Below are 288,358 nucleotides of genomic sequence, written 5' to 3' on the forward strand. Positions count from 1 at the left end.
ATATCTTACCAAGATTCTTATTTCTTTTTCAAATGATACCTTTACTTAAAAAAGATGAAAATCTGAAGGAATGGCAGAAGGGCATAAACAAGTTTGTGTGGGCAGGGAAGAAACTACGAGTTAATCAAAAGATAATGCAAGACACCCGAGAAAGAGGTGGTCTTAAAATGCCCAATTTAAGACTGTATTAGGAAGCTGCTACCCTCTCAGCAATTACAGATTGGATAAATTTAACGGAGGAAGAGATACTGAATATTGAAGGATACGGTCTGGTCTATGGCTGGCATGCTTACCTATTGTATGACAAGAAAGTAGATAAGACTTTTAAAAGTCATATATTAAGAAATGCTCTACTGCGTGTCTGGAAAAAGTATAAATATAAACTAAAGGATAAGTTACCAATATGGACAGTACCCAGACACGCGATAGAGAATATAAATTTGGAGCAAAAGCAAGATAAGTTTACATATAAGGAACTCCTTTACAAGGAAGGAGTTAGATTACAATTAAAATCTATGGAGCAATTAAGAGAAGAAGGAATTATTAAGACTTGGTTTCAATATGGTCAGCTGCAGGCCAGATGGAGAGAGGATCAAAAAATTGGTATTATGCAGCAGGATGAGAATTTGATAAAGCAAATAAGAGATAAAGGTCAAATGCATATTAAAAGGTTGTATAATGTATTAGTGGAAATAGATTCGGAAACAGAGCTAGTCAAGGATTGTATGATAAAATGGGCACAAAACATAGGTGAACCAATAATGTTGGATACATGGGAAAAGATATGGGTTAGAAATGTAAGATTCACACAAGCTCAAAACTTAAGAGAGAACTTTTACAAAATGTTTTATAGATGGCATTTAGACCCAAAAAAACTAGCTTGCATGTATCCAAATTTACAACCCAAGTGTTGGCGATGTGAGTGTGAAGATGCTACATATTTTCATATATGGTGGACATGTAAAAAAATTAAGGACTTTTGGATTAAAATATGGTGGATTATTCAAAATATTTTAAGGAAAAAAATTAAATTTACACCACAGTTTTTTTTGTTGGGAATAGTCACGGATTGTACTGTAATAGAGACTTAAGTTGGTTTTGAATTTAATAACAGCTGCCAGGTTACTGGTGGCACAGTACTGGAAGAAGGAAGATCCACCTACCATTGAGGAATGGACATTAAAAGTTGTGCATCTGGCTGAGATGGCAAAAATTTCATCATATCTTAAAGATCATTCAAATGAAAGATACATATCAGAATGGAGAAGATGGATTGACTATATGCAAAAAAAGTACCCGAACAAGAAGATTCATATAGTTTATGAATGAAATATTTTTAAGTAGTTTATGTTTATAGTTTTTGAGCTATAAGGAGTTAAAGACCTAGGGAGAATATGAATGCAATAATTTGTTAGCATATTTTAGCTTTATGTTTGTGAATGCTATACCCTGTGCCTGTTCTGGGAAGTCTAGGGAGGGGGGTTGGGGGAAGGGGGGAGGGGGAAAGGGTGGGGGGGGGAATGTTTGTATTTCTTATAAAACTTTTCAATAAAAAAAAACGGGGAAGAATTTCTTTAAGGATTTCAATAAATTAATAGCAGATTACATCTGGCAAGGGAAGAAAGCAAGAATTAAAATAAAGCACCTACAGGATACAAGAGAAAGAGGAGGACTGGCACTACCGGACTGGGAAACATATTATAAAGCATCAGCACTAATCTGGATTAAGGAATGGATGGAACTCAAAAATAAAAGATTACTGAATTTGGAAGGATTTGATTTACAATGAGGATGGCATGCATTTCTATGGGAGGGCACCGACAAACGACATGAATACTTCCAGAGGCGTATTGTCAGACAGGCACTATATCAGACATGGCAGGGCATTAAAAAATTACACTACAATAAAATTCCGGAATGGTTATCAACCATGGAAGCTCAGATGCCATGGATATCACCAAAATGAAAACCTACAAAGATTTGCTAAATAATCAAGGGGAACTAAGAACGAGACAAGAATTGAAGGAGATGGGTACAGACATTGACTGGTGGCCATACCTACAAATAAAATCAAAGTATAAAAAAGATTTGGCTTAATTTGGATTCCAAAAAGGCCAATACGAATTAGATAAAATTTTACAAGGATCACAGGACAAATTGATTTTAAAAGTTTATAATTATTTACGAGGATATAAATTAGAAGAAGAGGTGGTTAAAGAAAACATGATAATTTGGGCAAAGAATTTTGGCTACAATATTGAATTAGACAATTGGGAAAAATTATGGACAATAAATTATAAATTAACAATGTCTGTACCCTATAAAGAAAATCTGTACAAAATGTTTTATAGGTGGCACCTCCCACTGGCCAGACTGGCAAGAATGTTCCCCAATACTCCTCCAACATGCTGGAAATGTAAACTTCACAAAGGTACCTGCCCAAAGACAAAACAATACTGGCAAACGATCAGAACACAAATAGAAGAAATTACACAACAAAGAATAGAAATGAGGCCAGAAACCTTTCTACTAGGCATAATAAATGGACAATATGAAAAGGAAATAAAATATTTAATCATTTATATAACAACAGCAGCACGAATAATTTTTTCACAAAATTGGAAGAGTAGTGACATACCAATAGAAGATAGAGTAATTAGTAAAATCATGGAATGTGCAGAAATGGACAGACTCACAAAGGAATTACGAAACAGAGGAACATGACTACTATCTAGTATGGGAAAAGTGGTACACATGGTTGGAAGATAGAAAAAGGAAAAAAGATTAGGAAGTAAGTGGAGTGACCTAATATAAAAAAAGGAACATACACTACTAATGCAGGTTAACAGTGAATTACAAAGATAGATATAAGAGAAAGACCAACAAGGAGGAGTCAAAAGCACAAATAAGAACAGACAGTACAGTTGCGACAAATTGGATAAGATGTATATTTGAATTCTTGTTTACATGTTTACATGTTTTGTATGTTTTGTTGTTATTTGTTTTGTTTTGTCTGTATTTTTAAATAAATAAATAAAAATTAAAAAAAGAAACAAGAATCAACAATGAGATTACTCAGATCTATATATTTTCAAGAAACTGCAGTTTCCAAATATGTAGACTAACTAACATATATGTTTGATACTATAATAGCTACTCCTGCATATTTAATAGTTATATTTACTTTTTTAAAAATTCTATTCCCCAAGTCTTTTTTTTAAAGAATGACTCTCTATTTATGCTCTTTAAACTGTCCTCTCAGATTGATGTTAATCTAACAAAATAGTCAGTAAGCCTTTTTTCTCTTAGTTTTTCCCTAAATAATTTTATTTGTGGTGATTCCATGTCCTTATCTTATGGAATTTACAGGAAGATATTTCAAGTCTATTGGATTACATGGTCTAATTATGTACTAAGCAGCTCTAAAAGAGAATTTAAATTTCATAAATCTCAGTGTTTATCTACTAGGTGGTAGAAATTTATTTTATTATGAAAGATAGGTGAATAAAATCAATATTATGTGCCATCAAGCCAGCATCAACTCTTAGTGATGACATAAATACTATACTTTTCTCCAAAAATACATATTTTCTCCAGGAGCTTCAATATTAGTTTAGTACAGGTAGTCCTTGATTTATGACAACTGAGCCCAAAAATTCTGTTGCTATGTGAGGCAGTTGGTGAGTGAGTTTTGTCCCATTTTATGACCTTCCTTGCCACCGTTAAGTGAATCACTGCACTTAAGCAGTTATTAAGTTAGAATCTGATTTCCCCCTTGACTTTGCTTGTCAGAAGGTTGTAAAAGGATTAACATTACTGCAGAAAACTGCATAAATACAAGCCAGTCAGCAAGCATCCAAATTTGGAACACATGACTGGGGAATGGTGCAATGGTCGTGTGAAAAATGGTCATAAGACACTTTTTTTAGTGTTGCTGCAACTTCAACTGGTCACTGAATGAATGACTGTAAGTCAAGGACTACCTGTATCTATCAATAAAAATTAACCTGACCACTGAAGAGTCCATAAAATTATTCTTAATTTTGACATAAATGCAAATTATTTAACTGTTATGTTTGTTTTAGAAGAAACGAAGGGACTTGATTTACATACGTACATACATTCATTCCCTAAGTCTCAGTGCAGGGATTCATTTCTAACTCTGTGATCATGATATTCAAAGGACAATGACCTCATGTCAGCTAATAAACAAAGTCAAGACCCAATGAGTTGAATGAGAATCACCTCCAGCTAAGTATGCCTAGAATTACAGCCATGTCACTAAAACGTGGGGATGTGGAGGAAGGACCAATACATTTTTTAAAAAAATGTTTGAAATTTCTCTGCACAGAAGTATTTTAGAAGATTTAGTGGTGGCAATAGAATGATAAAAATTAATTGTTCACAAAAGATGGACACTATAAGTACACAGTAATGCAACAAGACTCATGTGGACAATGGGACTTGCTTTTGAGTAAATAAAATAGATCCATAATTAATTTACTAGGATAGTCTCCTTGTAATCTAAATTTAAGCTAATCATGATTCCTTTAGGCCGGGGGTATCAAACTTGTGTAGTCACTTTGTCGTCACGTGACGTATCATGACTTTTTCTCCTTTCGCTAAAACAGGGGTGGGCGTTACGCATCTGTCCCACAGGCCACGTGTTTGACACCTCTGCTTTAGGCCCATTGATTTCAGTTATTCTTGTCATTTTGTACATAAGCCAAGATCAAACCTTTTACTGTAGTACTATAACAATTGATTATCTAGTTACAGGAAAAATTATTTTGCACACAATAAAATGAGTCTAAATTAATCTGTATAGTTTATTGATTTTCTTTAAAGACCCAATTAGAACAATTAAAATTGCATCTTAAAATTCCATGAATAGATTTTATCTGTTTTTGGGTTTACTAATTCTCCAGTCTTGTTCCTTCCCTATTCATGAGAATAGTTTGTCATATATTCTTTCTTCTCTCTTAAGTCTGAATGTCAATTCTGATTACTTCGAAAGGTACTCATTTCAGTTCTATTTTCTTTTTCACACCTTTTCTTTTTGACAAAGATTATTGTTTGCCTAAAGCCAGTTCTCAAGAGTTTGCAATACTGCAATTTCCTAAAATGATGAAAATGAATCGGTGGAACCCTGATACTTACAGATCAATGCTACTGTGATTTTCAAACTGAGCCCAAGTAGCTTCCACATCCAAATAGTCTTGAGCCCTCCTGAGGGCAGTTCCAGCTTCTTTAATCAGGTGTGTCCTTAGCAGCCCTATTGGGCCTGAGTGGGATCAGAATTGTGAGAATTCAGGGAATAAATGGTAGGGTCAGTTGCTGACTCAGAATCATGGCTAGCAACACAGGGACTGCTTTCTAGACTATTTCCTTCTCCTTATGAAGGCTTTTGAAACCTTGAAACCTTTTAAAACCAAGATAGTGATTTGGGGCCACCTAGAGTGGAATACTAACATAATATGTTAGAATTCATTAATATGCAAAACAATAATGTCTTGAACATTCATCTAAAGCAACCTTAGAACACCCCACTTCACTTACTGGATGCCCTCAAGACCTTGTCAGCGCAGCTGCCAGATCTCCCATCAGCGATCTTGAAAGGAAATCTTGAAGCTGGGTCCCAAAAACCAGAGGCGAGAGAATCAGACTGGCCCAACACTTTGTTTCTCGGCTCATCGTGGAAACAATTTGGCTGCGGGTCTCCGGTTGGGTTCTAAAAACCTGGAAAGAACCTGGAAAGCAAAGATCTCCGTTCAAAGGAACACAAAAGTCCAGGTATGTATGTGGCTTCTTCTATTCTCGTTTACCAGAACCAGCGAGCCAGAACTTAACTGAAAGTTATTCCGGTGACCGCGCAGCATCGGGTGAGTTTAGACGACTGAAAACGGAGCTCCGAAATCGAAGCGAGAGACTCGGAGGGGAAGCGCGGCCAGGATTTATATGCCTAGGGTTGCCGTAGCTCCAGGTGCAGGAGCGCGGGGGCGCGGCCCTTGGTTCTCCCGCTACCATGGCAATGGCTTTTATCCCTCAGCAGGGACAGGATGAACACCGCGGATGGCGGCTCCGCAGAGCGTCACCTCGCGCCGTCTGGCTGGGTCGGACCAGAAGGACGCGCGGGTGCCCCCTTCCCTGGCCAGCAGCCATAGCGGGCAGATCTCCTTCACTAGTTCCCCATCGCCAGCCAGAGAAGGGAATTCCACCATTCCCCCCATGTTCATGACGGCGGTCGCGCAGATTCAAGCGCGATCGCAGGCGCTCTTGCGAGCCGCTATAGCCAGCGAGCGAGCTAAGCTCTGGCCTAAGGTAACAGGCGCCCCATCTGGGCTTGCGGAGCGGCCCGCGTGGCGGGCGAATTCTGAATGGATTTCCACCCCGGGCGTAATTGCACCGCCTTAGGCGGTAATGAGGCTGGTTGTTGATGCCCGCAGACCTGCCTTCGTTGCAAATTCCAAAACTGCAAACTAGCTTGGCCTTTGGAGAGTTGCGGTTCAAAACAAGTTTGAAAAACTGCTTCCGCGGAGGGTAACTTCAAACGAGCAAACGAGCGAGGCACTGGCTTTTACTTCAAACTGTTTTTTTCCTCTATCCAGAGCAGAAGTGTCTCTGCTTTTAAGGGTTTTGTGACTCTTGAGTGAAGTTTCGTTTTCCTTAGATGTCACTATCCTGGTGGAGAACCTGTGCACCATACAGACAGACATAAAGTCTTGAGGAAGAGTAGAAATGGAAATCCTGATTCCAAGCAATTAGCCACTCTGTTTTGGTGTGGGGTTTGTTTTCTGTTCCCTAGATAAATAACCAGGACTTTCTTAAAATGCTAGTATGCAAATACATGGAATTCTGAATTACTTTTACGTTTCAGAATTCTTCCTTTTATGTCTTTGGCATTGACATTTCTTTTTAGTTTCTGCCTCTTTGGTTTTTTTTAAAATAAACTATTGCTTGTATAGTGAATATTTGACTATATTCTGCTTACATGCTAAACTAAAGTCCCGTCCCTTCTGGGTTATTTATATAATATGCTATACAAAGCATATTATGACTTCACGTATTATGGCTTGATACACACAGCATTCCAAGGAGTGGTGGACTTGGTTCTATAGTTAGCAAATCATAATGTTTATGAGATCACAGAAAACATGTATTTGCAGAAAGTGGGGGAGGGGCAGGGACTGATTTGTCTACTGTTGTTTTTCTTGAGTTGAAGTAAAAAAAAATTACTTCTTGCCATATTGTGAAGGACTAGATTTGGGAATGGAAGAGAGAATGGGTGAACTATTAGGTGATTTTCGGAATCAATTACTTAGTCCCAAAGAAAAGGGAAAGAGTGAGAAAAAGTCAAAATAGCCTTGTTTGATTTAGGATGGGATAGAGAGAAACTTGGACAGGCTTTTAATATTGTTGCTGGCACTCTAAGGTAGGCATGGCAGCAATTCCAGATATGCTTTTTATTTATTTATTATTACAATGTTTTTAAACAATTTTTCAATGTTCGCATTATTTTTGTTGTAAGCCGCCCAGAGTCCCTCGGGAGTTGGGCGGCATAGAAATGCGATAAATTAAATTAAATTAAATTAAATATTGCAGGATAGAATAACAAAATCTTGACCATCTGTTCCAGTTCATATTTATGCCTTACCTTACACTGAACAGAATCAGGTTGAGCTTAGTTTGAATTTCTTTCTCACACTTTTCTCTTTCTCAGGATTGACTAATCTTTTCTGAATCCCTGCTTTTATATATATATATTAGTCTGCTGAGCCACCATTCCTTACCCATTCCCAAGGCCAGGTCTACATTCCTTCACAAATACAGAGATTCTTAAATTTGGTCTCAGTTCTCATACTTTTTTTTTAAAAAAATTGTTTTCAGGCAATAGAGTATTATAGAAGACTGCTAAGCTGCTTGAGTCAAAGGAATTTTCCTATACAATATGTTCCTGGTCCTACCTGTAAATTGTTGGTAATTGAAATCTGAAAAATTTCTATATAGAATATTAACTTGAAATCCTTGCTGATTTGGTTATGAAGTGTCAATGGAAGCCGTCTAACTTTAGACACTAAATTTAGATACTGTACTTAGACTCAAGACAAACTCACCGTTCCTTTCTTTTAACTCCTTGTACAGGTAGTCCTCGAACTTAAAACAGTTCATTTAGTTACAACAGGATTGAAAAAAGTGACTTATGACCATTTTTCAGAGTTATGACCGTTGCAGCATCCCCATGGTCATGTGATCAAAATTCAGATGCTTGGGAACTGACTCATATTTATGACTGTTGCAGTGTCTTGGGGTCACATGATCACCTTCTGTGATCTTCTGACAAGCAAACTCAATGGGGAAGCCAGATTCACTTAACAACCATGTTACTAACTTAACAACTTAAATGATTCATTTAACTGTGGCAAGAAAAGTCATAAAATAGGGCAAAACTCACTTAATAAATGTTTCGCTTAACAGAAATGTTGGGTTCAATTGTGATCGTAACTTGAGGACTACCTGTATTCCGCTTCCTTGTGCAAATGTTCTCTCTCTCTCTCTCTCTCTCTCTCTCTCTCTCTCTTTTTCTTAGATTAGACATGCAGTGTAGGAAGTTGCATTCTAACACACGGGTGTCAAACTGGATTTCTTAGAGGGCTGGATCAGCATTGTAGTTCTCCTCTGCGGGCCGGCGGAGGGGACAGGGGACAACAATAGATGCCTCCTACAACACCCTGCTGGCCAAAATGGGGCATGGGGGGCTGCAAGCACCCCCCTCCCTGCACCTTGTTTTCGCCCTCCATGGCCTCCTGCAGCACTCTGCCGGCCAAAAACGAGCCACATGGCCTGTTTTTGGCCTGTTTTCAGCCTGTTTTCCATCCCATTTTCAGCCAGCAGTGTGCTGCAGGAGGCCATGGAGGGTGAAAACGAGGCGCAGGGTTGCCACACGCGGCCTGTTTTAGCCACCACAGGAACTGTGGGCCAGTCCTTTGATATTTCCAGGTCAGCCCTGTGGGTCGGATTTAAGTACCCCGTGGGCCAGATCCAGACTGCGGACCTTGAGTTTGACACCCCTGTTCTAACACATTGGTTCCATTATGTGCACCTGCCTCCAACAGACTTTTATTTATCTTCTGATATTGTATAGTCTGTAACAAGGACTACATTTCAGAGTGGAAGAAGTGGTGGTCTTTAAGGTGCAACAAAATTCTGTCAGTTTTATTCCAACAGACAGATTTAATTTTCCATAATTTCGAATGGGGTTTAATCCACAAAATGTACACTGTGATATACCTGTTAATTCTTAAACCATGGATATTTTAAATGCTTTTTAAATCCCTGCAGAAAATGCTATTCTTTTTTACTTTAAATTTTTATTGAAAGGGGTTCTACCTCAGCTCCATTCCTATAAAGGATGAATTGTACTCTTGGTCTCATCCCTGGTTTATTATGTAATCCATTTATAATCTGGCCTATTACCTAGACATTTATAAATCAGTGTAGTTGTCTGGAGAGTTTCCTTGCACAACTGCTGAACATGGTATCGGGGAGTTCATATATTTCTGACCCATCTGTTCAAGAGGTCTGTCTTTCTAGAAGAAGATCAGAAGGTAACATGGAAAATTATTAATCCTAACCAAATGCAATGGAATTATAAGCAAGTTTTGGAACTTTCTAAATTGTTTGTTACAAAGGATGCTAAAGAAAATCAGATAATCAGATAAAGAAAGAACATGTTAGCATAGATTGTGCACTAACAATACTGTTACGAGAATAAGAAGGTTAAGGAAATAAAATTGGATTTCCCTCATAAACTGCAAAATTGCAGCACCCAAGGTTACTGTATTGAATACAGGCTGTTCAGTACCCTGTTCCTTGAGAATACTGTATTTGGTTCATTATTTGTTTTTTTAAAAAATGCAATTAGAATCCATATTATTCAATATTAGAATATTGATTCTAGTGTTCACTGTATTTTTAGAACATGTGTGGAAATTTCATCATTAATAATGGGAGGTAATCACAGTTTTAATGTTTGAAATTTAGAACCTGTTAAAATAAAGTTGGAAAGAGTTATTAAGTAATTTGATACCCTAATTCTTTCGTTCCAGGTGTTTGAAACATATTATCATATAGGTGTAGCTTTCCAAAGTATGCATAACCATCAAGAAGCTTTGGAAGAGTTTTCTTTTGCATTAGAAACTGCACATATTCCCAAGGTATGGAATTAAAATTTATGCCTGTGTGCACAGTGCATTAAAATACAATTTTGTCAAATGGAGAAATAGTCATGTTGCATTCATGATCTGTAATGGTAAATTGAATGCCTATATTTTGGAATCTGTTGAATCAAAGGACCATGCAATTAGAAATGCTGCTCTTCATAAATTTGAATTTATTATTTTACATTGATCTTCAAATGGTTGACATAAAGGGTTAGTGCAATAATTGCTACATGGGTTGAGTATATCTATCAAAATGAATTTTTCCTAAATTGATGCCTTCTAGATATGGGCTAAAACAAGAATTTTAACAATATTTCTAGAGGGCTTCCTTTGAGAAAATGTTGACGTAAGTAGATAGTTAGCGAATGATAACTTCTTAGAGATCTTTTAAATTAGTGACTGCATGTGACGCCTAAATATATGCTCCCCCAAAAATAAGCCCTAGTGAAGGGGTGGGCGTGGCCAGCACAGGAGGCAGCCCTTCCCTTCCCTGGTCACCTCATGGAGGTTCAGCTCCTTAATTGCTGCCCGCTGATCAGCTGAGCCAGTGAGGTCTGTGCAACTCGGCCCAGATCTCCAGAGCACCTCCACAGCTGCTGGCCTCCTCCCCCTTTTCCTACCGATCGTTCTTTACTTGGGATCGCAGCACAGACACACATCCCAAAATGCTCCAGCCGAAGCCTTTAGCCTTGCAATCCTGGGAGGGGCATTTGTGCTGCAATCCCGAAGAACAGTGTGTGTGTGTGTGACAGAGAGAGAAAGAAAAAGAGAGAGAGAGAGATCCGATCCAACCTCGGAGAGTTATCCAGGGCTGGTACCAATGTTCTCTTTGTCCCCCCCTCTTCTCTCACACACACAGGTCCCTCACCCCCACCCCCTGACAACCCTTCCAAGGCAGCCATATTCCTTCAGTAACCTTCTTTTCAGCTCCGTTCTCCACCATCACATGCAGGGCAAGAAAAGTAGTCTGTGGGACTATGGTAAAAAAACCTTCCAACATCGCGAGATTTTTTTTTTATATGAGAATTTGAAAGGTCTGAACTACTGGTATTATTTTTTACCATAGACTACTTTACTTGTCCTGAACGTGCAGCGGAGAACAGAGCTGGAAAGCAGGTTAGTGAAGGGATATGGGGGCTGAGGGTTTGGACGGCCCTGGAGAGGGGGGGTGGCATGGGTGGCCTGGCTGAAGGGCCTCCGTGTAAGCCGGTGTGGGGCCTTGGGGCAGTGAACCAGATGGTGATCAGGCTCTTACCCGATCCGATCTCAGCCACCTCCACGCAGCTCTCGCTCACCATCTCCAGCTCCTCCAGCGTGTTCAGCTTCTTGGGGTCACGGATGGTGCGGATGAAATCTGCGCAGGGCAAAGAGAGGTGCGCGTACTGAGCAAGGCCAAACTCCTGTGGGCCCCCCTGCCTCTTCCGCCACCCCCGGCACCGACCGTAGTCCTCGAGCGTTTGCTCCTGTTCCTGTGCCATGGCAGAGGCCCGCCCGCAGGGCAGCCACTGGTGGCAGACAGGCCTCCATGCGCAGTGGGCAGAAGTTGGCGCACATGCTTCTGGTGGAGATGGGTGGTGGCTGCCCGGTAGGGTCTGGGGCCGGAAGTTGCAGAGGACTACAATGTTCAGCAGGCCTGGTGCATCTCACAGCTGGGCGTGGGTCTCTCGGGGATGGCTGAGGTGCTGTGGGTGTTGCTTCTGCTGGAGGCCCCAGCCGGCTCCCTACAGACCAATCTCAGCCATGGGCAGGGAGCACTAGCCGTGGCTGGGCCAGCTAAGCTGTGTCTGTCGGGGCTGCCCTCAGCACGCCTGCCCGGTATCTTCCTGCTAGCCGTCTGGGAAGAGTAAGCGGGGCTTGTGGGAGGAAGGGAGGGTAGGCAAGGGTCCCACAAAGCTCCACTCCTGAGGAAGAATCCAGCCCAGTCGCTGTCCTGTCCGGTGACTCCCGAGGCGGAGGGGCTTCCCGGGCTCACCAGCAGGCGCTCCTCAAGAACTTGGTGCTCATTGGCTTCGCCCACATCGACGGGAAGCCTAGGAGGCATGCAAGCGGGGGGGGACAGGCGTTCTCATGGTTTGGCGCCTTTGGGGCACTCGCGTTCCATCCCCTCCGTGGGAGAGGTGAGGCTTGATCGCGGCACGGAGGGAGTCTCTCTCTGCCGGACTCCCGGCTGTGAGTGCGCAGGCCGCCCAGGGCCTCCTGCACCCCTGAAATAATAAGACACCTCCCCCCAAAAATAAGGCCAAGCTCTTATTTCAGGGTTCAAAAAATATAAGACAGGGTCTTATTTTCGGGAAAACACGATAGCATGTTAATGAAAAATACTCTTGGAAAATTGGAAAAAGCCAATTATTCATCCTCTAAAGTCATGATGGTGAACCTATGGCACGTATGCCTGAGGTGGCACGCAGCACCCTCTCTGTGGGTACGCAAACCGTCACCCCAGCTCAACCGTCACGGCCAGCTAGTCTTCGGGTCTTTGCCATGCATGCGTAGGGGTTGCGGGGTGCACGGGGCGCGCGCATGCAAGGGGATGGGGCGCATGTGGGGGGAAGCGGGGAGTGCACGTGCATGCGGGGGCACACATGGGACATGTGCAGGGGCAGGCTGCATGTGGGGGTCAAACGCATGCGCGGGGTGGGCTGCATGTGCGTGGGCCATGCACACATTGCATTTTGGGGGTTCAGGTGCTCATTCAAACGCATGCACGCTTTGGGCACTTGGTCCGGAAAAGGTTAGCCATCACTGCTCTATAGGCATGGGGCTGAAATCTACCCTGTTGCTACTCTAAAAGGGGTAAAACCAGTGCTTGAACGTACAGCATTATTAAACGCAACTTCAGCAAAAGGCAAAAGTTCGGTCCAGTTATCCTGTTGAAAATTAATGAAACATTTTAAATATTGTTCTAGCACCAAGTTCAAAATTTCAGAATTACCATTAGTACAAGGATGAAAGGATGTGCTCAACCTCTGGCCAGTACCAAGTAAGCCCAAAAACGCCCTCCAAAAGTTGGAGGTGAATTGAGCCCCTCTGTCGGAGATGATCCTTTGTGAAGGATCATGAAGTCGATAAATGTGTATTAGGAATAATTTGGCTAAACTTTTAGCAGTTGGGATCTTTTGGCAGGGTATAAAATGTGCCTGTTTTGAAAATAGGTCTGTCACAACCCAAATAACAGTATTTCCCTCACTGGCAATTCCACAATGAAATCCATAGCGATCTCTCTCCAAGGCGCTGAAGGTTCAGCTACCTTCTGCAATAGACCGGGGGATTTTCCCTGGCGTCTTTTTGCTGCTGTACAAATGGGGCAGCTAGCTACATAGCTTTCTATGTCCTTTTTTAGTGATGGCCACCAAAATTGTCTTTTAATCAGGTGTAAAGTTTTCACAAACCCAAAATGTCCAGCTAATTTGGAGTCATGGCACCGTACCATTAAGCATAGTCTTTGGCTTGCAGGGACATACAACTTCCCCCCCACCCAAGCCAAGTCTTCTTTCATCAGATAGCTGGATTTGTTGTTCAAAAACCATTCATCAGTGGCCAATGCTTGTTTAAAAGTTTGGATGGTGTCATTGTCCGTCAATGTTTCTTGTTTTGCCTGGGATCTGGTGACTACTTTAGCGGCTAGTTGATTGTTTTGTACTATAGGTTTGATTACATCTGACTTTGCACTATTGTATTGCGGTTTTCTGGATAGCGCATCCGCCAGAAAGTCCCCCCCCCCGGGAGGTATTTTAGAGTAAAATCAAACTGTTTAAAGTACTGAGCCCATCGTACTTGTTTTGGGGAGAGTTTGCTTGGGGTCTTTAGGGCTTCTAGATTTTTATGATCAGTCCAGACTTTAAAAGGGGTCTTACTGCCTTCTAGGAAGTGCTGTGAGGTTAACAATGCCCAACGAACTGCATAAGCCTCTTTCTCCCAAATAGCCCACCTTTGCTCAGTCTCATTCAACTTTTTGGATGTGTAAGCACAGGGTTGTAGTTGGTCTTGCTCATTCTTCTGAAGTAGAACCGCTCCTATTGTCACATCGCTGGCATCTGCTTGTATGACAAATGATTTCTCCGTGTCTGGGTGTTTTAGAATTGGTTCTGCTGAGAACAGCCGTTTAAGTTTTTCAAAAGCCGCCTGGCATTCCATTGTCCAGTTCAATGGCTGCTTCGGTTTAGGGTTGTCCTCCCCCTTTGTTTTTAAGAGCTTGGTGATGGGGAGGGCAATCTGAGCGAACGCAGGGATAAACTGGCGGTAAAAGTTGGCAAACCCAAGGAAGCTCTGTAACTGTTTACGTGTGCGTGGAGGGTCCCAATCAAGTACAGCCTGCACTTTTAGAGGATCCATCTCAACCCCTGGTGCGAAATGCGGTATCCCAAATAGTCAATCTTCTCTTGGTGGAATTCACATTTGGAAAGTTTGGCATAAAGTTTGGCAGCGTGGAGTTTGTTTAAAACTGCCCTGACTAGTTTTACATGTTCTGCTTTGGTCTCGGTATAAATTAAAATGTCGTCCAAATAGGCCAGAACCCCCTTATATAAATGCTGATGCAGCACTTCATTTATTAACTGCATAAACACTGCAGGAGCTCTTTGCAACCCAAAGGGGAGCATCTTGAATTGGTAGCAGCCGAGGGGGGTGTTAAATGCTGTTTTCCACTCATCCCCTTCCTTAATTCTGACACGGTAGTAAGCCTCCCTTAAGTCCAGCTTTGAAAAAAAATTTCCCTTTAGCGAGGTGTGCTAACATATCTTTCATAATGGGGAGAGGATACATGTTCTGCACACTGACCGCATTAAGGATATGAAAATCAACACATAGGCATTTTGAGCTATCCTTTTTCTCTCTAAACAGCACAGGAGCTGCAATTTTTGGTCAGGCTGGCTCGATGAAACCCCTTGCTAGGTTTTTCTCAATGAATGTTCTCAGCTCTTCCAACTCCCTCGGTGACATGCTGTACATCTTGGGTTTAGGGAGTTTCGCGCCGGGTAAGATTTCTATTGTACAGTCAGTGGCGCGGTGGGGGGGGGGAGCTCATCTGAGGTTTTTTCGCTAAAAACCTCAGCTAAAACCTTATATTCTATGGGTATGCCCTCAGTTGGTGTGGCGTGACCAGGCATGGCTGTTTCTCGATTCTCTGCCCCCTCAATTCCCTTATGTGGATACTCAGCAAAAGCCACCTTCTTCTGAAATTTTATGATGCCTTGTTTCCAATTGATTTGTGGGTTCCATTTTTTTAGCCACGCAAGGCCCAGAACCAATAGCCATTCCATGCCAGGTGCCACTATAAATGTAAGCCTTTCCTCGTGGCTTCCGATGCCAATATGTAGAGGCTCGGTGGCCAGAGAAGCTGGCTCCCCTTCTGCTATTGACCCATCTAGTTGGCAGAAAGCAATGGGGGTTTTCAGCTGTTTTACGTTAATCCCTAACTTCCCTACTAATGTTGGGCTGATCAAACAACGGGTATACCCTGAATCCACTAGGGTGGGGATACTTATCTCCCTGTCCTGGTTTGGGATAAATAGTCTTAAGGGGAGGGTAAGCAGTTTAATTGATTTGCTTATCAATGGTTCATCATCTGGATCGCTTCCAAATGAGTGTGATTCCTCCTGTTCAGATGCCAGGGTTTCCTCCCCAAAAAGGAGAGGGGATGGGACTTCTATGGTTTCCCTGCAGTCTCCTTCCCACGCCGACCCGGTTTTGCAGGATCTGGTGGGTGGTTCCGGGTGGGTGTTTGCGAACGACACTCTGCAGCTCGGTGCCCCTCTTTTCCACACTTGAAACAGGCTGAAGATCTCGGAGAGAATGCGGTTTGTGGTTTGAGGGGCTCTTGCTTCCATGCTCTCCCCACTCGATACTGGTTTCGGGCCATATCGATCTCAGCTTCTTCGGTGGTGACATACCATTCATGTAAGTCATTCGGTGCCCCTCGGGCCACGCAGGCATTGTATAGATCATCACTCAGCCCGTCCTTGAAACAGCTCACCAAAATATCTTCCGGCCAGTGCACACGACACGCGGGGTCCCAGAACTCTTTAGTATACTCTGCTACTGGCCGTCGCACCTGCTTCACCACCTTAATGCAGTCGCATGCTTTGTGATCTGCCAGTGGGTCCTTGAACCGACGTTGCAGGGCCATCATGAAACGGTCAAAATCCCGCAGTTCTGGTGCATTGGCATTATGTAGTGTCACCATCCATCTGGCTGCGGCACCCTCGAGGGCTAGGGTCACAACTCGCACTCGGGAGCCTTGGGTTTCGAAATCACGCCCATACTCTTGCATGTAGATTAGCACATGTGCCACAAAGAATCCTAATTGTTGCGGATTCCCATCAAACTTCACCCCAAGGGGGGGAGTTTCTCTTTCCAGTTGAGGAGCCCGGGGTTGGTTGGGAATGGGTGCCGGTGTGCGTGCTGCCTGGGGGGGAGGGTTTGCTGGGTCTTCTCCCACTGCTGCTGCACCATCTGCTCGATAAGCAGTTTGCGAAGGGGGTGTGTGCCTCCCCTGGCATCATCCACAACTGCTGCCCTTTCAGTGCTCTTTGGTTGTTGTCCTGACTCCCTTCGGATGTTGAGATTTTCCAAAGTTTCCATCACCAATTGGGTTATATGCCTCTTCAGATAGTCCTCCCTCAGGGGTGCTTTGGTCAGTCGCCCCTGGGCAGTAAGGGCTTCTAGTTCCAGTTTCCACCCCGGTTTTCGGTTGCCACGGTTGAGGGTGACTCCTCTGGTTCTCTCATCCCAGCCATCTTTCTTCCCGATGCCAATCGACCAGTGGGGCTTTTCTAGATTCTCCAGGGTTACCTCATCCTCTCTGATGGGTTGCATGAGACAGGCATCTGACTGGGTGGCAATTGCAGTCTCTCCCCAGCAATCAGTTTCTCCCAGCTCTCTGCTTTGTTCAGACATGGTTTGCAAGGTCCTCTCAGTAGAGCGAAGATTTCTTCTCTGGGTTGACCGTTTTGCAGATTGTGCTTTCTGTAAAGATTGCCTCTCCTTCCAACTTAAGAAAGTACGAACTCTTGAAACGTAGTTGTTCAAAAGGATTCTTTTATTAAGCAGAAGTGAAAGCCATCCACTAAAGCACAATCTGAATACCCTTAGGCAAAGCAGTAGGATTAAAGTGGTAGAGACCCCTCCCTTTAAGTCAGAATGCAGATTTTAGCCAATACACAAGTGTGAAGATGTTTTCTTTACTATTTCCTTTGAGAACGAAGAAACATGCATTCCCACCACTACCCTTTAAAGTGAGACAACCCACATGGCTGTCATATAAATTCCTGCAGGTAAAGGGAATCTCAGGCTTCCTTGGCGCCAGGATATAGGTTGTAAAATATCTGATGACACAGGCCATGCTAGTAAATTGAATCCAAGTCCCCCCTTCCTCCACTTGAATGGCAGTATCACTTTTAGGGATCTGACAAACAAATTGAAAAGCTGGATGTATAGAGGTTTTCTACAGGACAGCAGGGTGCGGGCAAGGACAGAGACAGCACAGCCTTTTGAAATATGTTCACACTGAAATACCGTATTTTTCGGTGTATAAGACGCACCTTTTTACCCCAAAAAAGGGGGTGAAAATCTGGGTGCGTCTTATACGCCGAATGTAGCCCCGTCCACTCGCCGGCCCCCACCTTCGGCCATTTTCTGCCAGTTCCAGGTGGCAGGGATCTGGGTCGGGGCACAGCCTGAGGAACAGCCCCCCCTCTTCGGGACAGTGGGGGGGGGAAATCTGCCCAGCAGCCTTGGGGAACAAGGCGGGTACCACGATTTGCGGCTGGTCACCCCTCTGGCCGCGCTGACTTCACTCCCCAGCAATGTGAGGAGCCGCCGCCGCCGCTGCCTAACCCTCTCTGCGCCCAGGAGCCAAGCCGAGCTGAATGGGAGCCCCTAAAGGGAAATGTTCCTCCTTTCCAGCCATCGCTGCCCGGATTCCAAAATGCAAACCTTCAGGTGGCGGCCAGTTCCCCTGCAATGTGCAGCGGGGAACTGGGAAGTGCTTTGGATTCAGGGAGGAGATTGTAGCGCTGATGCCTAAAAGTGTTTTTCTGCACATTGCAGAGCCGCGCGTCCCCGTCCTCCTTTTCAGCAGACGCAACTTCTCTTTCCTCCTGGCCAGATCCGCCGCCTGAAACACGGTACACTTTTTTTTGTCTCTGCACAAACCCATGTTTGGAATCGGGAAGGGGATCGCGGGTTTGGGGGGCATTTTAATTGAGTTTTAATTGTTCTGTATCTTCTGCCAGAAGGCAACAGTCCAAAAAGATTATAAGCAGGATGGGAAGAGTCTCTGAGAATGTTATGCAACTTTCTCAAACAGCGAGATTTTAAGATGTCGTCCAGGGCTGGTAGCTGGAGTCCGATGATATTCTGGGCAGTTTTAATGATTCTCTGTAGAGCTTTTTTGTCCGCTACAGAGCTGCTCACATACCATATAAGAATGCCATATGTCAGGACACTCTCAATGGTGCTGCAATAGTAGGACAGAAGTAGATGCTGAGATAGATTTATCTTCCTGAGCATTCTCAGGAAGTACAGCCTCTTCTGTGCCTTCTTCACAAGCATGTTAGCATTCATAGTCCATGAGAGGTCCTCCGAGATATAAATGCCCAGAAATTTAAAACTACCCACCCTCTCCACCTCCTCACCATTTATGTACAACGGTAAATGTACATCTCTCTTCCTCCTGAAGTCAATTATCAGTTCTTCAGTTTTTGTGGTGTTAAGTGTGAGATTATTTTCATTACATCACAGTGTCAGCCCTTGTACTTCCTTCCTGTAAGCAGACTCATTGTTCTTCTTAATGAGCCCCACCACTGTTGTGTCATCCACAAATTTAATAATTGTGTTGGTGTTATACAATGGGGTGCAGTCATATGTGTACAAGGAGTAAAGGAAAGGGCTTAGCACACAACCCTGGGGGGCTCCTGTGCTTAGTATCAGAGTAGAGGAATGGTGAGATCCCATCCTTACTGACTGTGGCCTATCTGTCAGAAAATCCCTTATCCACAAACAAATCCTCTTGAGTTATACCCAAATTGGGCATTTTAAAAAACCTGTTGGGTAAAATGGTGTTAAAGGCAGACCTATAATCCACAAATAACAGCTTCGCATATGTCCCCTGTTGTTCCAAATGATTCAATACAGGACAACAAGAGACATAGCATTGTCAGTTGATCTATTACCCCTATATGCAAATTGGCATGGGTCCAAAGTAGATGGAAGACTAGCCTTAATATAGTTCAACACCAGCCTCTCAAAACATTTCATGACAACAGATGTTAAAGCTACTGGTCTATAATCATTAAGGGATACCACTACTGTCTGCTTAGGGACTGGCACTATAATAGATATCTTCAGGCAGGTAGGGATAGAGCATTGCGACAGGGCTAGATTGAAAATATCCGTGAACACTCCAGCTAGCTGTATTTGAAAGGAAAAATGGAGTGAATGATAGCAAGTGATGCAAAAGCAGTTAAAAAATCAGAGCAAATATATGAATTTGTGTACCCAAGTAGAATGATTTCTAAAAGTAGGAAAATTCACGGAGAAATTTGAAGGTGTATAAAAGTTGATAGAAAAAAGTAGTACGTTGTAAGGAATGGGTATGTTGGAGTTGCACTGTATGTAAAGGACCACTACATTGCTACAGAAATGCACAAAACCAAAGATGAAAACCACCTAGAATGCATATGGGTCAATATAAAAGAAAAAAAGAATGACATTGCCATAGATGTATACTACAGGCCACCCAACCAAGCAGAAAAAATAGATGTACTTTTTGCCAACCAACTAACAAATATATGTAGGAAACACACTACAATAGTAATGGGGGACTTCAATTACCCTGACATCAATTGGAAGACTAATTCCTCACCAAGTGAGAAACCGAATAGGTTCCTGACCAGTAGTAGATTCCACTTACCTTCACTATTGGTTCGGAACTGTGAGCATGCTCACGCACTTGCTTCGCTCACACGTGGCACTTCTGTGCATGTGCAGAGCGTCCAGGAGGGTGGGTGGAGCCTCCCGCTGCCGCCACTACCGGTTCGCCTGAACTGGGGCAAACTGGTAGAAACCCACCACTGTTCCTGACCAACCTAGTTGACAACTTTGTTGTCCCAAAGGTAGAGGAGGGAACTAGAGGGACAACCATACTGGACTTAATTCTTACAAGCAGAAAAGAAGTGATAGAGGGGGTTGAAATCGCAGGAACCTTGGATGAGAGTGACCATGTCATACTAGAATTCAACATAATGCAAACATAAGCAATAGAGCATAATGATACCAGAATCCAAGATTTTAAAAGAACTGATTTTAATAAACTCAGAGAGAACTTGGGAAAAATTCCTTGGATGAAAATCCTAAAGGGGAAAACAACTCAAGAATCTTTGGAAACTCTGAAAAATATGATCGTAAAAGCCCAGTCCAGCACAATACCACTGAAAAAGAAAAATAAATCCAAGAAGAAACCAGCATGGCTGCACAAAGATCTCTCTGACAAATTGAAAGACAAAAAGGACAAGTACAAAAAGTGGAAAGAAGGACACATAACTAAGGCAGAATATCAGCGGATAGCCAGAATCTGCAAAGACGAAGTCAGGAAAGCAAAGACTCAGAATGAACAAAAACTTGCAACAAAAATCAAGGAAACAGTTGGTCCACTAAAGAGAGAAGATGGCAAGGAAGTAACAGGCAGCAGAGAGAAAGCAGAGCTGCTTAATTCATTCTTTGCATCAGTCTTCACACAAAAAAAACCCCAATAGTCCAACTTAGCAAAAACATAACTCTAAAAGAGAGACTAGAAATAAAAGTTAAGCAAAAAAATGGAAAGAGAACACCTGTCTGATCTTGATGAATACAAATCACCGGAACCAGATGGATTACATCCCACAGTTCTAAAGAAGCTGGCAGATGTCATCTCAGAACCACTGTACCACATCTTTCAAAAATCCTGGTGCACTGGGGAACTACCAGAGGACTGGAAAAGAGCTGATGTGGTTCCCATCTTCAAAAAAGGGAAAAAAACAGACCGAGGAAACTATAGACCAATCAGGCTAACATCAATACCTGAGAAGATATTGGAAAAGATAATTTAAAAAACCAGATCTGCCAACATCTAGAAATGAGTAAAGTAATAATTAGAAGTCAGCACAGGTTTGTTAAAAACAGATCATGCCAAACCAATCTTATTTCATTCTTCAACACAAGTGGCTAAATTACTAGACCAGAGCCTGGTGGCGCAGCAGACTAAAGCACTGTTATTAACATCAGCTGCCTGCAATTACTGCGAGTTCAAATCTCACCAGGCTCAAGGTTGACTCAGCCTTCCATCCTTTCTAAGGTAGGTAAAATGAGGACCCGGATTGTGGCGGCAATAAGCTGACTTTGTATAAATGTACAAAAGTATGAAGGCTATTGCTTAACGCACTGTAAGCCGCCCTGAGTCTCAGGAGAAGGACGGCATATAAATAAATAAATAAATAAATAATAAAAAATACATACATACATACATACATACATACATACATACATACTGTGGACATAATATACTTAGACTTCAGCAAGGCATTCAGCAAAGTAGACCACAAGCTTGGTAAGCTAGAAAAAAGTGGGATAGATAGCATCACCATCAGATGGATTCGTAACTGGCTGATAAATCATACTCAACGAGTAGTCCTTAATGGTACTATGTCTACATGGAGGGAAGTAAGCAGTTGGGTACCACAAGGTTCCTCTTAGGCCCAATACTCTTCAATATCTTCATAAACGACTTAGATGAGGGAATAGAAGGGGAACTTACCAAATTTGCAGATGATACTAAGTTGGCAGGAATAGCCAACACCCTAGATCAGCGGTTCTCAACCTGGGGGTCGCGACCCCTTTGGGGGTCGAACGGCCATTTCACAGGGGTTGCCAAAGCCCTCTCTCACCCACCCCCCCACACCTTCACTCACCTCACTCTCTGCCTCTGTTGGATCGCCGGCCATTCGCTTACCCCACCCACTCCCAATCTATTGGTGCCTCCTGAGTCCCAGCTGATGGCTAGAGGGAAAAAAAACTGTTTAAATTCTTGCCACAGGGCTTCAAAGGGCCGCCCTACAGCTGATCAGTTTTAAAAGAAAACAAATGAGTAGACCGGTGCCTGCAAAAATAGAAAAAACAGCCCCTTTCAGCTTCAGGATAGGTTAATTAGCACAAGTTGATTAGATCAGCCTCGACTCTCAGCTGATTTGCTATTAGCTGTTTTGCGGAGGGCTCTGTAGCTGCAAAAAAATCTCGAGCAGATGTTTTTTCCCCCTAGCTATGCTGAAAAAACAAAACTGAAAGTAAAGCAGGGTCTTTGCTGCAACGTGACAAAATGAGGCAGAGAGAGATTTCTTTTTCTTTTTCCTCACCAAAAAAAGGTAGGTGCAAAACAGCAAACAATGGAAAATTTAGGGCAAAAAAGGAGGTTCAAGATTTTAAAACACAAAAGAAAAAAAGCTCTATTTAACTAGGGACTTGTAATAATTGAGATACTATTAATTGTATATTGTGTTGAAAGCAGAAATGGTTAAGTTGTGGTTTGGAGGAATATATGGGGGAAATTATTTGGTTTATTATTGGTAAATATAATTAATTGATTTGTAAGAAATTGGATTGCATGGAAATAATTGGAATATTCATGTTCATATTGATTAATATACAACAAAGATAGTTATATAACTAATTGATTTATATTAAAATGTTGAATTTGTATTAAACAACTGTATTAATAATTACATAATTAACCAATGTGAGGATGGATATAAAAATAGATGACAATGCGAAGGGGTATAATATAGAATAGAAGGGAAAAATTGAATTTGATTAAGATTAGAGATGAGGATGAAGGGTAATATTGGTTTTTTTAAAAAAATAGATGAGGAATAAATATGGCAAAAAGGAAATAAAGAAATTGTAAATTTAATTGAAATGACTAAACATTGTTTAAATTTGTGAACCGGCCAAATACTCTGTTCAAAGAAAATACATTGTATGTTTGTATGTGTGTTTCTAATTATTGCTATTTATTCATATTTGTTCTCTTTTATTCTTTAAAGTTAAACAATTCATTCTTTATCTTAATATCTTCATATTTGTTTGGGGTTGGTTTTCTTCCCTTTCATCTTTTTTATTGTACAGCAATCTTTCTCCTCAAACCTACCACCTCTCTCTTTTCTTTCCTTCTTACTTTCTCTTCCCCCCCTCTTCTCCTCCCTACTTCCTCTTCCTTTCTCCTTCTCCTCCTCTCTTCCTCCCTCTCTTACCCTCAGTCCTACTCTTAATTTCCCTTCCCTTCCTTCATCCCTCTCTATTGCTGTATCCTTTTATGCATATGGACTACTCAGAGGGCTGAAAAAGTTATTTTTGTCTGGTCCTCGCACTTTTGACTGGTCCTCGCACTTTTGACCAGTCCTCGAACTTACGACTGTCCTCACATTTTACGTTTTTGCCCTATCTTGTCACCATGGTGAAGAGAAGCAGTTGTGAAATGAGTGACATGGTTGTTAAGAATGCTACAATGGGCATAAATGATAACCAGTCATAAGTGCGAAGATCGGTCAAAAGTGCAAGGACCTGTCAAAAATAACTTTTTTCAGCCTTCTGGGTAGCCTTCTCCTCCTCTCTTCCTCCCTCTCTTACCCTCAGTCCTACTCTTAATTTCCCTTCCCTTCCTTCATCCCTCTCTATTGCTGTATCCTTTTGTGCACATGGACTAGTCAGAGGGCTGAAAAAGTTATTTTTGACTGGTCCTTGCACTTTTGACCAGTTCTCGAATTTACAACTGTCCTCACATTTTACATTTTTTGCCCTATCTTATCACCATGATGAAAAGAAGCAGTTGTGAAATGAGTAACATGGTTGTTAAGAATGCTGCACGGGCATAAATGTGAGGATGGTCATAAGTGTGAGGACCAGTCAAAAGTGCGAGGACCTGTCAGAAATGACTTTTTTCAGCCCTCTGAGTAGTCCCTATACACATAGCCATTGCCACCCGGTCACATGACCAGCTAGCCATGCCCACCCAGTCACATGATCTCCAAGCCACGCCCACAAAATAAGCCACACCCACAGAACCGGTAGTAAAAAAATTTAGAATCCACCCCTGGTTGGGGGTCACCACAACATGAGGAACTGTATTAAAGGGTCGCGGCATTAGGAAGGTTGAGAACCTCTGCCCTAGATGATAGCCTCAAGATCCAGATGGATCTTGACAGACTTGAACACTGGGCTCGATCTAACAAAATGAAATTCAATGTAGAAAAAAGTAAGGTCTTACACTTAGGCAAGAAAAACCAAAAGACTGGGTGAAACCAGGCTTAATAGCAGAAACTCTCAGAGGGATTTGGGAGTGTTTGTGGACAACCAATTAAATATGAGCCAACAGTGTGTGGCAGCAGCCAAAAAAGCCAATGCAATCCTAAATTGCATTAACAGAGATACAATCAAGATCTAGTGAGGTACTAATACCACTTTATAAAGCCTTAGTAAGACCACACCTAGAATACTGCATCCAGTTTTGATCACAGTATAAAAAAGATGTTGAGACTCTAGAAAGAGTGCAGAGAAGAGCAACCAAGATGATTAGGGGACTGGAGGCTAAAACATATGATGAATGTTTGCAGGAACTGGGCATGGCTAGTCTAGTGAAGAGAAGAGAAGAGAAGGAACGGGAGCATGATAGCAGTGTTCCAATATTTGAGGGACTGCCACAGAGAGGAGGGGGTCAACCTATTTTCCAAAGCACCTTTCAGAAGTCGTGGGAGCTTCATCACTGGAAGCTTTCAAGAAGAGACGACTGCCATCTGTCAGAAATGGTGTAGGCAGGGTCTCCTGCTTGGGTGTGGGGTTGGACTTGACCTGCAAGGTCCCTTCCAACTTTGTTAATCTGTTAAGTATGTAATAAAAGAAGTAAAAATGGCTGTGTATGGAAGTGTGATTCTGTCCACTTTGCTACATGAGTTAGATATGATGGGAGAAACCTGAAACTTGAGTCACTTAGACTCAAAAAAATAAAATAAATAGTAGAAATGAATAAAGTAAAAATGACTTACTTAAGAAGTATTGTTATTTTAAAAAGAAGAATAGGTGGGGTTAAGAATAGATGAGTGGAGAGAATAGTGTCAAATTCTAAAACAAGTGTATATAGAAGAGTGGAAGGGGTAATCCTAGAAAATTATGATAAGATAGAATTGATGAGATCTTCAAAAGAAAAGTGGGAAGGACAGAAGTCAGTATTTAAAACAACATATGGAGATAACAAGTAATGCTTGTTTGCAAAACTATAAAAGTATTGAGGGATATAGTGAATGGAATTCATGAAAAGTGGATTTACATATATTTCCTCCCCCTCTTATATCACGACTTTATGTTCTGTACTATTTATGCATTTTTCATAATAATGTTTTCCCCAATAGGAAATAACATGATGTTTTGCATGTGTGTGTATTCTTGTGATCTGTTTATATTACAGAGGAAACAGAAATTATTGTAAGTGTTGTATTGTCTTTTATAGCTCCAATATAATGTAATTAAACCCTTTCTCCATTCTCTTTTGAAAGAATGAAAAAGAATACAGTATATGAGAATATATATAATTTATTGGTTCGATTTATATGCCGCCCTTCTCTGGAGACTCAGGGCGGCTTACAATGTGTTAAGCAATAGCCTTCATACTTTTGCATATACCTGCTTAGTAGGGCTTTCAGCCCCCCCTAAGCATGTTCTTTTATATACAAAGTCAGTTTATTGCCCCCACAATCTGGGTCCTCATTTTACCTACCTTGGAAGGATGGAAGGCTGAGTCAACCTTGAGCCTGGTGAGATTTGAACTAACAGTAATTGCAGGCAGCTGGCAGCTAAATGCTACTTAACAGCACTTTAGTCCACTGCGCCACCAAGGCTCTTGGTGTTATTGTACTGTTGCTTGTTTAATCTCTTGGGTTCAAAGTTGATATAATTATGTAAACATTACTCTTGAGTGATGATATGAATCATCCCCATAGGATTCTGAACACTTTAGGGAATAATCTGATAGAACCTTGCTGGTGCAAATAAGGAGCCTGAGTGGCGCAGCAGACTAATGCTACTGTTAAAGGTAGTATTTAGCTTCCAGCTGCCTGCAATTATTGCGAGTTCAATTCTCACCAGGGTCAAGGTTGACTCAGCCTTCCATCCTTTCTAAAGTAGGTAAAATGAGGACCTGGTTTGTGGGGGCAATAAGCTGATTTTGTATAAAAATATACAAAAGTATGAAGGCTATTGCTTAACGCCTTGTAAGCCGCCCTGAGTCTCCGGAGAAGGGCGGCATATAAATCAAAATAAAAATAAAAAATTTTAAAAAAATAAATCTGTAATGTGAAATAAACAAAAGAACAGTGGGACTAATGCAAACAACTCAAAAATTCCATTAGCTTCACAGTGACAATGTATATAATGGTATAACAGTGCACTGGGTACTGAAAACTTCATTACCTATTTCAGTTCACATGATGTTTTCTTTTTGCCAGAACGTCTGTCAAGTTGGTTGTGCTTCTGGGTCTTTCTATCAGATACCTGTTCTAGCAAGGAGAGCTTATTCATATGTAAAATGTGGTATGTTTTAAAAAAGAGTTGTATTTCAACTCAACTCTTGTTTTTGTAGCAAGATAAACTATAACATTAATATAGATATAGTTGAATTGGCACTGTAGAAGAATAAGAATAGGAAATAAATAACAACCTTGTTATGATTTTAAATCTTACAAAGTTCTGATTTGAAATTCAGTGAAAATCAACACAAAGAATGTGGACTGACATCCACGCTCACAATTTCTGAGCATTTAACTGAAGGTCTGAATATATCCTATATTTGAACAATATGTATATATTTGGCTCTGTTCAAACCATTGGATGGATATTAGATGTGGTGGGCAATAAACTTACATTTCCTTTCTATGTAGTAAGAATGTTTACATTTTGCAGGAGTGGCACAAGAACATAAAGGCTAGGCATGTGGAAAATCCCAAGATGAAAAATCTTTGCTTGTGTGCTACTGCCTGCCAGAATGGGACATAAGTTCTAACAAAATGAAATTCAGTGTAGAGAAAAATAAGATTTTACACTTAGGCAAGGAAAGCCAAATGTTCAGGTACAGATTAGGTGAAACCTGGCTCAGTAGCAGTAACTGTGAGAGGAATTTTGGAATCCTAGTGGACAATCACTTAAATATGAGCCAGTAGTGTGTGGCAGCAACCAAAAAAGCCAGTGCAATCCTAGACTGCATTAATGGAGGGATAAAATCAAGATCACATGAAGTATTAGGACCACTTTATAAAGCCTTAGTAAGACCATACTTAGAATACTGTAACAAGTTTTGGTCACCATATTATACAAAAAGATGTTGAGACTCTTGAAAGAGTGCAGAAAAGAGCAACATAGAGGATTAGAGGGCTGGAGGCTAAAACTTATGAAGAATGGTTGCAAGAATTGAGTATGTCCAGTCTAGTGAAAAGAAGGACTAGGGGTGACATGATAGCAGTGTTTCAAATTTTTGAAGGCTGCCACCAAGAAAATGGGGTCAACCTATTTTCCAAAACATCAGAAGGCAAGAAAAGAAACAATGGATGGAAGAAACAATCAAGGAGAGAAGAAACCTAGAACTAAGGAGAAATTTCTTAACAGTGAGAATAATTAACCAGTGGAATGGCTTGCCTACAGAAGTTGTAGGTGCTCCATCACTGGAGGCTTTTAAGAAGAGAATGGACAGTCACTTGTCTGGAATGATACAGGGTCTCCTGCTTGAGCAAAGGGTTGGACTAGAACGGGTGTCAAACTTGCAGTCCGTGGACTGGGTGCGTCACATGCTGGTCATGCCCATCCCCATTTTAGCAAAGGGGGAAAAAGTTGCGATACATCACATGATGACAACGTGTCATCGCGGGTTTGACATCCCTGCACTAGAAGGTCTCCAAAATCCCTTCGAACTCTATTATTCTGTTAGAAATTATTTAATTAACTGGAGGAAGAAAGTCTATGTTTCATTCAGTATAACTATAGGACAAAAACCCATTTCTGTATAACTATACCTATTGTGTATAGGTGGAATATATCCAGTGTGCACACATGTTGAGGACTCAAAATGAAATAAAACCTGAATGGGTTATATGATGCTTTTGGATTGATTTGCAATCAGATTACTGTATATAGGATTTGTACTTAAAGTGCAATGTAACTATTTTTGATTTTGATCTAGCCTGTTTCTCTCTCTATATATATTTATTTTGAAATCTTTTTTGGTCCTTTTGGTTTATTTTGTTTTTATCCTTTCTATGTATCTTTTATATTCCACTGCTGAACATAGGCAGTTTTGGAAGAAATTGTTCACAGTTTACTCAAAATAATACAGTAGCTGAATGCTGCATTGATGAGTTCTCGTCAAACCTCTGACCTGTGCTTTCCATTTCTCTCTCCTATATTGTAGAGACAGAGACTTAACCAAGGTTCAGTTTTAGTCTGTATGATTCTTGACGTTGCGTATGAACCAGGCCTAGTAGTTGTTATTTATATATTGGAGGCCCAAAAATTTAGGTCCTTTTGCTGATTTGACAAAAAGTGTGTGAGGTAAAAATTGTAAGCCTCCTTTTTCTACCACTAAAGCCACTATGTGTCTCTCTACTGTTTCTATTTCCAGGCAAGATTAAAGAAGCTATACGTGATTCCACAAGAGCTGTTAATTTAGATTCTTCAAATCCTGTGAGTAATAATGAAGAAATTTTCTATCTAGCTATATGTTTCCTACAGTGATTGAAGATCTTCTCAAATGGGTTGTTCCTCTCACTTGCTGTGAATAGATAGATTTATATAAAATTATAAAGAAATATTTAGTAAAGAAACAAAGAATTATAGAATTTTATTTCTGTGGCAATTTTTAGATGTTCTCTTCTCATAGAAACAAGAAAGGTAAAGGTATCTTTTGGATAAACCAAAGAATGAAAACTTCTTATAGAAACCCTCTCTAAAGAAACAAAAGAAATAGTAAACCGAACTTGGAGCTATGCATTAAAAAAAAATTAGTGAAGCATTAGGATTGACAACAATTTGTTTCATTTGCTTAAATGAAAGGCATCTCAGGAAACATTGGTTCTCAAATTAGATGAGGTGCCATAGAATTAATTGCTCTACCTGCATTCAAGCAGTTGATATTATCAGATTAAAAGTGTAATTTATAATATATGGAAAGTGTCCCTCAAGTCATTAGATTCCGATATCCAGTAATGTCTGCAGCAGGAGGGTAGGTCAATAGAAGTAAGATGGCATTATGCCATAACATCTGAGAAGCTATTTCACCCCAGTGGGATTAGCCTATTCCACTTGCTCCAATGGAAGGGGTTTACTGAAACCCCCATCTGCTAATGAATTTTAGCTGACAGGCTTGAGAAGAAGAGCCTTTTCTACTATGGCCCTTGCCCTGTGGAACATGCTATCCTGATTTTGCTGGTTGGCTTGGGGCTCCAATAGGAGTGCTCCTTACTGGAGATATGGGATAAGACCTCACTCCCATGCAATCCATACCCTTGGTTTTAGCTCTTATGTGATTTTTCAATTTTAACTGTTTCCATATTAATCTTTTTTATTGTTTGTAAACTGCTCTGTGAGATGGGTGGCATATAAATTTAATTAATGCATGCACCAGAGCCAACAAGATAGGAGTTCACATTAATTTATTAACTATTATTAACTATTAATTATAAAAGAAAATGGCATGATGGATGTCCTACTCCTTGCATACAATGAAAGAAAGACCATGTATATAATGCATGCACTAGAGCCAATAAGATAGGGATTCAAATTAATTAATTAATTAATTAATTAATTAATTAATGCATGCACCAGAGCCAATAAGATAGGGGTTTACATTAATTAATTATTGGCTCTGGTGCATGCATTATATACATGGTCTTTCTTTCATTGTATGCAAGGAGTAGGACATCCATCATGCCATTTTCTTTTATAATTTTGTAGGAAAGAAAAAGTTTATTTGTTCAGTTATTAAAAATTGATATCTCCCATACATACAGACTTCTGTCATTCTTTGTCTATTCAGCAGTTAGAATTAGGAGCACCGTCCCTCTTAAAGCTGACTATAAGATGTCAGTTAGGTTTTTTTTTTCCATTCAGATCTTAGAATAAAAGATAGCTTGATTGAGACATTGTGGTAAATTATACTTCGTTTTATTCAAAATGTGTCAAAGAGGTCACTGTGACTTCATGATAATGGCAATAATTTTATTTATTACTATATTTTGAAAAGCACTAATTCTTGCTAGTTCAAAATGCAACAGACAAGAACCCACTGCAATTTGTATATTATCTTTATTGAATATTGTATTGAAAGTGCTCCATCAGCTTCAAATTGATTTCCTGATGTAGTTTAAGGTGCTGAATGAAATAGTCTGGGACAGGAATGTCCAACCTGGGTAACTGTAAAATTTGTGGACTTCAGCTTCTGGGAGTTGAAGTCCACAAGCCTTAAAGTTGCCAAGATTGGACACCCCTGGCCTAGAGTCAAAGTATATAAAATATCCTGTCCCCTTAAATCCTACCCACTAATTTTGATTAGTTTCATAACTGTTTGGGGGTGAAGCTGGGAAGAAACAAAGAGTGATGTTGGCTCTCACTCTAATTAGCTGATATCCCACAGACTTAATTTTTCTGACTTTATTCTGGCACCTGATACCATCAAATTGAACATGTAAGTTATGATCAGTGAATGTTGTCCCTCAAGGGAGCACAAGAACACTATTTGCAAATATCTTCCTTGGATAGGTCTGCAATCCCCTATCATCATGTACTTAAAATAAGGTTGCTATGCACTTTTAAATGCTTTTAAAAACTTGGTTTATTAAATCCATTTTTTTGCTGTTTTGCTATGTGCTTTCATGACACACACATAATACTGCTCAAGAAATAAAGCAATATTTTCTAAGTTTTTATCCTGTAGAGGGTGGGTTATTTACAATGGGTGAAGTATAGTGGCCTGAGAGCTATTAATTGGGACAAATTAAATTCCAGGGCTGGCTGGGGATTTAACTCAGATTTTTCTTGTCCTAATTCAACTAGTACTCCTGTTAAAATACTGAGGTCATTGGGTATTTTTAGTTTGAGCTGAAATTATGTTTTCTATTTTCTAGGATGTATACTGTATCAGAGCTCTTGTATGGAGCTCAGCAAAAGAAAAAAGGAGAGCCCTGGTTGATTTGAATGCTAGTTTCAAACTGAATTCATCTCATATTTGTACTTTGATATTAAGGGGAGCTATTTTAAGCTCTTTGGGTAGCCTGCCTTCAGAGAAAAATAAAGATCATGAAAAGGTAATCCTGTTCTCCTAGAACCTATTGTTTAATATGTTTATCTCATAATGGTTTGAGTATTTTTTTTAAAACTGCAAATTAGTGACAGAATAATAGAAATATGGCATATATTGTTTTTGTTAGTATGAGGTATGGTTTACTCTCATATTTATGGACACAACTACTGACAATGCTACAAACAATTATTTACATTCCACTTGCTCTTAATTCCAGTAAGGAAAATAATTTTTCGTTTTAAAAATTTTTGTATTAAAGTTTGTAATATAAAATACAAATATAATAAAGATTAGAAAGGGAAAAGGAGTGTAATGAAAAAAGAAAAAGAAAGAAAAAGAAAGCAGTGACTTCCAACTCTTTACGATGCAGTAGAATACAAAATACAGTCAACTTTTTGCTTTACATTTCTAGTACTGTAGATACAAGCCGTTTCTACAACAGCAAAGTTGATCTAGTCATCAAAACCTAAGATCAAAATTTCATATTTTTTTTGTTTTAAGCATGAAGTCCAAAACTAGTTTCGAAGTGAAAACAAAACCTGGTAAACTCTTCTCTAATTAAAACAATCAGCTTTGCCATCTGCACCAACTTCATCACTTTTCCGTCCATTTCACTGTGGGAATTGACATGTCTTTCTTTCCATTTTTATGCATACAGGATTCTTCTACAGTCAACATATATAATAACAAAGTTCCAAATATTTTTTCAGGCTCTTTGTCCAGCAGTCCTTAAAAAGAAAACATCTGGTTTCAGCTTTATAGTTGCTTTTAAAAAAGAGATTTCTAAGTTTACCTAGGAAAACAGACGTGATGATATCTTATAAAATAAAGTATATTAATGAAATAAAGCTTGGACCACTCATGGAATATTAAAGCATTTTGAACCTGTAACCAAGAATAACACCAATAATGCCTATTAGGGCAGTGATGCAGTAATGGTAGCAGAAATCACCAAAATGTCTGAATTTTCTCAATAGTCAATCAGCTTTTCAGTAATGTTTTTGTAATCTGAGACAGCAGTGAGATTCATACACTGAACATTTCTAAAAATTAGTGTTGTATTATAAAAATTTAGGTAAGTTTCCCCTTTCTAGTTGTATCTGACTCTTGGGGGTGGTGTTCATCTCTGATTCCTAGCTGGGCAGTCAGCGTTGTCTAAAGATGCTTCTGTGATCATGTGACTGGCATGACTATGCTGAGGCGCATGGAATACTATTACGGTTCCACCAATGTGGTACCTATTTATCTACTTTTGCTTGCTTTTGAACTGCTAGGTGGCAGAAGCTGGGGCAGGAATGGAAACTTACCCTGTCACACAGTGCTTGGGATTGAACTACTGACTTTTCGGTCGATGAACCCAGCATTTTAACCACTATAACACCTATGGGATCACCGCTTTCAGGACTTTTAGCAGAGATCGTAATGCAATGTCTGAAATTGATAGCACTTCCACAAATACAACCCAAAATATGGATCAGATATAAAGATGACACCTTCACCATAATAAAAAAAGACAAATTAGAGAACATCCATAAAATCATCAACAACTTCCTCAAAGAAATCCAGTTTACCAGAGAGGAACAAACAACTCACTACCCTTCCTAGACATCCTGATCAGCAGAGACCACAAGGGCAAACTAGAAGAAACACAAGTGTACTGAAAAAACACCCACACCAATCAAGTGTTTCACTACTAAAGCAACAACCCAACCTGCTACTGCAGCAACCCTGGACAGCAGAAAAAGGAAACAGAGCATCTAGACAACATCTTCCAACAAAATGGATATGCATGCATTAAAAAGTGCCTGACCACTCAACCCAATACAGCACAACCAAGACAAGCTGTAAAAAAAAATAACACTGGCATACATCAAAAACATTTCAGAAACCGCAAATAAACTATTACATCCACATGGAATCAGTGGTGCAGTTGGTGCAGTCATCATCATTATAACTGACTGACCTTGCTGCTGGTCTTCTCTTTCCTTCCACCTTTCTCTACATTAAAACCTTTTCCAGACAACTAAGCCTTTGCATAATGTAGTTCTTTGTATTGGCTATTGTTTCTCAGTATTGAAGTCGAACTACCTGGAGGACACCAGATTGGGAAAACCTGACCAAGATTCTTTACCCTGTTACCAAAATGTGATTCTCTACTGTGGCCTAGTGGTTAAGCCTTTGGGCTCAGCAACTGAAAGGTTGGCAATTCAAGATCCAAGTATCATGTGATGAGGTGAGCTTCCGTTCTTGCCCTAGCTAGCTCCTATCAACCTGTCAGTTCAAAAGCATGCAAATCCAAGTAGATAAATATGGTCCAATTTGGTGAGAAGGTAAAAGCATTGGTATATATTCAGACAAACTGGTTCCCTCAGCTAGGAAACAGAGATGAGCTCTGCTCTTAGAGTTGACATGATTGGACAGGGGAAATCTTTACGAATGAAGGTGTGTCCAAGAATAACGTTACAGGATCCAACCTGGGTCGGCCACCAGGACCAGAGGTTTTGTCTTCCAAGCTTTCTGATTCATGCTCGTGTCCATCCTTAGGGAACTTCTCTTTTAACTTTTTACCTTTAAAGAGAAATCTTTACCTTTAATAAAGAGACAACATTTTACACTTCTAAAATCTAGTACAGATTTTTAAATCCTGCCCCGTGGCTGCACCTAGCCAACTTTAACTGATCTTGCACAGCTAAACAGGATCAGACTTTGATAGCTATTTAACAGGAAATCACCAGAAGTTATTAAGAGTGTAGGGTAGATTAGGAAATCAAAACCACATCCTGGAAGAAACTAGTAACAGACAAGTTCTGAACTGCGGCCAAGACAACTATGTGAATGAAGACCTCAGAAATCAAGCTCAACTTCAATGAGAATTTCTCAAATCTTACATTTCAAATGTCTAATTATATTTTTCAAATAGCACTGTAATTATCCAGGTATGAAATATGTATTTGTTTTCCATTAGGCCTTGGTTCTCTCTTGGGACAGTAAGGATTTCTGTGATGTGGAAGACTTTTATCATCCTAAAATGCTCTCTTTCTATGATAAGTGAGTATAACTATAAGCTTCAGGGAAATCATTGTTATATACATAGTGAATAGGGAGACCTCCCATCCGAAGAGTTTCACACATGAAAGAGTTAAAGAAAAATCTTAATCTGACCTGCCAATCAAACCTAAACTTGTCAATCCAGATAGTTGATGGAGAAATTCAGTGCCCAGGGAGATCAAATGCTGGTGTCAACAAAGAACAGGAATATTGTTTTCTTAAGTGGCTTCCAAAAAGAAGACAATTCCTGTTTTGTCTTTGGTGTTTTTCCTTTAAGAGAAGAACAGTTGACTCACTCGGCATGTAAGAAGAGCCCTGACTTGGCAGTGGGATTGAGAATAAGGAAAAATGCAATAATAAACTAATTTAAATCAGATATACATTAGAATGTATCCATGGAGCTTGGTTTGTGTGTGTATGTGTGTGTGCATTTCAGCCATGAGTGGAAGCAGTTCATTTCCCCCATCTCTTGTTTTCTCAGTCCCCCTTTAATTAATATACATACAAAAGAAAGATAATAATTAATCTTAGCACAAGGAAATTATGATAAGATGAAATGAATGAGAAGAGATTGCCACTTTGCTTGCTTCTGAGTAATTCAACATGATAGAGGATTTCTGCAGAAAAAGTTGTTAAGAGGCAATATTTACTGAATAGTTGCCCTGGAAGTATGGAATGTGTAGTAGAGATTGTGAAGGATGGGCTTCAAGACACCCCCCTCTCTTGAGGGAAGTGGAGTGCCCAACTCACCATGTCTCGTATGTGAGTGTGTTTGCAAGCTCCCTTTACATGTGCAGAATAATAGCATCTACATGTATCACTTATTTGCAGATGCAAACTGTTTTCTTTATCAGAACTTTATCTGTTTCAGATTGTATGACCCTTTAAAGTTTATATATATAAAGTGTAAAAAGATAATAAAGCTATAGTAATTGTTTTACAGATTCTTGTGGTCTCTAAATGCTTTTCACACCATAACAGAAATCAACCTCTTTGATGGAGCTACATATGCAGCCAATTGTAAGAATGAGTGAATGTATATAATGCTACTTTACTTCCTTTTGTTAGTGTCTTTTACTTTAGTTGTGTTATTCAGCATATCCTTGATTATATAACCCTGATTAATAGTTTTAATCTCCAAAAAAATTAATACACATATTATTTTTCCTTGGCATAGACGAGTTTCGTAGATTTTACTTTGTTTGCTTCACTATCTTGTGAATGTTGGATTTTGCACTTACTTGATTTGATATAGAAAAGTGTATAAAGTACAGGGGTGTGAGTTTAACAGTAGAAGCTGTTCATATAAGATTTATTTCTTTTTTTTTTTTTTTACAAGGAATTGGCTAATTTTTTGTTCTTTAATTGCTTAACTCTTTAATGCATTTTGTTTGTTGTATTCCTGAATTGGCAGCAAACATAACTAGAGATGTGGGACAATCAAAGAAATCATTTAGATGTGGATCTCTTGCAACATATTCCGACAATACATCCTTAGAAAGAAGAAAAGTATACACAGAAGCAGTCAGGCAATCAAGTATAGGACTTAATGGTAAATACTGCAAAGGTTTTTGAACAGAATAAGAGTAAGAGGGCATAATCTTTTTTCTAGATACCATTTTCCTGTACTATATAATAATGTAGACTTTGATTGTAGACTTCCAGGCTGTCTTTGTCAAAGGGCCATTTGATAATGATGATTTATAGCAAGCATCACTGCTACAGGGACACTTAATTTCTCACAATCTTGCCCTATTTTACTATTTTACTGTGAATTTTCTATTGCTTACTGAACTGTGATATATTTGTAACTTGCCAATTACAGAAACTATTAGAATAATAGAAGAATCAAATCAAATCAAAAGAACACCGCTTAGGGGGGCCCTGAAAGCCCTACTACGCAGATATAAACAAAAGTATGAAGGGTATTGCTTAACGCATTGTAAGCCACCCTGAGTCTCCGGAAAAGGGCAGCATATAAATTGAACCAATAAATCAACTTTAATTAAGATCAAAGATAACTCAAATATACATTATATATAGGCTTTCTCTGATTTCACAGAAATTAAAGTCAATAGTCTGAAGCCCCTGGGCATATCAAAATTACCATTTCTTTTATGTCATGTTTAGATACAAATAGTTCAGCAGTGGCCTAAATGTCAGCTATTTTATGGAAGAGCAAAGCTCTTTAGGGCCACAGATGTTCTCAAAGTTCTAATGTATCCAGGAAGATGGAATGTGCAATAGTATTCCAATTGATTCTGTGTCCTTTCTGCTTATATTAGGTCACATATTTATTCAAATTGCATGAAGCAGCTTTATGGCTTTAAATAATTATTCAGCTATCCCAATGTAATCATGCTTATTCAATGCAGCAGAAAGATTATACAAGATAGATTATTCATTCTTTTTTCCCCTACCTATTGCTCTGTCTTTTTAAAATATGCTTGAACTCTGGCCTGGTATTCTAGTGAAGAAAGACTCAAGTTCATTTTCATCAATAACACGGGGATCTGGTAATTATTACCATTATTATTAATAATACTGTTTTTGTTAGTGACTAATTTTGTTAGTTATGATAATCCTTCAAATTTAGCATATGAAAACCTTAACATATTCAACATATTTGAAAGATTTAACAGAAGCTTAGAAAGGAAACCTGAGAACATGCTGAATTTCCACATAATGCATATAGGCTTTCCTCCATTTATAACTGTAATCGAGCCTGGCAACTACGGTCAAAGTCATGAGGGCAATGGTGAAATCTGAACTGACTCACTGGCTGCACATGCATGCTGCATGCCAAATGCGCGCTGCATGCGCACATGCGCAGTGCCCACCACGGACTAAATGCGAGGCACGAATAGGTTGTTAAAAATGCTTTTAAAAGGTTAAAAAAAGGTTCTGACTTTCACAGCTGTGGCACTTTTTTTTTTTTTTTTTAATTTGATTTATATGCCGCCCTTCTCCGGAGACTCAGGGCGGCTTACAGTGCATTAAGCACTTGATCATCAGAGCCTTTTTTTTACTTTTAAAAGCATTTTTAACTACCTGTTCCAGAGAACCGGTAATAAAAAAAATGCTAACAATGTAAAAAAACAAAAAGTTCCGACGATCGCACATCGCTCAGTTGATCTTTGGAACTTTTTTTTTTTACATTTTTTACTACCAGTTCAGCGAACCTGTAGCCTTTTTACTACCGGTTCAGGTGAACCGGGAGCATTTCACCCCTTCATGAGGGCCATAAAGCGGATCATGACATGACTAACCTGATTTTATGATCTTTATTTGTGGCATTTGTTAAATTTCTGCCACAGTTTTTGAGCGACTGGCACAGTCATAAAGCAAATACTATGGTCATTAAATAAACCCATTGTTCACTATGGCAGCTTTTGCTGGAAACTGGAAGTTTCTGGCAAAAATGTCATAAAAGTTGGTGATGTGATTGCAGGAAACTGCAAATGGCCATAAATGTGAGACAATTGCCTAGTGCCCAAAGTGTGGTCACATGACCACATAATATCCAGCCAAGCTATTGGAATTGTGGACTCTGGTTGTAAGTAGTTTTTGGTAGGTCTATCATAACTTCAAATGCTTGCTAAGTGATCAATGTAAATCAAGACCTACTTGTAGTTTAATCAATCCCAATACACAGCATAAAGGCTACAGTTTTGCATACATTTGACTGGATTATTGCATGGTTTGAAGTTCTGTTGAATTCATCACATTTTGAAGACTATAATGAATGCATCGCTTAAATAATTCATTTATGGTTTACGGTAAGCATTATCTCAGATGTATGTAAGAGTAGGGCGGGGGAAATTAATCTAAAATGGGAAACCTAGAGTTTTTGTTCTTATTCATTTGACTCAGCCTTCCATCCTTCCGAGGTTGGTAAAGTGAGGACCCAGATTGTTGGGGGCAATATGCTGACTCTGTAAACCGCTTAGAGAGGGCTGTAAAGCACTGTGAAGCAGTACATAAGTCTAAATGCTATTACTATTAAATATATATATATATTAAATATATATGAAATGAATTTAATATATATATTAAATATATATGAAATGAATTAAATATACTATGAAATGAATCCTTTCTAAGAAATATGCAAATGATCATATATATATTTAGTTGATTTAGATCTGTTTTATCTAGTTAAACATTATAAAGGTAAAGGTTTCTTCTGCCCAGTTGTGTCTGACTCTAGGTGGCAATGCCCATCTCTGTTTCATTAATATGTTATGAACCAATTCTCATACATACATACATACATACATATCTACATGTACATACATACATACATATACATACATACATATACACACACATATATATTCATTCATATTCATAACACATTTACACACATACACAGACACACACATACACATATTTTACAGGTCCTCAATTTACAACCACAATTGAGCCAAAAATTTCTCTTGCTAAGTAAGATATTTGTTAAATGAGTTTTGCCCCATTTTATTACTTTTCTTGACAGTTGTTAAGTGAATCAGTGCAATTATTAAGTTAGTAACATGGTTGTTAAGTGAATCTGACTTCCCCATTGACTTTGCTTGTCAGGAGGTGATCACATGATCCCAGGATGCTGCAACCATCATAAATATGAGTCAGTTGCCAAGTGTCTGGATTTTGATCATGTAACCATGGGGATGCTGCAATGGTCATAAGTATGAAAAATGGTCATAAGTCACTTTTCCAGTGCCTTTGTAACTTTGAATGGCCACTAAATGAACTGTTGTAAATTGAGGACTACATATATATTTAATTATATATTAATTTGGAGAATTAGCATACTAATTGTGGAATTTCCTCCCCAGAAATGAGGGATTAATTCCCTATATTATTTTAGAAGGGAAGAAAGACTATACTATTTTATATATTTTACTGTTCCTCAGTTTGAGTGCCACTTCCAAATTTCCCTAAATAAAAATTCTTCCCTTTTATTTTATAAGATGTTTTTAATATATTTTTAAATTGTATTTCCCTGAGCACATGCTAAATGGAAGGGTGTAATATATAAAGTTATTTCATAAATAAGTATATAGTTGTTATTTTATTTGTCATTGCATTGCTAATATATCCTAACATTTACTCTTTTTTTATATCTAAATCTGTCCTTAGGGAAGAAAGACTTGAGTTCATCATTAACATGGGGATTTGGTAATTATTTTTTCTTAATAACTTTTTGTAAAAAAAATCATGTTATGATTGTTTCTTTGGCTCTTTCTTCTTCTTCTCTTCCTGTTGTCATGATCATCAACTTTAAAGTAATTTGCAGAATTTGTCTTATAATATTAACCAATTAGACTTTGCAGAGGGAAACACAAGAATGTGCTCCACATTTATTATACATAGATTATACATCATATATTGCAGGCAAGCCAGATCCACACAAGGTGGGAATCTATATATCAAAAGACAAATTGCTTTTCCTCGTCAGAAATTTGAAGAAATCTCATATTAGCCACTTATGTGCAGTTAATCCAGCATATAAGAACACTTATTTTGAAATAAATATAGAAATCAACTGATTTTGTTTGGTTCAAAGGATGCTTAGATATAAAAATGTGCTGACTAGACCAAATGTCCCTTCTCTGTAGAAGATGAAGAATCAAAGAGTTATGAAGCAAATGGAACCAGGAAATATTCAAAGAAACCATCAAAGCCAGTAGACTGGGTTTTGTGAAGAACGAATCACGTTTCATGGTAAGACGGTCACTTGGGGTAAAGAAAAGTATAGTATTGTTATGTCCTTATAAGGACATCTGCCGGGGATTGGCTAATCCACCGGTGGGAAATTCAAACAGCTGTCATTGGACGGCTGAGTCTGCCGAAGCATATAAAAGAGCTCCGGCAGCATAGCCGTCAGCCTTCATTCAGAGCTGAAATAAAAGTACTGAATGGACCAACGCTGGTCGCGTCTTCCTTTCCCTGCGCCGATCTAACACTGGCGACGAAGGTACCAAGGACCAAAGCGACGAACCTCGTGGCACTCTGCCAACACCACAAAAGAGCTAGTCACTGAGCTGAAGTCACTGACTAGAAGTCACCTGAAGCATGGCGGCACCAGAAACCGCGTTGCTGACATTAGCCCCTTTCCGACCAGGAAAGGAGACATGGACATCCTATATGATCCGTTTTTGCCAGTTCCTGAGGGGCAACAACATCCGAGATGTGGACGACGACCGCAGAAGAGCCCTATTCCTGGCCCACTGCGGTACCGAAGTCCTGGAGATGGTCGTTGACCTCGTGGCACCGAGGGACATCGAAGAGATGTCATGGATGGATCTGCAGCAAGTGCTCCAAGACCACTACGCACCAACGGGAACCCCGGTTGCCAGCCGATTCACCTTCCACCAGAGGGACCAACGTGAAGGCGAATCAATCAAAGAATTCGTGGCCACCCTGCGCCAAATCGCTGCAAACTGCAAATTTGACAATGTGGACAATGCCATCAGTGACCGCATTGTGTTTGGCATGAGGGACAGGGCCCTCCAGAAAAAATTCTTGAGCAGAAAGAAGTTGGTGCTCAAAGATGTCGTGGAAGAGGCCACAGCTGCCTCATCCGAAAAACCGGCAGCCGCGATGCTAAGAGCCAAAGGGATCCACAAGATCCAGAGGGCACCCCAATCTTCCACAGAGAAGTCAGCTGCCGGATCGGATTCGGAGGAAGAAATGGCCGTGCATAAGGTCTCCAGACCCCCAAGGCGGGAAACCGCTCAAAATGGCGATCAGGGGGAACGTTGTGCCAGCTGCAGAGGAGACCATGCCAGGGCCAAGTGCAGGTGGAGAGATGCGACTTGCAGATGCTGCAACAAGAGGGGTCACATCGCCGAAGCCTGCAGAGCCGAGGATCCAGCCCCAGAACCGTCCAGCCACCGGCTGCGCGAAAATCATGACGACTACGCGAGATCATCTAGACGGTCCTACTACCAGCCCAGACGGGGAGAAAGTGACGGCGGCCGGAGGAAAGCAGTCCATCAGACGACCATAGACCACTCAGACGACGACAGCATCACCAAGTGCCACGTGACAGTGCACGTGGAAGGAACCCCATGTTCCATGGAAGTAGACTCGGGATCGATCTACTCCATCATGGACTGGCAGCAGCTGAAGCGTCTCAAGCCTGGAGTCTGCAAGAGAGATCTGAAGCCCTTACGGTCAAGGCTGGTCGACTTCGGAGGAAACCCGATCGGAGTCCTGGGAATAACGTCACTTCGGATTTCCTATCACAACTTCCAGGACAACCTCCCCATCATCATCGTCCAGAACAGCCGCCCGAACCTACTAGGCATGGAATGGTTCAAGCCACTAAGGCTCGAGATCAAAGGAGTTCACCAAATCCGACAGGACGAACTCGACACCCTCCTCGAAGAGTTCAGGGAAGTCTTTGATGGTAAGCTGGGGAAATTTGTGGGGAAGCCCATTTCCTTCAATTTAGATAAGGCAATTACACCAATTAGGCTTAAGCCCCGCAGAGTTCCGTTTGCCTTGAGGCCCAAAGTCGATGCTCAGCTAGATAAGATGATTGCCCAAGGCGTATTGGAGCCAATTGATCATGCAGCATGGGAGACCCCCATTGTGACCCCCATGAAGCATGATGGATCTGTGCACATGTGCCGACTATAAATGTTCAATCAACAAGGCTTTGCAACAGGGCGCATACCCAGTTCCAGTGGTGCAACATCTGCTGCATTCACTAGGGAGTGGGTCAATATTTGCCAAACTGGACCTGGCCCAGGCTTACCAGCAACTGCTAGTAGATGAAAAAACAGCAGAGGCACAAACAATTGTCACCCACCGGGGCGCATTTAAATGTAACCGTCTCCAATTTGGAGGCAGCGCAGCCCCAGGAATTTTTCAATCTATGATGGAATGCCTTCTTCAAGGCATTCCAGGGATGGTACCGTACTTCGATGATGTCTTAATCTCCGGCCACTCTAAAACCCAGCTACTTGAGCAACTGAAGCTAGTTCTACAGCGCTTTAAGGAGAAGGGTTTGAGAGTCAGGAGAGATAAGTGCATCATTGGGGTCCAGGAGGTCGAGTTCCTGGGCTATCTCATTGATGGAACTGGCATCCACCCCACCAAATCTAAAGTTAAGGCTATCCACGAAGCTCCAGCCCCCAAAAACAAAGCGGAGCTTCAGGCTTTCTTGGGACTACTGAATTTTTACAGTGTCTTTTTAAAACAGAAAGCCACAGCTACTGAACCACTCCATCGCCTATTGGGGAAAGCGGTTCCGTGGAAATGGGGGACAGAGGAGGAAACAGCCTTCAAAAACATCAAAGGACTGCTCTCTTCAGACAGCGTCCTAATGCAATATCACGAGACGCTGCCCCTCCTGCTGATCTGCGACGCGTCACCTTACGGGATTGGAGCAGTCCTCAGTCACCAACTCCCAAATGGAACAGAGGCACTCATCGCGTACTTCTCAAAAACGATGTCCAGCACCGAAAGGAACTATAGTCAGCTGGACAAGGAAGCCTTGGCCATCGTTGCGGGCATCAAGCGCTTCCATGAGTACCTGTATGGTTGGAACTTTACAGTTATCACAGACCATAAGCCACTGTTGGGACTATTCGCGGGCGACAAACCCACACGAAGCTACATGTCGCCCAGGATGACACGCTGGGCAATCTTCCTTGCCGGGTACTCATATACTCTAACCCACAGACCCGGCAAGACCATCGGAAACGCCGATGCCTTGAGCAGATGCCCATCCCAGGAGTCGGTGGAAGACCCAGCCCCCACACTTGGACTATTCCACATTGACAATGACCTCGCTTGCCCAGTCACCTCCGCAGACGTGGCATCACAGACCCAGAAAGACCGAACGCCCAAACAGGTACTGTCTTGGGTTCTGCGCGGGTGGCCCATGGGGAAGACGGATGGAGAACTGAGGGAGCCGAGGGAATCATCTATAGCGACCCAAGCCTCCCTTCGATTTGACGGTGGCCGGAAAAAAGCTGGGCTGCCGGGGGAGAGGGGTGCAGGAAGCGGAGGGCGATGGACCCGGCACCCGGAGGCTCAGATTTGAGGCTCGGGGTGTATGGTCCAGCGGTCAGCTGCGCCTGAAAAACCCCCACATGGACCGAGACCTGGGAAGATCGTGGCAGAATTTGCTTCGAGAAAACGGGCAGGACTATTGGGGGTGATTTGGCCCGGAACATCGAAGGGAGTTGGGGAGTGATAGAGGGGGATTGCCAATTACCATCTGGTTTCCCCCTTGGATTCGCCCCCCCCCTATGAAAATGGCCTTCCCCCGTTGCTACCTGGACTCTCTATTAGGTCGGCCCATTTTTCCATCACTACTGACTCTGGGACTTTATTATCACCCTCCTGGATTTTTATGTTTGTTCTCTATCTCCTTCTGCTGCTGGCTAGTTTATTCCTGCTGCCCGATTTCCATCTTTAGGCCTTGGCTCGGGGGAGGAGAGATTGCAGGCTGGAGGGAGAAGCTGAGAGTCCAGGTCAAGGACTGCTGCTCCATCTGCAGGGAGAGAGTGACTATTGTTGGCCTTTTACATCCAGCCGCGGTGAGAGAATGGCTGTGGCCATCCGCCTGCACTGCAACCATCTGATCTGGTCGCCCCATCACTGTGAGAGAGTGAAGGGGCCCCAGCTTCATCCTGGCCAGCCTCTTTTGCCATCTCTTTAAATATCGCTGACATCCAAGGTTCCCCTTTTCCATCTCATCATACTTGTATGGCTTATACCTTGGCAGATTTACTCGCGCTGCGAGATGACCCCCTCTCGCGGCGATGGCCTTCCACTCTATCGAAGGCCTACCTTAAGGACGGGCTTTGGAGCCCCGAGAGGTGGCATGTTTTAAAGCGGGGATTGAGGGTTTTTTTTAATTAGGGTTTTTAATAATCTTTTAAGGGGAACTGGGAGGGCGACCAAAGGGGATGGGGGGGGGTAATCCACCTAGGTCAGGGCCCAGCCCGGCACAGGGTAACGGTTTGGAGGGCGCAGGATGAGGGATTGGGGATGTCATCAGCACGGTGGATGGGAGGGGCAGATATGGCGAGAGCAGAGGACCTTATCTTGTGCCGGGGGTGCGCACTCGCTACTTGAGAGCGATTGCGCACCCCGGTCCTCAAGGCTCCCCTCGGATACTAGGCGGCTCAGATACTCAGGACCTGGGCCTCCGGCTGATGCTGTGCAACGCCAGGTCCGTGGTAAATAAGGCCCCCCTCATTTACGATCTTATTCAAGAGGGGGGAGCAGACCTGGCGGGTATTACGGAGACCTGGTTGGGCCCGGAGGGAGGGGTCCCTTTGGTTGAGATGTGCCCACCAGGCTTCAGAGCATTCCATCAGCCGAGGGCTCAGGGGAGGGGCGGGGGGGTGGCGGTTATTATTAACGAAGGTCTGGGTCCGAGGGAGACCACTGTGCCACAGATTGCCGGGTGTGAGTCCCTCTTTGTGAGATGGAGTCATGGGGTTGAGATGGGCTTGCTGCTTATGTACCTGGCTCCCTGCTGCGTGGCAACGGCCCTGCCCGAGCTACTCGACGTGATAGCCATGGTGGCAGTTGATACACCCAGGCTTATGGTCATGGGTGATTTCAATCTGCCGTCCGTTGGTGAAACGTCGGAGATGGCTTGGGAGTTCATGGCTTCCATGACGGCCATGGACTTGACCCAGTTAGTTCATGGCCCCACTCACAGGGGGGGACACACGCTGGACCTGATTTTTGTCTCTGGCCAGTGGTTGAGTGATCTTATTATAGGGGATATAGACATGAAACCCTTGTCATGGTCAGATCACTCACTCCTTCGTCTGGACCTTCGAACCGCTACACCCCGCCGCAGGGAGGCGGACCCAATTAGATGGATCTGCCCCAGGCGCCTGATGGATCCTGATAGGTTCCAGACGGAGCTTGGGCCAATTCCTGAAGATCTGGCACACGACTCGACCGAGGACCTGGTAGCTGCCTGGGATCGGGCGGCTGGTGGGGCCTTGGATCGAGTCGTGCCTTTGCGGCCTCTGACCTGGTGTCGATCCCTCGCGGCTCCTTGGTTCACCGAGGAGCTGAGGGAGATGAAACGCGGGAAAAGATGCCTAGAGAGCGGTTGGAGGGCCAGTCTCGCTGAATCTGACCGAACACTGGTAAGGTCGCATATTAAGACCTACCTAGTGGCGATAAAGACGGCAAAGTTTAACTACTTTTCCGCCTCTATTGCGTCATCAGGGAATCGTCCGGCTGCCCTGTTCAGGGTAACCCGCTCCCTGCTCCATCCAGGAGCGCGGGAGGATCCCTTGGAAGGCAGGGCGGAGGATTTCGGACAATACCTGTATGACAAAATCGCTCAGATCCGGGGGGATTTGGACTCTGGGTAGATCAGGGCAGGGTGACGAGGAATAGTCTTGAGAATGTTACCTGGGAGGAGTTTGATGCTGTGACTCCCGATGATGTGGACAGGATTTTGGGGAGACTTAGTGCGGCCACATGTTTACTGGACCCATGTCCCTCCTGGTTGGTACTGGCCTCCCGGGAGGTTACACGAGGCTGGCTCCAGGGTGTTATCAACGCTTCGTTGAGTGAGGGTCACTTCCCCGCCGCCTTGAAAGAAGCGGTGGTGAGGCCTCTCCTCAAGAAGCCGTCCCTGGATCCGACAATATTGGCCAACTATCGTCCTGTCTCTAACCTTCGCTTCCTGGCGAAGGTGGTTGAGAGTGTGGTCGCGCGACAGTTTCCACAATTCTTGGCTGAAACATCCTATTTAGATCCGTTCCAGTCGGGTTTCAGGCCTGGACACAGCATGGAAACGGCATTGGTCGCGTTGGTTGATGATCTCTGGAGGGCTCGAGACAGGGGTTGTTCCTCTGTTCTGGTCCTGTTAGACCTCTCAGCGGCTTTTGATACCATCGACCATGGTATCATGCTGCACCGGTTGGAAGAGTTGGGGATGGGGGGCACCGTATTATGATGGTTCTCCTTCTTTCTCTCCGACCAGTCGCAGTTCGTGTTGGCAGGGGGGCAGAGGTCGACCTCAAGGCCTCTTATATGTGGAGTGCCTCAGGGGTCGGTCCTCTCGCCCCTCCTGTTCAACATTTATGTGAAGCCGCTGGGCGAGATCATCCGTGGCTTTGGGGTGAGATACCACCAATACGCTGATGACACCCAGCTGTACATCTCCACCCCAGGCCACCCCAACGATGCCCTTGAAGTGATGTCCCAGTGCCTGGAGGCTGTGCGGATCTGGATGGGGAGGAACAGGCTCAGGCTCAACCCTTCCAAGACTGAGTGGCTGTGGCTCCCGGCATCCCGATATAGTCAGTTGACTCCATCACTGACTATTGGGGGTGAGTCGTTGGCCCCCACAGAGAGGGCTCGCAATCTGGGAGTCCTCCTGGATAGGCAGCTGTCCTTGGAGGAACATCTGACGGCTGTAACCAGGGGGACCTTTTGTCAGGTTCGCCTGATCCGACAGTTGCGGCCCTTTCTTGATCAGGATTCCCTGTGCACAGTCACCCATGCCCTTGTCACCTCTCGCCTTGACTACTGCAACACTCTCTACATGGGGCTCCCCTTGAGGAGCACCCGGAGGCTCCAACTGGTCCAGAACGCAGCAGCGCGGGTAGTGAAGGGAGCAGCATGGCGCTCCCATGTAACACCGCTCCTGCGCGAGCTGCACTGGCTCCCGGTGGTCTTCCGGGTGCGCTTCAAGGTGTTGGTTATTACCTTTAAAGCGCTCCATGGCATAGGGCCTAGCTATCTTCGAGACCGCCTGCTGCCACCGACGACCTCCCATCGACCCGTGCGCTCCCACAGAGAGGGCCTCCTCGGGGTGCCATCAGCCAAACAGTGCAGGCTGGTGACCCCCAGGGGGAGGGCCTTCTCTGTGGGGGCACCTACCCTCTGGAATCAATTGCCTCCAGAGATAAGGAGAATCCAAGACCTCAGTGCCTTCCGCCGTGCCCTTAAAACCTTCCTTTTCCAGCAAGCCGGGCTGGCCTAATTTTTTAAGTGTTTTTAAGTGTTTTGTTTATTGTTTTTAATTAATGGGGCCAAATTTATATATATATATTTTAACTGTATTTTAATATTTGTACTTGATGTTTTTACTTGGCTGTTCACCGCCCTGAGTCCTCAGGGAGAAGGGCGGTATACAAATTCAAAATAAAATAAAATTAAAATAAAATAAATAAAGATGGCAGAAGAATTCGTCCCATTTGCCAGAAAGCAGCAAGAACTAGCCACTATGAAAGGCTGCCTCCTGTGGGGCGACAGAGTCGTGATTCCCAGATCACTCCAACATAAGACGCTAGAGACTCTGTATAGGGGGCACCCAGGCATCGTTCGCATGAAGGGGCTGGCACGAAGCTACATGTGGTGGCCAACCCTGGACAAGGATATAGAGACCTGGGTTGCCAGATGTGACCCGTGCCAGGAAGTATGCCCAGCGCCACCCCGTGCCCAGTCTACAGAGTGGGAGGCTCCCAGCAGTCCATGGTCGAGAATCCACATAGACTTTGCGGGTCCGATGAGCGGAAGATACCTCCTCATCGTCGTGGATGCATTCTCGAAGTGGCTGGAGGTCGTGCCCACGGCATCCACAACAACAGAAGCCACCACCAAGGCGCTCCGGAGACTATTCGACAAGCACGGGCTACCGGATGTCCTCGTTTCCGATAATGGGCTGCAGCTCACATCCAAGCCCATGGAAACATTCCTGGCAGGGCTGGGTATCCGCCATGCCCTGATTGCCCCCTACAGACCGGCCGGGAATGGGCAAGCTGAAAGGATGGTGAGGCTCACCAAAGAAGCTCTCACCAAGATGGGCACTGGCGACTGGCAAGAGAGGATCGACCAATTCCTCCTCACTCAACATATCACGCCACACTCAACGACGCACAAGAGCCCGGCCGAACTGCTGATGGGCAGAAGACTGAGGTCACATCTGGACCGGCTACACCCCCTGTACAACCCGGAGGTGCCATCAGATGCCAGCCGCTCCTCCCCCGCCCTTGCCCTGTCTTCGCGCTCAATTTCCACGGGTTTCCGAAATGGCTGAAAGGAAGAATTGAGAGCACAACTGGCCCGAAGTCTTATAGAGTGGAGCTGGAAGATGGACAGGTCTGTAAACATCACATCGACCAGCTCCGGAAAAGGTGGAGGGAGGCGGAAGGAAACCAGCCTGACGAAGTAGGCCTACAACACCCCGACGAGGTAGGCCTACCACACCCCGAGGAGGCAGGCCTACAACACCCCTACGAGGTAGGCCTGCCGCACCCCAGCGAGGAGGGACGGCAACACTCCGGCGAGGTAGACCCACACCACCTCAGCAAGTCAAGCCATCGCCGATCCAAGGGAGTAGACTGGTACCCACAGTCTGAGGGGAGTCAGCACCATGCTGACGGAGGGGCCATTCGCTACCCCAGCGAGGGAGACCTCCATCCCCACGACGAAGTAGACCACGGACAATGCACAGAGGGAGACCCGCAACTCCCCGGCGAGGGCGACCTGCCACACCCCAGTGAGGGAGACCACCACCAATGCAAGGTAGTAGACCGGGGACAACCCAGGGATGGAGGCCCTGCAGAGCCAGCCAACGACTTCCCCGTGAGGGAGACCACCATCACCACGCCGGCAGGGTCGACCAACACCACCCCGGCGAGGTCGACCTGCACCAGCCCAACACAGTAGACGGGCGACCCCCCCGGCGGGGTCGGCCACCCACCACAACAAGCCGACACGCAACAACAACAACAACAACAATAACAGCAGCAGCAGCAACTGAGACAACAGACCCACCAACAGAAGCCGCAAGGGGCAAAGGAGAATAAAATGGACTTACCGGACATCAGTTGTCACCCCCGGGTCAACAGCGATGCCCAGCCGCGAGGTTCCAGGGATCCCGGTCAGGGGAAGGACCAGTGCCACCAGCGGGTAAATCCAGACGATGCGGCCGGAGGTGCTGGGACAGGGCCCGCACACTTGACGGCCGGACCCCAGACCCTTCCGGGTCGAGAGCCGGAGGGGACAGGAGCTCCGCCTGCCTCAGCCAGTGGCGAAACCCAAATGGAACTGCGCAGGTCAGCCAGGACCATCAAGCGGCCCGCCTACCTGCGTGACTACGTGACATTCATTAGTGTTGATAGATAGACTTTGAACTAGGAGGAGAGGGGTGTTATGTCCTTATAAGGACATCCGCCGGGGATTGGCTAATCCACCAGCGGGAAATTCAAACAGCTGTCATTGGACGGCTGAGTCTGCCGAAGCGTATAAAAGAGCTCCGGCAGCACAGCCGTCCGCCTTCATTCAGAGCTGAAATAAAGGTACTGAATGGACCAACACTGGTCGCGTCTTCCTTTCCCTGCGCCGATCTAACAAGTATAAAACAAGATCTATTTTGGCAACCAAATGTGTAGAATTTAAGTCCAGTGAAGGGATGTAAAAGCAATCTTCTGAATTGATACTGGTTATCATTCCTTCAAAATAGGCATTATTAATGTATAAATCACTAGCTCGCTCCCCTAGTGCAATGTCTGGATTCCTGAGATCTGTGTTTTCATAATGCATGACAATACTTAACAAGGGTTTCAAATTCCTTTGTGTATAATATATGTTGGGAGGGGGGAAATGGAATTGGAATAGCTGTTTTTCACAGAGCTGTGAAGATGATTATTTATGAAGCCAAAAATAGTATTGAAAGGTTCTGCAATTTGTTTTTCAAAATAAAATTCGATCAATTACTAGCAAGATTATTGACTGACATGGTGGCCTAGTGATGAAAATGCTTGCTTCCCACTCATAAGGTTGAGAGTTCAATCCTAAACAGCCACAGATGTTTCTTTCTCAGGATGCAAAGAGAAAATATCTGCTGCATCAGGAAGGGCATCTGGCTCAGCTCTATTCAGTCACCCTGACTTTATCCCGAATTAAGGGATTACAGGGTAGTAAAAAAACTAGCATGATTATTAGTTATTAATTTGATTTCTAATCTGGTTCATAGTTGCAGCTAAAGATGTCCAAAATATTTTTAACAAGAACTCTTCTGAATTTCAAACCCTGTTTTCATGCATGAATTCTGTTGGTTTGAGCATTTTGGAAATATTCTGAGTGCCAAGCAGTCCTGAAATGCTCAAAGCAGCCTATTTTCCAACTGAAATGTGACATTTGTAGAAGTTCTGAAAAGGGGTGACAAAAGTGCAGTTTAAAAAAGTATGCTTAAAGTATGCAGATACAAATTCGATATAACAGTGAGAATTCCTAATAGTTTAAGACATGAACAGAATGTTGTGTATATCACCTGTACATTTTTAACTGAAATTTGTAAATAGCTCGTTTCCTTTTTAATTCATTTCACCTTTTAATAATTAAAATTATGAGCAGCTTTATATTATGATGTCTTATTGGGAAGATGGATGGCAAATCAATCAATCAATCCTAGACATCCTTCTATGCTTGTTTCTCATACCTTTTTTAATTAAGAATAGTGATGTACTTATAAATATGGCTTGAATCTTGCAGATACAATGACTTGTTTTAATTTTATCTAGGTAATAGACCTTTTTTCTAGTATTTTAGTGAAGTTTAAAAAGAATAGATGAAATCCTAAAAAAGCAAATCTAATAAAACTCCTTTGACAGTTTCAGAATATATTAGGATTATAATTTTGTTCCTAAAAATATGTTTTCTTTTTGCCAGATGTTAAGAAGAATTCTTAGGATTTGTGCAGTGCTGTTTCACAATGTGATGACAACATAATAAAGGTATAAATTCATAGAGGATAAACACAGCTGTTTGTGGGCACAAAGGAAACTTGTTTATAAGAAAAGGAACAATCAGCATCATCAAGTATTTGATCAATTATATTAGAACAGAAAAAGAATGCAATCTGTGTTGACAGCAAACCTTTTTATAATAGTATATTTACATCATGTGCATCTTATTGCTTGTCACAATGCAACGAGACACAAGAAGAAGTTATATAATCATGAACTGAAATAAATCACTGCATGGAAGAATAGATCTGAGACATTTCTAATTATTTCAAGACTTCTTTTTTGAAATGATAATGAAAATTAGTGGTTTAATTCTTGTTTCTTGAATTGATACTATTTCTTTCATATACTGTACATTTTATAGAATGCATATCGGTACCAATGCTATAGACATCTAACACAAAGCTCAGGAGAAAATTACATTTACAGTACATATCTGCTTAGCAGAAAAGCTATGTAATGAAGCAGATATTGTCTACCATTGTTATATGTATCTTTTTTTTAAAAAAGAACATATTTAATAAACAATAATGAATGGAACATATATGTAACCTTTCAGGACAGGCATTTCTGAAGACAACTCTTTTTGTTTCAAGATACGGATATCAAACTCTATTAATGTGAAATGATTCATGAGATAGCTTTAAGTTTATTAGCCGCCCTGAGTCTCCAGAGAAAGGCAGCATATAAATTGAACTAATAATAATAACTAATAATTATGGTAACTATAGATTTCTCTACTTTTATGTAACTGCTAATAATGAGATACATTGAGTTTTATGGTAATCTTGAGAAATGATTAGTAGGAAAATGTCAAGAATCACTGTCAGCCCTGCCATAGCTGGCTCTCTAGGAAAGAAAGATGCTTGATTCCATCAGATTACAAGGTTCTTTTACTACAGACAACTGGAGGCAGTGAAATTGTAAGGTCCTGCCTCGCCAATCTTCTCAAGAAAGCAGAACTCTTGAAACAAAAACCATCTCAAAAGCAACTTTTATTGGAAGATTATGATAGCAAGAGATGTAGGCAGAAATCAGTGGTGGGATTCAACTGTTTCTGGGCGGTTCAGGCAAACCGGTAGTAAAAATTCTGGCTGGCCCTGCCCACCTTGCCCAGTCACTTCTTATCTACTCTGCTTGCCCGCCATAGCTTCTGCTGCTCTCCGTCTGGCTTCCTCACTTGCCTCGACCACAAGGTCTCTGAGGGCCAGCCAGTTTGCCTGCCTTCGGCTGTATCCGAGTGGCCCAGCTGAGCTGCCCTGATCTGCCTGGGTGAGTGAGTGACTTTCTCATTTCCCCATTGAGCGCAGCGCCCAGGATCCTCTTTAATGGGGAGGAGAAACAGAGCAGCCAGCATGAGGGAAGGAAGCCCCCTTTTCTCTTTGCCTGCCTTTCCCTCCTGCCAGCAGCTCCCTTTCTCATTTCCCTAGAGTGCAGCACCCAGGATCCTCTTTGATAGCACCTAAGGTTTCCCCCTTTGCAGCCCTGGGCTGTGAGGAAGGAGAGGAAAACATTGGGAAACCCTTGGGGGCTGGGGCTGAGAAAAACAAGCATTGCAAAAAAAAAAGAAAAGTTTTTGTTAGTTTGCACTTTGCAGCTTACCATCACAGAAGTTTGTTTGAGTGCATGTGTGTGCGCACGTGTGTATTGGGTTGAATAAGCCGGATGGCAATGGCTTCATCCAAAGGAGTTTTTGTTTTGGGTGGGTATCCTAGCCTTAGAAGGAGAGAGGGAAGGAGAAAGGGAAGGCAGGGAAAGAGAGAGAGAGAGAGAGAGAGAGAGAGAAAGCAAAGAAAGAAAGAGAAGTAATAGAAAAGAAAGAAAGAGAAAGAGACAAAAATAAAGAAAAAGAAAGAGAAAGATAGGGAGGGGGGAGGGGAAAGTGAATGACATACTTGCATGGAGGGATGGATAGATGGATGGATAAATAGATACATGAAGGGAGGGAGGGAGGGAGGGAGGGAGACAGAGAGAAAAAAAGGAGAGGAAGGAAGGACCACAAACCCTGGCATTAGATGTGGCTTTAGAAAAAGCTTTGAAACAACACAGCAATCTAGGGCTGGAAGGGATCTCGGAGGTTATCTAGTCTAACCCCCTGCTCCAGCAGGAGTTCCTTACAGAATCAAAGAATAGCAGGGTTAGAAGGGGACCTTGGAGGCCATCTAGTCCAACCCTCTGCTCCAGCAGGAAACCTTTTATCGTCTGGATTATTTTGGTGCCTCTAACAGAGAGGAAAATTGCCAGAAAGGAGAAGGAGTTTACTAGGACAAGGCTGCCATGCAGAGGACGGTCCTTGACTTATGACCACAATTGAGCCCAAAATTTTGGTTGCTAAGTAAGAGCATTGTTAAGTGAGTTTCACCACATTTTACTCAATCCATGACATCTCCTGGCTCTAACAGTCATGTGCAGGCTTTGGAAGAACATCTGAAGGCGTGTGTAATGTTCTAATGTACAGAAATTATAGTTAAATGTGTGGCAGAAAGTGGACTTTGGGGATGTTTTTCCAAATTCAGTAAGTGAGGTTGAATGTTTGTGTGTGTGTACATACACATACAGTATATATAATAGATAATATATCTCTTTGTGTGCCTAGACACACTCTATACTATGTAATATGTATGTACACATATGGCATATATACATAGAATTAAATAGTGTATTTTGGATGTTCAGTAGCAGTAAATAAATAAGACAGGGGAATTGTATGTCATTGAGGCCTTTGAGGTGAGGAGAGGCCAGGCAAGGCGCCTCTTGACACGAGTGACATCAAGCTGGCCATGGCCGTCACATGCCCACCCAGCCATGGCCACCCACCCACATGACCATGAAGCCACACCCACCAAGCCACGCCCACAGAACCGGTAGTAAAATTTGAATCCCACCACTGGCAGAAACAAAGTTTTCCCATTCAAAATGTTAGATTAAACCATTGCAGACAGATCCCCTCCCAAAGTCCAATTCATCATTGAGCCAATCCCGAGGTGTGAAGGTGTTTTGGGAAACTCAGGCTGAGGTGATAAATGCCGGTCTCCAAGGCAACACTGCTGCTCTTCTCCAGAGATGAGATAAGGCAGCTGGCTCAAGGCACATTTCTTTCCCGCCTCCCAAGGTCCCGAAAGTTACAGCAAGGAAAAGAAACAAATCCCATACAGAGACCCCCACCCAAGCTTCCTCCCCCCCACCAGAATGACAAAAATGTCCCTATAGGAATCTATGGGACCTGACAGAAAGTGAGGCCAGATCCGAAGAAAACCCACACAAATTGCTACACTGTTCCAAACCCTTAGCCCTCCCCCTTTTGACCAGTTCATCTGTGCCCAATAGGATGGTAGCTGAACGTTTTGAGAAGCATTTAACAATCCATTCCCAGGTCCTGAGCACTCCAAAGTCCTTAAAATTGAACCAGATGATACTGGTTCACAACTCTGCTTCCTATCCATGCTGGTCTCCCCCACCCTTTCCCACTTTACAACAGACCCCCTTTCCTCCCCATCCTCCTCTCTCTCAGGATTGTGGCATGCTGCAGCACAAGTGATGGGGAGGGCAACCTGATATGCTGCCCTCCTTCACAGGGACATTAGCCCTGGAAAGAGATAGAGATTAGTTAGTGTTCCATGGTTTATTGGTTATGGAATCTCTGGAGTAGTTTAGGTGCATGCACATGCCGCGCATCCACCCAATCGGTTTCAGAAGGGGGGAAATGTTTCCAGGCAAAGAGGTATTGGATTTTTTCCCTGTGCTTGCAAGGAGTCAAAACTGTCTTTAACTTCAAAATGCTGTTCCCCTTCGATCAGGGTGGGGGTTCCTGGCTCCGGCCGTAATGAACGAGTTAGTTCCAGCTTCAACAGCCTGCGATGAAATACTGGATGGATTTGTCTGAGATTTTTGGGAAGTCTTAGCTGTACTGTGACAGGGTTGATGATTTTACAAATGGGAAATGGGCCAATATATTTGGGCCCCAGTATTTTGGACTTCTGTCTAGATTGAAGTCATCTAGTGCTTTATGGATCACGGGCCAGGTGTGTTGTAGTTGGGTGATCAAGTCAGCCAATGAGAGTCTCTGGCGTGCTTTGGGGCAGTTCTGGCATGGCAATGAATTCTTCCCTTGTAGCAACCTTGCATAGGTTGGAGGGAAACTGTATGAAACCCAAAATGCCCTGCTGTTTTTGAAACATGGCTTTTCTCCAGGACTAAAGCTCATTAGCTCTTAGGAATGTAGTTTCCCTCCAACCTATGCAAAGCCCTCACATATTCATTTTTATGATTTTTAAACTAGTTGTCATCTTTTAGGGCTATTTTCAGTGTTTCAATTACTTTGTTAGGTGTGGTTTTTGGCTGCTTTGCTCGAGCTCTTATGATAACTGGAGCTGCTATTTGTTTTGAAGGGATAACTGGCTGGATGAGCTGCAGCTTAACACTATTGTATTGTGGCACTCAAGATAAAGCATCCGCTAAAAAATTACGACCCCCCCGTGATATAGCATAAGGCAGACATATCAAACATGCAGCCCATGGGCTGGATCCAGCCCGCGATAGGCTCCGAGTTGTCCTGTGGGGCTGTCCTGGTGAGGGACCGACCTGTGCTGCCCTGGCCCACCCTGGTCACACCGACTCAGTTAGCTGTGATGACCAGGCCATGCCCCCCACCGCGGGCAAACAAAATCCTGATGTGACCCGCAATGGGATTGAGTTTGACACCCCGGCATAAAATGAAGTTGAACCAGTTAAAGAACTGTGCCCAGTGGACCTGTTTGGGGGACAATTTCGTAGGGGTGTCCCAATTTTTATGGTCCATCCAAACTTCAAAGGGGATTTTGCTTCCTTCTAGGAAAAATTTATGTACCCAGGTCAGGAGTGTCCATTGTCCCATGTAAACTTCTTTTTCTCATACTGCCCATCACCACTCTGTTTCTGAGAGTTTCCTTGAAGTGTACACATGGGGTTGTAAAGCCCCCTGTTCATTTTCCTGTGGTAATACAGCCCCCCTGCTGTATCGCTGGCATCTGCTTGAATGACAAGAGGCATTTGGGTCTGGGTGCTTCAGCACCACTTTGGCAGTGAACAGCTGTCATAATTTCTCAAAAGCAGCCTGGCACACGCCATAGACCATTTTAAAGGTTGGCTGGGTTTAGGCTTACTCTCCCCTTTCATTTTTAACAAGTTTGTAATGGGGAGGGCTATTTTGGGAAAAGAAGGCATGAACTGGCAATAGAAGTTTGCAAACCCCAAGAAACGTTTAAGCTGCTTCCAGGTCTGGGATGGGAATAGGCAGCGTGGGATCAGCCAGGACCCCTTTTGGGGACTCCCCACAGTCTCGCCGCCTGAAGTTTAGAATCCGCTTCCTCCAATTCACATAAGGGTTCTACTTTAAAAGCCAAGCCATGCCTAGGATTAGTGGTCTCTCTATTGCCAGGGTCATGATAAAACATTAAGTCTCAGTGTGCCACATTCTCCACTGGTTCAGTGACAAATGTTGTAGGGGCTCCTCCTGCCATAGTTCCATCTAGTTGGCAGAAAGCTACAGGTATCTTACATTCTCTTACATCAGGTCTGCTTGATATGCCAGTTGCGCCCCTTTCTGGATCGGGACTCCTTGTGCACGGTCACTCATGCCCTCGTCACATCACGCCTGGACTACTGCAACGCTCTCTACATGGGGCTCCCCTTGAGGAGCACCCAGAGGCTCCAGAGCTGGTGCAGAATGCGGCCGTGCGGGTGATTATGGGAGCGACGTGGCGCTCCCATGTAACACCTCTCCTGCGCAAGCTGCATTGGCTCCCGGTGGTCTTCCGGGTGCGCTTTAAGGTGTTAGTTCTCATCTTTAAACCGCTCCATGGCTTAGGGCCAGGATATTTGCGAGACCGCCTGCTGCTACCGATAACCTCCCACCGGCCAATACGCTGTCACAGAGAGGGCCTCCTCAGGGTGCCATCGGTCAGGCAATGTCGGCTGGTGGCCCCCAGGGGGAGAGCCTTCTCTGTGGGGGCACCTGCCCTGTGGAATGAGCTACCTCCTGGAATACGACTGATCCCGGACCTCCGGACCTTCTGTAAAGCCCTGAAGACCTTTTTATTCCACCAAGCCAGCCTAGCCTAAATGGTTCTTAATTGGGATTTTAAATTTTATGGACTTGGGAGTTTTAAATTGGGAAGCTAATGATTTAATTCTTTTTAATTATCTTAACTTTTGTATTTGTATGTTTTTTAATTTTGGCTGTTCACCGCCCTGAGTCCCCTTTGGGAGAAGGGCGGTATACAAATTAAATAAATAAATAAATTCTCTAAGGCACAGTCCCACTTTTTCCCCACTCTAGGGCTGACCAGGCATCTGGTACAGCCGGAGTCCAAAAGAGCAGTCAAATCCTGTTTATTCTGCACGAAGGGCACCTCAAGTTCTATGGGGATGGTTATGGGGGAGCATCCTGAGTTACCAAGGGGTCTTCATTATTGTCAGTGTAGCTCAGAGTCAGGTTCCATGGGGCCTTGGTCAGAGCTCTGTTGACCAGGAATCTAATGTTTCTATTGAAAGTCTTGAGGGAGCATATGTGCCAATGTCCCCATTGCCCCTGCAGGCCTTCAAGGTCATGGAAAGTTCATCAGGAAACACCCAAAGTCCCTGAGATGACACACAATGTCTTTGGAGGATCTCCCAAGGGCAGTGGATGGCTATTTCTGTACTTATCTAAAATGTGCCAGCTTGTCTGGATGAAGTGTGCCAGTGCTTCTGGGTGGAGAAGTGGACAATGTAGCAAATATATAAATATAAGTTTCAAATGTGTTCAGGGTTCTCCCTTGCTAAGGTAGGCCCATCTTTATTCAGCTGAATAAACGTTTAAAGCTTATTGAGGTAAATGCCTGGACTCTGTCTTTCTTTATACCAAATCACAACTGAAAACAAAACAAAACAACTCCAGGCTCATCACCAGGGGAACTCAATGACCTCTGCTCTCTTTAATGCCATTTCGTGAGCCCTCGGGGAGCCCAGCTTTTTAGTTGGCACTGGGGTGTTCTTTGGGATCGAGTGGGGTGCGCGGCAATCTACAGCCTGATGGCCCGCCTTCCCACCCTTGAAACAGCCAGCAGTGGAGTGTCTTCGTGGTCTTCTCAACACCCCCGCCCCCGTTTCAGGCCACCTCTCCTCTCTGCCAGGAAAGGCGGGGAGAGTGGGCCAGGTCGATTACAGGGGTGGGGGCTTGAATTGCAGGTGTGAAGTTTCTGAAAGATGCCCTAATTAATTCATGAGTCATGAGCCAAACTTCAAAAGAAATACAGTCATTTATTAGGAGCACCATTTTGGCATTATTCGGATGCAGTTAGAACTAATCCCATGTAGATTTACGTTCCCCTATGACCCTGTCTCTCCCCTCTTCCCTGGCCATGTCATAAATCACATTCTCCAATTAACCACTTTGGCTGGCTGTGAAAATCAACACCCTCCTTCTGATTGCGGTAAGGAAGCATGTATGGAATGTAACTCCAGTTAGGGAAATCAATCAGCTCTATCAGTTCTCCCTCCCTCCCGCTCATGGCAACTTGAAAGCTTTGCAAGTTGGCATTCGGCTCCCCTCACTTCCCAAGGACGACCTGCACAAAGCAAAACAATTTGACTACAGATGTAGAGTTTAGGGACATGACCCCCCAACTGGCTTGTTTGGATTTTCTGCATGAAATTTGGCTATAAGGCGATCAGCCTGGATGTTTCGACTCTTTACCCAAGATGCCTCTGATAAGCGGTAGCCCTTCCACTTGATTAAATATTGGAGTTGTCTCCTGTGCCACCTTGAATTGAGGATTTGCTGCACCTCATAATGGGTCTGGCCCCCTATGACCACGGGGTCTGGGGGCTCATGGGGTAGTGGCCTCAGGGTCAATCTGACCATGGGTTTTAAGAGGCTACTATGGAATACCGGGTGTATCTTCCCTAGCAGTCGGGGCAACTTCAATTGCACCGTAACCGGGTTGATTATCTTTACTATGGGGAATGGTCCCATAAACTTTGGCCCCAATTTCTTGCTAGGGAGTTTTAACCTCAAATATTTTGTGGAGAGGTAAACTTTCTCCCCCAATTGAAATGGCCTTTGGGGAGCTCGGTGTTTGTCTGCCTGTTTCTTATAAGTTTGTGCTGCTTTAGTTAGCGCTTTCTTGACATTCTCCCAGATTGCTTTCAGTGTTGCCATCCAATTGGTCAAGCTGACTGAGGAGGGGAGCTCCCTTGGGTACTCAGGCATTGGGACAAAGTCCATGCCGCTCACTACCTTGAACGGGGTTAGCCCCATGCTACTGTGAACAGCATTATTATACGCAACCTCAGTGAAAGACAGGAGGTCCGCCCAATTGGACTGCTGATCGTTCACGTAGCATCTCAGGTACTGCTCTACCATGGCATTCAGTCTCTCTGCCCCCCCATTGGTGCTTGGATGAAAGGCTGAGCTAAGGCCCTGGGATGACCCAATGGACCATAGGAACTCCCTCCAGAACTTTGCTGTGAACTGGACTCCTCTGTCAGAGATAATTCTTCTTGTACTCCATGGAGGCAGTAGATGTGTTACAGGAACAGTTTGGCCAACTGGTGGGCTGAGGGTAATCTGCTGCAGGGTATGAAGTGTGCCTGTTTGGAAAATAAATCTATTACAGTCCAGATCACTGTGTTTTCCCCACTTTTTGGCAACTCCACTATAAAGTTCATTGCAATCTCCTCCTATGGTCTTGTAGGCTCTGCTACTGATTGTAGCAGTCTGGGAGGTTTTCCTGGTTGCTTCTTCATCATGGCGCAGATGGTGCAACTTTTCACATAACTGTCCACGTCTTTCTTTGTGCTGGGCCACCAGAACTGCCTTCGTGCTAAGTGTAAAGTCTTTAGGAATCTGAAGTGCCTGCCGGTTTAGCATCGTGGCTCCTCTGGACGATCAGGGTGCGTAAGGATTCCGGGATATAGAGCTTTTTCCCCTTCCATGTGAGGTTATCCCTTTTTGTCAGGATGTGTTGATTGTCTCAGAACCAGGGGTCTGCCAGCAATTCAGTTTTGAGTTTTGCCGTTAGCTCACTTGTTGGTTGGTTGTGCCGGTCGTGGCGTTGTCGTCTGGTGGTTACTTGGCCCACTATTTGGGTAAGGGGAACGATGGCGTCCACTACCTGCTCCCGCTCACATTTGTACTGGGGCATGCGGGAGAGGGCATTGGCTAGAAAGTTCCTCCCCCCTGGAACGTGCTTTAGCACGAAGTTTAAGTAGTTGAAGTATTGAGCCCAACGGACTTGTTTGGGCGATAGTTTTCGCGGGGTCCTCAGGGCCTTCAGGTTTTTGTGGTCAGTCCAGACTTCGAACGGTTTCTGGCCCCCTTCCAGCAGGTATAGCCAGGTTAGCAGTGCCCATCTCACTGCGAATGCCTCCTTTTCCCATGCTGCCCATCGTCTCCCGCTTGCGGGAGGTGTAGGCACAGGATTGTAGATTTCCTTGACTATTTCTTTGAAATAGCACTGCTCCAACTGCCACGTCGCTGGCATCTGCTTGGATGACGAAGGGTTGTTCGGGTTCAGGATGCTTCAACACCGGTTCCTTCGCAAACATTTCTTTTAGTGTTTCAAATGCCTCTTGGCAGGTTAGGTCCCACTGCAGAGGTTGTCGCGGGTGGGGTTTTGTTCCTGGGCTCCCTGTCTTTAGGAGGTCCGTCATGGGTTTAGCAATCTTCGCAAAGGAGGGGATGAATTGCCTGTAGAAGTTCATGAACCCTAGGAAGCTTTGTAGCTGTCTACGGGTGCGAGGGGGTTGCCAGCCTAGGACTGCTTGCATTTTGGTTGGATCCATCTCTATTCCCTCATTTGACACTTGATAACCCAGGTAATCTAGCCGTGCATGGTGTAACTCGCATTTTGACAGTTTGACATACAGGTTGGCTGCCAGAAGTTTTTCCAGTACCTGGCGGACAAGGGGTATGTGGTCGTCCATGGTCTCAGTGTAAATGAGGATATCATTTAGGTAGACGAGAACCCCCTTGTAGAGGTGCTCATGCAGCACCTCATTTATTAATTGCATGAACACCGCTGGGGCTCCCTGCAGTCCGAAAGGCATCACCTTGAATTGGAAGCTCCCTAGGGGCAGTTGAACGCTGTTTTCCACTTGTCTCCCTCCCTGATGCGTACTCGGTAGTATGCTTCTCTGAGGTCTAGTTTGATGAAGACTTTTCCTTTGGCCAGGTGAGATAGCATGTCCTTCATGAGGGGGAGGGGATATAGGTTGTGTACACACACTGCATTAATGTCTCGAAAGTCGGCACACAATCTCATAGTCCCATCTTTTTTTTCTTTGAAGAGGACTGGTGCTGTGACCCGTGGTTTGGCTGGCTCGATGAACCCCCTTTCTAGTTTTTGTCTATGTAGTTGCGCATTTCTTGCATTTCCCAAAGTGTCATGGCATACAGTTTGGACTTGGGTAGTTTTGCCCCAGGGATGATTTCGATGGCACAATCTGCCTCGCGGTGGGGAGGCAGGACGTTGCACTCGGCCTCGCTGAATACTTCTGCAAGGTCCTGATATTCCCTCGGGATCTGTTTGGTCTCTGGGGTTTTGTCAGATGTGGCTGCCAGTTCTGGTGTGCTCTTTTGGAGGGTTCCCTGCATGGGCAGTATTTCTGCTCGCTGGTGTGGGAGGGGTAGGGGCCCCCTTGCTATTCTCAGTCTGCGGGTACCCTCTTGCCACCAGATGGTTGGTCCACACTTGTCTAGCCAGGAGAGTCCCAGTATGACTGGATCTGTCATTTTGGGGGCTATTACGAATCGAATTACTTCCCAGTGATCCGTTAGCTCTAGCCTCACTGGTTCGGTCAGGTGAGTGGCATAGGCTCCCCCCATTAGGGACCCATCAACCTGTTTGAACCGGATTGGGTGGGTCAGTCTTTTTGCTCTAATCCCCAGTTTCAGGACTGTGGTTAGGTTGATCAAGCATCTAGTGCAGCCTGAGTCTATCAGGGCTTGAAAGGCCCCCTGGGTCCCCGTTTTTGGGGCTGTGAGGCATATTGGGAAAACGAAAGGGTGGACTGGTCCCCTCACCATTGGGTCATTTTCGCCCTCGTCCTCGCTATTAGAGGATTCTGGCAACTGGTCATAGTTGCCTGGTGTTCCCCCCCCCTTCAGCTGGGTGGGAAGGGACCTCTTCAGCCTGGAGGGACCTCCAGGATGTGTTGGTGGCTCGTTTGGGGCCTTGTTCCAGCTGTGCCCTGGGTGGTGGCTCTGGCCTAGGCCTCGGGGCTGGGGTCGTGCATGCAGATGCCATGTGGCCCCTCCCCCGACATCTGTAGCACTTCAGCAGGCTTTGAGGAAGGGCTGGTTTTGGGGTCTGCCGTGGTGCTGTGGTTCCCCATTGGCTGGGCGGTTTCAGGTCGGGTTGCCCCCACTCTTTCGTGTTTGGTCGCTCTCTCATGTTGTTGGCATGCAATCCACTGTCAACTTTTATTGCTACTCGGAACCACTCAGAGAGCTGGTTTGGGATGTCTAAGTAAGCGGTTACCTGGCCAATTTGATTGTTCAGGCTTGTTCTGAAAAAGTGCACTAGCAACTGCTCTGGCAAAGGGGATAGCCTCCCAATGACTCTCCTAAATTCGTGGATGTGCTCTTTAATGGGACGGCCCCTCTGCTTTAGATAGTTGAGCTCATCCTCTGCATACAGGTCTTCTTCTGCCTCCTCGAATCTGGCCTCTAGCAGTCATAGGAAGTCATCTACATCTTGCAGTTGGGGGGCTCTCCTCTTGTGGAGGGCTGCTAGCCATTCCCTTGCTTCCCCCTCTAGCCCCTCTGCGATGGTATTCACCATGGCTCTGGGGGTTGAGTAGAGGTGTCCATAACATTCTAGGTGGATCTCAGCTGATTCAAGGAATAGGGCTAGCTGGTCTGAGTCCCCATCAAAGTTCCTCTGAACTTAGATCTAGAAAAAGTACCTCGGGGTACATTGTATACCTAAATAGTAGCCCCGTGTATTGGTACTCTGGGAAGCAGAAGTTAATTGCAACTTCCACAGCGGAAGCTGAGTATGTAAGTTTGTCCAAAGCTTCCAAAAACCTAGTTTGGTTTGACGATCTTTTGGTAAGCTTATGGAGGCAGCCCATGCAACCTATAAAAGTCTATGAGGATAACATGGCTGCCATTAACATATCGGAAGCCGATGCTGTAGGCCAGAGATCGCGCCATATTGATATACAAAACAAACATGTGAGGCAATTGGTGAAAACAGGTTTCATTAAGACTGTGTATTGTGAAACCAAGGAACAGGTAGCGGACGTGTTTACCAAACCGCTGCCCCGTGACCAACACCTCTATCTTCTGGGGAAAATGTCGATGGCTATGTGAATGTACTTACCATTGATGTATATATGTACCCAATGTAGAATGTATGTTTGTTAACCAGTCAAATAGCCGCAGAGAAGGGGATTGTCACGAGTGTTTCCAGGATTGCTGTGGCTATCTGCCTACTCACAAACAGTATGGTTTTAATCAAGCCATCTGCTGTTGGCAATTACCTGCAAGCCTTCCCCGCCCTAGTTAATTGCAGGTTAACTCCCTATATAAGCAAGGACCTTTTGCTTGCTACCCGGGCCTAGTCTGATCTAGGCCTAAATGCACAGCTCCTGCAGGAAGCTTGTTACAACGCCGCAGATGGGAGAAGAATGCAGATAAGGACTCCAGACGCCGCTACAGAGAGACTCCCACGGATGCTTGCCTTTTGCTGTTTTGTAGCACGCAAGCTATCATCGGGACTGCTGTTGCTGGACCTTCTTCCTCCCACAAGCTTCAAGCAATGTTTGCTTTTTGAACTGTTTTTACTTCAGGTGACTTTCAGCTGTGAAGCTCGTGCTGCTCCCACTATGATGGCCTTGATGATGTATCGACGCCGAAGCTGCTTACCTTCATGCTAGCTTTATTCTTTTGTGAACTGTTTTCGGTATTGTGGAGAGGGATCTAGGGAGATAGCCTTGTTTCACATACCCAGATAAGACTTTGTTTTTAATGTGTTTTCTTAAAGACATAGTGCTTTTTAAATGTTTTAAAGTAAATTATATTTTTACACAAGACGCCTCTGTCAGAATCATTTCAGTCTCAGTGTGTTTACTCATGAGCTGGTTCACGGTCCGGGGTACCCCTCAACCCCATTTCGTCACAAGTTGGTAGCAGAGGAGAAAAGATCTAGTCTGATCTAGGCCTAAATGCACAGCTCCTGCAGGAAGCTTGTTGCAACGCCGCAGATGGGAGAAGAATGCAGATAAGGACTCCAGACGCCGCTACGGAGAGACTCCCACGGATGCTTGCCTTTTGCTGTTTTGTAGCACGCAAGCTATCATCGGGACTGCTGTTGCTGGATCTTCTTCCTCCCACAAGCTTCAAGCAATGTTTGCTTTTTGAACTGTTTTTACTTCAGGTGACTTTCAGCTGTGAAGCTCGTGCTGCTCCCACCATGATGGCCAGTTCATTCAGCACTGCTCCTCTCTCCTCCTGTTGGCCTCTGTATGCTTGTATTTGATGTAGCTGGCCCTCTTCCTCAGCTCTCGTTTGGAGGGAGAGAAGGATTTGTCTGCCCTGGGCAGCCTGCCTGCCGCATGGAAAAGACACTGGTTGCAGCCTCCTTCTGATGGGTGGAGAAGGGGGGCTGTGCTCCTGTTTGCTTCTCCTCACTTCAAAGGGATCCACTGCTCCTCCCCTCTCCTTTGGCCCGCATGACGGCCCCTCATCGGGAAGGGTGGCCTGGTCTTTTGAACTCCCCAGAGGCTTTGGGAGCCTGGCTTGTTTCCAGTCCAACCTCCATTCCACTCTTCCCAGCTCGCTCAGGGTCTTCCCCTTTTCCCAGGTATTGGGGTGGGGCAACTCGACCTCAGCTGCTTTAGGGATTAACTCCCACCAATACTCATCTTTTCTTGCTTCCGCCCCTGGAGCAGGCATCTCAGCTTTGATGTCTCAGGGAGGCTGCACTCTGGCTGCAATTAGGCTCTCTTCAGATAGCCCGTCTTCGGCCATGGTTGCCTGATTTTCCCTCCCAGCACCCCAGACACCCCACTTTGCTGTGGCGCTGTCTAGTGCCAGCTTTACCACTTCACTTTGGCCCTTTGGTTGCTATGTCAGCCCCATATTGCTGCATGTAAGTCCAGATGTGGGTGATGAAAAATGCCAGGTCCCCCAGGTCTCAGTTGAATTTCACCCCCAGGGTTGAGGTTCAGCCGTTCCGCCATGTGGGTTGACTGGGCCCCACTGGCAGGGGGGCTGTGGCCGCTGGAGCACCTGATTGGTGCTTCAAACCAGGAACTTTGGTTTGGGTTCCTGGAGGGGGCCCCTGTCACAGCAGCAGCCGCCATTGCTCTATCCCGCTTGATCTCTCTGCACTGGAGCAGCCTGCAGGCCCATGCGGGCCAGGGCTTCTTGTGCTTGCAGATTGTCCATGGCTCCCCTCAATACTTCCATGGCTTGCTTGATCAGTGTGCCATCATGGTCTGAGTTGCTGGGGCCTGGTTCTACTTTGAGCTCCATGCCCAATTCTCTTTTGTGGGTTCCTCTGCCTCCCCGAGTGATGGTTACTCTTGAGAATCCTTAATCCCATTCTTTTTTTCAGATGATGCCCATTGATCACCTGGATCTTGGTTGTTCATCTCTAACTTCTACCTCTCCTGCCCACTCCAGGGGGGATCTGCCTGGCCATGGTTCTGGCAGCTACCTCTCCCTGGATGTCAGCCTCCTCATGGTGAGACATTGGTTGTGCGGTTCCCATGGTAGCTTGGTGACTCAGAGGTGACTGGTTTTGCAGATCTGGCCTAATGTCAGCCCTGCCCAGCTGGCTCTCTAGGAAAGAAAGACCCTTGACTCTCATCAAAATATTACAAGGCTCTTTTACTAGAGACAACTGGATGCAGTGAAAGCAAGCCCAGATCTGATGTAAACCCACACACATTGCTACATTGTTTCAAACCCTTAGCCCTCCCCCCTTTGACAAGTTTGTGAGTGCCCAATAGGATGGTAGCTGGATGTTTTGAGAACAGGACACTTTGAGAAGCAGTTAACGCTCCATTCCCAGGTCCTGGACACCCTTAAGTCCTTGAAGTGAACAAGATAGGACTGATTCACACCTCTGTTTCCTGTCCATGCTTGTTTCCCTCCATCTCTCCTCTTTTACAACAGGCTCCCTTTACTCCCCACCCCTCTCCCTCTCAGGATTGTAGTAGGATGCAGCACAAGCAATGGTGAGGGCAACCTGACAATCACCTTTATTTTCTATTTATCTATTTGTGGCACCATCGAATAGCAATTACACACAAACATACACATAGAGTCCTTGACCTACAACCACAATTGAGCCCAAAATTTATCCTGCTAAACAGGGCAGTTGTTAAATGAGGTGTGCCACATTTTATGACCTTTTTTGCCATACATGTTCAGTGAATCACTGCAGTCATTAAGCGAATCTGGTTTCTCCCATTGACTTTGCTGTTTGGAAGCCAGTGAAGGTTACAAATGGTGATCACCTGACCCTGAGACAGTGCAACTGTCATAAATATATGCCAATTGCCAAGCACCTGAATTCTGATCATATGACTGTGGAGATCCTGCAATGGTCATAAGCGTGAAAAACGATCATACTTTTTCAATACTATTGTAACATCAATTATTAAACAAATGGTTTTAAATTGAGGACTACCTGTATGTGTATGTATGTAAGTACTGTGTGTGTATGTATGTGTGTATGAATGAAAGAAAATACAGTACACTCAAGTTGTGAATGAGTTTTAACAATTGTTGGGAATGATGTTAAGTAGCCCTAAGAGAAATCCCTGAAAAACTTACAGAACACATATTATAGGGAACAGCAGCAATCTCAGTTTTATGGGTAAGTCACCACTGCTCTATGATACAGTTTCCCATCTCAGAAAGTTGGTCCACAATGACAGCATTGGGAAAAATACTACAGGTTCTCAGGAAATGCAGGGCGGTCCACAAATCTGTAAGACATTCTAACATAATGACTCAGTTTCTCTCCCAAAATGAAATTGGAAGTAAAATAACATTCATTGACGTTAATGGAACATATTTTTAGCAGTTCTAGTTTTTAATCAATGTTTTTATATTTTTTATTATAATCATATACAAAAACTAATTCATATACTGCATGACAAAATAAAAATAAAAAGATTCCAATATACTGAAAACATTATTTTATATAACCCATCTACCTATAGACCATAATATTGTATTATACTTGGAATATTTAGGATATTTTCCCCTCTTTTGGATGAACATATAAGACGTTCAACAAAGTTCTTAGGCACAAACAGTAATATGTGCAGTTTAAATGCATAAGCAAGACACAGGGCAGGGATAAGAACCTTAAATTACCAACATTAAATTTAGGCGATGTAAGCAACAGAAGCAGACACAGAGGCTGCTGTTGTCTGAGGAACAACCACTTGTTACACATGTTGCAATTTTAGAGTAAGAATACTTTCCAAAAGAAATCTAACAACACTTCATGTTCCTCTTTTAAAACATTTCCTCTTTTAGGAACAGCCTAACATTATGTTGAATTTGTTTTGAATCTTGTAAATTATTAAATTAATACTGGTATGTGGATACACAAATTTGCCAGGCTTGCACATTGTACTGACTAAACTACAGAATTAAAATCCATGATTGGCTGAAGAAGTCATAAAGGAGGGGTTTACCCAACACAGTAAGCTAAAATGAAAGAACAAATGCCCTAATAGGTCATTCCTTTCCCTTGAAAGAGTTCAAGTTCTTGAGATCATTTTTCAAGTATTTTTCTGCATTTGGAACATGCTGCTATGCTATGAAGCTGGCCTACTTAAAATAGAAACCTCTGCTGGATCTTTATTTTCTCTATTGGCTTAAACACTCCTTTTTTTCCAGCTGGCTTGGCCCCTTTAATGATGACCAATAGTTTTCAGTGTTCCTGATACCGGGGAATACATACATACCGGGGAATACATACAAAACTGATAACTGTATGGTTTTTAATGGCCAACCATCACTTTGATGGGCTATGAAGGCGCAGGAGCTGATCTAAAACAATAGGCAATTGATTTAGAGCTGCAAGCAGATTTATCAGTGTTCTCTAGAAACATCTTCTTGAACTACTCTGCACACCTACTCCAAACAGCCAGATTCCTTAGCCACATGCTGATTCCTAAATTTAGAAGGATTTATCCTTGTCTGGATTCAATGCCTTCCCAACAGCTACTGAAAAGAGACACCCAAAGATCCCTTTTAAAACATGTATTATTGCCACTACAGACGCTCACCAGAAGTTTCTTTCATAACATATCTTGAATCAGAACAGTCAAGCAAGTCAGAACAGACTTGCTTTATCTTAAATTGTTATTATCAGATAAATCTGATTTTACTTCCTCAACCACACCCTCTATTAATTTGTGTTAATTAATTCAATTATTAACTAAAAGAAATCATATTGGTTTCTTTCAATTAAAAATTAAACCAGTATATATGGTTTAATACACTGTATGAATAATTTACTAGATATTTCAACTCCTTAATATGTTATAATTTCCTTGGTCAGGGTGTGACATTGTCCAGATGACAGGTTGTATCAGTCGGATCTGACGCTGGCTGAGTCATAATTTTTGACCACACCCCTTGCTCCTCCCTTTCAGGCTCAGTTTCGACTCAGTTGGCCTGAGAGAAACATCTCCTGCAGATTTGGCTCTACAACCCAGGTCTGTTCGATATCATAGTATTTGTAAGCTTTTTTGTCCACTTATTTTTCTCTATCTTTAAATTTGTTTTTTTTTACTTTAAATTTTTCTAAGGTACCGGTCTACCAGGCTATTTATTTCTTGTAGCCTGCCGGTCTTTGCATTACTGGAGCGACCTGGTCTCCCAGGCTTGCTTCACTCCTGGCAGCGGCTATTTTGGAAGCCCCATTTTAAAGGGAAATTTTTCTTTTTCTTCCCTTTTTGTTTTGGTGGGGTTTTTTCAACACTATTCCACCAACGATTACAAGAGGGCTCAGATCACTATACCACCAACAATTTAAAGTGATTTCCTGGTGTTAACCCAGGATCACTAAATACAGCTCCCAGCACCGCCGATCAGCTGTAGGGCGGCTCTTTGAAGCGCCGCGGCATTTTTAAACACAGTTTTGCCGCTTTGCCACCAATGAGGCTGCAGCAGAGGCTTGGAAGCAATTTTCCTTCCCCTCTTATCACCAACAAGATTTAAGGAGAGTGGCAAGTTTCTTCCTTGCCCTCTCCCTGTGGCATTTCCAGCCAGCGGTTTTTGGGATTGTGGCTGTAGAGGCGCTGAAGAGGTCCGTTTCTAGGATTTCCTAGACAGTCACCTCTGGAGCAGAGTTGATCCTGCTCACGTGTGACCTGGCAGCCATTGCGCTTAATGCCAGAGTCGTCGCCATCTTGTTATCAATCCACGTGGCGAAAGTGAAACTAAATCTTCTCCAGTCGACATCTTGGTCACAGTAAGTATACCAAAGATGGCGGATCGTTCTTCCCAAGGGGAGGGTAATACTATGTCCACAGGAAAGAAATCAACTTCCAAAGCAAGCACCTTTCCAAAGCAGAGGAAAAGGATTTAGCAAGGAGGCATAAAACCTTAGAGAAACAAATTAGTGAGGTTTCTGCAACTGTGCCCAGTAAGGAGGCTTCTCTTCCCCCATCTACCCCTCCTCTTCCCATTTCGGCCATTAGCCAGGCTTGGTCATCAGAGGGAGAGGGAACTGTTCTTCAACAAGAACAAAGCACCTTACAAAACCTTTTTGCAAGCCAATTAATAACTCCTGCAACTCCTGAATTTGGTGGGCATGTGGCAGCAGTTGCCTCTACAAGGGAATCCCCCATGACTGTGCAAACTCCTGAAGATCCTTTTAAAAATATGCCAGAAGGATTGAGGATTCTGATTGATCAAGCCATTGCTTCTCGAGTGGCAGCTACCATTCATGGTCACCACTCTGGCTCTGTTATTTCAGAGCGATCTGCTCAAATTAGAGATTCCCCTGCAGTCAGCCTTACTGGCTCTCATTCTCCTGCAGCCTCCAGAGCTAGTGAAGCCTTTGTGTTTGAGGAAAAGTGTCATTCTAATCTATCTGATGATGAAGGGGTAATTCAAGATCAACCTGCCTTTACAGGTTTATTTCCCCCTAATAAATTCAAGTCTTTATTGCATAAGGCTCACTTAATGGCCGTCTTAAAGGAAGATGAATATCCTAAAGAGATGCAGGAAGCCCAGCAGGGTGGATTACAGGGACTTTTTTCTGACACCCCCCCCCCGAGCAGTGTTATGTTCCAACTCCACAGCTGTTCATAGACGTGGTAAAGAAACAATGGGCTGGGCCTGCAACCATGGCCTCTGCACATGGTTCAGATAAGAAATATTATGCAGTTGCTCCAAAGTTTGCTCAACTCTTACAAGTTCCCCCAGTGGATAGCCCTGTAGCAGCCCTTTCCTCTTCATCTTCATATGTGGCAGGGGATAACTCTGAAGGTCTACGGCCCGAGGACAAAAAATTGGAATTTATTTTTAAAAAGAACCATCAGGCTGCAGCATGGGCAATTCAATCAGCTTCATCAGCCTCATTTTTTAACAGAACTACCATCCTTTGGCTTCAACAGCTACAGGCAAGGGTGCCCCCCAGTGAGGTTCGCCTCCATCAGGATATTAATAAAATCATTGCTGCCACTCAATTTTCAGCTGATGCAACCTTGAATTCGGCCAAATTTGCATCCAGAGCCTTAGCCTCTACAATTTCTGCTCGCAGAATGCTCTGGCTTTGCCAATGGCCTACTGATCTTAAGGCCAATTGGTGCTTAGCTGCAGCTCCATATTCTGCAGATAAATTATTTGGGAAGTCGCTTGACCCTCTTCTTTTTTTTTTTTATTGCAAAAGTTTTACAATTACATTTTCACCCCATTTTCCCCCCCCATCCCAGCCCCCACACCCCACCCTAACCCCCCCTAACCCTCCCCCCTGACTTCCACAAGTCCACAACCCCATCAAAATCCCCTTTTTATAAAACTTGAACCCCTCAGACCCCCTTAAAAATTTTTTTATCTTCACAGTTTTCATACATTTCTATTTTTATATAATACTTTCAATGAAAAACTATTTGGTACTTTCTAACTTGATATTTGTTCTGCACATAATCTATCCATTTTTTCCATTCCCATTCATAAGTCTCTTGTGAGCGATCTTTTAAATATGCTGAAATCTTCGCCATCTCGGCAAAACTGGCCATCTTCAAAGTCCATTCTTCGATAGTGGGTAAAGCTTCATTTTTCCAATATTTACCTATCAATAATCTCGTTGCAGTTATCATGTACAATATCAACTTAATTTCATCCTGTGTAAAACCCTTTACTATACCCAATAAAAACAATTGTGGAGAAAATGGAATTTTTTTCTTCAAAATATTCTGCATAACCCACCATATTTTTATCCAAAAAGCCTTAACTTTCTTACAATTCCACCAAACATGATAATATGTAGCATCTAAACAATCACATCTCCAGCATTTTGGCTGAACATTAGGATACATACAGGATAATTTCTTGGGATCTAAATGCCATCTGTAAAACATCTTATAAAAATTTTCCCTCAAATTCTGCGATTGCGTAAATTTAACATTCTGAACCCATATTTTCTCCCATGTTTCCAACATTACTGGTTCTGCAAAATTCTGTGCCCATTTAATCATGCAATCTTTAACCAATTCAGTTTCTGAGTCCCTTTCTAACAAAACATTATATAGCCTTTTGATATGCATTGGACCTTTCTCTTTTATATGTCTAACCAACTCTTCCTCATGCAACATAATACCAGTTTTTTGGTCCTCTTTCCATCTCAGTTGAAGTTGATTGTATTGTAACCAAGTTAAATTAATCCCTTCGCCCAACAGTGTCTCTAATGTCTTCAGTTGCCATCTGCCCACATCTGTAAAAAGAACCTCTTTATATAAAAACCCCCCGAGTGACATTATATTTGTATTCCAAATAATATGACCAAGATCCAGCCACAACGGTATTTTATAATCCCATTTGATTCGGTGCTTCTTCCATACTCTCATCAGAGAATCTCTAAGTATATGACTTTTAAATACTTTATCCACTTTGTTTTCATAAAACAAGTAAGCGTGCCAACCAAATTCGAGATCAAAACTTTCTATATTCAATATTCCAGTCTTTTTCCTTCCAAACCAATCGCTTGCTTGAGTCAAAGCTGCTGCTTCATAATATAACTGTAGGTTTGGAAGTTTGAGACCTCCCCTTTCCGGAACATCTTGCATAATTTTCAATTTAATTCTCGGTTTTTTCTCGTTCCAGACAAACTTATTCACTCCAGTTTGCCACTCTTTCAGTTGTTTATCACTTTTAAGCACCGGAATCATTTGGAACAAAAAAAGAAATCTTGGCAAAATGTTCATCTTCACTGCTGCTATTCTTTCAAGTAAAGAAAGCTGCAGTTTTTTCCATGTCTCCATATCTTTTTGTACCTCTCGCCACAACACCTCATAATTATTTTGAATCAGTTTCATGTTAGATTCTGCAACCTGAACTCCTAGGTATTTAACCTTTGAAACAATCTCAAAACCTGCCCCCTTTTCAAGTTCATGTTTTCAATCTTGTGTCATATTTTTGACTATCAGTTTAGTTTTTTTCTGGTTCAGTCTAAATCCTGATACTATACCATAATCTTTTATAATGTCTTTCATCAGGATTATTGATTCCACCGGCTGCGTTAGGGTAACAACCAGATCATCTGCAAATGCCCTTATTCTGTAATCTTCTTGCCTTATCACTATACCTTTCAAGCTGGTCGAATCCCTTATTGTGTTCAACAAGACTTCTAATGTTAAAATAAATAACAAAGGGGATAACGGACAACCTTGTCTTGTACCTTTTTCAATTTTAAAGTCTGTTGTCAAACTTCCATTAATGATAATCTGTGCCTTTTGCTCTTGGTAAATTGCTGAAACCGCCAGTATAAATTGATCCCCAAAATCCATTTTTTCCAAAGTCTTTAATAGAAAATTCCAATCCACTCTATCAAAGGCTTTCTCCGCATCCAAAAAAGCCAGCACTGCAGGGATCTGTTTATTCTTCTCAAGATATTCCAATAAATCTATCACTTGCCTTTCATTGTCCTTCATGTATCTACCCTCTATAAATCCCGCTTGGTCATCATGAATCACCTCTTTAATTACTGGCATCAACCTGTTGGCTAATACTTTTGCATAAATTTTGTAGTCATTATTCAGAAGAGATATTGGCCTATAATTTTCCGGTTTTTTAGGACCTGCTTGCTCTTTTGGTATCAAAGAGATATAAGCTGTTTTCCATGATGGGGGTATTTTACCCCCTCGTTGTATATTACAAAATAAGTCTCTAAGTTGTTCCACCATTTCTGCTTGTAAAGTTTTATAATACACTGCAGTCAAGCCATCTGTTCCCGGAACTTTGGCAGTTTTCAGTTGTTTTATTGCTGCAATTATCTCCTCAGCTGTTATAGGATGATTCAGTCTTTCCTTTTGTTGATTAGTAACTTTTGTAATTCTTTTATTTTCTAAATATTTTTCTATAAGTCCATTCTGTATGTCTTCTTTAGCATATAATTTAGTATAGTAATCTACAAAAACTTCTTTAATTAATTTTTGTTGATAAATTTCTGTCCCTCCAATATCAATACAATCAATGGTCCGCATACTCTGCTTCTTCCTTAAAGTATAAGCCAGCCATCTGCCCGGTTTATTGGCATTACAAAATGTATTATGCTTTGCATATTGTAAATTTGTTGCAACTTGGTCCGCCATAAGCATTTGAAATTGGTCTTTCAAAAGTTTTATAGCACTATGTGTTCTTTCAACTGTTGGATTTTTAATAAGTAGCTGTTCTTTTTTCTTTATTTCTACTTCAATTTCAGCTCTTTTCTTTTGTCTATTCAGTTTATATTTAGAGTTCATATGAATGAGTACCCCTCTCATATATGCTTTACTCGCGTCCCACACAATTTCAATAGGGGTACCCTTGTTCAAATTAATATCAAAAAATTCTTTCATCTGCTTCTTGAGTTCAATTATATTTTTTTCATATCTAAACAGATTTTCATTTAGTCTCCATGATCTTCTCTCAATTTTTGCAGTCTCGATTTCTATCCATACTGGACTGTGATCAGATAAAGTTCTTGGAAAGATTTTAGTTCTTTTTGTTTTAACAAGTAAATCATTTGATACTAAAATAAAATCAATCCTTGAAAAAGATCTGTGTCTATCAGAAAAAAAAGTATAATCCAAGTCTTTTAAGTTATGTATTCTCCAAACATCCTTTAGTTCCAAATCTTCTTTCATTTCAAAAAAAGTTTGTGGTAGTCTAATCTTTGACTTCACCAGACTTTTTTTGTCTAATTTGGAGTCAATTACTCCATTCCAATCTCCCATAATCAAAATTGATCTATAGTCCCATTGCAATATTTTAGTATGCATTTTTAGTATAAAATTTTATAAAAATGATCCTGCTGTTGGTTAGGAGCATAAATCCCAATCACAAGAATTTGGCCATATGCAGTACACAGTTCAATTGCTACAAACCTACCACCTTCATCTGCCTCTATAATTTTAGCTGACAATCTTTTATTTATATAAATAACCACTCCATTCTTTTTTTCCAAATTTGAGGCTATAAAATGTATTCCTAACTTTGAGTTTATCAAATATTTTTGATCTTGCGTTCTAATATGAGTTTCTTATAAACAAATTATATCATTATTAAATTGTTGTAAATATGTAAATATTTTCTTCCTTTTCTGTGGTGAGTTCAGTCCATTCACGTTCCAAGACAAAAACTTAACCATCATGCATACCTTTTTGAAGCAACGAGCAAGATTGCCGGATGTCTTCCGAGGCCACCGACTTTGCTCTCCCCATGGCTTCCCTTTGTTCTGTAGTACTCTTAGTTCCTTTTTTATATTGTTGTGCCATAGCTCTTTCTTGCAATTGTTTTTCTTTAAGTTGTTTTGAAACTGCACGAGTTATTCGCTGGTCTTTAGCTTCAGCCATACGCTCTAGGTCCAATGCCACATCTCTTGTAGTCAGAATTGGAGAGGATTCTAACAGGGGTTCCTCCAGAAAACCTCCTACAGCACCCTGCGCTTCTGTTGGGTCTAATTCAATCTGCTTAAGCTGCACTTCCAACTCTTGCTGGGGTTGCTTCTCCTTCTCACTCTCCTTTATCTCCAATACAGTAGATGAACGTGGCGATGGTGATCTCTCCTTGAAAACATTATAATAGAAATATACCGCTTTTTCAACAGTATTCAGTTGGTGTCTTTCCCCCTGATATTTCAAAATTATGCCTGTTGGAGCATCCCATCTGAATGGGATTTCTAATTTGTTTAATTCCTTTACTAAAAAACCAAAATCTTTTCTATCTTTCAGCATCTTTGGTGGAAGTTCTTTATAAATTCCAACCTCAGTTCCCTCAACTTGCACAGAGGAAAGGAAAGATTTTTGCAGAATATCATTTCTCATTCTTCTATCTGTGAAGTATATCACCACATCTCTTGGTAATTGTCTTTGTCTGGCCACCCATGAGTTCACTCTGTAAATTTTATCTATTTTGTAAAAGATCTCATCAGAATTAATTTTTAACAACACAGCCAAGGCATCAGCACAAATCTGTCTCAAATCTTGCCGGTCACTCTCCTTAATCCCTCTAATTCTTATGGCAAATTCCATAGACCGGAATTTCATCATCGTGATTTCATCTTCAACTCTCTGTATTTTATTATCCACATCAGAAATTTTAAAATCAGTATCCTTTATTTTAACATTCACTTCTGATTTAAATTCTTCCAATTTGGAATCCACTTTGATAATAATTTCTGACAGGCCAGAAACTGCGTTTGATAATTTATCAGTCACCTTGTCATAATTCTCTTTCACCAAATTTTTCATTTCAGTAATTTCCTGCTTAATTTCCTGTTGAGATTTTTGAAATTTATCATCCAAAGCCTGCGTGATAAATTTTTTTAAGCTTTCAAAATCAAACTGCTCTTCAGGCTTGTGTGTGGGAGATCCCCCCCCCCCGTTGCCTTGCTTTCCTGCTTTTTAGAAGCCATTTTATCACGTGAGTTAGATTTTCTAAAAAGAGAAATCCTTTTTCTTTTTCTTCCAGCACCACAAAGTCCTCTAAAAAAATCCCCCAGCTTTAATCAAATTAGAAGTAAACTTGTATGAAATCAGCTTATTTTAGAAAGGGATTTTTTCCCACCCCTCTTTTCCTGTGCTCGTAACAAACAGCGCTACAATGTAGCTTATTAGAATAGCTTTAGAAAGTCACTTTCCCTTTCAGCTTGTTAACTTGTTAGCGCTGGAGCGGCGCCATCTTTTCAAGCCGCTTCCACTCACTTAAATTTTTAATCAGATCAAGAAGTCACGAAGAAAGGAAAATACTTGCAATTCCTTGGTTTCAGGGTTTCCCCGTTAATTAGTAGGGTTAGATTCAATCAATTTGTTTGCTGCTGCCGGCTTGCTCTGCATTAGCAGAGTCGTCCCAGAGTCTTCGCAAGTTGAAAGGGAGCCGCGCCTGTTTCCTCCCCAGTAATAAACTTCTGGGGGCTCACAGGGGCTCAACCTGCGCCTTGCCAACTCTCTCCTTCAAATCCTGCAGATTCTGGAGTTTTCAAGCCGCTCCTCACGATCGAAGCGGCTCTACAAACGGCGGGGCTGACGGACCTTAAAAAAGGCACGTCTTCACCGGAGCCAGGAAAACCGGAAGTCCGCTTGACCCTCTTCTTGTAGAGACCCGGGACAAGTGAAAGATTTTGCCTTCAACGTACAAACCGTCTGACAGAAGGTCCTCTCCATATTACAGGAGAGCTTCCTTTCGTTCCTACTCCCAGGGAAGTCTCTCCAGGCAGGAATATCTTCAGGGATCTTATAGGTCTTCGGACTGTCAATACTTTCGGGATAGGAACAGGCAATTCCAGTCCAAGCGGACCTTTCGCAGCTCTGGCTACCGCCAGTCCCGCAGTCGTAAGTGACTCACTGCCAAATCCTCCAATAGGGGGTTGCCTATCCCTCTTTGCAGACAGGTGGGAAAGGTCAACACCAGACCTCTGGGTCCTTTCAGTAGTGAAATTCAGCCTCCCCCTGGAATTCCTCTCCAAACCTCCGACCCGCTTCCTTCAATGTCCACCTTCCAAAAGCGAATCCAGACGTCAATTGATGAACCAGGCTGTTCAGCACCTCCTGCAGATACACGCCATAGAGGAGGTCTCCCACGAACAGTGGAAACAGGATGGATTACTCCATCCTGTTCGTAATTCCGAAGCGGTCGGAGGGGTGGAGAGCCATTCTGGATTTTAAAAATCTCAACTCCCACATAGTGTATCGCAGATTCAAAATGTGTTCACTAACCTATTCTTCAAGGGATTCGTCCCAACAATTTTTTAGTTTCCATAGGCCTCATGGAGGCTTACCTTCACATCCCCATCCTACCAAATCATCGACATCTCTGACTCAGCTATGCAGGTAAGCATTTCCAATACTGGGCTCTTCCCTTCGGCCTGGCATCTGCACTAAGGGTATTCACAAAGGTCCTAGCGGTCGTGGCAGCTCACCTGAGACAAAAACCGGTAAGGCTCCAGGCTTACCTGGACGATATTCTGATTCAGGCTCACTCTTGAGACCAAGCCTTACACGACTTGAACCTCACGATCCGAACCTTGAACGATCATGGGTTCCTGGTCAACTACAAAAAGAGTCAGTTAGTACCGGTCACCAGGATCACCCATCCTGGCGCCATCATCGACACAGGTCAAGAGACCGTCTACCTGTCCTTGGAACAGAGGTCAGACATCAGGGACCTGGTGACTCATATTCGCAAAAACCTGTCAGTTCCATTGGCCACTTTATCCAAGCTCCTAGGCAAGATGGTTTTCTGCATTCAGATCGTTCCTTGGGCGCACCTTCACGCCCGCCACTTGCAGTGGTTCCTGCTTCCCTTTCAACGGAAACGCCAGGCTCACACCATGTCGACCGTCAGAGTTCCACTCTCAGTCAGGCGATCGCTATATTGGTGGACATAGTCTTCTATAGACAAGGGGTGCCTCTTCATGAATCACGACCGGCTTATACTCACTACAGATGCCAGCCTACATGGATGGGGAGCTCATCTCGCATTGCACGTAGCTCAAGGCCGTTGGTCTGCCTCCGACCTCACCAACCCTATCAACTGGCTAGAGCTGAAGGCCATTCATCTAGCACTCACACAATTTCAACGGTTTGTGCAAAACGGTCATGTTCTGGTGTTGACGGACAACATGGTGGCGAAGGCACATGTCAACCGTCGGGGGTACCCACTCAAAGCGTCTCATGGAGGAATCATTTTGCCTAGGCAAATGGGCAGAGCAACATCTCCTCTCCATCAGAGCGGACCACATAGCGGGGATAGAGAACACACAAGCAGATTTCCTCAGCAGGACCGAGGTGGACAATGGCGAATGGCAGATCCATCCTGACATATTCCAGCAGATGTGCAACAGGTTCGGCATTCCAGCCATAGATCTCTTCGCAACGAACCTGAACACCCAGCTTTCTCGCTTCTTCTCAAGGTTCCCGACACCAGGGGCGGAAGGGGTCAACGCTCTTCGTCTCACCTGGCCACCCGTTCTTCACTACGCCTTCCCACCGTTGCCTCTGATTCCGGCTCTGATTCGGAAGGTCATCACCGACAGGGCAGAAATTATCCTTGTGGCTCCACACTGGCCATGCCGTCCGTGGTTCGCAGACCTAGTCAGTCTCTCCATATCTCACCCTTGGAAGATTCCACCAGACCAGATTGTGCTGCGTCAGGGAACCCTGCTTCATCCGGACCCTCAGTGGCTCCAACTGACTGCATGGCACTTGAAGGGGCCCATCTAAGGCGGGACAATTATTCGGATAGGGTGATCCACATTGTTCAATCCTGTAGACGTAGATCCACAGTCAGACTCTACAATATCACCTGGCTAGCCTTTTATAGGTGGTGTCGATCCCGACGGATAGACCCTGTTTCAGCCTCACCTTCCCAGATCCTAGAGTTCCTCCAGGATGGATTTGACCATGGCCTGGCCCATAGCACCCTTCGGAGACATGTGGTGGCTCTGTCTACAGCCTTATCCAGTCCATCTGGACAGCCACTCACTCAGCACCCTGTGATAAAAAAGTTCCTGCAAGGAGCCAGGCTCTTACAGCCCTCCTCAATTCATAGGTATCCTACTTGGGACTTGCCCAAGGTCCTTAACGCATTAACTGAGGCTCCCTTCCAACCCCTCCGCACAGTCCACCTTTGTTTCCTCGCCCTTAAAGTAGCCTTCCTCATAGCCATAACGTCAGCCAGGCGCATATCAGAGCTGGCAGCCCTCTCGGTTAGGGAGGATCTCTGTATTTTCTGGCCGGACACAGTTATTTTGAGATTGGACCTCTCATTTAAACCTAAAGTTAATTCCCTCTTTCACAGGGCTCAGGAGGTTATTCTACCCAATTTCTGTCCACGGCCCTCTCATACCTTGGAGCGAAGGTGGCATACCTTAGATGTACGGAGGGCCCTAAAAATTTACATCAAAAGAACTGCCCCTTTCAGAAAATCTGAGGCCTTATTCATTTTCTTCTTACCAAGTTCCCTGGGGTACAAGGTCTCTTCTGCAACAATTGGTCGCTGGATCAGAGCTTGCATCGCTTCGGCATATCAGGCCCAGGCGATCCCTGTTCCCAGTCGCATTACTGCCCACTCCACTCAGAGTGCTGCCACTTCAGCAGCTTGGGCGACCCAGGCCTACCTTGAGGAAGTCTGGAGGGCGGCCATCTGGTCTACTCCCTCGCCGTTCATATGTCACTACAAGATAGATGTTTTTGCTTCTGCTGAAGCGTCATTTGGCAGGAGGGTTTTGCAGCAGGTGCACCATGCAGGGGTCTCTCCAGGCCCTTTGACATCCCGCCCTTGAGACTGCCAAAACTTTGGTATGTCCCTCATCTGGACAATGTCACACCCTGATCAAGGAAATTGGGAAATTAGTCTTACCTCAAATGCCAGATTTCTTGATGGGGGTGACATTGTCCAGCCCCTCCCTCTGTCTCAGTTCCTGTACAATTAATTGTTCTTGTTCAAGTAGTTTATTTCCAGTTGTCCTGTTGGACCGGTTTCTATACCTGATGATGATGGTTCCTGTTGGAGATTCTTCTTGTGGCCTTTCTTCGTCGAAACTGAGCCTGAAAGGGAGGAGCAAGGGGCATGGTCAAAAATTATGACTCAGCCAGTGTCAGATCCGACTGATACAACCTGTCATCTGAACAATGTCACCCCCATCAAGAAATCTGGCATTTAAGGTAAGACCAATGCCCATTTTGCCCAATTTAGGGAAAGTCATTCTAAATACATTACATGGATCAATCATACAATCTTGAATAGAGATAATCATATAATTATGTTCCTTTCTAAAGCAAAATATAGTTTTCAGCTGTATGTTCACGTTGTTATATTCACATACTGCATTAAGCAATAATATAATTTATTTATTTAGGTCTGACAGCTAACACATTTTAAAAGCACTGCTTAGGGAGAATTGGTGGCGTAAAATGAGGACCCGGATTGTGGGGGCAATAAGCTGACTTTGTATAAAAAAGAACACCGCTTTGGGGGGGGGGGAAGCCCTACTAAGCAGGTATATATAAAAGTATGAAGGCTATTGCTTAACGCATTAGTCTTGTAAGCCGCCCTGAGTTTCCGGAGAAGGGCGGCATATAAATCGAACCAATTAATTAATTAATTAATTAGTTAATTAACGTAGTCCCTTGTCTCAGGCATTGCTACTATTGCTTTACACATTTCCTGCCTACCTTTTTGGCTTTGAAGCTCCTGCTGGATTAATACAGTGTGAAGGTTCTCAGCACAATACTGAGTGTCATTTATACTCACCAGTTTTTCACAGTCTCAAATTCCTCCTATGGTAACTTCCTACTAGGAAAAAGGAGTGTTTCCAAACATTCTATATGACTGCAAAATACCACTCCTCCTTACTATTCATGTAGGGATTGTAGGAGAGATGTGGTAGTCTATGGTGGCAAAAAAATCAGGAAAAGTCTGCTGGCCCTTTTTTTGACTAACATATTTTTTAAGAGGCTGCAGATTTGCTTTTTAATAAAATGTATTAGTTGGAAAAGGTGCTACCAGATTTCTTTTAATTAATGTAGTAAGTTATGCTGATGGAGGTTTGTAATTTGCAGTTGTAGTCTATATGACGTATTTTCTAAGTATAAGACTTCCAATAATTACTGCATCGAATAGATTTTTAAAAAATCATGCTATGATTTTCTTTTTAAAAAGCTTAGTCTCCATTGAGGGTGGAGACAGCAGCCAGGAATGGGTGTTTTAGCTTGTTCAGCTTGAAGGACTGAGACTGTTGCAAAATTAAGCTCCTCTTGTTGCTAGGGATCTCCAGCTTTTTTCTCAGTCCTTCAGCCTGGACAGATGTCTCAGGCTCTGTGTCTCTTCACTACCTTCCTTTTACCCTTCCTGGTTGCTATCCTTGCCTTTTTGGACTTTAACCAATTTGAATTTCTACAAACTGTGAGTTACTGAGGACTTTGTTCTTCAGTGGACTTGGTTCCTGTTCCCTGCAGGCTTGCCTGCTGGGGAGAAGTCATTTTCCCCCATCCCAACTAGCTAGATAGAATTCCTCCGTTGAACTTGCAGGCGTTTCGGAGAGGCTTGTTTTGTTTGGCTTCCGGGGGGGGGGTGCGCTTCAGCGCTGAGTGGAGCTTCATGCTCCCAGCGTTCAGCCTTGTGGTGAGAAGCCTGGGGCTTCATTGATGGCTGGTCGGGCGGCATTGATTGCTACATCCAACTGAACACCGCCCGCCTTGTGGAGCTGCAGGTGGAGCTTTGCGCTCGCGTTTCACCCGCCTGCAATATCTACAGGGTATCGGCCGATTTGACTGCCTTTCAAGAGGAGTTTTTTCTGCCGCATCAGGAGCTTCGCGCTCCACGTTTAGCGGCTGGCAGTCTTTAAATTCAGGAGCTTCACACTCCATTGCTGGTGACTAGCGGCCACCTTTCATCAGGAGCTTCGCGCTCCATTGTCCGTTCCAGATGGCCGTTTGGAGGCTCAGGAGCTTCACGCTCCATAGATTGCTGGGGGAAGTGCCATTTTGCTCTGTGGGGCTTAGAGCTCCGCTGCTGGACTGTTGGATGCCATTTTGGATGCCCGGGAGCTTCGTGCTCCATTGACTGGCAGTTTGGCACCATTTTATGCCTTTCAGGGCTTGGCAGGTTGCACTTGGGTTTGGTGCTCATTTTTCTTCTAAATTTGGCAGCTGTCCTCGGACTTGGGCCAGAGGAGCTTTGTTTCTACTCCTTCATGGTGATTGGGAGGATATTCCCTCTCATTGTCTCTGGAACCTACTGCTCTGAGATTGCCGTTCAAATTGAGGCAGCCATTTGCAATTGCTGTCTGACTGGTGGCCATTTTAGTGTACCTCCTTGTGATTACCTTCATCAGGCCCTGTCCCTAACTCCGTATTGCCCCTCCTACTTACCATCAGGATGCCTAAGGCACTCTCCAAATCCAAGCATGGCCGAAAGGCTGGATCTACTGGCCAGGCTGATAGGGTGCCCTTGAGTGCAGAATCAGGACCTTTACAATCTACTTCTGTCACGGGCACTCCCTCCAAGGGAAGGTCCTCTCAGTCTCATCATGCTTCTCACAGTATCAGCTCTACTGCTACTAGGGACGAGAGGCACAGAGACCAGGCCTTGCAGAAAATCTGCAATAAGGCCAGCAAACATAGGCCCCCTTCCTTACAGGAGCTTCCCCAAGTTCCTTCCCATGGTGGCATCTGACCAGATCTCTCTGCGGGACTGCCCCATTTCGGTCTCCACTTCTGCATTGTGGGGATCTTCTGGGCCCTCAGCCTCTACTCCTCCTCCTCTCCCTCTTGAGGGGGCATGGTGTCCGACCCAGGGCACACCCCTGGACTTCCTGAACCCCCTCTAAGACATAATAGAGAAGCTTTGCTCCCTGATCACCTACAACAGATTTTTTCCAGGGCTCTACAGATGTCGTTAGAAGCTGGCTATCTTCAGCTGAGTGAAGATCTTTATGTGAGGTCGGGGGCTTCTGCCTCTCCTGAGCGAGACATCCAGGATGATCAGCTTTCCTGTCCAGAGTTGGTGTTGTCGCCTTTTTCACACACATCTCGCCCTGCTAACCTTGACGAGTTCGATCAGCCGGGACCCGATCTGTCTGAGGACAAGGGCCTCAAGCCGGAACAGCCGGCCTTTACCGGTCTTTCCCCTCCGGCAGTTTTTAAATCATTACTCTTTAAAGCACTCAAACAGCGCAATTGGGCCCACCCGCTACTGGAGAGGTTTCCCAAATGCCCCAAAAGTCGTTTAACCCCCTTTTTTCTGAGCCAACTAAACCTGTCGATTCTATTCCAGCTCCTCCACTTTTCCTGGACGTTATCCAGCGCCAGTGGACGTCACCTGGATCTGCTCTGGCTCTTTCTTCCCTGGACAAATGCTTCTTTAATGTAGCTCCCGAGATGGCCTCTCTGCTCCAAATTCCCGCGATTGATGCCCCTATTGCAGCATTACTACCTCACACTGCCATCCCAGGCGAATATGACGAAGGTCTTCGCCCTGAGGAACGCCGCTCCGATCAGACTCTCCAACGGGCTCATTTAGGAGCTGCTTGGGCATTAAATCTGCCACCACAGCCTCCTTCTTTAACAGGGCGACATTGCTATGGTTGAATCAACTCCAAAGTAAATTGCCTCCTGTGGACTCCAGGCTGCAGCAAGACCTAAATAAAATCATCGCAGTAGTCCAGTTTTCGGGAGACGCCACCCTCAACTCTGCCCGCTTCGCTTCAAAGTCTATGGTTTCAATGGTGGCGGCACGCCGACTTGTTTGGCTTCAACATTGGCAGGCAGATGCCCGTCACAAGTGGTGTCTGGCGTCTTCCCTCTTTACGGGGGCAATTTAGTTGGCTCTTCTTAGGACCCGTTCCTCATAGAGTCGAAAGACAAACACAAAATATTACCTTTTCGCAAAGTAAATCTGACATTCGATTCTCTCCCTTTTTCACAGGCCTCCTGTGAGGGAATCCAACTGGGGTGCTGGAACTTCCTGTTCTCAGGGGTCCTTCGTACCTAGACAGCGGGGGACCCAAGACAGGCCATACAGAGATAGAACGCTCCCTGGCAAGTGGCCCTTTCGAGGGGGAGGAAGCCATCTTTTCTGCCACCAACGATAGCTGTATGTCTGACGGTCCCATCGGCAGCAGGCTAGCTTTATTTGCTGACCGATGGGACATTCTTACATTGGATTCTTGGGTCAGGGATACGGTAAGATCTGGTCTATCACTTGAATTTCTCTCCACCCCTCCGAGTTTCTTTATTCGCTGTCCCGTTTCTAGAGATGGGCACAAAAAGGCCCTCATGGATTTGGCCGTGAAACACCTACTGGACATTCATGCCATCCAGCAGGTGCCAGAGGATCAGGGGGGCCAAGGGTTTTATTCCCTGCTCTTTCTGGTCCCCAAATCCTCGGGTGAGTGGAGACCTATTCTGAACCTTAAAAAACTGAACCGCTATGTGGTTTATAAGCGGTTCAAAATGCAGTCTCCTCAATCTATTTTGCCTGGCATCAGGAACGGCGACTTCCTCACTTCAATTGACCTCACTGAGGCTTATTTACATATCCCCACTTTTTCCCCACATCACAAATATCCCGACTTTTTCCCCACATCACAAATATCTGCGGTTTTATTATGCCGGTACGCATTATGCTTTATCATTTTTTTTTTTAATTTGATTTATATGCCGCCCTTCTCCGAAGACTCAGGGCGGCTTACAATGTGCTCAGCAATAGCCTTTATCCTTTTGTATATTTATACAAAGTCAGCTTATTGCCCCCACAAACTGGGTCCTCATTTCACCTACCTTAGAAAGGATGGAAGGCTGAGTCAACCTTGAGCCTTGGCGAGATTCGAACCCTGCAGTAATTGCAGGCAGCTGGTCTTAATAAGCTTAATAACAGGGTGCCTTAAACCCCTGTAGTACCAAGGCTCTTTTTGGATTGTCCTCTGCCCCCTGTGCCTTTACTAAGGTACTAGCCGCCTTGGCGGCTCATCTTCAGGCCATCCCTGTCCGGGTCCAATGTTACTTGGATGACATTTTTGTTAGGAAATGATTTTACCTAACTTGTTGGGATGGCAATATATAAACCATAAATATTTATTTATTTATTTATTTATTTATTTATTTATTTATTTTATTTCTATACCGCCTTTCTCCCGTAGGACTTAAGGCGGTGTACAGTCAAGAAAAATATAGATACACAAACATCATAAAATTGCTAATTAAAATTATTACTTAGTTTGGTCAATTAAATAAAACCCAGAATTAGATAACATTTTAAAAAATCATTCACATGTTCATATGTTTAGCCCCACCTGTTGGAACATCAGGGTCTTGAGGGCACGGCGGAAAGCACGGAGATCAGGGATATTTCGTATCTCAGGGGGCAGTTCATTCCAAAGGGTTGGAGCCCTCACAGAGAAGGCCCTCCCCCTGGGAGTCGCCAGTCGGCATAATTTGACTGACGGTACCCTGAGTAGTCCCTCCCTGTGAGAACGAACTGGTCGGTGGGAGGCTATTGGTGGCAAAAGACGGTCTCGTAGGTACCCAGGTCCTAAGCCATGGAGCGCTTTAAAGGTGATAACTAACACCTTGAATCGCACCCGGAAGACCACCGGGAGCCAGTGCAGCTCGCGTAGGAGAGGTGTTACATAGGCGTAACGAGCTGTGCCCATAATCACCCGCGCGGCTACATTCTGGACCAGTTGGAGCCTCCGGGTGCTTTTCAAGGGGAGCCCCATGTAGAGAGCATTACAGTAGTCCATACGGGAGGTAACTAGGGCATGAGTGACCGTGCGCAAGGCATCCCGATCCAGAAAGGGACGCAACTGGCGGATCAGGCGAACCTGATAAAATGCACCCCTGGCCACGGCCGTCAAATGATCTTCTAAAGATAGCCATGAATCCAGGAGGACACCCAAGTTGCGGGCCCTCTCTGTGGGCCGCATATATAGCTATATATATAGCTATATATATAAAATATAGTTTTAAGACTGCTGTATTGCTGTATTGGATCATACTGTGTCATGATTGGTTAGCTCTGTAGCCAATGTCCTTAAGAGGGAGCTAGAAACCTGGTTTGTTTCTCTTTACTGCCTTTTTGCTGATCATTACTGCTCTTTGCTGTGTTTGCTACTGTTTGCAACTGTTAATGTGTATGACTACAACGACTGGTAAAAAGACTTTGTTATTGGATTATCCCTGGACTATTGTTTTACTATCTACTACTTTATACGTGTATGACTTTGACTGTTTATTGGACTGTGCCTTACTATTTCCTGAAAGTAAACACAACTCAGTGTATCTGTGTTGGTGTGTTTATTATAACTATTCTCAATCGCTTTCATGTGCACACCCTTGCTACTCTAGGGTTGCTCTGCGAATTCCTTAACATTGGTTATGGGCCCAGGACACTGAGAGTTAGTGTGAATACACAGTACCATATTCAGACAGCTGTTTTTGTGGTTTATTGTTCAAGTGAAGATGGCACAAGAACAGTCAAGCAGCATATCCCTGATAAGCTGGTTGGATGGAACAAACTACGTTTCCTGGTCTATGAAGTGCTGCCTACTTTTGCGTAAGGAAGGACTATGGGCTGTAGTTCATGATCCACCGGATGTAACTGCTTGGAATTCAGCAGATGATGAAGATGCAAAGAAAATAGCCAAATTTAACCGGGATAATGAAAGGGCTCTTTGTATAATCAGACTGACACTAAGTGACCAGCAGCAGTCTATATTCGTGATGAGGAGTCTGCTGCCAAGTGTTGGGACGCTCTGAAGAGGATTTATGTTCGTGATAGTGTGGGTGCACACATACACCTTACATGTAAACTGTTTAGAGCTCATCTTCTGAAAGGTGGAGATATATTAGCTCATTTGGAGTTTATGAAGGGAACTTTACAAGAGCTATATGAAAAGGAGCTGATTTTCTCAGAGCTTCATCAGGTTTATATCATTCTTTCCTCTTTGGATGAAGGTTATAATGATTATGTATCTTCACTGGAAGTCCTGACCAGAGATGAACTGACATTGACTGGCATAACTGAGAGATTGTTAGAAGAGTCCAGAAGAAGGCAAGATAAAGACCAACTGAGAAAGAGACAACCAGAGGAAGAAAAACTATCTTCAACTGCCTATATTGTTAGAAAATGTTTTTCTTGTGCGGCTAAGGGTCATATAGCTAAATACTGTAAAAAGGGCAAGAAGCTGAATACTGGTAGTCAACAGTGAGCTAAAAAAGATGTTAGTTTAGCTATATCCAGCTCAACTACAACTGTAAACCATGATTTGTGGGTAGACAGTGGAGCATCGCAGTCTATAACTAATAGTAGAGGTTTGTTAAAATGACTAAGAGTAAACAACATGTATCATTAGCAAATGGATGGAAAATGAAAGTATATACTTCCATTATATACTGGTACTGCATATTGTTCATGTATAAATGAGCATTTACCTATGTTGTATGTACCTAAACTAAAATTTAACCTATCTGTGAAAGCATTGTTAAAAGCTGGGTTTGTAGTAACATTTAAGGGAGATAAATGTCTGATAGAAAAAGATGGCACAACTGTTACTGCAAAGTTAGAGAATGATTTGTTTGTTCTGAATGATGATCCATTAATCATGACTAATGCTAACTCAGTTTACGATAACACGAAGCCACATGATGAATGCATTCACTTGCTTCATAGGCGTTTGGGACATGTAAACTTTAAAATGTTAAACTGTGGAATTATCTGATGGGATAAAATTAAAACCTTGTAAAAAATATTTAAACTCCAATGCTTGTAACCAAGAAAAAAGTAAGGTAACTCCTGCAAACAGAGTTATGGGTTTACTACCAAAGAACCTTTAGAGGTAGTGTTTGCAGATATCATTGGTCCTAAAAAACCTAGTTTAGGAGGAGCCTGTTATATATTGAGCATAATAGACCATTTTTCTCATTATGGTTTCTGTTACCTTATGAAAACCAAAGCAGAAACATTCCAGCATTTTTCAAACTGGCTGAGGTTTGCTGAGAGGAAAAAGAAACGCAAGGTTCTTTGCTTGGTAACTGACAATGGTACTGAGTTTACCAATAACAAGTTTGTAACTATGTTACAGAAAGCTGGCATTGAACACAAGCATTCTGCCCCTTACAGACTGCAACATAATGCGTATATTGAACATAGAGGGCAAACTTTGCAGACTATGGCTCGAACCATGTTATCTGATTCTGGTTTGCCTGAGACACTTTGGGGTGAGGCAATAATGTGTGCTAACCATGTCTTGAGTAGCGTAGTCAATTCAACAACTGGTGAATTACCATTCACACATTGGCATGGTAGAAAATCAGAATTGTTATTTGCATACATTTGGAGCCCCAGCATGGGTTCATATTCCTTCGCAATTGAGGCGAAAGGGGCAACATAAAGCAAAGAAGCTGTTTTTTGTTGGTTATGAATCCAACCACAGGTCATATAGATTTTGGGCGCCAGATACCACTAGTGTGTACTGCAGTGCTAGTCCTAAGTTCCTGGACCATGTTGGTTGGAGTAAGCTTGAGCAGGAATCCTACAAGGTAGATGATGGTGTTATAGTGGATACTCCATTGTTTGATGATAACCCTGATAATAAGATAGTTGAAGAACCTTCTATTACTGTAAAGGAGGAAGAGGTTATAGGGGAGGTAGAAGAGAAATTACCTGTAACGAGACCTGAGGTACCGAGACATTCAACTAGAGAGACACGTCCACCTGATAGGTATCAAGCAAGCATTGTATGTCAGGTGAACATTGAGTTTCCAACTTTAATGAAATCAAACTGTATCCTGAAAAGGATCAGATAGCTTGGAAGAAAGCGATGGACAAAGAGCTGACATCATTGAAGGAATTAGATGTGTATGAGAATATAAGATTACCACCAGGTGAGCATGCAATTGGTTGCAAGTGGGTTTATAAACTAAAAACTGGTGTGGATGGGACTGTTACCCATAAGGCAAGGTTAGTTGCTCAAGGATTTGCTCAGTCAGATAAGGACTATGATTGTTCTGTCCCCAACCACATGCACACACACCAACAGACGTTCAAGAGTTAAAGACCAAATCAGCCGTGGTTTCGGGGTGAAGTACCATCTGTACGCTGATGACACCCAGCTGTACATCTCCACCCCGGACCACCCCAACGATGCCCTTGAAGTGATGTCCCAGTGCCTGGAGGCCGTACGGATCTGGATGGGGAGAAACGGGCTCAGGCTCAACCCATCCAAGACCGAGTGGCTGTGGTTTCCGACGTCCCGATATAGTCAGCTGGCGCCATCGCTGGCTATTGGGGGCGAATCATTGGCCCCCACGGAAAGGGCTCGTAACTTGGGCGTCCTCCTGGACTCACGGCTGTCTTTAGAAGAGCACTTGACAGCCGTGACCGGGAGGATTTTTCATCAGGTTCGCCTGATTCGCCAGTTGCGTCCCTTTCTAGATCGGGACTCGTTACGCACTGTCACTCATGCCCTCGTCACCTCTCGTCTGGACTATTGTAATGCTCTCTACATGGGGCTCCCCTTGAGGTGCACCCGGAGGCTCCAACTGGCACAGAGTGCGGCCGCGCGGGTGGTTATGGGAGCAACATGGAGCTCCCATGTAACACCTCTCCTGCTATTAACATATTAAACTGACCCTTCAGTAAATTAATTGCCTCTTTAATTTTCTTATCTGTTGGGTTGGCTATTAAAGCCCGTTCCTGTTTATTAATCTCCTCTTCTAATTCTTTTCTTTTTGCCCCCTGTTTCTTTCTATATTTATTATTCAAATATATCAAAATTCCTCGCATGTAGGCTTTACTTGCATCCCATACCATTTCCATAGATATACCCTTTTGCATATTCATAGCAAAAAACTCTTTCATAAATTTTTTACACTCTTTTACATTTTCTTCGTATCTAAACAAATTATCATTTAACCTCCAGGACCTCCTAGGCCCTTTCCCATACTCCAATTCCATCCAGACTGGACTATGGTCTGTCAATGTTCTTGAACAGATCTTCGTGTTCTTCACCCTAGATAATAAATCATTAGTAATTAATATAAAATCAATCCTTGAAAAAGATTGATGTCTATCTGAGAAAAAAGTAAAATCTTTTTCTTCTGGGTTTCTTTCACGCCAAATATCCCTCAACTCCCAGTCGTCCATCATCTCCCAGAAGGTTTGGGCAATTTTGCTCGTTAAAACATTTTGTTTAGGTCCCTTCTTATCTTTTTTTACATCCAAAACACCATTCCAATCTCCCAATAGGATACAAGTTTTATATCTCCATTGTGTCAACTTTGAGTGTAGTAAGTTATAAAATTTTTCTTGTTGTTGGTTCGGGGCATATACTCCAATTACAAGTGTTTTTTCTCCTTTTATTAGAAGTTCAATTGCTAAAAATCTTCCTTGATCATCCGCTTCAACTAATTTTGCAATTAAGTCTCTTTTCACATATATAACTATACTATTTTTCTTCTGTGATGCTGCTGCAACGTAATGTGTACCTAATCTTGCATTTGTCAAACATTTTTTTTTGAAGTTGTTTTTCTCTTTATTATAAAGGGTAGAAAAAAATGCAGCTTAGTCAAAAAGACCGAAGCCCATGTCGTCAGATTCTTCCGACTCTTCTTTCTTTTCTTCCTCTTTCTTCTCTTCAGCAGAAGCAGCACCACCGGCAGGCGCCCCTCCTCTGGCAGGGGCTGATGCGGCTGGAGCACCACCACCGACTCCCACGTTGCAGATGAGGCTTCCGATGTCAATGTTGGTTAGAGCCTTCGCAAAGAGGCCCGGCCAGAAAGGCTCCACGTTCACTCCCGCCGTTTTGATGAGGGCGTTGATTTTATCCTCCGTGACGGTGACTTCGTCGTCGTGCAGGATGAGGGTGGAGTAGATGCAGGCGAGCTTGGAGACGGAGGCCATGACTAGGAATCGGGGGCGTGCGGTGCCAGTTGCCGGGGAAACGCGGCCTTAGCTTCGGCTGAAGAATGCAGCACCTTCCACACCATGAGAGAGCAGGACTGATACATTTGTCAAATATTTTTGATCTTGTATCCTAATATCTTGTAAACAAGTTACTTCATTCTTAAATTGTTTTAAGATAGTGAAATATTTTCCTTCTCTTCTGCGGAGAATTCAAACCATTGACATTCCAGGTCAAAAATCTAGTTCCCATCTCTGGGCCTCTGAAGCACTTGGAGCAATTTCTGATGGTCTTGCCTCATTTGACCTTTAGGTCTTGCTCCTCCCACAGCTTCTGTTTTGGTAGTTTCTTGAGTTGCTATCTGCAGTTGTTGTTGTTGTTGTTGCTCTCTTAATTCTTCCTTACGCTTAGCTGTTGCTGCTCTGGTCTGTCTTTGATCCTTCGGTTCTGCAAATATATCAATTAAATCCACATCTTGAACAGCCATCTGAATTTGTAGTGGTTCTTCTTGACCAGTCAAAAGTCCCCACTGGACCACTGTCAGTAGCTCTTCTCTCTCTCCTTCCAGTACTTCCTTCTTTCTTTTTCCTTCTGGTGATTTGGGTGTCCCAGCCTTTAATACATTGATGTAAACATCTCTTGCTTTCCATATTGTATTAAGCCGATATCTCTCTCCAGAATACGTCACCACTAAACCGGCTGGGACCTCCCATCTGTACTGTAATTGACCTTTTTTCAGCTCATCCACCAGAAAAGCATACTCCCTTCTCGCTCTCAACATCTTGGCGGGGGGGTTCTTTCATTGTCATCACCTCCTGGCCTTCAACCTGAAGCTTGTTTTTAAAAGTAGCCTGTAAAATTTCATTGCGTACTCTCCTTGTAGTAAAATATATTACAATGTCTCTTGGTAAGTGTTTCTGTCTGGCCACCCAAGAGTTAACACGATATGCCTTGTCAACCTGCCAGCCCAGCTCAGTTTTCGTCTCCCCCAGCAACTGTGCCAATGCCTCTGACATCATTTCTTTCAAGTTCTCTTGTTTATTCTCCTTCACCCCTCTGAATCTTAAAGCAAATTCCATATCTCGATATTGTAACATCGTTACATCATCTTCAGCTGTCTCAAGTCTGCTGTGAGTCTCTCCCAATTTTTTGTCCAAAATTTCCGTAGATTGCTTAATTTCTTCAACTTTATCATCCACCATTTCAATATCACCTGCCAAACATTTAAATGCCAATAGTATATCATCTCTGATCTGCTGGTTCCGAATTAAAATCTCATCTGAAACAGCCTGTATTTTTTCATTAGTTTCCTTAATTTTTTCCTTGGTTTCATTAATTTTTTCATTAATCACAGTAGCAATTTTATTTTGTGTGGCTTGTAGGGCTTCTTGTATCATCTCAAACGTTAAAATCTGTGGGTCTGTTAGAGGGGCAGAGGCTTGCAATCTAGGGGTATGAGCTGGGGAGCTTCCAGCGCTCCCAGTTCCTTTAATAGGAACGGTCTTTACAGATTTTGAGGCCATTTTCAGTTTAAATTGATCGTTGTATTTTATTCAGAAGCCAAAAAGAAAAGTTCATCAAAGTCAAAGAATTTTCCCAATCGTAAATTAACGTTTAAAATCCTCCTTCTCTCAGCACAACAGTTCTTTCCAGGCAAGAGGCTGCCAGGGAAACGAAACTTTCTGTAACTTTCCCTTTCTCCGCCCCTCCCTTTTAGGTTTCAATCGCCATTTTGATGCAAATTGCTAACTTGTTACTTCCGAAGGAGGCTATAAACTTTGGAGTTAAGTGTAAATACTTGCAGTCTGACTTCTCCTGGCTTGTTCTGCCTGCAGCAATTAAAGGTGTTAAAAATCCCTCATTTGTTGTCAGCAGAGATGGTTGCGGCTTCTAGCCCCGCTAAATAGCGGAGTCTTCCCAGGTCCAGAGCAGATTGGCAGACTTCTAGGGAGCCCTCACCCTTCGCGCCCCAGGATTTCTCCTGGGGCACTTGGGGGGCTCTACCTCTGCCTGCCAGGTCTTCTCTCTCCCCTTTGCCCGGGGAGAGGGTTTTCAAGCCCCAGACAGCTGTTTTTCGGCTGTTCTGGGGCTTTTACGGAACCGGGGATTGGGCGCCCACAGAGGAGTGTCAGCGAAGTCCTGCGGAGCCAACCGGAAGTCACCAAGAGTTTATTATTTACGAAGAGGAGAGACAACTTCTCCCCACTCCTGGTACATCAAAAGAAACAGCTCAATAATTATGGAGTCAATCAAGTCCAGAGATAATCCAGCAAAGTCTATAGCAAAAGTCCGGCAATGCAGAATGGCGTGGAAGCTTTCAGCTTTGTTCGTCACAAGGTTTGACTGGCCACCACGCTCCCTTTTATATCCTGTGGGGTGTGGTCCAGTGACTCAGCCTAATCTTGGGCACGCATTTTCTTCTGTTGTGTGCACTTATCTCTGCGACGCTGGCATGGATCCAGCCAAGATTCATTACCCTCATCACTGTCCATCTGTGGCTGTGTGGACGTGCTTGGCCCTGGCCCTATCTCTTGCCCTTCAGCGGACACCGAAGGCATTGCCAGAGAGGAGGGTCCTGGAGAGCGAGGCCTTGCCAACTCCTCTCCCTCACTCTCGGAGTCCTCTTCTGCCGATGACACAGATTCAGGTAACGGAGCCACAACAATGATGAAGTGTTTGCACCTAGTCTGAGGGCGACTACTTTACGAGCAGCATTAGTTTGGGCAGCTAAGAATAAATACAGGATAAACCATATAGATCTTGAAACTGCATATCTGCATGAGCCATTACAACATATGATCTATATGAAGAAGCCACTAGGTTTGAATACTGATGGGAAGACTGATTGTTGGAGACTGAAGAAAAGTCTTTATGGCTTAAAGCAGTCAGATTACAAGTGGAATAAATGTATTGTTAATGAGTTAGTTGCTATGGGTTTTGGAGCTAGTATAGCTGATCCATGTTTGTTCAAGAAAGAGAGAGATGGTTTAGTTTCCCTATTATTGCTATTTACTGACGATATAGCACTTATTACAAAATCTGAAAATGAAGCAACCGAAATTGTTTCTATGTTGCAAAAGAAGTTCAGAATTAGGAATTTGGGAGAAATTAAGCATTATCTGGGTCTTGATATAGTTAAAACTAGTAAAGGTTATGCAATGTATTAAGTCTGCTGAAGTAGGAAGTAACATTCTGTTCGTTGATTGGTTAAAGTAACGTTCTGTTCGTTGATTGGTTAAGCCTCCTGACAGCTGGCAATATAAGAGCTGTCAGGCAGAGTTCCAAGCAGTTTCAGTTATAGCTGTGGCAGTTAGTCCAGCTGTTGTTAATAAATGGTTAATTACATGATCTTCGCATTGTCCATCGTCCTTGATCCAGCCAATACATTTCAACTGGCGACGAGGATCAACTGGTCAATCTACCGGTCATAGTAATAAGGAAACAAGAGAGATTTAAACTGAAGAAGCAAAACGTGAGTCAGTTAGGAAAAAAAAAAAAAGAGGAAGAGGAATGGCGTCCGCACAGACCTTTCCTCATTTCAATCCCAGTGCAGAGACGTGGGAGGCTTATTTGGCATGTTTTGAATGTTTCTTAATTGCAAATGATTATACAAAGCTGATGCCTGAGCGCAAACGGGCTTATTTCCTAAGTTTCTGCAGTACTGAAATGTTTGATACTGCAATGACATTAATGGCCCCACAATCTGTACATTCGGGAACATGGGAAGACTTTATAAAAAAATTAAAAAAACATTACGCACCAGCCCCCTCAAGAATAGCCTGCCGCCAACACTTTTACCATCGTGATCAGGCCCCTGGAGAGACTATTAATCAATATGTTACGGCTCTGAGGAGGGCGGCCAGGCATTGTGAATTCTTTGATTTAGAAGATGCAATTATTTGTTAGCATATCTTAGCTTTATGTTTGTGAATGCTATACCCTGTGCCTGTTCTGGGAAGTCTAGGGAGGGGGTGGAGGGGAAGGGGGGAGGGGGAGAGGGTGGGGGAAGAAAATGTTTGTATTTCTTGTAAAACTTTTTAATAAAAAAAAAAGATTATCTCCTAGATAGACTTGTCAGTGGGGTCAGGGACCAAAGTCTTAAAAGGCGTCTGATTGCGAATCATGATCTCACATTTCAAATGGCATTGGATGAGGCATGTGCTGCAGAACTGGCAGCATTGTCACTAGCCAAGTTGCCCCATGGATATACTACACCTAAGACGGAAAAAGACTCATCGTCTGTAAATGAGACAAATGAGAATCTGTCAGATTTTGATGGTGACTTTGAAGTGTGCCGTCTTCAAGAGTCTAGAAAACAAAACTCTGGCCCAACTAGCATGTCAAGGGGACCGAACACATGTTTCAGCTGCGGAGGAAATCACCTGCACGCTAATTGCCGTTTTAAAAACGCAGAGTGCCGCCACTGCAGTCGCAAAGGTCATCTCGCCAGAGTATACAGAGCCCCTCAGCCACAGTTCGAATCACGTGTGCTGCAGGATGGGGGCCGACAATATCATCCTAATCCATCTAAAGTTCATAATAGTAACCAACAATCTTCTTCTGATGTGAATTTAGTAACACCACCAAATATGGTGAGCCAGCAGAAGATTTGTCTTACAGTATTCATCGAACGGAAACCATGCACCATGGAAGTTGATTCCGGCTCCGCTACATCCTTGGTGTCATGGAGTACAATTAAATGACTAGTTCCGAAACTGGCTAAATGACAACTAGACCCCTGCCATCTCCTGCTAAAAGATTGCCAAGGAGCCAACATTCCGATTATCGGAAATGGCACATTCCGAGTACAATTTAAGAAGTTTAGTGGATTATTATCACTAGTCATTGTGGAAGGAAAATTCCCCAGCCTGTTGGGCCTTAATTGGTTCGATGCATTAGGTCTAACTATACAAGGGGTTAATGCCATCTCATCATCTGAACTGGACATGTTATGTAATGAATTCCCCTCAGTTTTCTCTGAGGAATTAGGAAAATACACCGGACAACTGGTTTCATTCAGTCTCGACCCTCAAGTGCAGCCTCGCCGCCTTAAGCCACGAAGAGTACCGTTTGCATTGCAACCAAAGATGGATGCTAAACTTGACAAATTAATAGCACAATGTATCCTGGAGCCTGTTGAGCACGCACCATGGGAGACCCCCATTGTTATTGCCATGAAGGCGGATAGTTCAATGTGCATCTGCGCAGATTACCAAGCAACAATTACAGGCGCATGCATAGCCTGTTCCTATTGTGCAACATTTGTTGCACTCCTTGGGTAGTGGCTCCGTATTTGCTAAATTAGATTTAGCACAGGCATATCAACAACTGCCTGTGGATGACCAAACAGAAGACACACAAACTATAACGACACACCGGGGTGCTTTCCGTTGCCGCCTCCAATTTGGGGTTTCAGTCGCCCCGGGAATCTTCCAGAGCATGATGGAGCGTTTACTTAATGGAATTCCCGGGGTTGTACCGTACTTTGACGACGTATTAGTATCGGCCACCAGCACCACCGAACTCCTTAAAAGACTCAGATCGGTTCTAACCGAATTCCAGAGAGGGGGGCTCAAAGTTAAGCAAAGCAAATGTATTGTAGCTGCTTCCAAAATCGAGTTCTTGGGTTTCCCAATTGATGGTAAGGGTATACACCCTACAGAGTCTAAGACAAACGCTATTTTACATGCCCCTGCTCCCACCAAGGCCGAACTTCAAGCCTTCTTAGGCCTTTTAAACTTTTATGCAATTTTCATACCACACAAAGCATCTATTGCGGAACCTTTGCATCGTTTGCTGAACCAGGGGACATGTTGGAACTGGGATTCAACTGCAGCTGCTGCATTTACTAATGTCAAATATATACTCGTTTCAAACGCTGTCCTCGCTCACTACTGCGAGTCCCTACCCCTCGTGCTAGCATGTGATGCTTCTCCTTATGGTGTGGGAGCAGTCTTAAATCACCATTTCCCTGATGGCCGTGAAGCCCCCGTTGCATTTTTCTCCCGGACTTTGGCTTCAGCAGAGCAAAATTATTCACAGCTAGACAAGGAGGCTCTAGCATTGGTAGCTGGAGTCAAGCGGTTTCATCATTACCTATATGGTCGACCTTTTACACTAGTGACGGATCATAAGCCTCTGCTTGGTCTAGTAGCAGCTGACTGTCAAACTCAGCAATTCCTATCCCCGAGATTCACCAGGTGGTCTGTGTTTTTATCCGCCTACGACTACACTCTCCTGTACGTGCCAGGCAAGAATCTGGCCCATGCTGATGCCCTCAGCCGGTGCCCCGTGCCAACGTTGCTCTCTGACCCAGCTCCCGCCTCGTCAGTCCTGATGATTGAAGACTCACCTTTCGTTTTGACGGCGGCTGACATTGCTCGAGTTTCATCCCGCGATCCAGAGATCTCTAGTCATGGACTGGGTGCTAAGGGGGTGGCCGCAAGGGCCTGTGGACATGAAGTGGAAACCGTACACTATCTGTAAAACGGAATTATCTACCATGGGGGGGTTGTTTACTGTGGGGACACAGGGTGGTGATTCCAAAATCTTTACAGGATTCTGTGTTAAAATCATTGCATTCTGGACATACAGGAATAGTCCGAATGAAAGCTCTAGCTAGAGCCTATCTCTGGTGGCCTACTCTTGATCAATGTATCACCGATTGGGTGGCCACTTGCCGGCCTTGTCAAGAGTCCCGGCCAATGCCCCCTAAGGGTAAGCCCAGGGAATGGGAAGACCCAGCTGGCCCGTGGTCCCGCCTTCATATAGACTTTGCGGGGCCATTTCATGGTCAAATTTTTTTAGTGGTGGTTGACGCGTACTCTAAAAGGATTGAACTGATACTTATGCACTCAACATCCTCAGAGGCCATCATAAAGGCCCTTCGTACACTATTCTCAACCCACGGGTTGCCCTACCTATTGGTGTCAGATAATGGGCCCCAATTAACTACTACCACATTTGAGTTGTTCCTTGCCCAATTAGGTATCAGGCATGCCCTTATCTCTTCTTGCCACCCGGCCAGTAATGGTCTTGCAGAAAGGGCTGTGAGTTCCGCAAAGGAGGCATTAGGCCGCATGGGACCAGGGAAATGGCATGACCGTATAGCGGAGTATATGTTAGTGCAACACACCACCCCTTGTCAGGTTACCAATCAGAGTCCGGCAGAATTACTGATGGGTCACTGGCTGCATACAATTTTGGATAGGTTACACCCCTGTTACGCCCCTGCCAAGCCTTTGGATTCAAGTAGGACATCTAAACCTTTTGGTGTGGGTGATAAAGTGTATGCCAGGAATTATGGGGGTCAGCTGTTATGGTTACCAGGTAAGGTGGTGGTAAGGTGGTTACCAGGGCATGGGACCTGGGTATTTGCGGGACCACCTTCTGCCGCCGATAGCCTCCCACCGACCAGTACGCTCCCACAGAGAGGGAGTCCTCAGCGTGCTGTCAGCCAGGCAATGTCGGCTGGCGACCCCCAGTGGGAGGGCCTTCTCTGTGGCAGCTCCTGCCCTCTGGAACGATTTGCCCCCGGAGATACGAAGAATATCGGATCTCTGGGTTTTTCGCCGTGCCCTAAAAACTTTTCTTTTCCATCAAGCAGGGCTGGCATGAAACACCCCCCCCCCATTTTTAGTCTTTTTAGCTTTTTAAATTGTCAAATGGGTTTTAGTTTTTAATGTTTTAAATTTTTGGGCCACAGTTATTTAATTCTTTTAATAATTTTAAATTTTGTATTGATATGTGTTTTAGTTCTGGCTGTGCACCGCCCTGAGTCCACTTGGAGAAGGGTGGGATATAAATTGAATAAATAAATAAATAAATATTACAGGTCCATGCTCATATAAGGTTGATATGGGACAAGGCAAGGTTTGGAGACGTCACCAAGACCAGCTACGGGTCAGATGGGGTACTGAACACGATATAACAGAAAGAGAGAACCAGGCAGGAGAAAATTTCAGCCAAGGGTTAAGGGGCATACCAGAAGCTGAGAAGCTACCAGACGATGAGCAGGAGATTTTGAGCCGACAGATTACTTCGGATAATACTTCGAGCCGACAGATTACTTCGGATAATACAAACCCCGAGGGAGAAGTTGAAAGCAGTAACATACCTGTAGTTATTAGAACTGCTGGGGAAAGTAATTCCTCGCAAGAGTCTGAGTGAGGCAGGGTTAAGACGTTCGATCAGAAGCTGGCGCCGACCGGCATACCTCCAGGACTACACATGTGCCATCCAGGTAGAAAGGTGTGCAATGTATTAAGTCTGCTGAAGTAGGAAGTAACATTCTGTTCATTGATTGGTTAAGCCGCCTGACAGCTGGCAATATAAGAGCTGTCAGGCAGAGTTCCAAGCAGTTTCAGTTATAGCTGTGGCAGTTAGCCCAGCTGTTGTTAATAAACAGTTAATTACATGATCTTCGCATTGTCCATCATCCTTGATCCAGCCAATACATTTCAAAATTTCGCAAGCCAAGAAAGTTAGCCAATTACTGAAACGTTACAATATGGAACTCTGTAAGTCTACTAAAACACCAATGAGTCAGGATTTTAAACATAGTAATATTCAAAGTCCTGTATTCGATAAGGAAATATATCAATCCTTAATAGGCAGTCTATCATATTTGAGTAATTGGTCTAGACCAGATATAACGTAAACCAACTGGCTAGATATAATGCTGAACCTACTGAAAAGCACTGAAAAGCTGCTAAGTGAATACTTAGGTATCTGAAGCAAACAATTTATTATTCGTTATATTTGGAGCCTAGTAGTGATTTATTTTTAATGGCATATGCTGATGCAAGTTTTGCATCTGATCTACCTACTCGTAAATCAAAATCAGGTATCATGGTAATGTTGGGTAATGTTTTGATAGGATGGAAATCAATTAGGCAAAAGCATATTAATCAACTAATATGGAAGTTTCATGTTTATCCTTGATATGCATTGAATTAATATATTATAAACAATTGTTAATTGATATAGGATTAAATGTGAATGATCTGTTTATAATTTACGAAGACAATCAATCTGCAATTAATTCAGTCCTCTTCTGAACATCTTTCCTTAGAGGATCTCCAAGTAACTGTGCATTGTCTCCGAGACCACAGCTTCTCTATTAATATAGCAAAAAGTCAAATAGTCCCGTTGATGCGTATTCTGCATTTGGGGGCAGTAATAGATTCCCTAGAGAGTAGAGTGGATCTTACTGGATAAGATGGTTTCAGCCATCCACATTACCCCGTGGGCTCGCCTTCATGCGAGGAACCTTCAATGGTTTCTCTTGCCCTTTCAGAAGGTGGGCAAAGGCAATTCTCAAGCCAGGGTCCGGGTTCCCCTCAGGGTCAGAAGGTCCCTAACCTGGTGGAGGTCTCCAGCCATTTCCAAAGGGTGGCTCTTCCACGAGCCTCGCCGTCTTGTATTGACAACGGACACCAGCCTTTCCGGTTGAGGGGCCCATCTTCAGATGCAGGTCGCTCAGGGATTATGGTCAGCCCGCGATCAACACAGGAACATCAATTGGCTAGAGCTGCGTGCAGTCTATTTGGCCCTGAGACAGTTCAGCCGACTGGTGACGAACCAACATGTGTTGGTCCTTACCGACAATGTGGCCACGAAGGCCCACATAAACCGCCAGGGGGACACCAGATCCACGGCTCTGATGTTGGAGGCTTCCAGACTGGGTCTATGGGCGGAGTGTCACCTGCGTTCCCTGACGGTGGAACACATCTCGGGGACGGCCAACGTACAAGTGAACTGATTAGCCGCCAGACTATCGACCACGCAGAGTGGTGTCTGCATCCCTCAATCTTCCAGGACCTGTCGAACCTCTTTGGCCTTCCAGAAGTGGATCTCTTCGGAGAATGCTCAGCTCCCCCGCTTCTATGCTTGCTTTCCAGCTCCTGGGGCAGAGGGAGTGGACGCCCTTCACAGTCATTGGCCAAAAGGGCTTCTTTACGCCTTTCCCCCGCTGCCATTCCACAAGTGGTACAGAAGATACTGGAGGAGCGGGCGGAGGTCATACTTCTAGCGCCACACTGGCCCCAGCGGTCTTAGTTCGCCGACTTGAAATCATTGTCGGTGGCCCCTCCCTGGAGGGTTCCTCAGCTTGTGGACTTGCTCAGCCAGGGGGCGTTACTCCACCCGGACCTTCGGTGGCTCCAACTGACTGCCTGGCGCTTGAGTGGTGCGCTTTAAGTAAGGACAACATTCCCTCCAGGGTTATCCGGACCATCCAAGCGTCTCGGAGACCATCCACAGACCGCATTTATTTGGCCACTTGGTGGGCATTTTGTGATTGGTGTAGCCCTATGGGGGTTTCTGTCCTGGTCCTTCCAAATTTTTGTCTGCATCCCACTCACCCTTTACTTTAGAACGGCGCTGGCATATGTTGGATGTGCGGAGGGCCCTTTGTATTTATCTCAGGAGGACTGCAGACGTCCGCAGGACAGAATCCTTGTTTGTTTCTTTTATTCCAGTATCTTTAGGTTCCAAGGTCTCTTCCTCTACCATTGGCAGATGGATTCGGCAGACGATCACCAAGGCATACGAACTGAGTTCCTTGCCACGACCATCACATCTAACAGCGCATTCCACGCACAGTGCGGCTACTTCTGCGGCCTAGGCCACGCAGGCGTCCTTGAACGAGATCTGCAGGGCGGCGACATGGACATCTTCTTCATCCTTTGTTAGACAGTATAAGCTGGACCAGTTTGCATCGGTGAAAGTGGCATTTGGCCGCAGGGTTCTGTAGCGGGTTCACTCAGATGCAGGGACTTAGGACCAGACTGGGGCCTGCCCATAGTTGGGACACTAAGCTTTGGTATGTCCCATTCCTGGCTGCTGTCTCCACCCTCAATGGAGAAGGGGCTTGGTTAAAGCTGATACCACCTTCTTGTTGGAGACAGCAGCCAGCCCGACTCTTGGCATGTCTGATCTTCTTAACCTTTCTTTCTTTCTCACGAGACATCGAGTCTGTTGTTCGTCTTCGTAAAAAGCTGGAGATCCCTAGCAACAAGGGAGGAGCTTAATTTTGCAACAGTCTCAGTCCTTCAAGCTGAACAGGCGAGAACACCCATTCCTGGCTGCTGTCTCCACCCAACGAGAAGGTGCGTATCAGGTATCGCCAACGCCCCTTTCCAATACCTAGTTTTTTCTGTTTATAACCAAAATAGGAATAATATTTTTCCAGCACCAGTATCTATTCAGTTAGCTGCTTTCTATCTTGTACAGTATAGTTCAAAACAGTTCCACCTATTAAAACTTGTTGCAACATATTGCAATTCCTTATTTGATATTTTCCAATATAGGAATAAGTTTCTCATGATTCTTAACGGAAGAGATACTTAAAAACAAGAAAGAGAATTTGTTCTAAAATTCAGACACTCTACAATTAATTTATTGCATTTCCACTAAAAAATTGTCAAATTCATGGTGAGAAAATTATATTTTGCAAAAACATTATTAATGCCCTGAACATTGAAATATTCTGTTGTTTTATTCTTATTCTAGGTATTCTGAATATGCTGAATCTTGCACTAAATGTTATTGATTGAAACTGTATAAACATATATATTAAGATGCTTAATTGCAATTCTGAATTTAATGAATATAATAATGACTAAATAAAGTTTGTATTCAAAACCCAGCTGTTTTAAGAAAAAATGATTATTCACTGGCTGATTTAAAAATATTTTCCATGTGGTTAGGTGTTACATTAGGAAATACAGATAAATTAAAGGTACAAAATCAGCTCAATTAATTTCAAAAATTCAGTTATTAATTTTATATAGGTTTTCTCATCCCAAATGATAAACTTGAATCCACTGACAGGGAAGCAGCTTTGACTAGATGTTAGAACAATTCTTAACTATGGGTGTTGTTTTGCGAAAGAAAACTTTGTCAAAGGAAAGGGCAACATCCCATTAAAAGAAAATAACCCAAGAAATTATTACGTCTCTCTTTGCCTAGTTGCATACTCCCTGAAAAGTGGAGAAAATTAATTTGTGTCACTTCTATACAATCCAATTAAGTTTAATGAAAAATAACAACAAAATTAAATGGCTAAATATAGAATGAGACAAAAATGTAAAAAATATACAAATGAGTCATGCATATATAAATAATACTTTTATAGTATAAATTCAATTAAAAAAAACTGATAAGGATTTTTTTCAAGAAAAGTGTTACTCATTGCTGACAGTACATTCAGGCTTAAATTCTTAAATCACTTTTAGCATACCAAAACCTCAAATAATCCACGTAAAAGAATGCTGAGAAAAGAATGCAGCTATACAATCAACAAAATGGCTTAATTCTTTCGTAGATATAATTAATATACTTTCTACTTAGATCCAAATTACTTGGATGTATCAGTACTTGCATGTTATAGGAATTGTGCATAAAAAGAACAAATCAAATGTAATAAGTTAAGATAATTAACTCATTAAGCACAAGAGTACTAAATTCTAAAACAGTATTTTAAATAATAGCTAGTTTCAGAAACCACTTTCAAGGAATTTTTTTCTCCCTGCTTTACCTAGTGTTTAACGAGTCCTGATAATTTGAAATTAAAACTGATTTATTTATTTTTTTGCCTGAAACTGCACTTTAGGACAGAAGTAGTCTGATCTCATTTAGGTGTAATTATTCTCTCATATTATTTATAAACCTTGACTTATTTAATAAGTAAGTTATTTTCATTCTGGCATCTCTTGGCAAAGAATGCACAGAACTTGTATGAGAAATATGTCCTGATTTTTCGTTTTTAGTCCCATCTTGATTCGATCCTCACAGAATGCTTCATTTGTTATTGGCTGAAAAACATGCAGTTGATCTTACTTATAACTTGAGTGTTGTCTTTTAGCAAGTGGTTTCTTTAGGGGCATTGGACTTTGCAGACCATCTGTTGAATGGAATAGGCAATGCAAGAGAATTTCCCCCAGTTCCTGAATCTGTTGAACTATGAACTGTTAAACAGAAAAGTGGCTTAAGTAGGAAAAGTACAATTAGTAAGTTTCATCTGTATCATTACTATTAATGCATATTTTAAATTAAAATTCTGTAGTAACTGATAGTAATTTGAATAAATATAGGAATGGCACTTAATGCATTGTGAATCTATTTTATAATGCTTAACAAAAGTATGAAGTAAAATACTATAATCAATAATTAGAAAACAGATTTCCATTTAAAAAATTAAAGTAAGAATGCAGATTATGTTGTATTATCTCCAGATATTGCCAGCTTTATATTTGTCTATATGCTTTCATTGTGCTGTATAAGGTAAGAGAAGGGGAAAACAAGCCATTTAACTCCCATAATTAGAAACATTAAATGGGTTTGTGGGGATACTTTATCTTAATTTTATAGTTCTAAAATTGTTGCATGAATAATTAGTATTCAGTGAATATTTTCTTTCAAATGAACTGAAAATGTTTTTTCATGTATGCATTTTAGTTACTACTCAATTATTTTCTAGCTCCGCAAAGAAACAGATTCTGCAGTTTAAGAATGTATTTTTTAAAACTAAAATCAATGTGTTTCAATGTGAAGAAAAAATATAATAAAAATTGCTTTGCTTTCTCCATTGAAAACCAGAGAAAAATATCAGTTTAACCTTGCTGGGTTTAGCTTTGCTGAACTTATTTATGATTTATGACAGCTGTATTAATTAAGGCTTGAAATATTCAAAAATTAATTTCAGCATTATTTCCAAGACGAATCATTATGCTTCCAAACCTAAGAATACTGGGTAATAAGTTCCACTGACATCAGTAATACTTACTCCCATATATGTTTGTTTAGGATAAGGATATAAGACTCCTATGTTCCATGGAAAAATGTAACAGTCACTTTAGTTCATTTCAACATGAATTAAAAGTGCCAATAGCTTTACAGCAGGGGTGTCAAACTTGTGTCATCATGGCGTCACCATGTGACGTATAGCAACTTCCCCCCCTTCACTAAACCAGGTGTGGGTGTGGCCACCGCATGATGCATCCGGACCACGGACCGCAAGTTTGACACCCCTGCTTTACAGCTATCTATCTGGCATAACTTGATTTATTTTAGTTCTTTGCTGCTTTACTTTTTGAAACCCTTCAAAACAAATGATGACCATGATTCAGTAGTCTCTCTTCCAACGACCTAAGACTGAAATGGATATATTTGCCCTATGTAGTATTTAGAACAGAGTGTTTAGTAAGTGTGAAATTTGACAAATTTATATCAGACAGCTACAATGCAAAGAAGCACACAAAGCTGTCTCTCAAGTCCATGGTCACATTTAATGGCTCTTATGGAATTCAAATCCAATTTGGTTACAATATCTATGCTGTTTTTGTTTTCAAATGGAGTTCTTATTTTTCTGAAGTCTTGCATTTGCTCAAGAAAATACAAAAAGGAATATAGCTACACAAGTAACAATATTTCTTCAAAAAGTAAATAAAAAATATATATAAATCAATCCTGTTTCAAGTTGTAGGAACTCTCACTTCTGATTCTTAGTTAAGATCTGACGAGTTTAAAGCCTTGTCCTGTATCCAATACTGTAGGAAGAAACCAACTCATTTTTAATCGTTTTAAGCACCTAAAACAAGTTTTGCAAATCCAGAAGAGATTAAGTCCACAGAACCAGTTTGCAAGATGAACCAATGGGTATGTGATGCGGGGAAAATACATCATCCAGTGTTTGGCAACATCACTTTCAGTTGGCAAATGTAAAGTGTAATCACTCCACCCTTTTGACACTCCATACACAGCTTTCACAGTACGTCCCTTTTCAAACCAGCTGATATTGTGATTGGAATTACAATTGTATTCAACCCAATCTCGGGTGAAATCACCAATGTGGGGAGGGTCTGATTCTTCTATGTCTACTACTTTAGCCAGTTCTGTTCCTTGTACTGCGATATACATGTCACTGACTTTTCTGACTTCTTTAACCCAAGGCTGAGCATTCTCACAGTCTAAGACTATAATAAGCCGTGAACAAAAGGGACCATTCTTCTCTCTCCACCAGTCTAAAAGCGTGTCAAGCTGTAATGAATCTCCACCTGTGAGGGAGCCAGAAATGCAATAATTACAAAAAAGAACCATTCCTACTTTATACCAGTCTCATCATGTTTTGTCATGTAGTAGTATTTCTAGTATTTTAAGTAATACTAGAAAAATAAGTATGTCCTGCAAGAATGCCTTCAACATAGTTTTGTTCAGATCAAGTTGATTACAGGAATCCTATCCATGAAAAATTGCACTACTGAAGCTCCATGTAGTTAATACATGTAATTCCAGTGTTACAAGCGTTCCCTTAGCGAACATTCAAAGTTACACGATAAGTGCCCCTAGTGTTTATGAACAAGTCCCAAAATTATGAACCACAGCAGAGATTTACTCTTACAAATGATTGCAGAGGCTCTGCAACATTCGCCCTGCCTATTCCGCCCTCCCTCCCTCTGCGCCAGGTCTCCATAGGCACTAGGCCTGTGGATACTCACCTTGCAAAGATCTAGAGAGCCTTCGCTTTCTTGGTCTTTGGTGTGTATGCAAAGAATGGAGGCCTAAAGTACCGCAAGATCACGCTAGATCAGTAGTGCGAGAACTCATGCTACTGATCTTGCATGATCTCACGGTACTTTAGGCCTCTGGTCCTGGATGACAGTTGCAACAAAAGACTTTGCAAATGGAAGGAAGGCTTGAAACACTGAAGCTTTCCCTCTGTTTGCAAAGCCTTTTGCCATCTTTGCAAAAAGCCTTTGCTGCCTAGAACGGAGCTCCCGGAGGGAGCGTGCGTCGCTCCGGAACTCCATTTTTGCCAGGAAAGGCCTTTCCTCAAGGACTCTGCTGAAGAGAAGTTCCATTTTCAAGTGTCCTATTTCCATGCAGACAAAATCTTCCATCTCCATCAGGGTACCAAATATTTGAACAACTCTGGGGTAGTTGGAAATGGAGCAAATTTCTCTGTTTCCAACCTTCCCAAGGTTCTTCAAACACTTTTCACCCAGAAACTTGAGGTGCATGGTCTTGCGTGAGTTGAGGCAGAGAATGGAAGCCTGACATCCCACCAGATCAGATCCCAGGGCAACCAGAAGGTTCCAGTCTCCGCAGGAAAAGTGGCTGCACGCTAATGAGAGGCTTGGAGCAATGCGAGTTCACTGCCCCAAAGCCTTACTTTGTGCAAACACTTTTCCGCATGGAGCCTGGAAGCTTTTGGAGAAGACTCACTGAGGCTGCCTGCCGCTCCGGAAACGACAGGCAGGCTCGGTGATCAGAGAAGCCAAGCAGGGTGTGCTCATCCTACTCTTCCTCTGCTCTCGCCACTCACAGGCAAAGAAATAGAGATGTTAGAGAGGAGACAGATCTTCACAAGGTAAGTGACCCAGTGTGGTAGGTTGAGGGGGGGGAGAAGCAATTGTGGGGAGCATAAGGTATTTCAGTGGATCGGGGGAGGCCTGAAGCAGGTGACCTGTTCCATCACTAGGCATCACTTCCCCACCCCGAAATACCTCGTTTGCACTTAACAAGCCTTGCATACGATTAGCAAATGCATGGGCGAAAGGAGGGAGTGATCACGTACAAGGTACAAGATTCACTCCCACGAATTTTCGGGTTACGATCTTTTCCATCTTTTTCTTAAAGCATTGGTCATACTTGGAACAATTAAAGTATGCTATCGTCTGTCTAACAAAATGCTCTTAAAATGGAAATGAAAAGTATAACAATGTTAACCATGAGTTAATATTATTAGCGCACAAATGCACAGAAGATGAAAAACCAAATCACAGCCAAACTTTGGCTATATGGTATATAGTATGTGTTAATAATACAAGACTCATGACTTTTGTATCTCTAATTCTGGGCCTAAAATGTGAAATAAAACCAGAACGGTGTAAAACAATTCTGCAATAATGGTTTCTTAAGTACAAGTTATTCATTAAGATTCAAATAACACAATGGACCAGAGCTAAGATACTTTAAGAAAAACAAGACCTGATTATATATAGATTAAAGTTACACATTCTGTTTATGAATCAGGACAGATGTAAACATACTTTGGAACTATCAGCTCTTGCAAAAAATTAAAAAATGTTTTCCCTGAATCAACAGTCAATGCATTAAAGAAGGCAAAATAATGATAGACCTATGGGGCTTTCCTGTTCTTGTTAACCAATTCCCATTACAACCCTAAAAGAAGCAACATGTTATGTAATCAGAATTAACGAGAGCAGTTATGCAACCCAGGAAGTACCATTCAAGGTACTTTTAATTAGATGAGAAATTAGTTTTAAAACCTCCATCGATTCTTTTACAATGAGATATGTTGAACTGTTGTGAAAATTTTTGATTATGAAATAAAATATTTCTTACAAATTTCTAGAAGATACATTTACAAAGTTAAGGAGTTCAGTCATTAACTTGCAATCAAATGATATCTCATAATTAGCAGAGTAATATTTTCACTCTATCAAGTAACGCTGACTAGTAAAGCACCTCTACTCGCAACCTGACAACAGAAATGCAGGCAGGGGGTTGGGGAATGCTTGGGATGTATTGAGAGGAATGAGGAATTTATGTGAGAAAATCCTGACACTTCAAGGCTCAGTGATGGGAACCTTGTGAAGGCGCAGACTGTTTTCCAAAAATAAAAAGAATGTGTTGGATTGGTTGGGCAATGAGTGGTCCAAATGGGGAAAAGGGGCAATTAACTATGCTGTTTTTCGCGGAAAACCTCCGCGCTAGTTTAGCTGCTTCTGCGCCTGTATGGATCTATCAGTAAAGTTATACTCTTGGTAAAATAATGTCCCAGGAGTTTCTTTTGCTGCCTATGCCAAAGGAATGGTTGACACACTGTGGCAAATGGGGCTAACAGAATCAGAATATAATATCTTCTCAAGTTTGAAAATATATTTTATTAACTTTGCTATAAAGCACTATGAATGTGGTTTATTTGAAGATAAGAACATTTCTATTTGCTTCTTTCATTTTATCCGAGGACATCAATCTTTTTATGTATGCAAATTCATGAAGAGTTCAGCACCCAGTTCTAATAATGCCAAAAAACTTTGTGATCTAAACTAATAAGCTCAACTTTTCAAACCACGTTGCAGCTCATGGCTTATGCATGACTGCTTAGGTATTTTTTTTTCATATTACTGTGCATCTACCAATCTACCACAGCGAAACAACATTATTAAACTACTCAAATACAGTACACTGCTCTTAAAAATGCCATTTTGTCCACTACACAGCAATCCTCTGGTGCAATTAATTTGAATGCTAACTAGACTTAGATTTTCACTGTTATATCTTATTGGTATTTTCTCCACAGAAGAGAAAACTCCACAGCTAATTACTAAGGGATTAGGGATTGTTTTACTTTCTCCTTGACTATAACCATTCTTATCCCTAATCAAGAATGGTTATAGTCAAGGAGAAAGTAAGACAACGAATTAATGCCCAGTAAAATATAGGTAAATATAATGGGAAACTTGGAGGTTAGAACACTCTTAGTCACACCTGCCTATATAATATGTAGACATACGAGTGTAAGTTTAATTTCAATATGTTGGGAGTGCAATTTCACAATGCTCTTTTAATGTAGGATAAAACTCATGACATGAAAACAACAATTGAAGGATAGGAAGGATGTAATGGTATATGGGAATGACCTTGGGAGACAGGACGAAGAGCTACAGCCTAGACAATAGTCTGATAAAAGAAATCTGTATCTGAGAGTGGGAATGGTGGTGGAGAAAAATTTCAGAAGGGATCTACCTTAATTTTGGGAAGAATACAAGTAAATTAAATGCTGAAGGACATTGACAAATTTTCCACATGAGAATGGAAAACGTGGAAACTAGGCTGTATGGAAATTTTCTAACAAGCTAAGGCCTTAATGGGATGAAGGCAGGAATCAGAATAAGGGATATATAACCAAAGAGTTATGAAACAGAATAGCCAAAATCTGTAAGAAGACCAGGCTGAGGTCAAAGCTGGATAAATTTACAGAAAATATTATTAAATGTTAAGAACCAACATAAATTTATCAAGACTAAGCCATGGTAGAACTTTATTTTTGGTAACAGTACTAAACTGATAGATCATGAAAACAACATGACAGACAAAATCTACAGCTGAATGACAGACATATCTAATAGGTGTTCTCTAATTGGTCAAACATGATGTTGCAAAATGTTCTTGAACAGAGGACTCTGGGTTAATGTTTTAATAAGTGACTTGGGTAATCCTAATAAACCTTAAAGGGGGAGTAAAATCAAGTTTCAGAAGTTCTTCACATATTGGAATATAAGCCAAAGCTAACAAAATAGCTTTGGCTATTGGTAGTACAGTGGTCTAAGGCACCCTGTTATTAAACTGGTTATTAAGACCAGCTGCCTGCAATTACTGCAGGTTCGAATCTCGCCAAGGCTCAAGATTGACTCAGCCTTCCATCCTTTCTAAGGTAGGTAAATTGAGGACCCAGTTGTGGGGGCAATAAGCTGACTTTGTATAAATATACAAAAGGATGAAGGCTATTGCTGAGCACATTGTAAGCCGCCCTGAGTCTCCGGAGAAGGGCGGCATATAAATCAAATTAAAAAAAAAAAAACATAGAAGATTAAAATATATTGCTATAGAAAGGAAAATGTTTAGCTTGGTCCAGAAACGTTTACCTTGGTACTATACAAAGGTGGTATTCAGCTGGTTCGCACCAATTCAGGCGAACCGGTAGCAGCAACTTGGCCTGGGTCACCAAACCAGTAGGAACTTCTGGCTGGCCACGCCCCCCCCCCATCCGGTTGCTGCTTGCTCGCCCCACCCACTGCTTGCTCACCCCTTCCGACTGCTTGATACTCATTCGCCCATTCTGGCCGCTCAACGCTTGCCCCTCCCACCCTTGCCATATATATAATGCCTTCACCACGCGGCCCAACTAATCGCCTTGCCGACGTCCGCTCAGCTCGCCAAAGGGAAGTAATGCATGTCGCCCACTCGCCCTTCGCCTTGGGTCAGGGGCCGGGGCCGCAGGGACATGCCATTCCTCAAGGCCCCAGACCTGCCATCCGCCTTGGCCAGGGAAGGTGCGATTCTCCAGCTCCAGCCTTGCCCCGGAGCCACTGCCCGCTTGCAGGAGCAGTGCAGGGGCTGCAGCAAAAATTACCAACCTCCGGCTCTGTTTCTCCAACATACTACCACCGCCCTGTTCTATGTGCCGGCTGCCTGCGCACACCCATTGCCTGCTGTGCCACTCCGCTCGGACTTTCCCAGCCAAACGCATACAACAGGGTGGCGGTGGTGCATTTGAGGAGCTGAGTCAGAGGTCAGTAATTTTTGCTGGAAGAAGCCTGCAGTCACCACATCTTTTTTTTCGTTCTTTTCCCAACCGCTGCCTCTTTGCCATCCGGAACTGAGCCAGCTGTGGCGGCTGGCTGGAGGCTTCTTGCGCCAAAAACTACCAGAGGTCTCAAACGCGCTGAAAAACCCGCTTATGTCGCCGCCCTGTTCATCAACAGGATGGCGACGGCACTGCAGCATCTTTTTCGGTGCGTTCGAGACCTCCGGTAATTTTCGGCAGCCTGGGAAATTTTTTTCTTACTGGGTTCTGTGGGCGTGGCTTTGTGGGGGGGGTCATGTGACTGAGTGGCCGTGGCCACGAGTGACATCAAGTTGGCCATGCCCACTCAGTCACATGACCCCCTCGCCAGGCCTCACCCACAGAACCGGTAGTGGAAAAATTTGAATCCCACTACTGAGAACATGTGAAAAAAATAGGAATTGTAATGCATTATAAAGCTAAATGAGGTGAGGTGGAATGCAGCGAAGAACAAGTTGAGCGTTTTTTTGGTTAAATTGTCTGTTAAAATTTTAAGGGGTTCTGGGAGGGAGGGGGGTGACCATGTGAATGGACCTGGGGGGTGTCCTTATAGATCAACAAGTCAGCCTGTCGGAAGGTCGTGGCGGAGTGGACAAGGGGGCCCAATGGGGTACAGGGGGGCGAGGGTCATCTTGTCACCGTGGTGGTTGGGAGGGGTAGAGGTAGTGGGTGCAGAGGGCCTTATGGCATCAGAGGGACATGCCCCCACTATTTACAGGCGGTGGCGCGCTCCAGCCCTTTTAGCTCTTCCTGCTCCCTGGGGGGGGGGGGTTGGGTGTGTGGAATCTGAGACTCCGACTGGTGTAGGTTAATGCCAGATCCGTTGTGAACAAGGCCCCCCTCATGTGAGAACTTATTGATGAGGGGGGCGCGGACCTGGCTTGCATTACGGAGACCTGGTTGGGAAGGGAGGGAGGGGTCCCTCTCTCCGATTTATGCCCACCAGGTTTCCATGTGCTACACCAGCCGCAACTCCATGGAAGGGGTGGGGGAGTGGCGGTTGTTATTAGGGAAAGCCTCAGTCCTAAGGAGGTCACTGTCCCTCAGATAGGCGGATGTGAATCCCTATTGTTGAAATGGAACCCTGGAGTACAGTCGGGTTTGTTGATTACGTACCTGTCTCCCAACTGCTTATCTTTGGCCATGCCCGCACTGCTCGAAGTCATTGCCAAACTGAGCTCCCCAACCTGATAGTTGTGGGAGATTTTAATCTCCCGTCAGCTGGCGAGACATCTGAGCTGGTTCGGGAGATTCATGGCCTCCATGATGACCATGGACCTGACTCAAGTTGTACAGGGCCCAACTCACAATGGTGGACACACACTTGACCTGATTTTTATCTCTGGGCAGTGGATTAATGCTCGGGGTAAGGGGGTACTATCTATTCAACCCTTCATGGACCGATCATTCCCTTCTTAAGCTAGACTTTCCATCTGCCAACACTTACCGCTGGGAGGCGGAACCGACTCGTTGGTTCCGCCCCAGGCGCCTGATGGACCCTGATAGGTTCCTGACGGAACTTGGGACATTTCCCACATCCCTATCCCGCGATTCGCCAGAGGCCCGGGTTGACGCCTGGGAATGGGCTGCCGCCGGGGCACTGGATTGAATTGCCCCTTTGTGGCCTCTCCTCCGACAGGGATTCCGGGTAGCTCCATGGTTTACCGAGGAGCTCAGGGAGATGAAGCATCGGAAGGGACACCTAGAGGGCTGTTGGAGATCTTCCCGTTCCGAATCTGATCAAACACAGTTAAGAACCTCTATTAGGTCTTATCTTGTGGCGATGGAAGCAGCGAAACGTGATTATTTCGCTGCTCTCATTGCGTCTGCAGAGAATTGCCCAGCAGCCTTGTTCTGGGTGACCCGCTCTCTCCTTAATCAGGGAGCAAGGGAGAACCCCTTGCAGGGCAGTGCTGAAGATTTTGTTCAATTCCTGCATGACAAAATCGCTCAGATCCAGACGGGTTTAGACTCTGAGTGGGCAGGGTCTGATGAGGAGATGGGAGCAAGTCTTGAAGGTAACATTTGGGTTGACTTTGACTCTGTTTCCATAGATGAAGTGGACAGGATTGTTGGAAGATTGGGGGCCTCGACGTGTTTACTGGACCCGTGTCCCTCCTGGCTTGTTGCGGCAACCAGAGAAGTGACTGGAGACTGGATCCAGGCAATTGTTAACGCTTCATTGAGGGATGGGGTCTTCCCCGCCACCCTTAAGGAGGCGGTGGTTCAACCCCTCCTCAAGAAGCCTGCCCTGGATCCGGCCTCCCTAAACAACTTTCGTCCTGTCTCCAACCTTCGCTTTATAGCGAAGGTTGTTGAGTCCGTGGTGGCATACCAACTCCCACAATTCCTGGAGGAAATGGACTACCTAGACTAGTACCAATCGGGCTTCAGGCGCAGACACAGCACGGAAACGGCATTGGTTGCCCTGGTGAATTATCTCTGGCGGGCCCGGGACAGGGGTTATTCCTCTGTCCTAGTCCTACTTGACCTCTCAGCGGCTTTTGATACCATCGACCATGGTATCCTACTGCGACGACTCGGGGGACTGGGGGGCACTGTTTTACAGTGGTTCTCCTCCTACCTCTCGGGTCATACGCAGTTTGTCTGGGCAGGGGGTCAGAGATCCTGCTCGAGGCCCCTCATTTGTGGGGTGCCTCAGGGTTCGGTTCTCTCCTCCTTGCTCTTCAACATCTATATGAAGCCATTGGGTGAGATCATTCGCAGTTTCGGGGTGAGTTGTCATCAGTATGCTGATGATACTCAGCTTTACATCTCCACCCCAGACCAACCCAGGGATGCCCTTTCCGTGATGTCTAAGTGCCTGGAGGCAGTGCGGGTCTGGATGGATAGGAACAGGCTCAAACTCAACCCCTCCAAGACGGAGTGGCTGTGGATGCTGGCATTCCATGATCTAGCAGCCCCATCGTTTTTGATGGGAGGGGAGTTGCTTACTCCCTCTGAAAGGGTTCTCAATCTTGGCGTCCTCTTGGATTCGCAGCGGTCCTTAGTTGACCATCTGACGGCCATGACCAGGGGGGCTTTTGCACAGGTTTGCCTGGTGCGCCACTTGCAGCCTTTCCTAGATAGAGATGCCCTCCATACAGTCACTCATGCTCTTGTTTTCTCTCGTCTGGACTACTGCAATGCCATCTACATGGGGCTGCCCTTGGGGTGCACCCAGAGGCTCCAACTGGTCCAGAATGCAGCCGTGCGGGTTGTTATGGGAGCTTCCCGTTAATCCCGAGTTACACCTCTCCTGCGCGAACTGCACTGGCTGCCGGTGGTCCTTCGGATCCGCTTCAAGGTGCTGGTGCTTACGTATAAAGCCCTTCGTGGCATGGGTCCAGGGTACTTGCAGGACCACTTTCTACTGGCCTCCCACTGCCCAGTGCGCTCACATAGGACTGCCCTCCTCCGGGTGCCATCAGCCAGACAATGTCGGCTGGTGGCGCCCAGGATGAGGGCGTTATCTGTGGCACCACCGACCCTCTGGAATGAGTTACCCACTGGGCTCCGGACAGCCCCTGACCTCCGCTCTTTCCGCAGTGACCTGAAGACATGGCTTTTTCAGCAAATCTTCTGATTTATTTGGGAGCTATAGTTTTAATTTGGGGATTTTAAATTGGATTTTTAACATTATTTATTGTCTTATTTTATTGCTGTGAGCCACACTGAGTCCTTCGGGAGAAGGGCAGCATATAAATATTATCAAATAAATAAATAAATATAAGATAGCATTATTACTAGTAAATCAAAAGATATAAAGTCAAATGAAGCAATCTACTGTATTATATGCAAAGCTCCATTTGGAAACTATATTCAGGCTCAAAAGATATTGATTATCTGAACACCCAAAGGAATAAAGATTAGGATGAAATAAGACAATGAAATTTGGCCTAGAAAAAAAGTATTATAAACTATTATGAAACAGAGCACTGCTTTCTATGGCTCAAAAGAAAAGGTTTTCATATCAATATTAAAGGGAAGTTGGGCAACGAGGGGTTCTTATGCTGGCAATATTGAGCAGGGCTGGCCAATCATCTATCAGAGGGATTGTGGCTGTATTCTTCAGATTCTATGCTACATAGTCTCAGGCCTCTTAGAGCTGAGATCTGTAAACAACTTCAGGAACTGCGTGCCAAAGCGGGAGGAGGGGCTGCAATATGTTTGTGTTGAAGAAGCTACCGTTTTTGAAATTTACCTTTCAAATGGACAGTAAGTTGTGCCTTTCATTTCTTAATCACTTTTAAGGACTATTAATCTATTCTTAAGGACTATTAATCTATTAAGGACTATTAATCTAAGTTAAGTTAAAAGAGACTCTCTTTAGTCACAGCCTGGTATGCCTTTTTGAGGACCTGCACCATTTTGCAGATTTCTGGAGGGGAAAAAAGCTGATGGAGAAACATAAAGACTGAAAGCTGTGGTTTTAGTTTATTATTGTAGTAACTTGTATATTGGTCTGCTTTGATGTGGGTGGCGAAAACTTTCTGATTTTTTATGATTCCTGAATGGCTAGCAATTCCTAAGTGAGTTACTAAAAAGCTATTCTTTGACCAAAGAGGGAGTCAAAATGGAGGACAAATTATTAGAGATATATTTGAAATTTCTCTAAATAAAATTCACCAGTTTGTTGATCAGATGTGCTCCAAGGGTGATGATAAAACCTCTCACACTACTTTAGAGATGCAAACCTGTAGAAAGTTACCAAACTACTGAGGCAACTTTACAAGTAACTGAAAATGCGGAGGAGTTAACTTTAATTTTGGAATATAAACCTGACACTTGACTATTATGATGGTTTAAATATAAATCTCTCCACAAAACTGAAAGAAGAGCTTCAAGAAAATCAGCAACTTTTAAAAAGACAAGTTTGGGACTTTTTCTTTAGGGACATTAACAAGGTCAAGAAATCTTTGATAAAAAGGTAGGCTTATAACTAACTACTGGATAAACTTTCCAGAGAAGAAGATTTTACTCCATGAAGACAAGCTGGAAGGACTGACTGAAACTTAATGAGTTAACTGGATCTAGGATGAATTTTTATTTGTTTGATATTTGTAAGTGAAAAAAAGTCTTAATCCAAAATTTGTAAATGCAATTATTATGTACAGTATATACAAAGCTTAAGTAATTCTTAAAGTATGCAAAATGTTATTGAAAGTGTATTTGAGAGTTTCTGTGTTAATAGAACATTAAAGAAAATGTAATAATTTAAAAACAAAAACTGAGTTTTAAAAAGGATGTCTATAAAAGAAAAAATATTATTCGATAGTGGTAGTTTGGAGAGAGGGATCTAAATTTAATACTGAAGTTCAAAGTCTGTGTATTAAGAATTTAAGGAAAAAGATGTATTAGAAAGTTTTGGTTTTAGAAATGTGTTTAAAGAAAAGTTTAGCATTTTAAAAAAGATGAAGAAAATGAATATTTTTCCCTGTAAGGTCAAAGAATCTGAAAGAATACGGTGAACCTTGTTAATAAAAATGGTGATAGTTCATGAAGATTATTAGATGCAAATAGAAATATATACTATTTCCATAGCAAGGAAGATAAAGCAGGAATTGATCATTTTATTCAAAGAGGAGAATATATTTAAGTATTTTTTTCATTTGCATATCAGTTCTGGATTTTGTGCTTGTGATGAAAAAAAAATGAAATTTTGACTTTGGTTTTGTCAATTAGATTTGTCATTATAGAAATGAAGAGTTATATACTAATGTGTTAAAGCAAAAAGTTGAGGCTGGAGTGTTTTTATCTTGTACTGTGCCTTTTTTTCCTTTTTTCCCCCCTTGTATCTCACACTTTCTTTTTCCCCTCTCTTTTTCCTTCCCCTAATTTCTTATTTCTACTTTTCTTTGTGTTTTACATATTAAGTAATAAATAAATAATAAAAATATTGTGAAGTTTGAGGAAAATATTTGCCTTTTTCAGATTGTGTAATAACAATGGAGAGCAACCACATGATTCTGAGAAAAAAAAATCTGCTTCACTTAGTTTTATATAGGTAAAAACCAGTTTGGTGTAGTGGTTAAGGCATAAGGCTAGTAAACAGGTGACAATGAGTTGTAATCCTGCCTTAGGCATGAAACCAGTTGGGTGACTCTCAGTTCTAAGAAGACAATGGCAAATCACTTTCAAAATATTTTGCCAAGAATAGAGGCTTTGCAATGATGAAAGTACAAATGAAGCACCATCCTTTGAATCATTAAAACCACTGCATCTTTTGCCATATTTCACATGGCTGTTTTTAAAACTGCTCCCAGCAGTTTCCAAATATATGTGAACTACTTTATAAGTAACTTTTAAGTTCCCAAGTGAATGTCATGCACATACCTGCAGAGAGTGGCAGGGGTAACTTTCAAAACAATCTGTGGAACCCTGGCAAAAACATGGTTGCTTTACCAATTTGGAAACAATTGCTCTGTTAATATTCCAGCATACTGCATTTTTAAAAAATAGTTTAGCCTTACTACAGATTATTAAAATTGTCCTTGAAAAGGATAGGCTAAATGAGCTTTAAACATATATAAATGAAAGAAACACAGTATTAAGACCTCGCTCTGTCAATGAATGTTAAGACCTGGCTCTGTCAACTGGCACGGGGATCCAAAAGTGGCACACAACCTCAGGGGTGGTGGTGGATTGAGTGAGTTCTCTCCATCTTTTTAACTTCATCTATTTTTGTTGGGATTTTAGGGGTTTTATAGTTTTTTTAATTGTAAACTTAAATAGTGATGAGCAATTTATAAATATTAGTACTTACCTGCTAGTGCCCACTCCCCAGAGCTGTGAGAATGACCACTGTAGTATAATATATAACTATCATGCCTAGGTCCATCTGATGTCCGAAGTTCAAGAAATGACTTTAGTTTAGAATGTAATGTGTCAAATGAAAGTCCGCTTGTGGAATAATCACAGCCGTAAGTCTCAATCATATGATATGCAAAAAACCTTTGGATAGCATTAAGCATGGCTGTTGACCTCAAATTTAGCTTTTGCACATCCTCAGGTGGAAGCAATGTTGGTTGCCCATCAGAACTGAAGGAAATAGAAGAAAAATTGAAACATTGCAATGAATACAACTTATTATGTTGCTTTACCATCTAATGTTGTATTATGAAATAATTCACCACTTATAATTGCATACATTTTAAAACAGAAATGTTCAGTTACAAATGGCTTAAATTAGCAGCCATCATGGAAAAGTTCTATGTCTCACTGATAGCATATGCAATGGACATAGTTTTTAATATAGTCCTATTTTTCAATGATACGTTAATTATGAATATCTATTTGCTTTCTGATACTTTGTTTCCCCGAAAATAAGACCCCGGTCTTATTTTCTTTTTGGCCCCAAAATTAGCACTAGGTCTTATTTTGGGGGGGATGTTTTACCCTTAGGATCACCACAGCCACATCTCCCACACCACCTGTTGCGCTGCTGCTCCATTTCTGTGGCTGCTTACGGCCACGAGGCTCATAGCACCGGTACCGCCAATTGTGGCAGGACACCGCGCAGCTCGTAGCATTGGTGCTGCCGCTTATGGCAGGACGCCTTGTGGCTCATCGCACTGGTGCCACCACTTGCGAGAGGACACCACATGGCTCATCATGCCGGTGCCACCACTCGTGGCAAGATGCCACATGGCTCGTCACATTGGTGGTGCTGCTCTGGGCAGGAGGCCGCATGGCTCGTGCTGGTGGCGCTGCTCATGGCAGGACATCCCAAGGCTTGTCACATTGGTGCTGCCGCTCATAGGACACCACATGGTGTGTTGTGCCATTGAGGGGGCGAGCAGTGGCACCAGTGCTACGAGCCTTGCAGCATTGTCGCAAGAGGTGGCAGCAGCACAAGCCATGTAGTGTCCTGCTGCGAGTGGTGCCGACGCAATGAACCATGCGGCATCCTGCCACGAGTGGTGGTAACAGCGCGACGAGCCACCCAACGTCCTGTCACAAGTGGCAACACCGGCACGATGAGCCATGTGGCAACCTGCTGCCAGCAGTGGCGGTGGTGCTACGAGCCTCATGGCATCTGGTTGCCAACAGCCACAGAAGTTAGGCAACAGCATGACCAGCGGTAAAATCCGGCCAGATCTATCCAGTTCGTGTGAACTGGTAGTGCCGGCGGCAGGAGGATCCGCCCTCCCACCGGGACATTATTATGTCCTATTTTTTACTCTCTGTGCATGCGCAGAAGAGGCGTGCACATACATAGTGTGTGTGCAGTTCCACATGCTCCCGTTCCCGAACCTGTAGTGAAGGTAAGTGGACTTCACCACTGGACATGATAAGTGTCGGAGCATGGGAGGTGTGGCTGTGGTAGTGCTAAGGTAAATGGGTGTGGGGCACATGGGTCAGCTCTACCCATCTCACCCTAGCTTGTGCCTCGCCCCATCTTATACAACCAGATGGTGGGCAGAGCTTAACTAGGGCTTATATCAGGCATAGGCGTGAAAATCGGGCTGTGGCTTGTTTTTGGGGCAGGTTGTATTTTCGGGGGAAACAAGGTATTTATAGAAGCAGACTTTAGCTGAAAATGCAAATGTGAATGGTTTTGCTCAGACATTAATAGCCATTTCAAGAAAACCTAGCTGTAATCAGCAGACATACATTGGCACCAATTGTTCTATGACCTAGAAGAATGCTCCCCCTCATTTTTCGATCAGTTTTAGTTGACAGAGCATTCAAGGGGTTATTAGAATCTTTTCTGCATATCTAATCTCATTCATTACTTCTCTCCAACCCGTTCACCTCCCAAACAGATGAGATGTCACATAAAACATTGATAGACAGTTACAGATACAAAGTTCCAAATCCAAAACTATTATAGAAAATAGGCAAACAGCCAAATCGGTGTGAACAGAAGGTGTTTTCCAAGGAAAAGAAATAATAGTGATAGAACTTCATTTGGAATGCTGTTTCTTTTATAAAAAATATGACTTGAACTTGCTGTTAGGAATGATTCCATTCAGAACAAAAAGCAATTAAGATTACCACTGTTTTCTTTCTTAAAGTTTAAAGTGATCATTATGTCAGTTTTAATAACAAATCAATACATTCCCATGGATTTCTTAAACTTCGCAATTTTAGGATATGTAAAGGAGAAAAATGCAAATCTAGTAGAGAAATTAGCATAATTAGATGACTGCAATACTGTGTATTAAATAACATGTATTTGCATTAACACTTACCTACAAAAATTGGTAGGGATCACAACTGCATAGCCAACACATGTGCCTCCCAAACAACTTCCTAGTTCATGAAATAACCCATGAGCCATAGATTCAAGGGGCAAGACAATCAAAAAAACACTCATGAAGATTCCATTGGATTTCTACAACAAATGAATTTGTTGTAAGAATTGAATGCATACAATTACAGTTTTATCAGTTTGCAAATGAAAATACATAACATTTAAAATCACAATATTTTAAACATGATTCAAATGCAATAGCGTAATCTTAACAATGCTAATTCTCAATTTGGTCCTAACCTCACCTCCCAAAAGGTTCAATAGTATGCACTACAACTTTTAACAAAAATATAGCTGAAAAAGCTTATTAAGTATATGCACAGACTAAGCCAAATATTTACAGTAGAAATAGTAGAAATACAGTAGAAGGTCTATATTTGTATTTCTGATTTTTAAAAATATTAATATTTCTTATATAAATATGCTTTTCAAGAAAATGCATATTTATATAAGAAAAACGTAAATATTTGGCTGAGTCTGTGCATATACTTAATTAATGAACAATTCCACTGCAGTGGAAAGAAGTATACAGTCTTTTTTTCCCCTGTCATCCAGTTAACTGACACCTGTCCTCTTTCTTGGTGGTTTAGGAGGCAGTTGCAATACATCTATATAACAATTCTCCCTAGTTGAAAACTATTGGTTTGTCATCTGTCTTAGTGCTTACAAATATAATGAAGTAATACTAAAAATAAGGAAATTAATAGAAACTATTGTTAAATGGTTTTAATTATGATGATTTTGTGGCTAAAAGCAAGTTGAGGGGGACCAGGGGTTGATGAAAAGAACACAGAGAAACCTAAGGAGCTACTTCCTAAATTAGAGAAAGAATTAACTATCAGGTTTGCTCTGAAAGCAACTTGGTTTACAGATCTTCTATCTTTCAAGGAGAAACTAAAATTAGTGTAACTTTAACCATCCCAGTTAGACAAACAGCTGATAGAACTAAAAGATATTTCCTGTCTTGGACTTCCGGTTGGCTTTTGGCGCGCTTTGAGACGCTCCTCTGTGAGCACTCGATCCCCGGCACCGTAAAAGCCTCCAGAACAGCAAAAAACAGCTGTCTGGAGGCTGGAAACCCTCTCCCTGGGCAAAGGGGAGAGAGGAGAGCCAACAGGCCGAGGTAGAGCCCCCCAAGTGCCCTAGGAGAAATTCTGGGGCGCGAAGGGCGAGAGCTCCCTAGAAGCCTGTCAATCCGCTCCGGACCTGGGTCGACTCTGCTAATTAGCAGAGCAAGAAGCCGCAACCAACTCTGCTAAATACAAATGAGGGGAACTACAACATCCTGAATTGCTGCAGGCAGAACAAGCCAGGAGAAGTCAGACTGCAAGTATTCAACTTAACTCCAATGTTTATTGCCTCCTTCAGAAGTAACAATTTAGTAAATTTGCATCAAAATGGCGATTGAAGCTTGAAAAGAGCGTGGAAAGTGAAAGTTAAAGGAAAGTTTCATTTCGCTGGAAGCCTCTTGCCTGAAAAGAGCTTTTGTAATGAGAGAAGGAGGGTTTTAAGACGTCAATTTAAGATTGGGAAAAACGTCTGACTTTGATGAACTTTTCCTTTTGGCTTCTGACTAAAATATAAAGATTAATTTAACCTAAACTGAGAATGGCCTCAAAACCTGTAAAGACTGTTTCCACTAAAGGAACTGGGAGTGCTGGAAGTTCCCCAGCTCACACTTTTAAAATGCAAACCTCTGCACCCCCAACAGACCCACAGACTTTAACGATTGAAATGATACAAGAAGCCCTAATAGCTACACAGACTAAACTTGCCACTGTGATTAACGAAAAAATTAATGAAACTAATGAAAAAATACAGGCTGTTTCAGAGGACATTTCAATTCGGAATCAGGAAATTAGGGAAGATATATTACTGCCATTTAAAGGTCTGGCAGGCAATATTGAAATATTGGATGACAAAGTTGAAGAAATTAAGCAATCTACAGAAATTTTGAATAATAAAGTTGTAGAGACTCAGAATAGAATTGAAAGGGCTGAAGCTGATGTAATCATGATTCAATACAGGGATATGGAATTTGCTTTAAGAATAAGAGGGGTGAAGGAAAACAAACAAGAGAATTTGAAAGAAATGATGTCAGAGGCATTGGCACAGATGTTAGGGGAGAAGAAAGTGGAGTTAGGCTGGCAGATTGACAAGATATATTGTCAATTTGTGGGTGGCCAGACAAAAACATCTACCAAGAGACATTGTAATATATTTTACTACAAGGAGATTACGCAATGAAATTTTACAGGCTACCTTCAAAAACAAGCTTTAGGTGGAAGGCCAGGAGGTGATGACAATGAAAGAAATTCCTCCCAAAATGTTGAGAGCTAGAAGGGATTATGCCTTTCTGGTGGATGAACTGAAAAAGCATGAGATACAGTATAGATGGGAAGTGCCAGCCGGCCTAGTGGTGACATATTCGGGAGAGAGATATCACGTTAATCCAATATGGAAAGCAAGAGATTTTTACGTCAATGTGTTAAAGGCTGGGACATCCAAATCACCAGAAGGAAAAAGAAAGAAGGAAGTAATGGAAGGAGAGAGAGAAGAGCTGATGGCAGTAGTCCAGAGGGGAGTTTCAATGAGTCAAGAAGAATTGTTACAGATTGCTGTTCAAGATTTGGATTTAATTGATATATCAGAAGAACCAAAGGATCAAAGACAGACTAGAGCAGCAACAGCTAAACGCAGGGAAGAATTAAGACAGTAACAACTTCAGATGGCAACTCAAGAAACTACCAAAACAGAAGCAGTGGGAGGAGCCAGACCTAAAGGTCAAATGAGGCAAGAACATCAGAAAGTGCTCCAGAATGGAATCAATAATCTTGATGAAGGACATTATACAAGACTATGGTAAAGTTTCAGGTTTTAGACTGAATCCAAAAAAGACTAAAATGATAGCTAAAAACATGACACAAGATCGTAAACATGAGCTTGAAAGGAGGGCAGGTTTTGAGACTGTACCTAAGGTAAAATATCTAGGAGTTCAGGTTGCAGAATCAAACATGAAATTGTTTCAAAATAACTATGAGGTGTTGTGGCGAGAGGTGCAGAAAGATATGGAGACTTGGAAAAAACTGCAGCTGTCTCTACTTGGAAGAATAACAGCAGTTAAGATGAATATTTTGCCAAGATTTCTTTTTTTGTTTCAAATGATTCCGATGCTTAAAAGTGATAAACAATTGAAAGTTTGGCAATCTGGAGTGAATAAGTTTGTCTGGAACAAGAAGAAGCCGAGAGTGAAATTGAAAATTATGCAAGATGTTCCAGAAAGAGGAGGTCTTAAACTTCCAAACCTACAGCTATATTATGATGCAGCAGCTTTAACTTTAACAAGTGATTGGTTTGGAAGTAAAAAGGTTGGAATATTGAATGCAGAAAGTTTTGATCTTGAATTTGGATGGCATGCTTACTTATTTTATGATGACAAAGTTGATAAAGTATTTAAAAGTCATATACTTAGAGACTCTTTGATGAGAGTTTGGAAGAAGCACCGACTCAAATGGGATTATAAAATACCGTTATGGCTGGATCTTGGTCATACTTTGTGGAATACAAATATAATGTCACTCGGGGGGTTTTTATACAAAGAGGTTCTTTTTACAGATTCGGGCAGATGGCAGCTGAAGACATTGCAGACACTGTTGGACGAAGGGATTAATTTAACTTGGTTACAATATAATCAATTACAATTGAGATGGAAAGAGGACCAAAAAACTGGTATTATGTTGCATGAGGAAGAATTGGTTAGACATATAAGAGAGAAAGGTCCAATGCATATCAAGAGGCTTTATAATGTTTTGCTAGAAAGGGACTCAGAAACTGAATTAGTTAAAGATTGTATGATTAAGTGGGCACAAAATTTTGAAGAACCAGTGATGGAGGAAACATGGGAAAAAAATTGGGTTCAGAATGTTAAATTTACACAGTCGCAGAACCTGAGGGAAAATTTCTATAAAATGTTTTATAGATGGCATTTAGATCCCAAAAAGTTGTCATGTATGTACCCTAATGTTCAGCCAAAATGTTGGAGATGTGAATGTTTGGATGCTACGTATTATCATGTTTGGTGGACCTGTAGGAAAGTTAAGGCTTTTTGGATAAAAATTTGGTGGGTCATGCAGAATGTTTTGAAGAAAAAAATTCAATTCTCTCCACAATTGTTTTTATTGGGTATAGTTAAGGGTTTTACATTGGGTGAAACAAAATTGATATTGTATATGATAACAGCAGCAAGATTGTTGATAGGTAAATACTGGAAGAATGAAGCTTTGCCCACTATCGAGGAATGGACTTTGAAGATGGCCAGTTTTGCAGAGATGGCGAAGATTTCAGCATATTTAAAAGATTGTTCACAAGAGACTTATGAATGGGAATGGAAAAGGTGGATAGAATATGTTCAGAACAAATATCAAACTAGAAAGTATCAAATAGCTTTTATTTGAAAATAATGTATTGGAAATATTTTAATGTAATGAGGTAAAGAGAAAAATTATATAGGGGAGGGAGGGGTTCAAGTTTATATATAAGTGTTATATTAAGGGTTTTTTATGAGTATGAGTATATTATAGGGAAGTCTGGGGGGAGAGGAGGGTTAGGGAGGGTTAGGGAGGTTGGGAAGTCTGGGGGGGCAGGTGGGGGGGGAAAGGGGTGAAAATGTAATTGTAAAACTTTTGCAATAAAAAAAAAAAAAAAGTGCTCCAGATGCTTCAGAGGCCCAGAGATGGGAACTAGATTTTTAACCTGGAATGTCAACGGTTTGAATTCGCCACAAAAGAGGAGGAAAATATTTCACTATCTTAAAACAATTTAAGAATGATGTAATTTGTTTACAAGAGACTCATATTAGGATACAAGATCAAAAATATTTGACAAATACAAGATTAGGTACACATTATGTAGCAGCAGCACCAGAGAAGAAAAACGGTATAGTCATATATTTGAAGAGAGACTTAATTGCCAAATTAATTGAAGCAGATGATCAAGGAAGATTTTTAGCGATTGAACTTTTAATAAAAGGAGAAAAATTACTGGTAATTGGAGTATATGCCCTGGAGTATATGAACCAACAACAGGAAAAATTTTATAATCTTCTACATTCAAAGTTGATACAATGGGGATACAAGACTTGTATCCTATTGGGTGACTGGAATGATGTTTTGGACGTAAAAAAGGATAAGAAGGGACCTAAGCAAAATGTTTTAACAAGAGCAAGATTGCCCAAGTCGTTTTTGGAGATGATGGACGACTGGGAGTTGAGGGATATTTGGCGTGAAAGAAACCCAGAAGAAAAAGATTTTACTTTCTTTTCGGATAGACACCAATCCTTTTCAAGGATTGATTTTATACTAATTACTAATGATCTTTTTTCTAGGGTGAAGAATACGAAGATTTGTTCAAGAACATTGACAGACCATAGTCCAGTTTGGTTGGAACTGGAGTATGGAAAAGGGCCTAGGAAGTCCTGGAGGTTAAATGATAGTCTGTTTAGATATGAAGAAAATGTAAAAGAGTGAAAAAAATTTATGAAGGAAATTTTTGTTATAAATATGCAAAAGGGTACATCTATGGAAATGGTATGGGATGCAAGTAAAGCATATATGCGAGGCATTTTGATATATTTGAATAATAAATATAGAAAAAAACAGGGGGGGAAAAGAAAAGAATTAGAAGATATTAGAAAACAGGAACGAGCTTTGATAGCTAATCCAACAGATAAGAAAATTAAAGAGGCAATTAATTTACTGAAAGGTCAATTTAATATGTTAATAGCAGATCAAGTGGCAACTAACTTACAGTATGCTAAACATAATACTTTCTGTAACGCTAATAAACCAGGTAGGTGGTTAGCATATATGTTAAGGAAAAAGCAGAAATTAAGGACTATAGAGAAAATAAAACAGAAGGGTAAAGAGGTTTATGAGCAAGAACTGATTAAAAAAACTTTTTTAGAGTTTTATTCAAGGCTGTATGCTGGTGAGAAAATATAAGATATAAATATAGATAGATATTTGCACAAAGAGAACATCTACATAACTTCAAAAGAGCAGAGGGATAGTTTAAATCAATTGATAACTTCCGAGGAAATTTTGTTTGCAATTAAGCAGTTGAAAGTGGGTAAAGCTCCTGGGACGGATGGTTGACAGCTGTTTATTATAAAAGCTTACAGGAGGAAATGGTGGAACCATTGAAGGAATTATTCAATAATATACAACAGGGAGGAGAGGTACCTCCAACTTGGAAGACAGCTTTTATTTGTTTGATCCCAAAAGAGGGTCAGGATCATACAGATCCAAAAAACTATAGGCCGATTTCACTTTGAAATACAGATTATAAGATTTTTGCTAAAATATTAGCAAATAGATTAATGACAGTTATGCAGCAAATGATTCATCATGATCAAACTGGTTTTATAAATGGTAGACAAATGAAAAATAATGTAAGGCAAGTTGTTAACTTACTAGAGTATTTGGGAAGGAACAACCAGGTCCCCGCAGTGCTAGTATTTTTTGATGCTGAGAAAGCCTTTGATAGATTGAATTGGCATTTTTTATTAAAATTAATAGAAAGGATGCAACTTGGAGAACATTTTATACAATCTATTAAGGCAATATATCAAAAACAAACAGCGCAAATAATAATCAATGGTGGTTTAACAGATATTTTTAATATAGAAAAAGGAACAAGGCAAGGTTGTCCCGTCTCCATTATTGTTTATTTTGACGCTGGAAATCTTACTGAGTAAAATACGTGGGACGGATACAATAAAGGGAATTAAAATTAGACAGCATGAGTATAAGCTACGGGCATTTGCGGATGATCTGGTTGTTATCTTAGCCCAACCAGTACAATTGATTACAGCCTTGATGGATATAATTAATTTATATGGACAAGTATCTGGTTTTAAAATAAATACTGCTAAAACAAAGATAATAGCTAAAAATATGACTAGAAGCCAAAAAGAAGAGATAGAAAGGGTAACAGGATTTGAGATAGTTAAGGTGGTTAAATATTTAGGGGTTTATATTATGACCACAAATACGAAATTATATTAGCACAACTATGAACCGTTATGGCAAAAAATACAGAAAGAGATGGAAAATTGGAAAAAACTACAACTGTCATTGCTGGGAAGGATAGCTGCAGTAAAAATGAATGTTTTACCAAGGTTTTTATTTCTTTTTCAAATGATACCTATACTTAAAAAAGATGAAAATTTGAAGGAATGGCAGAAGGGCATAAATAAATTTGTTTGGGCAGGGAAAAAACCGTGAGTAAATAAAAAGATAATGCAAGATACACGAGAAAGAGGAGGTCTTAAAATGCCCAATTTAAGATTGTACTACAAAGCCGCTGCCCTCTCAGCAATTACTGATTGGATAAATTTAACGGAGGAAAGGATATTAAATATTGAAGGATATGGTCTGGTCTACGGCTGGCATGCTTATTTATTGTATGATAAGAAAGTAGATAAGACTTTTAAAAGTCATATATTAAGAAATGCTCTATTACGTGTCTGGAAAAAGTATCAATATAAATTAAATGATAAGTTACCAATATGGACAGTACCCAGACACGCGATAGAGAATATAAATTTGGAGCAAAAGCAAGATAAGACTACATACAAAGAACTCCTTTATAAAGAAGGAGTCAGACTACAATTAAAACCTATGGAGCAATTAAGAGAAGAAGGAATAATTAGAACTTGGTTTCAATATGGGCAGCTGCAGGCCAGATGGAGAGAAGATCCAAGAGCCTTGGTAGCACAGTGGTCTAAGGCACCCTGTTATTAAGCTGGTTATTAAGACCAGCTGCCTGCAGGTTCAAATCTCGCCAAGGCTCAAGGTTGACTCAGCCTTCCATCCTTTCTAAGGTAGGTAAATTGAGGACCCAGTTATGGGGGCAATAAGCTGACTTTGTATAAATATACAAAAGAATGAAGGCTATTGCTTAGCGCATTGTAAGCCGCCCTGAGTCTCCGGAGAAGGGCGGCATATAAATCAAATTTAAAAAAAAAAAAAGATCAAAAAATTGGTATTTCGCAACAGGATGAGAATTTGATAAAACAAATAAGAGACAAAAGTCAAATGCATACAAAAAGGTTGTATAATGTTTTAGTGGAAATAGATTCAGAAACAGAACTAGTCAAGGACTGTATGATAAAATGGGCACAAAATGTAGGAGAACCAATAATGATGGAAACATGGGAAAAGATATGGGTTAGAAATGTAAGATTTACACAAACTTAAAATTTAAGAGAGAACTTTTATAAAATGTTTTATAGATGGCATTTAGATCCAAAAAAACTAACCTGTATGTATCCAAACTTACAACCTAAGTGTTGGCGATGTGGATGTGAAGATGCTACGTATTTTCATATATGGTGGACATATAAAAAAATTAAGGCTTTTTGGATAAAAATATGGTGGATTATGCAAAATATTTTAAAGAAAAAGATTAAATTTGCACCAAAGTTTTTTTTGTTGGGAATAGTTACGGATTGTACTATAATAGAAACTAAGTTGGTTTTGAATTTAATAACAGCTGCCAGGTTACTGGTGGCACAGTATTGGAAGAAGGAAGATCCACCTACTATTGAGGAATGGACACTAAAAGTCGTGCATTTGGCAGAGATGGCAAAAATTTCAGCATATCTTAAAGACCATTCAAACGAAAGATACATAACGGAATGGAGAAGATGGATTGACTATATTCAAAACAAGTATCAGACTAAGAAGATTCATATAGCTTATGAGTGAAACATTTTTAACTTTTAGCTTATGTTTATAGTGTTTTGAGTTATAAGGCGTTAAAGACCTAGAAAGAATTTGAAGTCAACAATTTGTTAGCATATTTTAGTTTTATGTTTGTGGATGCTATACCCTGTGCTTGTTCTGGGAAGTCAAGGGAGAGGGGTGGGGGGAAGGCTGAGGGGGGATGGGTGGGAAGGCAAGGGGGGAGGGAAGGGCTGAGGGGGGAAGGGCGAGGGGGAGAAAATGTTTGTATTTCTTATAAAACTTTTCAATTAAAAAAAAAGATATTTCCTGTCTTGTTAGAAGGAAATAAAAGTGGTAAGAGAAGAGAGGTGGCATTCACAGGTGGTTTCTATAAACAAAGGGAAAATAAATGAACTAGCTTACTTTAAAAAAAGAAGAGACACTTTGGTTATATCTTGTGACAAGCTAAAAGATCATTTTGTAATTAAGTATGGAGATTTTGTAGACCAAGGGTGTCAAACTTGATTTCATTGAGGGTCGCATCAGGGTTTGACCTCAGGGGGCCGGGGTGGGCATGGCCAGCTCGACGTCACTCATTCTGGGGCATCTGCAGTGGCCTGAGCACTCTGCCAGTGAAAACCGGCTCTCGAGCTCCATTTTCAGCTGTGACAGGTTCCTGCAACTCTCTGCCAGCAAAAATGGAGTTCTGTTTTTGCTGGCAGAGGCACTGCAGGACAGTCCTTCGCTGTTTACACGGCAGCCCCACGGACCACATCTAAGCACCCTGTTTGCCAGATCCGCCCCCCGGGCCTTGAGTTTGACACCCCTTTTGTAGATATAACTCTTCAGAGAGGAATAACTTACCCTCTACTACCACTTTCTCTTCCCCCCCCAATATTTCAGGGGCTGCCACAAAGAACAGAAGTCAATTTATTTTCCATAGCACCAGAAAGCAAGACAAGAAGCAATGGATAGAAAGTGAGCAAAGAGAGAAGCAACAGAGTAATAAGGATAAATTTCCTGACAGAACAATCAACCAGTGGAACAGCATGCCTTCAGAAACACTGGAAGCTTTTAAGAAGGGATTGGACAACCAATTGTCTAAAATGATATAGGCCAGTTATAACCTTTTTGCCATTGCGTGCCTAAAGTGGGGGGGGAGCACGGGGGGGTTGCGCACCAGTGTGCCCACACCCATAATTCAATGCCCCCTGTGCCCCACCCACCCCCCACGCATGCGCGCACACCCCCTCCGCATTCCCACTTTTGGCACGTGATGGCAAAAAGGTTACTGGTGGGCCCAGTAGGTCTGTTTTTTTGCCCTCCACAGGCTCCAGAGGCTTTCTTGGAGCCTGGGGAGGGCGAAAACGGCCTTCCCCACCCCCACCCCCCGGAGGCCCTCTGGAGGCCAGAAATGGCCTGTTTCCCGACTTCTGGTGGGCCCAAAAAGCCCGAAAATCAGGTGGCTGGCGCGCGCTTGCATGCTGGAGCTGAGGTAGGGCAATGCTGGCGTGCCCACAGATATGACTCCATGTGCCATGCGTGCCATAGGTTCGTCATCACGGGTATAGGCTACTGCTTAAGCAAGGGGTTGGACCAGAAGACCTCTATGGTCCCTTCCAACTCTATTTTACATTCTGTAAAAGAACTTGTAAGACAAGTCATAGTGAAACCTGAATATATGAACTCCATGTTCATTACTTTTAGTATGGCAGCTACTAATGATGCCACTTAAATGGAAAATGAAACACATTTATTTACACCTTAAATACTCATCTCAATCTTTATTGTAGTCATTAATGTAATTGTCAGCACGTCAAGATGCTTTTTTAAAAAAATTTGATTTATATTTCGCCCTTCTCCGGAGACTCAAGGCGGCTTACAATGTGTTAAGCAATAGTTTAATAGTTAAGCAATACTTTTGTATATTTATACAAAGTCAGCTTATTGCCCCCACAAACTGGGTCCTCAATTTACCCACCTTAGAAAGGATGGAACGCTGAGTCAACCTTGAGCCTGGGGAGAATTGAACTCGCAGTAATTGCAGGCAGCTGGATGTTAAATGCTGCCTTAGGAGGCATTAGCCTCCTACGCCACTCATTTATCCTAGTGCTGACATAAGAAGAAGACGGTCTGAAAACCTGACAGAAATCACATGTAATCACATTTGTTCACATGTAATCATGCTGCTGAGCCATGGGCCTGGTGGCTCAGCAGACTGATAGCATCGTGATTAACACCAGCTGTCTGCAATTACTGTAAGTTCGAATCTCACCAGGCTCAAGGTTGACTCAGCCTTCCATCCTTTCTAAGGTAGGTAAATTGAGGACCCAGTTTGTGGGGGCAATAAACTGACTTTGTATAAATATACAAAAGTATGAAGGCTATTGCTTAACGCATTGTAAGCCGCCCTGAGTCTCCGGAGAAGGGCGGCATATAAATCAAATTTAAAAAAAAATAAAAAATTAACAAGCACCAAATATAATGCTAATGTACATCTACAAATGTAGCTGAACAAATTAAAATAAATGGCAAAAGTAAATATCCATCCCCTAAACATTCTTCCCATTAGCTGAAAAGTTTCCGCACTGACTTTTATGATGTGTCACCAAATCTGTTGCTTGCCCATCAGTCAAATGATAAAATGCAGCCCACACAATAAAAAGGGTTGTCCTTTTTTTTAGCCCAATGAAATTTTTACATAGCTCTTGTGGGGAAAAACCAGGAGAAAGGAGTATTTAACCTATAAAGTAATAAAGGTTAAAAATAAAATAAACAAAAATAAAATAAACAGAGCATGGTGGGTCCATTTCAAGGCATAATATTCTATCCTCTTTTATTTTTTGTCAAAAGCCTTAACCATAATTGTTTTAAAATCTCTTTTTTGCTACACATACTTTAAAGACAGTTTGACAGAGGACTATAAACACATTAAAACCTACCTGCCAACATACTGTACCCAAAACTGCTGTTGCAAGAAGGCTGAAAAAGACAAGTTGCTCTGAAATTAAACAAAAATGGCGCATTCCTTTAGATGCCATTACTCTGTCGAGGCTATTGTTGTCTGCTCTGTGTGTGTAATATATTTTGTGACAGTCATTAAGTTTTGTATGAAATCCCCAGAGAGTTATAAGAAAAATGATGTGACAGATGATCCAGAAAATGCCAAAAATGGAAAAGCCTGGTATTACAAAGTACCAGAGATCCAAATCACCTAGTTTAAGTGCTGAAAGGATGAAATAAATCAGTTCAATAAATCCAACAAAAATGACTGAGAATCTTCGGCAAACTCGACCACGATATAAATAAGGTTTCCAACGTTCAGTAACTGAAAGTCCACTGAAGTAAACATCAAGAAGGGGATCAGCTATTAAGCAACTAAAAAAACATCCCAAGGGAAATGGATTTGTTGGTATATGTAAGGATGGAAAAAATAACAAAGAGGCAAGGAGTCCGAAAATTACTAAATTTGGAATTGCCAAAAATGATTTCATCCTCAAATCAATAATCAGCATTGCTAAAGCCACAATCAATAGAATAATACTCATGGATTTCTCCACCAGCATAGTTGTACTGGCAATTGCAAATCCAACCAGCTCAAGTACTTCAACCATCGTTAGTAAAATAGGCCGATGATGAACACAGCCACATATTCTCTGCACCAAAGCATACAATATTCTTATAATTATGGAGGAAAAAAGTAAATATTTTGTTGCTTCTTCCTTTACATCATTTTTAAAAGAATTATTATCCAGGAAACAAAGAAGGCCAAGTAAAAATCCAAACCAAAGATTAGAGAGACTTAAACTTGCTGCTTCCATTGAAAAATAGTAATAAAGTATACTTGCAATTCCAAGAACAAATAATCCAAGGATAAAAATTATGAGTATTAGTGCATCTGCAGTTTTTTCCCACCTGACATAAAGACCCATACATATTGCTGCCAACAAATTCATTCTGGCTAAATAGCCAAGATAGCGGACAGAGGAATGCATGTTCACTTCTCGATTTGCTTCTTCCAGTCTTGTCATTGCTGCATACAGACAATGGCTAACACAGTAACGCAATGATCTACACATGTAAGCAGACTGGTAGGGATTATACCCACTTTACAGAATATAAATGTTTAAATTTCATCCAAGAAATATGATGCACAAGCAGTCTTGCAGTATTGTTTCATTTATAATTGTCAGTCACTACTGAAGATCTGAAAAAAAACATAACTTCACATTAATAATATATTATATCACATAAACAGATACAGTAAGTCTGCATCCTTACATATTGTTTTTCAGCAAGAGATAATGTAGGCAATACAGTATTAAAATCTTAATATAGTAATATATGAATCCAAAAGGGGAAATCATTTTACATGTTCTCTGCAAATTACATGTTACATTAGTCAACTTTCATTTCTTACTGAAGAAGAAAGGTAGTGTTGTTGAAATAGAAGAAGGAAAAGCCAGGTCCTAATCCTTCCTAGGCATTTGGAGATTCCATTCATTTCTACTTTTTGTCCCCCTCACATTTTGATTTTGCCATTTCTCTCATTATTTTGATTTTGTTATTCTTTTAAAAACTCTTCCATATATGAAATGGGAAAGTTGTCATACATTTCCCAAACCTAGTCTTATTTCCACTAAAGAAAATGTGTGGGATATTTATTTATATATTTTAAGTATTTATATGATCACCCAACTTGCAAAAGTGTAAAGTCAAGCAGCACTGTAAAATAAAAATCTCTGTACTTATAACTCTGTATGTATGAGAAAAGATTAGTATGTATACTGATGACATATTAATTCATTTTACAAAATACAAGATGTAAATATGCATCATATAGACAGATCATAGCTCACCAGCATAATTTTTACACCACTCAGGCCTTTTAATATTGTTACAGCCAAAAATGTAGGGTCATTTTTAAAATCATTTTTGCAGTATTTGGAAGAAATTTATGGGGCAATGTTGGGTTTAAGTCCTGTACTGTAAATTCATCTCATAGCTTTAAGTCCTTAAAAATCAACTCTGGAAAAATCAATCTGTCCTGACTTTTGTAAGTTGCACCAGTGGTGGGTTGCTACTGGTTTGCCCTGGTTTGGACGAACTGGTAGCGGGGGGGGGAAGGCTCCACCCACCCACCCGGACGTCATCAAATACGCTCTGCGCAGAAGCGTGTGAGTGAACCAGTAGCAAAGGTAGGTAAAACCCACCACTGAATTGCATGTGCCTGTTATGCCAAAACAATTTTAATATATAATAATTATTTAATTTTCTGCCCCAGGCTTGTTCTTTTTAGAGCATGGCTCTACACAGTACAAGTATGCCAGATCCACGTTTATTGGGAGGAGGGGGTGTCACCAGATTCCATTTTAGTTGGTATTGGCAACTACAGATTGGCAGGATAAGAAAGCTGTAGCATGAACATAGGACTTATTTTTTTTTCCTAAGAGGAAAGCAAACTCTTGAGTAAATGCAATTTTATAACTATTATCTATCAATTGAATTTTCTACTATTTTTCAATTTTGTTTTAATTTTGTATAGCAATAGCAATAGCACATATACTGCTTCACAATGCTTTACACCCCTTTCTAAGCGGTTTAGACTCAGAGTCAGCATATTGCATGAGGCTGAGTCAACAATGAACCACTCAGAACTCCTGGAGTGAGCAGTGAGTTAGCCTGCAGTACCAAACCATCGGAACTGATAGATTTATTGAAGAATATCTAAATTCATTGTAAGATTATTATCTATGGTTTCAAATGATGTTATTTACTATTTTTTAATCTTTCCAGCATATGGAAACAGATGGCTCTTTATGCAAACAAAGGAAGAATAAAACATACAATCTGTCAACTGCCCAAAATGTGTGCAAAATTACAGAAAATCATCATCCTTAAAATATTAGAAATATACTGTTACATTTATGTTGAATTTATTTTAAGATAATCTGGAAAAAACTATATCGTTTGGCTAGTTTGAAATTTCTTAAAGAACCTATCAGTACTGATCAAACTACTAAACTCGATAGTATTTACAGGAGTAATAATAATAATTATTATTATAATTATTAATAGTAATAATAATTATTAATAGTAATAATAAGCAAAATGCTTATTCCTACAGTATGCAAAAATGTAGATACCCATACACTTTGGTTTATTAGAAAAAGAGAAGCGATCTCAGTAATATTTTATTTTCAAAACTTGACAGTCTGCTGTTGCTGCTCCTTTCTCTCAGCAGCCCTAAATGATGACTTTTCTTACTTAAGAAACCAATCTAATTATTTCTGCACACAAATGATCCAGCATTTCACGTTAAAGCCTTGGCCGTTTTAAATATCAGTTTCATCCCACCTTTAACATGCAGCGCGAGGTATTCAGGAGAACGAGTTAGCGTGTTTCCTATTTAATGCTAATAGGGGAAAAGCTTCGATTTCTTAACTAAGTTAAGAGTTTGTGAAACGGGGTTAAGGCAATGTGGGCTCTGTAGGGTGGCGGGTGGGCAGAATGCCTATTTTAGCCGCTCACAGGCAACCCGGGTTCACCGCTTGACAGTAGACCGACTATTTGCTACCGGCAAACTAAGAGCCTTGAAAAGCAGCGAGTACGCAATCGCTATATGAGGCAGGAGGCTGAGAGGGCAGACCGACGGCCTTTTTCCCAACGCCAGGTGGGGCAATCACCCCCCTCCCCCCATCATATACGAGGCACCTTCCAACTATGGCAGCCGGAAGAGACAGTGGTCTCTTAGCAGCCTCCGCTCACCTCCCGCCTCTGTCCTAATCGAAGATCAAACTGTGGCACCCGTGTGATTAATATCCCGGTTTCCTCGGCACTCACCGTCCGCCACTCCCTCCCAAAACTTCCCCTCCCGCCGCCATTTTAGCACTTCCTCAAAAGTGTTCGAATGGGTACGGGAAGAGCAAAGGTTCAAATCGCGCAACGCTCTGCCTCCTGAGCGCGTGGCAACGCTCCTAATCCAGAGCAGGATGGCTGAGCGGGAGGGCGAAAACAGCAACAGCAGAATGAAGGGATAGTGCTTTAACAGGAGTTTTTTCCTCCGGGACGTACGACTTGACAGCAATGCAAAGAGACATCATTCATTCTTCCAAAGGGGGAATAGGAATAGGAATAGGAATAGGAATAGGAATAGGAATAGGAATAGGAATAGAACTGGAAGGGACTTTGGAGGTTTTCTAGTCCAGCCCCCTCCTTAAGCAGGAGAACCTATACCATTTCAGACAAGTCACTGTCTTCTTAAAAACCTCCAGTGATGGAGTGCCCACGATTTCTGAAGGCAAGTTGTTCCACTGGTTAATGGTTAAAGGCAATCATGATGCCTTTTGTAGCAAGTGGAGTGACATGGCATCTTGTTACACTCAGCTTGTATTCAGAATTTATGGGATAAACACATGAGGAGGCGAAGTTCCTCTTAGACCCTCAAATGAAACCAAGCAAAATTACTGAAGGAGTATAGCGATCAAACTAATATTGGGGTTATTCCATGTCAAGTGGTCTGATTTCAGAAAAGTAACCAGCTTGACCACCACGGATTTCGATGAAATTTGGTGTAAACATGCACACAAGTCCCCAATGAACATTGGTAAAGTGTTACATTTACTGATGTAATACTTGTGGAGATAGAGTCATTTGTGTGACCCCCATACCACAGCCTTCGACAGTATGACTGAGATTTCAGCAACTTTGAGACATAATTTCTCAGGCAATATTTTGTTGAGAGAAACAAAACTTGGCCATCTTGTACAACTTCTTGTGCTCTATTAAACAAAATAATAAAAACATTCTCATGAGTGATCTCCATCTAGATAATTTGAAGCAAAATTAGCCAAAAATGACTGCAGCATGAAAAAAGGGTAAAGTTTGGCTTTTTATATCTCTGGAAGGAAAGGTATGAGAAACATGAAACTTTGTGCATAATAACTTAGCAACATAAGGTTTTCGAATATAAAATTTCATTCTGCTGCTTTCCAATAGTTCACAAATTGAGTGTAAAGGTGACATTTTTTGTAAAAATGCCAAAAATTGGGTATTTTCTTTTTTTTTTAAATTCGTAATTTTATTAGAACACATATTGGGCATTTACACAACATACAACATATAACTTATCATATTTAAGCATTATTTCTTAGTGGTCTTCCAGTTATTACTTTAATCTTCTTCCCCTTTATCTTAATCTATTATTCCGTCTTCTTCCCCTCCTTTTCCTCTTTCCCCCCCTCTTCTTCCCCCCCTTTTCCCCTATAGAGAACTGTACATTTTAGTTATCTCTTTACTATTATACATTTCTATCTTCATATTATATACATTTTTGTACCATTCCACACATATGATACATCTCTATTTCGTACTTCTATTTTTCTCTCCTAATAGTTATTGTTCTTTATTGTTGGTCTTAAGCCAATTATACCATTTATTCCATATTCTATAATATTCTGTCTCTTCTTTTTCTTTTGTTAATCTATCCATCTCGGCGCGTTCTAATATCTATTAGTTCTTCCTCTGTTGGGGTTCTTTCCTGTTTCCAGTTTTTTGCATAGGTTATTTGTACTGATGTCAAGATGTGTAGCATCAAATATTTTACTTCTTTGGAATATGATTTTGTAAAAATTCCTAACAAGAATGTTTCTGGCTTCTTTCTATTTGTTGTTTTGTTATTTGTTCTATCCATTTCTTAATGAGCCTTGGTAGTACAGTGGTCTAAACCACCCTGTTATTAACACAGCTGCCTGCAATTACTGCAGGTTCGAATACCAGGCTCAAGGTTGACTCAGCCTTCCATCCTTTCTAAGGTAGGTTAAATGAGGACCCAGTTTGTGGGGGCAATAAGCTGACTTTGTATGAATATACAAAAGTATGAAGGCTATTGCTTAACGCATTGTAAGCCGCCCTGAGTCTCCGGAGAAGGGCGGCATATAAATAAAAAAATAAAAATGTTTGACCAAATTTTTTTTTGCTGCCAGACACGTCCACCATAAATGGTAATATGTTCCTTGGGATTTCTTACATTTCCAACAAATTGCACTGTTATTCGGGTGTATCTGGTGACAGATGCCATCTGTAAAACATCTTCAACTGATTTTCCTTATATGCCGCCGATAGTGTTAATTTTGCATTCACTTGCCACATTGTTTTCCACTTCTCCAGATCTATTGTATAATTAAAATTCTGCGCCCATTTGATCATTGTATTCTTTACTGTTTCCTCCTCCATTTTATATAGTAATAAAAATTTATAAATTTTGCTAATTAGTTTTTCTTCTGAATCTAATATTATTTTATCTAATTCTTGTTTCTCTCTTTGAATTTCATGTGTCTTTATATGTTCCTTATATTTAGATTGAATTTGTGAGTAGGTCCACCAATCGATTTCTCTATTCAGGTCCGTTTCCAACTGTTGTTTTGGTTTCAATTTTCCTTGTTTTATTAAACTGTTAAAGGTGTTCAAGGATCAAGCCCAATAACTCCATCACACAGGTATTCATTTAATCAGAAGTCTTTATTCATAACATGTCTCTTCCTTACAGGTGCTGTACTGGAACTGGCTCTGGACCACATGGTTGGACCTTAAGTACCACTGGGGCAGGGCTAAGGTAAGGAGGGGTCAATGGGTTAGGGTGGACCCTGGGGATCGATCTCACCAGCCCCCTGTCGCCTGGCCTGGGCATGAGGTTAGGTATTTATATGTGACAAAACCCCCTCTAAATGCCTGACCTGACTGGCTATGGGTTACGTGCGCATGAGGGGTTACCTATGAGAGAATGCCCAGTTTGGATGTTAGGTATGCATGCTGTTTATTTTGTAAAGGTTTTGTTAGTATGTCGGCTGTCTGTTCTTTGGTGTCACAGTGTATGACTTCTATGAACCCAATGTTGGAAAATTGCCTGACATGCTTGTGTTTGATGTTGATGTGCCTCGACCTCTGGCCCACTGCATCAGCTCTCGATATTTCAATGGCAGCTTTATTGTCCTCGTGGATAGTGATTGGTTAGGTGGGTTCGACCCAAACGTTGGTGAGTAGGTCGTCAAACCAGACCAGGTTGTTGGCGGCTTTGGATAGGCATATGTATTCGGCTTCTGTCGTAGAGGTGGCTACCAGGTTCTGTTTACCTGTGTATCAATGTACTGGACTGTTGTTGAGGAAGAACACGTAGCCTGATGTGCTATTCCTACTTTTCATGTCCCCAGCCCAATCAGCATCAGCGTAGCAGGTTAGTGTAGGTTTTGTGGATGCTTCTGGCTCCAGAGATAGGCAAGCATCAGCACTGTGCTTCAGATACCTCAGTACCCTTTTGATAGCCTCCCAATGGTACATGGTGGGGTTACCTACGTGTCGGGATAATAGGTTAACTGGCAAGGCGATGTCGGGCCTTGTCCAGTTCGCAATGTACAGTAGTGACCCTATGGTGGATCTATAAAGTGTATTGTCCTTGAATGCTTCCGCTTCATTATACATATCCTTTAAAAAGTCCGGTTGCATTGGTGTCTCACAAGTTTTGGCATTAATCATATTGCATTTCTGTAAGATTATTTTGTCCTTTTGTGAAAGCTGGAAGCCTTTGTCAGTTTTTGTGATCTGTACCCCTAAGTATTTGTCGACTTTTCCCAATATTTTTAGTGAGAAATGTTTCCCCAACTCATCAGCAAAATTATTGCATTTGCTAGCCTGGTCACTGATGTATAATATATCGTCCAGATATACCAGAACGTATTCAATGGAATTATTTACCTTTTTAATGAAGAAGCAATTGTCCGCTGAGGTGGCTGAGAATCCCATAGACCTCAAGATTTTGGATAAGCACTCGTACCAATGCTTCCCTGACTGTTTCATTCCATACAAACTTCTATTTAGAATCCAGGTTTCTCCCTTTGTTGTGTTTTTGCTGGGAGGAGCTCTTACGTAAATCTCCTTATCGAGTTCAGCATGTACTTCTAGGCCTAGTATAGATGCTATCACCAGGGCACACTTTACACTCTTGGCCCTGACTGTGGGGGAATATGTCTCTGTGTAGTCTTCTGGGTACTTTTGAGCAAACCCCTGCGCTACTAGTCTGGCCTTGTATAAGACTTTGTTATTCTCCAATGTCTTAATTTTGTAGACCCACCTGGTGCCTATGGGTGTCTTATCCTTTGGGACTTCGGAAGGGGTGTATACCTTTAGCTCCCTTAGACTATTCATCTCCCGTTCCATGGCCTGTTCCCATTTAGCCCTTTCCTCCTCTGGTAACCTTAACACGTCATCGTATGTGTTGGGGGTTAGTTGATTAGTGTGCATAGATAGGACTCCTCCTCTAGTTTCTTTGGTGCTTTATCCCGTTTGCCCTAATTGGTCTGGCTGGTGGTGTCTCAGTGTCATATAGGTATCTGGCCTCCTTCTCTGTGAGTGAGTCCAGCTTAATGTTGGGGTGGTTTTCTTTCCACTCTCTAACTTGTATCTCCTGTCCCTTTGGTTTGGCCTTTCCCTGTTCTATGTTCCCTTCTGTAGTGTGTTCTGCCCCCTCTAGGCTGTCTTTGGGTCTCTCCTTATTGGGGAACACCTCATTGAGGTGTATTTTAGACCAGATGGCGTTCTCATGGAAAACAGCTGTTCGGGATATTACGAATTTGTTGTTACTATCTATGAATCTGAATCCCTTTGTCCCTGGTTCATACCCCATAAACCTCAATCTCCTAGATACTTTGTCGCCCTTGCGTCGTAATTGCCTGGGGATGTGTACATCAGCCGTAACCCCGAATACATGCAGGTGTGCTACCTGTGGCTTTCTCTGGTACATTAACTCATATGGAGTTTTGTTTAACACGCTGGATCATAGTCTGTTTAATATGTAATTTGAGTATATGAGTGCTTCTGACCAGAAGTGTTGCCCTAACCCCGCATCCTCTAGTGCGCACCTCATCATGGTTTGCAGTGTTCCATTTTTTCATTCTACGACGCTATTCTGGAAGGCAGAGAACGGAGAAGTTTAGTGTAATACCCCACGTGTTTTCAACCAGTGTGAGAAGTCGCTTGACAGAAATTCAGACCCGCGGTCTGTCATTATCTGCTTGATCTTAGTGTTGTGTTGCGTTTCTACCCTTGCATAGAATTCCTTGAATTTTTGGAATGCTTCATTTTTATGTTTTAGGGTATATACAAAACCATAACGACTGAAGTCATCAACTATGGTTAGAAAAAAACTTTTTTTGTACTTAATGGATGGCCTTAGTGATCCCACTAGGTCCATGTGTATGAGTTGAAAGATGGAATCGGTGGTGCATACTGATTTCTTTGGCCTGGGTTTTGTTTTTAATTTTTTGCATTTGCAAACAGAACACTCGAGGTAGTTCTCACAGTTTTTTATTTTTATGCCTTCGGAGCATTCCATCATTTTCTGTATAACTGGAAAGCTAATATGTCCTAACTTCCTATGCAATAAGTGTGCACAATTGTCATGTACTAGCTTCCCTACTGATGGTTTCCTCTTGTCAGGTGACTCGTGATCACTTGGGTCGTTGTGTGTGTATTCGTGGCTAACCCCCTCTACTTCCTTACTGTTGCCTTCTTTGTCTCCACTATCTGTGGTGTCTGACTTGACCTTGAGGTTGGTGTTCACCCTTGGGTGTGTGTTACTGTCTGGGTGAAAATATGGTAGGCCTCCCCTAACTACGGTCCTTCCTACACTTTTGCCTCCTCTGGTTATGTGCACTTCTCCTTTCTTGAATGTTACTTCAATGTTGTTGTCCCTGCTCAGCTTTAAGGTGGCGAGTATGTTATAGGGTATATTTGGTACGAGTAGTACCCCCTCTATTACTCCTATCCCTGGCACGTACGTGTTTCCCTTTCCTGTTACTTGGACATTATTTCCTTGGTGAATGAGGTTAGTGATTTTTGGTCGTATGTGGTATGATTGGTGGCCCCTGAATCTAATAGCCACGTGCCCTCTTTCTTGCTCTGATCAGTGGGATGTTCCTGGTCCCCCAGTCCATACAGTGACCCAGTTTGGCTCTCCCTGGAGCTATCCCTGTAACCTCTTCTATCTCTGGGACTGGGGGAATCTCTATGTCTGTGTCTGTTGTCAGGTGAATGCCTGTCAGGAAATCTTGCCTTGTGCTCTGGTCTATCCCTACAATGTGTTCGATCCCTGTCCCTCACGTTTCTAGGGCAATCCCTCTTATAGTGATTTTTTGAACCGCACAGGAAACATTCTGTCGTATTGTGGCTCCTACTCTGGAATTCCACCCTTCTTGTTGGTCTCTGCTCCCTGCGGCTTAGTGAACGGTCCTTCCTTAGACTATCCTCAGCAATGAGTTTGTTGGTTAGTGTCTCTAGTGTAAGTCTTTCTAGGCTGAGACTATCTAATTGTGTGATGAAACTGTCCCACTGGGGCGGGGCTAAGGTAAGGAGGGGTCAATGGGTTAGGGTGGACCCTGGGGATCGATCTCACCAGCCCCCTGTCTCCTGGCCTGGGCATGAGGTCAGGTATTTATATGTGACATAAACCTTTATATCTTATTACCTTTTTAAGTTCTGTCAAATTTGGATGTCTTATTGCTTCTAATGGTGATAGCCAAATCAGTATTTTTGTGTAATGCTGTTTTTTAATTTTTAACCAGATTTGTAATAGTGCGTTCCTTATTGTATGTCTTTTGAAATAGGTATGTGTTTTGTATACCCAGAGGAATGAGTGCCAACCCACTTGTATTTCGTGTCCTTCAATTGTTATTCTATTATTTTTTAATTTCATCCGTTCTTTTACCCAGGATAACCCAGCCGCTTGATAGTAAATTTCCCATTCTGGGAGTGCTGTTCCTCCTCTGTCTTTTGTGTCCTGTAGTAATTTAAGTTTAATCCGTGGGCGCTTCCCCTGCCATATAAATTTGGATGTTATTTTATTCAATGTTTCAAAAAAAATTTTTTCCAATTTTATTGGTATGACCTGAAATAAAAATAATTTTTTTGGTAAAATATTCATTTTAATGGTGGAGATCCTTCCCATTAGTGATATCTGTAAATTTCTCCAGTTGTCTAAGTCTTTCTTTATCTGTATTATTAATTTATCGTAATTATTTTCTTTTATTGCTGAACTTCTTGCCGATAGCCAAATCCATAGGTATTTTATTTTCGTAGTTGTTTGAATTTGTAAAATATTCTCCAATTCTTTTTCCTGTTCCTTTGTGAGATTTTTTGTTATTAATTTCAATTTGTTTTTATTTATTTTTAATCCTCCAAATTCTTCTAATTTTTTAAACAGTTTTGGTGCTGACTCTAATGGTTCTTCTACTATAAAAAGAAGGTCATCAGCGAAGGCCTGAACATTGTATTCTTCTCTCCTTATCCTTAACCCTTTAATTTCTTGGTCTTCCCTGACCTTTTTTAGAAGGATCTCCAACGTTAAAATATACAATAGTGGAGAGAGTGGGCATCCCTGCCTAACCCTTTTTGTTATACCAAATTGATCTGTGGTATCATCATTCATAATTATTATTGTTTATTAATGAATTGTTATAATGGTTGGATGAAGATCAAGATAGAAGAAACCTTTGGAAGAAGAAAAAGAAGAACTGAGAAAAATAACACTGAGATGTCACAGAGAAGGGATGACTGATGTATTAAATATTTGTTGTCTTTAAAAAAAAAAAGAAGATCTCCCCTGCACCTGCAGCTCGGGCTCCACCAGTCCTGGTTGCTGAAAATGCTGCCTGCCAGCCTCAAATCCTTGCTTAACTGCCTCAGAAATCCATTGCTGACTATGTGGCATTCCTGTGTCACTCTCCCCCACCTGGCGGAAGGAGTGAAAGTGGCCTCTGGCAGATGCCTTCTATGACTTGCAATCGCCCTCTCTTGTGGCAAAGGTGACAGGAACTGTGGAGGCCACATGCCGCTTGTTGATGGACGAGGATCTGCCATCAGCACTGAACCCGGCTCTTCCTGGACATTTGAGCCTCCTGTTGCGCTGACATTGTCTGGCTCTGATATCTGGCTGTAAGAAGGACCTGCAACAATGTCCTTGTCCACTAGGGGGCTTAGCTGCATTCTCTTTTCTGCTGCTTTTGTTCCTTTTGTCACCTATTTCTCTAAGGCCCTCTGAAGTCTTTGTTCCGCCTTCTGAGCCTTAGATGGCTTCTTGTTAGTGACAGCCTTGGCCTTTATCTTGGCTGCAGCTCCCTTGCTCCCACTCTTGGATTTAGAGAATACATATCTGGAGCCATGACTGGTAGCTCTGCTCGACTGAGCTCTCTCAGTCATCTCTCTGTGCACACTGAGAAAAGCTGCAGACAGTGACGTAAGATCTGATCTACTAGCTTGTCTCCCCACAGCAGTCTCTTCCTTTTTTAAAAAATAAAAAACAAAGAACAATGGCCACAGCAGGCTCAGTTATCTTACTACTCCAGTTGACCATTGCTCCCAGCCAGTCTACAGGTACTACTAGGAGTGGGAGGTCCCGGTCTACCTCCCAACGGGGCAGGCAGCCTAAGAAACTCTCCATGTTGTTTGGGCCACCAGCTACTCCAGGTCTGCACTCCCTTCTGGGCAGGCAGCTGAGAGAGCCCCTTCTTCTGTGTGCTTCCAGCTGGTAAGCACTATACCAAAGTGCCCTGCGCTCCTGCTAAGCTCTGCGGCCTGAGAATACTGTTCTGCCGCCGGAGCAGTCCTCCTGAGTAGCAGGCTCGAACCCAAGTAGCTCTTCACACTACTCCAACAGTAAAATGGTGCCTCCTAGGCTTCTTCCGATTTTGCATCAAAAAATTACAGCTGCCGGGACTTCCGCTTGGCTCCACAAGCTTTGAAGACGCTCTTTTACGAGCGCCCGATCCCTGGTTCCGTAAAAGCCCCAGAACAGCCGAAAAACAGCTGTCTGGCGGCTTGGAACCCTCTCCCCGGGCAAAGGGGAGAGAGAAGAGTCGACAGGTGGAGGTAGAGCCCCCCAAGTGCGCTAGGAGAAATCCTGGGGTGCAAAGGGTGTGGGCTCCCTATAGAAGCCTGTCAAGCTGCTCCAGACCAGGGACAACTCCGCAAAAGCGGAGCTAGAAGCTGCGACCAAAATCTGCTGAAAATCAACGGTGGGACTTTTAACATCTTTACTTTGATTGCAGACAGAGCAAATCAGGAGAAAACAAAAGGAAAACTTGCAAGTAACACTTTAACTCCGTTTTAAAATGCAGAAAATGGCGCCTGAGGGCGGGAGGAGGAAACTACCAGGGAAAGTGCTTGTTAAGGCTTGTTAAAGTTTGCAACAGTGATACAGCTACTGGATTACACCCTAAGAGAAAGTTTTAAAGTGGAAGCGTCCATGGAAAGAATTTGGTATTGAGGAAAAGAATTTGGTACTGACTTTAACTAAAATCTGGTTTTTATACTGTGTGGAAAAGAGTTGAATTGTTGTCCTGATAGCTGGATGAATACAAAGTGGCTGAAATATGGCTGACAACAGGGCTGGTGAATCAGCAAATTCCCAAGCTGTGACAGTCCAGGCTTTTCAAGAACTTTTAGACTCTTTTACTTCAGCCCTGTTGAATACAATTGAAAGGGCTTTTTCAAAAAACAGCCTGGGAAAATATAAGCAGTTGTTAGAGGGACAGCAGGAAATTATTCAGAAGAATTTGTTTTTGGAAGATCAGGAGATGGACAGGATTAAGAGACTGGCTGGCACAGTTGAAACAAAGATTTTGGTGGACGTTTCCATTCAAATGACAGAAAAGCAACAAATAGTTTCTTTATTGCAAGCTGACAATCTTTATGGCAACAAATTTTGGCTATATGGACAAAGAAATGGACTGAATGATTATACAAGCAAGAAGAGACGAACTGGGGACTTCAAGTTAGAAAACGCGACCTCAAGAAGAGAGCGAGCATTTCAGAAACATCAACCTCAAATCATCATTTTAAAAGTTTCAAAAATAAAATTGGGGGTGCTGTTGAAAGAATTTATTAAAAAAAAGGATTGGAAAAAATATAGAAAGAAGAGAAGAACAGAAGATTAAGAAAGATATCTTCCTGTGGATTTTGAAATTGGCATCGGACAAATATGTGTTTTAATGGTATTAAGAGATTTATAAAATGTTTAACATAAGGTTATATTATTTTAAAAGATATATGAGATAAATTGTATAAGCTTTTAAGATGCCTAACCCTTTGAAGCAAAGAGGATTAATGTTAAATTCAGAATTTTATTGCAAAATGATAATTAGTTTTGGATAGTAAAGGGCTGCTCTCTAAAAAGTTAGAGGTATTAAGATGGTTAATTGAAAATTTGAAAGACATCCTCCTGTAGATTCTGAAATTTATATTTGGTAAACAAGTGTTGCAAAGGTACCAAGAGATTTTTAAAATGCTTAACATAAGACTATATTATTTTAAAAGATATATGAGATAAAATGTGTAAGATTTTAAGATGAAAAATTTTTCTTTCCTTTTTTTTTTTTCTTTTTCTCTTTCTTTTCTCTCTTTGAAGGAAGAGGATTAATGTTAAACTCAGAATTTCACTAGGGAATAATGTTTAAAAAGAATGATGTTCGAGGGTATAGAAATGGAATTTATTCATGATTTTTACTGTTTGTAAGACTGCTAAAGTATCGGATTATACATCAAGGAAAAAAAAAGTTTTATAAGTAGGAAGAATGAACTTAATTTAATTGGTTTTGAGAATATATAAAAGGGAGGTTGATGAATTGGAGCAAGGGAGTTAAAGAACATGTGGGAGTTTTGAACTTTATAATTTGTTAGTTTATTTTAGCATATGTTTGTTAGATGCTATACCCTGTTTTTGCTCTGGGAAGTCAGAGTTGGGTGGGGAGGGTGGGATAAGGGATGGGGGGGAAAGTGGTCAATAGAGAAATGTTGTAGCAGAAGAAAGTATATTCTATGAGTAGAATATATGAGTAGAATATAGGTTGCTCAGACACTAAAGGAGGAAAATATTTCACAGCAAAGAAGTTAGAAAGGAGAGAGGAGGATGGGGTAGGAAGAGGAGAGGGAGGGTGAGGAATGGAAGAAAGGAGAGGAGGAAGGGAAGGGGACGGGAGTAGGAGTGAAGGCGAGAAGGGGGGAAAGAAGAGAGAAGTGGGGGAAAGGGAAAGGAAGTAGGATGAGGTGGGAGAAGAGGCAGAAGAAAGTAGGAGAGAAGAGGAGGGAGGGAAGGGAAAGAAAGGAGGAGAAGAAGGTTTGTTGTGGAATGAGGGGAGAAAGAGAAGAAGAGCAACTCCGAATGTAATTAAAATGTCTTATTTTAATGCTTTCTTTAAGGGAAACATGTATATGTAGGATTTCTTATGTATAAGAAAATGTACAATTTCTATTATGTGGGGAAGGGGAAAGGGTGGGGGGAGAAAATTGTTTATATTTCTTATAAAACTTTTCAATAAAAAAAAAAATTACAGCTGCCGCAGCCTCCAACAACCCCAAAATGGCACTGACTGCAAAGAGGAGCCTTTATTACGCTCCGAAGCCAAACTTCTCTCTCCAGCGACGCTGCGATCATCATAATCCAGCTAGCAGCTTCTTTGTCTTCAGTTTGAACTCATCCTAAAGAGCTATAAGACAAGAGTCATCCATGCCTGGAATCTATTGGCACCTCACTGGAAAAAAAATTGATTCATGCTAGAATGGGCACAATAACAAATAGGGTTTTTGGTTAAAGCTGTTTTTATTCCCCAACACAAGGAAAGTGAATGGATGAAATAGATTGCCTGGAACACCGAACCATAGAGCTCTTGTTGTGGTAGGAATAGAGATGCCCTACAAAGCTTTGTAGAAAGTTAGCACCCACCTCTCCTAGAAGAATGAAATATTTTGCGAAATAATATAAAAGGCAGAATATTATATTTCCTTAAAAAAGATAGGGGCTGCTTTCCCTTGGAAAGCAGCCCCCACCTTTCTTAATAGCCCAGCAGGACTGGGCCAGCCTATCTACAAGACAAAAGGCCTTCAGCTCCAGGATGATGGGATTATCCTTCAGGGCAAAGCCATTCAGCTACAATAGGAATTGCATCAGCCCAAGTTTCAACCAAGCTTGACTCAGAAAACTTACAAAATTAGCTATAATCCCTGCATAGCCCCATGGGAGTCTGACAGCAACCAATAAAATACATGTCCTTGCCACAGGAACAGGAAGCTCAAGAGCAAGGCCCAAGAGAGGATATAAATACATTCTCTCTCAACTCCATGTGTTCAGCTGCCCAGGACCTCAAACTCATGTGGTCCTGTCCATCAATAAACCATCTTTCCAATCAGCCTCCATGTTTCCAGTGTTTTTCTCCCCACTTGGAACTGAATCCAGATGGATATTTCTTCCAACAGCTTCTAACTAGTAACCTGGAATCTATGCATGGCAGAGCTGCCTACCATGATTGCCTACTTCATGCATTGGCCTCTGGCTCAAAACCCAGATGGGATGGAACGTTGGTCTTACCTGATATGATCCTTCTTGTTGAGTGGTGGCAGCATCCAGGAATGGGTTGTCCTCGTCTTCTAGCCAGTAGGACTGAGACTGTCAAAGCTGTGAGGACACACCTACACCAACGGTCCCCAGCTTCTGACGAAGGAACTGCGACAGCCTCAACGTGTCATAGTCAGGAACAAATCAACAAGCAGTCAAGCAACAACATACAACCACCCCCCAGCAGACCGAGGCCGGCTCCTAAGCAGAGTGGGGGTGGATGCTGCCACCACTCAACGAGAAGGATCGTATCAGGTAAGACCAACGTTCCTTCTCCATTGTAGTGGTGGCAGCATCCAGGAATGGGACATACCAAAGCAGTGCTGTCCTTACAGGTGGGCAGGAGCCCGGCCCTAGATCCCCTCATCAGTGTGCACCCGTTGGAGGACTCGCCTCCCAAAGGACGCCTCTGCAGAGGCATAGACATCAAGTTTATAGTGCCTAATAAAAGGGGATGGTGAGGCCCAGGTAGCGGCACGGCAAACCTCCTCCAGGAAGGCCTGTGTAGCTGATGCCGCATTTGTGGCCGCACTCCTAGTGGAGTGTGCAGTCATACTCTTGGGCACTGGAAGGGCCTGCATTTCATAAGTTTTGGCAATACACGCCCGAATCCAGCAGCCCAGGGTCGAAGAAGAGTCCCTGGCCCCTAAGGACGCCGGCTGAAATGAAACAAAGGAAGACTCCATCTTCCTGAAGGAAGAAGTCCGCTTTATATAAATCCGGAGTGTTCTCCACATGTCTAATGTGTACCATTTACGTTCCAGTGCATGCACTGGGGTGGGACAAAAATTTGGGAGCACCAGCTCCTGGGCCCTGTGAAACCATGAGTTAACCTTCGGTAGGAAAAAAGGGTCCAAACGTAACACCATCCTGTTGGTATGAAAGACATACAGGTCTGGACGGACAGAAAGAGCTGCCAGTTCTGAGATCCTCCTGGCTGAAGTTATGGTGACCAGGAAGGCCACCTTGAAGGACAGGAAACGCAAGGAGGCCTCTCACAGGGGCTCAAAGGGACCTTCCATCAGGGCCTGCAACACCTTGGTGAGGTCCCAGGTCGGAAAACGGTGAACCACCAGAGGCCTAAGATTTGCCGCGCCCCTGAGGAACCTTTGAAAGTTAGGGTGGTGAGCCAGGGAGTCCAAACCCCCACAGGAGAAAACTGAGGAGACAGCTACCACCTGGCAGCGGAGCGTGTTGGGCGATAGCCCTTTGTCAGCCCCACTTACAGAAACTGAAGAATCTGAGGCACAATCACTAAGGTTGGGTCAAGGGCCGACTTACTACACCAGGAGCAAAATGCCCGCCAAGTGGCATCATAAATCCGATTGGTAGACGCCCTCCGGGAGGCCTGGATGGTGTCAATGACCTCGAAAGAATAATGGCCCAGGCTCAGAGCCTGCCGCTCAAACACCAGGCAGTCAAGTGGAACCACTGAGGATCCGGATGGGCCACTGCCCCTGGCTGAGGGAGACTCTGTCCGGCGGTATTCTCCAAGGCCTGGCCACCGAAAGGACCACTAAGTCGGCAAATCAAGGGTGGCGTGGCCAGTGCGGTGCCAACAGGATCACTTCCGCCCGCTCTGCAAGAATCTTCTTTACCACCCTCGGGATGAGGGGAAGAGGTGGAAAGGCATAGTGCAGTTCTGCTGGCCAAGGGCTGCGAAGTGCATTGACTTTCTCCGCCCACGGAACCACAAACCTTGTGAAGAATCTGTCCAGGTGAGCATTGTTAGGGTGGCGAAGAGGTCCACCGTCGGCTGTCCAAAGCGCTTCACCAGCTCCTGAAACAAATCTGGGTGCAGGCGCCACTCTGCATGGTCAATTGTAGCTCTGCTGAGCCAATCAGCCCTAACATTGACGACCCCTGCAATATGCTCCGCCCACAATGATATCTGGAGCTGCTCTGCCCAGAGGCAAAGGCTTGTTGTGGGTACACCTAAATACACCCACATTACACCAATTCTCTGCAAGCTGCACTGGCTCCCTATTGGTCTCCGGGCACAATTCAAGGTGTTGGTTATTACCTTTAAAGCCTTAAATGGCTCAGGGCCAGGCTATCTTCGAGACCACCTTCTACCGCATACCTCCCAGCGACCAGTAAGATCCCACAGAGTTGGTTTCCTCTGGGTCCCGTCAGCTAAACAATGCTGGTTGGCGGGCCCGCGGGGGAGGGCCTTCTCTGTGGCTGCCCCAGCTCTCTGGAACCAGTTACCTCCTGAGATCCGGACTACCCTCCTGAGATCCGGACTACCCCCACCCTATTGGCCTTCCGGTGAAGACCTGGCTTTTCCGGCAGGCCTGGGGCTGTTGATCTTGCTGTTGCAATCTTGCGAGATCCGGCCATGAATGATGTGCATGGCCTTTTAATGTTTTTAAAATGTTTTTATAATGTTTTAAAATAATTTTTCTATGTTCATTGTTCGCATTATTTTTGCTGTAAGCTGCCCAGAGTCCCTTGGGAATTGAGTGGCATAGAAATGCGATAAATTAAATTAAATTAAATTAAAAGGCGCTCAGCCTCCTCCATAAGGGCCCTGGACTGGGTACCTCCTTATCTATTGATGTGTGCCTTGGCGGCCACGTTATCAGTGAGAATCAAAAGGCGTCTGCCTGTCACCAGATCCTGGAACTCCCTAAGGGCCAGAAGAACAGCCCTGAGTTCCAGCCAATTAATGTTATGGGCCAAATCTGCTGGAGACCACCTGCCCTGGGCTACCCTATCCTGCAGATGGGCTCCCCAACCAAAGAGACTGGTATCAGTCGTAACTGTTAAACACTCCGGCTCCTTAAATGCACAATCTATTGTCAAAGCCGGGGAAAGCCACCACCCCAGGGAATGCAAGGCGGATGGAGGTAGGCTAACCTTGTGCAAAGAGGTACTTGTACCCGCCCTCTGATAAGGAAGGAGAACCCACTGTATGGCCCTGGCATGCAAACGCGCCCACCGCACAATTGATATACAGGATACCATCTTGCCCAGCAGTCGCGAAAGCGTCGCCAAGGGCACCGAATGAGCTCCCTTGACTTGATGAACAAGATCAATAAGACTCGCTCTACAGTAGAGGAGAGATAGACCCTGCATTCAACAGTATCAATCTCCGCTCTAAATGCAGTAACTGTGTGGTAGGGACCAGATGACTTTTAGTCAGGTTGACAGAAAACCCGTGCTCCTGTAGCACCTGCATGGTGACCTTGAGGTCCGCACATGCCATTTCGTGAGATGCAAATTGGATCAGGATGTCATCCAGATAGCACTGGACATGCATGGGGCGAGCTCGCAGGTGGGCAGCTAAGACCGCCAACACCTTCGTGAAAACCCTGGGCACTGACGACAGGCCAAAGGGTAAGGCTCAATACTGATAGTGCCGGTCTGCATAACACAAGCGGAGATACTTCCTATGACCTGAACAAACGGGGATATGTAAATAGGCCTCAGTAAGGTCAACTGAGGTGAGGAAGTCGCCCTCCCTGATGCTGTCCAAAATGGACTTAAGAGAATGCATCTTGAACCGTTTGTAGATAATGTAGCGGTTCAGTCTTTTGAGATCCAGAATTGCCCTGTACCCGCCCGAGGCCTTCGGAATTACAAAGAGGGTGGAATAAAACCCCACCCCTTGCTCGACCTCTGGAACTGGTTGAATGGCATGTATATCCAAAAGGTGTTGGATAGCAGTTTCCATGAGGCTCCGTTTGACCGGATTACCCAAAATCGGGCAAGAGATGAAAAACCTCGGGGGAGTAGAGAGGAACTCTAAGGAGAGGCCTGAATGGACCGTCCCCAGAACCCATGCATCCGTTGTGATACCGTCCCAGCGCCTGGCAAAATAGGCCAGGCGTCCCCCAATGGGAGGGTTCATGAGGCAATTATCGCTGGCGCCAGTAAGGATGGCTCCCTCCCCCTAGAAAGGGCCGCTTAGGAGGGAATTGCTTAAACTTCCCTGCCCTATCCTGAGATTGACCCTGCCTAGGTTGGAACAGGCGCTGCGCCCTAGGTGAGCCAAACCCCCCATCAGGGCCCCGGAAGGACTGGCTTCTGAAATATGGAGAAGGACGTGAGTCTGTCCGTCGAGAAAGGGAAGGGAGGACTTTACGTTTGTCTTTAGTTTCCACCAGCAACGGCTCCAGCGACTCTCCAAACAGTTGCTTCCCCAAGAATGGGGCAGATGCCAATCGCCATCTGCTTGGCATCCGCCTGCCACTGGCGGAGCCAGAGGAGCCTCCTGGAAGTCACGGATGAAGCGATGGCCTTTGAGGCGAACCTCGCTGCTCCAAGCGTTGCGTCTGCTGAAAACACTAGAGCGGCCGACAACTTATTTAAGTCTTGGTGAGTACGCACACGGGAATTCTGTCCTGCAACTGTCTGAGCCACAATAAAGAGGCTCGATTAAAAAATGAAGCAGCCATAGAGGCCTTCACAGCCCACACTGCTGACTGGTGAAACTTCTTAAGAGTGTGCTCAGTGTGCCTGTCCTCTGGCTGGAGAGCCTCTTCAGGCACATCTGTCATGACAGAGTCACTAAGGCCACAACAGGCCCATCCACAGCTGGCACCTCAAGTGCCTGAGACAAATCAGAGGCCATATTAAAGTACCGTCTATCAAGGGATCTTAGAGTGGCTCCCACTCCCGGGGTGGTCCACTGACGATGTACCACAACTGTGAACAGTGGTGGTGCCGGAACCACCTCCGCCTCTGCCTTGGGCTCAGAAAACAGAGAGCCACTATGCTGTCTGGAATCAGGAGCCGGATCCACTGCTGGCAGGTGCCCAGCCATTCTGACAGTGCTGGAGGCCTTATATAGCAAAGACTTAAACAGCTGGGGCCAGAAAAGACCAACAAAGGAGGGCTGCTCAGCAGATAAGCCCTCATCTTCAGAAATATCAAGCTCCCTGTCCACCTCCTCATAGGAGCCCTCCTGATCTGAAGACCCAGGGGAGTAAAAACCCTGGGAATGTATCAGCTCACCTGAGGCCTGACCCCTGATGGTTACCTGTGAGGTCATTGAATGGTCAGAACGATGGGAAGCCTCACGGTGACTGTGGCTGCATTGTAACCCAGCTGCAATACCCCTCTCAATGGCTTGAGAAATAATGGCCTCCATGTTAGATGGGAATTGGCCTTGCTGTTGCTCTCCTAAAATAGCTCCCTAACCCAGAAGGAAAGGCAGCCTCTGTAGCAGAGAATCTATGCCTGACAGGCTGTTGCCATGCCACTTGGGCAGAATTGGGATCAGGGAGAGAGCCAAATAGAGCCTGCCTGTTGTCAGGCAGATTATCAGTCAGAAATTGCTCAGGAGCGCCATCTGGTGACAGAGGCTGCAATAGCCGGCTGTCATCCACAGGACTTAACTGCCGCTCCTGAAAATGGCGGGAAACCCCAGAAGATTGACTCTGAGGGACCCCACTAGAGCTACCAGATGCCCTGGCTACCTTCTTTTTAAGTGCCTTCTGGCACCTGGCAGCATCCTTCTCAGCAGCCTTAGAGGGCTTTGCGGCTCTCCTAGATCTCTTAGAGAGCTTAGCCGCTGCCCTCCTACTAGCTGACCTAGATTCAGAGACTAGAGCCCCATTAGCCACCTTCCTAGAGTCCTCACCCGGCTCCAGCAACGATCTCCGAAAAGCAGCCTCACCATTGACATCGGGAACCGCATCTGCCATTTTAAAGGCAACCGCGGCACAGCTGCGATCAAAGGTGGTATCCAAGCATGCTCGCGAGTATTTATTTATTTATTTATTTTTATTTGTTTCCATTTCTATACCGCCCTTCTCCAAATAGGACTCAGGGCGGTGAACAGCCAAAGTAAAAAACAGAACATACAAAATTTAAAAACAGTTTAAAATAATTAAATATTTTGGCCGTAAATTAACACAACCCAATTTAAAATCAATTTAAAATTTAACTCAAGCCAGCCCAGCTAGTTGAAATAAGTAGGTTTTCAGGGCCCGACGAAAAATCTGGAGGTCTGTTATTGTACGTATCTCTGGGGGGAGGTTGTTCCAGAGGGTGGGTGCCACCACAGAGAAGGCTCTCTCCCTGGGGGTCGCCAGCTGACATTGTCTGGTGGATGGCACCCTGAGGAGGCCCACTCTGTGTGAGCGTACTGGCCGGTGGGAGGCTATTGGTGGCAGAAGGCGGTCTCGTAAGTACCCCGGCCCTAAGCCATGGAGCGCTTTAAAGGTGGTCACCAACACCTTGAAGCGCACCCAGAAGACCACCGGGAGCCAGTGCAGCTCGCGCAGGACAGGTGTCACATGGGAGCGCCTCGTCGCCCCCATAATCCCCCGCGCGGCCGCGTTCTGGACCAGCTGGAGCCTCCGAGTGCACCCCAGGGGGAGCCCCATGTAGAGAGCATTGCAGTAGTCCAGGCGGGAAGTGACGAGTGCCTGAGTGACTGTGTGTAGGGAGTCCCGATCTAGAAAGGGGCGTAACTGGCGTATCAGGCGAACCTGATAAAAAGCCCCCCTGGCCATGGCCGTCAAATGATCTTCTAAAGACAGCCGTGAGTCCAGGAGGACGCCCAAGTTACGAGCCCTCTCCGTGGGGGCGAGTGATTCGCCCCCAATAGCCAGCGATGGAGTAGAGACTCGGGAATTGGGCCCCTGGCTCCAGCGACCAAAACGGGGCGAAGAGAGTGTGTCCGGATAGGACAGGGACTCCTCTTTCCGGCGACCACTGTCCTTTGACAGCTCGGGCTTTGCTGTCATCCCAGCCACCCTTCGGCTCAAAGCGGAGTGCTAAGCTCCCCACTGAGCCGGAATTCACAAGAGCCAATGTCCAGGCTCTGGGTCAGCGCAGCGAGCAAGCTCGATCTGGCTGCCCAGTCAAGATCACCAGCCGGTGGCCTGACTTGCCGCAAAGCGGCCCTCAGCGGGCCCGTGCTGGAAGCACTTCGCGCTGGAATCTAAGCCAACTAAACTGTAAATAAAAAGGGGAAAAGTCTACAGAAAAAGCAATATCCAAGCAATCAGCAAGCATTCAGGAATGGTTGACCAAGCAAAGACACATCTGTCCACCGCCAGGACTGAGACAGAAACTGGGGACTGTTGGTGTAGGCGTGTCTTCACAGCTTTGACAGTCTCAGTCCTATTGGCTAGCAGACGAGGACAACCCATTCCTGGATGCTGCCACCACTACAATGGAGAACACATCTATTTGGTGCTTTAATAAGATTACCAGGCATATAGTTCAGGACACAACTCATATTTCAAAAGTAGGCAATACATGAGTAAATAAAGAGCCAGTTTGATCTAATTGTTAAGGCATTGGGTTATAAAGCAAGAGTCAGTAAGTTGAAGTCCTGCCTTGGCCATGAAAGCCACCTTGAGCTTACTTACTCTCAACCCTATTCATCTCACATGGGTGCTGTGGGAAAAATAGGAAAAGGAAGATGTGTTGGATATGCTCACTGCCTTATAAAAATAAAAGGATATAAAATCAATACATGATTTTAGCGCATCTTTGTAGTCAGTTTGCATTCAGGAAAGTAGGACTCGTGACTCCATTTAGTTGAAGCAAAGGAACTTTTACTGAAACTGGTTGCAGCAAAGCGAAATCGGGTGTTTCCACGCAAAATACAAAACTATTATTTCCAATTCCCAATCCCTCCCCCCATGAGATCAGTCTCTCAGCCAGCCAATGTGATGCCGGTAAGATGGTTTGAGAAACTGAGGTATGAAACTAATAACATTCCATTCTCAGGGCAAATGGCCTTGAAGATCCTGCTGGTTTGGTGATCTGTTCTTCTTCCATTGTCATTTCCCCCTCCCATTCCCTATTACCACCACCACCCCATTTCCCACTATTTGACACATATGTATGGATTGCCCAAAATATCTCCTCTCTCCCTTCCCCTTTAATAGCAGGAACCAAGCAAGGTGCCAGGCTGAAAATGGAGACCCTGACACCTTGTAGCTTTTGGGAACAGCTTCTAGGAGTTGCAGCAAGCATAAATGTATCCAGAACATAGTAATCCTTTCTTTTTAATCAATATTGGTCAATACTACAATTCTTTTTCAATATCTGTAAGATGATCTGGTTAAACCAGACAGGAAATGTGACAGATGATTGATTGATGACAGATTTGATTTATTGTAAGGCTAATTAACAGAAGTTAATGTTAGCACAAAAGTTCCTGCCAACACCTTTAACTGCATGTTCTATTAGGGCAGAGTCCTTTCTAAGTTTCTTTCTCTGACAGTTGAACCACTGGGGGCACATGTTTCTTGTCTGATTTCCTAGGCAGCATTTCATCCCCACTGTTTCCTCAAGGTCATTCCCACATTTTGTTAAAAATCTAACCCCCCAAGACTGAATTCTTTCCTTGCTCCTTTTAATATCCATGTGGGAAGACACTTAAAAGATATTTGAACACCTTCCAACCCAGTTCTTATATTCACAACTATTCACTCACCAATGAACATACCACAGTTCACTAAATCTGTAGGGGTATCCACTGGCAGTAAGTGACCAAAGAATTACAAAAAATAAAATTAAAATGAGAAATACACTACTGCATCAAACCATTTTTACAAATCATTGTTTTCAGTCTACTACTTTATAAATTGTTTAAACATGACCAGTGTCATTTCTCTCCTTGAAAATGGATTAATAATTTGTTCAAAATCAATAAAACTAGTCTAATAACAAAAGGCAAACTTGTTCATGGATGCTGGAAGTACATAAGAGTTCAACATTTTAATGAGCAAATACACCAGATTGAATGAACTGCAATTGATGCCTGGTATTTAGATTTTTTAAACACAGAAATATAAAAATCCTAAAGACCTAAAGGTTAATCATGTTTCCAAAGAGGTACAAGAAGTCAGTTTAATCTCAGTTGTTGAATAAGCTACTATTGGTTAGATTCCAACATTACACTAGTTTGTAAACATATTTAAAAATAAAAATCAGGGTACCACCAATAAAGCAATCCACAGAATGCTAACTCAGTGTCTTCCAGAGCAAGGTATTATTTGGTTGATATGGGAGAAATCCCTTTTTGGTATTATGTTAGTACTGATCTATATAAACAGTTGCTCTCAAGATTGTGTATAAATATAACCAAGTATTATTATGGCTTTTGTTCTAAAATATGATTTTATATTCTCAATATAATATTGTTATATTAATAATGTAACAATAGCAGTTTTGCTCTCTTGATCTTTAAAGGCAATCTGAATGAAATAGTATACATCAACACTATTCAGAAAATTGTTGATATGATACATTTCTCCTGATGTGCTCTGAGAACATAAAAGAAAAAATTGAGACATTTTGTGGTACACTTGAAAAAGGTATCTTCCTTGTTACCCTTAGATTAACCCCTTGGTGTTTCCAAGAACCCCCTTCTTGGAACGTCAGACAGATCTACATAGCTGTCTTGAAATTTGTATATCCAGTGAAAATATATCCAGTAAAACATAGCAAGTAAGTCACCAATATCCACAAACATTTAGGAAAAACATCATACTTTTCACAAAGTCATCAGGTATTACTGGCCAATATCTACCCTTCAAACTTGAAGCTATTTCATCTACATATATCTTGAACTGGATTAGGCATCAGAATGAGTTGGAAACAATGACATTACCACATACATATACACAACATTCATACTATGCAGTTTTGAGAACTTTTTGCTAATTAAACAGTACATCATGCATATTCTAGATACGTAAACAGGAAACACTATTATGGGAAGAGGGATAAAGCTAACATATTTCAAACTAGTCCAACAATATAAAAGGAGAAAACTTTTAAATTCTAGTTAAAAGAAACTTTTAACTATAAGTAGGCAACTTTTGTTTGCCTAGCATATACTTTTATTCAAAGGCCATTTAAAAAGTTGCTTAGATGTAGCATGTTGGCTGCAAGCTTTCTAGCTCTCTCTCTCTCTCTCTCTCTCTCTCTCTCTCTCTACATACATACATACATACATACATACATACATACATACATATATATATATATATATATATATATATATATATATATATATATAGTTCATCCACACCCCACTTTTGCTTTATTTCTGGGGTAAATGATTTGCTAATCTGATTCAGAGCTAAAAATTGCGGTCTTTTATTTAGTTCATGTCTCACCAGTGAATGCATTTAAATAAGGTTTAACATATAAGGTTTATACCATGAATTACTCAACACACAAGGCAAAAAGCAAATCTAAAAGTCAGTTGTGAAACTTTAGTGCAAGAAAGTTAGTGATAAAGCATTTTAATTTTTTTTAAAAAATACATTTCAGAAATAAACACTTTCCTTTCAAAGTAAGCAGTGGTATTCCTGAAATGAATGGTTAATATTAATATCATTTTTGAAACTGTAAAACTATTTTGATTTTTACATTTTTCTTTTGTTTATTTTAAATTATACTGGCTACATTCTCATTCAGATTTGCAAACATAAATTATTTAATCAGTTACTAAGTCAGGAAGCGATCTTTAGATATTTGAATGTAACTTTCTGAGCCAGCTAAGAATGGAAATGTTGGGGTTGTTCTTAAAAACAAAATCTATTATCATTCATTTTTAACTAGAATGAATGAAATTAATCTTAATTTTGAACTTCATATCTTTATATAAAGATTAGCTATCTAATCTGGCATCTAGACAGAGAATTAAGCAACAATCTTCTATTTTCTCCTATTCCTTAAAATGTTTATATATGTTTAGGATAAATATATTAGTTTGATTAAAAACATTTGGTAAAGCCGTGAAATTGAAACAATTGCATGAATAAACAAGTTGTGTGATAACTAAAAAAACCCTGTTTATGCTTAGGTGTATTATATTTTATTCACTGAATTTGAACAGGTAACAAAATCTGTATTTTGTGAAAGTGCTTCAGTTGCAAATACAACTTAAGTGAAGTCATTTTGGAGTTATTTTCACTCACCAGATCAACATTAACTCAAAACTTTTGTTCAAGTTCAAGGCTAACAAAGCTTTCTAAACATATCTTTTAGACATTTAATAGTGCATATCATCTATTTTGTGCAAACCTCTGAGAAATACTATCACGAATCTCAGTCAAAAGCATTAAAAGTATCAAACCAGGGCACATCAGCAGAGAATGCATAATCACAGTTCACCGCACTGGAAAGGAATGGTAGAATGGTAACTTTCTAGAATATTACTAAGTAAACTCTGTTCATGCTATGGCATGAGCCATTCTGCATAAAACACATGTTAATTTTTCAATACAAGAATACATTTTAAAATTTATAAGTACAAAAAATAGCAATAGTTTTCAAAAACTTTAGCAGTTCCTTTTTGTAAACACTTCATGTGCAGAATAGATGGCAATTTAGCAAAATTAGTTTTACGGGCAAGGGAATTTGGACTCTGAAGCAGATTTTAATTGTTACATTAACTTAGAAGCAATATAGGATCTTCTAGTTCATAGAAGGGTATTGAGCTAGTCTGGCTTTCTCCAGAGTCTGAATCATAAGGAGCATCTGGAAGTTCCATGAAACTACAGGCCAGTTGTTCATTTTCAACATCTAATCGGATATAGCAGGAATTATTAGAAAATTCCTCCTCTTCCACAGTGTTAAAATCCTGGGGAATATATAGCATCCCTGGGTAGTTCCTGCTCACTAAGTCACTTGTTGTTTTGAGTGAGATTTTCCTAAAGGCCATCAAATGCATATGAGAAAACTTAGAGTATTTGAAACGCTTAAACCCTAAAGATTCTATAGCAATTTTCCAGCTTTTCATCATCATAGCATGGCGATTCTGATGGGAAGAGTCAGGAGTGATAATAAGGAGCAATCCATTTAATACAAGTAGTTCATGGGCCTTTTTACAACATATCCATCGCTGATAGGGTGAAGGGAAATAAGAAAGGAGGAGGGAAAAGACCACAACATGAAATAGTTCTCCGGGCAGGGAATCAATAGGATTCTTCAACTGTTTCAAAAAAGCATCAATGGCATCCTGTGCAAGTTGAAGAGGTTGATGAATTTGAAGGTTTAAAAAGTCACATTTGTAGACACTCTGGGGGAAGAAATATAGATGCAATGATATACTTGGTATACAAGTAAATAAGATAATAACTCAGTTAAATAATTCTTAAAATCAGTAATAGAATTTTTCATTGATCAATTAATTACATTTTTATCTGGGTATAATATTTTTTAAGTTAAGCAAGTAGCATGCATTGGTTTCAGGTAATGTATGTGTGTAATTAAATCCAACTATATGGCACATCACTAAGTACTCAAGTTTTAACCACACTATAACTTAAGCAATGGCTTTAGATATACACTAGTAAAGCTGAAGTTTTCAGTCATGTGTCCATACTTTGGACTTAACTATTTATTAATATATTCATTTTCAACCTAAAAAACTATACTAGCAGATATTAATCCAAAGGGAATTGTAAGATTAGCATTCACTGAATATCTAATACATTTTATGTTTTGGATTGTTAATATTTCATACCTCAACAGCTGGGACAATATCAATACCAACAGTCAAAAACTCTTCAAACTTCAAAAATGGATTAAAGCAGCTGCCAACATCAAGTAATCTTATCTTTCCTGAAGGATGTAGCAATCTAAGTGGAAGAAAAAAATTGAAATCTCCCTCAGATTCCCCACAATCTTAATCATGGAAATTCTATTTAAAATAGTAAATATGTTGCAGTTTCAGAATTAATGAGCGAGTTTTATATAAAATATTTTTCTTTTTGATCTTTCAGGTAATAAGATAATGTTTGAACTGGGTTTTTATTTAAACAAATTTTGAAAGATATGGAAGATTCAGTGAACTTCTGGCTCATGACATACATATTTGGCAACATGGCCCCCAATTTAGCAACTATGTACCATGTTTTCCCAAAAATAAGACCCTGTCTTATATTTTTTCCACCAAAAAGGGCACCAGATCTTATTTTTGGGGGGTCGCCAACTGACTCACCTCACTTGCATGCATTGCCCCCGGCCTCTTTTTCGGCAAGGCTTTCCTGAAGGCTTCTCTAGCCAATAACAGAGCTCTGGATCGATCTGGTGCTCTGTTATCAGTTAAAGAGGCCTTCAGGAAAGCCTTGCCGGTTGCAGAAGAAATGGGCCGAGGTGTGCGAGGCCTGGCTGCAACTGTCCGAAGGTAAGTAGTAGGGCAGGTCTACCACCACCCTTCCTCACCCTAGCTTAATTTTTACCTGTGCACCCTGGAGTGGGCGAGGTCTTAATTAGGGCTTATTTTGGGGGGGTAGGGCTTATATTGGGCGCATGTGTAAAAATCAAGCTAGGACTTACTTTCTGAGTAGGCTGTATTTTTGGGGAAACACGGTATGTAACAAGAAAATTTGTTTTTTTTGAAATTCTAATATAAGAAGCTTTTGCTTAGCTACATACATACATATTATGATTATACAGGTTCTAACAAAAAAGCCTATTCTATATTTTTCATCTAAATTGGCTGCTTACTTCAGAATATTTTAATTCTATACATTATAGCCATGCTATATGAAAGAGGTACTTTATCTATTAGTAACAGTTTAATTGTCATGCTTTTCCCAATGAACTCTGAAACCTTTAGTTTAACAATGGTAATATTTTTATTGTTGTTAGAGAACCATAAAACCTATTCCTAATAAGAAAGAGTAACTGGTTGTATAAGAACGTTGTATATGCTTTATGAGAAGATATAAACCAACCAAAGCTAAGCATTTAAATCACATTGGTTTAAACAGGAAATCAAGATCACACAATTAACTAATGTATTAAGCACAGTAGTGCTCAAAAGTGTTATTTATCTAAGTTAATAAATTCAAAGTATATTACAAAAATTAACTTCCTATTCATAATCACATCACAATTACTTACTCATCCATTACAGAACTATGGATTGAATTATCAGTAGAAACTTCCATTTTTGAACTTGCATGAATGGTGATAGTTTGAATGCTTTTAGTAGCAAGAGCTGCTCTTTTCTCATCTTTTTCCAGTGCTTTCCGTTTTCCACCATTATGAAAATATTCTCGGGATACACTTAAGGAAAGAAAGGCAAATAGCTTTTTAAAAAACAAACATGCCTATTACACCCATGATTTAAAACACTGTAATTATTCCAAATTACAATAGTGTAAGTTAATTATACTTCATCAAAATGCATATAAAATTAACAATTAGATTTAAGCTAAACACAGAAACTGTTCAGTATTGTACAATTCTTTCAGAGACTCATGCAGTACTGTAGAATTGCATGGACCTCATTATTTCCCCCTTTTATTCTTCATTATTTTTCTTCCCTATGCATCTTCAGCACTATTTTCTATAGCAAATTACTCTTTCTAGAAAACACTTACAGTATATTTCTTAAATCATCTAGGAATTTAAAACAATGATTAAACTGTCAGTTCTTTAATATGATTGCAAGTTAAAGACTATAGGTAGTTCTCATCTTACAACCATACATTAACGATCAAAATTACTATGACACTGAAAAAAGTGATTTACAACCAGTCCTTGGATTTATGACTGTCGCAGCATTCCCATAGTCACATGATTACAATTCAGGTACCTGGCAACCAGCAGTAATTTACAATAATTGCAGCATCCTGGGGTCATATGATCACCATTTGCAACTTTCCCAACCAGCTTCCAACAAAGTCAATTGAAGAAGCCAGATTTCCTTAAAGGCTGATTGAATCACTTAACAACTGCGGTTATTTGCTTAACAACTGTGCCAAAAAAGGTAACTAAACTGGGTGCAACTCACTTAACTGCCTTGCTTGCAACAGAAATTCTTGTCCCGATTGTGGTTGTAAATTGAAAACTACCTTTACAAAATTCCTGTGTCTATGCCACAGAGCTCATAAACTAGGTTCACTTATGGCTTTATATACATATTAGAAAGCATGAATGCATACTGTATGGGATTCTGTGGGACATTACAGATTCAGTGCCACAGGGTAATGCACAAGCTCCAAATTACTTTTGAAACCAAATTTGCAAATAAAATGGACGTTGGTCTTACCTGATACGTCCGTTCTCGACTTTCAGTCCTAATCCACACAACTGGGTTAATAGGATATTATAGTTATTGATATTATAGTTATTGGTACTTAAAGCAGCCAAAAGGTTACAAAAAAATCAACTTTATTTATTTATTTAGATCACTTTATTATTTTTACAGTAATTCAAGGTGGTGAATATATACAACACATCTTCCTCCTCCTATTTTCCCCACAACATTGGGGGTGATTTGGGCTAAGACTGACTGGCCCAAGGCCACCCATCTGGTTTTTGTGGCTAAGGCGAGACTAGAACTCAAGTCTCCCACTTTTTAGCTGGGTGATTTAATCACTATACCAAACTGGCTTTCATCATAACACCCAATCTTTCTTTGAATACAGATCTTTATATTAAGTTTTGTTTTGAGCAGAACTTAAATCTAATACATACTATAGAGTTTTGATCAGATTTGTTTCAGATTGAAACTCTCCATATATTCAGAATTTCAACTCTCAAGTAAGGACAATGTATTAGGACAATGTAATTGAAAAACTGGTGGTGGGCATTTACAGTTTACTTCTGGTAAAGATAATGTTTTATTCAAGAATACCTGGAACTGGATTATCATCATTTGGTTGCTATACTTAGGCTAAAAACAGAAAATTCATAGTTGGTTGATAGTTGCTATTAATGTTTAGGTCCAATGAACTTTTTTCTCAAAAATGTCTCACAAATTTCTATTTCATTACTTTTTTTTTTCTTTTAGACACTGATAACCTTCTGGACCCATTCAGCCATCCCCTGAAGAATGATTAGAAATAATAAAGGTTAAGAGTATAGGTAGATAGTTGGAGCTCTTCAAGCATCTTTTCCATATACTCAGACTGCAAAATACATCTTTCAAAACTGGAAATGTATAGTACTCCCACTATCTTCCAAAAAGCCTGAGAAACATTTGTAATATTCTACAATATTTTCTTTCTTTGACTATATATTTACCTGCAGCACCATTCAATGCGACCTTCTCCTTCACAAGTTTTAGCCCAGTGATTATCTGCCAAGTTTTTCATTGCCTCAGCATATTCACAGAGAGTTTCTTCATCCTCACAATGTTCACGCCATATTTTATCAAAGTCACCCACTAAACAAAAATACACACACATAATATGAAAGCAGCTATTAAAACTTCACTGTAAAAGTAATCAGGTAAGCTACAGTATATTCCTATATATTTTCTACTTAACAAAACCCACTGTGTACTATGATATTATAAAACAACTGATCCATACAATTATACTCCTTCTCAGGCTTACTTGAAGATATGAATATATCCATTAGGACATCATCAATAAAAAGCTCATTCCCTGTGATAAGGAAACATTTTGTGCCATGATTTCTGAAGTGAAGTATTTTTAAAAATAGAAGTCATTCCTTCAAGTTTCCTTTCCATGCTTGGTAAAAGATTTGTAATTCTCTAATCAAAAGCATTTACTTGATTTTTGTCTTAGCAGGCAAACTGCACATACCAAATTATTAACACAATGAACTATTGCGCCAACCACCATTTCTTGAAATTTCTCATCACAGCAGCACAATTGACACTGAAGATTGTATAGCAAGGGTGCAAAATCTCAGGCTCAACTAAGGCACCATTGCTCAGGCCTGAGATCTGGAGCTTATCATTTCAAGGCATTCACAAATAACTTGACATGGCAGACTGCCACAGCTCTATTTGGTCTTCACCTGCAGCCAACCAAAATTGGCTGACTTTAACAAAGGAGGAACATCACGAAGCAACTGGTTCCACTGAACAGTGTGTGAAAAAATCATCATACACACACACATGCACACACAGGGTGTCCACTTAAAAGGAAATATTGTTTAGATTTTTATCTATTTCCCCAGTGAGGTTCATGTAGCATTCAAAAGAATAAAACAAAACTTTATTTAAAAAGTTAAGCATAAAAATTAAAGTTCATTAAAAAAATCTAAGAAGCTGAAGCAATTGTTCAGTAAAAACAGCCAACTAAATAGGCATGTCTTCAGCTATTGATTAAAGAACAGTATGGAGATATAGGAACAAGTTTTAGAGTTTGGAATTGCCACCTCGAAGGCCCTTATCATCACACTGTGAATTGAATCCTTTAGTGAAAAGAAAAATTGGGCCTCTCTACTTGATTTTAATGCAGGAGTTGGGTGATATCAAGAGAGAAATTTTTAAAAAGTATTTGACTCCTCAAATATTTAAAGCAGGGGTCCCAACCCCTGGTCCACAGCCTGTCAGGAACCAGGATGTGCAAGTGAGTGAACCCCTTTCCACACACGCATACGATCCAGGCAGCACAGGAAACCATACCCATCCCGGTTTGTGGAAAAACCATTCTCCACAGAAGCAGTCCCTGGTGCCCAAAAAAAGGTTGGGGGGCCACTGATTGTAGATGACAATTAATAACTTGAATTAGGCTTGGTGCTGCAAAAGCAGTAAAGGCAGCTTAATTCCTGGGCCTCAGAACTATCTATTCATAGTGTTCCGTATGAATTCAGCTTCAGTTTCCTGGCTGCACCCACTTTCCTGGTCTTTAGACCAGCACAATCTCCTCTGATTAAGATGGGAAGAGGAGATAAGAATACTGATACCAAATAACTCAACTACCACACCAAAGTGGCTTTATGGAAATACTAGAAGGCAGAAAAAAAAAACCTTGTGAGGTTGTCACTAAGCACAATGAAGCCAAATAGAAATCAATAATTGTCATTCTTGTGACCCTACAGTTTTAAAAAACATAGCCATGTTCGACTGTCACTGCTAGATCTTGTTGTCATACTGGGCAAACTGTTAGATAAAAGGAAGCTTATTTATCCTCCCTAACAATAACAATCTGGCCACAATAACAAATTAATTAGTTCGTGATCACATTAATTTATGTGCAGCAATTATGTGGGCCAATTTAGAGCAGATTTTATCTTCAAAATTTGTTACAGTAGACTGCTAAATGCTATGCTGAATCTGCCTCAGGACTAACTTTGAACAGCAACCTACTATCCAAGAAAGTTGTGCTGGATTCTTTTCTGAAAATGTAATCATAGCAGAGAAATGATCAATAATATATAATTCCTATTTATAATAAAAAATAAATAATTTCTAATCAACCTAGCTGACAACTTTGTTGTCCAAAAGGTAGAGGAGGGAACTAGAAGGACAGCCATATTGGATTTAATTCTTACAAAGAATAAGTGATAGAGGGAGTTGAAACCAGCAAGGAAGTAACAGGCAACAGAGAGAAAGCAGAGCTGCATAACTCATTCTTTGCATTGGTCTTCACGCAATAAGAAACAATTGTTGTGGTCTGCCAGCAGCCTGGTAGAAGAGTCAGACAGCGAGGAGGCTGGGGAGGAACATGGGCCAGTCCTGGAGTCTGGGGAAAGCTCGGACAAGGGCTCTGCATCGGAGGCAGAGTTGGGGCCAGGGCCATCTGGAAGTTATGTGCGGACTCCAGAGCCTCCAGAGTCAGACATCAGAGAGGCAGAGGAACAGGGGGAGCCTGTTCCTAGTGCGCGCATGCGCAGAGCTGCCAGAAGGCAAGAACAGTTAAAACAAAAGGAGTAAGGGTTGGAGATGATTGGCCCCTCCCATAAGACATAAAGGAAGAGCAAAGGCACGTGGGCCTTTGCAAGAAGCAACGTTGTGGATGGTGTCGGTTTGTACTTTGAAGCTCCGTTTTTGACTGTTTCCATGTGACCTTGCCAAGATAATTGCCAGTTAGGTCTTTGGCAGCGTGTTGATAAAGGTGGGTGTTTACCAGCCTTATCCGAAGGACTGTGGCAGACTTCTGTTGGACTATTTATAAACTCTTGGTGATTCAGCACGTGCTGTGAATGAAAGAAATTCACAGCTGTTAAAATTTAAAAAAGGGGTTTTGGGACTAATTATGTGCTTTTTACTATATCAGGAAGCCTAGGTCAGAACAACTATAGCCCAACCTACCAAAAACATAACTGTAAAAGACAGACTTGAAATAAAAGTTAAAATAAGCAAAAAAAAAAAAAAAAAAAGGTAAGACAACACCTGTCTGATCTCGATGAGTACAAATCACTGGGACCTGATGGATTACATCCCAGAATTCTAAAGAAGCAGGCAGATGTCATTTCAAAACCACTGTATCACATCTTTCAAAAATCCTGGCGCACTGGGGAACTACAAGAGGACTGGAAAAGAGCTGATGTGGTTCCCATCTTCAAAAAAGGGAAAAAAAACAGACCCAGGAAACTACAGACCAATCAGCCTAACATCAATACCTGAGAAGATACTGGAAAAGATAATTAAAAAAAAAAAACAGATCTGCCAACATCTAGAAACAAGTAAAGTAATAATTAGAAGTCAACACAGGTTTGTTAAAAACAGATCATGCCAAATCAATCTTATTTCATTCTTCAACACAAGTGACTAAATTACTAGACCAGTGAAATACTGTGGACATAATATACTTAGACTTCAGTAAGGCATTCAACAAAGTAGACCACAAGCTTGGTAAACTAGAAAAAAATGGGATAGATAGCATCACCATCAGATGGATTCGTAACTGGCTGACAAACCATACTCAACGAGTAGTCTTTAATGGTACTGTGTCTACATGGAGGGAAGTAAGCAGTGGGGTACCACATCTTAGGCCCAGTACTCTTCAATATCTTCATAAACGACTTAGATGAGGGAATAGAAGGGGAACTTACCAAATTTGCAGATGATACTAAGCTGGCAGGAATAGCCAACACCATATAGTCTCAAGATCTAGATGGATCTCGACAGACTTGAACACTGGGCCCGATCTAACAAAATGAAATTCAATGTAGAGAAAAGTAAAGTCTTACACTTAGGCAGGAAAAACCAAAAGACTGGGTGAAACCAGGCTTAATAGCAGAAACTGTGAGAAGGATCTTGGAGTCTTAGTGGACAACCAGCTAAATATGAGCCAGCAGTGTACAGCGGCAGCCAAAAAAGCTAGTGCAATCCTAAATTATATTAACAGAGGGATACAATCAAGATCAAATGAGGTACTAATACCACTCTATAAAGCCTTAGTAAGACCACATCTAGAATACTGGATCCAGTTTTGGTCACCACACTATAAAAAAGATGTTGAGACTCTAGAAAAAGTGCAGAGAAGAGCATCCGGGATGATTAGGGGACTGGAGACTAAAACATACAGTATGAGGAATGGTTGCAGGAACTGGGCATGGCTAGTCTAATGAAAAGAAGAGAAGGACCAGGGGAGACATGATAGCAGTGTTCCAATATTTGAGGGACTGCCATAGAGAGGAGGGGGTCAACCTATTTTCCAAAGCACCTCAAGGCTAAACAAGGAATAATGGATGGAAACTGAACAAGGAGAGATTCAATCTGGAAATAAGGAGAAATTTTCTGATAGTGAGAGCAATCAAACTACAGCCCGTGTATGGCCTGCTAACACAATGTATCCGGCCCAGACAGTGGTGGGATTCAGCCCCACCCCCTGCCCTGCTCCCCCCCCCGCCCCACCACTCCCATCTACTCCTCGCACAGTTGGCCTTTCTGCCGAAGAGGTTGTAGGGAAAAAAATGCCTTTAAAAACCTCAGCCCAGCTGAGTTGCCTGATTGGCAGAGGCTTCTAAAAGCCTCTGCCTCTTAAGGTTGTAGAAAACAATGCTTTTAAAAGTAAAAAAAAAAAATTGGCCACGCCCACCTATCGTGACTCGATGGTGCGGTAGGTGCGCTGCCACCGCCTGGGCGGGAGAGGAGAAAGAGAGATGGAGAGAGAGATGAAGGAGAGAAAGAGAGGCGGGGAGAAAGAAAGAGATGAGAGAGACACACAGAGATACCTGTTTAAAAGAAAATACTGGGAGCTGTCAGCCTCCGACTTTCTGCTTTGGCTGCCATAAGAAACGGGGGAGGGAAGAGCGTGGGGGAGGGAAGCAAGCTGGTGGATTTTGAAGAAACGAAACCTAACCACCGAAGTGGCTATCGGTCAACTGTCATCGCGTTCCTGATTGATGACGATGCCAGACGTGTTTCCACCTGACCTCTGGGAGACCTTTGGATTGGGTGATTGATGATGGACAGTGGGAGGGGATGCTTTCTATATGCAACTTTCGCGCCTATTGCTTCAGTTTCAGCTTTCCTTTGGTTGCGTTCATTTCATCATCCAGTAAAAGTACATTACTCTATAAAATATGGAGTTTGGCTCATTCTTTCCTGGACTTTGAAGGAAGCACACCTGACATTAAGCTCACTCCAGTCATCCTGGATAACCACCGAGGGGACTGTGATCCAGATCATGTCAGATCAGGAAGCTGAAAAAGCACAAATGGGAGCATCGGGCTCTACGATGCCTTCATTTCAAACAGAGGAAGAAACTGCCAAATGGTTGAGGAAACTCCGGCTCAGAGAGGAGACTGAGGAAACCAGATGGTCGAAACGAGTAGGAAGGCTGCCGGACTGGGGAGGGACCCCCCAGGGAGTAACCAGCTCCAGACCACGTAAGAGAGAGGCGGTGTGGCTGCAAGAACAAAAGGAAAGACTCATGCTGGCACAGGCATCACAAGTCCTCTGTGATGTTGAAGAAAGCCGGAAAACCCGTGAGTCTTATGGGTTCCCTGTAGAGAAGGGAGGAGACGGCCCCAGAGGGGAGCCAGAAGAAACAGCCTGTGGGGGAGAAGATGAGGAAGCTGAGGAAAGAACATCTCAGACTTCGGGAGCTCAAGTGAGGGATGCAACAAGTCAGAGACTGTCACTGCGTTATTTTATTTACCAGCTGAGCTCATTATTTCTGGACTGTCAGACTCTCCGTAGCTTTGCCAACTTCTTATCAGTAAGCTACGTGTTTCCGTATCCACCCACATTCCATTCCTTCACTTGCTTCTTCACACCATCTTTCCTTTGTTCTCTTGCCAGAGGTCCGGCTCACATAGCCGGCAAGAATTACTTTCAAAAACGTAACAATTAACTTTTCTTAGTTAGTGAGGTGTTTTATTTTCTTTATAACAAATAAATGAGTTTTATTAGAAACCTTTCCTCGCGTTTCTTTTCAGATTATTGCAACAAGGAATAAGCCTCGATTCATCTACTCTAAACCAGGGTAATTAGTCCCAGAGCCAAACATGGGATTAATAAATGCCCTGACAGAGACCCCCAGCCTTGTAGGCCCCCCCCCGCAGACGTAAAAAACCAAAAATCCCCCCCCCTAACCGGGAAATATGATGGGAATCTGAAGACCTTGGGTTATTTTTTGACTCAAGTGTGGAACCACATGCAGGATTGGGGGGAGGACTATTTGTCAGATGCTGCTCGAGTGAGATGGGTCACGAGAATATTAGAGGGAGCCGCAGCTGACTGGATGGTGGTCCTCCACAATAAGACTCCCCTTTGCTAAGAAACTACAGCCAATTCATGGGAGCTCTTAGGAGGCGTTTTGAAGACCACCTAGCTGAACGGAAGGTGAGACTTAGAATGAAAAGCATCCAGCAAGGCCGGAGATCAGTGGCAGAATACACCCAAGAATTCTGCGAGCTGGCACCCTACATGACAGGGTGGTCAGAAGTGGCTTTCCTGGAGAGTTTCAAAGATGGGCTGAATGAAGAGATATACAAGGATTGTAGAGGCTGGGAGGTCCCTGAAGATTTGCAGAGTTGGTATATGGCCGCTGAGGATGTGGAGATCGAGCTGGCCCGAAGCCGACTCTGAGGGGGGCGTGCTGGAGACCTGTCATCCTCCTTCCATCGTAAAGGAGCATCTAAGATGGCTGAAAGGAAGGCGGAATTCAAACCAAAGTCAAAGCCTTTCACCTGCTTCAAATGTGGGAAGGAAGGACATCGGGCTGCCGAGTGTTTCTCCAAACCTGTACCTAAGACCACTGGTTTGGGACCAAGGAAGGCCGACAAAACACCCGCAAAAACCTGCAGCACCGCCCTGAAAGGAGAAGTTGTTGAGTTCGCTCCCCGAGACAAGGGTGAGCTGGGAACTCCGACCACTGACGATGACAGCGGGACGGACTCCAACTCCGACTCTGATGATCTGGTGAATCACACAGAGGGCCCCATGCTCATCCCCGTAGAAATAAGGGTGCCATCCACAGGGACACAAGCGCAGATATTAGCCCTACTAGGGCTGCATTAGGTGCATAATCAGCCCGAAAGTGGTGGAAAAGATGGGCCTAAGACTAAAAATGCTAAAAAGGCCTGTTGCGTTCTGTCAGTTGGACGGATCCATTGCAGGAGGGGGCCCAGCCAGTTTTGTGACTGAACTCATTGAAATGCAGCTGGGGGAATCACGTAGAAAGTCTCAGATTCATTGTGGCCCCTGGCATGGAACGACCCCTCATACTTGGACTGCCTTGGCTCCGTAGATGGAACCCACGAGTTAATTGGAAAACCGGAGTTTTGCGTATTCGCACCGGAAAACTGAGATTAGAGAGGGAACCCCCCCCCAGAGGACAGGTCAGGACCCGAAACTGTGGAAATGGCAGTAGTCCACATTGAAGGGGAGGAGAAGATTCCAAAAGAGTATTGTGATCTCCGAGAAGTTTTTAGCGAAAAGGCCTCGGATGTACTGCCTCCCCACAGGGCTACGGACGTACCATTGAAATACTCCCAGGTGTGAAACTTCCTAAGCCGAAAATCTACCCCATGACCCCTCGAGAATTAGGGGAATTGCGAAACTTTATTGATAAAAATCTAGAACGGGGGTTTATTAAACCTGCCAAACCAAAGGTGGCGGCACCGGTGTTCTTCCGAGAAAAAAAGGATGGTTCCTTTCGCTTGGTAGTTGATTATAGGAACCTAAATGTGATTTGTGTGGAGAACGTTTACCCCCTACCACTTATGAAGGACATGCTATCTCACTTAGGAAAGGGAAAAATCTTCACCAAACTTGACTTACGGGAAGCTTACTACCGAGTGAGAATTAAAAAGGGAGATGAGTAAAAAACAGCATTTAGCTGCCCACTTGGTTGTTTCCAGTTTAAAGTACTCCCGTTTGGACTACAGGGAGTCCCTGCTGTGTTCATGCAATTAATTAACGAAGTACTGCATGAGCACCTGTTTAAGGGGGTTCTGGTCTACTTGGACGACATTCTTATCTACTCAGAGAACATGGACGATCGTGTGAAATTGGTGCGAACGGTCCTGAAAAAACTCAGGGCTGCTGAACTATATGCCAAACTATCTAAGTGCGAGTCAAAGTAAAATTGACTATCTTGGATATCGCATATCCCATGAGGGGATAGAGATGGACCCTGGGAAGGTTTGGGCCGTACTGGAATGGGCCGCCCCACGCACCCGCAAACAGTTACATAGTTTCCTGGGTTTTGCGAATTTCTAGACAGTTTATCCCCTCATTTGCCAAAATAGCTCTGCCTATAACAAATCTTCTGAAAACTAAGTGTGAGGCAAAACCTCACAACCTCTTGAATGGACTATGGACTGTCAAGCAGCTTTTGAAAAGGTAAAACGACTGTTTGCTGCTGAGCCGGTCCTCAAACATCCAGACATGGAAGAGCCTTTTGTAGTACAAGCAGACGCGAGTGACGTGGCTGTGGGAGCAGTACTTTTGCAAAAGAATGCAGAAGAGGAATTACAACCCTGTGCTTACACGTCCCGTAAATTATCAGAAACCGAGAGATGGGCCATATGGGAGAAAGAGGCTTTTGCGGTGCGATGGGCATTGTTAACGTGGAGACAATTTCTGGAAGGAGCAAAGCACCCGTTTGAAGTTTGGACAGATCACAAAAATCTGGAGGCGTTGAAAATACCACGTAAACTGTCACCAAAGCAAACTCATTGGGCCCAGCATTTCAACCATTTTAATTTCACCCAACACTACATTCCGGGTGGAAAGAATTTCATGGCGGATGCACTCTCCAGAATGCCTCAATACAACAGTACCAAGAAAGAAGTGGTTCAACCCATCATCCCTTCCACACAACTGGCAGCGCCCATGACTACCAGAGCACAGGCGAGGGCCGATCCAGCCTTTTCGGGCGACCTACTACAGAAATTACAAGAAGCCTTAAAAACTGATGAATGGTTTAAAACCCATTCAAATGAATGTACCCTCCGTGATGGTCTAGCTTGGATAGGGGCTAAATTGTATGTTCCTGAGAGTTTAAGATTAACAGCATTACAATACGCTCATGATGCCAAGGCAGCCGGACACTTTGGCTTTGTTAAAATTCTACATCTTGTTAAAAGACAGTTTTGGTGGCCTGCCCTCAAAAAGGACATAGAAGCATATGTGGCTAGTTGTCCAGTGTGTGCCTCAGCTAAAAAGACCTCCGGGGAAGCCACCTGGGTTGCTGCAGAGTGTGGCAAGACCGGATGCCCCTTGGAAGGAAATATCCATGGATTTTATTGTTGACCTACCTGAAAGTGAAGCGTGCACAGTCATTTCGGCAGTAACGGATTTGTTTTCCAAACAAGTGCATTTCATCTCCTGCTCTAAAATTCCTTCAGCAAAAACTCTTGCAAAACTGTTTATTCAGCATATTTACAGATTACATGGAGCTCCAAAACATATAATTTTGGACAGGGTGTACAATTTACTTCCAACTTTTGGAAGGAGTTTTTAAAGTTAATAGGCTCCGCCCAAGGACTAAGCTCCGCCCACCACCCTCAGACCAATGGGGCCTGTGAGAGAACCAATGCGGTGTTAGAACAGTACCTGAGATGTTATGTAAATTACCAGCAAGACAACTGGGTGGACTTATTGCCATTTGCGGAGGTGGCATACAACAATTCTATCCATAGCAGCACCGGGTTCACTCCGTTTAAGGTAGCGTCAGGTCAGGATTTTGTGCCAATCCCCGAATTACCACAAGACACCCCACAAAACCCATCTTTGGTTGAGTGGATCGAACAGTTACGGAGCACTTGGGCTGTAACTCGAAAAGCCCTAGATGATGCACACCGAGCGCATAAGACACAAGCAGATAAAAAACGGTCCCCAGCACATGTGTATAAAGTGGGGGACAGTGTTTATCTTTCCACCAAATACTTACAGACTTCACAGAAATCAAAAAAGCTTGGACCCAAGTATGTGGGTCCTTTCCTGGTCACTTATTAATCCAGTCACAGTTGAATTGGAATTGCCAAAAACATTGAGACGGATACACCCTGTGTTTCATGTTAGTTTGTTGAAACCAGAACACTTGTCCCCTTTACAACCTGACCAAGATTCCCCTCCAGTTCCCATACTGATAGAAGGGGAGCAACATTTCGAAGTCAAAAAAATTCTAGACTCTAGGAAGCACCATGGTAGGGTGCAATATTTGGTGGCTTGGAAACATTTCCCTTTGTCTCAAGCTGAATGGGTGAACAAACGTGGTGTCCGGGTGCCAAAGAAAGTGCAGTTGTTTCATAACAAATATTCTGATAAGCTTTAATGTTTATATTGCAATCTCCTTTTTCCCCTTCCTTCTCTTTTCCCTATTTAGGACTAACGTCTTTTCTCTGGAGGGGCCGAATGTCAGCCTCCGACTTTCTGCTTTGGCTGCTATAAGAAACGGGGGAGGGAAGAGCGTGGGGGAGGGAAGCAAGCTGGTGGATTTTGAAGAAACGAAACCTAACCACCGAAGTGGCTATCGGGTCAACCGTTATCGCGTTCCTGATTGATGATTATGCCAGACGTGTTTCCACCTGACCTCTGGGAGACCTTTGGATTGGGTGATTGATGATGGACAGTGGGAGGGGATGCTTTCTATATGCAACTTTTGCGCCTATTGCTTCAGTTTCAGCTTTCTTTCCTTTGGTTGCGTTCATTTCATCATCCAGTAAAAGTACATTACTCTATAAAATATGGAGTTTGGCTCATTCTTTCCTGGACTTTGAAGGAAGCACACCTGACAGGAGCCATAAAACCTGGGTGGGAGTAAGTGATATGGTGTTAGCAATGCCCACCCAGGTTTAAGGTTGTGTTTAAGTGTTTACATGTGTTTAAGATTGAGTGTTTAAAATTGCAGACCCCTGTCCTGCCCCATCCGATTGCTTCACCCTGCAGCCAGCCCTGCAGGCCTGTGCCCGCCTCCTACCTGGGCAGCAGCGGCCTACCTACCCCGGTTGCATCACCTTGCCCTGCAGCCAGCCTGAACACCCACCTCGAACTGCCTCCGACCGCTCCAGTAGGTCATTTTTATTTAATTAAGTGCTGCAATTGACATAAATGATGACCGGTCAAAAGTGCGAGGACCTGTCAGAAATCACTTTTTTCATCCCTCTGGGTAATCCCTATGTGCATATGGACTACTCAGAGGGCTGAAAAAGTGATTTTTGACCGTTCCTCGCACTTTTGACCAGTCCTTGCACTTACGACTGTCCTCATATTTTACGTTTTGCGCCCTATCTTGTCACCGTGGTGAAGAGAAGTAGTTGTGAAATGAGTGACACGGTTGTTAAGAATGCTGCAACGGGCATAAATGTGAGGATGGTCATAAGTGTGAGGACCGGTCAAAAGTGTGAGGACCAGGCAGAAATCACTTTTTTCAGCCTTCTGAGTAGTCCCTATGCATATAGCCATGCCAACCCAGTCACATGACCAGTTAGCCACGCCCACCCAGTCACATGACCAGTTAGCCACGCCCACCCAGTCACATGACCACCAAGCCACACACCCCAACTAAGCCACGCCCACAGAACCAGTTATTAAAAAAATTGAATCCCACCACTGAATAGAATGGAATGGAGCAAGGTTTCTCTTCCCCACCCCCATTTGCTCTTGTAGGAGACGTTTCTTTCCTGACAGAGAGATGGGAGGGAGAGAGCGAATGGAATTGAATGGAATGGAATGGGATTCAGCAAGGTTTGTCTTCCCCACCCCCATTTGCTCTTCTAGGAGAGGGAGGGAGAGGGAGAGGGAGAGATGGATGAATGTTGATTGTAACCTCCTTGGGGCTGAGAAGAATTGCTGCAAAACTGAGTTTTCTGAAGTGGACCACTAGACTCGTAAACAACTTTAAAAATGTTCTGTTAAAAAGAAAAGTCAAACAAAAGCAAATAAAACACTCCCAGGAGAAAAACAAAGTTTCATTTGTGTGTATTATTTAATGGACTGCTAAATTGGCCGCGCCCACCCAGCCACATCCACCCAGACACATGGCCACCTAGCCACGCCCAGTCACATGGCCAAGCTAAGCCCACCCAGTCACATGGGGGCCCCAGCCACACCCACCTAGCCAGTCTGGCCCCCCAACAGTCTGAGGGACCCTCAGTGGCCCCCCGTTCAAAAAGTTTGAGGACTCCTGACCTACAAGGTCCCTTCCAAAACTTGTCCTTGGCTCTGAGAGGGCATGTAAAGCCACTTCATAAAGGGCAGTGTCAGGACAAAACCTTTGTCAAGGATAAACTATATACTCTCTAAACTACTAACTTCAGCTCTGATGATTAATTTGTAATTGTGAGACCATCCCACAGAGTTGGTCTCCTCCGGATCCCGTCAGCTAAACAGTGCCGGCTGGCGGGCCTGCAGGGGAGGGCCTTCTCTGTGGCTGCCCCAGCTCTCTGGAATTAGTTACCTCCTGAGATCCGGACCATCCCCACCCTATTGGCCTTCCGAAAAGCAGTGAAGACCTGGCTTTTCTGGCAAGCCTGGGGCCTTTGATCTTGCTGTTGCAATCTGGCGAGATCCGGCCACAAATGGTGTGAATGGGTTTTAATTATTTTTAATGTTTTAATTTTTAATGTTTTTATATATGGTTTTTAATGCATTGTAAACCGCCTTGAGTCTTTGGAGAAAGGCGGCATACAAGATAGATAGATAGATAGATAGATAGATAGATAGATAGATAGATAGATAGATAGATAGATAAATAAATAAATAAATAAATAAAATGATATAACATTGAACATTCCAGAAAAGCAGGTAGGCCAGAATAAATTTTCAATTCTATGGAACTTGTTTTCTACTTTAAAATGTTCCATTTTATAAAACTAATTAGTTTTAATTTGCAATTAAAACAAGACTATTAAAGTTATTTAAAATATCAATATACAAATTCCTCAAAATCTGACTAAAATAGCGGCTTTAAATTGGCTCCTAAATGTTAAGAAAACGTTAAGAAGTAAATGCAATACTTCAGCCTTGACACAACTAATACAGTCTTTTTTCAAAAATTGACTACATCTGCAAAGTAAATATGTCTGCAGTTAAGAAGCTATACTCACCTCCTCAGGTCACTAAATAGGCTACAGAACTATATAATGAACTGAAATTTTCCATTCTCAGTTCTGCCTCAGGCTTGTAGAGCTAAAAGTATTGTCAAAAAAGAAGATGAGAGAACTTCTCTTTTTGATTTATGTTTTTTTGCATTAGCATAGGGCTCCCAGATTTATCTGCAAAAAGTCCAGGTGACTGCTAGATGACAACAGAAAGCACAGTTGTCGCAGCCCCGATATGGTAGCCCTGCATTAGAATCTCAGGATCAGTAATAAATATCAGAGAGGCTTAGAGCAGACTATATATAACAGGGTGGACTTTATAGCAAATATCTAAGAAAAATATTCTATAAAATTGTATAACCTCTACTTCCAAAGATGTGGTCCTAAAATAAGTATATCCAAAATTTACATAATTGTAGAATTACTGGATAGAAATGGCAGGGAGCTTTTTAAAATTTTCCCATGAACACCAATATAAGCCCTAACCCACAAAATAAGCCCTAGTTAAGCCCCACCCACTGTCTGGTTGTACAAGGTGGGGCAAGACGCAGGCATAAAAATCAAGCTAGGGCAGGGGTGAGGTTAAGCGGCCCCATGCGCCCGCTTACTTTAGGACTGCCGCAGCCAGAGTTGGTCAAGATTAAATAAATCTTAGGGTGGTGTAAGTATTACCCATTATGTTTTCCTTTGAATAACTCTGGAAATTCACTAAAGGGAGTACTTAAAGCCTTCTTGTATCCACTGGCCAGAGTCTCTCTCTTCCCCCACCCCCATCCCTGAACATTTCCCTTTCCTCACTGATAATCAGTAACAAGCTGATTGTCAGTGTATGTGGACAGGCAGTGAGTGGGTTCTGGCCAGCTGATTTGCTACATGCATACAAGCAGAACTGTAGAGGTGAATAGGCTCTGACCAGCTGAGTGTTGTACACTTGAGATTTCTGACAGCCTGCTTGGCACCTCAGCCTCTCCTCCCTATATTCAGTAATGATTAGTTTGCCAGAACAGAGCCTGCTTGCCACCTCAGAATTTGCCTTAAATGGTAATTATATACAGTATTTAATTTTGTTTTATATGCTTTGGTGTAAAATTTACATACACAATTAGTTTACTCGTTCAAAACATTTATTATTTATTTATTTATTTATTTATTTATTTATTTATTTATTTATTATTTATTATTTATTTATTTATTTATTTATTTATTTGTTTATTTATTTATTTATTTATTTATTTATTTATTTCATGTATTTATATGCTGCCCTTCTCCAGAAGGACTCAGGATTTTTATATTACATATAATTTAAGCTTAAACATGTTCTATTTGTGCCTGTAGATAGATCAATTATCTAATTGTAAACTCATTTTGGATTATGCCTACTGAATTAAATGTTTAGTTTTGAGTAACCACGTAAAAGCCTCTACATTAATAATCAACCTAGCAGATTTACAACTAGGACCTGGGTATTTGCAGGACCGCCTTCTGCCGCCGATAGCCTGCCACTGACCAGTACGCGCCCACAGAGAGGGACTCCTCAGGGTGCCGTCAGCCAGGCCAATGTCGGCTGGCGACCCCCAGGGGGAGGGCCTTCTCTGTGGCAGCTCCTGCCCTCTGGAATGATTTGCCCCCGGAGATACGAAGGATATCGGATCTCCGGGTCTTTCACCGTGCCCTGAAAACTTTTCTTTTCCATCAAGCAGGGCTGGCGTGAACCCCCCCCCTTTTTAGTCTTTTTTAGTTTTTTAGTTTTAAATTGTCATTGGGTTTTAATTGAATTGTTTTAAATTGGGCCAGTTATGTCATTCTTTTAACAATTTTAAATTTTGTATTGGCATGTGTTTTAGTTCTGGCTGTTCACCGCCCTGAGTCCACTAGGAGAAGGGCGGTATACAAATTGAAATAAATAAATAAATAATAATATAATAAACTATTAACAAGTACAAATCATGTCCACCCCAATATTATCTTTTCTCTTTTAAAACATATAAGAAGCAAACAGTATAAAACAATGACAGGAGATAATAAATTAAGACTAAAACCATAAGGCCAATATATTTTAAACTAGCTGTACCCGGCCACACGTTGCTGTGGCCCAGTCTTGTGGGTATAAAATATTTTTTGACCGAGTGCCAATAATTTCCCTCTGTAGCTCAGGTCACGCCTACTTTGCCTCCGTCCCACCAGTCTTTTCACTCGGTCGATTGGATTCAGACCTGAGTTGCCTTTCTCTACGTTTCTTTTTGGACTTTAACATCGCTTATCATTTGCTTTCTTGGACTTTTACCTACTTGGTGCTTGTATTGGGACAGCTGTGCGTCGTGGGATTGGCGGAGGCCTCTGGCCGGGCTGCCGTCGGTGAGTTTGCGTTCCTGGGGCTCTGGAGGTTTGTCTTTGGAAGCCTCCGAGGATAGTTTGCCGCGGGTGTAAGAGCTGGTTTCCCAGCTTGCCGGTATAACCGCCTTCACGTTCGCAGCTCTCCGCACCACAGGTGGCATCGGGGTCCCTGCCAAAGGTACGGCATACTCCGTTAGTCGGGAGGATGCTTTGCGGCAGTTGACATTTCCCGCCATTTTGCTTGTGGGTTTGGCAGCGGCAGCGCTGAGGGGAAAAGACCCGACTCGCGCCTGTCATTGGGTTGCTGCGACGTTAAAGTCCAAAAAGAAACATAGAGAAAGGCAACTCAGGTCTGAATACAATCGACCGAGTGAAAAGACTGGTGGGACGGAGGCAAAGTAGGCGTGACCTGAGCTACAGAGGGAAATTATTGGCACTTGGTCAAAAAATATTGTATAGCCACAAGACTGAGCCACAGCAACGCATGGCCAGATACAGCTAGTCTATATAAATAAAAATAAAAACCCAATGAGAGAAATTCCTCCTCCTGCTGACCTGAGGGAGAAAGGAATCCCCCCCTCACCCCAATGTTTTAAATGGCGCCGTGTTTTTATGGAGGAAGCCAGTGACGACGATCGGGGGGGTTTCCCTGCCCAATTCAAACCCCCGCCGGTGAGTGGTTGTCGAAAGGCAGGCAGGCAGGCCTGGCATTACCTGAGGATATTGTGGGCCTCCATGCTGCGGTTTTGGTTACTGGAGCAAACCACAGCCACCTGGAGTGGCGAGGAAGGCATGGCTGGCTGGCGGGGTGCTGCTCTCTCTTCCCCCACCCCCCACGGCAAGAGAGGCAGAAAGAGTAGAGGCTGGGGAGGGGTGGGGGGCCCGACCGAGGGCCCGCGGCAACACTCCCAACAGTGGCGGGGAAAAGATGCGGGTGCTCCTCCTCCTCACAACGGCTTCCTCCTTCTCTCTTTCCCTCATGAACAAAATGGCGGCCGCGCAGACTGGAAAAGGCAGGGCCCAGCGACGTGTCAGGCTCTTCCGCCGTCCCTTCACTTCCGCCGCCCCCCCCCTCAAAACCATAGAGGGGAAGGGAACGGAACGGCTCCTCTCGTTGGTTATAGTTCCGTGAGGTAAGGATATGTGTTGGGGTTTTTTAATATTTTTTATCTCCCCCCCCCAAACTTCTTCAACCCCAGCCTGGTCTGTGAGGAGAAACGGGATTATGGGAGACGACAACTCCATGCCTCTCTAGAAGCCGTTTCCGGCCTTCCCTAAAAAAAGGAAAAGACCCGAAGGCGGGGAAACAGCACCGCCCTAACGGCTGTTGTAAACGCCACGCCGTGTGGATTATCCTTTTTTAACCGCCCGTCCGTTTCCTGAAGGCATCCTGGGATTTGTAGGCCAGCGTAGAGCATTCGGCCCATAGCAGCCTTTGCAACGCCCAGAGGAAATACATTTCCCATGACCCCTTGCTGTTATCTCAGGGGAAAGGCCAGACATGGAGTCCTGAAAAGCAGGGAGAAGATTCCTGACAGGCTTTCGTTTCAAAGTGGGACCTTCCAGAGGACCGGAGACTACACCTCCCATGCTTGTAGGTATATAAAAACACACGCGTATTCGAATGCAACATTGTGTCAAAATTTCAAAGCAATCGGTGAAGAACTTTCAGAGATTTACGATTTTGAACAAACAAACATTTACATTTTTATTTATATAGATTGTGGGATTATTTTTCAGATACAACTGAATAAACCTCATCTAGGAAATCAGCTAAAATAAATACCAGTAAGTTATCTAATAATTAGTTTTTCAGGTAACTTAAAAGATTTAGCTGATCTTCCAGCATAACATATTTTGGCTGAGTTTTCAGCATATTCTCCTCCATAACTATTATTTGGCTGATTTACAGCATTTTCTCTTATTTTGGTGATTACCAGCATGCTTTATTTGGGCTGATTTCCAGCATTCTCCTCCATAGCGCCACCTATTATTTGGCTGATTTCCAGCATTACTTATTTTAGCTGAGTTTTCAGCATAATCTCCTCCATAACTCCAACTATTATTTGGCTGATTACCAGCATTTTCCATTGTTTTGGCTGATTTCCAGCATGCTTTATTTTGGCTGATTAACAGCATTCTCCATAACTCCACCTATTATTTGGCTGATTTCCAGCATTACATTATTTTGGCTGAGTTTTCAGCTTATTCTCCTCCTTAACTCCAACTACTATTCTGCTAATTTATTTTAAAAATTTCTTCTTCAATATGTTGTCTATTAATCCACTGTTTCCAACTATACTCTTCCTGGGTGTATCCCCATCTATTTCTTAATATTAATCATTTCCAACATGTGTTAAATTCAATCTCAATTATGACTTCCATCTGTGTACCTTAGTATATCATCTATAATCATTAACAATTAATCATAATTATCATCCACCACTTTATCAATTTAAAACTAAAATATGTTACATCTAATTATGCTTTTATGAAAATATCACTTTTAGTCACCTTAACTTCCCACTCCTATTTTAATTATCTTTTATTTTTAATTTTCTATCTTTATTTTACCATAAGCACTTGTTTTTATTTAAAGCTCACTTAAACCTTGAACCATTTAAACAATTAAGCGTTCAAACATTGCTATCTAGTTTATCTATTTTGCTTCTTCATTTCCTTATCTGTCCATAAGCATTTCAATTCAAAGTCAATACTTCCATGCTTATAACTCTGCATATCCTTTTTAATTCTATTGTAGAATCTGTTTCCAGTAAAATCCATCAGCTTCTCCACTTCCATTCCTGCGCCAAGCTTTTGTTGCTGCGCCAGTTAGTTAAAAGTTTATTAGTCATTGTGTTTCTTCTTTCTTTATAGAGCCATTAGAAGACAGAATAGGAATCTCTAAAGTTCAAAAAACCATAGTTCTTTTCAAAGTAATCCACAATATGTAACAAGTCAAATAGGTTCTTTTCAGGAAAAAAAACAAGTTTCCGCAATCAACACTTTCACTTAGTCACAGCTTCAAACGCCATTTTGAAACATTTATGTAGCAATCTGTTTAATCTCTTTGTCTGGCTTTTAAAGATGACAAATCCTTAATTATCGCTTTTCTCTTTTCCAAAAGTCAAATCCATTTCAGTTTTAACAAGAAAATTCGAATATCCAACTCTATTTGGTTAATAAACAATTCATTCCAAATCTATCAATTTTTTTTAAATTTTTATTTATTTCTTTACAAACAAAATATATAACAACATATAGATCGTGGTGAGAACCTTACACAATACATTCTTTTCAGTCCAAATATACAAATAAGAAATAAAAGCTACGCTAACCTTATCCTCTTTTTATTCTATTATTTAGCCAATCTATCAATGTTAAAGTAAAATTCTTAAAGGGTCTTCAATTCCTTTCCTTATTTTACAAAATCTTCAAGCCCCTCAGATCTTCAGCCGCTGGTAAGGCTGGGGGTCTTATTTGTAAATATCCTTATTCACACATTGTTTCTCGCCTGGGTTGGTGTCACTCACCCGGCTCCAAAGCACATCATCCTTTCTTCCTTCCTCCTGCACATTGCTTGTCCCGATTTGTCGCAGTCTCGAGGCAGCCACCATGGCTGTCGTCCTCCGCCGCTGACTTAGAGGGTTGCCTCCGGCCTCCGAGGAACTTGCCTGTTCCTCTCTGTCGCCCAAGGGGTCCCTCTCTTTCCCCTGTACCTTCAGGGCAGGGTAGGTCTGCAGACTTGTCAGTGGCAGTTTGCCAGTCGGTGTTTTTCCCTGACTGCATCGCCACAACGCCAAACCGGCGTCGAGCTTTGTTTTAGTAGATTAAGATGTATGATGAGATAATAGAAAGATTTAAATTAAGATGTTGAAATTTATGTTAAAATTATCTGTTTTCATTTGTTAAACTAGTATAGCCATCTGTGACCGGACCAAGACTTCATTTTTGAGAAAATTTTTCTTTTTTATGTTTATGTTGGAAAAAATAAAAAAAAATTAGAAAAAAAGATTTAGCTGATCTTCATCCTGACAAAGAGTCCTATCACTGCAAATACACTGGCTATGATTGTTTCTAAAGGTTTCTTAAAATGTGAGTGATATTTATTTATTTATTTATTTATTTATTTATTTATTATATTTCTATACCGCCTTTCTCCCGTAGGACTCAAGGCGGTGTACAGTCAAGAAAAATATAGACTTCCGGTTTCCTTGTCTTCGGCGACGGCGGCGCTCTTTGAAGCTCCGCCAGCCCCGCCGCCTGTAGAGCCGCTTCGCGATTGAGAAGCGGCTCGAAAACTTCAAAATCCTGAGGATTGTTGGAGGAGAGATAGCAGGGCACAGGTCGAGCCCCTGTAACCCCCCAGGGAATCGTTTCTGGGGAGGAAACAGGCGTGGCTCCCTTCCAACCTGCTGAGACTCCGGGCGGCGTGGGACGATTCTGCTTCTGCAGAACAAGCCGGTTGCAGGAAACTTAAAGCGAAAGAACCAGTTTTAATAAACAGCGAAACTACCTGAATCCTGAAATTTGGAAACGCAAGTATTAGCACTTTGTTGACTTTTCAATCTGAGAAAATGCGAATGAGTGAAAGTGCTTTGAAAAAACATGGCGCCTAGCTTCAGAGTTAACGAGCCAGCGAGTGTGGATTGGTGAAGTTACTTTGTTTTGCTACAAAGTTTCCAAGTTGCTACTAAGCTGCCTTGCTTGTTATAAGAGAAATAACTGGAAAATTTTTTCCCTTTTCAATATTGGACTTTGCTTTATTTTAACCCTTGTTTGATTAAATCTGGGGGACTTTTTTAGAAGTCTTTGTGCAGGAGGGAAAGGAAAAGGAACTTCCCTCTTTAGAAAAACTAGATCATGAGCCAGGATGGCTTCAAAGAAGCAGGAAGGGAAGGCATTAGGGGGGGGATCCCCCACACACAAACATCAAACGCAACTTCCCCCTGCTCAACAGCTACAAACCCAGAAAAAAGAATTTGATGTGGGAGATTTAAAAGAATTGATTTCTAAAACTCTGGATGACAAATTTCAAAAATCTCAACAGGGGATAGATGATAAACTTCAAAAATCACATCAGGAATTTATGCAGGAAATTAATGAAGTTAAAGACATGGTGAAACAGAATCAAAATAAGGTGACCAAAAAAATATCAGAAGTGGCGTCTGGCCTGGCAGAATTTATTGGGAAAGTTGATTTTAAAGTTGAAGAATTCAAATCAGAAGTTAATGTTAAGATGAAAGACAATGATTATAAAATTGATGAAGTTGACAATAAAATGCAGAGAATTGAAGATGAGATTGTTATGATACAATTCCGGGCGATGGAATTTGCCATACGGCTTCGGGGAATTCGAGAGGAGGAGAGACAGGACTTGAGACAGGTTTGCTCTGAAGCCTTGGCTAAGATTTTACAAGCTAATCCTGATTTGGTATTTCATAAAATAGATAAAATTTACAGAGTGAACTCTTGGGTGGCCAGACAAAGACAATTGCCTAGAGATGTGGTCATATACTTTACTGAGAGAGAAATTAGAAATGATATCCTGCAAAAATCTTTTCACACTTCTGTACAAGTGGGGGGCTCACGACTTGAAATTTTTAAAGAATTACCTCCCAAAATGCTGAAAGCTAGAAAAGAATTTGGTTTTCTTGTTAAGGAATTGAAAAATTTACAGATACCCTTCCGGTGGGACGCACCAGCTGGGATAATTTTTAGATATAAGGGAGAAGGATATCGGTTGAATACCGTGGAGAAGGCACAACACTTTTACAGTACTATTCTTAAGGAAAGAACACCATCTCCACGTACATCTACAGTTTTGGAGATTAAGGAGAGTGAAGAGAGGCAATTGAAAGAACAGTCTAAGCAGGAATTAGAAAACGTGCAAGGTGCAGAAGGAGGTTTTCTGAGTGAGCCCTTGTTGGATTCTTCTCCAATTTTGGATTTGATTCAGTTGACAGAAGTTAAAGATCAACGTATAACTAGAGCCCAATCCAAGCTACTTAAACAACAGCAACAACAACAACAGGAAAGACAAGACAAGAAGGCAGTTAAGAGTACCGTACAAGAGAGTGGAGCTATGGGAGGAGCGAGATCGAAGCTCTCGGATGAACTTCAAATATTTTGCTCTGTGCTCCAGAAAGAGGCTGATGACCTTTAAGTGTCTATCTTGGAATGTCAATGGGTTGAATTCAGCACAGAAAAGGAAGAAATTATTTACATATTTGAAACAATTTAATAATGATATAATATGTTTACAAGAAACGCATATCACAACTCAAGATCAAAAATATTTGATAAACTCAAAACTAGGAGCACATTATATATCTTCAACTTCGCAGAAAAAGAATGGTGTGGTTATTTATGTAAATAAAAAATTAACAGCGAAAGTTATAGAAGCAGATCAAGATGGTAGGTTTGTAGCAATTGAATTGCTCACAGCAAATGGTCAAATTCTTTTGATTGGAATCTATGCTCCCAACCAACAACAGGATTATTTTTATAAGATGTTACATACTAAAATATTGCAATGGGACTATAGATCTATTTTAATTATGGGAGACTGGAATGGAGTAATTGATTCTAAACTAGATAAAAAGAGCTTGGCAAAGTCTAGAATTAGACTACCACAGACTTTTTTTGATATGAAAGAAGATATGGAATTAAAAGATGTTTGGAGAATACATAATCCAAATGAATTGGACTACACTTTTTTCTCGGATAGACATAGATCTTTTTCTAGGATTGATTTTATCCTGTTGTCAAATGATTTACTTGTTAAGACAAAAAGAACAAAGATTTTTCCAAGAACTCTGACTGACCATAGCCCTGTATGAATAGAAATTGAGATGGATAAGGTTGAGAGACGTTCTTGGAGATTAAATGAGAACTTGTTTAGATATGAAAAAAATACAATAGAACTTAAAAAGCATTTGAAAGAATTTTTTGAAATAAATTTGAATAAAGGTACCCCAATTGAAATTGTTTGGGATGCAAGTAAAGCTTATATGAGAGGGGTACTCATCTACATGAATTCTAAACATAGACTGTTCCGACAAAAGAAAAGATTTGAGTTGGAAATGGAAATAAAGAATAAAGAACAGTTACTCATTAAAAATCCAACAGATGAAAGAATACGAAATGCTATAAAACTTTTGAAAGACCAATTTCAAATGCTTATGGCGGAACAAGTTGCAACAAGTTTACAATACGCGAAGCATAATACATTTTGCAACGCTAACAAACCGGGCAGATGGTTGGCTTACACATTGAGGAAAAAACAAAGTATACGGACTATTGATAGTATTGATATTGGAGGGAAAGAAATCTTTCAACAAAAACTAATTAAAGAAGCTTTTGTGGATTATTATACTAAACTATATGCTAAAGAAGAGGTGCAGAATGGACTTATAGAAAAATATTTAAAGGATAAGAGAGTTACAAAAATTACTGATCAACAAAAGGAAAGAATGAATTATCCTATAACAGAGGAGGAGATAACAGCAGCAATTAAACAGCTAAAAACAGCCAAAGCTCCTGGCACGGATGGTTTGACCGCAGTGTATTACAAAACTTTACAAGCTGAAATGGTGGGACAACTTAGAGATTTATTCTGCAATATTCAACAAGGGGGCAAAATACCCCCATCTTGGACAACTGCTTATATATCTTTGATACCAAAAGAACAAGTTGGTCCTAAAAAACCAGAGAACTACAGACCAATATCTCTTTTGAACACAGACTATAAAATTTATGCGAAGGTATTAGCCAACAGGTTGATGCCAGTAATCCAAAAGGTGATTCATGCGGACCAAGCGGGATTTATTGAGGGCAGATATATGAAGGACAATGTAAGGCAAGTAATAGACTTATTGGAATATCTTGACAAGAATAAACAGATCTCTGCAGTGCTGGTTTTTTTGGATGCGGAGAAGGCCTTTGATAGAGTGGATTGGAATTTTCTACTAAAGACTTTAAAAAAGATGGGCTTTGGGGACCAATTTATACAGGCGATCTCAGCAATTTATCAAGAGCAAAAAGCACAGATTATTATTAATGGAAGTTTGACGACAGAGTTTAAAATTGAAAAAGGAACAAGACAGGGATGTCCGTTGTCCCCACTTTTATTTATTTTAACATTGGAAGTCTTGCTAAATACAATACGGGACTCAAAAATTTTGAAAGGCATAATGATAAGGCAAGAGGATTATAGAATAAAGGCATTTGCAGATGATCTGGTGGTTACCCTATCACAACCAATGGAATCAATAATCCTGATGAACGACATTATACAAGACTATGGTAGAGTTTCAGGTTTTAGACTGAATTCAAAAAAGACTAAAATGATAGTCAAAAATATGACACAAGATCGTAAACATGAGCTTGAAAGGAGGGCAGGTTTTGAAATTGTACCTAAGGTAAAATATCTTGGAGTTCAGGTTGCAGAATCAAATATGAAATTGTTTCAAAATAACTATGAGGTGTTGTGGCGAGAGGTTCAGAAAGACATGGAGACTTGGAAAAAGCTGCAACTGTCTTTACTTGGAAGAATAGCAGCAGTTAAGATGAATATTTTGCCAAGATTTCTGTTTTTGTTTCAAATGATTCCGGTGCTTAAAAGTGATAAACAACTGAAAGTTTGGCAAACTGGACTTAATAAGTTTGTCTGGAACGAGAAAAAGCCGAGAGTGAAATTGAAAATTATGCAAGATGTTCCAGAAAGAGGAGGCCTTAAACTTCCAAGCCTACAGTTATATTATGATGCAGCAGCTTTAACCTTAACAAGTGATTGGTTTGGAAGTAAAAAGGCTGGAATATTGAATGCAGAAAGTTTTGATCTTGAATTTGGATGGCATGCTTACCTATTTTATGATGACAAAGTTGATAAAGTATTTAAAAGTCATATACTTAGAGACTCTTTGATGAGAGTTTGGAAGAAGCACCGACTCAAATGGGATTATAAAATACCGCTATGGCTGGATCTTGGTCATACCTTGTGGAATACAAATATAATGTCACTCAGGGGGTTTTTATACAAAGAGGTTCTTTTTACAGATGCGGGCAGATGGCAGCTGAAGACATTGCAGACACTGTTGGACGAAGGGATTAATTTAACCTGGTTACAATATAATCAATTACAATTGAGATGGAAAGAGGACCAAAAAACTGGTATTATGTTGCATGAGGAAGAATTGGTTAGACATATAAGAGAGAAAGGTCCAATGCATATTAAAAGGCTTTATAATGTTTTGCTAGAAAGGGATTCAGAAACTGAATTAGTTAAAGATTGCATGATTAAGTGGGCACAAAATTTTGAAGAACCAGTGATGTTGGAAACATGGGAAAAAATTTGGGTTCAGAATGTTAAATTTACACAGTCGCAGAATCTGAGGGAAAATTTTTATAAAATGTTTTATAGATGGCATTTAGATCCTAAAAAGTTGTCATGTATGTACCCTAATGTTCAGCCAAAATGTTGGAGATGCGAATGCTTGGATGCTACGTATTATCATGTTTGGTGGACCTGTAGGAAAGTTAAGGCTTTTTGGATAAAAATAAGGTGGGTCATGCAGAATGTTTTGAAGAAAAAAATTCAATTTTCTCCACAATTGTTTTTATTGGGTATAGTTAAGGGTTTTACACGGGGTGAAATAAAATTAATATTGCATATGATAACAGCAGCAAGATTGTTGATAGGTAAATATTGGAAGAATGAAGCTTTGCCTACTATCGAGGAATGGACTTTGAAGATGGCCAGTTTTGCAGAGATGGCGAAGATTTCAGCATATTTAAAAGATTGTTCACAAGAGACTTATGAATGGGAATGGAAAAGGTGGATAGAATATGTTCAGAACAAATACCAAACTAGAAAGTATCAAATAGCCTTTATTTGAAAATAATGTATTAGAAATATCTTAATGTAAAGAGACAAAGAGGGAAAATTATATAGGGGGAGGGACGGGTTCAGGTATATATATCAGTGTTATTAGTTATGAGTACATAATAGGGAAGTCTGGGGGGGGAGGGTTAGGGAGGGTTAGGGAGGACGGGAAGTTTGGGGAGGGAGGTGGGGGGGTGAAAAAAGGGGTGAAAATGTAATTGTAAAACTTTTGCAATAAAAAAAAAAAAGAAAAATATAGACACACAAACATCATAAAATTGCTAATTAAAATTATTACTTAGTTTGGTCAATTAAATAAAACCCAGAATTAGATAACATTTAAAAAATTCATTCACATGTTCATATGTTTAGCCCCGCCTGTTGGAACATCAGGGTCTTGAGGGCACAGCGGAAAGCACGGAGATCAGGGATATTCCGTATCTCCGGGGGCAGTTCATTCCAAAGGGTTGGAGTCCTCAGAGAAGGCCCTCCCCCTGGGAGTTGCCAGTCGGCATAATTTGACTGACGGTATCCTGAGTAGTCCCTCCCTGTGAGAACGAACTGGTCGGTGGGAGGCTATTGGTGGCAAAAGACGGTCTCGTAGGTACCCAGGTCCTAAGCCATGGAGCGCTTTGAAGGTGATAACTAACACCTTGAATCGCACCCGGAAGACCACCGGGAGCCAGTGCAGCTCGCGTAGGAGAGGTGTTACATGGGCGTAACGAGCTGTGCCCATAATCACCCGCGCGGCTACATTCTGGACCAGTTGGAGCCTCCGGGTGCTTTTCAAGGGGAGCCCCATGTAGAGAGCATTACAGTAGTCCATACGGGAGGTAACTAGGGCATGAGTGACCGTGCGCAAGGTGTCCCGATCCAGAAAGGGACGCAACATGATTTGATATAATCATGTACTTGTTGCCAACCCTATTGACTCTAAGCATTTGTTTAGTCAAATTAATTAATTAAAGCTACAAAAGTGCATATAGTCAAAGCTATGGTTTTCCCAGTTTCAGTGTATGGCTATGAAAGTTGGACCATAAGAAAGGCTGAGCGCCAAAGAATTGAGCCCTTTGAACTATGGTGCTGGAGAAGACTCCTGTGAGTCCCTTGAACTGCAAGGTGATCAAACCGGTCAGTCCTAGAGGAGATCAACCCTGACTGCTATTTAGAAGGCCAGATCCTGAACCCGAAACTCAAATACTTTGGCCACCTAATGAGAAGGAAGGACTCACTAGAGAAGAGTCTAATGCTGGGAAAGATTGAAGGCAAAAGAAGAATGGGACAACAGAGCACGAGGTGGCTGGATGGAGTCACTGAAGCAGTAGGCGTGAGCTTAAATGGACTCCAGAGGATGGTAGGACAGGAAAGCCTGGAGGAACGCTGTCCATGGGGTTGCAATGGGTCGGACACGACTTCGCAACTAACAACAACAAAATTTAAAATATCAATATAAAAATTCCTCAAAATCTGACTAAAATAGTAGTTTTAAATTGGCTCCTAAACATTAAGGCCAGCCTTATTCAATGACAATTAATCCATAATATAACCCTAGAATCTGTAGCAGAAATCACAGGCTGTTCTAATACGTACCTTAAATTGGGCTCAAAAAGCAACTGCTAACCAGTGCAATTGTTGAAGTTCCTCCCCACCAGTTCCTCCCAGTTCGGCCCGGTTCCACCGACCCAGTAGCAGTGACGATATGACATCACTGAACCGGTTCTGCCCCCCCCGCCCCCCCACGTTATTCTTATCTTTTATTTGGCCCCACCCCCAATCTATTGCTGCCTCCTGAGTCCCAGCTGATGGGCTATAAAGAAAAAAACTGTTTAAACTCTTGCCGCGGAGCTTCAAAGGGCCGCCCTACAGCTGATAAGTGGTAAAAGGCAGTTTGGTGGTAGACCTCCAAAAACAAATGAGTAGACTGGTGCCTGCAAAAATACATGAGTAGACCGGTGCCTGCAAAAATACATGAGTAGACCGGTGCCTGCAAAAATAAATGTGTAGACCAGTGCTTGCAAAAATACATGAGTAGACCAGTGCCTACAAAAATAAATGGGTAGACCAATGCCTGCAAAAATAAATGAGTAGACCGGTACAGCTCTGGAAGCAGTTAAAAGCCTGGTAGACCAGTACCTCTGGTAAATCCTAAAGAATTGTCACATGACCATCAAGCCATGCCCACAAAATAAGCCACACCCACAGAACTGGTAGTAAAAAAATTTAGAACCCACCCCTGCTCCCCACTTATGTATCACATTCTGAGCCAATGGCAATTTGCAAAGTGTTTGCTGAGTCCCACTCCGGGGCTCACCATACCTTGGGGGGAGGGGGAAGGGCACAAAGCCATTTCTTTTGCTGTTGGGTGTTGTGAGAGGAGCTGCAGGGACACATGCTGGGACAGCACCGACCAGCCACTCGTCAGCTGAGCGTCCTTCGGCAGTGGCGGTGACGGTGGGGCACATTGAGGCAGCACTGGCCAGCCATCTAGCAGCGGCAGTAGGAAGCATGAAGACCATGGCTACTGCAGCACTGCCAGATGTCTAGGCCCAGAGCAATGTGGCCACCTGTCAGCTGTTCGCCCTGCGATTGTCCACATGTTTCCGTGCATCCATCCCTGCAGTCCAGGACTCTACCGGTGGCCTCAGGCCCGCACCCGGGTGTCAGCCACAGACAGCTGGATGCTGGGTGGCCAGCAGGTGTGGCTGGATGATCAGCGGGCGTGGCCCTGAGCCATAAAACACGCTGGGAAGCGAGAGCTTCCAGAGCTGACTTTGCATCGCTTTGTGTGTTATACTCAATGTGTACCAAGGCTCCGGCCCATGAGTGAGAAGTAAAACCTGTATTCTTGAGTTGCTGAGTTTCCTGTATGTGTTTGCTTGACTCCTCCCTGGTCTGGGCCTGGACCGTTTGAGAGTATTTCCAAGGGCTGTGCCATGAAAAGCAAATGCAGTACTTCAACCTTGAGACTACCAATAGTCTTTTTTAAAAAATTGAACACATCTACAAAGTAAATATGCCCTCTTACTATGGTGGCCATTGGTGAACAATTTTATTAAAGACTACTTTAGAAACTATGAGAAACTTCCTCATTTTTATAGTATCTGTTCAAGAGAACAGTAGGTGTTATTCTTTTGTTTTGCTTTCAAGATTATCCTAATTTGTCAGTTAAATCACTATTATTTCAAGTGGTCAGGCCCAAATACTCTGAGATAAAGAATAAAACTGAACCGTACAAAAGAGTTTGTTCCACTATTCCATAAAATTCTGGGATAAAGGGCTTTTTTTATAACAAATTTTAGTCAAATTTACAGGATAGGTGTTACTCTCAATTCTATTGAAGGTTGTCGAGAGTGTGGTGGCGAGGCAACTTCCTCGATTCCTGGATGAAGCTGTCTATCTAGATCCGTGCCAGTCAGGCTTCAGGGCGGGTTACAGCACGGAAACGGCATTGATTGCATTGGTTGATGATTTCTGGAGGGCTCGGGACAGGGGTTGCTCCTCTGTTCTGGTCCTCCTAGACCTCTCAGCGGCTTTTGATACCATCGATCATGGTATCATGCTGCGTCGGCTAGAGGGGTTGGGAGTGGGAGGCACCGTTTTATGGTGGTTCTCCTCCTTCCTCTCTGACCGTACGCAGTCTGTGTTGATGGGAGGGCAGAGGTTGATCTCGAGGTTCCTCACTTGTGGGGTGCCGCAGGGATGTTCCCTCACCCCTTCTGTTTAACATTTATGTGAAGCCGCTGGGCGAGATCATCCGTGGCTTTGGGGTGAAGTGTAAACTGTATGCTGATGACACACAGTTGTACATTTCAACCCCAGGCCACCCCAATGATGCTCTTGACGTGATGTCCCGTTGCCTGAAGGCCGTGCGGATCTGGACGGGGAGGAACAGGCTCAGACTCAATCCCTCCAAGACTGAGTGGCTGTGGTTCCCGGCGTCCCGATATAGCCAGCTTACACCATCACTGACTATTGGGGATGAGATCTTACCCCCCTCAGAGAGGGCTTGCAACTTGGGCATCCTCCTGGACTCACGACTGTCTTTGGATGATCATATGACGGCCGTGGCCAGGGGGGCTTTTTATCAGGTTCGCCTGATTTCCCAGTTGCGCCCCTTTCTGGATCGGGACGCCTTGCGCACAGTCACTCACGCCCTTGTCACTTCCCGTCTGGACTATTGTAACGCTCTCTACATGAGGCTCCCCTTGAGAAGCACCCGGAGGCTCCAACTGGTCCAGAATGCAGCCGCGCAAGTAATAATGGGGGCGACCCGTCACTCCCATGTAACACCCCTCTTGTGCGAGCTGCACTGGTTCCCGGTGGTCTTCCGGGTGCGCTTCAAGGTTGTTGGTTACCATCTTTAAAGCGCTCCATGGCTTAGGACCTGGCTATCTACAAGACCGCATTCTGCCACTGATTGCCTACCACCGACCAGTACGCGCCCACAGAGAGGGCCTCCTCAGGGTGCCGTCAGCCAAACAATGTAGACTGGCAACCCCCAGGGTGAGAGCCTTCTCTGTGGGGGCCCCTGCCCTCTGGAATGCATTACCCCCAGACATACGAAGGATCCCGGACCTCCGCGCCTTCCGTCGTGCAGTGAAGATCCTGTTATTCCAGTAAGCCGCTCTGATGGGATAAATGATTTTAATTTGGTCTTAATGGGATTTTAAAATTGGTTTTAAAATGAGAGTTTTAAATTCGGCCCATGATTTAATTATTTTAATCTGCTCTTAAATTCTATTTTTGTACATTGTTTTTATTATGGCTGTTCACCGCCCTGAGTCCTTCGGGAGAAGGGCGGTATATAAATAAAATAAATTAAATAAATAAATAAATAAATATTGACAGCTAAGATAAACCAAAGAGGATTGTCATAATGAAATCTGAACCCCTATCTTGAACTCTAATCTTATATACATGTATTTTTGAAACCCAATAATTTTATATACATGTTCTTGAATCAAGTTTTTATATTCCGAGCAAATCTCTTTCCAGAGATTTTTGCATCATTACTTCTTTTCAGAAAGAGTACCAGCACTCTGATTTTGCCACCCATAAAAGAACCTCCTACTATAATTAGCCAATTAGTTCTTTTAAAAAGGTTCACCAATTGCGGTTAGTACCACTCTTTACAAAAAAAAGAAACGTGTGCTTTAGAGTAAGGCACTTCATAGGACGAAAATCACTTAACATTGAAATGTGAAGTCCTTCTGCTTAATTCTGATCGGAAATTCTCAACTATATCGCCCTCCTTGCCTTCAAAGCTAATGGAGTTGTTTTTCTTTTACAATTTTCCACATTACACGAGAGGAAGCGCAGCCCCCTTCCTCCCCCGCAGACTGAGGGCCCACCGTCCTCCTCCTTTGCCTAGCCTTCAGTCCCAGGACCGAGAGAAGAAAGGTGGGCGGTGCCCAGGCCCAAATCCCTTCCAAAGCCATCGGGAGCCAAGACAAAAGGGCGAACCCAGCCCTGAATTCCGTTCTTTCTCATCCCGCGGTGAAGATCCGCTCTCTGCGGAGTGAAGGGGGCGAGTTAAGACCCGAATCTTATTACCTTCCCGGTATTTCTTGCGCAGGCGCCGATGAACGCTCTTCACCACCCCGGAGAGCTTCTCCTGCTGCAGTTTCCGCTCTTGTTCTCGGGGCTGAGGCAGAAACAGGATAGGAGTCCCGCACTCAACCTCCATGGTGCTAGGACTGGTACTCCGCAACCTCTCTCCTTCCGTTTCCCCAGAGGGGGGCGGTGGCCGCGGTCTCTATGACACAGCCGGCAGTGTAGGTTTGCGAATAGGAAGGGTCATGTGATCATCTGGGTTGCCTGTTGGGAAGTGTAGTCTTTACGCCTGAAAGCCTTTTGCTGCTGTTGCCTTTTTGAGTCTAAATTTCAGAGTGGACCAGCTGTATCCAAGGGTCATAGAGCCTTTTAAGATTAACACTTTTCATTGCAAGGTCCTAAACTGTAGTAAACTACGGCTCACTTCACAGACTTTGGAAGCATCTGCTTTATAAATTAGAGCAAACATACATCTTTTATTTCAGAAAAGTGATTTTAGATTTAATGTAATCATCTGTGTTATCATTTTTTGTTCTAGAATTTTCCTTTGTAAAGCAAAGCTTTTTAACCTCTGTCCCTTTTTCAGGTTTATCTTTTATTTTTTCCCAATAAAATATGGTCACTGTACTTGTAATAGCTGATAAAAGCATCTCTGCATCTTAAAAGGTGCTATCAGATCGATTCTTGGTGACCCTAGACCAGCGTTTCTCAACTTCAGTTGAAGTCCATGCATTTTAAAGTGGCCAAGATTGAGAAACACTGTTTTAGGCTAACACAAATTTGGGAAGATATTTTTGAAGAAGTAAGCATTAATACCAGCCTTTATTTGAATGCAAAGAAGCCTATTGGTGCAATAAATAGACTAATCTTGAAAATCTCAGTCTTCGTTCTTTGCTTCTGTAGGAACAAATATCCTTCTGGGTTCCGCTCCAAGTGGGGAAAAAGACACTGGAAACATGGAGACTGCTTGGAAAGATGGTTTAATGGTGGACAGGATCAGATGGTTTGAGTTCCTGAACAGAAAAGGGACGAGACGCACTGAGTCCCCGGGTTTTATGTTCTCTCTGGCTTTGAACTTCCTGGGGCCCAGAAAGAGTATTCTGATTGGTTGTCAGACTCCCAGGTCTTAGCTAGCCTTGCTGGCTGATGTAATTTTCCCAGGTGTCATGTGGTGAGTTTCTGTTGCTAGATGTGCTATTGTGTTGCAGATGATGGCCCATTGACAAAGATTGAGTTTCTGCCCCTGGCCCATTGACAAAGGGTGGGGGCAGGAAGATGGGAGCTGCTTCGTCTTTAAAACATGCTTCTCCATTTCTCATCCAGGGGAACATAATATTCTGCTTTTTTAATATTTCCCAAAATATTTCATTCCTCTAGGAAAGGGATGGGTGCTAACTTCCTACAATCCCTCCTCTTTTTTTTTTCAAAATGTGAGTTTGGAAACATGTTCGTGGCAAAAGATTAAAATAGACCAGGTCAGGGAGGCTTGATGGGTGCTTTTAATTGTTCTAGTGCAAAGGGGAAGGCATTGATAGAGGCAATAGAAAAGGATTCCTTCAGTGGCTCCCAAAAGCTTTCAACCATGAAGGTCTAGCAGCCAGGGGAAAAGTTCTGGTAAGAATTTTACAGTATCCAATTTTCCATGCCAATTGTTTCCAGATGTTTCATGTCACTTTCTGTGAGCTTCCAGTCAGGTTTCAAGCAAGCACATGTCCCAAAATTTTTCACAGCCATGGTTTACCTTTAAATCACCGGCTGCCCATTTCCAAGGGTTGGTTACTGAACCTGCCCTAGCTCTTACTTTAGTGCATCCAGGATTTGTGAGTCCAAATTGAGGTTAGTCTGTGTAATCCAGACTTTTTTTTTCTTTTTCTTTTAGTATTATTACACACAATGAGCCCTGGGACCAGTGGTGGGATTCTGGGGGTTCTAGGGGGTTCGGCTGAACCCTTTGTTAAATTGCTGGCTCGCCCCGCCCCTTGCCCCGCCCCTCCGCACTACTATTTATTCCCAATAAATGGGGCAGGCGAGCCAGCAATTTAACAAACAATTCGGTGTTTTTTGTAATTTATTGGCCCTGCAGCACACCGAACCGTTTGTTAAATTGCTGGCTCGCCCGCCCCTCGCCCCTCCCCGCCTCCCACCCATGCGGCGCCAGCCTACCATAGCCAGGGGTAGGCAATTGTGGCTCTTTTACAACCTGTGGACTTCAACTTCCAGAATTCCTGAGACAGCTTGGCTGTCTCAGGAATTCTGGGAGTTGAAGGCCACAGGTTGTAAAAGAGCCACAATTGCCCACCCCTTCCCTAGCCTGAGTTCCGCTGCCTGGGATCCACGTGGGCTGCCACGTGGTTCCCCACCGGCTCCGGACGCAAGAGAGCAGGATGGAGAAAGCAGCTTCCACGCCTTCACTCACCCTCACTCTCTGCTCTGTTGGATTGCCGGCCATTCGCTTACCCTGCCCACTCCCAATCTATTGCTGCCTCCGGAGTCCCAGCTGATGGCTAGAGGAAAAAAAAACTGCTTAAATTCTTGCTGCAGGGCTTCAAAGGGCCGCTCTATAGCCAGTGGTGCAGCCGAACCGTTTGTTAAATTGCTGGCTTGCCCCGCCCCTCCGCACCACTATTTATTGCCAATAAATAGTGGTGGGCGAGGGAGCCAGCAATTTAACAAACGGTTGGGTGTTTTTTTTGTAATTTTATTGGCCCGCGGAGCTTCAGCATAGGCTAATTAGTCCTTGCTTAGATCGGCTCCCGACCCCCAGTTGATTTGCTCTCAGCTGTTTTGCTCAGAGCTCTGCTGCTTGCTGGAGCAGATTTTTTTTCCCCTATCTATGCTGAAAAACGAAACTGAAACTGCTTTGCTGTTGCTGCAAGGTTGGAAAATTAGGCAGGCAGAATTCTTTTCTTTTTCCTCACCAAAAAAGGTAGGTGAAAACAATGGGAAATTTAGGGAAAAAGAGGAGAGTTCAGGATTTTAAAACACAAAAGAAAAAAAGCTCTATTTAACTAGGGAATTGTAATAATTGAGATACTATTAATTGTATATTTCTGAAAGCAGAAATGGTTAAGTTGTGGTTTGGAGGAATATATAGGGGAAATGATTTGGTTTATTATTATTGGTAAATATAATTAATTGATTTGTAAGAAATTGGATTGCATGGAAATAATTGGAATATTCATGTTCATATTGATTAATATACAAAAAAGGTAGTTATATAACTAATTGATTTATATTAAAATGTTGAATTTATATTAAACAACTAATATTACATAATTAACCAATGTGACGATGGATATAAAAATAGATGACAATGGGAAGGGGTATAATATAGAATAGAGGGGGAAAATTGAATTTGATTAAGATTAGAGATAAGGATGAAGGGTAATATTGGTTTTTTAAAAAAATAGATGAGGAATAAATATGGCAAAAAGGAAATATAGAAATTGTAAATTTAATTGAAATGACTAAACACTGTTTAAATTTGTGAACCGGCCAAATACTCTGTTCAAAGAAAATACATTGTATGTTTGTATGTGTGTTTCTAATTATTGTTATTTATTCATATTTGTTCTCTTTTATTCTTTAAAGTTTAATAATTCATACTTTATCTTAATATCTTTATATTTGTTTGGGGTTGGCTTTCTTCCCTTTCATCTTTTTTATTGTACAGCAATCTTTCTCCTCAAACCTACCACCTCTCTCTTTTCTTTCCTTCTTACTTTCTCTTCCTCCCCCTCTTCTTCTTCTCCCTACTTCCTCTTCCTTTCTCCTTCTCCTCCTCTCTTCCTCCCTCTCTTACCCTCTCTCCTACTCTAATTTCCCTTCCCTTCCTTCATCCCTCTCTATTGCTGTATCCTTTTATGCATATGGACTATTCAGAGGGCTGAAAAAGTTATTTCTGACTGGTCCTCGCACTTTTGACCAGTCCTCGAACTTACGACTGTCCTCACATTTTACGTTTTTGCCCTATCTTGTCACCATGGTGATGAGAAGCAGTTGTGAAATGAGTGACATGGTTGTTAAGAATGCTACAATGGGCATAAATGATGACCAGTCATAAGTGTGAGGACCGGTCAAAAGTGCGAGGAACTGTCAGAAATCACTTTTTTCAGCCCTCTGGGTAGTCCTTTTGTGCATATGGACTACTCAGAGGGCTGAAAAAGTTATTTTTGACTGGTCCTCGCACTTTTGACCAGTCCTCGAACTTACGACTGTTCTCACATTTTACGTTTTTGCCCTATCTTGTCACCATGGTGAAGAGAAGCAGTTGTGAAATGAGTGACATGGTTGTTAAGAAAGCTGCACGGGCATAAATGTGAGGATGGTCATAAGTGTGAGGACTGGTCAAAAGTGCGAGGCCCAGTCAGAAATGACTTTTTTCAGCCCTCTGAGTAGTCCCTATGCACATAGCCACGCCCACCCGGTCACATGACGAGCTAGCCATGCCTACACAGTCACGTGACCAGCTAGCCACGCCCACCCAGTCACATGATTGCCAAGCCACACCCCCAACTAAGCCACGCCCACAGAACCTGTTGTTAAAAAAATTGAATCCCACCACTGCCTGGGACTTCTACTCATGAGACCACCAGCGCAACATATCATGCTTTATTGGGCAACTGGGCAGCATCATTTGTGAGTCACAGTCAAGGCTTGAGTTTTGGATATCACTTTTTTTGCTATCTCTTCAAGTGAGGGAATTGCCTGTGGGAATTGTCCCCTCCCCCATGGAATTAGCAGGGAGATATGACTACTTGGTCTTTTAGTGCTACAGAGCAAAAATCAACCTAGGAGAAGCTTTGTAGAGGTAAACGAAGGGAATAGTTTCAGTCTAATTCTGAATGGTGTGTCTCTCTCTGTGTGCATGTGTATGCAACCACTTTTACAATACAGACAATACAAACATTTTGGACATATTTCTCCTCCCCACCAGGAAGAAATCTAAGGTGTACATAACTTGCTGTGACAACCACTCCCAAATACAATTTTTACAATAAACTGATTACAATATAAATGAGACAAGAAAGAAAACCTTACAATGAATTTCCACCGTCCCCTGATAGTCTTTCCAGCTGTCTTCTGGGGATTGAAAAGAGTCTTTTGGTCTTTACTTGTCCATCTCAGGGTCTTTTCCTTAATGTCTGTTGGGTAGCATGCTTGGTGGTAAGGCTGGTCAGTCAGGCCTGGGAAGGTCTGCTCCACTCTGGTTGCTGTGATGACTTTCAGTGGAGGCTGGATTCATACCCAATTCCTGGCTCAAACAGATGGAAGGTCTCCTCTGGAGGCAGCACCTGGATCCATGTGCTTTGCTTCCACAGTTGCAGTGTTAAGTTGGGCAATTGAGGAGGCAGAAGCAAGGTAGTGCGTGACAACAACTCTGTTGCAATATTTTCAGGATCAGACTCAATAATATTAGTAAGAGTTAAAGGTTTAAATATATTTCCTTTTATTTACAATAGGCATTCTATATTCACTGAATATTCACAGATAGAAGCGAGGAAAAGGGTGTAGGTGGCTCCTTATATATACAATGGGTGGAGCTATAAGTGGGAGTGGTGAATTATGAATACATTAAGAAGTGAAGAATAAGTTAACCCCTGATACCCCGTTCATATATTATTTACACATTAGAGAATAAGGCATTTACATCTGACAAATCCCCCTCTAAATGCCGATTCGTTATACAACACCAATTACACTCAGATTCAGGACAATACAATACATACAATTTAGAAGTTAAATATTTGTGTTGCTTAGAAGGTAAAGGCTTTGTCAATATGTCAGCTAATTGTTCTGAGGTATCACAATGCACTGCTTTAATAAATCCATCCTGAGATAATTGTCTCACATGTTTAAATTTTATATCTATATGTCTGGACCTTTGTCCAATGGCATCAGATCTAGATATTTCAATGGCTGCTTTATTATCTTCATGCATAACAAAAGGCAAAACAGGTTTTTTCCAAACATCTGAAATTAAATCATTAAACCATACAAGGTTATTTGCAGCTTTGGATAAACAAACATATTCCGCTTCTGTCGTTGAAGTGGCCACTAGTTCTTGTTTACCAGTGTACCAGTAAACTGGACAGTCATTTAAGAGAAATATATAACCAGATGTACTTTTTCTACATGAGGTGTCTCCAGCCCAATCTGCATCTGCATAACATGTAAGCTTTGGTTCTTTATTGTCTTTAGGTTCTAATATTAAGCAAAAGTCTAGTGTACTTTTCAGGTATCTTAAAATTCTTTTAACAGCTTCCCAGTGATACATTGTTGGTTTGCTGACATGTCTGGATAATAGATTGAGTGGTAAGGCGATATCTGGTCTAGTCCAATTAGATATATAAAGAAGTGAACCTATGATTGATCTATAAAACGTGTTATCCTTGAATTCGGGGGAAGATTCATCAGTATTTCTTAGAAAATCAGTTTGCATAGGAGTATCACAAGGTTTGGCATTGTTTAAATTGCATTTATTTAAAAGTTCTACAATCTTATCTCTCTGAGTAAGTTTGAATCCCCTTCTAGTCTTATTAATTTGGACACCAAGATATTTGTTTACTTTACCTAGAGATTTTAACGAGAAATGTTCATTTAGTTTGGTTACAAAGGTTTCTCTTCTCTCTTTATGTTTTCCTATGTATAAAATGTCATCCACATAAATCAATACAAATTCAATGTAATCATCATCCTTTTTGACAAAAAAGCAGTTATCAGCAGTAGTAGCGTTGAAGTCCATGGTTCTAAGTACTTTCACTAAACAATCATACCATCGTTTACCAGATTGTTTTAACCCGTATAAACTCTTGTTTAACAACCAAATTTCATTTTTGTTTGTGTATTGACTGTGAGGTGCTCTTACGTATATTTCTTTATCTAGTTTAGCGTGTAGATACGCAGTCTGTATGTCGTATTGAAATACATCAAGGTTGAGTGCTGATGCTACCACTAGAGCTGTTTTGACACTCTCTGTTCTTACTGTGGGGGAATACGTGTCAGTATAGTCCTCCGGATATTTCTGTGCATAACCTTGTGCAACTAGTCTAGCTTTGTATAGAGTATTGCCTCCCTCTAAGTTCTTAATTTTATATATCCACCTGGTACCAATAATTGTTTTATCCTTAGGTGCAATTGCAGGTGTAAATACATTTAATCCTTGTAAACTTTCCATCTCTTTTTTCATCGCTAATTCCCATTTTTCCTTTTCTTCACGAGGGAGTTTTAACACTTCCTCATATGTATTGGGTGTTGTTGGCTCACCATCCATATGCATTATGTAATCTTTGTATTTATTTGGCATTTGATTTCTGGTGTTTCTAATGGTTTTTTCAGGTTTACTATCGTTATCATGCAAATATCTTGCTTCCTTTTTTGTTAATGTGTCTGTCTTAATTTTGTGTTGGCTATTTGTCCAAATTTTGGTTTTGTTCTTATTTTTGTTGATATTTTGCTTTTCTATGATCCCTTCTTCATGAGATTTTGTACCTTTATATTTATTTGGAAATATTTCATTAAGATGTAATTTAGACCAGTTAGCCTGTTCATGGAACACAGCTGTTCTGGAGACTATAAATTTGTTATTGTTATCAATGAATCTGTACCCTTTAGTACCGGTTTCATATCCCATAAATCTGAGTCTTCTGGATACGTTTTCTCCCTTTCTTCTTAATTGTTTAGGTATGTGTACGTCTGCAGTGACTCCAAATATATGCATGTGTGCTAATTTTGGTTTTCTATTATACATCACTTCATATGGTGTCTTATTTACAATGCTGGACCATGTTCTATTTTGTGTGTAATTTGAATAATGTAAGGCTTCTGACCAGAATTGTTTGCTTAAGCTAGCATCTTCCAATGTGCATCTAATCATGGTTTGTAATGTGGAATTTTTCCTCTCTGCAATCCCGTTCTGGAACGCAGAAAATGGACTAGATGTGTAATGTAACATTCCTTTGTCTTTTAACCATTGGGAGAATTCTTTAGACATGAATTCGCATCCCCTATCTGTCATAATTTGTTTTATTTTGATGTTGTGTTGTGTTTCTATGCGTTTGTAAAATTCTTTAAATTTTTGAAATGTTTCATCTTTGTGTTTTAATGTATAAACAAACCCATAGCGGCTATAATCGTCCACTATTGTCAGGAAGTAACGTTTTCTATAAGTGATTGATGGAGTTAATGGACCAACTAAGTCCATGTGTACTAAATCAAAAATTTTGTTAGTTGATCTAGTAGATTTTCTTGGCCTGGGGCTAGTTTTTAGTTTTGTAGATTTACATACTGAGCATTCCAAATAGTTTTCACAATTTTTTATTTTAACACCTTCTGCGTGTTCAGTCATTTTTTGTACTACAGGAAAACTGGCATGTCCTAACTTCCTATGTAAGATGTGAGCACACTCATCATGAATTGGCTTACCTATTTTTGGTTTTTTTTCATTGTGTGCATCTTTGTGATCATGAGATGTTTTACACTCATCATTGTCACTATTGCTAATATTTTCATCATCTACTTCAATACAATCTTCCATATTTGAGTCAATGTTATGCAACCATTTTTCCTTAGTTATCAGATAAGGTAGGCCTCCTTTAATCATCACTGTGCCTATATTTATTTTATTCTTCTCCAAAATCGCTTTTCCTTTTGAAAAAACAATGTTAATGTCAGAATCTCTACTTAGTTTTATAGCACTTAGTATGTTATGAGGTATCTCAGGTATTAGCAATACCCCCTCTATTTTTCCTAGACCAGGCAAGGTTACATTCCCTCTACCTAATACTTGCACCTTTTCTTGGTTAGCTACCTTTATTACAAATTTATCTTCTGCAAATGAAGACAATATATTTTTGTTATTAGTGGTGTGATTAGTTGCTCCAGAATCAATAAGCCAATTATTGTTCTCATTTTGCTGTATGTTAGTGTTGTCTTGTTTATTTAGCCCGTTCAGTGAGCCAGATTTTCTATCCTTTGAATTATCTCTGCCCCCTCTATTCTCTTTGTAATTTGGTGGGCTCCTATATCTATGTCTATCTATGGAAGACTGTCTATAATTGTATTTGTTTCTATATTCTGACCTATGCCTTTCTCTTGAAATTTTGGGACAGTCTCTTCTATTGTGTTCCCTGGATCCACAATTGTGGCATTTAAATGTTTCATTATATTTTTCTTGGAAAGTTACTTTCCTATATGGTTTGTGTTCTGTGTGATTGCTAGAACGATTCCTTCTTGAATTGTCTTCTGCTATCAGTTTATTGGATAGACTTTCTATGGATAAATATCCTAGATTGATAGTGTCTAAATGTGACATAAAATTGTCCCATGATGAATCAAGTGAGTTGATAATAACACTTTTCATTGTTTGGTCTGAAATCACCTCCCCCCTCAAATGCAGCTCAGCTCTTATTTTGTTTAAATATATTAAATGCTCATTTATGGAAACCCCTGGTTTTACCCTAGATGAAAAGAAATCTTTAGACATCCTTGTGGTGGTAGCTACACTGTCACTGTGAAATAAATTAAACATGCATTGAATGATTTCTGAAACAGTCAGATTTGGCTTAATGCTATGATACATTGCAGGAGACACACTAGATATTATTAAGAAAAATGCTCTATGGTGTAAACAATCTATTTTTAGAGTCCAAGGTCTTTTTGGGGGACTAGTGATAAAAAATAATAAGTTTTCCTTCATAAAGACAACCTGGAGCTGTTGATACCATTCTTGCAAATTAACGCCATCAACCCTTAGCTTTGGGAAGTCACTGGGTAAATTTCCGACATTATTGTGTCCATTACTTACAACCTGAGGTAGTCCGTGGTCTCGCAAGTGTAGAAAATTGCAAAACGGCATGGGGATGCTCGCAACGAGTCTGCATGGTCTCCTCGCCAGTTCATGTCTTCCCGGACCGTCTGCGTAGTTTTGCGCATGCGCGTTGTCCATTTCTTCTTTGGAGTCGTCGTGGAAGGTTCTCTCCATTGTGGCTCGCTCGTTCTGCTCCTCTTCAGATGAATCGGTCTCTGGTTCAATTTTGGGAGTCTTGACGACGGCGGCTGCTCTTCCTCTTCCCCTGAGGGCTTTGGTGCTTGCTTCGGTTTGTGGCGTAGGGCGGTACCGGCAGGGCTCTCTGGGTTCGGGCGTCGGCGTTCTCGTAGTCAGGATGGGAGCGGGCAGGTCTTGAGGCATCGGCTTGCTCGCTCGCTTCTTCGGTAGCTGTTTGTTAATTTTTAGTTTTGGCCCAAATGCAGCAAAAAGCGTTTTCATTGCTGATTTTATTTGGGAGTTTGTTGAATCATCTTCACTTTCTGATTCTGATTCTTCTGAGGAGTTTGAATCTTCTTTTTCATTTTCGTTGTTTGGTAACGTTTTTCGCGCCAGAAATTTTGAATTGAGCATTTTGATTGGCTCTGCTTCGCTCACCCTGGAGGCCTGTTGAAACCAAGATGGCTGCCATTCAAAATTTTGCGCGGGATCACCGTTTTTCTTCTTCGTAATGACTTTCTCTGCAGTCATATCACTCACTATTTTTGGGTCCTTAGACTTTTCATTAGTGATGTTTTTCTCTCTCGCTGCTCCGCTGTTCTTCAGCATATCTTGGAGTTTCGCGATGAGGCTTTCATCATTCTTCTGGCTCTTTAATAGTTTTAATATCTCTGACCTGAGTTCGTTATTCTCTATTTCGATTTCCTTCTGGTCATCAATTTCATCTATTATTTCTTCGTCTTCAGTGGTGTATTCTTCGGATTCTCTCGAAATTGCGTTTGTAGATTCGTTGATTATTTCTTGTTCTGTTTCCATTTCTTTGCTGTAGGCCCTGGTGTTGGGCCTATCTTTCTTAGACATTTTTAAGTTTTTTTATTGAGTCAATTAACCATCCTCTGCTACCAGCTTGTTGCAATATTTTCAGGATCAGACTCAATAATATTAGTAAGAGTTAAAGGTTTAAATATATTTCCTTTTATTTACAATAGGCATTCTATATTCACTGAATATTCACAGATAGAAGCGAGGAAAAGGGTGTAGGTGGCTCCTTATATATACAATGGGTGGAGCTATAAGTGGGAGTGGTGAATTATGAATACATTAGGAAGTGAAGAATAAGTTAACCCCTGATACCCCGTTCATATATTATTTACACATTAGAGAATAAGGCATTTACATCTGACAAACTCTTTATTGTAGTGTGAACTTCAACAAAGGTTACAGGCAAACAGCTCCCTTTATATACCTTGCCAGCCAGGGAGCTGACCAATCACAAATGACCCATTGTTGTTTAAATCTCCCGCCAAAACCATATACATAACACCCTTCCCCTCCCAGAAGGCACTTAGGGTGTACATCTGCATACATAATCGCGCATGTGACCAGGGCGTTCCCTACGCCTGGTTGACCTGTGTAATTCAGTCAGAGGTGTGGTGTCGAGCTGGTCGGAGGGACCTTTTGTTTCTCCCAGCTCTGCCAATGGAACCTCCTGGATTTCTTCAGGGACGTTGCTTTCCTCGGCTGGGAGAAGCGTCTCGCTCGGGCGGCACTGGACACTGAAGTTCCCAGATAAGTGCCCGGATCTCATTGAGCTTGAGCTAGCTGTTGTGGAAGAGTTTGGAAGTTAGGGCTTGGACTTTGGGGTTGTGGTTCTGGTTTGGTGGCCAACCTTCTCTGGAGTTGATCAATGTGCCTTCACCGAATCCTCCTGTCTTCCATGTCTACAGTGTATGACTTGGGGCCTGTGCTGTCTGAAATTGTCCCAGCTACCCATAGTGGCCCATTTGCGTAGTTCCTGGTGAACACTGTTGTCCCTATCTGGAATTCCCTCAACTTCTTGTCCTCCCCCTTGAATCCGTCTGGGGAATTGTTGGGGTGTAATCGGTCCAGGATGCACTGTAGCTTCCTGCCCATCATGAGCTCGGCCGGACTGTGCCCTGTCACTGTGCATGGTGTGGCATGCTGGACAGCTAGGAATTTATCTACCCTGGCCTGCCAATCCCCAGCGTCTAGCCATGAGAGTGTGGCCCTCTTTGGCCGTTCTCACAAATCTTTCAGCCAGTCCGTTACTGGCCGGATGAAAAAGGGCAGAGAGTGCATGCCTGATGCCCAGCTCTGCCAGGTACCCCTCGAACTGGGTGGTGGTGAATTAGGGCCCATTATCCAATACGAGTATATCGGACAATCCATGGGTGGCAAAGAGTTTCCGAAGCACCTTTATGACCGCTTCGGAAGTCGTGGATTGCATTAGAATGATCTCGAGCTATTTTGAATAGGCATCAATGATCACTAGGAATGTTTGGCCGTGAAATGGGCCAGCGAAATCTATGTGTATCCTGGACAGGGACCCTGGGGACGTTCCCATTCCCTGACCGGTGCTGTGGGGGGATCTGGCCTGGATTCTTGGCAGGGCTGACACTTCCCCACCTACTCTGTGATGTCGTCATCCATTCGTGGCCACCACACATAACTCCTAGCTAGCCCCTTCATCCTTACGATCCCGGGGTACCCATCATGTAACATGCGCAAAACCTTTTCCCTTAAGCATAAGGGAACAACGACTCGATCGCCCCACAGTAAACACCCACCTTGCATAGACAATTCATTCCTCTTGGATGTGAACAATTTGAATTCCCCGCCTTCAGTCCTTCCCGGCCATCCCCTCGTGACCCAACTCATGACAGTCTTTAGAATAGAGTCCCGAGCAGACGTTCTTGCCACTTCAGCAGAAGTGAGAGGTCCTGAGTCCAAAGCATCAATGAGTAGGACTGGTGCCCCCGGAGTGGGGTCGTCTAGGATGTCCAGTAGCGGGCATCGGCTGAGGGCATTGGTGTGCCCCAAACTCAGTCTGGGCCGGTGGACAAGGCGGTAGGAATATGCAGCTAGGAAGATAGTCCAATGAGTCATCCATGGAGACAAGGCAGCGGGTGTGGGCCGATCCCCCACCAGTAGGCCCGAAAATGGCCGGTGGTCCGTGACAAGTTCGAAGTTCCATCCAAACAGATATTAGTGGAATTTCTTGACTCCCGAGACGGCTGCCAGGGCCTCCCTGTCCAGCTGGCTGTAGCTTTGCTCAGCACTGGACAGGGTGCGGGAATAGAAAGCGATGGGCGCCTCTAGTCCATTCAGTAATCTGTGGCTCAGGACGGCCCCTACTCCAAAAGGAGACGCATCACAGACTAGTACAAGCGGAAGCGTCGCAAGGTACTGGATGAGGAAACTGTCTGCGGTCAAAAGTTTCTTTACGGTGGCAAAAGCGGCAGCCTGAGACTTTCCCCAAACCCAGGGTGCATTTTTAGTCAATAGTCGGTGTAGGGGTTCAGCTACCGTTGCCTTGTCTCTCAGGAAAATGGCGTAAAAGTTAAGGAGACCTAGAAAGGCTTGTAGCTCCGACTTGTTTTTGGGGGTTGGCGCATTTTTGATGGCCCTAATCTTACTTTCGGTGGGGTGAATGCCCATTCCATCCACCCAGTACCCCAGGAACTCGACTGAGGGTACTGCTATCATGCATTTTGTCCGTTTGACCCATAGGCCAGCACTTCTGAATTTTTCTAACACTAGTCTTAGTCAGTCCTCTAGTTGCTTTTCACTGGTGACGATGATAAGGACATCGTCAAAATAGGGGACTACCCCTGGAAGTTCTTGTAGTAGACATTCCCTTGTATTTTGGAACAGGCCAGGAGCTATGCTAACTCCGAATTGTAGCCTAGTTCATTTGAAGGCACCTCTGTGAGTTACGATGGGCAGTGCCTCCATGGTAGCGCCATCTACTGGCAGTTGCTGGTACACCTGCGCAAGATTAAGTTTTGCGAAGATCTTGCCAGGACCCAGGGAATGGAGCAAATGATGTATGATTGGGACAGGGTAAGTGCTCTGCTGGAGACCCTTATTAATCATACATTTGTAGTCCATGCAGATGCGCACAGACCCATCAGGCTTGATGGGTGTCACAATGGGGTTCTCCCATTTGGCGTGGTGTACTGGGACTAACACCCCCTGTTTAATTAGTTTGTCCAATTCCAAGTCTATCTTAGGCTTTAGTGCGAAGGGCACTCGTCTAGCCTTAAGTCAGATTGGGGCTACATTGGGGTCAAGATTAAAAGAGATAGGGGTCCCCACGTACTTGTCCAGTCGATCATTGAACACATCCTCGAACTCCTTCATCAGGTCGTCCCTCAGGCTGCTGTCGCTCCTGGCTGGCTTGCCGCTTGCGCTGTGGACTCCGGTGAATCCCATTCCAAGGGCCTTGAACCAGTCCAGCCCCAGGAGGCTTGGTAGTCGTTCGCTGACCACAGTGAGGGGAAGCTTCTTCCGGTGCTCTCCATACTGGACCTGGAACGTGCCAACTCCTTCCACAGGGATGCGGTTCCCTTGGTAGTCCCAAAGCCGTATCCGCTGGTGCTGTAGTTGACTCCTCTTTAAGCTTGGTATCACCGCTTTCAGGGTGGCCCAGGACATGATGGATAGAGATGATCCGGTATCAATCTCCATCTCACATGTGCTTCCTTCGATCTCGACTGTGGTGTGGACCTTTTTCTTGATGGTCGCGCTAGCCTGGCCGATCCTGATGCTGCAGGTCTCATGGCTTTGAAATTTGTGCCTTTTCCTCTGGTCGCCATCTTTACTGATCCACTTGTGTCGTGCCGGCTCTGATTGGCTGTAGCCATCTCTTGGTTTGTGGCTGACTGGTAGGCTTGCCCGGCAGACACTTGCCAAATTCCCCTTCTTCTCACATCGTCTGCAGATGGCATCCCTGAACTTACAGGTCTGCCTCTGGTGTGACCCTCCGCAGCTTGAGCAGCTCCCGCGATGCTCTCTCTGCTCATGTTTCTGCCTGTCGGTCTGGAAGACGTCTTCGTCCGACTCTTCCTCGCTGTCGGTCTGGGTCATCTCACAGTGTACCGGTGTCGACTTCGGGGTGGTTTGTGAGGTGGTTGGATGTTGCAGGGTCTCTGCAGCCTTGGTCAATGACTCGTGTGCCCTTGCTTCGTCAGGGCCACTGGGTAGAGTCAGGTTAGGCTTTGCGAGCAACCTTCTCTGTAGGCAAATATCTCTCACGCCACAGATTAGTTGCTCTAGAAGTGCATCATCGAGGTCTCAGTACTCGCAGTGCGTTGCAGCCTTACGCAGGGCAGCCATGTAAGTGCTGATCGGCTTTCCTTCTCGCTGTACTCACTGCCAGAACTTGTACCGCTGGACAAATCAGAATGGTACCAGGGTGTAATGTACTTTAAGTGCAGCTTGTAGCACTTCCCATGATACCATTTGGACCGGAGTCGGCTCAGAAAGTGACTCAGCCATGTCAAAAATGTCTGGCCCGCAGTGGCTCAGGAAGAGTGCCCTTTTTCTGTTGTCTGGAAGATTGTGCATGTCACTGGCTTCCAGGGAGCACTCGAACCGGATCATGTACAACCCCCCACTTCTCTCTCTCAGGGTCGAAAGGCTTTGGCGGTACATACGCAGATATCGTGGTAGTCCTGCTATGTATGAAGCTCAGCATGGCTGAATCTGCTGCTGGTAGCTCTTTTTTGGCTTGGTTCTTGTTGCCTCAATCCCATCCTCATCACCAATGTTAAATTGGGCGATTGAGGAGGCAGAAGCAAGGTAGTGCGTGACAACAGCTCTTTATTGTAGTGTGAACTTCAGCAAAGGTTACAGGCAAACAGCTCCTTTTATATACCTTGCCGGCCAGGGAGCTGGCCAATCACAAATGACCCATTGTTGTTTAAATCTCCCGCCAAAACCATATACATAACAGCAGAGTCATCTGTGCAGGGCTGAAAGACATGAGGACAGGGTCCCCTCCCCTCTTTGTGGGTAATCTTCCCAGGAAAGGCATTGTAACAGGATTAGAGATGGGGCGGGGGAGATAGCTTGCAGGCAGAGTTTGAAAATAAACAACACAACAGTATTGTTATGTTAACTAAACAGATAATGCAGTTTCAACAAAATGGAGACACAACAGATGAAAAAGAAAAAACTGGATTCACATACTTCGGGAAAGAAATTAACAGGTAAAACCATTTAAACACATACAGTGAGTGCAAGACTGAATTTTTTTTCTTGTAAATGAACTTAAAACGTTTCCTCATAAACTTGAGTTGTTACTTTAAGATACAGAGAGGGAAGGAGAAAAAAAATAGAAATAAAATGAAAAGTTCTCTTTACTCTCTTCTTGTTGGCCAGACAAACACAGGGCAAAGGCTCTTTCTTTCTCTCTCTCTCTCTCTCCCATTTTTCATTGCTTCAACCTTTTTTTTTCCTCTAACAATTTCAAATTCTTGTCTCTAGGGATGATATATTTTACAGTTACAATTACCTCGAGGGTGCACAAAGACTTAGACATACACACAAAAACAAGGAGGACAAAGAGGGAAAAGCAAAACTCTGATATTTACACACACACTGATCATTTCCGTCATAAACCACAGTTAAATTAGGGAATGTCACTGCATTTTTGTATTTACCAGCTGAGCTCATATTTCTGGACTGTCAGACTTTCCGTAGCTTGCCAAAATTCTTATCAGTAAGCTAACTATGTGTATCCGCATTCCTTTCTTTCCACTTCACACTTTTCTTTGTTCTCTTGCCAAGAGAAGTCCGGATGCTGAGAACTAGCCGATAGGAACTTTGCAAAAATGTAACAATTAAATATTTAGATAGTTAGATGTTTTATTTTCTTTACAATAAATATGAGTTTATTAGAAGATGTATTCTGGTTTTATTTATCAAAGTATACACAAGGAAAGTGCCACGATCCAGGCAATTACCCCAGGAAGGTAACGGGGCTAATTGCCTCTGACACTGGTAGCAGAGGATGGTTGATTTATGGCTTTTCCTTGCTTGTTACTTTGATAATTAGACCTCTAGGCTAGTTTAGCCAGATGATTATTTTTGCGACTGCGGAACGCTGATTAATTGTCTGCTAATATGCCAAGCAAGAAGAAAAAGGGCAAAATGAAACTCAGAGCATTCCCTATTAATGATTTCAACCTCTCCTATGAAGAAGAGGCAGAAAGGACGTTTTCAAGTTTCCGGCTGCTTGCCTCAGCCACCCGGCTAGAGGGAGCCGTGGGAGGAGAAGAAATGGATGAAATACTCTTACAAAGGGTTCAGAAGGAAGATAAAGGTGAAACACTACGACTGAGGTCAGTAACGCCCTCTTCCAATTATGCATGCTCTCAAACTGTCCTCCCTTTGCTTGGTGCAAAGCCAAAGTTTCTACAAACTGCCGAGCATTTTCACCCCCACACAGAGACAGAAACAATTCATTATTCTCCTCGAAGCTCTCAGCTCGCCCTGGATGAGCAAACTATAAAAGCCTATCATAACCATATAAAGTTTTATGAACAGGAGCTATCCCAGGCAAAAATGGCTTTATCTATGTTTGAGCAAGATAAGAGAGAGTCTAGTGTTTTCAAAATCTCTAAAAATGCCATTTTGCCTTTTTTTCGGAGCCAAAGACACACCCCCTGGTGGATTTTGTGTCAGGCCAATCAGAACAGAGAGCTGTGCACATGTCAAATGATCATTCCTATTCTCAAATTACAAATGCCACGTATGCAGAAAGAGCTGAGCTGCCCGAAACTAAAGTTGCAGCACCATCTGCTGGCGAAAGTAATTTACTAGAGAAAACTGAAATGCATCGCAATTTGAGAGAGCAATTACAATTATTGCAGAAGACTCTATTAGAGATGTCTTTAACTCACTCAGAGATTCAGGCTGCAATGCCACAAGTGTCTCCACAGGTTCAATCTCCAGCACCCCCTGGTGGTGCTGGTGTCCTTTTAGATGGAACACAACATAGCTTAATGCAGCAAAGGCAAATGACTGGGTCTCCAGCAGGCCATGTAATATTGCAGCTCAAATGCAACATCCTCAACCACAAATGCATGCACACGTGCCTCCAGCTGTACAACCAGGGCCAATTCCTGGGCCACCTCCAGCACAACAAGCACAGCAAATACCACAGGTATTTTTACCGGCACAGCCAGCATACCAAATGCATATTCCTCACAAGACATCTTCTGTTGCTCCACTGGCTGGTGAGTCAAAATTAAAGATGTCAGGGCAGAATTATAAGGCCTGGGTCAGTGAGATTGGATTGTTACTTCGTAGAGAAGGTACTCACTGTATGGTTTTTAATCCTCCTGCTCAGCCATGGACTCCTGCAATAAGAGACTTAGAGACTAAAGCTTGCACAACATTATTGATGTCCATGGATACTGAACTGCAGGTTACATTTCCGCCTGATGCAATGGTCCAACAAATTTGGGCCCAATTGGAAAATTGCTACAGGCTTGTTTCAATTGAATCTTCATGTTTGCTCATGTCTGAATTCCATGGTTCAAGATTGAAACCTGGTGAACAAATTGGAAGACATTTGACCAAACTGAAAGGACTCAGAAGAGAATTGAGATAAAGAGGCTATAATATTGATGATATTCAAATGATCAGCATTATTATTAACTCTTTGAATTATGAATGGAAAGATGCCATTACAAAGATTAACCAAGTGCCTATTGCTCAACGCACAATGGACAATGTATGCAGACTTTTAATTGAAGAAGAAGCACTCATGTTAGCCATGCCACACTTGAGAGGACCACCCACATCAAGAGCTCCAGCTAGGCGCCCCTTCTGAGGAAGGACCTACGCTCCAAGGATGCCAAGATGCTACATCTGTAATCATGTGGGACATGCCACCCGGAATTGTTCCCAACGAGTTCCAGCTCCCTTCCTCTGTGAACCAAGGAGCCAAGCGAGATCAGCACCGAGTCAGAGGCCACAAAGGCATGACCCGATCCAAAGCTCCATCGGCCGCCCTATCCCAGGCAGCCACCAGGTCTTCAGTCGAGCCGTGAGCCAGAGCCTCAGGAAACGGCCCAAGCTCTTTCTGGAACTAATCCGGGTCCATCAGGCGCCTGGGGCAGAACCACCTCATCGGTTCCACCTCCCTGCAGTGGGGTATAGTGGTTCGAAGGTCAAGGTGAAGGAGGGAATGATCCGACCATGACAAGAGTTCAGTCACTATATCCCCAATATCGAGATCATTCAACCACTGACCAGAGACAAAAAACAAGACCAGAGTGTTTCCCCCCGTGTGAGTAGGGCCATGCACTAACTGGGTCAGGTCCATAGCCATCATGGAAGCCATGAACTCCCACTCTGCCTCAGACGCTTCACCGATGGATGGCACGTTAAAATCCCCCATGACCATAAGCCTCGGGGTATCAACCGCCACCCCGGCTATAACGTTGAGCAGTTCAGGCAGGGCTGCTGCCACGTGACAGGGAGCCAGGTACGTGATCAGCAAGCCCACTTGTACCCCATGACCCCACTTCACCAGGAGGGACTCACAACTGGCAATCTGAGGAACAGTGGCCTCCCTCAGACCAAGATCTTCTTTTATAACAACCGCCACCCCCCCGCCCCTACTCTGTGACCTTGGTTGATGAAATGCATGGAAACCAGGAGGGCACATTTCAATGAGGGGGACCCCCCCCCTTGGCCCAACCAGGTCTCTGTAATTCCTGCCAGATTCGCTCCCCCCTCCTGAACTAGATCACAAATGAGGGGGGCTTTATTTACCACGGACCTGGCATCCATCAAAACCAAATGGGCATCCATCAAAACCAAATAGCCAATCTAGAAGTGGTATGCCAACAATAAACTGACTTATTCAGCACTGAACTGGGACAATACAAAGGGGCACCCATTGCACTCAACCTTGATCCAGTAGTAACTCCAATCCAATTAAAACCCCACAGGATTCCCTTTGCATTGAAGCCTAAAATTGATGCAGAATTAGACAAGCTGGTACAGCAGGGAATGCTCCAACCCGTGGACTGGTAGCCATTGGGAGACTCCAATAGTGACCCCAGTTAATGGGGACGTTCACATTTGCACAGACTACAAGTGCACCATAAATAAAGCACTACAGCAGCATGCTTACCCTGTACCAGTGGTAAGCCACATACTCGCCTCACTCCTGGGAGGCTGAATCTTCGCTAAACTAGACCTTGCCTTGGCCTACCAGCAGCTACCGGTAGACAACGCTACCGCAAAAGCACAAACAATAGTTACATACAGAGGTGCATTCTGAGTGCACCGATTGCAGTTTAGGGTAAGCATAGCACCAGGATTGTTCCAAAGTATTATGGAATGAACACTGAAGAACATTTCTGGCGTCTGCCCGTACTTTGATGATGTCCTGATCACAGGGAAATCAGCAGCAGCCCTGGCGGAACGTCTCCATGCAGTACTCCAATGTTTCTGTGAGGCAGGTCTAAAACTCAAGAGGGAAAAGTGCCAGATTAGCATGGAATCCACAGAATTCCTGGCTTTCCACATCGATGCTGCCAGAATCCACCCATCTGAAGCAAAGCTAAAGGCAATTCAACAAGCCCCACTCCAAAATCCAAGGGGGAGCTCCAAGCATTCATGGGCTTGCTCAGTTTTTACCACTCCTTCTTACCACATAAGGCTACCCTGGAAGAACTGCTATACTGCCTACTGGACAAACAAGCACCCTGGGTCTGGTTGAGCACTCAAGACAAAGCGTTCAAGTTGGTAAAATCATTGTTATCCTTGGATTCTGTCCTAGCTCATTTCAACGAAACTGTACCAGTAACACTAGCCTGTGATGCTTTGCCATACAACATTGGGGCAGTACTAAGCCACAGGATGCCAGATAGTAGACAGGCCCCCATCGCATACTATTCTAGAACATTATCACTGGCTGACAGGAATTATGCCCACATAAACAAGGAAGTTCTCACCATAGTGGCTGGCATTAAGAAGTTCCACGATTTCTTATATGGACAAACCTTCACCTTCTTTACAGACCACAAACTCATGCTTGGTCTCTTCACAGCTGACAAACAGACACCACTGATCCTGTCACTGCGAATGCTATGATGGTCCATTTTCATGGCTGCATACATGTACTGGCTAGTCTACAAACCGGGCAAGGAAATGGGCCACGCCGACACTCTAGCTGACTGCCTCTATCACAGACTGAGCCGGATCCAGCCCCTGCTTGTCGTATTCTGGTGATCCAGGACCTGCCTGACATACACCTACATGCAGGGGATGTTGCAGCTGAAACCACCACAGACAGAACACTTCGCTGCGTTCTCAACTGAGTGTTAAGGGGACAGCCTGAGGCCCAGCCAGGTTCAGAGTTCCAACACTACGCTTCTTGAAAAAATGAACTGTCGGTCCACAAGGGAAGCAGGGTCATCATTCCACCAGTCTTCACTCCAAGGTGCTGGATTTCCTACATCAAGGGCACCCAGGAATTGTTTGGATGAAGGCTCTAGCCAGGAGCTACTTGTGGTGGCCAGGCCTGGACAAAGACATAGAGAAGCAAGTAAGGAATTGCCAGGTCTGCCAAGAAATCTGACTGGAGATACCACAAGCACCAATGTACCACTGGAAGACCACCATGCATGCCTCATGGTCTTGCATGCACATTGACTTTGCAGGCCCCTTCCAGGGGCAGGTGTTCCTGATAGTAGTGGACTATAACTATTCCAAGTGGTCAGAAGTGGTACTGGTCTCATCGATGACAATGATCAGGGTCATCTGAGAGTTGCTCGTCACACATGGTCTGCCAGATGTAATTGTGTTCGACATGGAGCACAATTCACGGCAGCAGAGTTTCAGTCATTCCTCAATGCCAACATGATTCGGCACATAACATCCGCTCCATTCAACCTCATGACCAACGGTCAGACTGAATGAATGATCAGGACCACAAAGGAGATGCTCAAGCACAAATGGGGACTGGAATCACCGCCTGGCAAACTTCCTCCTGTGTCAACACACAATGCCCAGTACAGCAACAGGTCACAGCCCAGCGGAGCTGAAGTGGGACTGTCGGCTCACCACAAAGCTCGACCAACTTCACCCAGACAGAGTAGCGGCGGAGATGGTTCAGCCAACACCTCCCCCCACGAAACTTATAGCCAGGTGAATTGGTCTGGGCCAGGAACTATGGGAGTGGGGCACCTTGGGTGGCCTCCAGGGCATCTAACATAATGGCCCATTGTCATACAAGGTTACTCTGGGGAATGATCGTACAATCAGATGCCTTATTTATTTATTTATTTATTTATTTATTTATTTATTTATTTTTATATGCCGCCCTTCTCCGGAGACTGAGGGCGGCTTACAATGCGTTAATCAATAGTCTTCATACTTTTTTTTGAATTTTTTTTTTTTTTTAAACAAAACTTCAAACATAAAAATTATCATCCATTACAATTACAGAAAGTGTATTGATCGGTTACAAATCTTTTGTGCTTAATCCTCTATCCAACATTTTCTTATTTAACAATTTGTTACATTATTATTCTCATTTACCAATTATTTAATAGTAAATTATCCTCCATGAGGGGAAGAAAGCCCCTTTATATGTTCTTTAATCTTATTCATTTCATATTTCATTTCCATTCTTTCTTGTCTAACCATTGATAAAATAAATCCCATATCAAATAATATTGTTTATCTTCTTGTTCCCTAATTTCAAATGTCAATTTACTCATTTCAGCACACTCCAAAATTTTCTTAATAACGTCGTCATCCGTAAATGTCTTCTCGCCTTTCCAATTTTTAGCAAATACAATTCTAACTGCTGTTAAAACATTCACAATTAAATATCTCATTTCTCTATTGTATATTTCTGGTAAGATCCCTAATAAAAATATCTCTGGTTTAAAGTCAATATGTTTCTTTGTCATTTTTTCCAACCATTTGTGGATTTTAGTCCAATATCTTTTGGCTTCTGCGCATGTCCACCACATATGGTAATATGAGCCCGGAGTCTGATGACACTTCCAACATTTCTCCGATTTGTTCTTGTACATTCTGGCTATTTTCGCCGGGGGTAAATGCCACCTGTAAAACATCTTATACAGATTTTCCTTATATGCTGTTGACATTGTCATTTTATAATTCTGTGACCATAATTTTTCCCATTTCTCTAAATCAATCCCATAACCCACATTTTTCCCCCATGCAATCATTGTTTCTTTAACTTGTTCTTCTGCCAATTTGACTTCTAATAAATGACTATATAGTTTTTTAATTACATGGTCATCAGAACCTGTTAAAATTTTATCTAAATTTGTCAAATTATTATAAAAACCCTCCTTTTTGGAATCTTCTTTTTTTTTAAATTTTTTTTATTATTAAAATATAAACACAGATATAAAGACAATACAATACAAAGACAAACAAAAAACCCACCACCTACAAACCCACCTAACATTTTACATTTACGCTTTTGTCATCAACAGAATATATGTCATTGAGCTTATATAGTTTGATAAAGAGTAATTATTAAATGTCTAATTCCAATGTTATAACTTTTCACTACAAATTTACATTTCTTATGGGTTCATCTCCTTGTGAAAGTCTTTACCCTAATTTCTGTCCTCTACATTTTTGCTGATTTTCCTTTCCAGCCATTGATACCATTGGTGCCATACAAGATAGTATTCACTTTCTTCCTTTTCCTGGAGTTCCAGCGTCAATCTGTCCATTTCAGCACACTCTGTTATCTTTGCAACGATTTTGTCTTTGGATGGGAGTTGGTCTGATTCCCAGTTTTGCGCGAACAGTAGTCTTGCTGCTGTCAAAATATGTATGATGAGATATTTCGTTTCCTTAAGATGTTGTGCCGTTATCATGCCAAATAGAAAAAATTCTGGACTGTTTTCTATTTGAATGTTCGTTATTTCTTCGATAATATTTTTTATATCTTGCCAATAGTGTTGGGCTTTCCTACATTTCCACCAAGTGTGATAATATGTCCCCTTTTTTGATTTACATTTCCAACACAACGCCGAAGTGTTTGGGTGTATTTTGGCAAGTCAGGCTGGTTGTAAGTGCCATCTATAAAACATCTTAATGAGGTTCTCCTTGTAAGATGTGGCTCTTGTCATTTTTATGTTCTGCTTCCATAATTTCTCCCAGTCTGCCAATTGAATATTATGTCCTATGTCCCTGGCCCACATTGTCATATTATGTTTAACTGTTTCTTCTATTAATTTGTCTCTCAAAAGGTAGTTATATGTTTTAGTAATCATTTTCTGGTCTGCTCCTAATAAAATTCTGTCCAGTTCGTTCAGATCTTTTGCAATTCCATATTTGATTTTATCCGCATTGTATCTTGAGTGTATTTGAGTGTAGTGCCACCAATCAATATTTATATCGCCATTTTGGAGTTGATGTCTTGGAGTGAGTTCTCCTTCATGATTCAGTAAATCTTGGTATCTCATCATCTTTCCGATTTCAAGGGTATTTGGAAATATCAATGCCTCCATCGGGGACCACCATTTTGGTATTTTAGTATAATAAGTTTTCTTAATTCCCTGCCAAATCTTGAAGAGTGAGGCCCGAATTATGTGTCTTTGGAAGTACATGTGTTGTTTGTCTGGTCCATCCCATAGGAACGCGTGCCATCCTCGTATGAGATCAAAGCCTTCTAGATATAACATTCTTTTGTCATCTAATCTCATCCATTCTTTAATCCAGGTCAATCCGGCTGCTTTATAATATAGCTCCCAGTCTGGTACTGCAAGGCCTCCTCTGTCTCGTGTGTCTTGTAGCGCTTTAATCTTAATTCTGGCCTTCTTTCCCTGCCATATATAGGTCATTGTAATTTTGTTGAGATTTTTGAAGAAGTCCCTTCCTGGATGTAATGGTACTACCTGGTATAGATATAGTACCCTCGGTAATATATTCATTTTAATTGAACTGATTCTGCCCATCAATGACAATTGTAGCCTGTTCCAGATTTCCAGGTCTTTTTTAATTTCTTTTAGTAATTTTGTGTAATTGTCTTCTTTGATCGTGGTTGCTTTCGCCGTCAGCCAAATACCTAAATATTTTATCTTCTTTACTAATTGGATTCCTAATTCTTCTTCTAATTCCGATCTCTGAGTCTGGGTCATATTTTTCGTCATTAGTTTTGTTTTTTGTTTGTTTATTTTGAGGCCCGCAACTTCCCCGTATTGTTCTATCATCGACATCAGTCTGGGTCCAGATCGTCTTGGGTTTTCCAAGTTGAAAATTACGTCGTCTGCAAAGGCGAGCAATTTGTACTCCTCTCCCCGGATCTTGAGTCCTTTGATTTCTTCCTCATTCCTTATTTCGTTTAATAATACCTCCAATGCTATTATAAATATTAGCGGTGACATGGGACATCCTTGTCGTACTCCTTTCTGAATATCAAAAATTTGTGTCATGTCACCGTTTATTGAGATTTTTGCTGTTTGTTGGGAATAAATTTTTTTAATCAGATTATGAAATTTCTCTCCACAGTTCATTAGTTCAAGTTGTTTTGTGAAAAAAGACCAATTCAAATTGTCGAAGGCCTTCTGGGCATCAAGGGAGATTATGGCCATTTCTCTGTCTTTCTTCTGATCATAGTATTCCAGAATATTTATAATCATTCTCAAATTATTCTTTATTTGTCTTTTAGGTATGAAACCGTTTTGGTCTGGATGTATATAGTTATGTATTATTGCTTTGAGTCTCTGAGCTAGTATTGACATGAATAGCTTATAGTCCACGTTGAGTAATGAAATTGGTCTATAATTTTTAATTTGCGTCGGATCTGAGTCTTCTTTGTGTATTAATGTAATAATAGTTTCTGTCCAAGATTTTGGAATTTCTGCTATCAGTAGTGCTTCGTTAAAAACTTGTAACAGTATTTGGTCTATCGATTGTTGACAAAGTTTATAGAATTCAGTAGGAATTCCATCCAGTCCTGGAGTCTTATTGTTCTTTTGTTTTTTGCGGGCTTCCATTAGTTCCAGCATTGTTATGGGCCGGTTTAACATCTCTCTGTGATCTTCTGTGAAGTGCATAAGATTGGTTTTTTGGAGGTATTTTTTTATTTGGTCTTCCGGGACCTCTTCCTGGCAATAGAGTTTTTGAAAAAAAAATTTGGCTATGTTTTTCTTCTCCAGATGTGTGTGGTAAAGAGTTCCTGATTCGTCTTGGAGTTGGTGTATAATTCTTTTTTCTGTTTGCTTTTTTAGCTTATATGCTAACCAGCATCCAGTTTTGTTAGCATGTTCAAAATTATTTTGTTTTACCATTCTTATTTTCTGTGCCAATTCAGTTTTTGTGGTTAGATTCAGTTTATGTTTGGCCAAATTTAGCTTTTGTAGCACACTCGTGTTGTTGGGCTGTTGTTGTAATTTAAGTTCCTCTGTCTTAATTTCTTCCAATAATTCATTTCTGATTCTTTGTTTCTCCTTTTTCTTTCTTGCCATATATGCAATAGTTAGGCCTCTAATATAGGCTTTCGTGGTATCCCATAGGTTTTGTAATGATGTTGTGTCTTTTGTATTTATTTGTAGAAATATCTTGATTTCCTTTTCTATCATTTGCTGATATTCTTTTTCCTTTATTATACTTGTGTTCATTTTCCATCTCTTCTGTTTTCGGAAACCTTTCCAGACTATTTTGATAGGATTGTGATCGGCCCATATACTAGACATAATTTCTACTTCGTGTGTTTCTTTACTTAGTTGAGGTGTCATCCAAGCCATATCCAGCCTGGACCACGATTGATGTGGGCCCGAGAAATATGTATATTGTTTTGTTTTGGTATTTATTTCTCACCAGGTGTCGTGTAGGCTCATTTCTTGTACTAAATCTTTGAATGTTTGTGGCAATGTCTTCCTTTTAATTTTATTCTTCCTAGTGCTGTGGTAATCTTCTCGTAAGTTTACTATCGCGTTAAAGTCGCCAACAATGCATACATTTTCGTAGTCCAACTCCTTTAGTTTGTCATGTAATTTTTTGTAAAAATCTAATTGGTTTCCATTTGGAGCGTAAATAGCTACTAACAATATTGTTTTTATTTCCAATTTTAGTTCTACCATTAAGACTCGGCCTTCTTTATCAGTGTAAATCAGTTTAGATCTTATATGATCTCTAATATATGTTACCACTCCCCTTTTTTTGCAATTATATTACAAGAAGTACACATAAGAAAACAACAGAAAAAACTACTTGAAAATAAAAAAATTAGGAGTAATATATACATCTTTAGGAGAAAGATGTATATATTACTCCTAATTTTTTATTTTCAAGTAGTTTTTTCTGTTGTTTTCTTATGTGTACTTCTTGTAATGTAATTATGTCTGCCTCTAATTTTTGCAACCTTGTAAACATTTGATGTCTTTTGCTTGGTGAGTTTAAACCATTTATATTTATGGAAATGAGCTTTATTTCTTCTTCCATTTCCGCTAGTGTTTATTTGTCTGTTATTTTGAGCTTTGTTGTGTTTCTTGTAACTCTTTGTGGGATCCCCGCTGTTTCCTCCTTCTCCAACCTTCCCTTCTTTTGTTCTTTGTCTTCCTTGTTTGTCATTTGTGTCTCTTGGTCACTTGGGTTATGTTCTTCTCTACTATCTCTGCTTTCCTGTTCTCCTTCATTTCCTAGATATTGGTCCATAAAGTCTTGAGCTTTTTCTATTGTATCTATTCTGATTTTCCTTCCTTTCCATGAAATAAGTAGGCCTTCCGGTATGAGCCATCTAAATTTTACCTTGAGTTTATTCAGTTGTCTACTTAAGAAATTGTAGTCTCTTCTCCTATCTCTGGCTCTTCTCGGTACTTGTTTCAATGTTAGAACTTCCCTCCCTTTGTACATAACTGTCTCCTCTCTCATTCTTCTATATATTTCTTCTCTCATTGTTTTTTTTGTAAACCTAATATGGACTTCTTTGGGGAGTTTGTTTCTCCTTGCATAATTTGTAAAGGCTCTGTAAATTTCATCAATTCCATTTCTAATTTCGTCCTTATCTTTGTGTGTTGCCTTTGCCAGTATTTCGATCATAATCTCGCCCAGGTCTTCATCTCTCTGTTCTTCTATATTTTGGAATCTAAGGAAGAAGGATGCCTTTTCCATTTCAAGAAATGTGAGTGCATCTTCGGTGTCCCGGCTTCTAATCGTTTTTGGTTCTCCATCCTCTCCATCCTCAAGGCTGTAGCTTCTGTTTTTTCCTCCACTTTATGTATTCTCTGTTCATTTTCTATGATATTTTGCTGGATTTTCACTATCTTCTCATCTATATTTCTGATGTCATCTTTAATTTCTCCTACATCCAGTCGCAATTGTTCATGGTTTTTTCTAGTTTCATCGTGATTTAGCCTCATCTTATCTTCCATCCTTTTCATTCCCTCTTGTATCATTGCGAGGGCAGCCTGTATATTCTGCATGCCTATGATAGTATTGGTCTTTTCTTCTCCCGTCTTTTGCTGTACTGGGGAGGCTACTAGTAGTGTTTGAGTTTGGGGTACCTTTTTGGTTGTTTTAATAGTAGTTGATATACTTGAAGTAGCCATGTCTATTGTACGTGTTAGTCTTGTACACAATTTCATATAATTATGTATTGCCTATTTTATGTTAATGGCTTAAATGAAACGTTATTGTTGGGATTAATATTAGTGGAAATACTTCTAATCAGCAATCAGCAATATAATAATATATATAGAAAGAAGAGAAAAGCAGGGGGAGGGAAGGTAGAAATGGGGAAAACAGCGGGGAAAGGGCACGTTTCTAGCAATTCATAAATTACCTTATTCTTAAATTAATTGCAAGTTAAAAGATCTATTTCACTAGCAGTATTTGTAGTAATTCTAAAATCAATTCTATATCAATTTATATTGCTAGTTATCTTAATTGTTATAACTGTATTAAATTGTTTAAATTAATTAGCTTTCAATCAATATTTATCACACATGTAGTACTCTATGGTTGTTTGAGTGATCAACTTGTTATTATTATAATCAACTTATTCTTATATAGTCACCAACAGAAAAAAGAAGGAAGAAAAACTACTAAATTATTAAATATTCTTTTCAATTCTATTGCGTTCTAATATATTATGATAAGATTAAGCCAGACCATTAATAGCTATATTGTCCGTTTGTTCACCAGTTGTTTCAGTGGTTCAATAGTTAAATAGTTTGATATTTAACGGTTAGATCGTTATATATCCCAGTTTTTTAGAAGAGTGCCAGTGGAAATGGTGGAAATATTGGTAGCTTCTAAGAGTCCGCTCAAAGTACGTTGTATCAAGGTTTGTTTCGTCTCTGTCAATGCAATGTCCACACTCTCCTTCAGTCTATTTCACACTCGGTTTTCCAATTCAGTCCAATCTGCCCGGCCGAAACCAATAGAGACCAATGCAATCAGTTTTTAGAAACTGTCCAGAATCCTCCTTCCGATCTCCGGCACACCGCTCTCCTCACACTCCCTTTATTTCCTTCAATCCTCCTTCCGATCTCCGGCACACCGCTCTCCTCAGTCTATTTCACACTCGGTTTTCCAATTTAATTCAATCTGCCCGGCCGAAGCCAATAGAGTCCAATGCAATCAGTTTTTAGAAGTCCGTCCAGAATCCTCCTTCTGATCTCCGACACACCGCTCTCCTCACTCTCTCTTTATTTCCTTCCGATCTCCGGCACACCAGTCTCCTCACTCTCTCTTTATTTCCTTCAATCTCGCAAGATCTGTTCTTATTCTTATTCTCAGTTTAGTCCTCTCGATCCAGTCCACCCCAATAAAATCCGGTTATATCGGAGTTAAATCCTCCGCAATTCTTGTCGCTCTCTCTTTTCTCTCGGCTGTTCAAAGTTTTTGCGCTGTCATCTCTGTTCAAAATGGCTCCAATCCGCTCGATCTTTTCTGCCGCCGCTTGTCTAATGTCTTTTCCCGGTATCTCTGCCACCAGCGTCTGCTTCTGGTAAGATCCCTAATAAAAATATCTCTGGTTTAAAGTCAATATGTTTCTTTGTCATTTTTTCCAACCATTTGTGGATTTTAGTCCAATATCTTTTGGCTTCTGTGCATGTCCACCACATATGGTAATATGAGCCCGGAGTCTGATGACACTTCCAACATTTCTCCGATTTGTTCTTGTACATTCTGGCTATTTTCACCGGGGGTAAATGCCACCTGTAAAACATCTTATACAGATTTTCCTTATATGCTGTTGACATTGTCATTTTATAATTCTGTGACCATAATTTTTCCCATTTCTCTAAATCAATCCCATGACCCACATTTTTCCCCCATGCAATCATTGTTTCTTTAACTTGTTCTTCTGCCAATTTGACTTCTAATAAATGACTATATAGTTTTTTAATTACATGGTCATCAGAACCTGTTAAAATTTTATCTAAATTTGTCAAATTATTATAAAAACCCTCCTTTTTGGAATCTTCATTATATCTAGATTGTATTTGCATATATGAAAACCAATCCATTTCAAACTCTTGTTCTTCTAGTTCTTGCTTCGACTTAAGTTCACCCCTTTCATTTAATAATTCACCATATCTAACAATTTCTTCTTTTCTGAATGTTATTGCGTGTGAGACTGCTTCAATAGGTGATAACCAGACTGGAATTTTTAGATAATAACATTGTTTAATCTTCTCCCAGTTTAGAAACAGAGATTCTCGTATCATATGCCTTCTAGCCTTCATACTTTTGTATATTTTATACAAAGTCAGCTTATTGCCCCCACAAACCGGGTCCTCATTTTACCCACCTTAGAAAGGATGGAAGGCTGAGTCGACCTTGAGCCTGGTGAGAATTGAACTCGCAGTAATGGCAGGCAGCTGGATGTTAAATGCTGCCTTAGTAGGAGGCATTAGCCTCCTACGCCACTCAGGCTCCATTGATCAGTTATGCTGTCGGCAGGCCGGGCCAGTGCCGATTGAGAATCCCAAGGCTTTATCAGACCCACTAGAGAACTGTTTTCCTTTGTGTTTGCCTACACCACCCATGGCTGCCTTCGGAGAAACAGAAGTACCAAGGGCAGTAGATGTGCTGCCACTCATCGTTGACCAAAACGGCCATCAAGGCTCTGTTCAATTGGAGATGGACAATACTCACTTAAACAGGACTCTCCAGTAACATTATGGCGGTCCACCAGGATTCATGGGGCCCCAGCCTATCTTAAAGACTATGAATATTGAACAGACTGAGGGTACTACCATTTAGCAGAAGATACAGAGCTCACTACATTGCACAATCTCCTAAGGGTATTTCAGACATTGCACAATCCCCAGAACAGTCTAAACTCAGACGAATACCTACGATTTCCATTTCCTCTTTTGCCTATAGAGCCAGCTATGCAGTGGTGAAATTCAGCCAGTTCTATCTGGCTCAGGCAAACTGGTAGCACCAGCAGCGGGCGGCTCCGCCCACCCGCCTAGACATCATCATGTCCCATTTTTTTTAAATAAAATGTTTTTATTTTTAGAACAAAAACATAAAACACATATTTTCAAAACGAAGCTTTTGCTCCAGTCATATTAAAGCAAATCATTAACAAATCTTATTTTTCAATTAACACAACTTAATATTTTAAACAAGTATTTCACTCAAATCTGTCTGTAACTATGCAATTATCCCCAAAATCCTGTTACTTAAATCTTAAATCCTAACTAATTATCAATCCATTTTTCTCTTTCATTTGCTTAGATGGATATATTTTAACAATATAAATCATACAATTATATTAAACATTCCAAAAATATTTAATTTCAATATACCCATTTTATTTCTAACTATTAAAATTTATACTCTTTATTTCTATTATTGAACCTAACTTATTCATTTTATCTTAACTATCATTCTCAACATACACCTCCTCACTTTAATTATCCCACCTCATTTTATATTTTCCTAAAAAAACCCAGTGTTATTATCTTTATCTTTGTTGTTAAACCAATCATTTTTATTTCTTGGCTGTTAAACACAGCATAACCATTTGTTTTAGCTGTTGAACACAGCATATCCTTTTTTATTTTTTGGCTGTTACACAGCACGCCCTTTCTTGTTTGGCTGTTAAACACAGCATATTAATTTTTTGTTTTTTTGGCCGTTACATGGCATATTCAGTTTTGTTTTGGCTGTTACACAGCATAATCATTTTGTTTAGCTGTTCAACACAGCATATTATAACTTTTTGGCTGCTAAATACAGCATATTCATAGTTGGTTTAACTATCAATCTCTACTTAAACTTTTCTTTGTTGTTTCCATCCATCTATGCATTGCTTTTTCACATAATCTTATTTTTCTGTACCCTTTTTCATGACATTTATGACATTTTAACATTGAGACATGGTTCTTGCTTAAAATATATCTTTAACAGTATTTATAAGTTCCTTTTAACATTTTCAATTAATCATATTTATTCTTATTCTTTTCCTTAACATTTTAACATTAAACAATAGTTCTTGCATCAAGCATATCTTTACATGTATTAATTAATTTCTTTTAACATTCTTGATTTTTATAAAAACCTCCCTTTTATTATTACAATCCATCTTTATTTTATTTTATTTTTAATCACATTATCTTCATTTCCTCACCTGCAAACATATATTTCCTTCCATTTTCCAAGTTTTTAATTTTGTTCTCCATAAATCAAGTTAATTTTCTTTTCTTATTTTTATTCCGGATATGATGTATCAAATCTTTTTCTTTTGAGGATGCGTTTAATTCTTTTTCTATTCCTGCACCAGCATTTAAATTATTATTATTTCAACTGTAGGAGTTCCATTGTAGATTTCTTTTCTTTTCACCATAATCAAGCTGCCTGCAGACAGGGGGAAAAAAATCCTCCTCCACAGAGTTCAGTAATTTTTATCTGTAAAGCTCAGAGTTTCCCATAAGAAAGGGAAGTTACAAAGTTCCTCTTTACGCCAGATGGTGTCTCTCTATAATCCACATTTTCCATTAGTCAGGCAAGACTCCATTTTATTTATTATTATATAACCATCCAATTTATTTCTTCTTTTAATTAAAAAAGTATCAAAATTTCTTTTTTTCTTTTTAAAATCCAATTCAAATATTTAAAGTGTTTAGTCTTTTAACCATATCTCCAGATTAATTCTCTTAGTTCTGTTCCAAAATTAGTTGTTTCTTGAGTCTTTGTCTCTTTAAAGTTGTAGTATTAAAAATTTTTTTCCAAAGCCCTTTTGTTGCATAGCTGCTATTTTAGGCTAGGGGTCTTCTAATTATTAGTATTGCTCCAAATGTTGTTACAGGCCTGGACTGTTGTCACTCACCTGGCTTCAAAGAACTCCATTTTTCTCCGCTTTTCTCCAGCACTTTACTTGCCTGGTTGTCCCAGCTTCATGGCAGCCGCCATGGCTGCCACCCCCCACCGCCGACTCACAGAGGGTTCCCTCTGACCTCCCAGGAACTTGCCTGTTCCTCTTGGTCATCTGAGGCACCCCTCTTCTTCCCCCATCCCTGCAAGATGGTTTCGGTCCGAAGACCCATCAGCGGCGGTTCGGCAGCTGGGGTTTTCGCGGGGCTCATCAAAGCCCGCTATTTCCCCGATTGTCCCGCCGCAATGCCAAACCGGAAGTTCATGTCCCATTTTTGACCCTCTGCGCATGCACAGAAGGCTCTGTGCATGCGTGGAGAAATACGTGTGAGTGTAGCAAGTGTGTGCATGTGCGTGCTCACATTTGCGAACTGGTAGCAAAGGTAAGTGGATTTGACTCCTGCAACTATGGTCCCTACGTGACCCCTATAGGAATCTGACCAGCGCCAATAGAAAATTAAAGGACATGCTCTTGCACAGGAACAGGAAGTTCAAATACAAAGCCCCAAAGAAGGTATAAAAGCCACCTACTCTCAACTCCATTTTGTCAGCTGCACCAGAACCATAAATGCTGGTGGTTCTGTTCATCATTAAACCATCTTTCCAATTAGCCTCCATGTTTCCAGTGCCTTTCTCCCAGCTTGGAACTGAACCAGGTGGATATTTCTTCCAACACCAGGTACTTACTATAAAGGAGGTGGCACTCTAAGAAACCATAGTTGGCCCTGGTTGTGGGTCCATCTGTTATTGTATTCCACACTAGTGTAAGGGCCTGCCTCTCCTCTCTGTTTGAGAAAGTAGAACTCTTGAAACAATTAGCATTTCAAAAGGAACCTTTTATTGAAGGAAAGAGGTAGCAAGACAAAGGAAATAGGATCTGAGTATTCCCATGCAATTCTGCTAAGTTAAAGCAGTTAGAAACCCCTCCCCTCAGTCTGGTATTGAATAAACCAATCCACAGGTGTGAAGTTGTTTTGAGAATCACAGACTGATAAGGTGATAAGAAGCTGTTCCCAGACGTCTCCTGCTGGAGGCTCCGGAGCTGAGACAAAACAGATGGCATTCCCAAGAAGGTAAATCAAAGTACAAGATAGATAGGAAAAAGGCAATACACTAAAGAATGCACCCAGGCCCCCTCCCTATCAGAATGGCAGCGTCCCGATAGGGCTTAATGCGACCTGACATACAGCCTCCTTAGGAATAGAAGAAATCCACCTGGAAAAAAGCACAAAGAAAAAACAGAGCAATGAGTTATTTGGGTTTATCAGGATATTGTGCATGGAATCTTCTCAGTAGGTTTGAGGCTCTAACATGTTTCTTGGCTACCCACTCATTCTGAGAGGGGGGTAAGTGTTTCCAAGCAACTAGGCATTGTGTGGTGTCATGGTGTATGCATGAATCCAGAATTTCCTTAATTTCAAAGTGTTGCTCACCCTCAATCATGATAGGTGGAGTTGGGATGTATGTTGGTGGTCTGAGTGGGGAGGTAATTTAAGGTTTCAACAGGCGGCAATGAAATATGGGGTGTACTTGCCTGATGGTTTTAGGCAGGAGTAATTCAACTATCACCGTGTTTATGACTCTGGTGATAGGAAAAGGTCCTATGAATTTTGGTCCCAATTTTTTGGAGGGTTGTCAGAATTGTAGGAACTTGGTGGATAATTACCCCCTATCTCCTACTTTTAATGGCTTGGGCTCCATCATTTTTTTTATCAGCATGTGCTTTAAAAGTGGCTCTTCCATTCTTCCAAACAATAATGGTATAAGGAAGTATGGGATATTGCCATAAATGATAATCTGACTTGTAATATTAAAGTAAGGAGGGGCATAATGAAAGTAAATGAATTCAATGGAATCTGGAAACAGTTCCTAATATATGTGTTTTCTGGAGGAAGGGGGATACCACCACCAGAAGAAGCTTTAAGATTTTGGAAGCAGGAATGATCCCAAGGGGTGGGGGAGCACTCGTTGATTGTTTGTATTGTGTATATTGTTATATATTATATATTATGATTTATGTATGTTAATAAAATTTTAAAAAAAATATTTTTTTTTTAAAAAAAGTAACTCTAGCATCTCTGAGAGCTTTTCTTACCACTGGCCAGGTGTTTTGTAGTTGATGTATCCAGTCCTTAAGGTAGGGTATGGTTGGTTCTTCTACTGATAGCTCTGAAATTGGGTTAAACTCTTGGCCTGTGGCATCTAAAGATGGTGAAACTAGTAATGGAATGCACTGAGTTGTTATAAGCGACCTTGGCAAAAGGGAGGAAGTTGGTCCAGTTATCTTGTTGGTAGTTGATAAAACATTTTAAATATTGCCCTTGAACCCTGTTAGTTCTCTCCATCCTTCTATTAGTTTGAGGATGGTGACTAGAACCTAGGCCCTGATACCTAGAAGGCTTAGGAATGCTCTCCAGAACTTTGATGTGAATTGGACCCCCCAATTGAATATGATCCTTTGGAGGGTACCATGCAGCCAGTATATGTGATGTAGAAACATTTTGGCAAGGGTTTTTTTTTAAATAAAATTTGATTTATATGCCGCCCTCAGGGGAGCTTACAATGTGGTCAGCAAGATCCCGTTTTGGGGGTCTTTTGGCAGGGAATAAAGTGGACCTGCTTGGAAAACAGATCTATTATGACCCAAATAGTTCTGTTCTCCCCACTTTCTAGTAGCTCTATAATAAAATCCATAGATATTTCTTTCCATGGTGCTGATGGCTCTGCTACAGTTTGCAATAGCCCTGGAGTTTTCCCCTGCCTTCTTTTTGCAACTGCATAGACAGGGCAGCTAGTCCCATAGCTTTCTATATCTTTTTTCAGGGATGGCCACCAGAATTGCCTCTGTCAGCCTCCGCCTTTACTGCTTTGGCTGCCATAAGAAACAGGAGGGGGAGAGTTAGGGGGCCTGGGGGGGGGAAGCGTGCTGGAGGATTTTTGAAGAAACGAAACCAAATCTCTGAAGTGGCTATTGGGTCTACCGTCATCACGTTCCTGATTGATGATGATGCCAGACGTGCTTCCACCTGACCTCTGGAAGACCTTTGGATTGGATGATTGACGATGGACAGTGAGAGGGGATGCTTTCTATATGCAATTTTTGCACCTATTGCTTTAGTTTCAGCTTTTCCTTGGTTGCGTTCACTTCATTTTCTAGTAAAAGTACATTACTCTATAAATAATGGAGTTTGGCTTATTCTTTCCTGGACTTTGAAGGAAGCACACCTTAAGCTGAAACTCACTCCAGTCATCCCAGATAACCACCGACGGGACTGAAATCCAGATTATGTCGGACCAGGAGGGTGAAGAAGACCAGATGGGAGCATTGGGTTCTACGATAACTTCACTCCAAGCAGAGAATGGTTGGAAAAGCTTCGGCTGAGAGAGGAACTGGAGGAGGCTAGATGGTCAAAAGGAGTAGGAAGGCTGCCGGACCTGGGGGGGGGACCCTCCAGGGAGTAACCAGCTCCAGACCCCGTAAGAGAGAGGCAGTGTGGCTGCAAGAGCAAAAGGAAAGCCTCATATTGGCACAGGTGTTGCAACTTCTCCGTGATGTCGAAGAAAGCCGGAAAAGCCGTGAGTTTTATGGGTTCCCTGTGGAGAAGGGAGGAGACAGCCCCAGGGGGGAGCCAGAAGAGACAGCCTGTGGGGGAGAGGAAGAGGAAGCTGAGGAAAGAACATCTCAGGCTTCTGGAGCTCAAGTGAGGCATGCAGCAGGCCAGGGACCCCAGCCTTGCAGCCCCCCCCGCAGACGTAAGAAACCAAAAATCCCCCCCCAACCGGGAAATATGATGGGAATCCAAAGACCTTGGGGTTTTTTCTGACCCAAGTGTGGAATCACATGCAGGACTGGGGGGAGGACTACTTATCAGATGCCGCTCGAGTGAGATGCGTCACGAACGTCTTAGAGGGAATAGCAACTGACTGGATGGTGGTCCTCCACAATAATAACTCCCCCTTGCTGAGAAACTACAACCAGTTCATGGGGGCTCTTAGAAGGTGGTTTGAAGACCACCTAGCTGAACGGAAGGCGAGACTCAGAATGAAGGGTATCCAGCAGGGCTGGAGATCAGTGGCAGAATATACCCAAGAATTTCACGAGCTGGCACCCTACACAACAGGGTGGTCAGAAGCGGCCCTACTGGAGAGCTTCAAGGATGGGTTGAATGAAGAGATATACAAGGACTGTAGAGGCCGGCGGGGTCCCCGAAGACTTGCAGAGTTGGTATATAGTAGTTGAGGATGTGGAGATCGAGCTGGCCCAAAGCTGACTCCGAGGGGGGCATGCTGGAGACCCATCATCCTCCTTTCACTGTAAAGGAGCACCAAAGATGGCCGAGGGAAGAGCGGAATTCAAACCCAAATCGAAGCCCTTCACCTGCTTCAAATGTGGAAAGGAAGGACATCGGGCTGCCGAATGTTTCTCCAAACCAGTGCCAAAGGCTACCAGCTTGGGACCAAAGAAGGCCGACAAAACACCCGCAAAAATCCACAGCACCACCCTGAAAGGAGAAGTCGTTGAGCTCGCTCCCCGAAACCAGGGTGAGTTGGGAACTCCGACTACCGACAATGACAACGGGACAGACTCCGACTCCGATGATCTGGTGAGTCACACAGAGGACCCCATGCTCATCCCCATAGAAATAAGGGTGCTATCCACAGGGACACAGGTGCAGATGTTAGCCCTATTAGACTCTGGGTGCACCAGGTGCATAATCAGCCCGAAGATGGTGGAGAAGATGGGCCTGAGACTAAAAACGTTAAAAAGGCCCATTGCGTTCTGTCAGTTGGACGGATCGACTGCAGGAGTGGGCCCAGCCAGCTTTGTGACCGAACCCATTGAAATGCAGTTGGGAGATCATATAGAGAGTCTCAGATTTATTGTGGCCCCTGGCATGGAACGACCCCTCATACTTGGACTGCCCTGGCTCTGTAGATGGAACCCACGGGTTAACTGGAAGACGGGGGTCTTGCGTATTCGCACCGGAAAACCGAGACTAGAGAGGGAAACCCCCCTTGGGGAACGGTATAGGACCCGAAAGGGTGGAAGTGACAGTAGGCCACATCGAGGGGGAGGAGAAGATTCCAAAGGAGTATTGGGATCTCCGTGAAGTTTTTAGTAAAAAGGCCTTGGATGTACTGCCTCCCCACAGAACTACGGACTGTACCATTGAAATACTCCCAGGTGTGAAGCTCCCTAAGCCGAAAATCTACCCCATGACCCCTTGAGAATTAGGGGAATTGTGAAACTTCATTGATAAAAACCTAGAACGGGGATTCATCCAACCAGCCAGACCCAGGGTGGCAGCACCGGTATTGTTCCGGGAAAAGAAAGATGGCTCCTTTCACCTGGTAGTTGATTACAGAAATCTTAACGCTATTTGCGTGGAAAACATTTACCCCCTGCCGCTCATGAAAGAGATGTTAGTGCACTTAGGAAAGGGAAAAGTCTTCACCAAACTTGATTTACGAGAGGCATACTACCAAGTGAGAATTAAAGAGGGGGATGAATGGAAAACAGCATTTAATTGCCCACTGGGATGTTTCCAGTTTAGAGTGCTTCCGTTTGGTTTACAGGGAGCCCCTGCTGTGCTTATGCAATTGATTAATGAAGTGTTGCATGAGCACCTGTATAAGGGGGTGCTGGTCTACTTGGATGACATTCTTATCTACTCTGAGAACATGGACGACCATGTGAAATTGGTGCGAACTGTTCTGAAAAAACTCAGGGCTGCTGAACTATATGCCAAACTTTCTAAGTGTGAGTTCCACCAAAGCAAAATTGACTATCTTGGATATCGCATATCGCATGAGGGAATAGAGATGGACCCTGGAAAGGTTCGGGTAGTATTGCAATGGGCTGCGCCATTCCAAACAACTACAGAGTTTCCTGGGATTTGCTAACTTTTATAGACAGTTTATCCTCTCGTTTGCCAAAATCGCGCTGCCAATAACAAATCTTCTGAAAACTAAAGGTGACGTAAAACCACGGCCCTCATGGCCCCTTGAATGGACCATGGACTGTCAAGCCGCATTCGAAAAGTTGAAACGGTTGTTTGCTGCTGAACCAGTTCTCAAACATCCAGACATGGAAGAGCCTTTTGTAGTACAGACTGACGCGAGCGACATGGCTGTGGGAGCAGTACTTCTGCAAAAGAACGCAGAAGGGGAATTACAACCCTGTGCTTACATGTCCTGAAAATTGTCAGAAACCGAAAGGAGATGGGCCATATGGGAAAAAGAGGCTTTTGCGGTGCGATGGGCATTGTTAATGTGGAGACAATTTCTGGAAGGAGCAAAGCATCCTTTTGAAGTTTGGACTGATCATAAAAATCTGGAGGCGTTGAAAACACCGCGTAAACTGTCACCAAAGCAAGCTCGTTGGGCCCAGCACTTCAATCGCTTCAATTTCACTCTACGTTACCTTCCTGGTGGAAAAAACTTCATGGCGGATGCACTCGCCAGATTGCCTCAATACAACAGTACCAAGAAAGAAATGGTTCGACCCATCATCCCTTCAACACAACTAGCAGCGCCAATGACTACCAGAGCGCAGGCGAGGGCCGATCCAGCCCTTTCGGGCGACCTACTTCAGAAACTACAAGAAGTCCTGAAAACTGACGAATGGTTTAAAACCCATTCAAATAAATGTACCCTCCGTGATGGTCTAGCTTGGATAGGGGCTAAATTGTATGTTCCTGAGAGTTTAAGATTAACAGCATTACAATACGCTCATGATGCCAAGGCAGCCGGACACTTCCTCAGTTTTCAGGACTTCTTGTAGTTTCTGAAGTAGGTTGCCCGAACGGGCTGGATTGGCCCTCGCCTGCGCTCTGGTACCTACCAGAGAGTGAAGGGTGCATGGTCATTTGGGCAGTAATGGATTTGTTTTTCAAACAAGTGCACTTCATCCCCTGCTCTAAAATCCCTTCAGCTAAAACTCTTGCAAAACTGTTTATTCGTCATATTTACAGATTACATGGAGCTCCAAAATGTATAATTTTGGACAGGGGTGTACAATTTACTTCCAACTTTTGGAAGGAGTTTTTAACATTGATAGGCTCCGCCCAGGGGCTAAGCTCTGCCCACCACCCCCAGACTAATGGGGCTTGTGAGGGAACCAATGCCGTGTTAGAACAGTACCTGAGATGTTATGTAAATTACCAGCAAGACAACTGGGTGGACCTATTGCCATTTCCGGAGGTGGCATACAATAACTCCATACATAGCAGCACCGGGTTCACTCCGTTTAAGGTAGCATCTGGTCAGGAATTTGTGCCGATCCCCGAGCTACCACAAGACAACCCACAAAACCCATCTTTGATTGAGTGGATCGAACAGCTATGGAGCACTTGGGCAGTAACTCGAAAAGCTCTAGATGATGCACACCGAGCACATAAGACCAAAGCTGATAAAAAACGGTCACAAGCACATGTGTATAAAGAGGGTGACAGGATTTATCTTTCCACCAAATACTTACAGACTTCACAGAAATCAAAAAAGCTTGGACCCAAGTATGTGGGTCCTTTCCTGATCACTAGACTTATTAATCCAGTAACAATTGAATTGGAGTTGCCAAAAACTTTGAGACGAATCCACCCTGTGTTTCATGTTAGCTTGTTGAAACCAGAACACTCGTCCCCTTTATGACCGGACCAAGATTCCCCTCTGGTCCCCATACTGATAGAAGGGAAACAACACTTTGATGTCAAAGAAATTTTAAACTCTAGGAAGCACCATGGTAAAGTGCAATATCTGGTGGCCTGGAAACATTTTCCTTTGTCTCAAGCTGAGTGGGTGAATAAACGTGATGTCCGGGCACCAAAGAAAGTACAGTTGTTTCATACCAAATATCCTGATAAACCTTAATGTCTGTATTGCAATTTTTCCCTTTTCTTTTCCCTGTTTAGGACTAACGTCTTTTCTCCGGAGGGGCTGAATGTCAGCCTCCGCATTTACTGCTTTGGCTGCCATAAGAAACAGGAGGGGGAGAGTTAGGGGGCCTGGGGGGGGGAAGCATGCTGGAGGATTTTTGAAGAAATGAAACCAAATCTCTGAAGTGGCTATCGGGTCAACCGTCATTGTGTTCCTGATTGATGACGATGCCAGACGTGCTTCCACCTGACCTCTGGAAGACCTTTGGATTGGATGATTGACGATGGACAGTGGAAGAGGATGCTTTCTATATGCAATTTTCGCACCTATTGCTTTAGTTTCAGCTTTTCCTTGGTTGCGTTCACTTCATTTTCTAGTAAAAGTACATTACTCTATAAATAATGGAGTTTGGCTTATTCTTTCCTGGACTTTGAAGGAAGCACACCTGACAGCCTCTTAATTAACTGCAGTGTTTTCACAAAACTGAAATTGCTGGCCAACTTCGAGTCATGGCAGGTTTTCATGAAGGAAAAATCTCTGGCTGGCCGGGATATATAGCTTTCCTTCCACCCAAGCCAGATCGTCTTTAAGCAAACAGGTATTCTTATTAGCCTGGAACCAGTCGTCTGTGAGGAAGGCTTGTTTGAATGCTTGTGTGGTGGCATTGTTAGTTGGAAGGTCATAATTTTGGCTGATACCTGGGAAGCAGGGAACAGGGGTTTGATTACTTCAGATTTGTAGCTATTGTACTGAGGCATTCTGGATAGAGCATCTGCTAAAAAGTTCTTTTCCCCAGGAAGGTAAAGTCAAATGTTTGAAATATTGGGCCCAGTGAACTTGCTTTGGGGATAGTTTCCATGGGGTCTTTAAGGCCTTCCAGATTTTTGTGCTCAGTCCAGACTTGGAAGGGGATTTTATTCCCCTCCAAGAATAATAATAATAACTTTATTGTCATTGTATGTGTATACACAGTATACCCATACAACAAAATTCACTTAACACCCAAAGACCAGGCCCAACACACATAACAATCCCCAAACACACTCCCACCCACCACAATTCCCCACCCCTAAATCACCCAAACATCCACACAACAGACTAAGTAGTACTGTCCAACAGCTCACTGATGGTGGCCCTTTAGTTCATTGTTGAGTGCAATTATAGCTCTGGGATAAAAACTATTCAGAAAACGTGTGGTCCAAGTTTTAATTGTTCTGTATCTTCTGCCAGAAGGCAACAGTCCAAAAAGACTGTAAGCAGGATGGAAAGAGTCTCTGAGAATGTTATGCAACTTTCTCAAACAGTGAGATTTGAAGATGTCATCCAGGGCTGGTAGCTGGAGTCTGATGATATTCTGGGCAGTTTTAATGATTCTCTGTAGAGCTTTTTTGTCCACTACAGAGCTGCTCCCATACCATGCAAGAATGCCGTATGTCAGGACACTCTCAATGGGGCTGCGATGGTAGGACTGTAGTAGATGCTGAGATAGATTTATCTTCCTGAGCATTCTCAGGAAGTACAGCCTCTTCTGTGCCTTCTTCACAAGCATGTTAGCATTCATAGTCCATGAGAGGTCCTTCGAGATATAAATGCCCAGAAATTTAAAACTACCCACCCTCTCCACCTCCTCACCATTTATATACAATGGTAAATGTACATCTCTCTTCCTCCTGAAGTCAATTATAAGTTCTTTAGTTTTTTGGGTGTTAAGTGTAAGATTATTTTCTTTACACCACAATGTCAGCTCCTGTACTTCCTTCCTGTAAGCAGACTCATTGTTCTTATTAATGAGTCCCACCGCAAATTTAATAATTGTGTTGATGTTATACAATGGAGTGCAATCATGTGTGTACAAGGAATAAGGGAAAGGGCTTAGCACACAACTCTGGGGGGCTCCTGTGCTTAGTATTAGAGTAGAGGAATGGTGAGATCCCATCCTTACTGACTGTGATCTATTTGTCAGGAAATCCTTTATCCACATGTCTCCATGTGAGAAGGGCCCATTGCATGGCATATGTTTCTTTCTCCCAAATAGCCCATCTCTGTTCTGTATCTATTAGTTTTTTGGAAGTGCATGCACAGGGTTGTATTTGGCCTTGATCGTTCTCTTGGAGGAGGACAGCCCCAATGGCAATGTTGCTGGCATCTGCTTGGATGACAAAAAGTTTTTCTGGATCTGTGTGCTTCAGCACTGGCCCTGCTGAAAACAACCGTTTCAGTTTCTCAAATGCCACTTGGCATTCTATGGTCCAATTTAGCAACTGCCTCGGTTTTGCTTGTCTTCCACTTTAATTTTCAGCAGGTTAGTGATGGGGAGCATGATTTGCAAGAATGCTGGGATGAATTGCCAATAGAAGTTGGCAAACCCCAGGAAGCTTTGCAATTACTTGTGCATGCGGGGAGGGACCCACTCAATCACCACTCGCACTTTCTCTGGATCCATCTCCCCGCCCTTGTGGGAGATTCTGTATCCCAGATAGTCTATTTTATTTTTGTGGAACTCACATTTGGATAGTTTTGCATAAAGCTTTGTGGTGTGGAGTTGTTTAGGATCACCCGAATAAGTTTTACGTGCTCTGCTTTCATTTCGGTGCATATTAAAATATCATCTAAGTACACCATAATGCCTTTGTATTGGTGTTCAAGGAACAGCAATTCATTTATTAGTTGCACGAAGACTGCTGGAGTGTCCTGTAGTCCAAATGGGAGCACTTTGAACTGGAAGCACCCCAATGTGTGTTAAAAGCCATTTTCCATTCATCCCTTTTCTAATTCTGACTCTGTAGTAGGCTTCCCTTGTCCAATTTTGAGAAAATTTTCCCCTTAGAGAGGTGGGCTAGCATGTCTTTTTCTTTTCTTTTTTTTTTTTTGTTATATAAAGAAAGAGCAATAATTTCTTTTTTAATTTTTTTTTTAAAAAAACCTTTATTGTTAAAAAAAATTGGACATGGTGGAACCGTCTTGGTGGTATCTCCGCCATACACAGTGTGTTCAATATACATTACTACTTACTAATACATACTTAACCTCTTCTACACATTTACAATTCCGATTACAATTACATAATATATTACATGTATTGCCTCTTGTTTCAATCTAGGCAACCTTGTTCTTATCCGTTCCGATTTCCATTCCTTAAGTCTAACCATTGATAAATTCTATTCCAAATCTCATAGTACTCTGTCTCCTTTATTTTTCAGTTCTAGCATCAGTCTATCACAGACTGCACAGTTCTGCACAGTCAAGTATTTTCTTTGTTATTTCCCTTTCTTTAGGTATGTTTCCACTTTTCATTGTTGGGCATAAATTATTCTCGCAGTTGTTATGATATGCAGTATTAAATATGTTAACCCTTTACTTAGATCTTCTTTAATAATTCCTAATAAGAATATTTCTGGTTTGAGTTCCGATCTCTGTCTGGTCATTTCTTCCAACCACCTTTGAAACCTTTGCCAATATTCTTTTGCTTTTCTACATGTCCACCACATGTGGTAGTAGGTGCCTGGTATTTGGTCACATTGCCAGCATTTAGGTGATAAAGTTTTGTACATTTTGGCTAGCCTGGCTGGTGGTAAGTGCCACCTATAGAACATATTTTTAAAAAAGTAATATTTATTAAAATTTCCAACATTTAAAACACAAAACACAAATTTACACTCATTGCAGCTTTTCCATATCGGATTATCACATATCCTTTGTGATAATCATATTTACATAAATTTTATTTCTATATATCACTATCCTATGTTACACCATCATTTAAATTATAGTAATATCTACTCACAAATAATATTATCATTGATATTATATATTTCTTATAGATTTTACATTATATATTATACTTTTTATAACTTATACCTTAAGTTTTATGCTTATTCTCAAGCGAGATATACCATCTATTCCAAATTTGGTAGTACTCGGTTTCTTCTCTCTCTTTCATTTCCATAGACAGTCTATCCATTTCTGCACATTCATAGATTTTCCTTATTATCATTTGATCTGGAGGAGTATCAGCTTGTTTCCAATTCTGCACGAAGACGATTCTGCTCGCTGTTAATATATGTAACATTATATATAGTATTTTTTTACCCATTTTCCCATCAAAAATACCCAAAAGAAATAATTCCGGCTTCAATTCTATTCTCTGTTCAATTATCTCTTCCAACCATTTTCTTATTTTATTATCAAGCCTTGGGGCAGGTCCACCACATGTGGAAGAACGTTCCCTGCTTGTAGCCACATCTCCAGCGCTCAGGTGATCAGTTTAAGAACATTTTGGCTAATCTGGCTGGTGGTAAATGCCAACAGTAGAACTTTTATAGAGGTTCTCCTTATAAGCAGCTGACATCATTAGTTTATAGTTTTTCTCCCATAATTTATCCCAATGGTCTAATTCAATACTATGCCTGAAATTTCTAGCCCAACTTATCATCGTCTCCTTCACATTTTCTTCTTCCATTTTAAATCTTAATAAGAAATTGTATATTTTAGTAATAATTTTTCCTCTGTTCCTATTAATATTTTGTCAAGTTCCAATTGTTCTCCATAAATGCCATATTGTTCTCGATCTTTTATATATTTTGTTCTAATTTACAGGTACTGCCACCAATCAATTTTTATTCCTTCATGTGATTTTAACTTTCCTTGTTCATCCAATAATTTCGAATACCTCACCACTTTATTTCTGTCCAATACATTTGGATAAATTATTGCCTCCATTATTGATATCCAAATTGGATATCTTTCATATAATGGTTTTTCCTAATTTTGTCCCAAGTATTTATCAAAGCATTTCATGCTAGATGTCTCTGAAAATATGTATGGGTTTTGTTTTTCCCTTCCCACAGGAATGCGTGCTATCCCAGTTAAAGATCGTGGCCCTCGGCTTCCGGTTTGGCTTCCGTCGCCACCAGACGGTCCTTTGAGACCGCCAGCCCCGTCGCCCGTAAAGAGCCGCCTTTACACCTGAAAGGCGGCTCGAAAAACTCCATTTCCTTAAGGAAATGTGAGACAGAGCCGGCAAGGGCAGGTAGAGCCCTCTGCGAAGTCCCCAGAGTTTTTGTTTTACTCTTGGGGACGAAGCAGGATGAGGCTCCCTATTTTCCTCGCTGCTGCTCTGGGCTTCGGGAGAACTCTGCTTTTTGCAGAGCCAGGCAACTGGACCAAGCCATTTAATGAAATTTAACAGATTGTTCAAATAAAGAGGATGAGATCTGGACTTTGGACCCTAAATCGCAAGTATTTCTAACAATTTTATAAGCTATTTTAAAGCGAAGGAAAAAAAGTTTAAAATGGCGACTGGCTGAGGCTTGAGAAGAAGAAAGCTGAAAGCGAAAGTCCTTCCGCCTGAATAGTTTAACAAGCTACAAAGTAGCAGAAATAATAGCGCTGGCTAGAATTGAAAAGAAAAATTTCTACTCTATGTTTCTTTCTTCTTGGAGATTTGATATTGATATTGTTTGGAGAGAAGTCTTTTCTCTTTAAAAAGAGTCTGTCTGTGTGGCAGGATGGCGTTAAAACTAACAAAGCCAGACAAACAAGCAGCGGGGGGGGGGGGTTTCCCCCATTTATAAACCACATGAACAAGCTTTGAACGTGCAGACTCAGAAGAATGGTTTTAACCTAAAAGAAATTGTTTTGGAGGAGATGGCAAGATATGATGAGATTGTGAACCAGAATCTTGAAAAATTCAGGCAGGAAATTAAAGAGTTGGTACAGCAAAAATATGTTAATTTGAAACAATAGTTTGTTACAGCTTTGCAAACTTTCTCAGAAGAAGTTATAAAGATGGATAAAGATACTAATTTAGAATTAGAGTCTAAAATGGAGGAAGTTGATCAAAAGATTTATAATTTGGACAATAAAATACAAAGAATTGAAAATGATTTGATAAATATTCAAGATAATAGCTCAGAAGTAAAGTCTAAAAAGGAAGCTGATCACGAGACTTACAATGTAGACAATATAAAACAAAGGATTGAAAAAGAAGTCACAATGATGCAATACAGGTCCATGGAATTTGCGGTCAGAATGAGGGGATTACAGGAAAATAATAGAGATGATTTGAGAAAGATATCTGCTGAAGTTCTGGCTGTAATTTTAAAGGTTCATCCTGAAGAGGTATCTTGTAAGATCGACAAGGCTTACAGAGTAAATTCTTGGATTGCAAAGCAAAGGCAGTTGCCTAGAGATGTGGTGATTTACTTTACAGATAAAGGAACAAGAAATGATATTGTGCAAAAATCCTTTAACTCTACTTTAGAACTGAATGGAAGAAAGATTTGAATATATAAAGAATTGCCGTCCAAAATGTTAAAAGATAGAAAGCAATTTGGATTTTTGGTGACTGAGCTAAAGAAAAAAAAACATCCCATTTAGGTGGGATGTTCCAGTTGGTATAATATTGAGATATCAAGGAGAAAGATATCAACTAAATACTGTTGAAAAAGCGGAAGAATTTTACTATAAGGTTCTTAAAATGGGCTCAACATCTCCATGTATAACACATGAGGGGAATAAAGAAAAGCAAAATCAACAAGAGATTGAAATTCAGGCTAAGCAGATGGAGGTGGAGGTAATGGATATACAACTCATAGAAAGGAAACCAGGATGGAGATTTAAGCCACAAAAGCAAAATCAACAAGAGATTGAAATTCAGGCTAAGCAGATGGAGGTGGAGGTAATGGAAAAACAACAAGTTACAGAGGCTTTTGAGGATGAGCCGTTTCTGGATTCTCCTTCAGAGGTTATAGTTGGATTACCTATAAATACAAGAGAGGTGGCTTTGGATTCTAATGAGATGACTTATCAAGTTACAGACCAGGATGGAAATCAAACAGTTGATATACAACTCATAGAAAGGAAACCAGGATGGAGATTTAAGCCACAAAAAGCTAAGAAAAGAAGAAGCAGGTCTTACAAAAATAAATTTTTTTAGACTAAACAACAGTGTAATGCCAGTTACTTAAGAGACGATTGAATACATGAAAATATAGCTGAGGCAAAGAATTGATTTATATTATTTTGAGGAGAGTGACAGATCTCTGCAGTGCTGTACTTTTGGGATGTGGAAGATGGCCTTAAATTGAGTGGATTGGAACTTTCTATTTTGGACTCTTTGATAAATGGATTACGTTTATGCTGAGTTACAAGGCAAGAGAATTATGGGATTGGGGCATGCAGAAGATCTGGTTGTTAACGTAACACGGTGGTTGGAATGAATAATCTAGATGAAAGACATTACAAAAGACACTATATGGATTATAAATATAAAGTCACTCGGGTGGTTTTTTTGATATACGAAAACATTTACTATTGATTGGGGCAGATGATAATTGAAGATACTGAACATACTGTTGGAACTAGAATTTGATGTTACCCTAACATGGGTGATAGAATTAACAATCCAGTTGAAAGACATCACAGAAGATATCATATGGATTACAATCTTAAAGTCATTTGAGGATTTTATTTATATATGGAAATATTTTTTAGTGGTGTGGGCAGAAGAACAAAGATATAGAAAATATTATGTATGGTAGACCTGTAGGAAAGTGGGTGGAGATAGGTTAGCTTACTGATTGTTTAGTTTAGGAAAGGGGATGTTATGTTATATTAATATACGTAAAAGATTTGAATTAAGAGATATATGCATGGGGGAGGAGGAAATGGATAGATTATGAGTTGAAATTGCCAAATTAGGATTTATTATATAATTTTACAACTGAATGTTGCTTTGAAATGTATAGTATATGGGGGATATAATAATATTGTTAGAAAGAAAAGGTCAGCATTTGGGGGGTGGAGTAAAAAGGATGGTAAAGTATTATATAATCTGTTATTAATTTGGGTTTTATTTTGGAGAAGCCATGGGGGGAGGGGAGGGGGAGGAGGGATTAGGGAGGAGGGGGGGAAAAGGGGGAAAAATCTGTATTTGAAAAACTTTTTCAATAAAAAAAAAAGATCGTGGCCCTCTAGCGTTAATATGGCACTAACGGCAGCGATGGCACCGGCAACACCAGGAGGCTGCAAGGAAGCCCTCGTTGTTAATAGAGGAGAGGGTAATGCTGCAAAGACTATAAATGTTAGGATCCCTTCAACCTCTAGGGATCTGTTGCACTCCTCTTTCTTGAAACTCTGAGGACTTATTAAACTAATGAACTAAGTAGCCTGAGCAAGGTGATGGATAGGGACTGAGGATTACAAACTGGAAATGATGATTTACTCTCCCCCTCAACTGTCCCTCTCTCCTTTATCAGATCTAGGTCTATTACGACCACTCAGCATTAACTTGCAATCTTAGATTGATCTGCAGCTTTATTTACCACCTATTCCCCAAGATTACCCTGATTATTTAACCCTAAGTACTTTGTCCAGTGGCTCTGCCTTACTTTTTTGATCTAATCCTCAGCCATCGCTGGTATCAGGACTGGAGGAGATACAGACATTGAGAGTCTTGGATTATGGGGAGATAGACCACTTTCTCTTTGTTTGTTTCAAATGGTTTGGTCGCCGTGAGAGGGCGACCCTTTGAGACCTCTACCCCCACCTCCTTTGGATGGACTTACTACAACCACAAGACTTCTCATCGTCGTGAGAGGGTGATGATGTTCCGATGTATTGACATTTGTAACATACTGGTCTTCCTTTAACATCTATTTCCTCCCTTACTTTAAATTACCTGTCTTAACCATCTCTAACACTCTTAGAAGAAAATGATCCTTCATCTCCTTCAACTTGCTCCTATCTTTGATGTATTCAACTGCGGAGCTCCTTGCACTGCGAGATTCCCCACTCTCGCATGTCTGGCCCTCTCAGTTATCGAGGGCCGCCCTTGAGGACGGGTTTTGGAACCCCGAGAGGTGGTTTGCAAAAAACCGATGGCTTTGGGGTTTTTTAGATAAATCTTTAAGTTCTATCTTAAGGGGTTCTGGGAGGGATTGTCTGAATGGATCTGGGGGGATTCATAAATCCACTGAAAGGGGTAATGGGTCTGATGATCACGGTGGGGAGGATGGGGACAGAAATCTGACAAGGATGCAGGGAGATGAAGCGATGGGCATTAGTATAGTAAGTGGGAGGGGCAGATATGATGGCTTCAGGGGGCCATATTATGTTTCGGGAGTGCGCACTCGATGTTTACAAGCGATTGCACACTCCAACCCCCAAAGCATTGCTCGTTTCCCGGGTTGTTCAGAGTCTCAGACCCTGGGTCTACGGCTGATGTTATGTAATGCCAGGTCAGTGGTAAATAAAGCCCCCCTCATTCATGATCTTATTTCAGATGGGGGTGCTGACCTGGCAGGGATTACGGAGACCTGGTTAGGCCAGGAGGGAGGAGTTCCCCTTGTGGAAATGTGCCCACTAGGTTTCTGTGCATTCCATCAGCCAAGGACTCAGGGAAGGAGTGGGGGAGTGGCAGCAATCATTAGAGAAAGTCTTTGCCCGAGGGAGGCCACTGTTCCTCAGATAGCCAGATGTGAGTCCCTCCTTGTGAAGTGGGGTTGGGGGATTCAGATGGGCCTACTGATTGCGTACCTGGCTCCCTGCCACGTAACAGCGGTCCTGCCTGAGCTGCTCGACATTATAGCCGGGGTGGCGGTGGAAACCCCCAGACTTATTGTTATGGGGGATTTTAACCTGCCATCCGCTGGTAAGATGTCAGAGAGTGTCGGGAGATACCTGAGGCATTGCCAGAGAGGAGGGTCCTGGAGAGGGAGGCCTGGCCATCTCCTCTCCTTCATGTTTGGAGCCTTCTTCCTCCGATAAGATAGGCTCGGAGGACGGAGCCACAACAGATCCCTTACAGGGTCGAGCTGAGGATTTTGTACAATTCCTGCATGATAAAGTTGCTCAGATTCGGGAAGGCCTGGACTCCGATTGGGTAGATCCAGGGGAGGAGATGGGGGTAGGTCTTGAGAGCGTTATCTGGGAAGAGTTTGACTCTGTGGCTCCTGAGGACATGGACAGGATTCTGGGCAAGCTTAACGCTGCCACATGTTTATTGGACCCGTGTCCCTTCTGGTTGGTACTGGCCTCCCGGGAGGTTACACGAGGCTGGCTGCAGGGGATTATAAATGCTTCTCTGAGTGAGGGTGTCTTTCCTTCCGCCTTGAAAGAGGCGGTTGTGAAGCCCCTCCTCAAGAAGCCTTCCCTGGACCCGGCTATATTATCAAATTATCGTCCAGTCTCCAATCTTCGCTTTGTTGCGAAGTTTGTTGAGAGTGTGGTGGCGCGACAACTACCCCGATACCTGGATGAAGTTGTCTATCTGGATCCATTCCAGTCGGGCTTCAGGATACAGCACAGAAACGGCATTGGTCGCGTTGGTGGATGATCTCTGGAGGGCTCGGGACAGAGGTTGCTCCTCTATCCTGGTCCTATTAAATCTCTCAGCGGCTTTTGATACCATCGACCATGGTATCTTACTGCACTGGCTGGAGGGGTTAGGAATAGAGGGCACTGTGCTTCGGTGGTTCTCCTCCTTCCTCTCTGACCATTCACAGTTTGTGTTGGCAGGGGGGCAGAGGTCGACCTCGAGGCACCTTATTTGTGGGGTGCCGCAAGGGTCAGTTCTCTCACCCCTTCTGTTCAACATTTATGTAAAACCGCTAGGCGAGATCATCCGTGGTTTCGGGGTGAGTGTTCATCAGTATGCTGATGACACACAGCTATACATCTCCACCCCAGACCACCCCAATGATGCCCTTGCTGTGATGTCCCGTTGCCTGGAGACTGTGCGGATCTGGATGGGGAGAAACAAGCTCAGACTCAACCCCTCCAAGACCGAGTGGCTGTGGCTTCCGGCATCCCGGTATAGTTAGCTGGTACCATCACTGACAATTGGGGATGAGATCTTGCTCCCCACAGAGAGGGCCCGCAACTTGGGTTTCCTCCTGGATTCACGGCTATCTTTAGAAGATCATTTGACGGCCGTGGCCAGGGGTGCCTTTGATCAGGTTCGCCTGATCCGCCACTTGCATCCCTTTCTGGATCGGGACCCCTTGCGCACGGTCACTCATGGACTAGTCACCTCCTGTATGGACTACTGTAATGCTCTCTACATGGGGCTCCCCTTGAAAAGCACCTGGAAGCTCCAACTGGTCCAGAATGTAGCTGCCCGGGTGATTATGGGCGCAGCTCATTGCGCTCATGTAACACCTCTCCTACGCGAGCTGCACTGGCTCCCGGTGGTCTTCCGGGTGCAATTCAAGGTGTTAGTTATCACCTTTAAAGCGCTCCATGGCTTAGGACCTGGGTACCTACGAGACCGTCTTTTGCCACCAATAGCCTCCCACCGACCAGTTCGTTCTCACAGGGAGGGACTACTCAGGGTACCGTCAGTCAAATTATGCCAACTGGCGACTCCCAGGGGGAGGGCCTTCTCTGTGAGGGCTCCAACCCTTTGGAATGAACTGCCCTGAGATACAAAATATCCCTGATCTCCGTGCTTTCCGCCATGCCCTCAAAATCCTGATGTTCCAACAAGCGGGGCTAAACATATGAACATGTGAATGTTTTTAAAATGTTATCTAATTTTAGGTTCTATTTAATTGGGCCAAACTATGTTATAATAATAATTTTAATTAGCAATTTTATGATGTTTGTGTATCTGTATTTTTCTTGACTGTACACTGCCTAGAGTCCTACGGGAGAAAGGCGGTATAGAAATATAATAAATAAATAAATAAATAAACAAATAAATAAATAAATAAATAAATAAATATCCTTTTGTTGTTTAATTGGACCCAATCTTTAAGCCACGTCCCTGCTGCTGCTTGATAGTATAATTCCCAATCAGGGAGGCCGAAACCTCCTTTGGTTCTAGAATCCTGTAAAAGTTTAAGTTTTATTCGGATTTTTTCCCCAACCAAATAAATTTACCTATTATTTTATTTAATGGTTCAAAGGAGGTTTTCCCCAATCTTATTGGTATTATTTGGAAGAGAGATAGCAATTTGGGTAGTACATTTATTTTTATTGTGGCGATTCTGCCCATTAGAGATATTTGTAATTTTGCCCAATTATCTAGATCTTTTTGTATCTGTTGTATTAATTTATCGCAATTGTCCTCTTTTATCGAGGAGCATTTCTCCGTTAAGCAGATTCCCAAATACTTTACTTTTTTAACAATTTGAATCCCCAATTTCTCTTCCAATTCCTCATTTTGCATTTTTGTAAGGTTCTTAGTTAGTATTTTAGTTTTTTCTTTATTTATTTTGAGCCCTGCCACTTTACCGAATTCTTCAATTTCCTGCACTAATATGGTTCCCGTCTCCAAAGGATCTTCTATAATAAAGGCCAGATCATCCACAAAAGCTTGTACTTTGTATTCTTCCTGTTTGATTTTTAGTCCTTTTATTGTTTGGTTTTGCCTAATTTGTATCAGTAATATTTCCAATGATAGTATAAATAGAATAGGGATAAGGGACATCCCTGTCTTACCCCTTTAGTTATACTAATCTCCTCTGTTCTTTCCCCATTTATTATTATTTTTGCCAATTGGTTGGAATAAATCGCCCTAATCATTCCCATAAATTTTCCCCCAAAATTCATAATTTTTAATTGATTAATAAGAAAGTTCCAATTTAAATTGTCAAAGGCTTTTTGGGCATCTGCAAACATTAATGCCACTTCCTTTTCCAGGTGAGCCTCATAGTATTCTAATGTGTTTGTCAGATGTAAATGCCTTATTCTCTAATGTGTAAATAATATATGAACGGGGTATCAGGGGTTAACTTATTCTTCACTTCTTAATGTATTCATAATTCACCACTCCCACTTATAGCTCCACCCATTGTATATATAAGGAGCCACCTACACCCTTTTCCTGGCTTCTATCTGTGAATATTCAGTGAATATAGAATGCCTATTGTAAATAAAAGGAAATATATTTAAACCTTTAACTCTGACTAATATTATTGAGTCTGATCCTGAAAATATTGCAACAAGCTGGTAGCAGAGGATGGTTAATTGACTCAATAAAAAAACTTAAAAATGTCTAAGAAAGATAGGCCCAACACCAGGGCCTACAGCAAAGAAATGGAAACAGAACAAGAAATAATCAACGAATCCACAAACGCAATTTCGAGAGAATCCGAAGAATACACCACTGAAGACGAAGAAATAATAGATGAAATTGATGACCAGAAGGAAATCGAAATAGAGAATAACGAACTCAGGTCAGAGATATTAAAACTATTAAAGAGCCAGAAGAATGATGAAAGCCTCATCGCGAAACTCCAAGATATGCTGAAGAACAGCGGAGCAGCGAGAGAGAAAAACATCACTAATGAAAAGTCTAAAGACCCAAAAATAGTGAGTGATATGACTGCAGAGAAAGTCATTACGAAGAAGAAAAACGGTGATCCCACGCGAAATTTTGAATGGCAGCCATCTTGGTTTCAACAGGCCTCCAGGGTGAGCGAAGCAGAGCCAATCAAAATGCTCAATTCAAAATTTCTGGCGCGAAAAACGTTATCAAACAACGAAAATGAAAAAGAAGATTCAAACTACTCAGAAGAATCAGAATCAGAAAGTGAAGATGATTCAACAAACTCCCAAATAAAATCAGCAATGAAAACGCTTTTTGCTGCATTTGGGCCAAAACTAAAAATTAACAAACAGCTACCGAAGAAGCGAGCGAGCAAGCCGATGCCTCAAGACCTGCCCGCTCCCATCCTGACTACGAGAACGCCGATGCCCGAACCCAGAGAGCCCTGCCGGTACCGCCCTACGCCACAAACCGAAGCAAGCACCAAAGCCCTCAGGGGAAGAGGAAGAGCAGCCGCCGTCGTCAAGACTCCCAAAATTGAACCAGAGACCGATTCATCTGAAGAGGAGCAGAACGAGCGAGCCACAATGGAGAGAACCTTCCACGACGACTCCAAAGTAGAAATGGACAACGCGCATGCGCAAAACTACGCAGACGGTCCGGGAAGACATGAACTGGCGAGGAGACCATGCAGACTCGTTGCGAGCATCCCCATGCCGTTTTGCAATTTTCTACACTTGCGAGACCACGGACTACCTCAGGTTGTAAGTAATGGACACAATAATGTCGGAAATTTACCCAGTGACTTCCCAAAGCTAAGGGTTGATGGCGTTAATTTGCAAGAATGAAGGAAAACTTATTATTTTTTATCACTAGTCCCCCAAAAAGACCTTGGACTCTAAAAATAGATTGTTTACACCATAGAGCATTTTTCTTAATAATATCTAGTGTGTCTCCTGCAATGTATCATAGCATTAAGCCAAATCTGACTGTTTCAGAAATCATTCAATGCATGTTTAATTTATTTCACAGTGACAGTGTAGCTACCACCACAAGGATGTCTAAAGATTTCTTTTCATCTAGGGTAAAACCAGGGGTTTCCATAAGTGAGCATTTAATATATTTAAACAAAATAAGAGCTGAGCTGCATTTGAGGGGGGAGGTGATTTCAGACCAAACAATGAAAAGTGTTATTATCAACTCACTTGATTCATCATGGGACAATTTTATGTCACATTTAGACACTATCAATCTAGGATATTTATCCATAGAAAGTCTATCCAATAAACTGATAGCAGAAGACAATTCAAGAAGGAATCGTTCTAGCAATCACACAGAACACAAACCATATAGGAAAGTAGCTTTCCAAGAAAAATATAATGAAACATTTAAATGCCACAATTGTGGATCCAGGGAACACAATAGAAGAGACTGTCCCAAAATTTCAAGAGAAAGGCATAGGTCAGAATATAGAAACAAATACAATTATAGACAGTCTTCCATAGATAGACATAGATATAGGAGCCCACCAAATTACAAAGAGAATAGAGGGGGCAGAGATAATTCAAAGGATAGAAAATCTGGCTCACTGAACGGGCTAAATAAACAAGACAACACTAACATACAGCAAAATGAGAACAATAATTGGCTTATTGATTCTGGAGCAACTAATCACACCACTAATAACAAAAATATATTGTCTTCATTTGCAGAAGATAAATTTGTAATAAAGGTAGCTAACCAAGAAAAGGTGCAAGTATTAGGTAGAGGGAATGTAACCTTGCCTGGTCTAGGAAAAATAGAGGGGGTATTGCTAATACCTGAGATACCTCATAACATACTAAGTGCTATAAAACTAAGTAGAGATTCTGACATTAACATTGTTTTTTCAAAAGGAAAAGCAATTTTGGAGAAGAATAAAATAAATATAGGCACAGTGATGATTAAAGGAGGCCTACCTTATCTGATAACTAAGGAAAAATGGTTGCATAACATTGACTCAAATATGGAAGATTGTATTGAAGTAGATGATGAAAATATTAGCAATAGTGACAATGATGAGTGTAAAACATCTCATGATCACAAAGATGCACACAATGAAAAAAAACCAAAAATAGGTAAGCCAATTCATGATGAGTGTGCTCACATCTTACATAGGAAGTTAGGACATGCCAGTTTTCCTGTAGTACAAAAAATGACTGAACACGCAGAAGGTGTTAAAATAAAAAATTGTGAAAACTATTTGGAATGCTCAGTATGTAAATCTACAAAACTAAAAACTAGCCCCAGGCCAAGAAAATCTACTAGATCAACTAACAAAATTTTTGATTTAGTACACATGGACTTAGTTGGTCCATTAACTCCATCAATCACTTATAGAAAACGTTACTTCCTGACAATAGTGGACGATTATAGCCGCTATGGGTTTGTTTATACATTAAAACACAAAGATGAAACATTTCAAAAATTTAAAGAATTTTACAAACGCATAGAAACACAACACAACATCAAAATAAAACAAATTATGACAGATAGGGGATGCGAATTCATGTCTAAAGAATTCTCCCAATGGTTAAAAGACAAAGGAATGTTACATTACACATCTAGTCCATTTTCTGCGTTCCAGAACGGGATTGCAGAGAGGAAAAATTCCACATTACAAACCATGATTAGATGCACATTGGAAGATGCTGGCTTAAGCAAACAATTCTGGTCAGAAGCCTTACATTATTCAAATTACACACAAAATAGAACATGGTCCAGCATTGTAAATAAGACACCATATGAAGTGATGTATAATAGAAAACCAAAATTAGCACACATGCATATATTTGGAGTCACTGCAGACGTACACATACCTAAACAATTAAGAAGAAAGGGAGAAAACGTATCCAGAAGACTCAGATTTATGGGATATGAAACCGGTACTAAAGGGTACAGATTCATTGATAACAATAACAAATTTATAGTCTCCAGAACAGCTGTGTTCCATGAACAGGCTAACTGGTCTAAATTACATCTTAATGAAATATTTCCAAATAAATATAAAGGTACAAAATCTCATGAAGAAGGGATCATAGAAAAGCAAAATATCAACAAAAATAAGAACAAAACCAAAATTTGGACAAATAGCCAACACAAAATTAAGACACATTAACAAAAAAGGAAGCAAGATATTTGCATGATAACGATAGTAAACCTGAAAAAACCATTAGAAACACCAGAAATCAAATGCCAAATAAATACAAAGATTACATAATGCATATGGATGGTGAGCCAACAACACCCAATACATATGAGGAAGTGTTAAAACTCCCTCGTGAAGAAAAGGAAAAATGGGAATTAGCGATGAAAAAAGAGATGGAAAGTTTACAAGGATTAAATGTATTTACACCTGCAATTGCACCTAAGGATAAAACAATTATTGGTACCAGGTGGATATATAAAATTAAGAACTTAGAGGGAGGCAATACTCTATACAAAGCTAGACTAGTTGCACAAGGTTATGCACAGAAATATCCGGAGGACTATACTGACACGTATTCCCCCACAGTAAGAACAGAGAGTGTCAAAACAGCTCTAGTGGTAGCATCAGCACTCAACCTTGATGTATTTCAATACGACATACAGACTGCGTATCTACACGCTAAACTAGATAAAGAAATATACGTAAGAGCACCTCACAGTCAATACACAAACAAAAATGAAATTTGGTTGTTAAACAAGAGTTTATACGGGTTAAAACAATCTGGTAAACGATGGTATGATTGTTTAGTGAAAGTACTTAGAACCATGGACTTCAATGCTACTACTGCTGATAACTGCTTTTTTGTCAAAAAGGATGATGATTACATTGAATTTGTATTGATTTATGTGGATGACATTTTATACATAGGAAAACATAAAGAGAGAAGAGAAACCTTTGTAACCAAACTAAATGAACATTTCTCGTTAAAATCTCTAGGTAAAGTAAACAAATATCTTGGTGTCCAAATTAATAAGACTAGAAGGGGATTCAAACTTACTCAGAGAGATAAGATTGTAGAACTTTTAAATAAATGCAATTTAAACAATGCCAAACCTTGTGATACTCCTATGCAAACTGATTTTCTAAGAAATACTGATGAATCTTCCCCCGAATTCAAGGATAACACGTTTTATAGATCAATCATAGGTTCACTTCTTTATATATCTAATTGGACTAGACCAGATATCGCCTTACCACTCAATCTATTATCCAGACATGTCAGCAAACCAACAATGTATCACTGGGAAGCTGTTAAAAGAATTTTAAGATATCTGAAAAGTACACTAGACTTTTGCTTAATATTAGAACCTAAAGACAATAAAGAACCAAAGCTTACATGTTATGCAGATGCAGATTGGGCTGGAGACACCTCATGTAGAAAAAGTACATCTGGTTATATATTTCTCTTAAATGACTGTCCAGTTTACTGGTACACTGGTAAACAAGAACTAGTGGCCACTTCAACGACAGAAGCAGAATATGTTTGTTTATCCAAAGCTGCAAATAACCTTGTATGGTTTAATGATTTAATTTCAGATGTTTGGAAAAAACCTGTTTTGCCTTTTGTTATGCATGAAGATAATAAAGCAGCCATTGAAATATCTAGATCTGATGCCATTGGACAAAGGTCCAGACATATAGATATAAAATTTAAACATGTGAGACAATTATCTCAGGATGGATTTATTAAAGCAGTGCATTGTGATACCTCAGAACAATTAGCTGACATATTGACAAAGCCTTTACCTTCTAAGCAACACAAATATTTAACTTCTAAATTGTATGTATTGTATTGTCCTGAATCTGAGTGTAATTGGTGTTGTATAACGAATCGGCATTTAGAGGGGGATTTGTCAGATGTAAATGCCTTATTCTCTAATGTGTAAATAATATATGAACGGGGTATCAGGGGTTAACTTATTCTTCACTTCTTAATGTATTCATAATTCACCACTCCCACTTATAGCTCCACCCATTGTATATATAAGGAGCCACCTACACCCTTTTCCTGGCTTCTATCTGTGAATATTCAGTGAATATAGAATGCCTATTGTAAATAAAAGGAAATATATTTAAACCTTTAACTCTGACTAATATTATTGAGTCTGATCCTGAAAATATTGCAACAGTGTTCATAATAATCCGTGTATTATTTCTTATATGTCTATTGGGCAAAAATCCATTTTGGTCAGAATACATAATTTCATTTAGGGTTTTTTTTTTTTTTTGGCTCTTTTGGCCATTATTGTCATAAATATTTTGTAGTTGACATTAAGTAGCAAGATTGGCCTATACTTTTTAACTTGCTGTATATCTGTATTATATTTTGGAATAAGTGTTATTAATGCCTCTATTCATGTCTTTGGTAATTTTGCCTATTCTAATGCTTTATTATTGTCAGCCTCTGCCTTTACTGCTTTGGCTGCCATATTAACGGGAGGGGGGAGAGCTAGGTAGCATGGGGGGGAAGCGTGTTGGAGGAAACAAAACCGATAGTTAAGCTGACTGTATCTTTGAAGCTGCCGTCGGGCCAACTGTCGTGGCATTCCTGATTGATGACGCTGCCAGACGTATGCTTCCACCTGACTCCTGGGAGACCTTTGGATTGGATGATTTACAGTGGACAGTGGGAGGGGATGCTTTCTATATGCAATTTCCGCGCGTATTGCCTTAGATTCTGCTTTCCTTTGGTTGCGTTCACTTCATCTTCTAGTAAAAGTACCTTTCTCTATAAACAATGGAGTTTGGGTCATTCTTTCCTGGACTTTGAAGGAAGCACACCTGACATTTATATATATTCCATAATAATATTTCCAATCGTTTTGTACTTCTTTATAAAACTCTGAGGGGATACCATCTAGTCCTGGGGTTTTATTGTTGTTTTGCTTTTGAATTGCTGCCTTCATCTCCATAACCGTAATTTTGTCATTTAACATTTGTTTTATTTCATCTGGTATTATGGAGAGGTTTCTCTCATTTAAATACCACTTAATGTCTTCTTCCTCTATTTTCTCCTGTCTATAGAAAGTTCCAAAGAAATTTTGGGCTATACTCTTTTTTTCTTCCTCCTGATGATGTGTATTCCCCTCTTTGTCCTGTAATTGTATTACTAACTTTTTTTCTTTGTCTTTCTTCAGTTTATAGGCCAACCATCTCCCTGGTTTATTGGCATGTTCGAAATAATTTTGTTTCATTGCTCTAAGTTTTTGGGTCATTTCTTCTTGGGAAATTAGATTTATTTTATGTTTAATCAATTCTTTTTCTCCTCTAATTTTGTCATTTGGGGATTCCTGCATCTTGAGTTCCAATTCTTCAAATTTCTCCTGTAACTCTATTTGTTGTTTCTTTTTTTCTTTATTTCTTCTTGCCCCATAGGCTATTATTAAGGCTCTAGTGTAAGTTTTAGTTATATCCCAGAGGTTCTGTAGAGTTGTATATTCATTTAAATTTTCCTTTAAAAAGAAATCCAATTCTTTTTCTATCCATTGTACATACTTTTTTTCTTTTAACATTCTCTGATTCATGGTCCACCTCCCTCTCTTTTTTACTCTTCCCTTCCATTTCAATATTAGCAGATTATGGTCTGCCCATGTATTTGGTGTTATCTCTACCTCCACTATATTTTTACTTAATTCTAAATCCATCCATACCATGTCTATCCTGGACCATGAATCATGTGGGTTAGAGAAAAAGGTATACTGTCTTTTTTGTGGATTTAAGTCTCTCTAAATATCCTTTAAATTCAGCTCTTGCATCATGTCAAAAAACGTAGTCGGTAGTATTTTTCTCTTCTTCCTATTTTTTTTTCCAGATGTGTAGTCTTTTTTGGGATCTAGCACCACATTGAAATCTCCTAATAAGCAAATATGTTCCGGTTCTAATTCTACTATTTTCCTATGCAGTTTATAATAATATTCCCTCTGGTTAGTGTTTAGTACGTAGATAACTGCCAATAGGGTTTGTTTTTGTCTTATTGTTACTTCAATTAATAGTGTTCTCCCTTCATTGTCTGCATAAATTTGTCTCGGTTGTAGCCAATCCTTTTTGTATACTCCTACACCCGTCTCTCTTTTTTTTTGATGCAAGAGCCAAATAGTTTCCCTAATTTGGGGATTCTAAGATGTTACCTTTCTGTCAAAAGACTTCTGGACTTCTTGTAGACATGTAATGTCCATATTTTGCTTTTGGAGTTTGGAGAGTACTTGCTTCCTTTTAGCCAGAGAATTTAAACCATTTATATTAATTGAAATTAATTTAATTTCTTCTTTCATATTGTTTGTTAATAGTCCTTGTTCCTTTCCTTGTTCTTATCTCCCATTGCATCCTCGTCCTTGCCCCCTCCCTTTCCTGTTGTTCTCTTTCAGTCCTCTCTCTTACTTCTTTGTCCATCTCCTTTTCTTTCAAGTGTTGTTCTTCCTGGCTTTTACCTTCTGTCGCTTCTCCACTCTCCTGTTCCTCATCCATTACTATATATTGTTCGTAAAATTCTTGGCCTTTATCAAGTGTATTGAGTCTAATTTTCTTATCCTGCCAGGATACTAGCATACCCTCTGGAATAAGCCACCGGAACATTATCTTGTATTTAACAAGTTGTGAGGAGAGAAATTGATAATTCTGCCTTTGTTCTCTAATTCTTCTGGGTACTTGCTTATGAGTCAACACTTCTCTCCCTTTATAGGTCAGTGGTACATCTCGTGCCCTTCTGTAAATTTCATCTCTGATCGGTTTTTTTGTAAAGCGTACACGCACTTCTCGTGGTAACTTGTGCCGCCGCGCATAATTAGTGTGCACTCTATAAATTTCATCAATGCCATTCTGCATTTCAAGTTTATTCATCCGCAGATTGTCAGTCAACAGTTCTGTCATGAGATTCATAAGGTCTTCTTCTTTATTTTCTATGTTTTGAAATCTTAGATAGAAAGCAGATTTATCTAATTCAAGGTGTATTATTGCCTCTTCCAGATCTCGGTTTGCTGCCAGCAGTTTTTCTTCTGTTTCTTCCAATTTATCCTTTGTTTGCTCTGTTCTGCCTCCACTGACTTTATTCTCTGTTCATTTTTAGCAATTGTCTCCTGTATTTCCCCATTCTATCGTCTAATTTCCATATGTCTTCTTTCACTTTGCCCATATCATTCTTCATTTCCCACTCCCCAACATATCTCCTATTAATTTCTGTCTTGATGCGGAGGCTATCATCTGTGTAGTTTTCTTTGCAGTTTTAGTGATCGTCGCCGTACTTGTCATACTTAAACTCTTAAAGAGCTTTTTCCACAATACCATAAATTGCCTATTCTTTATTTTCTCAAAGGACCTTTTTCTAGTAAAAATTCCTTCTACTCTGCTCACTTATCATATATCTTCTGTTATTAGATAGATCTTAATCCTATGTCAATATTCCACCTATAACTTAACCGTTATTTTCCAAAGTTAATAATTACTTAATTAATTAATAGTTCAACAGTTTTGATTAGCAATACCATTGTCAATTCCAATCTAAGTTCATTTACCAATACACAAGCAGATAAGTTATAATAATTAAAAATTGTATATCCAAAATATTAACTATATAAAACTAGGTTTTGTATATCAAGATCAGACAAATATTACCTCTTAATCATTTGTGAATTTATCTATTTAAAAATATATCTAGTGTATAAACCTATATATACCTCTATGCAGTTCTATAAACATTGCCATAAATAAGTTAAGTAATAAGTAATAAATATAAATATACACAGTAATAAGTAATAAATAGTATACACAGCTGGCAGCTGATGTTTCCAATCCAAAGTCCTTCACCAGTTTCAAAAGAGTCCTTCTCTCCTAAATCTTGCTATTCCATCTGCAACTCCTCTGCCCTCCGCTTTCCAGATCCAACATGTCAGCTTCCCTCTAGTATGCACAGTCACTGCCACTTCTCTTTACTCTCCAAGCCTTAACGACTCTGTCTTTACCAAAAAATGCTTTTGTGCTTATTCCTTTCCTATCCTCTCTCCATGATCCACAATCTCTAATCACTCAATATCAATCGCCACAAGTTCACTCTCGATGGTTGATACAATTTTCCAACACAGTTCTTGTTCAGATTGTCAGATCACACTCTCTCCTCTTTCTACCGTCTTCTCAGTATTTTGCTTCCACCGCCAAGGTGCCGCTTTTCCCACTTTTGAGACTCACTTGTCCATCAGCTTGTAGATTCCACCAATATAGAGAAGCAACCGGGTATCTCACTTTGTCCACCGATACTTCTTGCTGCTTATCACTCTTTGCTTCCTCCACCATTCAGTCAGGCCATCACGCCTCCGGACCTGACCATTACAGCCAGTCTCCTTCACATCGAATTCAAGCGGTTCCTCCTTCTGCAACGGGGATCGGTCTTCTCCCCATTACCCCTAGAGTATCCCCTCTACAATGCCGACCCCTCCAGATGCGAAAATTCGGTAAGAAAGAACAGAGCCCCATTCTTCTGTACTGCACCACCATGATGTCACCCCAGAAGTCTCCTATAGAACATTTTATATAAATTCTCTTTTTATGATGTGGCCAGAGTTAATTTCCTGTTCTTTTCCTACAATTTTTCTCACTTTTCCAATTCGATATTGTACCCAAAGTTCTTTGCCCATACCACCATCATCTCTTTAACACACTCTTCCTCCATTTTGTATTCTAGTAACAATTTATACATTGCTTTGATCATTTTCTCCTCTGTCCCCAATAAAAGTTTATTTAATGCCGTTAAATTTCTGTTGTTGACCCATGTTCTCATATCTTTCATATAACTTGACTGAGTTTGTAAGTATGACCACCATTCTAATTCCAATCCTTGCTCTTTTAGTTGCAGTCTCAATTTTAATTACCCCTGTTCATCTAATATATCTTTATATGTTACAATTTTTCCCCAGTTTATAAGATTTGGATATACCACCGCTTCTAGGGTGGAGAGCCAGATTGGTATTTCCCTATAATTCTTTTTATTTTGTTCCATATCCCCAATAGAGCCAGTCGTGTATAATGTCTTTGGAAGTATTGATGTGCCTTATGTCTTTCATACCAGAGGAACGCAAGCCATCCTGCTTGAATATCGTGACCTTCTAATGTTAGTAATCTTTTGTTTCTTAGGGTTATACATTCTTTGACCCAGGTGGTCGCTGCTGCTTAGTAATATAGTTCCCAATCGGGCAAACCAAACGCTCCTCTTTCTTTGGCCTCCTGAAGTAGATTTAATTTAATTCTTGACTTTTTCCCCTGCCATATAAATTTCAACACAGTTTTATTCAGATTATCAAAGTACTTTCTCTCTAATTTTATAGGTATATTTCGGAATAGGAAAAGTAATTTTGGCAGAACACTCCTTTTGATTGTCGCTATTCTACCCATAAAGGAGAGTTGAATGGTTTTCCATCTTTCCAAGTCTGTCTTTATCTGATTTAATAATTTAATATAATTGTTTTCCTTAATCGATATGGACCTTGCCATCAGATAGATCCCTAGATACTTCACCTTTTTTGCTAATTGAATATTTCTTCCCTTGGTCAAATCATCTTTCTGTTTGTTAGTCATATACTTAGCTATCATTTTGGTTTTCCTTTTATTTACTTTTAGTCCAGCTACTTCTCCGTATTCCCCCAGTACCTCCATGAGCCTCAAACCTGATTGCAATGGTTCCTCTAGAATGAAAACTAAAGTGTCCACAAAAGCTTGCAATTTATAACTTTCTCCTTTAATTTCCAATCCTTTAATCTGTGCCTTTTCTTATTATTCTTGTTAGTACTTCCAAAGTCAATACAAATAACAATGGGGATAGTGGAAACCCTTGTCTTGTGCCTTTCCAGATTTTAAAATTTTGTGTTGCCTCTCCATTCCCTATTACTCTGGCCTCCTGTTTGGAATATATTGCCATGAACATATTTAAAAATTTATCACCAAAATCCATATATCTTAGTTGTTGCAGCATAAAATTCCATTTGACATTATCAAAGGCTTTTTGGGCATCTAGGAACATCAGTACCGCTTGCGTCTTGCTATATATTTTGTAATATTCTAGCATATCAAGTATTATTCTCATATTGTTCCTAATTTGTCTGTGAAGTTTCTGAAAGATGCCCTAATTAATTCATGAGCCAAACATCAAAAGAAATACAGTCATTTATTAGGAGCACCATTCTGGCAATACTCCAATGAAGTCAAAACTGACCTCATGCAAATTTACGGGCCCTTATGACCCTGTCTCCCCCCTCCTTCCTTGGCATGTCATAAATCACATTCTCCAATTGACCACGTTGGCGGGCTGTGAAACCCACACCCCTCCTTCTGACTCCAGTAACCTAGGACACAATCTATAGAAAGGCATTTGTGGAATGTAGTTTCAGTTAGGGCAATCAAACAGCTCCGTCAGTTCTCTCCCCCCCACCCGCCTCCTGCTTATGGCAACTTGAAAGCTTTGCAAATTGACATTGTCTTTTTGGCAGAAAGCCATTTTGATCCACATGTATAAACTCATTTAAAAACCTTTTCAGTAAATAAATATTTTATAATTAGTATTCAACAACGAGATAGGCTAATAGTTTTTAATTAAAGTTAAATCAGTGTTTTCTTTCAGAATCAATGTAATATTTGCTTCTACCCATAATAGTGGAATCTTTGCATTGTTTAACACTGCATTGTATAACTCAAGCAACACTTGTCCAAATGTGTCCTGTAGTTCTTTATACATTTCTACTGGCAACCGATCTGGGCCTGATGTTTTATTATTCTTTTGTTTTTTTATTGCCTCTATTAATTTTGGCATCCTTATTTCTTCATTTAACATATTTTTTGTTTCTTCTGAAATTTTAGGCAATGAGGCTTTCCTTAAACACTTTATTGTTTTATCTTCTGAATATCTGTCTATATCACCATACAGTTTCTTATAATATTACTGCATTATATTCTTTTTCTGCTCATTCTGATAGCACATATCTCCTTCCTCATTTTGCAATTTACTAATCCATCTTTTCTCTTTATGTTTCTTCAATTTATATGCTAACCACCTCCCTGGTTTATTTGCATTCTCAAATAAATTTTGGTTAGTTTTTTTTTAGGTCTCTTGCCAACTCCTCCTTCTCGAGCATATTCAGTTTATGTTTAATTTAAGTCCATTTGTTACTTTGGCTCCCTTTTTTGAGGTTCCCTCTGCAACTCTGCTTTCGCTCTTCTATATTCTTTTAGGAGTTTTTGTCACTATTTCTTCTCTATTTTTATTCGCCAAATATGATATAGTGACTCCTCTCATGTATGCCTTTGCAGTGTCCCATAGATTTTGTAGGGATGTATCTTCTAAGAAAGAGCAACAATTTCAACATCTATATAAACAGTATGTTGTCTGGTTACAGTTAAGTTTGAGTCATAAACATCATCATCATAGTAATAATGTTCCTTAGTAGTGGTCATATAATAAGTATTTTTTCATCATAATATTAATACTTATTAATTATTAATACTAATTCATATTAATAAACATATCATAATAAGCCATCATAGTAAAATTAGTCCTCTTATAATTTTAAATGTTCTCACTTCTGTTCCTGTTAGTTAACCATTGATAAAACGAATCCTATATTTCAACATATTCCGTGTCTTCCTTCTCTTTAATTTCAATCTATCCATTTCTGCACATTCTAGTATCTTTTTTATTATCTTCTTTTCTATAGGGATCTCCACACTTTTCCAATTTTGTGCAAATATAATTCTAGCCGCTGTTAATACATGTAGTATTAGATACATAAACCCTTTTTATTATATCCCAACAGGAATATTTCTGGTTTTAAATCTATATATTCCTTTATCATTTTTTCTATCCAAGTATGTATTTTTATCCAGTATGCTTTTTCCTTTGGGCACGTCCACAACATGTGGTAGTACGAGCCTGGAATCTGATTACATTTCCAACATTTAGCTGACATAACTTTAAACATTTTAGCTAATCTTGCTGGTGGAAAGTGCCATCAGTAAAACATTTTATATAAGTTTTCTTTATATGCAGTAGACATTGTTAATTTATAATTTCTATCCCACAACTTTTGCCATTTATCCAATTCTATTGAATAACCAAAGTTTTTAGTCCACACTCTCATTGTTTCCTTTAGTTGCTCTTCTTCTATTCTAATACTCAGTAGATGGTTATAAATTCTTTTAATTACCGTATTTTTTGGAGTATAAGATGCACCTTATTTTTGGGGGAGGAACATAAGAAAAAAGCTGATTGGTGGGTGGCTCAGCCTCTCGGAATACCCCCAATCAGCTGTTTCCAGAAGTGAATTTTAGCAACAGGTTCATTGGTTGCGAGCTCTGTGCCTTGCTTTTATTTTTGCCTCTGAAACTTCTGAAACTGTTTCAGAAAAAACTTTTTTTCTGCCTCTGAAAGCCTCTGAAACAGAGCTTCAGAAAAAAAGGCTTTTTTTTCTGAAGCTTCTTTCAGAGGCTTTTTTTCTGAAGCTTCTTTCAGAGGTTTTTATTCTGAAAGACTATCTGTACTCTCCTTTCTTTGGTATTGGTATGTAGATTAACCTCTTCCGATCAGTTGGTTATTGTGTCATTCTCCAGATTTGTTAACATAGTTTGCTTAGAACCTTTACTGATTCTTCTTTTGTTGCTTGCCATATTATTTTAGATAAAAGCCTTTCTGAGGCTTTTTTTCTGAAGCTTCTATCAGAGGCTTCTTTCAACCTCTGAAATCTCTGTTTGTGAGGCTGGGTGGGGCTACATTCGGAGTATAAAATGCACCCAGATTTTCACCCTCTTTTTTGGGGGGGAAAAAGGTGCGTCTTATACTCTGAAAAATACGGTAGTTTCTCATCAGTTCCTGTTAGAATTTGATCCAATTCTGTTGGTTCTTTATAAAACCATATGTTTTAGTGTCTTTTTCATATCTTGATTGTATTTATACCTGTGGCCACCATGCTAAAACTATCCCCTGACTATTCAGTTTCTGTTTGTTTTTCAATTCCCCTTTCTCATTCAAAATATCTTTATATTTTATGATTTTTTTCTGTATCAACCACATTTGGATGTATCAATGCCTCCATTGTGGAGAGCCAGACTGGTATTTTCAAATAGTGTTTTTCCTCAATTTTTGCTCATACTGAAAGCAGAGCATTTCTAATATAGTGTCCTTGAAAATATTTGTATATTTTATTTTTTCTATACCATAGAAAGGTGTGCCACCACAGTTGCAAATCGTGTCCCTCCAAAGTTAATAATTGTCTGTGTCTCAAAGTTATCCATTCTTTAGCCACATTAAGTGCAGATTCCTGGTAGTATAACTCCCAATTTGGCAACCCAAAACCTCCTGTTATTAGAGTCTTGTAACAGTTTCAGATTTATTCTTGCTTTTTACCTTGCCAGATAAAATTTGATACTAATCTGTTTAATTCCTCAAAGTATTTCTTTTCCAGCTTTATTGGAACTGTTTGAAACAGGTATAACAATCTTGGTATAGTATTAATTTTTTTTTTATTGCAAAAGTTTTACAATTACATTTTCTCCCCTTTTTCCCCCCCCCACCACCCACCCCAAACTTCCAAACCTCCCTAACCCTCCCTAACCCTCCCCTCCCCGCAGACTTCCACACAATATACTCATATCCGATACAAAACCCCCCTTAGTATAAAACTTGTATAAAACTTGAACCCCTCCCTCCCCCTTATAATTTCTCTTTTTATCTTCATTACATTAAAAAATTTCTAATACATTATTTTCAAGTAAATGCTATTTGATACTTCCTAGTTTGATATTTGTTCTGAACATATTCTATCCACTTTTTCCATTCCCATTCATAAGTCTCTTGTGAACAATCTTTTAAGTATGCTGAAATCTTCGCCATCTCTGCAAAACTGGCCATCTTCAAAGTCCATTCCTCAATAGTGGGCAAGGCTTCATTCTTCCAGTATTTACCTATCAACAATCTTGCTGCTGTTATCATATACAATATCAATTTTGTTTCACCCAATGTAAAACCCTTAACTATACCCAATAAAAACAGTTGTGGAGAAAATTGAATTTTTTTCTTCAAAACATTCTGCATGACCCACCAAATTTTTATCCAAAAAGCCTTAACTTTCCTACAGGTCCACCAAACATGATAATACGTAGCATCCAAACATTCACATCTCCAACATTTTGGCTGAACATTAGGGTACATACATGACAACTTTTGGGGATCTAAATGCCATCTATAAAACATTTTATAGAAATTTTCCCTCAGGTTCTGCGACTGTGTAAATTTAACATTCTGAACCCAAATTTTTTCCCATGTTTCCAACATCACTGGTTCTTCGAAATTTTGTGCCCACTTAATCATACAGTCTTTAACTAATTCAGTTTCTGAGTCCCTTTCTAGCAAAACATTATAAAGCCTTTTGATATGCATTGGACCTTTCTCCCTTATATGTCTAACCAATTCTTCCTCATGCAACATAATACCAGTTTTTTGGTCCTCTTTCCATCTCAATTGTAATTGATTATATTGTAACCAAGTTAAATTAATCCCTTCGTCCAACAGTGTCTGCAATGTCTTCAGCTGCCATCTGCCCGCATCTGTAAAAAGAACCTCTTTATATAACCCCCCCCCCGAGTGACATTATATTTGTATTCCACAAAGTATGACCAAGATCCAGCCATAGCGGTATTTTATAATCCCATTTGAATCGATGCTTCTTCCAAACTCTCATCAAAGAGTCTCTAAGTATATGACTTTTAAATACTTTATCAACTTTGTCATCGTGAAATAAGTAAGCGTGCCATCCAAATTCAAGATCAAAACTTTCTGCATTCAATATTCCAGTCTTTTTACTTCCAAACCAATCACTTGTTAAAGTTAAAGCTGCTGCATCATAATATAACTGTAGGTTTGGAAGTTTAAGACCTCCTCTTTCTGGAACATCTTGCATAATTTTCAATTTAACTCTCGGCTTCTTGTCGTTCCAGACAAACTTATTCACTCCAGATTGCCAAACTTTCAATTGTTTATCACTTTTAAGCACCGGAATCATTTGAAACAAAAAAAGAAATCTTGGCAAAATATTCATCTTAACTGCTGCTATTCTTCCAAGTAGAGACAGCTGCAGTTTTTTCCAAGTCTCCATATCTTTCTGCACCTCTCGCCACAACACCTCATAGTTATTTTGAAACAATTTCATGTTTGATTCTGCAACCTGAACTCCTAGATATTTTACCTTAGGTACAGTCTCAAAACCTGCCCTCCTTTCAAGCTCATGTTTGTGATCTTGTGTCATGTTTTTAGCTATCATTTTAGTCTTTTTTGGATTCAATCTAAAACCTGAAACTTTACCATAATCTTGTATAATGTCCTTCATCAAGATTATTGATTCCATTGGTTGTGATAGGGTAACAACCAGATCATCTGCAAATGCCTTTATTCTGTAATCCTCTTGCCTAATCTTTATACCTTTCAAGATATTAGAGTCCCGTATTGTATTTAGCAAGACTTCTAGTGTTAAAATAAATAAAAGTGGGGACAACGGGCATCCCTGTCTTGTTCCTTTTTCAATTTTAAACTCTGTTGTCAGACTTCCATTAATAATAATCTGTACCTTTTGCTCTTGATAAATTGCCGAAATCGCCTGTATAAATTGATCCCCAAAGTCCATCTTTTTCAAAGTCTTTAATAGAAAATTCCAATCCACTCTATCAAAGGCCTTCTCTGCATCCAAAAAGACCAGCACTGCAGGGATCTGTTTATTCTTCTCAAGATATTCCAATAAATCTATTACTTGCCTTACATTGTCCTTCATATATCTGCCCTCGATAAATCCTGCTTGATCATCATGAATCACCTTTTGAATTACTGGCATCAACCTGTTGGCTAATACTTTCGCAAAAATTTTATAATCTGTATTCAAAAGAGATATTGGTCTATAGTTCTCTGGTTTTTTAGGACCGATTTGTTCTTTTGGTATCAAAGATATGTAAGCTGTTGTCCATGATGGGGGTATTTTACCCCCTTGCTGAATATTGCAAAATAAATCTCTAAGTTGTTCCACCATTTCAGCTTGCAAAGTTTTGTAATACACTGCAGTCAAACCATCCGTGCCAGGAGCTTTGGCTGTTTTTAACTGTTTGATTGCTACTATTATCTCCTCCTCTGTTATAGGATAATTCATTCTTTCCTTTTGTTGATCAGTAATTTTTGTAACTCTTTTATCATTTAAATATTTTTCTATAAGTCCATTCTGCACCTCCTCTTTAGCATATAATTTGGTATAATAGTCCACAAAAGCTTCTTTAATTAATTTTTGTTGAAAGATTTCTTTCCCTCCAATATCAATACTATCAATAGTCCGTATACTTTGTTTTTTCCTCAATGTGTAGGCCAACCATCTGCCCGGTTTATTAGCGTTACAAAATGTGTTATGCTTCGCATATTGTAAGTTTGTTGCAACTTGTTCCGCCAAAAGCATTTGAAATTGGTCTTTCAAAAGTTTTATAGCACTACGTATTCTTTCATCTGTTGGATTTTTAATAAGTAGCTGTTCTTTATTCTTTATTTCTATTTCCAGTTCAGATCTTTTCTTTTGTCGGAACAGTCTATGTTTAGAGTTCATGTAGATAAGTACCCCTCTCATATAAGCTTTACTTGCATCCCACACAATTTCAATTGGGGTACCTTTATTCAAATTTATTTCAAAAAATTCTTTCAAATGCTTTTTAAGTTCTGTTGTATTTTTTTCATATCTAAACAAATTCTCATTTAATCTCCAAGAGTGTCTCTCAACCTTGTCCATCTCAATTTCTATCCATACTGGGCTATGGTCAGTCAAAGTTCTTGGAAAAATCTTTGTTCTTTTTGTCTTAACAAGTAAATCATCTGTCAACAAAATAAAGTCAATCCTAGAGAAGGATCTATGTCTATCAGAAAAAAAAGTATAGTCCAATTCTTTTGAATTATGTATTCTCCAAACATCTTTTAGTTCCATATCTTCTTTCATGTCAAAAAAGGTCTGTGGTAATCTGAGTCTAGACTTTGCCAAACTCTTTTTATCTAATTTAGAGTCGATTACTCCATTCCAGTCTCCCATAATTAAAATAGATCTGTAATCCCATTGCAATATTTTAGTATGTAACATCTTATAGAAATAGTCCTGTTGTTGATTGGGAGCATAAATCCCAATCAGAAGAATTTGGCCATTTGCTATAGACAATTCAATTGCTACAAACCTACCATCTTCATCTGTTTCTATAACTTTAGCTGTTAACTTTTTATTTACATAAATAACCACACCATTCTTTTTTTGCGAAGTTGAAGATATAAAATGTGTTCCTAGTTTGGAGTTTATCAAATATTTTTGATCTTGAGTTGTGATATGCGTTTCTTGTAAACAAATTATATCATTATTAAATTGTTTCAGATATGTAAATAGTTTCTTTCTTTTCTGTGCTGAATTCAACCCATTAACATTCCAGGATAAACACTTAAACATCATCAGCCTCTTTCTGGAGCAAAGAGCAAAATAATTGAAGGTCATCCGAAAGCTTCGATCTTGCTCCTCCCATAGCTCCAGTCTCTTGTGCAGTACTCTTATCTGCCTCCTTGTCTTGTCTTTCCTGTTGTTGTTGTTGCTTTTGTTTAAGTAACTTAGCTTGAGCTCGAGTTATACGTTGGTCCTTAACTTCAATCATCCGAACCGGGTCCAAGATTGGAGAAGATTCCAGCAGGGGCTCATCCAGAAAACCTCCTTCTGCACCTTGCACTTCTTCTAATTCCTGCTTAGACTGTTCTTGCAGTTCTCGTTGAGGTTGCTTCTCTTCACTCTCTTTAATCTCCAAAACTGTAGATGTACGTGGAGATGGTGTTCTTTCCTTAAAAATAGTAGTATAGAAATGCTGTGCCTTCTCCACGGTATTCAAACGGTATCTTTCTCCCTTGTATCTGAAAATTATGCCAACTGGTGTGTCCCACCGGAAAGGTATCTGTAAATTTTGCAATTCCTTAACAAGAAAGCCAAATTCTTTTCTGGCTTTCAGCATTTTAGGAGGCAATTCTTTATAAATTCCAATTCGTGAGCCCCCCACTTGTACAGAAGTGTAAAAGGATTTTTGCAGGATATCGTTTCTTATTTCTCTATCTGTAAAATATATGACCACATCTCTAGGTAATTGTCTTTGTCTGGCCACCCAAGAGTTCACTCTGTAAATTTTGTCTATTTTGTGAAAAATCACATCTGGATTAACTTGTAAAATCTTAGCCAGGGCCTCAGAACAAACTTGTCTCAAATCCTGTCTTTCCTCCTCTCGAATTCCTCGAAGCCGTATAGCAAACTCCATTGCCCTGAATTGTATCATGACAATCTCGTTTTCAACTCTTTGCATTTTATTATCAACATCAGCAATTTTATAATCATTGTCTTTCATCTTAACATTAACTTCTGATTTAAGTTCTTCAACTTTAAAATCAACTTTCCCAATAAATTCTGCCAGGCCAGACGCCACTTCTGATATTTTTTTGGTCACCTTGTTTTGATTCTGTTTCACCATATCTTTAACTTCATTAACTTCCTGATAAACTCCTGATGTGATTTTTGAAGTTTATCATGTATCTCCTGTTGAGATTTTTGAAATTTGTCATCCAAAGTTTTAGAAATAAATTCTTTTAAATCTCCCACATCAAATTCTTTTTTCTGAGTCTGTAGCTGTTGAGCAGGGGGAGGCTGCGTTTCATGTTTGTGTGTGGGGGATCCCCCCCCTGTTGCCTTCCCTTCCTGCTTCTTTGAAGCCATCCTGCCACGTGATCTAGTTTTTCTAAAGAGGGAAGTTCCTTTTCCTTTCCCTCCTCCACAGAAACTTCTAAAAAAGTCCCCCAGATTTAATCAAATGAAACTGAAGTAAAGCAAAGTCAAATTTTAGAAAAAGGAATTTTTTTCTTTAAATAGAGCAACTTTGTAACAGCTTTGTAACTTTATAGCAAAGCAGGATGACTTCACAAATCCACTTTCACTAGCTCGTTAACTCAAATGCTGGGCGCCATATTTTTTCAAGTCACTTTCACTCACTCGCTTTCTCTTTTGAATTAAAAAGTCAACAAAGCACTAATACTTGCAATTTTCAAGTTTCTGGATTCAAGTTAGTATTTCCGCTGCTTGTTAAGGTTGGTTCCTTTCACTTTAAAAGTTTGCTGCTGCCGGCTTGTTCTGCTGAAGGCAGAATCGTCCCACGCCGCCCGGAGTCTCCGCAGGTTGGGAGGGAGCCGCGCCTGTTTTCTCCCCAGAAACAATTCCCTGGGGGGTTACAGGAGCTCAACCTGTGCCCTGCTGTCTCTTCTCCTACAATCTTCAAGATTTCGGAGTTTTCGAGCCGCTCCTCGTTCGCAGGGCGGCTCTACAGGCGGCGGGGCTGGCGGTCTTTAAAAAACACCGCCGTCGCCGAAGCTTGCAAACCGGAAGTCCGGTATAGTATTAATTTTTAATGGTGGCTATTCTTCCTATTGGTGATAGCTGCAAGTTTTTCCACTTTTCCAAATCAAATTTAATTTGCTGTATCAATTTAACGTGATTATCTTCTTTTATAGCTGCACGTCTCAGTGATAAATGAATACCCAAATATTTTACTTTCTTCACTATCTGAATATTTGTCTTCTCCATTAAATCTTTTTTCTGTTTATCTGTGAGGTTGTTGACTAGAATTTTAGTTTTCTCTTTATTTACTTTTAATCCTGCAACTTCCCCATAGTTGTCTATTTTCTTCATCAGTTTGGATCCAGTTTCTTGCAGTTCCTCTATGTTGCATACCAGGTCATCTGCAAATGCCTGCAGTTTGTATTTTTCTTTTTTTTATCTCAATCCCTTTTATTTCTGTGTTGTGCCAAATATTTCTATTTAGCACTTTAAATGTCAAAATAAATAGTAAAGGGGACAATGGACATCCCTGTCTAGTGCCTTTTTTTGATGTTAACATTCTCTGATACGTCCCTGTTTACAATCACTTTTGCAGTCTGTTTAGTATATATTGCCTTGATCATATTAATAATTTTTTCACCAAATTCTATGTATTTTAATTGCAATATCATAAATTTACATTATTAAATGCTTTCTGTGAGTCTAAAAAGATCAACACCATTTGTTTTTCAGGATGTGCTTCATAATATTCCAATGTATTCAAAATTATTCTCATGTTATTTTTAATTTGTCTCTTAGGCAAAAATCCATTTTGGTCTGGATGTATAAATTCATTAAAAAATCTTTTTAATTTTTCAGCTATTATTGATGCATAAATTTTATAATTCACATTTAAAAGTGAGATTGGTCTATAATTTTTAATCTGCAATAAATCTGCATCTTCTTCTGGTATAAGAGTAATATTTGCTTCCATCTAAGATTTTGGTATCGTAGCTTCTAGCAAGACTTCATTATAGACTTCCAGCATTGACAGTCCTAGGGTATCTTGTAGTTGTTGTAAACTTCCGTCAGTAGGCCATCTGGTCCTGGTGTTTTATTGTTCTTCTGTCTCTTAATCACCTCTGTTAGTTCAAACATTGTTATCTTTTCATTTAACATAGTTCTTACTACTTCAGGTACTTTAGGCAACCTGGCTTCTTCCAAATATTTTTTTATTTTATCCTCTGATAGTTCCTCTTGATCGTACAACTTTTCATAATAGTTCTGGATTATTTTCTTTTTGTTATCATTTTGGTGCTGAAGCATCTCATTTACCTCATCTACCAGACTTAGTATCTGTTTCTTTTCTTTCTCCTTTTTTAATTTATATGCCTCCCTGGTTTGTTAGCATTTTCAAGGAAATTTTGTTTTACACTTTTAATTTTTTGTGCCAATTCTTATTTTTCAATTAAACTCAATTTATGTTTTATTATTTCCATTTGATTTTTAAGGTTCTTTTTTTGGTGGTTCTTTCTGTAGCTCTAATTCTAGTCTTTTATACTCTTCTTCCAGTGTCTTTTGATGTTTCTTTTTCTTATTTTTTCTTCCTGTATAGGTTATGACTAGTCTTCGGAAGTATGCCTTAGCTGTATCCCATACATTTTACAGTGAGGTCTCTTCCTTTCTATTCTCTTTAAAAAAGAACCATTTCTTTTTCAGTTATTTGTATAAATTCTTTGTCCTTTAATATGGATTGATTCAACATCCATCTCACCTTTTTCTTGTATCCTTTCCACTTAATCCTAACTGGATTGTGATCTGCCACATATTCAGTTCTATTTCTATTTCTTGTACATTAGTACTTAACTCTAGCGACATTCATGCCATATCTATTCTTGATCAAGATTGGTGTCTATTTGAGTAATGTGATTTTTCTTAGGGTTTCTTTCTCTCCATACATCTTGAATGCACATTTCTTCTACCTTTTTAAAAAAAGCCCTTGATAAGGTTTTCCTTACCTTTTTCCTTATTTTATTGCTTCTATAGTCAAGTTTTACCTCTGTAATTGCATTAAAATCTCCTATCACACAGATGTTTTCATAGTCCAGTTCTGCAATTTTCTCATTAAGTTTCCCATAAAATTCTTCTTGTTTATTGTTTGCATATATTGCTATCAAGAGCACCTGTTTGTAATTTATTGTTACTTCCACCATCAATATTCTCCCATCTTCATCTACATAAATTTGTTTAGCATTTATTGTTTTTTTAATATATAAGACCACCCCCATTTTCTTTTGTTGTGCTAATGAAGAATATAATTTCCCAATTTTGGGGTATTCTAAAAATTCTAAAAAATTTCTATATTGTCTTTTGATATGTACTTCTTGCAGGCAAATTATATCTAATTTCATTTTTGCAATTTTGTAAGAGTTCTTCTTTTCATGGGAGAATTTAGTCCATTCATATTAATTGACAATAAATTTATTTCTTCTTCCATTGTTTCACTGATAAATAGGCTTTGCCATTCTAGTTGCTCTTGTTTCTCTCTGCTCTTTAGCCCTTGATCCTTCTTGTTCTGCTCGTCTTTTTTGTTCAGTTTCACTTTCTTCTTGTTGTTTACTTGTGGTTTCTCCTGCCATTAATTCCTCTTGTCCTCTATCTTCAATTTCCTCTCTTCTTTCTTGTTCCTCATCTGGGTTGAAATGGTAGCCATAGAATTCATATGCTTTACTTAGAGAATCCAATGTGTGTCTTTTGTCATTCCACATAACCAAAATTCGTTCAGGTACAAATCATCTGAAATTTATCTGATGTTTGATCAACTGATGATTGGCCCCTGACCTTCGCACCTTCTGCCGTGAATTGAAAACCTGGCTATTTATGTCCCCTAGCCTGGACTGATGGGGTAGTATATTTTAAATTTTTTAAAATTTTAAAAACTTTTTATATTTAATATAAAAAATAAAAGTTTTATATAAAATATAAAACTTTTTAATATTTTTTGTTATATTTGTTGATTTTAACAGTTTTTGGTCGATTGTTGTGTGAGCCGCCCTGAGTCCTTGGAGATAGGGTGGCATACAAATTTTATAAATAAATAAATAAAATAACACCTAGCGCAAATTCCCTTAACCCCCCCTCACCCCTCCAGGAGGACCCTTTGGCTTCTCAGGAAATTTATTGTGAAACTGTTTCACGAGCGCATCAGCATTTACATCCCAACTCTTAACCCAAGTAGTTTCAGCTAACAGGTAGCCTTTCCAATGCACCAAATATTGTAATGACCCCTGTAGAGTCTAGAGTCCAGGATTTTCTTCACCTCATAATGAGTCTCCCCTTGCACTACTAAAGGAGGGGGTGGAGCAGCCGGCAAGGGTCTTAGATTAGATTCTCTGACTGGTTTCAATAAGCTGCTGTGGAAAACGGGGTGTATTTTTCCTAATATGCGAGGGAGCCTAAGTTGGACAGTCACTGGGTTAATGATTTTCACTATAGGGAAGGGACCTATGAATTTGAGTCCAAACTTTTTGCTGGGTACCCTTAATCTTAGGTACTTGGTTGACAAATACACTTTATCGCCTATTCGGAAGAGTGGTTGCGGGGACCGGTGTTTGTCGGCCTGGGCCTTATATCGTTCCACTGACTCTGCTAAAGCTTTTTTTGTGTTCTCCCAACCCCTTTTCAATGAGGTCATCCATTCTGTTAGGGACATAGAAGTAGGCGGCTCTCTAGGCAACTCAGGCATCGGCACAAAATCCATGCCCGTAGTTATCTGAAAAGAAGTCAACCCAGTACTGGTGTGTACTGCATTATTATAAGCCACTTCTGCGAATGGCAGCAAGTCTGCCCAGTTCTCCTGTTGATAATTTACATAACACCTAATGTATTACTCCACTATTGAGTTCAATTTTTCAACCGATCCGTTAGTCGACGGGTGAAAAGCTGAGCTAAGTCCCTGGGCAACCCAATGGATTGCAAAAACTCCCTCCAGAACTTAGTGGTAAACTGGACCCCACGGTCCGATATTATTCTCTTTGGGACTCCATGTAGCCTGTAGATGTGTTTCACAAACAGTTTCGCCAGTTTCTTGGCCGATGGTAGTCCGTTGCAGGCAGTGAAGTGTGCTTGCTTGGAGAATAAATCAATGACAGTCCAAATAACCCGGTTACCCCCACTGTCGGGGAGCTCAACTATGAAGTCCATCTCAATCTCTTCCCAGGGCTTGGTGGGTTTGGCCATAGCCTGGAGAAGTCCAGGGGGCTTCCCTGGTTGGGACTTCATGGTGGTGCAGGTGGCGCAGCTCCTCCCATAGTCTTTCACTTCAGCTTTCATCTTTGGCCACAAGAATTGTCTCCTAGTCAAATGGAAGGTTTTTAAAAACCCAAAGTGGCCCCCTAGTCAAGAATCATGACTTCTCTTCAGCACCAGGAGCTGCAGGCTGCAGGGCATGTAAAGTTTACTCCCCTTCCATGCCAACCCGTCCCTTAGGGTTAGGTCCGCCTGGTTTTCCTTGAACCAGGAATCAGTGGAGAGCGCCACTTTTAGCTCCGCTGTCAACTTGTCTTCGGGGAGGTTGGAACCCTGGCACGTTTGTGCTCTGGTGCGGGCTTGGGTGGCTGGCTGAGTTTCCGAGACCATGGCATGAACTATCTCTTCCCGTCGGCTGTCAAACTGGGGCTTACGGGAGAGAGCGTCAGCCAGAAAATTTTTTACTCCCCTGGGATGTATTTCAGGTTAAAGTTAAAGTGTTTGAAATATTGAGCCCAATGAACCTGCTTGGGAGAAAGTTTCCTCGGGGTCTTTAGCGCCTCAAGATTCTTGTGGTCAGTCCAAACTTCAAAAGGTTCCTCAACCCCCTCTAGGAAGTGTCTCCAGGACAGGAGAGCCCATTGTACCACAAATGCCTCTTTCTCCCACATCGCCCATCTGCGCTCAGTGTCCTTATACATAAGCACACAGCATTAGATTGTTTTGGGAGTCCCTTTGCAGTAAAACAGCAGCCACCGCCACATCACTTGCATCCACCTGAACCACAAAGGGCTTATTTGGGTCAGGATGCTGTAGGATTGGCTCCAATGCAAATAGGCATTTTAACCATTCAAAGGATTTTTGGCAGTCCATTGTCCAAGCTAAGGGCTGGCTAGGTTTTGGCTTGGTGGGAGACGGGCCAGTTTTTAGCAATTCTGTCAAAGGGAGTGCAACCTCAGCGAAGGAAGGGATGAATGGTCTGTAGAAGTTTGCAAATCCCAAGAAGCTCTGGAGTTGCTTACGGGTGCATGGGGGCTGCCAGTCCAGCACTGCCTTCACCTTCCGTGGGTCCATTTCGATCCCCTAACTCGACACCCTGTATCCCAGGTAGTCCAAGGCCTCCTTATGGAACTCGCATTTGGACAATTTTGCATAAAGTTTGGCCACTAGGAGCTTTTTCAGAACTTCTCTGACCAATTTGATGTGGTCTTTCATATTTTTGCTGAATATAAGAATGTCATCGAGATAAACGAGAACCCCCTGATATAAATGCTCATACAAAATTTCATTGATCAGTTGCATGAAGACTGCTGGGGCCCCCTGGAGTCCAAAAGACATGACCTGGAATTGGAAGCTGCCCAAGGAGCAGTTAAAAGCAGTCTTCCATTCGTCTCCCTCCTTTATGCGAACTTGGTAGTAGGCTTCTCTTAGATCTAGCTTGGTGAAAATTTTTCCTTTCGATAGGTGGTTCAGCAAGTCCTTCATCAGTGGGAGGGGGTAGGTATTTTGTATGAAAATGGCATTGACAAATCTAAAATCAACACATAATCTTAAAGTACCATCTTTTTTTTCTTTAAACAGTACTGGGGCAGCCATGCTGGATTTCGCAGGCTTGATGAACCCTCTGGCTAGGTTGGTATCAATGTATTTCCTCAACTCAGTCATTTCAGCAGGGTGTCATGGAGTACCTTCTAAGTTTTGGCAATTTTGCCCCCGGTTGTAATTCGATGGCGCAGTCTGTGGGCCGATGAGGGGGGAGGAGGTTACATTCTTCCTCACTGAAAGTTTCGGCTAAGTCTGCATAAACTTTAGGGAATTGGTGTTCCCCTGGAGGCCCGTCTGAACAAGGTGTCTCTGGTCCTTGGCCGTTATGGGTAGGTTGCTTTTTGGGGGGAGGGGCAGGGGGTGATGGGCCAACTGCTATTTTGATTTTTTGGTATCCATCATCCCATGTGATGGTGGAGCCCCATTTGTCCAGCCAAGCCAGGCTAGTATGATAGATTCTGACATTTTTGGGGTAACTATAAATTGTATAAGTTCATGATGTTTCCCCATCTCTAATTTAATCAGTTCAGTAATATGGGTGGCAGGGACTCCCCCAATTAATGTTCCATTCACCTGGTGAAATTTAATTGGATGCTTTAAGGGTGTTGTCCTGATCCCCAATTGTTCTACAACTTTAAGGCCGATTAGACATCTGGTGCAGCCGGTATCTATTATTGCTGGGAGTTCTGCTTGTTTCCCTGTTTCTGGCAGCACCAGTTTTACTTTAATTGAGAAGGGGTGGATGGGTGCACTCACCATTGGGTCTTCATCTCCGCTAGTCACGCCGGGAGGGGCTTCTTTTGCCAGAGGGTCCTTGCTTTCTTCCGTGGGGAGGCGAATTTCAATGGCTTGTCTGGCAAAGTGGCTGGTGTCTGGGGCCTTCTTTGGAGCCCTCCTGCCTCGGGGCGCTGTGGCGGGGCGTTGTTGTGGAACTGGGGCAGGGGCCAGGCACTCAGAAGCTCTATGTCCTCTTTGTCCGCACCGATAGCACTTAATTGCCCCCCTCCCGGTTGAGGGGGGTGACATTTGTAGTCTTTGAAATGGGCCTTCTAGATAATGCTCTGCAAGGCACCTGCTCTGCTGGGATTTTGCTGAGGGAGTGGATTTCTGTCAATAGCAATGGACATGGTATACCAGTCATGGAGACATTCAGGCAACCCCCAGATCCCACAGGCTTTTCTGACTTCTGGGTCAATAGCTTCTTTAAAGTAGTGTAGGAGTATGCGGTCAGGCCAATGGCCCAGATTCCCTGCGACTCATCTAAAGTCCCATACAAAGTCTTTTATAGGTCGATTACCTTGCTTCATGATCTTTAGCATGGCTTTGCTTTCATTTACGCGGTCTGGGTCATCAAATCGGGAACAGAGCAGTGTGATAAATCCATTGGATGCAGCGCCCTCATTGTGCAGCTGGACTATCCATTCAGAGGCCTCCCCCTCATTCATCCGATCTGAGATTGCCGATACTAAATTCTGTTCTGATTCGTATAGGGTCCCATACTGATCCATGTGAGCCCAGACCATGCTGAGGAAGTAAGCTAGCTTGGCTGGTGTTCCATCAAAGGTTGCTCTGAAACAGGCTGGCGTTGGCCTCATGGGTGGAGTGGCTCCGGCCGAGGATGGTTGGCCTGGAACTTGCTGCGGGGCTGCTCCTCGTTGCTGCATTCCAACAGGCTGCTGTAAGAATTGCTGGGCTGGAAAGGGGGGTGTTAGCATTGTCGGCTGCTGGGGGAGGGGGCCTGGCTGCTGAGATGCCTATTGTGCTGGGGGGGGGCAGTCCAACCGGCTGCTGGATTAGCCCCCCCCCCCGTGGTGCCAGGATCGTTGAGGCATAGGAAGGGGGCCAGGGGAATCCCTGGAAGCTTGGAACAGATGGCGCGGGATACCACTGGCACTGGACCCATCCCTGGCCTGGATAAAAACCCCATCTGGCTGGTAAGCTCTCCACAGGAGGTAGTGAGAAGGCAGGCTGACAAGGGGCCCCAAGCTGGGGGTTTTGCATACCATATGCCAGCTGGGCCTGGTGTTCCACTGCTGCCGGATGGCCATGCTGTGCCAATCCTCCCATTGCACTTCTGGCCGGGGGGGGGATGTGCCCTACTAAACCCCCCTCCATGTCCCGGACTGGGGAAAGTGAATGTAGGTTGCACTAGCCGCCATCTCACTTCAAGGGGTTGGGAAGAGGGTGCGTAACTCTCCACTTCCATCCGCTCAAACCACTTAGGAAGTCCAGTTAAGGATTGGCTGCGCCTTGGGTTTGGCCAGTCCCAATCCTGGGAGTCGCCGGATTCCACAGTAGTTCCTATTCTCCAGTCTTGCTCACGGGGTGACTTCAATTCCCCTCCTGGAGCTGGGTTGGACTGGCAACTCTTCCAGGACTCCGATGCCTTGGGCCGAGCCCTGAGCCAAAAGGCTTCCTCTGCAGCCTCCATGACCCATTCCATTTCTTCAGTGGGGGAAAGCAAGGGGTTGGAAATTCCTTGAGCACCCGGTCCCCTGGTGGCCCCTTCTCCGCTCTCTCCTTTCTCCTCCATCTTCACTGAGTCTTCACACCACCCAGGGTTTAGGTAGATGTTGGGGCTCAGTACCCCTGACAGCTCCCTTACGGGGTGTCGTTACACAAAAGAGATATTTGGGATAATGTCAGCATTCCAGAAAACCCCCAACTCCAAGTAAAGATGCAGAAGCAAGCATTTTCCAAAGTTCTCTTTACTAGAATAGGCAAACTGGCACATCTGGGAAATCCCAAATCTGAAAAGCCCAGGTTTTCCTTCAGTAAGTCAAAGCTCCCAAAATATCCCCTTTCTCCCCAATCGATCACATGCTCCAATCAATGTCCGTTCCATCTTGACCCAGCCCCCTGACCACTCCTTCTCCAGATGCTGGATGCCCTGACCTTGACCAACAGGAAGAATGCTATTATGTCTACTAATCCCCTCTTCTAAATCCCCCCTCCTACTTTCCCATACATGAGGAGGTGGCAGCATTGAAGCTTCCGGCCTAATATGGCTTCCAAAACTGACACCCAGAAAACCCCAATATTATAAGTCAGCCTCTCCAGCAGTTCAAAAGACCATCCACTTAGCTTCAAAATAAATCCAGGTTTCACACTGCCCAGCATATTTATAATCCACACAGATTCAGAGGGTTTCAGACACAAGTTTTCTGTATCTTCCAAGTGTCAAATGTAAACAACTTGTAGGTGTTAATTCCACAAGTCAGCAACAAGGCAGGCTTATCAGTTCAGTTCCAGTCAAACCCAAACAATTCACTTTCACAAAGCATTTCAAGGTCTTCTTCCTACCACCATCAGATTCCACCAGTAGATGGCACCCTTACTGTTTCTCCACTGTCACACAGTTTCACTTCAAGAACTTTTGCTCATTTTCAGGATGTCCAAGAAATCAGGTAAAATGTCCACAAACAATCAGCCCAGGGATCAGTCACTTAAAAGTCTATTTCTTAAAAGTGCTTTCTTCGGACTTCCAGTGGTGACATCATGTTGGTGCGGGGCAAGGAAGATGGGGGTCTGTCCTTTTTACACAATTTTTCTTGTCTGAAGGCCTACCAAGGTGCCATAAATCCTGGAGGTATCTATGGAATAGAGGGGAAGCCTAGGGGATAATGAGGATAACTATTCCGTGCTGGAATAGAGTGCTTTGAATTGTGTGGAATTTTCTGGGCTTTGTGAGTTTTGTGAGAGGAACTTTTACTTGTGTGGAGAAGAGACCATGTTAAACAGGCAGAAAGAGCCATCTAGCAGCAAGAAGATGAATAGTGGCTGATGTAATATATAGAGATTGGACAGGAAAATTGTCGTAAATATCTGCGGACCTACTGACTTTAAATATCCAGTTAAGTAGAGGACTTTGCATAGTACCCTGCAAAAAGTGCAGAAATACTCACAATACATATTACAAGTTATATATAACTCTCTATATAAAAACTCCTACCTACCATCGGGAAGGAGATATAGAAGTATAGCCAGCCATACAAACAGGCTGAAGAACAGTTTTTATCCGTTGGCTGTCAGACTCCTGAATGACTCCTGAATGAGAAATAACATCATAACTATATAGTATGATGGACTGCAGGGCCGGCGCAATGTATAATATGTTCTCACTGGTGCAATAGGACTGGGTGTTTTGTTAATATGATTTATTGGGTTAGCGATTTTCTGTCTTCACTGTGAGTTGTACTATGTTTGGGGGGGTGCACTGAAGGAGCTTAATCAATTCATTGCACATATGTTGTGCACTGACGATAAAGATTTGAATTGAATTAAGAATTATTTATATTTGTATTTATATTTATAGGCATATAGATTAACTAGGCTTAAACCTCTATATACAGCATTTACATTACCATTTATATTATAAGAATTAATTTAGAGATTAGTATATAGCACAGCATTTGTTACATATATATATTTATAAACTGAATACAAAATATACATGAACTTACATTTGGTTAATTAACTGGAAATTAATTGCCTATCTGTACCTACTTCTGGATATTTTTATACAGTATATTTTAACCTGATCTAGATTGTAAGCTATATATATCTATATACTTATTTATTAGTTCTTTTAGTTCTATTAATTGTGTTATATTACTGATAGTACTGCTATCGTACATTGATTTATTTAGAGGAAATTGTCAGGGCATTTATTAATCCCATGTTTGGCTCTGGGACTAATTACCCTGGTTTAATTAGAGGAGATGAATCGTGGCTCCTCCTTGTTGCAATATTCTGAAAAAGAAACGCGAGGAAAAATTTCTAATAAAACTCATTTATTTGTTATAAAGAAAATAAAACACCTCACTAACTAAGAAAAGTTAATTGCTACATTTTTGAAAGTAATTCTTGCCGGCTATCTCAGCCGGACCTTGCTGGAAAGAGAACAAAGGAAAGAGTGTGTGAAGCAAGTGAAGGAATGTGGGTGGATACGGAAACACGTAGCTTACTGATAAGAAGTTGGCAAGCTACGGAGAGTCTGACAGTCCAGAAATGATGAGTTCAGCTGGCAAATAAAATAACGCAGTGACAGAAATATATATTAGAGATTAACACATTATATCATATTGCAGGAGTACACAATCATAAATTTGAGAGTGAATATAGTATCATTGGATTAATACCATATTACAATATTTAATATTGAATGATAACCTGTATACAAATTGAGAAATTTTTGCATAGGATAAGTGGATAAGTGGAAACTATATGGGTAGATGGTAGCTAATTGATGGTATTGTGGAAGAATATTTTCAGGGTCCTGAAAATGACAAGCACGACAACTAGTACGAAGATAGGGAAAAAAATAGTGTCAAATCCATCATCGATGACAGCCTCTCCATCAGGTCAATGCTCAGTAGAGTATGTAAAACATGCAGACGAATCTCCTGATGATCCAGGAAATGATGACGAGAACACAAGAGGTGCTAGCAAGAAACCATGAAGAAATGAAAAACGAGAGGGGAGAGATGAAGGGAGATATCCGTAAACTGGATGACAAAATAGGGACAATACAACAGGCAATAGCTAAGAATGAGCAGAAAATATATATGGTGGAAACCAAAGCAGAACAAACTGAAAAGAAATTAGAAACAATGGAACAGAAATTAATGGCAGCAAACAGAGATCTGGAGGAGATGATCATCCATGTAGAAATGGAAAAAGCAGCCTTCTTCTTGAGATTTCAAAATGTAGTGGAAAGTAAGGAAGAAGCCCTGCTAAAGATCATGACAGAATTACGAGCAGACACCCTGCAGAAAAGTAAGCAGGAGATCCAAAGTGATATAGACAAGATCTATAGAATACACACCAACTATGCAAGATGGCACAAACTACCAAGGGAAGTTCATGTGAGGTTCTCTAGGAAAACAATAAGGGATGAAATATACAGGATGACAAGGAATGAGCTATTGATCTACAAAGGAAAAGAAATTCGTACCCTAAAACAAATCCCAAGAAGAGCTAGGGAACAAAGAAGAGATTATTGCTTCCTGTGTTCGCAATTGGTTAAATACAAGGTGCTGTTTAGATGGCTTATTTATTTATTTTATTTTATTATTTTATTTTTCAGATTTCTATACCGCCCTTCTCCTTTCAGACTCAGGGCGGTGAACAGCCAAAGTAAAACATTTGTACACAAAAGTTAAAATAATTAAATAAGTTTGGTCCATAATTTAAAACATTTCAATTCAAAACCAATTTCAAATTTTAAAAAAACCCACCATAAAATCGGGACAGCCCGGCTAACTGAAAGAAATAGGTTTTAAGGGCCCGACGAAAAGTCTGGAGGTCTGGAATCACTCGTATATCTGGGGGTAGATTGTTCCAGAGGGTAGGTGCCACCACAGAGAAGGCTCTCCCCCTGGAGGTCGACAGCCGACATTGTCTGGCCGACGGCACCCTGAGGAGGCCCTCTCTGTGGGAGTGAACTGGCCGGTGGGAAGCAATTGGTGGCAGAAGACGGTCCCGTAAGTACCCCGGCCCTAAGCCATGGAGCGCTTTAAAGGTGATCACCAACACCTTGAAGCGCACCCGGAAGTCCACCGGAAGCCAATGCAGCTCGCGCAGGAGAGGAGTCACATGGGAGCGCCCCGTCGCTCCCATAATCCCCCGCGTGGCCACATTCTGCACCAGTTGGAGCCTCCGGGTGTACCCCAAGGGGAGCCCCATGTAGAGAGCGTTACAATAGTTCAGACGAGAAGTGATGAGTGCTTGAGTGACCATGCATAGGGAGTCCCGATCCAGAAAGGGGCGCAACTGGTGTATCAGGCGAACCTAATTGAAAGCCCCCCTGGCCACGGCCGTCATATGCTCTTCTAAAGACAGCCATGCATCCAGGAGGACGCCCAAGTTGCGAGCCCTTTCCATGGGGGCCAATGATTCGCCCCCAATAACCAGCGATGGTGCCAGCTGGCTATACCGGGACGCCGGCAGCCACAGCCACTCGGTCTTGGAAGGGTTGAGTCGAAGCCTGTTTCTCCCCATCCAGACCCACACGGCCTCCAGGCACTGGGACATCACTTCCAAGGCATCATTGGGATGGCCTGGGGTGGAGATGTACAGCTGAGTATCATCAGCGTACTGATGGAACTCCACCCCAAAACCACAGATGATCTCACCCAGCGGCTTCACATAAATGTTGAACAGGAGGGGCGAGAGGACCGACCCTTGTGGCACCCCACAAACAAGGCACCTCGGGGTCGACCGCTGTCCCCCTGTCAACACAGATTGCGACCGGTCGGAGAGATAGGAGGAGAACCACCACAAGATGGTGCCCCCCACTCCCAGTCCCTCCAGCTGGCGCAACATGATACCATGGTTTATGGTATCAACAGGACCAGGATAGAGGAATAACCCCTATCTCGAGCCCTCCAGAGATCATCCACCAACGCGACCAATGCCGTTTCCGTGCTGTACCCAGGTCTGAAACCGGACTGGAGCAGATCTAAATAGACAGCTTCATCCAGGTACTGGGTAAGCTGTCACGCCACCACACTCTCAACAACCTTCGCAATAAAACGAAGGTTGGAAACTGGATGATAGTTAGCCAAAACAGCTGGGTCCAGGGAGGGCTTCTTGAGGAGGGGCCTCACAACCACTTCTTTTAAGGCGGCCGGCAGGACACCCTCATTCAAAGAAGCGTTAATAATCCCCTGGAGCCAGCCTTGTGTAACCTCCCGGGAAGCCAGCACCAACCAGGAGGGACATGGGTCCAATAAACATGTGGTCGCGTTCAGCCGTCCCAAGATCCTGTCCACGTCCTCGGGAGCCACAGGATCGAACTCCTCCCAGATAGGAGGCCTGCCTCAGTCATCTCGTCTGAACAAACCCAGTCAGCGGCCAAGTCTTCCCGAATCTGAGTTATTTTATCATACAGATACTGTACAAAATCCTCGGCTCGGCCCTGCAAGGGGTCATCCCGCGCTCTCAGATGGAGAAGGGAGTGGGTCACCCTAAACAGGGCGGCTGGGCGGTTATCTGATGATGCGATAAGAGCGGCAAAATAGCTATATTTCGCCACTTTTATCGCCACTAGGTAGGTCTTAATATGAGACCTTACCAGTGTCAAGTCAGATTCGGATCGGCTGGCCCTCCAACCGCTCTCTAGGTGTCTTTTCCGGCGCTTCATCTCTCTCAGCTCCTCGGAGAACCGAGGAGCTAAGTGAGTTTGGTGCTGGGTCAGAGGCCGCAAAGGCACATGGTCCAAAGCCCTGGCGGCCGCACTGTCCCAGGCAGCCACCAGGTCTTCAGCCGAGCCGTGAGCCAGAGCCTCAGGAAATGGCCCAAGCTCTGTCTGGAACCAATCCGGGTCCATCAGGCGCCTGGGGCAGAACCACCTCATCGGTTCCACCTCCCTGCAGCGGGGTATAGTGGTTTGAAGGTCAAGGTGAAGGAGGGAATGATCCGACCATGACAAGAGTTCAGTCACTATATCCCCAATATCGAGATCATTCAACCACTGACCAGAGACAAAAACCAAGTCCAGAGTGTTTCCTCCCGTGTGAGTAGGGCCATGCAGTAGGGAGTGGGTCACCCTAAACAGGGCGACTGGGCGGTTATCTGATGACGCGATAAGAGCAGCAAAATAGCTAGATTTTGCCACTTTTATCGCCACTAGGTAGGTCTTAATATGAGACCTTACCAGTGTCAAGTCAGATTTGGATCGGCTGGCCCTCCAACCGCTCTCTAGGCATCTTTTCCAGCACTTCATCTCTCTCAGGCAGCCACCAGGTCTTCAGCCGAGTCGTGATCCAGAGTCTCAGGAAATGGCCCAAGCTCCATCTGGAACCTATCAGGATCCATCAGGTGCCTGGGGCGGAACCACCTGGTCGGCTCCGCCTCCCTGCGATGGGGTGCGGCGGTCAGAAAGTCAAGTCGAAGGAGCGAGTGGTCAGACCATGACAAGGGTTCAATGCCTATATCCCCTGTATCAAAGCCACTCAACCACTGACCAGAGATAAGAACTAAGTCCAGAGTGTGTCCATCTATGTGAGTAGGGCCATGAATTACTTAGGTCAGGTCCATGGCCGTCATGGAGGCCATGAACTCCCGAGCTACCTCAGACGTTTCACCGATAGATGGCAGGTTGAAATCCCCCATGACCACAAGTCTAGGGGTATCAGCCACCACCTCGGCTATGATATTGAGGAGTTCGGGCAGGGTCATTGCCACATGACAGGGAGCCAGGTACATGATCAACAAACGACCCCATGACCCCACTTCATAAAAAGGGACTCACATCGGGCTATCTGAGGTACAGTGGTCTCCCTCGGATCAAGACCTTCTCTTAGAATGACCGCTACCCCCCCCGCCCCTGCCCTGAGCTCTCGGCTGATGACATGCCTGGTGGGCACATATCCACGAGGGGAACCCCTCCCATGGCCCAACCAGGTCTCCGTAATGCCTGCCAGGTCCGCTCTCCCCTCCTTATACCAGAAGGAATGCTGATTTCGTGGCAGGATAAGAAATTTAAAATTGATACCTTTGTAAGCAATTACTCCTCTCATTCCTCCCCCATCAGAAAAACAAAGTGAAGTGGTTCGGGAATAACGAGAGGCACAACCAAGCAAGTGACAACAGCTCTTTAATTTACAGTGAGACTTCAGCAAAAACTCAGAGGCTGCAGCCCTCCTTATATACAATCCTGGAGGGACTGTCAGCCAATCAGAAACATAGGCAGGTTTGAAACTCCCGCTTAAAAGTATCAATACATAACACCCCTCCCTTCCCAGAAGGCACTAACATTCAAATATTTACATAAGTACACACAAAATCTCGCAGGTGCCCAGGCCGAGTTCAGTGTTTGGCGGGGCGTCGAGCTGGTCGGAGGGACTTTCTGTCTCTCCCGGCTCCGCCAATGGAACCTCCTGGATTTTGTCCGGGGCGTGGTTATCCCCGGTTGGGAGTGGCGACTCGCTGGGGCAGCACTGGAACCAGGGCTTGTCAGCTAAGTATTCTCGCGAACCCGGGCTTGAGTTAGCTGTTTTGGGAAAGTTGTTATAGTTAGGCTCGGAGATGTTTGCTTCGCCGACTACCCTTTTTCTCAGCTGGTCTATGTGGCGCTTCCAGAGTCTGTCTACCCCTATGTCTACTGTATAAGATTTCGGGCCCGTTATGCCCACTATGGTTCCTGCAACCCATAGAGGTCCGCTGGCATAGTTGCGAGCGAACACCGGGGACCCAACCTGAAACTGCCTTAGTCCAGAGGTCTCTCCCTTGAAATTTTCGTGCGAGTAGTTAGGATGAAGCCTATCTAACATGCACCGAAGCTTCCTGCCCATGAGGAGCTCTGCTGGGCTTCTCCCTGTGGCTGTGCATGGTGTGGCATGCTGGACAGCTAAGAATTGGTCTATCCTGGCCTGCCAGTCCCCATTATCTAGTCTCGATAGGGCCTCTTTGGCTGTTCTTACAAAACGTTCGGCCAATCCGTTAGAAGCTGGGTGGAACGGGGCCGATAGGGCATGGCGGATGCCCAGTCCGGCCAAGTAACCCTCGAACAGGGTTGCTATAAATTGAGGGCCGTTGTCAGATACTAGAGTATCCGGTAGGCCATGTGTGGCAAATAGCTTGCGAAGGGCTTTAATGACTGCCTCGGCTGTGGTAGAGGGCATTAGAATTATTTCGAGCCATTTCGAAAAAGCATCAACTACAATTAAAAATGTTTGCCCATGGAAGGGGCCAGCGAAATCGATATGGATCCTCCCCCATGGCCCTTTTGGTTTCTCCCACTCTCGGATGGGCGCTACTGGGGGATCGGGGCGAGACTCCTGGCAGGGTCTGCACTTCCCCACCCACTCAGAGATGACTTGGTCCATGTTGGGCCACCATACATAACTGCGGGCTAAACTTTTCATTCTGACAATGCCCGGATGCTCTTCGTGCAGCAATTCTAAGACCCTTGTTCGTAGTTTCGTTGGCACTACCACCCTGTCACCCCACAACAAACAACCACCTTGCGTAAACAGTTCATTTCGTTTGTTTACAAAACCTTGGTAGTCCCCCCCGTCCACCTTGACCGGCCACCCTTTTAGCACCCACCCCATCACAGTGTGAATGATCGGGTCCCTGGCTGAGGCTTTTGCCACTTCGGCAGAGGAAATAGGTCCCAAAGTTAATGTGTCCAGTAGAAGGACGGAGGCTTCTGGTGTTGGATTGGTCAGTAAGTCAGGTAGGGGGCAGCGGCTGAGGGCATCCGCGTGACCCAGGGTCCGTCTGGGTCGGTGTACAAGCTGATATGAATAGGCCGAAAGAAAAATAGCCCATCTAGTCAGATGTGGGGAAAGAGCAGCGGGGGTGGGCCTGTCGCCTGCCAAGAGTCCTAGCAAGGGCCGGTGATCAGTCACAAGTTCGAATTGCCGGCCATAAAGGTATTCATGGAACTTTTTAACCCCCACAATTGCAGCCAGAGCCTCTCTGTCCAATTGACTATAGTTCCGCTCTGCGCTTGACAGAGTGCGAGAGTAAAACGCAATGGGCGCCTCTAGGCCGTTCGGCAGTCTATGGCTTAGGACGGCACCAACTCCTACGGGGGAGGCGTCACAAACCAATACAAGCGGTAGCGCCGCGTTGTATTGGATTAGGAAACTGTCTTCCGATAGAAGTCTCTTTACAGCCTCGAATGCTGCTGCTTGTGGTTTCCCCCAGACCCATG

The 288,358-nt window shown here is 42.0% G+C and overlaps 5 protein-coding genes and 1 pseudogene across 12 annotated transcripts; 2 read left to right on the top strand and 4 right to left on the bottom strand.

Annotated features, from left to right (window-relative positions):
• Positions 1-6,026: 6,026 nt before the first annotated feature.
• On the top strand, positions 6,027-51,631 carry LOC117673572 (uncharacterized). Of its 3 annotated transcripts, XM_034430995.2 has the most exons (13): positions 6,033-6,321; positions 7,888-7,977; positions 10,107-10,214; positions 26,741-26,825; positions 28,903-28,964; positions 31,403-31,582; positions 34,544-34,626; positions 35,570-35,646; positions 36,041-36,178; positions 37,098-37,142; positions 39,769-39,807; positions 40,248-40,353; positions 51,310-51,631. In XM_034430995.2, the coding sequence occupies exons 1-12, from the start codon at positions 6,073-6,075 to the stop codon at positions 40,331-40,333; spliced, it is 1,242 nt and encodes a 413-aa protein (XP_034286886.1). In that variant the 5' UTR covers positions 6,033-6,072; the 3' UTR covers positions 40,334-40,353; positions 51,310-51,631. The 3 variants fall into 3 exon arrangements, with proteins under 3 accessions (XP_034286887.1, XP_034286886.1, XP_034286888.1); XM_034430996.2 differs by lacking the exon at positions 37,098-37,142 and having other exon boundaries at positions 6,027-6,321; XM_034430997.2 differs by lacking the exon at positions 7,888-7,977 and having other exon boundaries at positions 6,048-6,321.
• On the bottom strand, positions 32,152-136,795 carry TMEM168 (transmembrane protein 168). 4 transcript variants are annotated; one of them, XM_087873283.1, is made up of 5 exons: positions 136,626-136,763; positions 132,800-134,064; positions 121,070-121,212; positions 118,639-118,913; positions 32,152-32,306 (listed from the first exon to the last, which is right to left on the bottom strand). In XM_087873283.1, the coding sequence occupies exons 2-5, from the start codon at positions 133,934-133,936 to the stop codon at positions 32,173-32,175; spliced, it is 1,689 nt and encodes a 562-aa protein (XP_087729409.1). In that variant the 5' UTR covers positions 133,937-134,064; positions 136,626-136,763; the 3' UTR covers positions 32,152-32,172. The 4 variants fall into 4 exon arrangements, with proteins under 4 accessions (XP_087729409.1, XP_034286893.1, XP_034286892.1 ...); XM_034431002.3 differs by lacking the exon at positions 32,152-32,306 and adding an exon at positions 75,925-80,639; XM_034431001.3 differs by lacking the exon at positions 32,152-32,306 and adding an exon at positions 105,768-106,554 and having other exon boundaries at positions 136,701-136,795.
• On the bottom strand, positions 91,102-95,325 carry LOC117673575 (large ribosomal subunit protein P1-like). Its single transcript, XM_034431004.3, has one exon. It carries the CDS (start codon positions 91,492-91,494, stop codon positions 91,156-91,158), a length of 339 nt encoding a protein of 112 aa, XP_034286895.1. The 5' UTR covers positions 91,495-95,325; the 3' UTR covers positions 91,102-91,155.
• LOC148112885 (uncharacterized) lies at positions 122,740-131,592 on the top strand (annotated as a pseudogene).
• Positions 136,796-159,612: 22,817 nt separating the features above from the next.
• Positions 159,613-196,556, bottom strand: SAMTOR (S-adenosylmethionine sensor upstream of mTORC1). 3 transcript variants are annotated; one of them, XM_087873285.1, is made up of 6 exons: positions 196,211-196,414; positions 165,262-165,403; positions 164,285-164,325; positions 163,132-163,296; positions 161,747-161,861; positions 159,613-161,299 (listed from the first exon to the last, which is right to left on the bottom strand). In XM_087873285.1, the coding sequence occupies exons 2-6, from the start codon at positions 165,271-165,273 to the stop codon at positions 160,670-160,672; spliced, it is 963 nt and encodes a 320-aa protein (XP_087729411.1). In that variant the 5' UTR covers positions 165,274-165,403; positions 196,211-196,414; the 3' UTR covers positions 159,613-160,669. The 3 variants fall into 3 exon arrangements, with proteins under 3 accessions (XP_087729411.1, XP_034286896.1, XP_087729410.1); XM_034431005.3 differs by lacking the exon at positions 164,285-164,325 and having other exon boundaries at positions 196,211-196,556; XM_087873284.1 differs by lacking the exons at positions 164,285-164,325; positions 196,211-196,414 and adding an exon at positions 180,726-181,090.
• Positions 196,557-210,165: 13,609 nt separating this feature from the next.
• LOC148112886 (uncharacterized) lies at positions 210,166-211,601 on the bottom strand. The gene is made up of 2 exons (XM_087874320.1): positions 211,410-211,601; positions 210,166-211,232 (listed from the first exon to the last, which is right to left on the bottom strand). The coding sequence occupies exons 1-2, from the start codon at positions 211,599-211,601 to the stop codon at positions 210,264-210,266; spliced, it is 1,161 nt and encodes a 386-aa protein (XP_087730446.1). The 3' UTR covers positions 210,166-210,263.
• Positions 211,602-288,358: the final 76,757 nt, after the last annotated feature.

The sequence above is a fragment of the Pantherophis guttatus genome, chromosome 7, assembly GCF_059756535.1.
Source record: "Pantherophis guttatus breed Tessera chromosome 7, ASM5975653v1, whole genome shotgun sequence".
Classification (NCBI taxonomy): Eukaryota; Metazoa; Chordata; class Lepidosauria; order Squamata; family Colubridae; genus Pantherophis; species Pantherophis guttatus.

Excerpts from the sequence above, each read along its gene's own strand:
- LOC117673575 (XM_034431004.3), bottom strand. The coding sequence starts at position 91,494 with ATGGCCTCCGTCTCCAAGCTCGCCTGCATCTACTCCACCCTCATCCTG.
- SAMTOR (XM_087873284.1), bottom strand. The coding sequence starts at position 181,068 with ATGACAGGCGCGAGTCGGGTCTTTTCCCCTCAGCGCTGCCGCTGCCAA. Across the intron at positions 165,404-180,725 it reads TGTCCCAATACAAGCACCAA|TGGGTGACTTTGATAAAATA; the intron begins GTAGGTAAAAGT and ends ATTTTTGTTTAG. Across the intron at positions 161,862-163,131 it reads CATAGTTCTGTAATGGATGA|ATTGCTACATCCTTCAGGAA; the intron begins GTAAGTAATTGT and ends TCTTCCACTTAG.
- LOC148112886 (XM_087874320.1), bottom strand. The coding sequence starts at position 211,601 with ATGATCCGGTTCGAGTGCTCCCTGGAAGCCAGTGACATGCACAATCTT. Across the intron at positions 211,233-211,409 it reads TTAAAGTACATTACACCCTG|AGAAGGTTGCTCGCAAAGCC; the intron begins GTACCATTCTGA and ends ATTTGCCTACAG.
- LOC117673572 (XM_034430995.2), top strand. The coding sequence starts at position 6,073 with ATGGCGGCTCCGCAGAGCGTCACCTCGCGCCGTCTGGCTGGGTCGGAC. Across the intron at positions 10,215-26,740 it reads AAACTGCACATATTCCCAAG|AACGTCTGTCAAGTTGGTTG; the intron begins GTATGGAATTAA and ends TCTTTTTGCCAG. Across the intron at positions 31,583-34,543 it reads AAAATAAAGATCATGAAAAG|GCCTTGGTTCTCTCTTGGGA; the intron begins GTAATCCTGTTC and ends GTTTTCCATTAG.
- TMEM168 (XM_034431001.3), bottom strand. The coding sequence starts at position 133,936 with ATGTGTAGATCATTGCGTTACTGTGTTAGCCATTGTCTGTATGCAGCA. Across the intron at positions 118,914-121,069 it reads ATCCCTACCAATTTTTGTAG|TTCTGATGGGCAACCAACAT; the intron begins GTAAGTGTTAAT and ends TATTTCCTTCAG. Across the intron at positions 106,555-118,638 it reads TGGGGAGTGGGCACTAGCAG|GTGGAGATTCATTACAGCTT; the intron begins GTAAGTACTAAT and ends GCTCCCTCACAG.